The 288,358-nt window shown below is 44.8% G+C and overlaps 2 protein-coding genes and 1 pseudogene across 3 annotated transcripts; 2 read left to right on the forward strand and 1 right to left on the reverse strand.

The window, feature by feature from the left end:
• Positions 1-74,445: 74,445 nt before the first annotated feature.
• Positions 74,446-81,501, reverse strand: PNMA2 (PNMA family member 2). Its single transcript, XM_037983667.2, has 3 exons — positions 81,397-81,501; positions 77,143-77,276; positions 74,446-76,838 (listed from the first exon to the last, which is right to left on the reverse strand). Exon 3 carries the CDS (start codon positions 76,348-76,350, stop codon positions 75,256-75,258), a length of 1,095 nt encoding a protein of 364 aa, XP_037839595.2. The 5' UTR covers positions 76,351-76,838; positions 77,143-77,276; positions 81,397-81,501; the 3' UTR covers positions 74,446-75,255.
• A 109-nt stretch (positions 81,502-81,610) lies between these two features.
• DPYSL2 (dihydropyrimidinase like 2) lies at positions 81,611-227,932 on the forward strand. Of its 2 annotated transcripts, none has more exons than XM_007961977.3 (14): positions 81,611-82,260; positions 150,777-150,865; positions 152,596-152,780; positions 194,236-194,400; positions 196,672-196,733; positions 197,271-197,351; positions 197,922-197,990; positions 204,636-204,756; positions 213,249-213,405; positions 213,761-213,902; positions 217,427-217,597; positions 222,030-222,209; positions 223,003-223,168; positions 225,390-227,932. In XM_007961977.3, the coding sequence occupies exons 1-14, from the start codon at positions 81,907-81,909 to the stop codon at positions 225,479-225,481; spliced, it is 2,034 nt and encodes a 677-aa protein (XP_007960168.1). In that variant the 5' UTR covers positions 81,611-81,906; the 3' UTR covers positions 225,482-227,932. The 2 variants fall into 2 exon arrangements, with proteins under 2 accessions (XP_007960168.1, XP_007960169.1); XM_007961978.3 differs by lacking the exon at positions 81,611-82,260 and adding an exon at positions 146,799-147,143.
• On the forward strand, positions 115,569-118,865 carry LOC103215519 (proteasome activator complex subunit 2 pseudogene; annotated as a pseudogene).
• Positions 227,933-288,358: the final 60,426 nt, after the last annotated feature.

Raw genomic sequence — 288,358 nt, forward strand, 5'->3', positions numbered from 1 at the left:
AGCTGGGATTACACGTGCCCACCATCGTGCCCTACGAATGGTTTTTTTTTTTTTTTTTTTTTTTTTTGAGACAGAGTCTTGCTCTGTGGCCCAGGCTGGAGTGTAGTGGCGTGATCTCAGCTCACTGCAAACTCCGCCTCCAGGGTTCAAGCAATTCTCCTGCCGCAGCCTTCTGAGTAGCTGGGACTACAGGCATGTGCCACCATGCCCAGCTAATTTTTTTGTATTTTTAGTAAAGACGGAGTTTCACCATGTTGGCCAGGCTGGTCTCGAACTCCTGACCTCGAGGGATCCACCCCACCTTGGCCTCCCAAAGTGTTGGGATTACAGGTGTGAGCCACTACACCCGGCTGTAATTTTTGTAATTTTAGTAAAGACGGGGTTTCGCCATGTTGGCCAGGCTGATCTCGAACTCTTGGTTTCAAATGATCTACCGCCTCAACCTCCCAAGGTGCTAGGATTACAGGTGTGAGCCACCACCCCCGGCCATGGACTTCTAGCCTCTTGAACTTTGAGAAGTTAACTTTCCATGGTTGCAGCCGTCCAGTCTGTGTGGTACTTTGTTATGGTATCCTTAGCAAACACAGCAGTGTTCCAGGCACTGGGGTTTCAGCATCAAAGAAGACAGAGACAGTCCCCTGCTCTGATGGATTAGAGCAGGAGGCAAAAAATAAGATCTAATCTAAACCTCTGCATCTTATTATATTTATGTCGAATTAGAAATGCCTGTTTATAGTAAGACATAAATAAGATAGAAGAAAATAAATAATAGTAGTGGAGGTCTGGAAGCCGGAAACGCTCTCTCCAAGGGGGTAAGACCTAAACTTGTGCTGAGGTGTGAAGACAGGAAGAAGCCAGCCATGCAGAGGTAGAGACGGGCAGGTGTGCGGTGCAGAGGTCCTGAGGTAGCCACTGTGGTTCCAGGAGTTCAGAGCTTGTAGCTGCATCGCTGTGACCTCAGCCTCGGTCTTCACATAGCCTTTTCCTCTGTGTGTCTGGTCTCCCTCTGCTTCTCTCTTATGAGGACACTTGTGGTGGCATTTGGGGCCCTCCCAGATAATCCAGGACAAGCACCTTATCTCAAAATCCTTACTCTAATCACACCTGCAAAGGCCCTTTTTCCTTATTAGGTAGTATGAGGTTGGTGCAAAAGTCATTGAGGTTTTTGCCATTGAAAGTAATGACAAAAACCGCAATGACTTTTGCACCACGTTAATATTTACACATTCCAGGGATTAGGCCCTGATATCTTGGGGTGGCCATTAGTCGGTCTATGATCACGTGGCTGAGGATAGGAAGAAGGTGGGCTCTGATGGAAACATATGAATGTCAGGGAGAAGCAAAGATGGGGTAGAGAAGCAGCAGGATCACACCAGGGCGGACCATAATAATCTTAGAGATTTTGATCTCTAAGAGCAATGGGACACAATGACAGGTTTGGCAGGGGAGGGAGTGAACCAATTTCTGTTTTACAGCTGTGTGGAGGGAAGTGGAATATCCAGTCTCTAAAGGACATTTATTTTCTTTTTTTTTGAGACAGTCTCGCTCTGTTGCCCAGGCTGGAGTTCACTGGCGTGATCTCGGCTCACGGCAACCTCCACTTCCCAGGTTCAAGGGATTCTTTTGCCTCAGCCTCCCAAGTAGCTGGGACTACAGGCATTTGCCACCATGCCCGGCTAATTTTTTTTTTTTTTTTTTTTTTAGTAGAGATGAGGTTTCGCCACATTGGCTAGGCTGCTCTTGAACTCTTGGCCTCAAGTGATCCGCCCACTTCGGCCTCCCAAAGTGCTTGGGTGACAGGAGTGAGCTGCACCCGGCCATGAGCTGCTGCACCCAGCCATGAGCTGCTGCGCCCGGCCCTTCTAAAGGATATTTCTTCATGTCAGTTTGTGGTCTCTGCAAGCCGCAGATGTGGAGGGCAGAGAAGATGGGGGACCCGGTGAGAGGCCAAGGCATGCCCTCTGCTGGTCAGCATGGCCACTCTTTGTAACCTTCCAGGTGTGGTCATCTCAGAAAGTGAGAGGCACAGGTGAGAAGCAGTGAGCCCAGTGGTCCGGAGCCAGGACCTCGGAGCCAGTCTGCTTGGGAGAAATCCTGGTTCTGACACTTAGTCACACAGACTTAGGCAAGTCGCCTAATCTCCTGCACCTGATTTCTTCTTCTTCTGTAAATAATATCAGAAGTTGCACTTCTGGCTACCCCCCAAAGAAGTGAAAGCAGGGGCTGGAAGGGATGCTTGCCCACCCACATTCACAGCAGCACTATTCAGAATAGCCAAAAGGTGGAAGCAATTCAAGTGCCCATCGAAGGACGAATGGATAAACAATGGGGGCTGAATGTACAAGCGAATATTATCTAGCTTTAAAAAGAAACGAAATTTGGACACATGCTACTTACAACATGGGTGACACTTGAGCACATTATGCTAAGTGAAATAAACCAGACACAAAAAGACAAGTACTGTGTGATTTCACTTATATGAGGTACCTAGGGGAGTCAAGTTCATAGAGACAGAAAGTAGATGGTGTTGCCAGAGGCAGGGGAAGGGGAGGGAGGAATTATTGCTTCATGGGCATAGCGTTATGGTTTTGCAAGATGAAACCATGCTGGAGGTAGATGGTGGTGATTATTGCACAACAATTTGTGTGCATTTAATTGGCACTGGACTGTATACTTACAAAGATGGCAAATGTAATGTAGATTTTACCACAATAAAAAAGGAGGGGGATGATAATAGTATCTGTTTATTGTGAGGATTAACTGAGCTGGTATGTGTAGAGTATGCTTCTGGGCAAAAATTCCACCTTTTGCCCAGAAGCACCAGGTGCTCAGTGAACGTCAGTTATGAAGGTTCTCTAAACACATTCACCTTAGTGAGATGCACGCTTATTTTATTTCTATGTTTATTTTTTTTGAGACAGGGTCTTACTCTGTCGCTCAGGCTGGAGTGCAGTCGTGTGATCACCGCTCACCGTAGCCTCGACCTCCTGGGCTCAGGTGATCTCCCACCTCAGCCTCCCGAGCAGCTGGGACTACAGGCGTGTGCCACTACGCCCTGCCAATTTTGTTGTGTTTTTTTGTAGAGGCGGGATTTCGCCATGTTTCCCAAGCTGGTCTTGGATTCCTGGTCTCAAGTGATCCTCCTGCCTTGGCCTCCCAGAGTGGTGGGATTATAGGGGTGAGCCACCATGCTGGGCTCATTTTATAAACAGTTGTCCTTAAGAGTCCACCATCTGGGCTTGTCCCCACATGATCCCTCATGTGACCCCCGAGTAGCCACGATAGTTGCTTCTGAGGCGTCTCTCATTCTCCCCTGAAAATGGGCCGAATCAGTTAACTTTCACTTAAGAGTTTTTAACCTTAGTTATAAATTAATCCGTTTTGTCGACAAAACTTGAGCCAAGACTCAGCTGACAATAGTCAGAAATGCCTCAAGTGCTTAGGTATTATTTGGTCTGAGGACGGTTGGGTAATCCAGGTCTCCCATCAGGGAGCAAACTCCAGCCAGCCCTGAGAGGCAGGAGGTGCTTGGACTGAACTTGGGGCTGGGTGCCAGTGCCAGGCACCCTGGGTCTGGGCAGCACCCTTTTCCTGGCTTTCTGATCTGGTGACGACCGCAGTGCTGTTTTTTTTTTTTTTTTTTTTTTTGTTTTGTTTTTTTTAAATAGGGTCTTGCTCTTTTAGCCCAGGCTGGAGTGCAATGGTAAGATCTCAGCTCATTGCGACTTCCACCTGCCAGCTCAAACGATCCTCCCTACCTCAGTGTCCTGAGTAGCTGGGACTACAGTTGTGTGTGATCATGCTCTGCTAATTTTTGTATTTTTTGTAGAGATGGAGTTTTGCCATATTGCCCAGGCTGGTTTCGAACTCCTGGACTCAAGTGATTACCCGCCTCTGCCTCCCAAAGTGCTGGGATTACATACAGGTGTGAGCCACTGCACCCAGCCAGGCAGCTTTTTATTAGACTTTCACTAGGTCCTTGTAGGTGGAACCTTAGTGGTCACAGCTGGGCCAGGAGGGTTTGGCTAGTTTCGGCCTTTACAGCCATCTTTGAATTACACTATTAGTAGATCAGTCTGGTCTCTAAAAGGAAAAAGACCACATTCATTATTGGAGTTTGACCATTCCCTTTATAATGTAGCTTTTAAGTGAGGTACATCATAAAGGATCTACTGGCTGGGCGCGGTGGCTTACACCTGTAATCCCAGCACTTTGGGAGGCCGAGAAGGGCAGATCACTTGCGGCCAGGAGTTTGAGACCAGCCTGGGCAACATAGTGAAACCCCATCTCTACTAAACATATAAAAATTAGCTGGGCGTGGTGGTATGTGCCTGTAATCCCAGCTACTCAGGAGGCTGAGGCAGGAGAATCACTTGAACCCGGGAGGCGGAGGTTTCAGTGAGCCGAGATCACTCCACTACATTCCAGCCTGAGTGACAGAGCAAGACTCTGTTTAAAAAAAAAAAAAAGCAAAAACGGAAAAACAAAAACAGGTGGAGTCTACTGAATTGCGTGAGTTGACTGGGGCTGGTCAAAAAGATGGATTTCTCCTTACTGTGGAAGCTCTCAGCTGCCCTGCAATACTTTGGAAATAAACCAGGCAAAACACTGCTCAGTGTACTGCACTCCAGGCACAAACAGGAAGCTGCTCTTTCTCTGCTTCCCTGCCCCACAATCAGACTCTTGTAACTCTCCTTTCTTCTTTTTCTAAAATGAATCTGGGAGTTTCCTTTAGCCCCTGTTTTGTGGTCGCTTCCGATACATGTTTCATCCGTCGGTGGCATTTTCTTTTATTTATTGAAAGCACGGTGTCTTAGATCAAGTGTTTAGGAACAGACCCTGTGACAAACATGAATGTGGTTTATTGAACGAGCGCTGTGCAGGAAAAGCTGTACTGGAGAGAGGTAAGCGGACAGATATGGGGAAGGGCTGGGCCCAGCAAAGATGAGGTTTCAAGTAAAGCTTATGTTTGGCTTAATCCACTGGGGACGGTTCTGGAACATAAGCCACACCACAAAGCTGTGATGTCACACCTTGAGGCGAGGGCCTTGCCTCCTATTCTCAGTCAGTCCTGGCTGTGGGGAGCCAGTGCAAGGCCATCCTGGGCAAGGGACAGCCCCCTCAATGCAGTGACCTGGCAGCGGGGCCCTGGGTCCGGCACAGCTCCTCTTTTGCACAGTGCTGTCTGCTCGCCTGGTGTCTTTCATGCCATTTCCCAACAACTTCCCTCCTCTACCTCCCCCTCTGCATTGCACAGTGCAGTGAGGTTGCCAATTCCACAGGTGTAGCAGCTGTGGGTGAAGGGGCAGGCGGGACGGGGGAGGCAGCCATCTAACTTTTGTCCTGACTCATGCAGACCTGGCCTGGTGTTCAGAGCATGTGAAAAATCAGACCGGGAAGATCACGGGAGGGAGCTCAGGAAGCACCTGGTTTGCAGGTAGGAAGTGACAGACCCCGCGGATGCCATGCACACGGGCACACAGTGGAGTGGGGACGAAATCAGGGTGGGAGTTGCAGGTCTCCTGAGCCCGGGACCGAGGCTGTTTCCCCAACTGTCCACTGCCTCTGCTGCCTCCTGAGATCATCTCCTTCTGGTGTCTGCCCACTGGAACTTATTTTTAGTTTTAATGTTTTCGAGACAGGGTTTTAATCTGTCACCTGGGCTGGAGTGTAGTGTCGTCATCACAGCTCACTGCAGCCTCAACCTCTCGGGCCCAAGTGATCCTCCTACCTTTGCTTCTTCCCAAGCAACCTGGACTACAGATGCATGCCACCAAGCCTAATTTATTTCTTTATTTTTCAATTTTTAGTAGAAATTTAAAAATCCCCCAGTGTGGCTGATTGGCTGACAGCCACACTGAAGCTTCATTCCTGCCTCTGCTCACCCAGCAATCCTCATTCCTCAAATACCTCTTCTTCCTGTTGTCCAAATGTCCCCTGTACTTCAAGGCCCATAGGTCACATCCTCCAAGAAATCTTCCCGGTCCACACTTATCCTTCTTTTAAATCAGGGATGCACACCCTGGTTACATGTTACAATCACCTAGGAAGCTTTAAAAAATAAGATTAGGCGTTAGGGAGAGGGGACCAGACCAGCTGAATCAGACTCTCTGAAGACAGCACCTGGGCATTTGTAGTTTTTAAAGCTCCCAGGTCATTCTAACACAGCCAGGATTGAGAACTACCGTTCTAAGCAAATATTACAAATATGTCTTGCTTCCACACCCATGGTTATGTTTTGTTGGTTTGTTTGTTTTTGTTTTTGAGAAAGAGTCACTCCGGCACCCAGGCTGGAGTGCAGTGGTATGATCTCAGCTGACTGCAACCTCCACCTCCCAAGTTCAAGAGATTCTTCTGCGTCAGCCTCCCACGTAGCTGGGACTACAGGTGTATGTCACCACACCTGGCTAATTTTCTTATTTTTAGTGGAGAATGGGTTTCACTGTGTTGGCCGGGCTGGCCTTGAAATCCTGACCGCAAGTGATCTGCCCACCTCGACCTCCCAAAGTGCTGGGATTATAGGAATGAGCTACCACACCTGGCCACCCTTGGCTATGTTATTTAAGACATGCAAGGGAAACATTAACTTCCATATTAAAATATTCCCTTTCTTTTTTTATCCTGTACAGAGCATAGCACAGCAGCTTGTACCTGAGACTTCGACAAATATCTGGTGGATAGATTGGCTTGCAGAGCACGTTCTGCCTGTAGAGATGAGTTAGCAAGGTGAGTCAGTCACTGTAGATTTCAAAGGGTGAGAAGCCTAGCCAGAGGCTAGCCAGCGGCATTTTAGGAGCCGCTGCTCTGTGTGAGCCACTCTGCTAGGTCCCAGCATGCATGATATTATTCTATACAAAGAATAATATCAGAGCTCACAGCCTATGCAGGAAGTAAGCAATTAGTTATAGCATGTGTACTGCAACCCAGGTAAGTACACAGTGTCGTGGATGCTTCCAGAAGGAAGTCATAGTCTGACCAGGAAATTTGGGAATACTTCTCATAGGAAGCAACAATCTACCTAGAAAGATCTAGAAAGATGAACAGTATCAGTGTGTTGATTAGAAATGCGTTCAGCAGCAAGTCACAGAACACATGACCAGTAAGGTTTAAACAAATAGAAGGTTATTTTCTCATATAATAAGCCCACAGGTAGGCACTAAAGGTGGTACATTGGCTCACTGGTGTTGGGACTAAGGTTTCTAGAATTCTCTTGTCCTCTGAGTCATGGCTGCAGATTGGCTGCAGCAGCTCCAGGCATCGTGTCCACATTGAAAGGAGAAAGACAGGGGGAGGCCAGCTATGATATCCCCTTTTATCAGGAAAACAGGAACCTTCCTGTGGATTTCCTCTTACATCCTACTAGCCAGAACTGGGTCATGTGGCTATCCTTAGCAGCAAGGGAGCCGGGAAAGACAGGATTTCACTTTTCCAGCTTCTTCTATATGGGAGGGCAGGTAGGTGAAGGGGGCTAGACTGAATCCTGTGTGAGCCAACTAACAGGCAGAACATTTTGCGCAGAACTGCATTTGCAAAAACATGGAACTGTGAAAGTGTGTGGAATATTTACAGTCTATTTATTTATTTATTTATTTAGAGACAGAGTCTTGCTTTGTCACCCAGGCTAGAGCGCAATGGCATGATCTCGGCTCCATGTAACCTCCGCTTCCTGAGTTCAAGCAATTCTCCTGCCTCAGCATCCCCAGTAGCTAGGATTACAGGCGCCTGCCACCATGCCTGGCTAATTTTTGTATCTTTAGAAGAGACAGGGTTTCACCATGTGGGCCAAGATGATCTCGAACTCCTGACCTCAAGTGATCCACTTGCCTTCGCTTCCCAAAGTGCTGTGATTACAGGCGTGAGCCACCACTCTCAGCTACAATCAAAAAATTTAATATAATCAAAGTACAGGGCATGTGGCAGGGGAGTGAGGGCAGACAAGACAGAGAGAAGTGGATATGAGACTCTTTAGACCCTTGAGTGACATGTTGAAGAGCTTCAAATTTTCTTATAGAACGTAGGTAATCAATAGAGAAGTTTCATCCGAGGAATGATGAAAATCCGTTTGGGAAACAGAGGCGGTGTGGAGGATGGGTCAAGAGAGAATCAGAAGGCAGATGATTTACATCAATCCAGGCCAGATATCAGGAGGGCCTACTCTAAGATTGCTTTTAGCATAGCTACTGGGGAAAGAGTCGGGCAGGAGAGTCCAGAGGCCATGCATGTGATGGAAACAGCTGCCCAAACTGCATCTTCAGGTAAATATGGAGGACCACAGTTTCCCCTTCATAAAGGCCTCTCGGGCGTGTTTCCTGGAAGGAAGAGGTAGGAGATGTCGCCACGCTCAGCACATCCGTGAGGTGTTGCATTAGTCTCCTGGGGCTGCCGTAACAAAGTACCACAAAGCATATAGAAACGACATGCATTTTTCCCCCCACGGTTCTGGAAGATGGAAGGCCAGGATCAGGTGTCAGGAGGGCTGTTTTTTTCTGGGAGTTCTGAGAGAATCTGAGGGGAATTCCATGGCTTTCTCCCAGCTGCCGGTAGTTGCTGGCAACCCCTGGTGTTCCTGGGTCTGTAGACACGTCACCCTCATCTCCGCTCTGTCTTCATGTGGCATCCTCCCCGGTGTGTGTCTGTGCGCCCCAACCCCCTTGTCTTATGAGGCCCACTCTAATTCAGTACGACCTCATCTTTACATAATCAGATCTGCCAAGATCCTATTTTCAAATAAGGCCATGTTCACAGATACCTGGGGTTAGGACTTGGACATATCTTTTGGGGGGACCCGATTCGACTCACAACAGGTATTTGAGGGCAGCTCTAGTTGAGAGTGTCAGAGAACCTCTGGCTTAAAGGAGGAACAAGGAGTCTCCTTGCAAAGTCTGAAGTAGAGTGGAGTGACTTTCATGTCCTCAGTAGAGAGCATCCTTCTCAGGAAGGATCTCACTGTGAGGTGGCTACGATTACCCTCTGGCCACCCTGGTTGCATCTGGCTTACAGAAGACAATCCCAGAAGAAACAGTCTCTCCCAAAGTCCGCAGCAACCCTTCTACTAGGAGTCTATACTCCTGCTTACACAGGCCCATGCTCACGCCTCACCCCGCTGCTGTGTCCAGGGCTTTGCGGTGTCCTGATGGGCCAGCGTGGGTCGCAGGCCCCCGCTTTGAGCCATGGGCCCACCTGGTCCAAATCATAAAAACTGAACAGGATGATCACGGGTTGTGGAGATGAGTCTGCCAAAGTGATGCTGGGCCGTGCTCTTTCTTTTTTCTTTTTAAAATATTTTATGTATGTACGTATGTATGTATGCCTGTATGTATGCATTTGAGACACAGTCTCCCTCTGTCGCCCAGGCTGGAGTGCAGTGGCGAAATCTCGGCTCACTACAACCTCTGCCTCCTGGGTTCAAGCAATTCTCTTGCCTCAGTCCCCTGAGCTGTGATTACAGGCATGTGCCACCATGCCCGGGTAATTTTTGTTTTTCTGTTAGAGACGAGGATTCACCATGTTGGCCAGGCTGGTCTCCTGACCTCAAGTGATCCGCCTGCCTCAGCCTCCCAAAGTGCTGGGATTACAGGCGTGATCCACCATGTGTAGCCGGCAGTGCTCCTTCTTTACCTCTGCCCAAATGAGGGCAAGGAGACAAAACGTGGCTGGAAGCGTCAGCCTCTTCCCGGCCGTCCTGATTGCGTGGGCCACTTGTCCACTGGACGGGTACTGCTCCTGCCAGGCCCGCTCGTGTGGTTTGGACAGGTGCCCAACTGTCAGGCTCACTCTGTTCTGTTCAGGGAGCTGGCATTTGCTCCAGTTTCCTCACCTGCCCACAGGACAGGTGTGTGTCTGTGCGCCCCAACCGTCTTGTCTTATGAGGCCCACTCTGATCCAATAGGACCTCATCTTTACATAATCAGATCTGCTAAGACCCTGTTTCCAAATAAGGCCATGTTCACAGATATGTGAATGGTAAGAGCCAGTGGGCCAGGTTGCCCATGTGAGGGAGCCGGGCTCTGCACCTTGAATTTCTCTACTGTTCTGGCCTCCCGGGCCATGACATTGAGGACGGCTGGCTACTGGGCATTGCTCCTTGCACCATTTTCTCTGGGACTCCCTGATACATGTGAGGTTCTTCTTTCTCAGGCCTCCTTAAGGTGCAGGGACCTCCCCCCCATTGCCTAGTACTCCAAACTGGCCTAGGTCTACCTTTCCCAGCCCAAATGTCCTGAGGTCCATAACTGGATTATGACTTCATAAACACCCTTCCCCCACCCTCACCACCACCAGTCCCAGCATCTGAACTGGAAGACTGCCCGCGTCCTTCCAATCCACTTCCCTTCCCTGTTGTTCATCCTCACATTTCCCTAACCACAGGCCAGCAGAGCTAGAAAAAACCCTAGGACAACTAGTCCAGGCCCTTCTCCATAGCGACGGCGAGACGTTCATTTTAACCTTTAGTTCATATGGTGCAGCCACTACAGAAAACAGTATGCGAGTTCCTCAAAAAATGAAATGTATGATCCAGCAGTTTCACTTCTGGGTTTCTGGGTATATTCCCAAAAAAACTAAAAGCAGAAACTTGAATAGCTGTTTGTACACCCATGCTTATAGCAGCATTAGCCACAATAGCCAAAAGGTAGAAGCAACCCGTGTGTGTATCAACAGATGCATGGAGAAACAAATGTGTATATATACAATGGGTTATTATTCAGCTATAAAAAAGAATGAGGCCAGGCTTGGGTAACCTGTAATCCCAGTACTTTGGGAGGCCAAGGTGGGCAGATAACCTGAGGTCAGGAGTTCAAGACCGGCCTGGCCAACTTGGTGAAACCCCGTCTCTACAAAAATACAAAAATTAGCCAGTCATCATGGTGGGTGCCTGTAATTCCAGCTACTTGGGAGACTGAGGCAGAAGAATTGCTTGAACCTCGCAAGCGGAGGTTGCAGTGAGCCGAGATCGCATCATTGCACTCCAGCCTGGCTGACAGAGTGAGACTCGGTCTCAAAAAAGAAAAAAGGGAATGAAATTCAGATACATGCTACAACATGGATGAACCTTGAAGACATCATACTAAGTAATAAGCCAGTCACGAAAGGATAAGCAGTATATGATTCCACTTATATGAGGTACCTAAAGTAGTCTAATTCAGAGACAAAAATTATAATAGTGATTAGCAGGGGTTGGAGGGAAGGAGAAGGGGAGTTATTGTTTAATCAGTATAGAATTTGGGGAGATGAAAAAGTCCTGGAGATGGACAGTGGTGATGGTTGTACAATAATGTGGATATACTTTGCCACTGAACGGCACGCTTAAAATGGTTAACATGGTAAATTTTATGTTATGTATATTTTACAACAATAAACTAGTAAATACACAGGTCCTGTTTATTCTTTTTTTTTTTTTTTTTTTTTTAAGACAGAGTCTTACTCTGTTGCCCAGGCTGGAGTGAAGTGGCACAATCTCAGCTCACTGCAACCTCTGCCTCCCAGGTTCAACAGATTCTTTTGCCTCAGCCTCCTGAGTAGCTGGGATTACAGGTGCCTGACACCACGCCCGGCTAATTTTTGCATTTTTAGTGGAGATGGGGTTACCCCATGTTGTCCAGGCTGGTCTTAAATTCCTGACGTCAAGTGATCCTCCCACCTCGGCCTCCCAAAGTGCTAGGATTACAGGCATGAGCCACCACGCCTGGCCATTAATTTCTTTACTCAAGTCTTCTACGTCACTTTTTGCTTATGAGATGTGACCAAGATAGGAGTTAACCTTTCTAAAATCAATGTAGTATTTGTAATTTCTCTTTTTTGGGGAGACAGTTTTTACTTTAGGACCTAAGGGCTTGTGACTGTTATTTCTCCCTTTTAAAAAATGAGTGTAAAACCTTTGTTTTGTTCATAATTTGCCCCTTGACTTTCACTTTGTATAATGTTAGGTTTATCACCTCTGCTGTCTTTTCTGGTTTGTATTTCATTCACTCCTTCCTTCTGAAAATAACATAGTGCTCCTACTATGTGCCAGGCCTGTTCCAGGTACTGAGAATATAGCAGCAAACACAGGAGACCAGAGCTCTATCCTGGTGGAACTCACATTCAAGTTCGGGAGATAGTAAACCAAAATACATAGGAAAAATAAACTATTCTATATTATCTGCATGTTGGACCCTTTGTAAGTCAAAGGCCCTCGCAGATGCGCGGGCAGGTGGGGAGCAGCAGAGTATCACGGACGCGCGTTAGAAACTTGGGAACCCACCCTGGACCAAGTGAATTCGCATCTGTGTTGTAGCAAGGTCCTCAGGTGGAATGCGTCAAGGGCTAAGGAAAAGAAAAAAAAAAAACTAGGCAGTGAAGGGACTGAGGAGGGACTGTGAATTGCAGGGGGTGGGGGTGCTGTGATTTTAAAACCAGTTTCCAGGGAACAGGGAAGGCCTGGTTTGGAAGGAGGCCCTTCTGTAAGATCTGAAGGGGGTCGGGGAGCGAAGCTCTGCAGGTATCTGCGAGAAGCCACAGCGGCAAATGCGAAGACCCTCGGGCTTTGAGGCAGGGCCTGCTGTTCAGAGAGACTGGGGCAGAGCCAGCTAGGGGCAGCGTGGTCCCGGGTGCAGCCTGCTCATTTTAACTTCGTCCGTGCTCTGTGTTTGGGGTGTGTCCTGCGGCGCCGTCCCTGAGCCCCTGAGCGCTGGAACGCGCGCGGCCCTGCAGGGCAGCCAGGCTGGGGAATGCACCGAGCCGCGCGCTTCCAGCGCTGTCGGTCTGGAGTTTCTGCCATTCTAGCTCCCAAGGCTTTTCTATTTTGGGCTTTTAAAAAAAAAAACGCAGATCCCCCTTTTATCGGCCAGGCATGTAGCAGAAGGTTCAAGTCCAAGGGGACCTTTTGGATTTAGTCCTTTCTGTCGGCTCCCGCAGTCAAAACCCCCTTCCCTTAAACTCCGCCTGCACTCGAGCCGTCTCTCTACACCATGGAACCTGCACAGAGGAGTACAGGCCAGTGCACCCGAGCCAGGGCAGACGGAGAACGCCCCTGTGCTCACCCTGCCTTCGGCCTTGCTTGGGGAGGACGCTCTGGGTCTGACCCTGGCGAGTCACTGCGTCTCCCGACGCGCGCTGCTCCCTCTGCGAAAGGGGGAAATACCAGCTGCCCGGCTGGGTGGTTCTGACCCAAGTGGGGTCACTTCTAGGGAAGCTGCCGTGGCCAGAAAGCACTGCACACGGGACTAAGTGTAGCGCGCCGACCTCGGCTAAACCACGGCTGTGCGGACCACCTTGGACCCGCGCCCCGATCTTCTGGTTTCTTCTGCACGGCGAGTTGTGAGGTTGCTACACCCCGGGTCTGGATTCTGCACCCGCAGCGGCCCCCGCACGGTGACCACATACCCGGACTCGACCGAGCATCTCCGGCCACAGCATTCCCCGGGGAAGCGTCCCCGAGCGGAGGAGAAGAGCGATTGGCTGGGAGGGAGGTGGGACGAGCGGTTACGCCGGCGCCAGGAGACGGCGGGGCGGGGACGAGGGGACTGGCGGGGTGCGGAGGAGAGGGGAGGACGAGGCTGGGCGGGAGAGGGGAGGGGAGAGGAGAGGGAGGGAGGGATGGGCGGAAGAGGGGGGAAGAGGGGGACTGGGACAGGGTGACCCGAATGGGGAGGCGGGGCAGGGGGGACCGGGGAGGCGAGAGGGACGGTGGGGAGTGGAGAGGGGAGGTTGTAGGGGAGAGGAAAGGGGGAGAGGCACCCACTGGGGAGGGAAGAAGGAAAGTGGGGTGGAGTGAGCGAAGAGGGGACAAGGGACTGGGTGTGGAGAGGAAAAGGGGCTGAGTGAAGAGGAGAAGAAAAGGGAGAGAAACTGAGAGGGGCGAGGAGGAGGGGGGAGGGCGGGGCGCCTCCCCGCAGCCGGGCGCAGGCCTGGGGTCCTCCCCTTCCCCGGGGGCCAACGTCCTTGGGGCGTGATTAGTAGCTCCTTGGGGAAGAGGACGGAGCCTGAGCTCGGGGCGCGGAGGTCTGGGAGGGGCGGCGACCCGCGGCGCTGCGCGTGGCCGCGGCGATGGCGCGGGGCCCGGGGAGGTTTGTCCAGGAGGGCGCTGGTCACACCGCGTTTCTGAGCCTTTCGGTTCCTCCTCGGCTCTGCTCTCTGCAGCCGCCCTGCCTTCCCTCCGCGCGTCTGAGCCGAGTCCCGGGCGCCCAGTGGCGGGGCGGTGGGGTGGGGACACTCATGGACGCCCCAGCAAGGACTTGCTGGGTGCGATCCCGGGCGTACGGGATGTGGAGCTGCAGTGACTACGTGATCACCCGAAGGACCCTGAGAGAGGGGCAGCTGTAGGGGGTCCTTGAAGAGGGTCTGACCGCAGGGTTTGTGGGCGTCAGCGCGGGGGAGGCGTGGGCCTGGAAAGATAGGGGAGATCTGGCCGGTAGAGACGTGAGTGCCCCAGAAAGGGGGGCCGAGGTGGTGGAGGCGGGAGTGCGGCTTGCTGGGCTCCAGGACAGGAGGGGCGGGAGAGAGCCGGAAGGCCTCAGGCCGGGCCAGCGAGCAGCACCCCCTGCAGCCTGCCAAGTGCAGGTGCGACGCCACCCCTCCCCTCACCTATGTGAGACCCGTCGAGGTAACCTTTCTGAGCCTTAACTTGTCCACATATGCTAGTGGGGCAATCTCTGAGGGTGGTGAACATGCATAACATATGGGAAGCTATAGAGTGGCCTTCCCAGCCTGACTGCTTCATAAACTTAGTCCTTCCCTCCTGGAGGAAGGAAGTCAACCCAGGGGCTTCTCACTGCTGGGCACTTTCCTGGCACAGGTAAGCGCCAAATAGAATCAAACAGAAGAGGCATCTCAGAGTTCAACAGAACAGGTGCCTGGCCTAGCGGGCCTCCTGTAAGAATCCCCTTACAGGCCAGATGCGGTGGCTCACCCCTGTAATCCCAACATTTTGTGAGGCCGAGACAGAGGAATCACGAGGTCAGGAGTTTGAGACCAGCCTAAACAACATGGTGAAACCCCGTCTGTACTAAACATACAAAAATTAGCCGGATTGGTGGCGCACGCCTGTAATTCCAGCTACTTGGGAGGCTGAGGCAGGAGAATCGCTTGAACCCAGGAGGCGGCGGTTGCAGTGAGCTGAGATGGTGCGACTGCATTCCAGCCTAGGTGACAAAGCAAGACTCCATCTCCAAAAAATAAAAAATAAAAAAATGAAAAAAAATCCCCTTACAGATTGCACCTGCCTTAAGACTTAAGTCCTCAACTTGTTGATTCTTTGCTAGAGATTCTTATTACAGTGCAAAGAATTTACTGCCATTGATTGCATCTGAATGGACAGACACACACAAAGATGCACATTTGTTGGGAGTGTCTATCATAAACAGAGAGAACCCTGCTCAGCCAGAATTCCTTGACTTGCAAGTCTATGTGGGATTCAGAATTACAGATTTAATGACTAAAACATAATAGGGTCTGAGAGGCGGGATCCATAGCAGAGCTGTGGGCAAAACTGCTGGAACCAGGCAGGTCCTACCTCCACCATACAGCATAGAGGGTGACATGCCTGAGGGCACACAGGCTCTGGTTAGGCGTTGTGGAATTCTGACCTCAGTGAATCATTGAATTGTTGAGATTGCCCTGGTAAGTCAGATCTTGATTCAGTTTCTCCATAAGTAAATTGGGAGCAAACATACTGGCTGTTTAACTTCCCTTAGGGTAGGTGTGGTCTTAAAATAGCTTCTCCAAGTTGAGGCAGTTGGTGGGTGTGACTGTCATTTCTGTAGCATGGAGGAGGTGCAGCCTCCAGGTGAGATCAGTGCCCTGGCATGGCTGAAGTGACATGGAGAGGCCAGGAGGCAGCCTGGCAGGAAGGGTGGCATCCCCCAAAGGGAGGGAAGAGGGAAGCTGGAGAGGTGTGGCTGACCCTTCCCAGAGAGACTTCATGACACTGGCATTCCCCAGGGGCAGTGTGTGGCTCTGTGAATGCTCCAGACATTAGCCAGGGCAGGTGAAGCCGCCCTTTATGCCATACGTGGAACTGTGATTTCGGAAGTGGCTTAGTTGGTGGAATAATCATTGCTGAGCCACAGTGTGACCACAAATGCAAACAAGTGTGCACCTTCTTTCCTGGTGAGTGCAATGGTCAGCCAAGTTCTTCTGGACCGGCCTGGCCTTGTTTCCTAACTGGGTGGGTCCTGCTTTGAAGACAGGTGCATTCCTGGAGGTACTGTCTTCCTGCAGAGCTTTACACAATGCAACACCGAGAAGAAGGCTCTGATGGTGTGGGCTGTTACTGTCATTGAAACATCCCAACGAACTCTCAGGGCAGCACTGAGTGAGAGCAATGGCTTGGGAGACGCTTCTTCATCTGGTTGAGCTGGTGTGTTTGCTGCCCTTGGAAATTCTCTCGGCATTCCAGCTGTCTCTCTCCTTAGCAAGCTTATGTATGTCTTTATACCTAGGCTCAGGGGACCTAAAAATAATGTTTATCATTTCAGTCAAGCTTCCTCATCCTCAATGTCTCTTTCAAGCCACACCTTCATCTTCTGTCCTCCCCAACAGCTCCAGAATTTTTCTCTGAGCTCATAGCATTCAGAGTCATTTCACACATATAATGATCTTGAGTTGCCTGGCATTTTTAGGTCCTGAGTCTTTTTTGTGTTTTTCTTTTTTAAGCAGGGTATTGTTCTGTTGAGCATGTTGGAGTGCAGTGGTGTAATCAATCATAGGTAACTGCAACTTCGAACTCCTGGGTCCAAGCGATCCTCCCGCCTTGGCACCCCAAGTAGCTGAGACTACACTACCATGCCCAGCTAATTAAAAAAAAAAATGTTTTTAGAGATGGGGTCTCACTATGTTGCCCAGGCTGGTCTCAAACTTTCGGCCTCAAGTGATCCTCCCACCTTGGCCTCCCAAAGCACTGAGATTACAGACATGAGCTACTGAGCCCAGTGGTTTATGAGTCTTAACTCCTCTTCTGGAACCTAAGTTTCCTGATGGCAGATATGCTATGAGATATATCTTTGTACTTCTGATGAATCCAAAACAATGTGGAAGGTATTTCAGGCTCTCGCTCAATCCTTAGAGATATAACTGGTAGGTTGAACTACTTCCGCTAATTCAGTGTGCTGGGTTGAGCTCATTTCGTTCTTCTCTCACCCTATTCTGGAGATGGGACATTTATCTCCACCCATTCCTGGGGCCCTGGCTCATGCCAAGCTAAGATGATAAGACAAGTTTCTGGTAAGATGGAGAAGGGGGATTAGTATAATAACACATCAGAGTTGGGCTAAAGGAGTCAGCTTTAGCAAGTGTTTGAATGATCTTGCAGGTAACAACCCCCAGCCCCCAAGACCTAGTGACTTAAAACGACAGCCGTTTATTTGCTCATAAGTCTGCCATCTGGACTGGGCTCATGTGGGTGGTTTTTCTGCACGTTCTTGCCTGGGCCACTTGCAGGTTGCAGTCAGATAGCACCTCAGGCAGGAGGTCTAAGCCAGCCTCCTTCAGGTGGGCAGCATGCTGGTAGCAGTGGGAGGCCCCCAGGTCTCCTCCATGGAGTGGCCTCTCAGTCATTTTCAAGGGACAGATTTTTTTTTTTTAGACAAGGTCTCACTCTGTCGCCCAGGCTGGAGTGCAGTGGTGCAACCTCTGCTCACTGCAGCCTCGACCTCCCTGGCTCAGATTATTCTACCACCTCAGTCTCCAAAGTAGCTGGGATTACAGGTGCGCATCACCATGTCCAGCTGCTTTTTTGTATTTTGTTGTAGAGACAGGTTTCACCGTGTTGCCCAGGCTGGTCTCGAATTCCTGGGCTCAAGTGATGTGCCCACCCTAGCCTCCCAAAGTGCTGGGATTACAGGCATGAGCCACTGTGCTGGGCCAAGACTGTTTCTAAGCAGCAGGGCAGCTGGGTTCCAACAAGACAAAACCTTTACTTGCCAAGGCCTGAGCTTCACACACTGTCACTTCCGCTGTGTTCCATTGACTAAAGCAAGTCACTGGGCCAGCTGGGGCCCCGCAGGAGGGCCGTGGGGTCCATGGATTTAGAGGAAGAGTGGCAAAGTCATACTGCGCCAAGGCTTGCAGGATCAGAAGGATTGTTGTGGGTGGTTTTTGAGCCAGCCTACCTCACTGAGAGAGGCCTGAAGTAGCCCAGAAGGGTCCCTGTTCCTTTACACAATCCCCCGACCCTCAGCTTCCCAGGTCCGCACCTCCTCCAGCTCCTCGGCCTGAAGACCAGGTAGAACTGACTGACTCGAGCCAGGGCTCATGATTCCTAGTGGTTTGTGGAGAGATTGAGGGTCCACGGGAGGACAAGAGGGAGAAGGAAGATAAGATGAGAGAGGTGAGGCTGCCTGATGCCCTGGAGGAGGCTAGGTGTGGACCAAGAGGCGAGTCCAGAGGAAAAGTCAGCAACTATTTGGTGCCATCCTGTGGTTTTTGTGTCAGGCTATAATGCTTTTATTTCTGATTAAATAGCATTTACCTTCTCAATTTCTATCCAATTTTTTTGTAGAGACGGGGTCTTGCTATTTTGTCCCAGCTGGTCTTGAACTCCTGGCCTCAAGCAACCTTCCCTCCTTGGCCTCCCAAAGTGCTGAGACTACAGGCATAAGTCACTGCATCCAGTCTAGTGCCCTGATAGAGATTAAGAGTTTCCTTATAGCTGGAAAATTTTAGAGACCTTGTCTCTAAAAAAAATTTTTTTTAATTAAAAAAAAAGAATTTTCTTCTAATAGAAAATCTTGTCAGAGAGCTGTTTAGATGTGTAATGAAAACACATGAATAGCCAGGCATGGTGGCTCACACCTGTAATTCCAATACTTTGGGAGGCTGAAGTGGGAGGATTGTTTGAGGCCAGGAGTTTGAGACCAACTAGGGCAACAAAGCAAGACCCTGTCTCTACAAAACATTTATTTTTTTAATTAGCCGGGTAAGGTGGTGTGCGCCTGTAGTTCGGCTACTGGGGAGCCTGAGATAGGAGGATTACTTGAGCCCACCAGTTCGAGGCTGCAGCAAGCCATGATTATACCAATGCACTCCTGCTAGGTGACAGAGGGAGCCCCTAACTCAAAACAAAACTAAACACAGGGGAAGAAAATTCCCACACACCTAATGATTTTCTCTGTACTCTCAACTACTCTCAATTTCACTTCTGACACCAGATGTGTGAATTTTTTCCCCACATTGACCAATTTTCCAACCCCAGCTGGAAGTCCTGAAATTCAATCCAATTCTGACACTACCTGGATTGGGCACAGCCCCTACCAGTTGAAGTCTGATGGGACTGCCATTACACTGCCCCCACTTCAGATACCAGTTGCAAGCCTGTGCTGTCACCTGTGCTTCTCATGGGCCGGCTACATGACCCCATCCTCAGATTCTATCATTGCTGGAATGGCTCGTAGAACTCAGGGAAACACCTCATTACGTTTACATGTTTATTATAAAGGGCATCACTCAGGGACAGATGAAGGGAAGATAGCACAGGGCAAGTGATGGGGAAGGGCATGGAGACCCCATACTCCCCACCGGCCTGCCGCCCTCCCAGCACCTCTGCGTGCTCAGCATCCCATAGTTCTCTGAACCCCACCTGTTTGGTGAGGCTGCATGATGCAGGCATGACAGATGAAATCATTGGCCATTGGCCATTCAACTCAATCTCCAGCCCTTCAGTCTCCTCTAGCCTCCCCAGGGGGTGGGAATTGGGGGACAGTTCTGAAAGTTCCCATCCTCTCATCACATGGTTGGTTCCTCTGGCAACCAGCACCCCCATCCTCCAAGAGCTGCTTCATCAGCAGAAACTCAGGTTGAAAGGGGCTTGTTATGAATCACTTAGGAAATTCCAAGCATTTTACGAGCTCTATGCCCAGTGCAGGGTTGAAGACCAAGTGTGTATCTCTTATTATAAATCACAATACTGTATCACAAAATGGTTAACTGATACTCTTTAGGACCAATGACAACAAAAACTTTCTCTCTCATCCAAATACCTGAGAATCAGAAAGTTAAACTCTCAGATGCAACGGAGGGTGCTCAGCCCTTCTCTCTCCTGTGCAGCCTGGCCCCTCCATCTTTGGCCTGTCTTGTGGGAGGAGACCAACTCTCTCCAGCATACCTCGCAGACACAATGTAGCTATCTCCAGATGCAACTCTGGAGGGACCTCAGGGAGCTAGAATATCACACAGTGCCAGAAATTTCTCTTCCTGGCCCAGGAAACCAAGGCCATGATACCCTCAGTTTCAGCGACTGGAGAGGTATGTGAACTTTAGGGGGCTCCCTGGGTGAAAACACAGAACCGCATGTATTGAGCTGGACATGGAGGCTCATGCCTGCAATCCCAGCACCCCACTCTAGAGGCCCCCACGTGGACACCTACCTTTTTAGGCCTCACAAAATGACTTTAGAACTAAGTTGTTCAGGAAGGGAAGAGGAAGGGCAACATATTACATCTGAAGTCTCAGTTTCTTTATCATAAAATGAATGTCATCACCGTTCCTGCATAATATGGTTGCCGTGAGAACCATGTGAGATAATGTATCTCTGGCACATGGTGGCCATGCAGTGTCAACTGCCATCACCATTATTGTAAACCAACGCCTGCATTGCCTTTATTTATTTATTTATTTATTTATTTATTTATTTATTTATTTATTTATTTATTTTTAGTATAGATGAGATCTCGCTATGTTGCCCAGGCTGGTCTTGAACTCCTGAACTCAGGAGATCCTTCCACTTAGGACCTGCAAAGTGTTGAGTGAGCCACACGCTCAGCCCAACACCTGCCTTGTTTGTTGTTGTTGTTGTTGAGATGGAGTCTCCCTCTGTCGCCCAGGCTGGAGTGCAGTGGTGTGATCCTGGCTCACTGCAAGCTCCGCCTCCTGGGTTCATGCTGTTCTCCTGCCTCAGCCTCCCAAGTAGCTGGGACTACAGGCGTCCGCCACCATGCCCGGCTAATTTTTTGTATTTTTAGTAGAGACAGGGTTTCACTGTGTTAGCCAGGATGGTCTCAATCTCCTGACCTCATGATCCACCCGCCTCGGCCTCCCAAAGTGCTGAGATTACAAGCACGAGCCACCTTGCACGTCCCTTAACACCTGCATTTTTATTGTGTCATTTGGCAGAAATGCATCAGAGACCCAGGGACCAGAGTAATCCAGGAGGAGTGGGTGAGAGTGGTAGATATATCGAGATGGGAGGCTAGGCTGGGTGCAGTGGCTCAGGCTTGTGATCCCAGCACTTTGGGAGGTGAAGGTGGGTGGATCATCTGAGGTCAGGAGTTCAAGACCAGCCTGGCCAACATGGTGAAACCCCATTTCTACTAAAATTACAAAAAGTTAGCTGGGTGTGGTGGTGTGCACCTGTAATTGCAGCTACCAGAGAGGCTGAGGTATGAGAATTGTTTGAACCCAGGAGGCGGGGGTTGCAGTGAGCCGAGATCGTGCCATTGTACCCCAGCCTGGGTGAGAGGGTGAGACTCTGTCTTAAATAAAAATAAAAATAAAAATAAAAAAAAAGATGGGATGCTGATGCCTCTTTCTTAAGAGAATGAAGACACTCATCATTATATTGGCTAAGTTAAAATATGTAAGTATAGAGAAGCAGCTAGAAGGAAGCACTCTAATATGTTAACAGTGGTTATCTCTTTTGGTGGGATTATGTGATTTAAAAAAAATTTATTTTCCAAAATTTATGAAATGAATATTTGTTATTCAAATTTAGGAAAAAAAATTTTGTTTTAGAAGGTCCCTGGTTAAATTCAGTATAACTCACTGAAAACTGCTCTGTGCCTTAGCAGTTGGTGGTGCCTTTTTCTCCTGCCTGGATTCAAACCATGGCTCTGCCTTTTACCAACTGGGGTGATCGGGGACAAGTTAATTAACTTCTCTGTGCCTTTGCTTTTTGTTTTGTAAAATGAGGGCTTACAATGCTGAATTCAGGGTAATTTAGCCATTAAATGAGATACTGCTTATAAAGTACCTGGCACACATAAGTCACATAAGTACACAAACATGTTGCGGGGGGCGCGGTGGCTCATGCCTGTAATCCCAGCACTTTGGAAGGCCGAGACGGGCAGATCATGAGGTCAGGAGATCGAGAACATCCTGGCTAACACGGTGAAACCCTATCTCTACTAAAAATGCAAAAAATTAGCCAGGCATGGTGGCGGGCACCTGTAGTCCCAGCTACTCAGGAGGCTGAGGCAGGAGAATGGCATGAACCCGGGAGGCGGAGCTTGCAGTGAGCTGAGATCACACCACTGCACTCCAGCCTGGGGGACAGAGCAAGACTCCGTCTCAAAATAAATAAATAAATAAATAAATAACTAAAATGTTAGCTATGCCAGGTGCGGTGGCTCACACCTGTAATCTCAGCACTTTTGGAGGCCGAGGTGGGTGGGTCATTGGAGGTCAGGAGTTCAGGACCAGACTGCCCAACATGGTGAAACCCTATCTCTACTAAAAATACAAAAAATTAGCCAGGCGTGGTGGTGCATGCCTGTAGTCTCAGCTACTCTGGAGACTGAGGCAAGTGAATCACTTGAACCCGGGAGGTAGAGGTTGTAGTGAGCCGAGATTGCACCACTGCCCTCCAGCCTGGGCGACAGAGTGAGACTCTGTCCCCCCGCCCCCCCCAAAAAAAAAGTAAAAAAAGAAATGTCAGCTACAATAGTATTGTTATTGCATGGGAAGGTCTGGAATGTAGTGAGTGTTCCAGACCTTTCTCAGGTGTCTCAGAGGAAGAATTCCTCCTTTTCTGAGTGGCCTCAGCTATGCCGCCTCCTGGATTACTATCCTGTTATTCACCCAAAGATTGCAGGCAGCTGGGCCTCTCGTGGGACAACAATCTGAGGCAAGGGTGACAAACCAGGCAGAGGAAGTATTTGTTTTCCTAACTTCTTGAGCGGGATCCAAAGACATCAGTTTCTTAGCTGACTCAGCCTCTTTGCATTAGGAGACCATGAATGGCACCCACAGGGCAAACGATATAGCTCTGTGTCTGAGTTGGTATCCAGTTTGGGATTTGTTCTTTCATTCATTTGGTTGTTAAATTCACACACATGTATTAGATGCCTGCTATATGTCAGGCACTGATGTAGGCAATGAGAGACAATCAATTAAAATGCAATGCATTAAAACTTAATAAGAGACTTGAACAAATATTTGTACACTTATGTTCACAGCGACATTATTCATAATAGCCAAAAGGCAGAAGCCACCCAAGTGTCCACGGACAAATAAGTTAATAAACAGAATGCAATCTAGACATACAATGAAATGGTATTTAGCCCAACAAAGAAAGGAAATTCTGGCCAGGTGCGGTGGCTCACACCTGTAATCCCAGCACTTTGGGAGGCCGAAGCAGGGGATCACTCGAGGCCAGGAGTATGAAACCAGCCTGGTCAACATAGCCGGCCTGTGGCTGTACAAAAGGAAAAATCAGATTAACCAGGCATGGTAGTGTGCATCTGTGGTCCCAGCAATTCAGGAGGCTTAAGTGGGAGGATTGCTTAAGCCCAGGAGTTCAAGGTTGCAGTGAGCTGTGATTGCACTCAAGCCTGGGCAACAGAGCAAGACTGTCTAAAAAAATTAATAAATAAAAAAAGAAAGGAAATTCTGACACGTGCTACTTAGAACGTGGATGAACATTGAGGACATTATGTTAGGTGAAATCAACCAGTCACAAAAAGACAAATAACTGTGAAATTCCCCTTATATGAAGTGCCTAGGGGAGTTAAATTTGTGAAGACAGAAAGTAGAAAGGTGGTTACCGGTAGCAATGGGAAGTACTGGAGAATGACTGTTTAATGTTGACAGAGTTTCGCTGGGGAGATGATAAAAGTTCTGGGGATGGGTGGGAGTGATAATTGCATGATGTGGGTGTATGATAGGAGACCAGAATATGCTATCCCAAAATATGCCTCTTTGACATAAGGATTATTTTGAGTTGATTATTTTGAGAAACTGCAGACACAGGAGAAATTCTGAAAACAGAGTGGAAGTTACTCTTTGTAAGGGGAATTTACATCTATAAAGGAAATCTTTATTGTGGGTGTCTCAGTACCCGGAAGAGGCAGGTGATTCTAAATCACTAGACTGTCATCAATGGACAAGGTGTGGGTTTAAATCCGCATCACAAGTCTTATCCTTGTTTACTGTACTTTTCCTGAGCATCTTTTTTTTGGGGGAGGGGGGGTGACGGAGCCTTGCTCTGTCACCCAGGCTGGAGTGTAGTGGCATGATCTAGGCTCACTGCAACCTCTGCCTCTTGGGTTCAAGGGATTCTCCTGCCTCAACCTCCCAGGTAGCTGGGACTACTGGTGCATGCTACCACGCCTGACTCTTTTATTTTTTTTTAGTAGAGACAGAGTTTCACCATGTTGGCCAGGCTGGTCTCAAACTCCTGAGCTCAAGTGATCGGCCTGCTTCAGCCTCCCAAAGTGCTGGGATTACAGGGATGAGCCAGGGCGCCTGGTCAACATCTTCTTCTAATGGGCCTTCTCCACACCCTTCTTTCTTTGTTTCAGTTGAAGATGGTAATCTCAGCCTGATTTTCTAAGCCATCTCTTTGATATTCACTCATTTCTTTGTGTATCTTCCATACATACAGGAAGTACACGTTATTAAACTTCTGTTTGCTTTTCTCTTAATCATCTTTTTTTCAGAGGTCAGCCTCAACTAAGAAGTATGAAGGGTAGAGAAAAAGTTCTTCTCCTCTCCTACAGTGCTTAATTGCCACTGATCTGTACACTTAGCCAAGGTTAAAATGATAAAGTTTATGATATATATATACACACACATATATATCACCATGATTTTTTTAATGTGAAAAAAATCATAATAGCTTTAGATAGTGAAATCAAGCATAGATATTAAGCTCATGGAAAAATTTACAGAACAGATTTAGCTTTTGCAATTTTTTTTTTTTTTTGAAACTTCTTTTGAAGAGACAATTTATGAACAAGATACACGGATGACAAACAAGCACATGAAAAGATGTTCAGCGTCCTTAGTCATGAAACCACCAGAAGGTGTCATGACACACCTCTCACGATGGCAGAAATGAAGAAAGATTGACCTTACCAGCTGATGACAAAGATGCAGAGCAAATAGAACTCTCATGCACTGCTGGTCAGAATGTAAAAGGGTACAACCAGTTTGGAAAATAATCGGCACTTTCTTGAAAAGTTAAACAGTACTACCCTATGATCCAGCCATTGCATTCCTAGATATTTACCCAGGAGAAATGGAAGTGTGTGTTCCTACCAAGAGGAACACCATGTCCATCAACAGGTAACTGAAAAAAAACACACTGTGGTATATGCATACAGCACCGTGTCATTCAACAATTAAAAAAAAAAAAAAAGAACTGGCCAACCGCGGTGGCTCACGCCTGTAATCCCAGCACTTTGGGAAACCGAGGCAGGCGGATCACTTGAGGTCAGGAGTTTGAGAGCAGCCTGGCCAACGTGGTGAAACCCCATCTCTACTAAAAATACAAAAATTAGCGGGGTGGGGTGGCACGCACCTGTAGTCTCAGCAACTCGGGAGGCTGAGGCACGAGAAGTGCTTGAACCCAGGAGGCAGAGGTTGCGGTGAGCTGAGATGGCACCACTGCACTTCAGCCTGGGTGACAGAGTGAGACTCTGTCTCAAAAAACCAAAAAACAAACAAACAAAAAACAGGTAAACTCTGGTATATGCATACAGCATCATGCCACATTTAATGATTTAAAAAATGCACTGTTACCACTCTATGGATGAATCTCAAAATAATTATGCTGAATGAAAAAAGGCAGGCAAAAAAGAGTGTATGCTGTATAATTACATTTAATGCAGACTAGTATATAGTGACAGAGAGCCAGTCAGTAGTTGCCTGAGAAGGAGAGGGAGGGGAATGAAGGAGGAAGAGATTACCAAGGGGCACAAGGAAGTTTTGGGGGGGTGATCAATAAATTCATTATCTTGATTGTGATTTTTTTTCATGGGTGTGTGCCTGTGTCACAGTGTATACAACTGTACACTTATGTGCAGTTTACTGTATGTCAATTATACATTCATAAATCTGCTGAAACCAAGATAAAAAAATGTAAATGCACACACAAAAAGTGCAATTAGGCTGGGCATGGCGGCTCATGCCTATAATCTCGGCACTTTGGGAGGCTGAGGTGGGAGGATCGCTTGAGGCCAGGAGTTCAGTGCCAGCCCCACAAGATACTGAGATGTCGTCTCTACTAAAAATTTTTAAAAATTAGCCAGGTGCGACGACATGTGCCTGTAGTCCCAGCTACTTGGGAGGCTGAGGCAGGAGAATTGCTTGAACCCCGGGAGGTCAAGGCTTCAGTGAGCCGTGATGGTGCCATTGCACTCCAGACTGGGAGACAGAGCAAAACTCTGTCCCAGAAAACTTTAGAACGCTTTAAAGAAAGCTTTTAGAAAGTCAACCTGGGTGTTAGGAAATGAAGTGGAGAAAAAGTAGGGCACGTGTAAGAACTGGAGGGTCTAAGTAAGAAGAAGGGAGGACGTTAACTGGTGGGGGAGTGGCTGGAGTCCAAAGCCACATGGATATGGTCTGTCCCTATGCCAGCCACTTCCCTCCAGCTTTTCAAGACCCTGGAAAGGTAGGAAATTTGATCCCAGCTTTATGGAGAGGAGAGTGACTAGCAGCAGTGAAGCAACTTGCTCAAGGGCACACAGCTGCTGGGGAGCTGGGGTTTCCAGTCCTGTGGGTTCTGAGTCCAAAGCCCATGCTCACAAGTCCCTCTCTAATGTAGATAAAAGCCATCGGGGAAGACTCTTCCTTGTCTTGCTGTCTGAAATTTCTCACCCTTACAGGGGTTTGTTGCATGACCGTGTTTCCTTGGGAGGAGGCAGGGTGCCATGGGAGCGTGAATAGAGGAAGTAATGTCATCTAGGCAGTCAGGAAGGGAAGGCTTCCTGGAGGAAGGGACATTCCAGCTGAGCCGCAAAGAATGTGCAGGAAGGGGAGGAGCTCAAAAACGAACAAGGTTGAGGGTGGGTATGAGAAGGGGGAGAAGGCGTTCTAGAGTGGAGAGGAGGGGAGGGGGCGAGGTGTGACTGCCTGGAAATAAACCAGGGCAGGGCCCGCTTGAAGATCTGAGCTGAATTCAGCATCGCAAAGTGGTGGCGTGAGATGCAGAGAGAGGCACCAGATGCTGATGTTTGTTCTCTGTGTGGCAGCTTAGAGAATGGAGTGGATGGGAGGGAGGCCAGGTGAGATCCTGCCTGCCAGGCAGCTGCCTATTGTGGTTACCATGGAAACATTAGATTGCAGACCCAGCAGCCTCTAGTTCAGCCCCTCTTATTAAAGATGACGAGACTAAGGACCAGACAGGGGAAGAGATTTGCTCTTTCCTGCTGGTGGCCTGGAAACCTCTGTCAAAAAATACTGCAGTAAAACACACTTAAGATAAAAGTCACTATTTACGTTGCAACCATTTTTATTTATTATTATTTAGACAGAATCTCTCTCTGTCGCCCAGGCTAGAATGCCATCTTGGCTCACTGCAACCTCTGCCTGCCGGGCTCAAGCGATCCTCCCTCCTCAGAATCCCGAGTAGCTAGGACCACAGGCACACGCCACCTTGCCTGGCTAATTTTTGTAATTTTTGTAGAGACGGAGTTTCACCATGTTGCCCAGGCAGGTCTCGAACTCCTGGGCTCAAGCGATCCTCCCACCTCAGTCTTCCAAAGTGCTGGAATTACAAGTATGAGCCACTATGCCTGGATAACCATTTTTAAACATCTCTAGAACTCTTCTCATCATTCTAAACTGAAACTCTGTACCCATTAAATAATACCCACCTCCCTTCCCCCTAGCTTCTGGCAACCATCACTTTACTTTCTCCTCCTCCTGCCTCCTCCTCCCTTCTCCTCCCTTCTCCTCTCTCCTCCTCCCTCCTCCTCCTCCTCCTCCTCTTCTTCTTCTTCTTCTTCTTCTTCTTCGAGAGAGAGAGAGAGAGAAAGAGAGAGATTGAGAGTCTTGCTGTGTTGCCCAGTCTGGAGTGTAGTGGTGTAATTATAGCTCACTGCAACCTTGAACACCTGGGCTCAAGCACGCCTCCGACTTGGGCTAACCAAGTAGCTAGGACTACAGGTGTGTGTCACCACACATGGCTAATTTTTAATTTTTGTGTGTGTGTGGAGACAGGGTCTCACTATGTTGCCCAGGCTGGTCTCAAACCTCTGGCTTCAGGTCATCCTCCCACTTCGGCCTCCCAAAGTTCTGGGATTGCAGATGTGAGCCACCATACCCGGCCTCTACTTTTTGCCTCTATGAATTTGACTCCTCTAGGGACCTCATGTAAGTAGAATCGTGATATTCATCCTCTTGTGTCTGGCTGACTTCACTTAGCATAATATCCTCAAAGTTCACCCATGTTGTGGCATGGGTCAGAATTTCCTCCCTTTTTAAAGGCCAAATGCTATTCCATTGGGTGGGTAAACCACATTTTGTTTATCTGTTCATCTGTTGATGGATCTAGGGTGGCTTTTGCCTTTTGGCTATTGTGAAGGAGGCTGCTATGGACATGGGTGTATTGGAAACCTCCTTCATAGACATCAATTGTTGGTACTTAGTGAAGAACAAAGACTTTTGTTAAGTTTTAAATATTAGGAAAAGAGCCCAGGGGTTCAAGATTAGCCCTGGTAACATAGTGAGACCCCACCTCTACACAAAATAAAAAACTAAGCCAGGCATGGTGGTGGGCACCTGTAGTCCTAGCTACTCAGGAGGCTAACGCAGGAGAGTGGCGTGAAGCCAGGAGGCAGAGCTTGCAGTGAACCGAGATCATGCCACTGCACTCCAGCCTGGGCAACAGAGCAAGACTCTGTCTCAAAAAAAAAAAAAAAAAAAAAAAAATTAGCCAGTGATAGTGGCACAGGCCTGTAATTCCAGCTATTAGGGAGGCTGAGGTGGGAGGATAGCTTGAGCCCAGGAGCTAAGATTACAGTGAGCTGTGATCATGCCACTGCACTCCAGCCAGGGCGACGGAGCAAGACTTTGTCTCACAAAAAAAAAAAAAAAAAAAAGAATTTGTCAAATGAGTGAATGACTAACTGGACCCTCCATGGGATCTAAGACAAACCTTCTTAGCTCAGACAAGGAAGGACCCCATGGAGGGTCCAGTTAGTTATTCATCTATTTGACAAATTCTTTTTTTTTTTTTTGAGACAAAGTCTTGCTCTGTCGCCCAGGCTGTAGTGCAGTGGCATGATCATGGCTCACTGGGTAAGTGACTTGGGCACTTTCTCATCCCCCAGCTAGTGGAAATGACACCTGCTTAGCCAACCTCACCAGATGTCCTAAGTGGGAGCGTCCAGGGGACCAGTAAATAAGTGCTGTCCCAATGGATGTCATGATTGTCCCTTGCCGTGACCTCTCCTCGCAGCACCAGCCCTGCATCTACCAGTAACTTCCCACTTTTGGGCACCACTCAGAGCTCAGAACCTCTCTGTGAGTAGCCCTCCTTTCTGCCTTCCCGTTTCCTTCCTCTTTATATCATTATTTTCTCAGTCTTTTGTGCTGGAAACTCAACTCATGCTAGCTTTTCTCTCTCCGTGGCCTCCCCTGTCCTGCCCCAAGTCTGGCTGCTGCTTTCCTTTCATGGCCCCCATTTCCTCGGCCGTCACCTCTAGTCAGGAGTCCCTCCCTCCCGTGTGACCATTGTCAAAGCCTTGACCATCTTCTGCCTCTGGACTTTTCTGCCCCACCTCACCAATGCGGCCAGAGAGATTTCCCAAAGTGCAGCTCTGACCTCATGCCTCTAATTCAAAAATAACTGATGGGCCGGGTGCGGTGGCTCGCGCCTGTAATTCCAGCAATTTGAGAGGCCAAGGCACATGGATCACCAGAGGTCAGGAGTTCAAGACCAGCGTGGCCAACACAGTGAAACCCCGTCTCTACTAAAAATACAAAAAATTAGCTCGGCATTGTGGTGTGTGCCTGTAACCCCAGCTACTCCCGAGGCTGAGACAGGAGAATTGCTTGAACCTGGGAGACAAAGGTTGCAGTGAGTCGAGATTGCACCACCGCACTCTAGCCTGGGTGACAGAACGAGACTCTGTCTTTAATAAAAAGAAAAAATATGACTGATGGATGAACCAACTGCACATAACCTCCTCTCTGGCTTTCCAGGGCCTCCCACCCCTGGTCCCTCTGACTATCAAGAGGGACGCTCTTGGCCCGTGCATCTCTTCCCTCCAGCCGCAGTCAGCCCCTGCCTCTCCTGAGTGTGTGCTGAGCGTCTGCCTCCCTGCCAGTGCACACTACTCTCCTCTGGCTGGAGCATCAATTCTCTCTCCTCCCTGCTCTGCTGAAATCCTTTCTGTGCTTTCAAATGCAGCCCAAATGCCCCACTGTGCTATTTCTATGCTAAATCCCCACTCCTCTCACCGTACACACCGCAGAGGCTCAGAAGTGTTTGTTTGCATTCCTTCCTTGGCTTCTCCACTAGACTGAATTCCTGAGGGTGGAGAGGATGTGTCTTGTTTCCACTCCCAGCACCGTCCAGTCCAACCAGCGAGAAGTGATTGCTGGTTTTGGGAGACTCCTTGCTCTCCTTCCTTCTTTGCCTGGGTCTTGAGTGCTGACCTTATCAAAGGGCGGTCTGGGGTTTTTCTTGGCATAACCAGCACGTAGATGATTTATGCACACAGCACGTCGCCCGGTTCCTGGCTTGGAGGGAGTGTGCTCGTGTTTGATGGTTATAACAATGGATGGGAACCCATAGCCAGTGGCTTCGATGCCTCTGTCCTGATGGGAAGCTGAGAAGGAATTGACAGAGCTCGTCTTTCTTTTGGGTCACTACCATCCTGCGGCTTCAGCATTTCTTTGTGCTGGAGTAAGTGCAGTTGCCAAGACCGCAGAGGAAGGGGGTGGAGGAATGGCCTCAGCCGTCTCAGAGGATGGCACTTGTTGCCCCCAGTGCCACTGGCCAAAGACCTTTTCAATTACACCAGCCTCATTGGCTCTAAGCAGCCTCAGCTTCCTGTCACCACGGACTCTGTTTAGTGTCTCAGCTGGACTTGGCTGCATCAGAGATTGCAGGGAATATGGCTGGCCCACTTGGGTGGCTTTGCACATGGCCATCCTGTACATGTGCCCTTCTGCCAGCCTGGCAGCTTCTCCCTTCGTCTGCCTTTTCCTTGGAAGTGCATCAGCAGGGGGAGCTGGATCTATCCTCAACCTAATGGAAAGCAGACGTCCCCGGAGGCAGAGGAGCAGGCTGCCTTGCAGGGTTTTTCTGGAATAGCTCAGATGGTTGTTATTTTATTCATTGGAATGGAGATGAATTGCTAAATGTACCAGTTAAATGTGATTTGAATTGTATATCTTTGTCAAGTTTTTCACATAAATTCACTAATTAAAAAAAAGTCTTTGCACAGACATTTGCCTTTATTTTTGTGTTCCATGAGCTGGGGAGACAAAATGTTCTAGCTGGGAAGGTCATTTTCTGTTACTAAAACTACATGAGGGGTTGCCTTTAAGACATTATATATAAGACACTAGAAAGCTAAAGTCAGCCTGTTTGGGGGCAGCCTTAAAGCATCCCCAAAGGTCCCCGTGGAAGGACTAGTAGGTCCTCATATAACCGTTTATTTTATTTTATTTTTATAATTTATTTTTTAAAGGCAGGGTCTTGCTCTGCTGCCCAGGCTGGAGTGCGGTGGTGTGATCATAGCTGACTGCAGCCTTGAGCTCCTGGGCCCAAGGTATCCTCCTGTCTGAGCTGCCATAGTGCCTGGGACCACAGTTGTGTGCCACCATGTCTGACTAACTCCCATGTAACCATTTCTTCCCTTCCAATTGTCCAGCACCTTGACGATCCCTGTTTCACAATCCTCAGTTCCCATGTTGAACTCAAACTTTTGTATTCCTCACGTTGTTTTATTTTCTGTATTTCCTGATGAATTGGCATCCGGGGACTTGCTGATCTTGGAAAGACCACCCCATCCAGGGCCAGCTAATTCCTAGAGATGGTAACCACTTGCCTGCAAGCGTGCCTTCCATATGGAAACCAGCCAATCCAAGGTCTACATCCCCACCTGTCTCTATGACAGAGGATGAAACTCCAGGCCTAACCACCCCAGGGCCGGGTATGAGGAAACCAGGGGCAGCTCCTATGCTGCAGAGCCCACTGCCAGTCCTCAGCCTGCTCGCCCTGCCTTGCCTGGCCTTTCCCACGGAAACCACAATAAAGGCTCTTGCATGTGTTTCCAGCCTCTCTCCCTCCGCCTCCTGACCCACCCTGGTGCCTCCCCGTGTTGCCCTGCGTGGTGTTCCGTACTTCCTCTTTCTAGGGGTCTGTGAATGTAAAAAACTTCTTGTATCATGACAGCAATTTTCATGTTGCATGCTAAAACAAATCCTGGGTATAATTTACAACTTTTGACCTGTCTTCAGCTCAAATCTTGGTCATGACCACTCAGACTCATAATGAGACTTGGTTTCTTGTCTGTGGCCCTGACTCTTTAGCCAGAAAGTGAAGCTATCATCTTGTTAACAGAAAAAGAGGTCCCTATCCAGACCCCAGGAGAGGGTTTTCAGATCTCACATAGGGAGGAATTCAAGGTGAGTCACAGAATGCAGTGAAAGAAGGAAGTTTATTAGAAATTCTCCATTGCAGAGCAGGGTGACCTCAGAGAGCAAGCGGAGGAACACACCATCTTTAAGTTTTTCTCATAGAGGGGTCTGGTCTAAGTAAAGACTAGAGCTAAGCTGTGTTTAGGTGCAGATGGGCAGACAGCATGACAAAATGGATTCTTCCATTGATTTAAAGAAAACTACCCTTGACATTTTAGAGTGTAAGTACATCGAAGCATAACTATAATTATCTTTTTTGTTTTGAGACAGAGTCTCGCTCTGTTGCTCAGAGAGTGCAATGGCACAGTCTCGGCTCACTGCAACCTCCACCTCCTGGGTTCAAACGATTCTCCTGCCTCAGCCTTTGGAGTAGCTGGGACTATAGGGGCATGCCACCACACCCTGCTAATTTTTGTATTTTTAGTAGAGACGAAGTTTCACTATGTTAGCCAGGCTGGTCTCGAACTCCTGACCTCGTGATCCATCCGCCTCAGCCTCCCACAGTGTTGGGATTACAAGTGCGAGCCACTGTGCCCGGCCGCATAACTGTAGTTATCTCACAAGCACATATTGCTATGGGTACTGGGGTATCTGGACTTTCTGTCGTGTAGGGATGTGTCCTTGCAGATGTCTTTGATTTGTTTTTTCAGCTGTAAACATCTTATGACTATGTGACTGGCAAGGATGTGCCTTGCTAGCTTTAAGATGGTGTCTCTCTGGCTCTCCTAGACGCCTGTTTTCCTCACATCCTGACTCTGCAGGCTCCCTTCGTTCATTCCTCTCTGTCTAAGTGTCAAGCCAGACACAACAAGCGGAGCTGAGCGCATGCTTGGAACAGAAGTTCACCTTTGTGGTGTAATTGAGTTGGCCTAAGAAGTCTCCAAGACCCCAAATATACGGGACTCTGATGTCTGAAAACTTCCCACAACAAAATTCCTTTTCCTTGAGTATGACCCTCACCCTCTCCTTTTTTTTTTTTTTTTTTTTTTCGAGACAGGATCTCACTCTGTTGCCCAGGCTGGAGTGCAATGGTGCGATCTTGGCTCACTGCAACCTCTGGCTCCCGGGCTCAAGCGATTCTCCTGCCTCAGCCTCCTGAGTAGCTGGGATTACAGGTGTGTGCCACCATGCCTGGCTAAGGTTTCACCATGTTGGCCAGGCTGGTCTTGAACTCCTGGCCTCAAGTGACCTGCCCACCTCAATCTCCCAAAATGACCCTCTCCTTTCTTCTCATCTTTTTGTTTTAAAATGAGCTCTTCCAGTTACTTTCCCCTTATAATAACAGAATCGAGATTGGATCAAAATGGCAACCAAGACGTCATGTACCTGTTTCTCCTCCCACCCCAAATCCCATAAAATGAAAGCAAATATATCTTTAACAAGGGGGCCCTCCAAGCTCACAGTCATTAGTTCCCCACCACCAGACTAAGAGTATTCAGTGGAATAATGCATATTCTGATTAGCACTAGATTTTAACAGATAAAAATGAATTTAAAGAATATCAGCAAAAAAAAAAAAAAAAAAAAAAAGGATCGTAATGTAGAATTTCCAAATCATTAGAAAAGAACTGCAATCCAATAGTTGGAAAAGAAAAAGAATAAGAAAGCATGGTAAAAAAAAAAATTAGGAATAAAAGATAATTAGAAGTAAATCTAAGTATACCACTACTCACAGTAAATAAAATGGGTTTAAATGTTCTATTAAATGTCCCTCAGATTGAGTTAACAGGAAAAAAAAAAAAAACTCAAATCCAAGAATACACAGTATATAGGAGATCTTCCTAAACTAACATGTTATAGGAGAGTTGAGAAAAAAAAAACCCACGAAAAAAGAATTCCAGCTGGGTGCAGTGGCTCATGCCTCTAATCCCAGTACTTTGAGAGGCCAAGGCAGATGGATCACTTGAGACCAGGAGTTTGAGACCAACCAGGCCAACAAAGTGAAACCCCATCTTTACTAAAAATAGAAAAAAATTAGGGGTGTGGTGGTGGGTGCCTATAATTCCAGCTACTAGGGAGACAGAGGCAGAAAAATTGCTCAAACCCGGGAGGCAGAGGTTGCAGTGAGCCGAGATTGCACCACTGTATTCCAGCCTGGGCGACAGAGTGAAACCCTGTCTCAAAAAAAATAAAAAAAAAAAAGAACGAAAACCAATTCCATGATTTATACATGTATTGAAACATCACATTGTATCCCATAAACATATACAATTACTATTTATCAATTAAATATCAAATAAAACTTTAAAAATTTTGAAAAAAAAATATATTTTAAACAATAATAAGAATGTAGAGCATTATTTGTGTCAGAAAAAATAAAATTCAAAGTGAAAATTTTCATAAGATTGTGATTATTAGTTATAAAAGTGACAGTTCGCCAGGGAGTTATAATACAGTTATGCATTGCTTAACGAAGGGGGTTCATTCCAGAAATGAGTTGTTAGGTGATTCTGTCATGCAAACATCATGGCGTGTACTTACAAAACCTACATAGTATGGCCTACTTCACATCTAGGCCGTACGGTATGCCCTATTGCTCCTAGGTTACAAACCTGTACAACACGTTACTGTACTGCATACTTCAGACAATCGTAACATGATGGTATTTGTGTATTTGAATCTGTCTAAACATAGAAGAGGTAATGTATTGTGCTACCACATTATGTTGGTTATGTCACTCGGCAGTAGAAATGTTTTAGCTCTGTTATATCATCCATGATCATCTCATGAGACCTGCTCTGTGTACGCAGTCCGTCGTTGGCCAGAATGTCCTTATGTGGTGCATGACTGTAGTTGCAAATCTTTATGTGCCTAATAATAACAGTTTCAAAACAATAAGGCATAAACTGAGAGAAGTTCAAAGAAAAATGTACAAATCCATAATCATGGTGGGAAGAGTTAAGAAATTCCCCTCTCTCAGACGTTGACAAATAAACAAAATTTAAGTGAGAATATGTAGGGTTCAAATCAATTAACACATTTTACGAATAACTCTATGTAGAGTTTTATAGCCCCCAAAAGGGACTACATTATTTTTACACACTTAAGGTACAAGAATAAAAATCAGAGACCAGGCCATAAAGAAAAGCCACATTCCAAAAACACAGAATGTTCACAACAAAAATGACTGCAAAAGAGGAAATAAAAAATGAAATTATGCATATGTAACTTAAGAAAGAGAATCCAAAACTATTCATAGTGATTACTTCTGGAGAAGAGAGTGGGGGGTGAATATGGAATTTTTACATTTCGCCACATGTATGAAGTATTTGCTCGAAGATTTTATGTTATTATATTTATTTATTTATTTATTTTTGAGACAGGGTCTCACTCTGTTGCCCAGACTGGAGTGCAGTGGTGCAATCCCAGTTCACTGCAGCCTTGACCTCCCAAGTTCAAGTGATCCTCCCACCTCAGCCTCCCAAGTAGTTGAGACTACAGGTGTGTGACACCATGCCTTGTTAATTTTTGTATTTTTTGTAGAGACAGGGTTTTGCCATGTTGCCCAGGCTGGTTTTGACTCCTAGGCTCAAGCAATCCACCTGCATTGGCCTCCCAATGTGGTGGGATTACAGGCATGAGCCATGGTGCCCAACCTGCTTGACATTTGTATTACTGAGTGTTCAATTTTCAATTGTTTAAGGTAACAGGTAGATAAAGTAACAAGTGAGTATATAATAAGCTTCCTTTTCCAATTTACAAAAAAACACTGAAAAAATAAGTAGTTTAGAAATAAAGTCATAAAAACCATTATGTAGCAAAACCTGTGGATGATGACAAAGCAGTAGCCTGGGTAAATGTGCAGCCTCAAAGGTTCTGATTAGACAATAATAAACACGAGTGAAACATTCAACTGAAAACAGCTTTTTTTTTTTTTTTTTGAGACGGAGTCTCGCTCTGTCGGGGCCCAGGCTGGAGTGCAGTGGCCGGATCTCAGCTCACTGCAAGCTCCGCCTCCCGGGTTTACGCCATTCTCCTACCTCAGCCTCCCGAGTAGCTGGGACTACAGGCGCCTGCCACCTCGCCCGGCTAGTTTTTTGTATTTTTTTTAGTGGAGACGGAGTTTCACCGTGTTAGCCAGGATGGTCTCGATCTCTTGACCTCGTGATCCGCCCGTCTCGGCCTCCCAAAGTGCTGGGATTACAGGCTTGAGCCACCGCGCCTGGCCTGAAAACAGCTCTTTAAAGTACCCACCAAATTAAAGAAAGGCCAATCCAAATAAAAGGCACAAACATCGAAAAGAGATAAGACTATTATTTGCAGTTACTACAGTTACTACAGTTATCTACTATAAACACAACCTAGAGAATTGATGGAAACATCCAGTAATCCAGTAAATAAGAATAAACAAAATGATACTTTTGCTCCTTATTTAGACAAAATTTAGATTTCCCACTGTTGCTAGGGATGTGGGAAACAGACACTTGAATATAATGTTGGTGGAGATACAAATCGGTCAACTTTTTAAAAGTTTTAATGTTTATATATATATATATATATATATATATATAATCGAGATGAGGGTCTCACTAGGTTACCCAGACTGGTCTCAAATTCTAAGGCTCAAGTGATCTTCCCACTTCAGTCTCCCAAATAGTTGTGGTTACAGGTATATGCAACCACGCCCAGCTAAATTGGTCTATTTTTGACAGCAATTCAGGAGAATCTACCAAAGTTTCAAACACACTTATCCTTGGACAAATAACTGCACTCGTGGTTATTCTGTTAATTCTAGAGCAACAGTTCCACATTCGCTTGAAGAAACCTGTGCAAGGAATTTGCTGCAGCATTGTTTGAAATCATAGAAAATTAGGAGCAATCTAAATATTTATCAACTTGCAAAATACATTGTCATCTGTTTATGCTATGGAATACCACGTAGAATGAAAAAGAATGATATCAATATACTGACAGAGACTCTGTAAGACATATTGTTAATTGAAAGCATGTACAAATGAAAAAACAGACATTTGGTCAGATACAGCTGTTGGCTGCCCAAAAAGCAATTGTCAACTGCCTTCTTTGATGTCGTTCCCCCTGGTGGTTGAAAGAGTTAAACATTGGCCTTTCTAGCTTCCACTGCATCTAGAAGTGGCGTGTGACACACTTGGCAAATGAAATGTACAGAAGTCTGTCAGTGGGTTTCTGGGAAATATTTTCCTGATGAAAGGCTGGGTACAGCTGCCCTTTCCTTTTTTTCCTACATTGAACACACAGGGATGTAGCGGGTGGACTGTGGGAGGGGCCATCTTGCAGCCACAAGGTCAACAACACAAAGGAAAGCCCCTGAGAATTCTTAAGACAGGCTGGGCACAGTGGCTCATGCCTGTAATCCCTGCGCTTTTGGAGGCAGAGGTGGGAGAATGGTTTGAGGCCAGGAGTTTGAGAACAGCCTGAGCAACATGGCAAAACCCCGTCTTTACAAAAAATACAAAAATTAGCTGGGCGTGGTGGTGCGTGCCTGTAGTCCCAGCTTCTTGGGGTAAACAGGCAGGAGGATCACTTGAGATCAGGAGGTCGAGGTTGCAATGAGCTGAGATCGCACCACTCCTCTCCAGCCTGGGCGACAAAGTGAGATCCTGTCTCAAAAAAACAGAATGACTAAGACAGTGGGGCCACCTAATGTCACCGAGCCACTGAGCTAACTCTCAGACCTACTTATGTACAGAATTCTTGGATTGTGAGTCAAATAAAAACACCATTTATTTAAGTCACTTTTAGTAAAAGATTCTAGATGAACGTATTTCTGATGGATACAACCCCATATTGGTATAAGTACATCCATGTAAATGCATAGAGAAGATTTGTAACAATTCACACCAAATTGTATATGACTACAACTCAGGAATGACATGGGATTACCTTTTCACGCTAAATACTTTTGTAGTATTCTGATTTTTTTTCTTTTTTCTTTTTCTTTTTCTTTTTTTTTTTTCGAGATAGGGGCTTGCTCTGTCACCCAGGCTGGAGTGCAGTAGTGCAATCACCTCACTGCAGCCTCAAACCCCTGGGCTCTAGCAATGCTCCCACCTCAGTTTCCCCACTAGCTGGGACCACAGACATGTGCCACCATGCCTGGCTAATTTTTTTTTTTTTTTTTTTTTTGAGACGGAGTCTTGCTTTGACACCAGGCTGGATTGCAGTGCATAATCTCGGCTCACTGCAACCTCCGCCTCCCAGGTTCAAGCAATTCTCCTGCCTCAGCCGCCCAAGTAGCTGGGACTACAGGTGAGCACCACCATGTCCAGCTAATTTTTTTGTATTTTTAGCAGAGACAGGGTTTCACCATGTTGGCCAGGATGGTCTCGATCTCTTGACCTCGTGATCCACCCGCCTTGGCCTCCCAAAGTGCTGGGATTTCAGGCATAAGCCACCGTGCCTGGTCAGTATTTTTTCTTTTTTTAAAAATGGAGCCTTGTTATATTGCCCTGGTTGGTCTTGAACTCCAGGGCTCAAGTGATCCTCTTGCCTCAGCCTCTCAAAGTGCTGGGATTACAGGCTTGAGCCACTGCACAGAGCCTCTGAATTTTTTCAATAAGGAAGTTTTTATGTATCAATCACATAATTCAAAAAAATGTAGAAAATACAAAAATAAAACCCCACTGTTGGAATTTTAGGATTATAGCCACATAGAAACAAAAAGATTGTCAGTTATAGTTTCATCACCAAGAAAAAAAATGTCAATTTGCTCTCTCTTTTTTAAATAAAATATGAAATAAAACAAAAAATTAATTTTAAAAAATGTCCAAAGCAGAAATAAGAGTTTCTTAAAGCTTTAGAACAGTAAGGAAAGGAAGGAAAGGAAAGGAAGGAAAGAAAGTACGCTTGGAAGAGGGCCAAGTGGGCAACTTGAGAAACCAAGCAACCAAGTGCGTGGCTTGACCTCTTGACTCGTGGTTTTCTCCGCTGGCATACTTCTGGGATCTCGCGTTACTTCTCCCCACTCCTGAGATCTTACTGGGAAGCTGCAAATCAGTTTCACGTGAGGATCAGGTATCTATTGGGAGACTGCCTTTCCCTGGGGCTGGCTGTGACCAGTCAATTAATAGATTTTATGTTTTGGGAGGTTTTGATTTATAGAAAAATTGAGCAGATAGTACAGATAGTTCCTGTGTACTTCCTCCCACCAGTTTCCCTTGTTTATTAACATCTTGAATTAGTGTGCTACATTTGTCACCATCAATAAGCCAATATTGATACACTATTATTAACTGAATTCTGTGCTTTATGCCAAGGTCACTTTGTGTTATACAGTTCATGGGTCTTGATAAATGCAGATTGTCATGCCTACCCCATACACCATACAGTATCACACTGAACAGTTTCACTGCCTTCAAATTCCTTGTGCTCTGTCTACTCATCCCTCCTTCTCCCCACCCTCCATCCCTGGCAACCACAGATAATTTTTATTTTTTTATTTTTATTTTTTAAGACGAAGTTTCACTCTTGTTGCCCAGGCTGGAGTGCAATGGCATGATCTTGGCTTACCGCAATCTCCGCCTCCCAGGTTCAAGTGATTCTCCTGCCTCAGCCTCCCGAGTAGCTAGGATTATAGGCACGTGCCACCAAGCCCGGCTAATTTTTGTATTTTCAGTAGAGACGGGGTTTCTCTATGTTGGTCAGGCTGGTCTCGAACTCCTGACTTCGTGATCTGCCTATGTCAGCCTCTCAAAGTGCTGGGATTACAGGCGTGAGCCATCGTGCCTGGCCAACCACAGATACTTTTATTGTCTCTATACTTTTGCCTTTTTTTTTAGAATGTCATACAGTTGGAATCATGCAGTATGTAGCCTTTTCAGATAGGCTTCTTTCAATTAGCAACATGCACTTAAAGTTTTTCCGTGTCTTTTCATGGCTTGAGAGCTCACTTCTTTTTTTTTTTTTTTTTTTTTTTTTTTTTTTTTTGAGACAGTCTCTCTCTGTTGCCAGACTGGAGTGCAGTGGTGTGATCTCGGCTCACTGTAAACTCTGCCTCCCAGGTTCAAGCAATTCTCCTGCCTCAGCCTCCCTAGTAGCTGGGACTACAGGCGCCCGCCACCACGCCCAGCTAATTTTTTGTATTTCTTAGTAGAGATGGGGTTTCACCGTGTTAGCCAGGTTGGTCTTGATCTTTTGACCTCGTGATCCACCCGCCTTGGCCTCCCAAAGTGCTGGGATTACAGGCGTGAGCCACCGCGCCCGGCTAGAGTTCACTTATTTGTAGCACTGAATAATATTCCATTGTCTGGATGTGCTACAGTTTACCCATTCACCTACTCAAGGACATCTTGGTTGTTTCCAGTTTTGGGGCATTACAGATGAAGCTGCTATAAACATTTGGGGCATTACAGATGAAGCTGCTATAAACATCTGTGTGTAACTTTTTCTATGGGCATACGTTTCAACTCAGTTGGGTATATATCTAGGAACACAATTGCTGAATTGTACAGTCAGACTGTTTAAATTTGTAAGACGCTGCCAAACTGTCTTCCGAAGTAGCTGTACTATTTTGTACTCCTTGCCAGCAACGAATGAGAGTTCCTGTTGCTCTGTATACATTTGGTATTGTCAGATTTGGGGATGTTAGCATTTTGATACGTGTGCAGTGGTATCTCACTGTGGCTTTCATTTGCAACGATCTCCTGACATATGGCGTTACACATCTGTTCATATGCTTATTTGCCATCTGTTGCTCTCTTTTCATAAAGTGTGTAACCTAGGTAACAGCTGGAGTCTTCCAGCCCCTTGAAAATCAGATAAGATTTATTAAATTCCTTATTCCAAGCTCTGTGAAGGCACTAATGCCTATTCCAGATAAATGTAGACTAGATTAGACAAGGAAAGACCCATAGCAGTGGATAAATTTATAATACTTAACATTCTTTACACGTGTTAAGTATTGAGTGTTTTACCAATGCCTTCCCTGCACTATCTCATTTACACTGGGCAGTAACCTTGTCTCAGATAGGCATGGCAGGTATTATCCCATTTTAAAAATCAGAATGGGGAGCAGGTACAGTGGCTCATGCCTGTGATCCCAGCACTTCAGGAGGCAGAGGTGGGAGGATCACTTGAGATCAGGAGTTTGAAACCAGCCTAAACAACATAGCAAGACCCCTTACCCCCACAAAAAAAAAAAAAAAAAGAAAAAATTAACTGGGCTCAGTGGCATGCACCTGTAATCCCACTTATTTGGAAGGCTGAGATGGAAGGATTGCTTGAGCCCAGGAGCTGGAGGGTACATTGGGTATGACTGTGCCACTGCACTCCAACCTGGGTGACAGAGTGGGACCTTGTCTCTTAAAAGAAAATCAGGGTGAATTTCTCTGAAAATTCAGTGAATTGTCCCAGCTTATAAAAGTCTAAGTGGCAAAGCTGGGACATGAACAAAGTCTTTTCACTCTGAAGCTAGGGCTCTTTTCACTATGCCCCTAAATTCCTTCAGGAGGAAACCCACTCTTATCCCAACAACCTGGGAGGGCAGTAGCAGTCATTATCTCCTGCGGCTGTGAGGGTCACTGACATTTCCAAGTCCACACAGCCGGGAAGTGGTAGGAAGTCTGAGTTCTTTACTATTGCATCTAGGAACTTGATCTGGGGTAGAGCTGGGGTGTGGGGTCTTAGTCCCTCCCAGAGGGGCTTTGATTGCATCCCGCTTTGTGTTGATCGGGAAGGCTGGACATTCAGAGCAGGGTGTGGGGTAAGGGGGAAGGAGTGCACTAAGCATGTTTTTCTTTCCTGATACTTTGACATCTTGGGGCCTTGCTGACACTTGGGGGACTGCCCCTCACAGAGCTAGCCAGTTCCCAGAGATAATAAAGGACTCCCGCCCAGAAGCAGGCTTTTCATGTGCAAACCAACCGATCCAGAGCCCACACCCCACCAAAACCCCAAAGCACAAATTTCAAGTGAACACACTGATGGATTTAAGCACATCAGAAATAAGATCTTTTTTTAAGCAAAGGACAGCATAGGTAGGCATTAGTAAAATAAGAGACTGAAAAGGGTATCTCCAATATTGAAAACATAAAGGCTAATATCCAGACTATATGAGCAAACTGCAGATCAAAGACAAACCAAATAGAAAAATAGGCAACGTTTATGAAGAGAATAATCACTGAAAGAGAAAATGGAATGACTAACAAGTCTGTGAAGAGATGCATAAATTCATTAGTAATCAGAAATTCAAATTAAAACAACAGTGAATGCCTCTTCACAGTCATCAGACTGGTAAACTAGTAAATGGGATAATGCCAAGTGCAGAAGAAAATGTGGGAAAACAGAGGAGTGGAGACATGAACAGGCACTTCAGAGAGATTCCCACCAGTACGGGGCAATGGAATATGGGTATATACTGCTGCATGGCTAACTTTATGTGTCAACCTGATCAGGCTATAGTACCCAGATATTTGGTTCAACACTTTATTCTACATATTGCAGTGAAGGCATTTTTTTTTAGATTTGATGAATGTTTAAATCAGTGGACCTGAATAAAGCAGATGATCCTCCTTTAAGGTGGGTGATCTATTCAGTTGAAGATCTTAAGACTAAGGACCTGGGGAAGAAGGAATTCTGCCTCCAGATGGCCTTTGGAATTGAGCTCCCATATCACCTCTTCCCTAGGCCTACAGCCTGCCAGCCTGCTGGCCTTCTGATATGATTTGGCTCTGTGTCCCCACCGAAATCTCATCTCAATTTGTAATCCCCACGTGTCAAGGGTGGGAGGTGATTGGATCATGCAGGTGGTTTCCCCCATGCTGTTCTGATGATAGTGAGTGAGTTCTCTTGAGGGCTGGTGTTTTTATAAGTGCTCAGAAGTTCCTCCCTCGCTCTTCTCTCTCCTGCTGCCTTGTGAAGAGGGTGACTGCTTCTTTTTCTGCCATGATTGTAAGTTTCCTGAGGCCTCCACAGCCATGCGGAACTGTGAGTAAATTAAACCTCCTTCCTTTGTAAATTACCCAGTCTCAGGGAAGTTCTCCATAGCAGTGTGAAAACGCACTAATACACCTTCCATGCAAATTTTAGTTTTGCTAGTCTTCACAATCATGTGAAGTAATTGCCATTCATTAAAATTGAAACTCCTTCCCTCTCTCTCTCTACACACACACACCATACACACACACAATAATTTGAATGTGTCCCCAAAGTTCATATGTTAGAAACTTAGTCTCCAATGCAGCAGTGTTGAGAGAGGTGGGACATTTAAGAAGTGATTTATGTCAATATCTCAATAGTGCATTTATTATACAAGTGAGCTTAACCTCCCCTTGCTCTTACCCTCTCTTGTCTTCCACCTTCTGCTCTGTTACAACACAGCAAGAAGATCCTTGCCAGATGGTGGCACACTGATATTGAACTTCCCAAGTCCGGAACTGTGAGCCAAATACATTTTTCTTGTTTATAAATTATCCAGCCTGTGGTATTCTGTTATAGCAGCAGTAAGGCAACATCCAATTGGTTCTGTTTCTCTAGAGAGCCCTGACTAATAAACTTGTGTTGCTGAAATCTCCCTTCTCTGGCCTGGCTCCATCCCAAGGCAAGAGAGTAAAGGTTTTCTCTTTGGAGGAAGGGGGCAGTTTGAGGAAAAAGAGCCCCAAATCCTGACACGGGCTGGGTTCCCTCTGTGTTCCACACGGTGAAGGCCGTCAGTCAACAGGTCTCGGCAGTGCACCAGAACATTCAGTCAGCGTTTTTGTGCCTCATTCTTAAATGGTACATACAGAAAGTCAAGATTTCCGGATATTTGCAGAATGCATCCGGCATGAAAAACAGGCCAAAACAAACAAAGAAAAGGGACTCAGAGGGAAAAGAAGCAATACTGGGAGGAAAAGACAAACAAATCAAAAATCACCCACCTCCCCAGATGACAAAAGGAATGATCAAATTCATGGAACAAAACCAGGAGGACTTAAAATAAATAAGAAGAGGTTTTGGAAATTTAAATATGACAACAGGAATTTTTTAAAATGCTAGAAGAGAAAGTTAAGGAAGTTTCCAGAAAGCATAACAAAAGATAGAAAGGATAGGAAAATGAGAGGGCTAGTCCTGGAGAATAATTTGTGTCTGGTAGAAATTTCACAAATAGGCCGGGCGCGGTGGCTCAAGCCTGTAATCCCAGCACTTTGGGAGGCCAAGACGGGCGGATCACGAGGTCAGGAGATCGAGACCATCCTGGCTAACATGGTGAAACCCCGTCTCTACTAAAAAAATACAAAAAACTAGCCGGGCGAGGTGGCAGCGCCTGTAGTCCCAGCCACTCGGGAGGCTGAGGCAGGAGAATGGCGTAAAACCCGGGAGGCGGAGCTTGCAGTGAGCTGAGGTCCAGCCACTGCACTCCAGCCTGGGCGACAGAGCGAGACTCCGTCTCCAAAAAAAAAAAAAAGAAAAAAGAAAAAGAAATTTCACAAATAAAGAGCAAGAAAAATAACAGGTGAATAATTATCAAAGAAATAGCACCAGGCATGGTGGCTTACCCTTGTCATCCAGCACTTTGGGAGGACAAGAGAGGAGGATCACTTGAGTCCAGGAGTTTGAGACAAGCCTGGGCAGCTTGGTAAAACCCTGTCTCTACTAAAAAATGGAAAAATTAGTTGGGTGTGGTCGTGCATGCCTGTAGTCCCAGCTACTTGGGAGGCTGAGCTGGGAGGATTGCTTGAGCCTGGAAGGTCAAAGCTGCAGTGAACTGAGATTGCACCACTGCACTCCAGCCTGGGCCACAGAGCAAGACTCTGTCTCAGAAAACAAACAAACAAATAAAAAACCCACCAACAATGACAAAAAACCAGTCTGGGCCCAGGATAATGAATGAAGAGAAAGAGACACATACCAGGGCACATCTTCGTGAACATTAGGGATTAAAGAAAAGATCCCAGAAGTTTCCTGAAAAAATATCAGCTCAGATAGCAAAGGATTTGGGAATCAGAAAAGCAACTGACTTCTCAACAACACTGGTAAGTATTAATACCTTCAAATTCTGAAGGAAAATTATTTCAAACACAGTATTCGATAGGCTGGCAAACTGTCAATCAAGTAGGAGAGGAAAATAAAGACAGTTCGAGACCTGCAAAGTTAAAAAAAAAAAAAAGGGACCTCCCATTATCTTACCTCAGGAAGTAAATGAAAGATTTATTCAATTAAAGGTGAAGAAAACAGAGACTATGTTACATGAACGAGGTAAGGGGACTTCCCAGGAGAATGAAGCAGGCCCAGAGGACAGCCAGGAGGAGGAGCTTGCAGGGTGTGTCTAGAGCAAACAAAACAAACATGTGACAGGTTTCTGGATATCTTGGACCATAATGAGAGGAGTTTGAAAGTTGTATTGGAGAGTTTTGGGCCAAAAATTAGTGAGCAGTACATATTTAGTAAAAAGCTAAGCCAAATTGTCCAGGCACAGTGGCTTACACCTGTAATCCCAGCACTTTGGGAGGCCGAGGCAGGCAGATCATTTGAGGTCAAGAGTTCGAGACCAGCCTGGCCAACATGGTGAAACCCCGCCTCTACTAAAATATAAAATATTAGCATCACTTACACTTTTTGTGTGTTTCCTTGTATTCCACACATTTCTCAACCAACTTCAATCTAGCTTTCATTTCCTCACACCACCCAAACAACCCCTGATAAATTAATCAGTGATCCTTATGTTGTTAATGGCAAAGCGTACTTGAGCCTCATCGGACTTGACTTCTTGGCTGTATTTAACTCTATGGACCACTCGGCCTCACTTCTTGAGAGTCTCTTTCCCTTGACCTCAGTGATTCAGTGCTTGGTCTCCTGGACTGCCAGCCTTGGAGACGTTCCTTCAGGCTTCGCTGCCTCTTCTTGGACACCACATGCTGCTTTTCCTCAAGGAGTGGAGGTCCTAGGCTCTCCTATCTTGCCATGCTGTCTCCTAAGCCCATCTTGTTGAGTCGAGTCTATAATCTGCCTACTACAGATGACTTAGAAATTGTCTCTGGCCCAATGTGTCCTCTGAACCTCAGGTCAGCATCACCCTTTTGAACAGCTCAGAGTTTCCCTCAATGTGAACATGCTCCAAACCAAACTCCTGACTTTGACCCTAGTCCTAGTCCTCTTCCAGCAGCCCCTGTCTCCATCACCATCCAGATGGGCAAGCCAGGCGCTCAGACCCACTCTCCACCACTCCTTTCCCTCATCCCCTTTCCCAAGTACCATCAGTGGTAGTTTGAAAATGTTTCTCAAATCCATTCACTTTCTTCTGTGTCCACCACCACCACCAAAAATAGTAGCAACATGTTTAGACTGTTTTGTCTCACCTGAACTACTGCAAATGGGACAGCAGGCAGTGACCTTATCAACTTGCAAATCTCATGTCACTCTCCTGCTTCTAGAATAGGTAACGCCCCTAGCGTGGCCCCTGCACCGCCTCCACTCACTCTGCTCCACTCAACTTGGCCTTATTTGGCTCCTCCTACCTTCCGCGTCCCCTCACACCACAGATTTTTTATTATTATTATTATTATACTTTAAGTTCTAGAGTGCACGTGCACAACATGAAGGTTTGTTACATACGTATACATGTGCCATGTTGGTGTGCTGCACCCTTTAACTCGTCATTTACGTTAGGTATATTTCCTAATGCTACCCCTCCCCCCTCCCCCCACCCTACGATAGGCCCCAGTGTATGATATTCCCCACCCTGTGTCCAACTGTTCTCATTTTTAAATTCCCACCTATGAGTGAGAACATGTGGTGTTTGGTTTTCTGTCCTTGCAATAGTTTGCTCAGAATGATGGCTTCCAACTTCATCCATGTTCCCACAAAGGACATGAACTCATCCTTTTTTATGGCTGCATAGTATTGCATGGTATATATGTGCCACATTTTCTTAATCCAGTCTATCATTGATGGACATTTGGGTTGGTTCCAAGTCTTTGCTATTGTGAATAGTGCCGCAATAAACATACATGTGCACGTGTCTTTATAGCAGCATAATTTATAATCATTTGGACATATGCCCAGTAATGGAATGACTGGGTCAAATGGTATTTCTAGTTCTAGATCCTTGAGGAATTGCCACACTGTCTTCCACAATGGTTGAACTAGTTTTCAGTCCCGCCAGCGGTGTAAAAGCATTCCTATTTCTCCACACCCTCTCCAGCACCTGTTGTTTCCTGACTTTTTAATGATCGCCATTCTAACTGGTGTGAGATGGTATCTCATTGTGGTTTTGATTTGCATTTCTCTGATGGCGTGTGATGATGAGCATTTTTTTCATGTGTCTGTTGGCTGCATAAATGTCTTCTTTTGAGAAGTGTCTGTTCATATCCTTTGCCCACTTTTTAATGGGGTTGTTTGATTTTTTTCTTGTGAATTTGTTTAAGTTCTTTGTAGATTCTGGATATTAACCCTTTGTCAGATGGGTAGATTGTAAAGATTTTCTCCCATTCTGTAGGTTGCCTGTTCACTCTGATGGTAGTTTCTTTTGCTGTGCAGAAGCTCTTTAGTTTAATTAGATCCCATTTGTCAATTTTGGCTTTCGTTGCCATTGCTTTTGGTGTTTTAGTCATGAAGTCCTTGCCCATGCCTATGTCCTGAATGGTATTGCCTAGGTTTTCTTTTAGGATTTTTATGGTTTTAGGTCTAACATTTAAGTCTTTAATCCATCTTGAATTAATTTTTTATAAGGTGTAAGGAAGGGATCCAGTTTCAGCTTTCTACATATGGCTAGCCAGTTTTCCCAGCACCATTTATTAAATAGGGAATCCTTTCCCCAGTTCTTGTTTTTCTCAGGTTTGTCAAAGATCAGGTGGTTGTAGATATGTGGTATTATTTCCGAGGGCTCTATTCTGTTCCATTGATCTATATCTCTGTTTTGGTACCAGTACCATGCTGTTTTTGTTACTGTAGCCTTGTGGTATAGTTTGAAGTCAGGCAGCATGATGTCTCCAGCTTTGTTCTTTTGGCTTAGGATTGTCTTGGCAATGTGGGCTCTTTTTTGGTTCCATATGAACTTTAAAGCAGTTTTTTCCAATTCTGTGAAGAAAGTCATTGGTAGCTTGATGGGAATGGCATTGAATCTATAAATTACCTTGGGCAGTATGGCCATTTTCACTATATTGATTCTTCCTATCCATGAGCATGGAATGTTCTTCCATTTGTTTGTGTCCTCTTTTATTTTGTTGAGCAGTGGTTTGTAGTTCTCCTTGAAGAGGTCCTTCACATCCCTTGTAAGTTGGATTCCTAGGTATTTTATTCTCTTTGAAGCAATCGTGAATGGGAGTTCACTCATGATTTGGCTCTCTGTTTGTCTGTTACTGGTGTATAGGAATGCTTGTGATTTTTGCACATTGATTTTGTATCCTGAGACTTCTCTGAAGTTGCTTATCAGCTTCAGGAGATTTTGGGCTGAGACGATGGGGTTTTCTAAATATACAATCATGTCATCTGCAAACAGGGACAATTTGATTTCTTCTTTTCCTAATTGAATACGCTTTATTTCTTTCTCTTGCCTGATTGCCCTGGCCAGAACTTCCAAGACTATGTTGAATAGGAGTGGTGAGAGAGGGCATCCCTGTCTTGTGCCAGTTTTCAGAGAGAATGCTTCCAGTTTTTGCCCATTCAGTATGATATTGGCTGTGGGTTTGTCATAAATAGCTCTTATTATTTTGAGATACTTCCCATCAATATCTAGTTTATTGGGAGGTTTTAGCATGAAGGGCTGTTGAATTTTGTCAAAGGTCTTTTCTGCATCTATTGAGATCATCATATGGTTTTTGTCTTTGGTTCTGTTTATATGATGGATTACGTTTATTGATTTATGTATGTTGAACAAGACTTGCATCGCAGAGATGAAGCCCACTTGATCATGGTGGATAAGCTTTTTGATGTGCTGCTGGATTTGGTTTGCCAGTATTTTACTGAGGATTTTTGCATTGATGTTCATCAGGTATATGGGTCTAAAATTCTCTTTTTTGGTTGTGTCTCTTCCAGGCTTTGGTATCAGGATGATGTTGGCCTCATAAAATGAATTAGGGAGGATTCCCTCTTTTTCTATTGATTGGAATAGTTTCAGAAGGAATGGTACCAGCTCCTCCTTGTACCTCTGGTAGAATTTGGCTGTGAATCAGTCTGGTCCTGGACTTTTTTTGGTTGGTAGGCTATTAATTATTGCCTCAATTTCAGAGCCTATTATTGGTCTATTCAGGGATTCAACTTCTTCCTGGTTTAGTCTTGGGAGGGTATATGTGTCCAATAATTTATCTATTGCTTCTAGATTTTCTAGTTTATTTGCGTAGAGGTGTTCCTAGTATTCTCTGATGGTAGTTTGTATTTCTGTGGGATCAGTGGTGATATCCCCTTTATCATTTTTTATTGAGTCTATTTGATTCTTCTCTCTTTTCTTCTTTATTAGTCTTGCTAGCGGTCTATCCATTTGTTGATCTTTTCAAAAAAAACAGCTCCTGGATTCATTAATTTTTTGAAGCGTTTTTTGTGTCTCTATCTCCTTCAGCTCTGCTCTGATCTTAGTTATTTCTTGCCTTCTGCTAGGTTTTGAATGTGTTTGCTTTTGCTTCTCTAGTTCTTTTAATTGTGATGTTAAGGTGTCCATTTTAGATCTCTCCTGTTTCTCTTGTGGGCTTTTAGTGCTATACATTTCCCTCTGCACACTGCTTTAAATGTGTCCCAGAGATTCTGGTATGTTGTGTCTTTGTTCTCATTGGTTTCAAAGAACATCTTTATTTCTGCCTTCATTTCATTATGTACCCAGTAGATATTCAGGAGCAGGTTGTTCAGTTTCCATGTAGTTGAGTGGTTTTCAGTGAGTTTCGTACTCCTGAGTTCCAGTTTGATTGCACTGTGGTCTGAGAGACAGGTTGTTATAATTTCGGTTCTTTTACATTTGCTGACGAGTGCTTTACTTCCAACTATGTGGTCAATTTTGGAATAAGTGTGATGTACACCACAGACCTTTTGCACACTCTGTGTCCTCCTGCCAGAATCCTTCAGCCTTGCCTCGATTCCTAGCAGTGCCTGCTCAGTCCTCATATCTGGACTCATGCATCACTTAGCAAGGAAGCTGTTCCTTGGCGGGGACAAAGCTCCTTATGACAGCACAGGCTCTTTCTCCTGTGAAACGTCTGTCACAGTCTCAATTTTATACAGCATGTGCCTTGCATTTAGTGCCCGCTTTCACCATTAAACTGCCAGCTCCATGAGGTTGGAGATTATACCTGCTTTTGCTCACCATTTATCCCCAGGACTTAAAACACTGTCAGACTTATAATAGGCATTCAATAAATATTTGTCGAATGAATTGGTGACTGTATAAATCACTTTCCTATGGGGCCATCAACACAGGATTGATCCTCCCCGTCGCCTTCTCCTGAGGCTGGCAAAATAATGCAGATGGAAGAAAAAAATAGCCTGAAAACCTAAGTGAGTCTAACGCAGATGAATCCTATTAGACTCGGCATGAAGAAAGGTTTTTGACTTTCTGGGAAAGGATCCAGTACAAGGAAGTAATGTTTCTTTCTGCCAGCACACAGCTGTGTCCGAAGTCCAGCTTGTATTTGACATCATCCCCATTTACTTAGAGCTCAAGCAAAGCTCTCGGTATTTCAGATGCCAAAGTCTGGACACTTTTGTGAGGTTTGAATTTCTGCACCTTACTTACCTGACTGGCAGGAGGAAAGTGCCTGGACCTGGCTGTGTCAGCCTCCTCTCCCATGTGGGTCAGGTCACCATATGATGGGCTCAGATGGGGACCTCTGTTTCTCCCAGGAGCCCACAGCCTCTCTCATCCAGGACGGGGCATGCATTGGGAGCATGTTGAGACCCTCCTGCTGCGTCATCTGCCTCCAAACTTTGGAACAAATCCATTAAAGGCAGCTTTGGGGAACCAAGGCATATTTTTAGGTGACTGCTCACTTCATGCCCCCTTCTCCCGAGAATCCCTTCTGCAGAAGGACAAGGCTCAGCTAGCACCAGTCTCAGGTCACAGTTGAAGAGACCATGGCGGGACAACTCATGGAGTGCGGGTAAATGAGATGATCCTCCTGGAACAGGCTGACATGGAGACTCTTCTTTCTCGTAGGCAAGTCAGGAGGCCATGTGGAGTCAGGGCTGGCATGACCTTTCCTTCCACATGAGCAGAGAGACAGGCAGGCTACAGTACAAGGAGACCACTGGGTCGCAGTAAGGTGAAGAGCATAATCTCAGTCCTTGGCCTTCCAGTTCCCGATTCCAGTCCTTTCTGAGACCTGAATGTGTTTCCCACCCTGATATTCCATGAGATACCCCTGAATCCTTCCAGTGAATTCTCATGTGTGCTGGAGCACGTTGCATGCAAACAGAGACAGAGATGGGGTGGGGCGGAGGGGTGCATTGAGGGACATTTCTTTTCTTTTCTTTTTTGTGGACAGGATCTTGCTCTGTTGTCTAGCTGGAGTGCAGTCGTGCAATCATAGCTCACTGCAGCCTGAACTCCTAGGCTCAATCTGTCCTCCCATCTCAGCCTTCCAAGTAGCTGGGACTATAGGTGTGTGCCACTATGCCTGGCTAATTCTTTTATTTTATGTAGAGATGAGGTCTCACTATGTTGCTCAAGCTGGTCTTGAACTGCTGACCTCAAGCGATCCCCCTGCCTTGGCCTCCCAAGTCACTGGGCAGAGACATTTCTAAGGAAGAAATGTCAGTTCTCTGACACACTGGAAGTCGGTGAGTAAATGGAAAGAGAAGTGGGCCTTGCCATTGGCTCAATTCTGCCTGGTACTGTGCTAGGAACCTCCCATGAAGCACCTCTCTTTTGAATTATAAGAACTTTCTGTGGTGGATCTTATTATCCTGATTTGACAGACAGGAATCAGAGGCTCAGGAGGTCAGTCAATGTCTCTAGTTTCTAGGTCACACAGCTAGTAAGTGACATGGAAATGGATGTGGAGCTGGCACTGGAAGCAAACAGCAACTCCAGTGGCTCTGGTCCAGACTGACCAGCTGATGAGAAGTGGGGGGATGGCTGGAATGGCCATCATGTCCCTGTCCGTGGAAGCAGCAGCATTTGTGTCTCCTGTCCTGTTTATACCTGGTCATTATTTGTCCACACTACAGAATGCATCAAAGACATTGCTCTGTGGAAAATTCCTCCTCTGCCCCTCAGCCTTGTATCATTTCCTTCTCTGACATGACAAGGTGAAATTAACATTCTAACCTCCACAGGCAGATGCCAGTCTGACCAATCACTCAGAGCAGCAGAGGTCGGTGCTCAAGTGACTGTGGGGCTGACGTGTTTCCCATTATTGGTGGCTGCAGGGAGACGGGAGCAGGAGGGAGGAGGAGGATGCTGTGTGTTCTGGTTGTAGGGGGCAGGCATTTTGCTTTTCCCTCCTGACGCCTTGTCTGCAGGTTCCTACCTGAGGCCCCACATTCTCTCAGGAGCCAGGGCTGACTGTGCTACAAGCTGCCCTTTGGATGCGCAGCACAAGCCTGGTTTCCATGGGAACATCTCAGGAGGAGGAGGTGGATTCCAGGCTCTGTGTGGCCTTGGATAAACAATGCATTGGATGTTTCTGAGAATCCCAGAACCTTCCCTCTACCTTCTCTAACACTGCTTACAAAAAGCAACTGGAATGAGAAATTAGGTCCATGAGGCTTTTAATATGTAGAAGGAAAATCCCATGTGTTTATTTAATAAACCATGTGTGAGTGGGGGGTTTTAAAAGACTTATATCTGTCAACCTGCTTAGAGAGACAAAGAATTCTAGGAAGGAATTCTAGTGAGGGGCTGCAGGGTTCCTCCAGGCTTTTATCTGACACCTGTCTGCTCAGTCACCGCCCAACTTAGCAGCCTCTGAAGTGCAGCTCACGCCTGAGCTGGGGCAGTTTGCTCCTTAGCTAAGGGTTCCATTCATTCATTCATTCATTCATTCATTCATTCATTCCCACATTCCACCACCATTTATGGAGCACTTACCTGGTACCAGGGACTGCACCACCAGTTGGGGACATGAAGAACACGAAAGGAATTCACAGCCCAGCAAAGAAGACAAATAGTGGGAGAAGTGTAAATTACAGATGGATTCAGATCCAAAGCTGAAAAGATTCAAGCTCCGACTGTTACGACTCAACCGTCAAGATGTTTTTGTTAATGGTCAGCCCTTTACTTCCTGCCCTGGTGACTCCTGAGTGCTTTGGTGCCATAGTAAGAGAACAGCCTTTCTCTTTTGATATGGTTTGGGTCTCTGTCCCCATCCAAATCTCATGTCAAATTGTAATCCCCTATGTTGGTGGTGGGGCCTTGTGGGAGGTGATTGGATCATGAGGGTGGATTTCCCCTTTGGTGCTGTTCTTATGATTGTGAGTGAATTCTCATGAGATCTGGCTGTTTAAAAGTGTGTGGCATCTCCCTCTTCGCTCTCTGTCTTCCTCCTGCTCTAGCCATGTGAAGATGTGCCTGCTTCCTCTTTGCCTTTCGCCATGATTGTAAGTTTCCTGAGGTCTCCCCAGCCATGCTTCCTGTACAACCTGCAGAACTGTGAGCCAATTAAACCTCTTTTCTTTATAAATTACCCAGTCTCAGGTACTTATTTACAGCAGTGCAAAAATGGACTAATAGATCTTTCCACACCACCTGCTAAGGATTGGAGCCCTGTTGTGGAGCCTCTGTGGTTCCCAGGACCTTGTTTTCAGCTGCCTTTCAGATGCTTTAGTACGGTAGGGCAAGACTATCGGCTTTAAGTCCAAGATCTGGGGTCAAAACTATCCCTGTCATTTGCCATGGTTGGTGACGTCTGAATCTTGATGTCCTCATCTATAAATTAGAAACATCTCATAGGGCTCTTTGAGGGATAAATGAAATAATATGTGCAAAGTTGCTGGTACCGTGCTTTGGCATATGGAAAGAGCTAACTATTAGTCTCCTTCCCTTCTACTTCGTCTCCGATTCCCATCCCTTTCCACTTGTTGCCAACTGTTTGTTGTCTGTGACCTGGAACTATTGCTACCCGGGGCCCAGGGTTACTTGCAAAATGGCACCTTCCTTCTATTGGACCCTGCAGTGGTTAATTTATGTGTTAACTTGACTGGGCCAAGGGGTACCCAGACTAAACATTATTTCTGGGTGTGTGATGTTTCTAGGTGAGATTAGCATTTGAATCAGCAGACTCAGTGAAGGCGTGCCTACTGCAATGAGGGTGGGTACCATCCAATCTGTTGAGGGTCTGCATAGGAGAAAAGGAAAAAGAAGAAGGAATTCTCTCCTGTCTTTTCTGCCTCACTGCTAGTAGCTGCAGCATCTCTTCTCTTCCTCTTCTGCCCTTGAAATGGGTTTTATGTCATCAGCTCCTACAGTTCTCAGGTCTTTGAACTTGGACTGAGCTGCACCACCAGCTTTCCTGAGTCTCTAGCTTGCCAGTTGCAGATTGTGGGACTTTTTAGCCTTCATAATCCCATGAGTCAATTTCTGTAATATATCTACACATCTCTGTATATATAGTCTATTAGTTCTGTGTCCCTAGGGAATCCTGACTAATACAACTCCAAAGCAGAGTGAGATTCCCCCAGCTTCTGGTTGGTCCCGTAGATAAATTGTTTTCTGCACCTTAGAACGTTCATGACTCCCCTGTTCTCTATTCATTTGTAAGAGAATAGGCAACCGTGAGGTTCCTATGAAAGAACTTAATGAAATAAAGCATGTGGGGAAAAGTATGTTGAAAAGACACGCCCACCCAGCAAAAGTAAGGTGAAGTTCTCCTCCTCTGTGCATTTAATTGATAATTGATGTTTCTCTTATTCCCTGAATAATCTCACTGCTCCACTTCCCTGAGTCTCAGTGCACAGAAGGATAAAAGTATATACCATATAAATATAGAAGTATATACCATATAAATATAAACCATATAATTTTATCCATCCATGTTCACTGGGAGGCTCTGAAGAAAGCAAGCGTGAACTCTGGGTCAGAAGGAAAAGTAGGTAGGGACTCTGGCTCAGAAAGCTGGGGAAGGACAGGAACAAAGAAGGATCCTAGGCACACATCGGGCCATTCACATGCTTCCTTCCTCAAAGACCCTTGCCAGGGATTGGATCTGAACACTTTCACTAGAAATTAATGAATTACTAGACCTCCTTCTATTCTCATTACTGCAGGCTTCTCTATGATTAATAATGTTGCGCTTGAACAGTGCTCTTTGGGCCTTGCTTTCTCTAAAAATGGCTTTTCATATTCAAAGTTCCTTACCACCTTATGAGAAGAATTCACTTCTTGCAATCCAAAGTCCCTTCATTCCCGAATGTTTGTTGTTGTTATTGTCTTTTTTGTTTTTGAGGCAGAGTCTCGCTCTGTTGTCCAGGCCGGAGTGCAGTGGTGCTATCATAGCTTGCCGCAACCCCAAACTCCTGGGCTCAAACTCAGCCTCCCAGCCAGCTGGGACTACAGTCATGGGCCGCCACACCCAGCTGATTTTTTCTTTTTTGTAAAGATGGGGTCGCTTTATGTTGCCCAGGTTGGTCTCAAACTTCTGACCTTAAGTGCTCCACCTGCCTCAGACTCTTAAAGTGCTAGGATTGACGAGAGCCACCACATCTGGCCATTCCCAAATTATAACAGGTTCTCAGTCATAAAACAACAGGTACCATCTTGGGATAATTTCATAAGAAAGGGAATTGAGTACCGGAAAATGGGGGAGCTCGCTGACTCTCTAGGAAGGCTGGAGAGCCAGGTTCAGAGGCTATACATCCAGAAACAAATCATGCCACAGTCAGGAGGACTCCTGGGCTCAGATTTCCTTCTTTTTAAAGGCTGGATCATAGTCCATTGTGTATATACAATGCATTTTCTTTATTCATTCATCCATCTGTGGACATTTAGGTTGATTCCATAACTTGGCTATTGTGAATAGTGCTGCAATAAACATGACAGTGCAGATATGTCTTTGACATACTGATTTTATTTCCTTTGGATAAATACTCAGAAGTGGGATTGTTGGATCTTATGGAAGTTCTATTTTTAATCTTTTGGAGAATCTCCGTACTGTTTTCCCTAGTGTCTGTCCTGATTTATATTTTCACCAGCAGTGTGGAAGCATTCCCTTTTCTCTACATCCTTGCCAACACTTGTTATTACTTTTCTTTTTGAGAATGGCCATCTTAACAGGTGTGAGGTAGTATCTCATTATAATTTTGATTTGCATCTCCCTGATGATTAGTGATGTTGAGCACTTAAAAAATACATCTGTTGGTCATTTATATGTCTTCTTTTGAAAAATATCTATTCCATTCCTCTGGCCATTTTTTATCTTCTTTTTTTGAGACGGGGTCTTGCTATCACCCAGGATACAGTGTAGTGTTGTGATCCTAGCTCACTGCAGCTTTGACCTCCCAAGCTCAGGCAATCCTCCTATCTCAGCCTCCCAAGTATCTGAGATCGCAGGTGCATGCCACCACACCTGGCTAATTAAAAAGATTTTTTTGAGATGGAGTCTTGCTACATTGCCTGGGTTGGTCTTAAACTTCTGGGCTCAAGCGATCTTTCCGCCTCAGCCTCCCCAAGTGCTGAATTTACAGGTGTGAGTCACCGTACCCAGTCCTTCTGTCCATTTTTAATGGGATTATTGCTTTATTGCTGTTGAGTTGTTTGAGTTCCTTATCTATTTTGGAAATTAAGCCTAGACCAAACCCTCTCAAGGAGAGTCTAAGCAGCGCCTCCCCATGCCTGCTGTGCTAGCTTTGGTCCCAAGCAAAGGGAAATGACCCCTCAAAAATGCAGAATATCTGCATGAGATTCTGAGTCTACATCCATCCTAGGCAGGAGTGCACATGTAGACAAGGGCATCTTGACAGCAGCCGCACACATCCATACCGCACGTTGGCTTGTGTGATTTCTCTTATTCGGTGTGTGTTGGTTCCACTTTCCCAAAGAGCTTGTTAGTTCTCTAAAGCTACAGATTATGTTGAACTTTAGCAAACCCACAGAACCTTGCACAGGGCCGAGCACATAGTAACAGCCTTGGGAATGCTGAGCACTGCATCTGAAGGCTCCATGAGCACAGATCATCCCTTAAGCCAGCGGCCCACTCTTAGGGCGAATTTCCAACAGACAGTGCTTTCCTCCCTGCCCCCACCTCTGATCATTCATTGTTCTTGTCACAGATTGAAGAGGAAAGCAAACAGTGCTTACAAAACCTGCAGCCCCGCTCTTGACACCTCCCGCGCAGAAAAGCATTTGACAACTGGTTCCCATGGCAACAGTCTTTCTTTGAAAGAATGTCTTGTTTGGTGCACCAGACCCCCACCTCTCTCTCCTTGGGAGTAATGGCCAGTGTTGACAATAAGACACATGAGACAAGCAGAGAACATCCGAGAGGAAGCCAGCGGGTGGGCAGGGGGCTCTCCTTGGCTCAGGGGTGGGGACAGCACTCCAGAGCCCTCTCTGGAGGGGCATGCTGGTGCTCACCAAGGAGTTAAAATACACCAGAGCGAGAGGTCTGAGAAAAACTGACGGCTGCGTCAACAGGCGCTATTTAGAGCAAGGCAGTAGAGCAGAGTGCGCTAATTTTGGAAAAGGGCCCTGTTCGCACATTCTGAGTGACAGGGCCTGCCCTGGAGGCTGCCGGCTTCCTTCTCTCGTTTGGTGTCAGCTGCGACACATGGGCAGAGTTTTTCCCTCAGACAGGAATAAACCTTGTCCCTTGCCTCTCATCCTTGTCCCCACTGTGGTAAGTAGTGGGAGCCCCAGGCTTGACTTCTGCTATGAGCAGAACTGTGCTCCTCAAATTTCTTTTCTTTTTCTTTTTTCTTTTTTCTTTTTTTTTAGATTGAGTCTCGCTCTGTCGCCCAGGCTGGAGAGCAGTGGCCCAATCTCCGCTCACTACAACCTCCACCACCTGGGTTCAAGTGATCCTCCTTCCTCAATCTCCCAAGTAGCTGGGACTACAGGCGTGAGCCACCACGTCCGGCCTGTGCTCCTCAAATTTCTATGTTGAAGTCTTAACCCCCAGTCCCTCAGAATGGGACTGTATTTGGAGAAAAAGGCCTTTAAAGAGATAATTAAGTTAAAATTAGGTAATTAAGGTAGGCCCTGCTCCAGTCTGATTAGTGTCTTTATAAGAAGAGCAGATGAAGACACACAGAAAGATGCCAGGGGTGCCCACGCTCAGAGGAAAGACCCTGTGATGACACAGCAAGGAGGGGGCTGTCTCAGTCTGTCCAGGCTGCTTTAACAAAATAGCATGAACTGGATAATATTACGCCTGTAATCCCAGCACTTTGGGAGGCCGAGGCAGGCAGATCACTTGAGGTGAGGAGTTCAAGACCAGCCTGGCCAACATAGTGAAACCCCATCTTTACTAAAAATGAAAAAAAAATTAGCTGGGTGTGGTGGCAGGCACCTGTAGTCACAGCTCTTTGGGAGGCTGAGGCAGGAGAATCACTGGAACCCAGCAGGCAGAGGTTGCAGTGAGCCATGGTCACACCACTGTACTCCAGCCTGGGTGACAGAGTAAGACTTTGTCTCGAAACTAAACAAAAAGAAGGAACAAACTCCCCCTAAACATGTGAGTTTTGGGAGAGACACAAACATTCATTTACAGCAGCAGCCATTTACAACGCAAGGAGAGATGCCTCAGGAGAAAGCTGCCAACATCTTGATTTCAGATTTTCAACCTCCAGAAAAGTGAGGATACAAATTTCTGTTGTGTCTGCCACTGAGTCTGTGCTATTTTGTTACAGCAGCCTGACCTGGCTAATAGAGCTCCCCTCTGGGCTGCAGAGGCTCCCTTTGTCAGGCTGAGGCTCCAGAAAGACAGCCTGAAATGACGCTGTTCTATAGTCACATCCAGAGAGGATTGGGCTTGGTGAACCAAGCATCCTGGCCAAACCCACTCCCCTCACGTCTTGCTGTGGGATGCCCTTGTGTCTGGACGTGCCTGGGGATCTGCTCTCTCACTGGATACTCACAGCATTCTGGGAAGTCACTGATGGAGGCCCAGCCATCCACCATTTACAGCAGAAAAAGGCAAAGATAGATCTGAGGGATTCCCCTTAGTAAGGCGTGGGAGGCATCAGTGGATGCTTCCTTGCTTCTTCCACCAGTCCACTTTTATAACTAGAAAAGTAAATCAAATAACACTTCAAAAGACATTGAATATCAGGTATTTTTAATGTTGGTGCCATCCAATAACAGGGTTCGCTGAGGTTTAGGATGCTATCTTGGGTCTCTTTGTATTTCAGCCACTGGGAAGGTTCTTTTGTTAGTCTGTTTTTGTGCTGCTGATAAAGACATACCCAAATCTCGGTGATGTCAAAAGAAAAAAAGGTTCAACGGACTCACAGTTCCACGTGGCTGGGGAGGCCTCACAGTTGTGGTGGAAGGCAAAAGGCATGTCTTACATGGCGGCAGGCAAGACAGCGCTTGGGCAGGGGAACTCCCCTTTATAAAACCATCAGATCTTGTGAGACTTACTCACTATCATGAGAACACCCATCCCTCATGATTCAATTACCTCCCACCGGATCCCTCCTACGACACATGGGAATTACGGGAGCTACAATTCAAGATGAGATTTGGGTGGGGACACAGCCAAACCATATCAGTGCTTAACATGAAGGTGCTTGATAAATATTTCTAAATAAATTAATGAATTTATTCTGGCTAAGATTCAGGAAGCTTCAGATTTAAAGTTAAAAGAGAGCTTGCTGATCTTTTGTTCCTAACATTCTTTTACAGAGGATGAGACAACATCTCAGGGAAGTGAAGTGAGTTGCCTGAGGCACGCACGCTAAGACAAAACCAGGACCAAAACCAAGGTCTTCTGAATCCCTGTTCAGGATGCTTTTCCTTTGCCATTCAGTAAACTTAATATAGATGGCAACTGTGTATAGACCTATGCCAGGAGAACAGAAAATTAAACATATTCTCTTAGAGACAGCAACAATAAAAAAAATCACATCAAAGAACCTTATAATCTAATTGTTGAAAAAACTAAGAGAACATTTTAAAGAAACTACGAAGATACATTGTATATAAGAGAACAAAAATTAGAATTAACACAGAATTTTTGTCAGAAAAAGTGCAAGCCAGAAGGTAAAGGAATGACATTTAACATGCTGAAATTTTTAAAAATGCCAACCTACAGCTCTACATCCAGTAGAAACATTCTTTAAAAGTAGAGATAAAATAAGGACATTTTTAATACAAACAAGCTAATTCATTGCCAGAAGACTAGAACTATCAGACAATATTTAAAGAGTTTCCTTAGACTGAAGGAAAATGATGCTAGATAGAAACTCAAATGTATACAAAAAATGAAAAGTGCAAGAAATAGTAAATATAAAAGATATTTGTTCTCATTTTTTAAATCTTTTTTTAAAAAATGCAAGACAGAGGACTTGTGGATTCAGCCAAGATGGAGTAACAAGGATTGAATATACATTTTTAGGGGGTTTGAAACAATTAGAAAAGTAAATTAAATAATACTTCAAAAGATATTGAGTGTTAAGCAACAAAGGCCAGTGATCTCTGAGAATTGGGAAACAATTCAAGCAACCCTCTGATTGTTCCACCTTACTGCCCAGGAAGAATTTCCAGACTGCAGTGCAGATAGAGGGAACCCCAGTAGAAATCAGAGGTCTCCCTGAGTTAAGGAGAGAATTTTAAAAGGCCAAGATAGTCAGAGTTCACAAGGTGGCTAGAGTTCCCAGCAGAGCGCTGCAGATGAGAGAGGTTTTACTGAGAGAATTCTGGAGATCTGCAGAAGGTCCCGCCCATCAGATATTCAGCTCACTCCTGATTGGTTTCTACGTATGAAGAAGGTACATATGCTGGGAAAAGAACCACTTAAAAGGATAGAGGGAACAGTCCTGGGTGCTACTAACATGAAGGTGCTTAATACGTCTTTCTAAATAAATTATTGAATTTATTCTGGATTTAGGAAGCTTGGAATAGTGGTCGAGGAATAGTGCCCGTTCCCACCAGCCAGAGTGGAAGCCTCATAATGCATGGAACATTGGCTACAGTAATCAAAGATTGTGAGTCAGTATTGGGGCAAAATTTGGCCTAGATTAAATTCTATTTTTGTGGTGTCTAACAATGCTTAAGAGCAAAAATCAAAAGGGTAAAGTTGTTATCAAGTAACTTGTCTGCATCACAGAATGAAACTCAAGAATATTTATATGATTTTTTAAATCTAGCAGGCAAAATTCACAATGTCTGGCAAAAATCACTGGGCATGCACAGAAGTAGAAAAATATCACTTGTAATGAGGAGAAAAAGAATGAAAACTAAGCCAAAAACAACTCAGAAGGCAGAATTAGTAGACGAGGTCATTAAGACAATTATGACTGTATCGCATATGATTAAGAAGCTAGAAAAAAGATTAACCAAGTAGAGACATGAAAGATGTAAAAAAAGACCCAAATGAAATTTCTTGAAATTAAAAAACTATAAGGTCAGATGAAAACATACACTGAATGAGATTAATAACAGATTAGCTGTTGTAGAATAAAATACTAACAAACCTTAGACATAGCAATAGAAATAGACCAAAAAGATAAAGAAAAATTAATTAAAAAAAAGATAGAGCAATAGTGACTTGTGGGATAACTTTATGCAGCCTAATATACATGTCACTGGAGTCACCAAAGGAAAAAGGAAACAAAAAATATTTAAAGAAATAATGACCAAAATTTTTCAAAATATGGTGAAAACTATACACCTGCAGATCGAAGACACACAATTAACTCCAAGCATAAGAGATAAGAAGAATCTACACCAAAGTACATAGCAATAAAATTGCTTAGAACCAGAGCTATTGAGAAAACTCTTAAAAGAAGCCAGAGATAAAAGACCCACTAGGTATGAAAGAACAAATAAAATAGTGACAGCAGGTTTCTCACTAGAAACAATGCAAGCCAGAAGACAGGAGAGCAACATCTTTAAAACTCTGAAAGAAAAAAATTGTTAACCAAGAATTTTTTACCCAGCACAGATATCTTTCAGGAAAAGAGTGTGAAATAAATTTTTAGACATAGCTAATGGAACTCATCCAACAGAATTGCACTGCAAGAAATAATAAAGGAAGTCTTTAAAAGATTTAAAGCAGAAGTAAATGATACTAGGTGAAAATATGAATTTACACAAATTAATAAAGGGTGCTAGAAAAGTGCCCTAACTATGTGAGTCCATATGTTGGATTTTAAAATTGTTTAAATTGTTTTAACAATAACTGACTGTTTTCAGTTGTTTGTTTGTTTGTTTGTTTGTTTTTGAGACAGGGTTTCATTCTGTCACTGAGGTTGGAGTACAGTGGCACAACCATGGCTCATTGCACCCTTGGCTTCTCAGGTTCAGGTGATCCTGCTGCTTCAACCTCTCAAGTAGCTGGAACTACGCGCACATGCCACCATGCCCAGCTAATTTTTAAAATTATTTTTAGAGATGGGGTCTCCCTATGTTGCCCAGGCTGGTCTTGAAGTCCTGGTCTCAAGGGATCTTCTCATCTTGGCTCCTGGCATTATAGGCATGAGCCACCACGCATGGACAATAATTGACTGTTTAAGTATTTTTTAAATTTTGAATTTAAGGTATTCTGTTATAGTACTAATAACTGACTGTTTAAACGACAACAACAACCACAAAAACCAACACATTTTGAGTTTATAACATATGTAGAAGTAAAAGATATGACAACAATAGCACAAAGGCTAGGAGGGAAAAATGGAAGCCCATTATTATTGCAAGATACTTTAGTTATATGTGAAATACTATAATATTTGAAGGTAGAGGGTAGTAAGTTAAAGATGGATGCTATAGATCCTAAAGCAATTATTAAAATAATGCAACCGATAGTTGTACATTATAAGCCAATGAAGGAGCTAAAATAGAATCATTAAAAAACCCAAAAGAAGGCAGAAAAAGAGCAAAAAGGAAACAGAAAACAGATGGGACAAATAAACACATATATCAATACCAATAATTACATTAAATATGACAATCACATTAAATGTCTAAACACCTTAATTAAAAGGTAGAGATTGCTAGATAAGGTACGATCCAACTATATCCTGTCTACTAGTAACTAACGTACGTTAAATAAAAAGATGCAATAGGTTAAAAGTGAAAGAATGGAGAAAGATATACTACGTTAGCACTTATCAAAGGAAAACTGGAGCAAAGTAGATTTCGCAGAAAAGAATAATTCCAGAAATAAACACAATAATTTTATCATGATCAAGTAGTCGATTAGTCAAGACAGTCCTATATGTGCATGAATCTAATAACAAAGCTTTAAAACGTGGAGCAAAAACTGATAGAACTGTAAAGAGAAATAGATAAATGTACAATTTCAGTAAAATATTTTAAAAACTCTCCGAAAATTAATAGAAAGATAGACTGAAATTCAGCCAGGCTACAGATGTCTTGAACACTATCAACTAACTTACTTTAATTGACATCTATATAACACTTCCTCAAAAAGTGCAGAATTCACATTCTTTTCAGGAGCACATGGAACATGTACATGTGGTGGGACATAAAACTAATCTTAATAAATCTGAAACTATTTTAATCACATAAAATTCTTTTATTATAAAGAAATTCAATTGTAAACCCAAACCAGATGATACATAGAAACACCCATAATATTTGGAAATGAAAGAGCACACTTCTAAATATCCCATGAATCAAAGAAAAACAATCAGAAGGGAAACTAGGAAGGTTTTGAACTGAATGAAAATAAAAATGCAATAAATCAACATTTATGAGATGCAGCTAAAGCAGTACTGAGATTAAATTTTATAGCACTAAGCACCTATATTATAAAAGATGACAAGTCTCAATGATTTTTCTGCCTCAAGAAACGGAAAAAACAAGAGCAAACAAAACTCAAGGTAAGCAGAAAACAAAGAAAAAGTAAGAAAGATTAGAACAGAAGTTAATAAAAGGGGAAACAAAAAATAGCAAAATTAAAGATTTTTTTTGAGGAGAGTGACAAAATTGATAAGCCTCTTGCTAGACTGGTCAGGAAGAGAGAAAAGATCCAAATTACCCAGGATAAACAGAGGAACAAGGAAGGTGATGCCACAGATTTTGCAGATATTAAAAAAACAATAAAGGAAATGACCAAAAAATTGTGCCAATAAATTAGGCAACTTCGATTAAGTGGAAAAAACCCTTAAAACCCCCAAACTTACTCAAGAAGGTATTGATAATCAATGTAGCCCTATATGTATTAAAGAAATTGAATTTATAGTTAAAACTTTTCCCAAAAAGAGAACTCCAGTCCCAGAAAGCTAAACAGGTGAATTCCAGGAAGCATTTAAGAAAGAAATAATAACCAACCACTTCCAGAAGAATGAACAGGAGGGACTACTTGCCCTCATGCTGTGGGGTCTGTATTACCCTCATTCCAAGACAAGACAATGACGTTACAAAAGAGAAAACTAAATACCAATATTCCTCATATACTCATATACATAAATGAGAAAATTCACTTTTTTTCTTTTTTATGGCTGCATAGTATTCCATTTAAATACATTTATTGAAAAATTATGAAACATAGAAAACAAGGAACTATCTTTGAGAAGTTAGAAATGAAATGGTATATTAATTCTAAACATGGTGAGAGGAAAGAAATAAAAATAAGAATAGAATTAATGAAATAATGATGCAGATGATTAAAAAACCTAAAAGCTGATTCTCTGAAAAACTAAATAAATAAAATGGCCAACTTTGGCTGGGCATGGTGGCTCACACCTGTAATCCCAGCACTTTGGGAGGCCGAGGTGGGTGGATCACCTGAGGTTGGGAGTTCAAGATCAGCCTGACCAACATGGAGAAACCCCATCTCTACTAAAAACACAAAAAATTAGCCGGGTGTGGTGGTACATGCCTGTGATCCCAGCTACTTGGGAGGCTGAGACAAGAGAATAGCTTGAACCTGGGAGGTGGAGGTTGCATTGAGCAAAGATCATGCCATTGCACTCCAGCCTAGGCAACAAGAGCGAAACTCTGTCTCAAAAAAAAAAAAAAAAAAAAAGGCCAACTTCTGAATATATTAACCCAGAAAAAAGAAAGAGAAAAAAATGCAAATAATTAATATTTAGAATGACAATGGAGCCATAACTACAGAAATATTAGTAATTTAAAACATCTGAAGAGAACACTGATAAATTTTTGCCTACACATTTGAAAACTTAGATAAAATGAAAAAATTAGAATATCTGAGTTATTAAAATTGATTACAGAATAAGATAGGAAACCTAAATACTTCAACCACCAGTCCAGAAATTCAATCAGTAGTTAGAAGTTTCTCCCCAATTGCCCCAGCTCACATCCCACTTCCCTCTACCAACTACTTTCACATGTTCCAGGTTCAGATAATTTTAATGGCACGTTTTTACTAAACCTTGGCTGAACAAATAATCCCTACTTATCCAGTGGCATGAAGATGTTATTGCCCTGTCTTTTGGTCTCCATATTTCTCATTATATGTGAGCACTAATTCTTATTGTTATTCCTTAGTATGTAATATGTTATTTTCCTCTGGCTGCTTTCAAGGTTTTCTCTTCCACAAAAAGAATGCAACACCTAAGAATACAACTATCCATGGAGGTGAAAGATTTATACCCCAAGAATTACAAAACACTCCTCAAAGAAATCGGAGATGGCACAAACAAATGGAAAAGCATTCCATACTCAGGGATAGAAAGTAAATGAAAGTAAAAACGGCCATACTGCACAAATCAATTTACAGATTCAATGCTATCTCTATCAAAGTACCAATGACATTCTTCACAGAATTAGAAAAAAGTATTTTAAAAATCACATGGAACCAAAACAGGGCTTGGATAGCCAAGGCAATCCTAAGCAAAAAGAATAAAGCTGGAGGCATCACATTCCCCAAACTATACTACAGGGCTACAGTAACCAAAACAGCATGGTACTGGTACAAAGACACATAGACCAATGGAACAGAATAGAGAGCCCAGAAATAAAGTCACATGCTTACAACCATCCAATTTTTGACAAAATCAACAAAAATAAGCAATAAAAACTCCTTATTCAATAAATGCTGCTGGGATAACTAACCATACCCAGAAGACTGAAGCTGGACCCCTTCCTTACACCATATACCAAAATCAGCTCAAAATAGATTAAAGACTTAAATGTAAAACCTAAAACTATAAAAACCCTGGAAGATAGCCTAGGAAATACCATTCTGGACATAGGCCCTGGCAAAGATTTCATGATGAAGATCCTAAAAGTAATTGCAACACAAGCAAAAATTGACAAATGGGACCTAATTAAACTAAAGACCTTCTGCACAGTGAAAGAAACTATCATCAGAGTAAACAGACAACCTACAGAATGAGAGAAAATGTTTGCAAACTATGCATCCAACAAAGGTCTAATATCCAGAATTTACAAGGAACTTAAACAAATTAATAAGCAAAAAGCAAATAACCCCATAAAAAAGTGGGCAAAGGACATGAACAGACACTTTTCAAAAGAAGACATACATGCACCCAACAAGCATATGAAAAAATGCTCAACATCACTGATAAGTAGATACATACCAGTCAGAATGGCTATTATTAAAAAATAAAAAAAAAAGATGCTGGCAGAGAAAAGGGAATACTTATATACTGTTGGTGGGAGTGTAAAATAGTTCAACCATTGTGGAAAGCAGTGTGGTGATTTCTCAATGAACTTAAACAGAAGTATCCTTAGACCCAGCAATCCTATTATTGGGTATATACCCCAAAGAATATAAATAATTCTACCATAAAGACACATGCACAGGTTTGTTCATTACAGCACTATTCACAATAGCAAAATTATGGAATCAACCTAAGTGCCCATCAGTGTAGACTGGATAAAGAAAATGTGGTACATATATACCACGGAAGACTACGCAGCCATAAAAAAGCACAAGATCATGTCCTTTGCAGCAAAAATAATGGAGCTGGAGGCCATAACACTAAGAGAACTAATGTAGGAACAGAAAACCAAATACTGCATGTTCCCACTTGTAAGTGGAAGCTATACATTGAGTACACAAGAAGGGAACAACAGACTCTGTGGCCTTCTTGAGGGTGGGAGGAGGGACAGGATTGAAAAACTACCTATCAGGTACTATGCTTATTACCTGGGTGACAAAATAATCTGTGCACCAAACTCCTGTGACATATAATTTACCCATATAACAAGCTAACACATGTTCTCCTGAACCTCAAATAAAGATTAAATAAATTTTCTCCTTATCTTTGGCTTATAGGAGTTTGACTATGCTATGCTTATATGTGATTTTCTTCATATTTATTCTTCTTCAAGTTGTCTGTTCCCTTCTTATGTCTTATTCCACTTCTGATTTAAGTTTTAATTTATTTCCTTTTTTTTTTTTTTTTTTTTTTTTGAGACAGAGTCTCACTCTGTTGCTCAGGCTGGAGTGCAGCAGTACGATCTTGGCTCACTGCATCATCCTCTGCCTCCTGGGTTCAAGCGATTCTCATGCTTCAGCCTCTCTCATTCTCCTGAGTGTCTGGGATCACAGGCATGTGCCACCATGCCAGCTAATTTTTATATATATATTTAGTAGAGACAGGGTTTCACCATGTTGGCCAGGCTTGTCTAGAACTCCTGGACTCAAGTGATCCGCCCGCCTTGGCCTCCCAAAGTGTTGGGATTACAGGTGTGAGCCACCACGCCAGGCCCTAAGTTTTAATTTCTGTTGCTTGGTCTTTTGTTTCTGATGTAGACTGGCAATGCCTACAGTGCGTGAGGGGGTACGGTGTTAGGTATGATCTCCTTTGCCTCTCTTCTTATTCCTTCATCCGTATTAATTACCATCCTACCCCTGGGTCTGAGTGCTCTAATCACCTCCTAAGTAGATGCCCAGTTAAGTTAGGGTATAACCTGCCCATTCTTGGAAAATGCTATATCCCCACCCTGGTAATAGAGGAAGTAGATGTGCCCAGCCTTACCCCTGCACTACAATTTTGATGGAGTCTTAAGTTGAACCAAAATATATTCTGGTTATGGGAGGAATACATTTCAGATCATGCCATCATGAATTCTGAAGCATCAGAGAACTTGTGGGCAAGTTCTCTGGTGGAGGAGAAATAGCTCCTAAGTCGTTCAGCTACTGATAAACCTAGTGGTCCCAGTAGAAAAATATGACCTAGGGATTCCAGGGGGCTGCCAAGCAGCCCCTTTTGTAATTTACGAAAGCCCATACAAGGTCTTGGGAATAGCCTGTGAGACTCATACAGCTTTCCTTCTCATCCCACATTGCCACTTGTATGTCAAACTCAGACCAGTGACAGGGCTTGTGAATCCGAAGAATTACTACCTTAGCTTTAGACCCATAAATCACCTTGAACTTGGAAATGGCCTTGTCCATTCTGCATTGACAGATGTTATTCCTAAGATGGCAGCACACCTAGCTCTAGACACTTACAGTTACCTTAGGCTCATACAGAAGCTTTTTATTTTGAACATAAAAATGTCCACCGACCAGTACTTGGAATAGTGAGCACAGTCGCAAAGCTCCACAAATGTGATCAGAGGCTGACACCTTTGTATGGGATGTTGCCAGGCAGTGCAGTGCCACCGCTAGTCGGCAGAACCCAGCCTCCGGTACTCACCGGCCTGGTTTCCATAGCCTTGCTTATGCTCACTTACAATATAAAGTCTACTTTCGCGACAACTGCTTGTTAGTCCCAGAAAGCTTTTATTTTAGTTAATTGTGCTCATTGGGAAAGCTGTTGTGCCCAGAAGCCAGGAAAAGCATTCAATGGAACTTTCAGGCCACCGTAGAGCAGGGAGATCTGGTGGGATGGGATGGGGACCCCTTCCTGCCCCTTCCTTCCTGCCGTGGGACTACCTGCAGTGGCGCCCAGCCCCAGCACCCTGCACAGTCTGGCAACTCTGCCCCTTTGGTAAATTTTCCCTTCAAGTGGGAGGAGGGCAGATTGGGAAAAAGCCTCAGCTGCTGCTTCTGCTGCTTAAAGCAGTCCAGACGATTAATGGGCAGCTCCAGCTGCTATCCTGAAAGTGAGACTGAAATCTTACACCCTTTTTCCTTATGTTAAAATTGATTTCGGCATACACTTCTGTAATTTTTAAGACAGTGCCCATCTGGAAGGTCAAGGAACATTTGGATACAGCAAAGGAGTTGTGTCACACAGGTTAGGACCAGGACAGCTCCAGGGCCTGGTAGGTAGGAAGGCTAGCTCCTTCCTCCCTCCCTCCTTCCTTCCCTCCCTCCCTCCCTCCCTCCCTCCCTCCCTCCCTCCCTCCCTTCCTTCCTTCCTTCCTTCCTTCCTTCCTTCCTTCCTTCCTTCCTTCCCTCCCTCCCTCCCTCCTTCCTTCCTTCCCTTTCTTTTTCTTTCTCTTTCTTTTCTTTCTTTCTTTTTTCTCTTTCTTTCTTTCTTTTTTCTCTTTCTTTCTTTTTCTTTCTTCTTTCCTCTTCTTTCTTTTTTTTTTTCCTTTTTTTCTTTTTGAGACAAGATCTCACTCTATCACCCAGGCTGGAGTCCAGTGGTGTGATCATGGCTCACTGCAGCCTCGACCTCCTGGGCTCAAGTGATCATCCTGCTTCAGCCTCCTAAGTAGCTGGGACCACAGGTGTGTGCCACCATACATGACTAATTTATTTAAAATTTTTTTTTGTAGAGGCAGGGTCTTGCTATGTTACCAAGGCTGGTTGTGAACTTCTGGATCAAGCGACCTCCCTGCCTCAGCCTCCCAAAGTGCTGAGACTATAGGCGTGAGCCAACCACACCCCGCCTGGAAAGGCTAGCTTCAGAAAAGCCTACTTATGGGCACCAGCTTTCCTCCAGAAGAGCATCTCCATGAGTATAAGTCTTCTCTGGGCAAACTCAAGGAATTCCTGACCCACCCTGACAGAGAGGGGGTAAGCGAGATGTCTGCCCTAATCCTGGGCCTTCAGACCAAAGATTCAGCTGGTGGCTAACATAAGACAAGCCTGCAGCACGTTCGACAGCACTTGTCTCAGATCTTCTTACCTAGCTTCTCCATTTCATTTCAGGCTCCACTCCTTCAAAACACTAGCTTCCAACCCTCTTTCCTATTCCAGTCTTGTAGGACTTCCTTGGATATGTCTCACGGTCATTGTATTTTTCTTCCTAGTTTTTGTTGCTTTAGATAACACCAGGCCACATTCAACCCTAAAGGGACCCCTCCCTGCCTTGGCTTGTTTTGTCATTGCTTTGTCATTGCCATCATCCAGGCCTGTCAGGGACACTCCACAGCAGGTGGTGGGACAGAGCGGGTGAGCTTACACCAGGAAGGAACAAATGTATTTGCAATGACAATGAGCTAGGAGGAATGCTACCACCACCTTCCAGCCTCTCTTGAGCTGGGGGAGACTGAGCTGCTTCCCCTCCAGGGTTTCACAGGCCACAGAGCACTGGGAGGAGGACCAGAGTTGAGTGCAGGAAGATGGTGACAAGGTATTCAGTAAGGACTCTGGTGTTCCAGGCTGGTTTGTATAGATGGAACCATGGAACGTCCAGAAGGTAAGTTGGAAGCATGGCATAGCGGGTAAAGGAGAGCAAAGCCGAGAGTTGCTGAGCAAAGTCTTTTATTTAGGATGGGCAGCAGAACACGAGAGGAGGGGTGGCCTGGTGGGCATGGCTGGTGCAGGTGCATGGCAGGTGACACCTAAGGCCTAAAGAGGCAGGAGTCTGATGGCCTGAGTCTTCACCAGACAGCCCTGGTGGAAAGTTATCCTCAGCTGTGATTCGAGAATCTTGGAGCCTGTATTTGAGAGTTAGGACTGGAGAAGTATGAAGTATAGGATGAGACCACCCCTTGGAGGGTTTGCTTGGGTGAGTATGAGATGGTGTTGGGCCCCCTCGGGATATTCCTCTTTAATGGACTGGTCTGCAGTGTGTATGGCCCAGTGAAAGATGCTCCCTCATTGTACTTTAGAAAAAAAGAGGAGAAGCAATTTCAAGAAGGCCAAAGGCAAGAGGAATTTCCCTCCATATACATCCATAGAATAAAAGGTGACTTCACGTTGGGCACGGTGGCTCACGCCTGTAATCCCAGCACTTTGGGAGGCCAAGGCAGGTGGATAACCTGAGGCCAGGAGTTTGAGTCCAGCCTGATCAACAGAGTGAAACCCCGTCTCTACTAAAAATACAAAAACTTAGCTGGACCGTGGTGGTACACCCCTGTAATCCCAGCTACTCGGGAGGCTGAGGCATGAGAATCACTTGAAGCCAGTAGGCAGAGTTTGCAGTGAGCCGAGATTGCACCACTGTACTCCAGCACGGGTGACACCTTGTCTCAAAAAAAAAAAAAAAAAAGAAGAAGAAAAAAAGGGTTACTTCAGTCCAGAAAAGCAATATTCTACCTTCAGGGTCATTCACCCTTGGTAGAATAGAGCCTGGAAATTTATCTGTACCGTTACTTTCCTAAGCAAATGAGCTAGGGGGTCTCTGAGGCAACTGACCTCCATCTTTTGTTTCTGTATATTTTAAAAGAGAAATCGATGATGCGTGGATCAAGCTCTCTCTTGTCCCCAGAGACATAGTTCAAGTATTCTTATTCAAGCATTTTTTGCTTTCAGGTTTTCTTGCCTAGAGGATTCTAAGAGCTTTTGACTTTAGCTTGATTTTCTCAAGTTATCTCTCAAAATTTTTCAGTAACAAAGCTCCTTCTTCAAGCAGTAGTTTATAGAGGCCACAATACAGGAATCAGGAAAACTTAGGATTTTATTAGCATATATTTATTTTATAACTTCACATTTATAACATTTTACTTTGTATACTGTCAATAAATGACAATGAAACCATTTTCATAAATACAAAAACACATGAAATTAGGGAGTCATGGTAACCACCGCATCACTTTGGTCGAACAGTATTAAAAATATAATTTAGAAAGATAAATGATCACAAGTGATACCTTTATAAAAATGCTTTTCTTACAATCTCAGGATATTCTTCAGTTAAACTGAACCACAATCAGAAAAAATAAGTAATTATTTAAAAGTCAAACCTCTGACAATTGTCAACAACTGCTGGAAGAGTCATCACAAATATAAAAAACAACAAGCACTCAAATTTACAATAAGAGCTGAAACGGTTTCTAACACCATGGTAGACTGGAAGTCAACTGGAAGCATATTAACTTGTGACCGCACAACTGTCAGGACAATAAAGAAAGCATGCATTGAATTGAGCAGACAGCAACATCATGAAAATCCTAAGCGCTTCAATGTATTGAGGGCTTTCTGTGTTCCAGATGTCATGCAACGTGCTTTAAAAGCATTAAGTCATTTGTTCATAACAACTGTGTACTCTCATCTTCTTATTTTTCAGATGTGGAAACTGATGTCTAGAGAAGCTAAGCAATTTGCTTACAGTATGCACAAATCTACCACGAGACTACACATCAACTGTGTTGGAGCTTTGCCTAGCACATATAACTAAATGGTGCTCATCTGCACTGCACTTACACTTATGTGATACACAGGTCTGATCTAAATACACAGGTCTGATCTAAACAGCCATGTGGTGCTACCGCTTTTAAAATCTATGAACAATTAAAAGTTCAGATACATATACAGATACCATAAAGGAAACTTTGCTCTAAGGTCTACACAAAATGAGCCAATCTGGAAATAAATACAAACCTGGTGGTGAATGCTTCTGTGTTAAAATTTGGTTATCAGCCCATTTGAATCTAGCTGTTATTTACTAGAGATTTAAAGAGTTTAGGCCGGGTGCGGTGGCTCACACCTGTAATCCCAGCACTTTGGGAGGCTGAGGTGAGCGGATCACTTGAGGTCAGGAGTTTGAGACCTGCCTGGCCAACATGGCGAAACCCCGTTTCTACTAAAAATACAAAAATTAGTCGGGCATGGTGGCAGGTGCCTGTAATCCCAGCTACTTGGGAGGCTGAGGCATGAGAATCACTTGAAGCTGGGAGGCAGAGGTTTCAGTGAGCTGAGATTGTGCCACTGTACTCCAGCCTGGGCGAAAGAGCAAGACTCAGTCTCAAAATAATAATAATAACAATTAAAAAAAAATAAAGTGTTTAAAATACATTTTGGAGATGGAACTACTAGAAAATCTCTGCAGAACTGCAGAGCACAAGGTGAAAGTCATCAAGATGGTGGAGGGTGGACTAGTGTGAGTCAAAGTTCTGGGCTTCTGTCTAGGCTCCATTACTTCTTAGCATTTTGGTGTGGAGGAGACCACTTAACCCATCTGAGCTTTAGTTTCTTTCTCTTTATAAAGAGCAAAATTATACCACAACAGGGTGGCTGTATACATTCAGTGAGATATACATAAAACACCTTGCACACAGTAGGCCCTCAATAAATGTGAGTTCCTTTTCTCTCCTCTTTGTCCTTTGTTGCCACTAAAAATCTTCTCTAAGCAAACCAGCCTGCTCACTAAATCCAAACCTGCCCTAAACACCTCTGCTCTTGAGCATGCTGTCCCCTCATGTCCCCCTTTCTCTGGGGACACCTCTCAGGCTGTGGACCTCTTGAAAGCAGAGCTTAGGTTGAGTCATCTGTGTCTTCAGGGCCCGACACAGCACCTAGTTCTGGGACCATCTATCTGACACCTAGCAGAAAGGCAGGAAGAACACTTCCCAGGTTAAAACAACACAATAACGACAATATCAACAAAAACCTGCAAGCGGAGATGGTCCTATTCACTGGGTGATGACACTTTTATTGGGGTGATGAACTTAATTCACACAAAGGATTAGTTAGCCTTTTACCTGTCTAGATCATCTCCTCATCTAGACTGGAACCTGTCTGAGGGCAGGGCCCATTTTGTTGGTTTATAACTGCTCAACTGTAGGTTATAGCTGTAGTCTTGTAACTCCTTGAACTGTGTCTCACAAAGCCAGGTACTCAGGGAGAATTTGCTGATTTAAGGAAGCGAAACACCTGACAAGTCAAACAGCTTTATTTTTCAAACATATTACAAAAGGTATTTTTTTTTTTTTGACTGCCAATTCTTTCTTCTATGGTATGGGCCAATTCTGGTCTACTTGGGATTATGTAAAGAAAATTGGAAGTACAAGTGTTTCAGATTCCTTCAGGCTTACTATCTAATATTTGGAGTTTAATCTTTTGTTCACTAATAATCTACAAAGGGTCTAAGAAACTCCTAGATATTTTTTCTTAAAAAGAAAAATCAAGGGCCAGGCATGGTGGTTCATGCCTATAATCCCAGCACTTTGGGAGGCCGAGTGGGGCACATCATTTGAGCCTAGGAGTTTCCAGACCAGCCTGAGCAACACAAAACCCTGTCTCTACCAAACAAACAAAAGAATAGCTAGGCGTGGTGGTCCATGCCTGTAGTCCCAGGTACTTAGGAGGCTAAGGTGTGAGGATCCCCTGAGCCTGAGCCTGGGAAGTCAAGGCTGCAGTGAGCCACTGCACTCCAGCCTGGGTGATGAGAGTGAGACCTAAGAAATAAAGAAGAAAGAGAAAAATAGGAAGGAAGGCAGGAAGAAAGGAAGGAAGGAAGGAAGGAGAGAAGGAGAGGAGAGAAGGAGGGAGGGAGGGAGGGAGGGAGGGAGGGAAGGAAGGAAGGAAGGAAGGAAGGAAGGAAGGAAGGAAGGAAGGAAGGAAGGAAGGTCAATAATTGGCTTTCATGCTTTGATTTTAGTGCCATATATTAAAGAAAAAAATTTAAAGGTCTTAGCCTACTAAAGTGAATGTCCCTAGGCCCACTGGCTATGGGTCCTGCCCCCAGGTGGTCTTCAGTCGTCCCCTTCATGATTCCAGCCGCCATAGCCATCTCCTTCCTCTGGCTCTTCGATACTCTCATTCTCAAAGGAGGCCTCTTCCTCCTCTTCTTCCCGTATTACCTTCATTAGCTCAAGGAAGTTGGGGGGCGGGCCCTGATCCTTCAGCTCCCTAAGCCGGCACCACAGCATCTGGTTAAGAGTGGCCCCAGCCATGACCTGCTCCAGGCGGACCTGGTCCGCAATACGCCGAGGGATGGCGCGTTTCTCCACGGCTCTTCGGAGCAGGGTTTCTAACCGTAACACATAGGCTGAGACCTTCTCTCCTTCCTCCTGATAGGTCTTCAGATACCTCACCTGGGCTGTCCTGCGGCTCTCTAGGCTCCCAAACACTTGCTTAAAGGCCTCCAAACACTCTTCTACACTGATGGACGGGTTGTCTGCCTGCACTATGTGCATGAGGTCCAGGGCAGGGCCCCGCAGGCTTTCTGCCAGCCACCTTTTCTTTTCTGCCTCTGTTACTGGCCACTCTTTGACTATCTCCGTGGCCTGTTCCAACCAGACCTCAAAGGGCTCTTCCTCTGGGGCTGGGACAGCACTCCCAGAGAACACTCGCAGTTTGCGGTATCTCATAGGTAGCAGGGGCTGAGGCGCATGTGCCATTGCCTGTCCCAACAAATGGGCCAGTAATTCTGGTGAGATGCAGGGCACTGTGGCTGGAGACATGCCCTCGTGCCCCAGGGCTCGAAACATACCCGAGACCGTCTGCCCCTCTTTTTCTAGAAAGAGGTTCAGTCTTTCCAGAAACTCAGTGTCCTGATTAGGGGTCTTAAAGACCACCTTCCAGACACCCCCCTTTCCCTGGACCTCACTGGGAATGGCGGAGACATCAGTATCTTCCAGAAGCTCTAGTAAGACAGCATTGGCATTCTCCTGCTTCCGGAATATCTTGCCAAGCAGTCTATACCTGCCCAGAGACTTTAAAGTCTCCTGAAGGACCTCCTGAATCTCAGCCTCCTCATAGTCCGCCGGTATCCCGGTAACCATCAGTGACTTCTGCTCATCCACATTCATTATCCTGCACCAGTCCTCTAACAGCGCCAGCGCCATTGTCCCAGGAATTGACCCGCTCTGACTCTACGGTCACCAATTTGTTAGTGGGGCAGCTATGCACTGACTTAGTATTGAAAATATCCTGAATGAGCGTCTAACCTTAGAACCCACCAGTGAATGGGTCCCAGACTAGGTCACTCAAAGACAGTGCCAAAGTTTTCTGGACAAATGACCCTGGCCTCCTCAGTGGCAAGAACTCAGGACTTCTTGTCTTTAGACCTGACCCAGGTGGGCAGGTTGTATCTCAGTTCTAACCACACCTCTGTCCGCAGCTCTGAAGTCTGGTTGCGGATGATTTTCTCAAAGATGCTGGCAGCCACGTGGTGCTGACCCTTCTCGGATAGTTGAGGCACCTGGGTCAGTTGCTTTCTCCACAGCCTCCTGGTCTCCGATGTTTCGTCTCTCTCCAGTTGGTGGGAAAATGCCTTCCACTCTGGTACCCAGAACTCTTGGAGAGAAGCCTCCCAGGAGGGTGGCTTGGAACCCTGGTGAAACAATGTTCAGTTTTACTACATAGCGCTCTCTTTCCCTGGAAGCATCCATACTCTAGTCTGGAATGGAACTGGGGGCAGATGCGGGTTCTGCTTCACACTGTGCTTGCATTCGTCCCACTCTGTCACACCCCTTGTTTGCTTACTGTGACTTTTTTTCTCTTGAGGACTCCAATGAAATCTGGCATTCCCACCATATGCTCATCAGACCTGTTGATTAATGTCTGAGCCCCAGTTAAGGACAGGATTCAAGGTCTTTGCCATGTGAAAGATGAAATCAGGAGATGTGGCTAAATACCTGTTTATATGTTCCCAAGTGTTCCGCAAGCGGTGAGGAGCTTATTTATTCATTCACCTTTTAGCACAGGAAGACGTCACCCACCTCCACACAATGGTGTGTCTGGCTCTTAGCTCCAGCCAAGCCAAGCTGCCCTGTTACACATAAATAAGAAGAACAGGTATTTATGCTTCATTAATATTCAGCAGGAAGACGGTTAATGCACTTATTCAAAAATATGACAATCTTTCACAATACTACTCAGTATTAAGTTGCTTTACCTCTTTGATTAACAAAACTAATTAGGAATCACTCAAACGTTTAAAAATAGTTTAATCTAGGTATAACAATTCAGGGGAAAAAATCTCAGGGCCGACTAAGTTAAATTGGGAATTATGAATTAATTCTCTCTTGTTGTGTCTGGAAGGTTTTGCAAACACACATTTGGGCTTTGCTTTTGCTATGAACAGTAAATGAAATAGTTTGAATGTTTGTTCCCTTCAAATCTCATGGTGAAATGTGATCCCCAGTGTTGGAGGTGGGGCCTGGTGGGATGTGTTTGTGTCATGAGAGTGGATCCCTTATGAATGGCCTGGTGCCATTCTTGGGGTTATGAGTGGGTTCTTGTTCTATTAGTTTCCTCGAGATCTGATTGTTAAAAACAGACTGGCACCTCCTGCCCCTCACTCTTGCTCCCTTTCTTGCTACATCTGCTCCCCTTTTGCCTTCTGCTATGACTGGAAGCTTCCTGAGGGGTCACCAGATGCAGATGCCAGCACCATACTTCTTGTACACCCTGCTGAACTGTGACCCAAATAAGCCTCTTTATAAATTATCCAGCCTCAGTTATTCTTTATAGAAACACAAAATAGACTAAGACAGTAAGTTACTAACACAACACTCCCCAAGCATTTGTTTCTGTTTCTGTTTTTTGAGACAGGGTCTCACTCTGTTGCCTAGGCTGGAATGCAGTTGTGTAAACACCGCTCACTGTAGCCTTGACCTCTCCTGGGCTCAAGCAATCCTTCCACCTCAACCTCCTGACTACCTGGGACCACAGGCACATGCCACCATGCCTGGCTAGTTTTTAAATTTTGCATAGAGACGGAGTCTCCCTACGTTGTTCAGCCTGGTCTCAAACTCCTGGGCTTAAGCAATCATCCCACCACAGCCTCTCACAGTGCTGAATTACACACATCAACCACCACACCCAGCCTTTCTTAACATTTGAACTTTAACCCATCATTTGAGAAAAAAGAAAAAAGGAGGAAGCACACCTATCAAGGAGTTTGTTCTGGAGAACATGTGGGGATTAGAGAACATAAAAAAGTCAGAGTTGTCCAGGCTCGGTGACTCATGCCTGTAATCCCAGCACTTTGGGAAGCTGAGGCGGGTAGATCACCTGAGGTCAGGAGTTTGAAACCAGCCTGGCCAACGTGGCGAAACCCTGTCTCTAATAAAAATAAGTAATTTAGCTGGGTGTAGTGGTGCGTGCCTATAATTCCAGCTACTTGGGAGGCTGAGGCAGGAGAATCGCTTGAACCTGGGAGGTGGAAGCTGCAGTGAGTCGAGATCGTACCACTGCACTCTAACCTGAGTAACAGAACGAGACTCTGTCTCAAAAAAAAAAAAGAAAAAGTTAGAGTTCCTAATACCTCCCAGTTACTGCCGCGGAGTATGTGTTAAGGGGCTACAGCCATTTCCCCCTTGGCCTAAACATCTTCATCAGCTCGAATGGGGGCCATACGCCACAGTGCTGTCCTGTAACTCTATCAGCAGTGCTCCTGCTGGGGGCACATCTCCTCAGTCTTCTTGGAGGTGCTGAAGGCACCAGCGGTGCCAGAGAGCCAGGAGGGCAAAATACTGCTTTACCCTGTGCCCAGGAGTCTCAAAGACCTGAGACTGCTGACTTCCCCATGCCTGACTTTTCCTTTCCAAAATGTGGGGGCTGTGGGGGAGGGGCAGGTACAGTGGCTCACACCTGTAAACCTAGCACTTTGGGAGGCCAAGGCAGGAGGATCACTTGAGCCCGGGAGTTTGAGACCAGCCTGGGCAACACAGTGAGACCCTGTCTCTACAAAAAGGAAAATAAAAAAATTAGCTGGGCGTGTGGCAGTCGCCTATAGTCCCAACTACTTGGGAGGCTGAGGAGGGAGCCAAGCGGATAAAAGCTGCAGTAAGCTGCGTTTGCACCATTGCATTCCAGCCTAGGTGACAGTGTGAGACTGTCTGAAAACAAAAACAAAAATAAACTGGGGGCAACCTTCCTCCCCACTGGGATATTTAGAGGAAACAGGGAATGTAAAAAGATACTGCCCAGGAAAAAGCATCTCTACAGTCTACAGAATGACTGCCATGCTGAAGTTAGGCTGTCTCGGGTGACTCTTCCTCCCAGTGTGACCTGCAGTGTGACATTCAAATAAAAACATGGCAAAAAACACCCTTGATATACAATAGGGCCACGGATGGAAATATCTGGATATGGTAGAAATAGAAGAACCTTGTATCTTCTCACATAAAGGGGGTCACAGGACAAGCTGGAAAAGAAGCCAGACTTTGAGGTGGAAGACCCCCACTGGAATTGTTGGATCATTTAACTAAATACCCAACCTTGGCGATGCGCCCCAAGCTCTCTTAATCTGTTTCTTAACCTGGAAAGCAGTGCTGATAAGGCACGCATCTCAGAGGGGCTGTGAGGAGGAAATGATGTAATTCATTTCCTTGGAATGAAGAAGGAAGCGCTTTTTTCAAATGCTTTATTCAAATGCAAAGCACATCTGGCGCTAAGTCCAAAATGCGCCCCCGGGTTCTCTCAGCCCCTCCACTCCTATATTCTTCTTCCTCAGTCTCTCTTTCTCATTCGGAGACGCCTTTCCACCTATCACGGTGGGCTGATCTTCAAACTGCGACTAGCTGTCAACCAGATGTAACTCTATTCACCAAACTATCTCTCACAATTGGATGGTGGGGGTGGTTGGTAACCGCATTTAATCCTGGGCTGACAATGGGACTGGATCCCTGGTTACACGGCCCTGCGCGGTCGCCCTGCGGTAAATGGCCTCTCAGCCCAAACCCACCCTGGTTACTGAGCATGCCCAGACCTCCCTCCCGGGCCACCAAAGGAGGGGCACCATTTCTGCAGGATTTTGCCACTGTGGAAAGAGAGGCGGAGCTGTCATCGCGCAGAGGCAGGGACTGATACGCGGAAAGGACGTGGAGATGGGAATAAGTAATGAAGGACCCGCATTGACCGTGTTAGCACACAAATCTAATTGCCCTCTGGTGCAAACTTACCAACCCTGTGGCCGTGGCTCAGCCACCTGCACACACACACCAAGTTCCTACACACCTTTCCCCCGCTTGGCCCCACACAATTCATGGCACACACAGCCCACATCCTACCTCCTTCTCCGCACCAGATACGCACCCGCACTCACTCCCCAAACACGTGGCATCTGGTAACCTGGGAAACGCCGCGGCAGTGGCGCAGTGCGCAACAGGGGCGGGGGAATCAGGCGGGGCACTGGGGCGAGGGAAGCTAGAGATTTGGGGAGGGGGTTTCTATTTGTTTTTTCGCCCACTTTTTTTTTTTTTTTTTTTGGTGGGGGAAGCAGAATAAACCAAACCGCGACACGTTCCTGCGCCCTTCTTGGTGCAGTGGCGCAGACATGGTCCATGGCGCCTTGGGCAATAGAGCAGGTCTGCACCCCCTCTCTAAGTCGTGGCACTGGGCTGGAATTCCCAACTGCACCCTTTGCTACACCCCCATAGACCACAGATCTGCGTCTCTCTCTGTGTTCCTCTCCCATCTGCTACGCCCCTCTGCATTTCTTCCCGCCATGTTGTGTGTCCCCCAACTCCCCCGTCACCCCAACCACACCAAAGTGGATGCACGAAGCGGGAACCTTCTCGTTTCAGTCTCTGCTCCGTGCAGCCTGCCAAGGCGAGTGGGCAAACTGAAGCTTGGGTGTCCAGCGTCTTGGCTGCCCCCCTCCTGTCCACCCTGCGTGTGCTACCCCTTGTTCATCTTCAGTGTCACCCCCCTTCTCACACCCTGAGTAGCCTGGCGCATGGCTTGTCCCCTTTTCCCATCCATCAGCTCACACCCAGGGTAACGGGGCGGGAGCCCTATCCCGGAGTGCGCCCTCGCCCCCAGCCCACCTCCGCCATGCGACGGGGCAGAGGCGCCTGGACCAGGCAGGTGGAGGAGAGGGGCACTGGGGCCGAAGGCTGCGCCCTCGGGACCTCACTCCGCGTGCCCTGCCCAATACTTACCCAGGCGCGGAGAGCGGTCAGCAGGCCCTCCGCTCCGCATCCATTAGCTGGTGGTCTGGCCGCTTCACTTCCGGAGCGCGGGGCTAGGGGCGGTGCCGCCCTCCCCTCTCTCTCTCCTTCCCTCCCCTCCAGCCCTCCCCTGCGCGCTGCTCCCCTCCCCGGCGCCGCGCCCCACCCGCGCCTCCCTCCTCCCCGCGCTGCCGGGAACTGGCAGCCTCTCGGCTCCCGCAGCCGCCGCGGACGCCCTCCCAGATCCAACTTTGCCGCTTCCCAGAGCTCGCGCTGTAGCCGCGGGGGGCGTGGGCAGGGAGGGGAGAAGCGGGGTCAGGGGGAGGGACCGGGAGGGTGGGTCGCCGGCTCGCCAGCCCTCCTTCCTTTCTGTGCACCTTGCGGTGGGCGGCGAGCGGCAGCCGCGGCAGCAGCTAGGGGGCTTGTGCACACAGCAAGGGAGAGTTAGGGACTGGCAGACGGACGGACGGACGGCGAGGACCCTCCCTGAGCCCCCGAGCCATGGCCGAGAGAAAGCAATCCGGGAAGGCGGCAGAGGACGAAGAGGTCCCTGCCTTTTTTAAAAACCTGGGCTCCGGCAGCCCCAAGCCCCGGCAGAAATTCTGTGGCATGTTTTGCCCGGTGGAAGGGTCTTCGGAGAACAAGACCATCGACTTCGACTCGCTGTCAGTGGGCCGGGGCTCGGGGCAGGTGGTGGCTCAGCAGCGGGACGTCGCCCACTTGGGTCCGGACCCGCAGCCGCCGTACTCGCGGCAGGGCCGGCGCGCCGGCGGGGAGCCATCTGTTGAATCGAGCCGGAAGGTGGAGATCCGGAGGGCCTCGGGCAAGGAAGCCCTGCAGAACATCTACGACCAGGTCGGTGTGGGGGTGGGGGGTGGAGACGGAGGACGGGGCTCGGGGATCGCCCCTCCCTCGCCCCTGAGCCCGGCGCGCCCGCCTTCATGCCCCGCCCTGTACCTCGCCTCCCGCATCTGCACGGGCACCCCGCCCTACCCGCCCCTTCTCCGCGCTGGGTGCGGCGAGGCTCGGGCTGGGCGGTGGGCGACCGTGAGCCCACAAAGGCTGCCCGAGTCTCCTTGAGCTTGGGAGGTGGGGGGTGGGCGTAGGCGATGGGCTGATCACTTGCTGGGGCGGGCGGTGGTCGCCTGGGAGGGGGTTGGCCGCGGTTCCATTCTTCTGAAATCCTCCCGGGCGGCTTCCGATGGCAGCTGCGACTGGGTGCCCCACCCTTTTTTTGAGGCGGCTCGGAGCGTGCGGTGGAGGCTTTGCGTGAAGGCCCGCGGCTCCCCGGTGGTCGGGAGGGGTGGGGGTTCCGACGGCCGCTCCCCGCAGTCTTCGCCGGCGCCTTCTGCGCTCGCGTCCTGAGCTCCGAGGCCAGGACCATGGTCAGCGCCCCCCGGACCGCCTCAGAGCACCGCACAGCCCTTGACTCCTGCTCGCAGCTTGAGAAGAGCCAGAGAGGCCGTGGAGTCGCCCGAGGAAACCGAGACGCTCCTAAATAGCCTATGCGGGGAACAAAGTTCCAATAAGTGTCTCAGCCAGGGCTTCACGGAGCTCTCCCCAAACCGCTATGTGGGAGGCGTTTTAGGAACCGGGGAACTAAGTGGATTATGTTCAAAGGGTCAAAAAGACAAGAAAAGGGGGAAAACCCCTCGCATTCGAAATAGACTATCGAAGAAGACTAAACCCCCTCTTCCTGTGTTAATGGGGGAAACAAAGGCCGTTTTGGTCACTCTTGATTTTAAAAAATGTTTGTCACTTTCTGACAAATATGAACAGTGAGCATTTTCAGCGCAGTAATAATCTCACACCACAATTCTCTCTTTATCTGAGTGATCCTTACACTAGTGTAATTCTTTTCCACAGCCTTAATTTCTTAACTGATAATTTACAATGCAAAATGTTTTAACACGTTTTCTGTTTCTTTCCCATGTCTGGTGGTAAAAATGAGAAGTCAATCAATGAATGATTATTGATTGAATACCTATCGTGCGCCTTGCCTTGTAGGGCAGGAAGAAGGTTAGCTATGCAAAGTGCAAGAGGTTTCTTCTTCTCAGAAGGCTTCCAGAGTAGTTGGGAGTGGTCTATACATATTCAGTGAGGGATCCCACAAGCATTTACATTTGTGTACTTACAGTGACAGCCTTTGAGAACAATGCAGAGTTGGTGACGATGGTTGGGGCATGATGTGACTGTTTGCTGATGTGACATAGAGTTTTGACTTCTGTAGGGTCAGGTCTAGGAAATATAAGCCATTTGCTGTCATTTGTAAAAGGTGACACAACTAATAATTTATATCCACCCCCAGCCCTGCCCTCTAATTTGTTCATATAAGGGAGTGTCTCATATCCATATTTCACTATGAGTCAACCAGAAGAACCTAAACCCAAAAAACTTGCTTTGTTCCAAGTGATCAGACAATTGAAGTAAAAGTTTCTAATAATTTAACTTATACTGAAAGCTGAGTGTGTGTGAAACACTTCCCTATGTGAATACATTGGGTGAGGGCCAAAATCATACAGCATCATGGTTGAGTGAGTAGCCTCATGCATGGCGAGTTGTGCTGGTGATTCTAATGTCCTAGATGAAGCAGAAAAAACAACTGGAGAATAAAGAAGAGATCATGTAAAATATGGCAGATCAGAGGATAGGGGTTGAAAGTGGCCACCCCTATCATGATAGCAGTGAATTAAAACTCAAGTTTGAAAGGCATAGTTTCATCGGGTTGAATAACACTTCTTTTTTCTTGGCCATTTGGAAGCTTAGATGTTTGAAATTCTAAATTGTAAATCTAAGGCACACAGAGGGGGAGATTTGAAGAGAAAAATATGCAAACAAACCGCCAGGCAATTTTAGATTGCAATCCACGTTGGCTTCAGTTGCCCAGTTATTACTAACAGAGGGCAATTCTAGCTTGGCCTTTCTGCAGTACCTTACCCTGAATTTTCATGTTTAATCTTGCCTTATCACGTAAGGTCTATTCAATGAGATTTTGTCATTCATGACTAAGAGCATTTATCTGGGTCAGTACTTGCAATGTTTCAATATTTCATGTCTGTACAACAGGGGAAAGGCTGTGGCTATACATGTGTTTATATTTATAACAATAGTGACTTCTGAAAAGCTCAACTGGCCCACCGTTTTGACTGAGTTGACTTGTCATTAGTTAGTTTTCAATGAGTGAGCCGGGTGAGTGCCAGCATCTCCATGCATTCTAATTGAAAGCCCTGGCACAGAGAAAGGTAGGGGAGATTGAGAGTGGGTGGATCCTGGGACCCGGACTCACACCATCCCTCCTCTCTTGCAGCTTTATTTGTGTGTTATTAGTGTGTGGTCAGACATGGCTTTGCTCAGCTGTTGCACTAAGAGGCCTGCTGTTCCCCTAGCAAGGCTTTGGGAAGGGAGAGAACAGGCTTCCTTGACCCACATGCCACATGGCTCATGGAAGATTAGAGATGTTGGACATGCGCATTTGCAGGAACTAAATGAAATTATGTTCAGAGTGTGAGCCAGACAGCACCAGAAAGCGATGGGTGTGGCTTGACTTGGCATGTCAGATTTTGGCAGAGAGAAAGAGCTGGTATAGTGATTGTGAATGAGGAAAGCATCTATCCTGTTATTCTCTTTTCCCTATAAGTCCACTTTGGGCTGCAGTGAGGTTACATTGATCACCACTGTGAAAGACTCTGAACCTCTTGGAAGAGAGAGAAGGGCATCTCTGTTGGCCCAATCCTCCCTTGTCAGTGCCCAGGGGTCCTTCAGCCTCTTCCCTTCCTCCTAGGAACTCCCTCCATTTCACCCCAGACACAGTGTAGTGAGAACCAGTGGCTCCACCTGGGATACTGGACCATAAGAATGCTTTCCAAAGGGGCCTCTAGGCCCTTTTCCCAGCAGTAAACAACCTATGCAGGTTGGGGTGACAGGGAGTGATTCTCTTCCTCTCCAGGGCAGGTGCCACTGAGTGAACTGCACAGTGCTGCTGAGCTTGACAACGTCACTGAGTCTGTGAAGTGCTTTCTGGTGCTCCCTTCCATCTGGGTCCCCATCCCTTCTCCCTGTGTTGAGTCTCTTCTGGCCCTGGGAGCCTAGTGCTGTGCTGCCCTCTAACTGTTCAACATCATCCCCACTCCATCCCCAGAGGATGCCCCTTCTAGACCTTTCTTCTTCCAAAGGACAACAGGTTCTAAAATCACTCTTTGGCCGTCCTTCTCCCATTCAGAATTCTTAACTTGCATTAATCTTAGTTAAAGAGAAATTCCAATGATTAAAGCCATCTGCTCCTCAGGCGAATGACTGATGCCCAAGTTGTCCCCAGAGATCCGTGGTTTGGTAACAGACTAGACTGTTAAACAAAACGAATGTGTAGTTAGTGGGGTGTGTGGTGGAGATTTGGAATAAAGGCAATACCTTGATACTTTACAGGTCATATTTGGTTCGAAACAGGAGATATGAGCATTTGTGTGTTCAGGATTCCAAAAAACCTAAGACCCACCTGGGTTCAAAAGGAGGATAGTAGAGGTGGAGAGTACTTGGAGAGGGGAAGGAAATGATGAAAATCCATAATTATTGTTTGCTCTTGATTTCCCAGCTGATTATTTAACTAATCATATAATTAGTTAAATTAAAAAATAATTTTTATATAACATAAAATTTGCCACCTTAACCATTTTTAAGTGTACAGTCCAGTGGTGTTAAGTGTATTCACATTGCTGTGCAACCAATCTCCAGAACTTTTTCATCCCCCCAAACTGAAACTCTGTACCCATTAAACACCAGCTTCTCATTCCACCTCTTCCCAGCCCCTGGCAACCACCATTCTCTTTTCTGTCTTTGCCAGCTTGACTACTCTAGATTCCTCATATAAGTGAAATGACACTGTTTATGTTCTTTGTGACTGGCTTATTTCACTTAGCATAATGCCCTTAAGGTTCATTTATGTTGTAACATGTGACAGAATTTCCTTCCTTTTTATGGCTGAATACTATTTGTATAATTAGTTAAATTATAACAAGCCTTTAATGATTTAAAAAGTTGTTGCTCAATTAATTGGCCTGCAATAATTAATTGTGGGAGGAAGGAAGAAGGATTAGATTTGGGATGAAATAGGCTTCCCCAGGTCTGGGGCCTACAATCTAACCAGAAGAAAGCTCCTGCCAGCTAACCAGCATCTACCATCTTTCCCCTTGGAGCTCAAGGATGGAGAGAACTGCTGTCATTGAACCCCAGTGACAACTTCTGGCCATGACCTTTGCATGGTTGCATATGCAGTGTTGCGTGGTTCCCAAACTCATGGCTCTGTACCATGGAAATCAGGGTGAGGCTGGGGAGTTTTTCTAGCCTGGTAAAAACAGGCCACTTATTCCAGGGTCCTTTGTTGCAAGCATCCCTCTCTACTTTCTTGAGCAAGAAGGGGAAGTCAGGATTGATCATGGATTCAAATGTATACCCTCATTGAATGTCAGAACTTGCAAGAAACCTAATGATTGTTTAATTACCTCATTCTACAAGTGAAGAAAGTGATATCCTGAAAACTACTTCACTCCTTGGAGCCCAGGTGATAGTCCCAGGACTGGGATAGAGGTCTCTTGTTTTCAGTCCCAACTGTAGTCCTCTACCAGTAAAGCTTTGTTATTTATGTAGCATTATATAACTCTAGAATGTGCTTTTAAATTCTAGATTCTACGTTTTAGAATGTTTAGAGTATATTGTTCTATTAATAAAACCTTGCCCCAACACTGTCTGATACAGGCATTATTTATTTTCTGTAAATAAGGAAACTGAGATTTAGTGATATTTACTTGCCTAATTCCTAAGGTCTTGCTATTTAGTAAGTATGTAAACTAGGATTTGAACTAATATTTCCTAATCTAGTATCATATTTCTTCCAATAGTCAATTCTGTGGCTCAGTTACGCTGCCAGAGATATGTAGTAAACATAAGGGTACAATTTAATTTTGGAGGCAAAATATTTTACATCCCATTAAACTCCATATTTTCTACCGGGTAAGTCCTGTGTTAAATGCTTTGTATGGACTATTTTATTAATTCTAAGATGACTCTACTAAGTAGGTGTTACTCTTATTCTTATTTTGCAAATGAAATATATAAAGGTAAATGCAACTTGTGAGATGATATGGTTTGGCTGTGTCTCCACCCAAATCTCATCTTGAATTGTACTCCCATAATTCCCACATGTTGTGTGGGAGGGATCCGCTGAGAGATAATTGAATCATGGGGGTGGTTTCTCCTCGTACTGTTCTTATTGTAGTGAATAAGTCTCACAAGATCTGATGGTTTTGTAAGAGTTTTCCCCTTTTGCTTGGTTCTCATTCTCTCTTCCCTGCTGCCATGTAAGACATGCCTTTCACCACCTGCTGTGATTGTGAGGCCTCCCCAGCCGTGTGCAACTGTGACTCCATTACACCTCTTTTTCTCAATAAATTACCCAGTCTCAGATATGTCTTTATTAGCAGGATAAGAACAGACTAATATATAAAGCAACTTACTAATGAAAAGCCAGAGGCAGGGCTTGAACCCCAGGGATATGTGACTAGAGAGCGTTTTATATATCACTCTGATATATTCTGATTTGCTTTTGATATTAATTATTTTTTCTCATTTTATCTCCAAAGAATGCATTATTGCAAAAAAGTTCTGAATGCCTGTTTTTTTGTTGTTGTTGTTCGTTTGTTTGTTTTTTTCAGTGTACTCTTTGGAGCCATTTATAAAATGGACTGTTGATTTGTCTTTATGAATGTGCCCTAAACTGCTGACATTCCATCTATCATTTTTTAAAATACAAGAAATGTCTTCAAATATCCCTGGGACACAAGTCAACTATGGCAGTATGAATGACATGCTTTTCTAAGATTAGAAATTAGAGCAATGTGATGACAGTGTAATTTTTCTACTTGATGTAAATCATTGTCTTAGTCAGGCTGTGATAACAAATTACCATGACCAGGTGGCTTGAACAAGAAACACTTATTTCTCATGGTTCTGGAGGTTGGGAAGTCCAAGATCAATATGCTGGCAGATCTGGTATCTGGTGAGGGCCCACTTTATGGTTTCCAGATTGCCATCTTCTCCTTGTGTCCTTACATAGTGGAAGGGGCCAAGGGAGCTTTCTGCGGTCTCTTTTATAAGGTCACTAGTCCTGTTTATGAGGGCTCACACCCTCATGGGCTATGCACCTTGCAAAGGCCCTACCTGCCAATACCATTCCATTAGGGGTTAGGATTTCAACATAGGAATTTTGGAGAGGGGAACACAAACACAAAGTCCATAACAATCATGAAATACAAGCAAATGAAACTAATGAAAGAGTCATCAATAAGAGCATTGGCAGGTAGGACTGATGGACACTTGATTTAGTTGGTTGCAGCTGGTGGTAACCTAGTACCATAGGTACTGCACACAAATACTGTCTTGTGTGCAAGTGCCTGGTCTTAAAGGTGGTTTGTGTTTGTTTTTGAGAATATACAGATAAGCTGCATGGGCTCTGATTCTGACGGCATCCTGCAGAAAGCACTGAGTAAAGCCAGCTGGTAGTCCTGGCTCTGCCATTGACTGGCCGTGTGACCTGCACAGTCGTCTAACCTCAGTGGTCATTGTGTTGTCCTAGGAATCTCTAATGCTCTTTCTATCCAATTCCACTGACGGCTCTGAAAGAAAGCTATGCTGCCCATGGCTGTTTTTTTGTTTGTTTGTTTGTTGTTTTGTTTTTTAATAATTGAGACAAAATTCACATAACATAAAATTCTCGTTTTGGCCGCTTTGAAGTGAACAGTTTAATGGCTTTTACTGCATTCACAATGTTGCATAACCATTTATGTTTAATTCCAGAACATTTTCATCACCCCTCCAAAAGAAAGCTTGTACCACTAAGCAGTCACTTTCTTTTTCCCACTCCCCCCAGCCCCTAGCAATCACTAATCTGCTTTCTGCTTTTTTTTCTGAGTGGATTTGCCTGTTCGGGACATTTCATAGACATGGAACCATATAGTACATGGTCTTTTGTGTCTGTTTTTTTTTTTCCACTTAGTATAATGTTTTCAAGGTTCCTCTGTGTTGTAACATGTATGAGTACTTCCTTCCTTTTCAGGGCTGAATAATGTTCCATTGTTCTGTATGTATCCTATTCGTTAGTTTTTACAATTAGTTGATGGACATTTGGTTTGTTTCCATGTTTTGGCTGTTAGGAATAATATTGCTATTAACATTTTTTTACAAGTTTTTGTTTAAACATATGTTTTCAAGGCCGGGCACCGTGGCTCATGCCTGTAATCCCAGCCAAGGTGGGCGAATCACTTGAGGTCAGGAGTTCGAGATCAGCCTAGCCAACATGGTGAAACCCCATCTCTACCGAAAATACAAAAATTAGCCAGGCACGGTGGCACAAGCCTGTAATCCCAGCTATTCAGGAGACTGAGGCATGGGAATCGCTTGAACCAGGAAGCCGGAGGTTGCAGTGAGCCAAGATCGCGCTACTGCACTCCATCCTGGGCAATAGAGTGAGACTGTCTCAAAACAAACAAACAAACAAACAAACAATTTTCAGTTTTCTTGTGTTCTGCCTAGGAGTAGAATTGCTGGTCATATAATAACTCTATGTTTAGCTCTTTGAGGAACTTCCACACTCTTTTCTATAGAAACTGTACCATTCTACATTCCCACCAGCAGCATTTGAAGGTTCCAACTTCTGCACATCCTGGCCAACACTTGTTATTTTCCTTATTTTGGTTATAACCATCAGGTGGGTGGGAATTGGTATCTCATTGTGGCTTTAATTTGCACTCCCTAATAACTAACAATGATGAGCATCTTTTCTCGTGCTTTTTTGGCCATTTGTGTGTCTTCTTTGGAGAAATGTCCATTCAAATCTTTGTCCATTTTTCTCAGCTGGGTTATTTGTCATATTGTTAAATTGTATGAATGATTTATGTATTCTAGATACTAGGCCCTTATCACATCTGTGGTTTGCAGATATTTTCTGCCATTCTGTGGATTATCTTTTTACTTTTTTGATGGTATACAAAAGTTTTAAATTTTGATGAAATCCAATTTATCTATTTTTTTCTTTTGTTGCTTATGCGTTTGGTATTATACTGTCCCTGGCTGTTCATAAAACTGCTGGATCATCTGAAATCTAGCAAAGGAGTTCCAGTACCTAATTTCCTAGAATCATATTCATGTAGCTAAATCCTTGGGGAGGTTTGAAATTCATTTAGAATAGCATTTGTAGTAGCTCAGTGTTCTTGAGCGTTTTGTGCACTGAATAAGCCTTGTTCTTCTATCTGAAGATCTTGTTCATATTTAAAAAACTCCTTCTTTGTGTGTGCATATATATGAATGTATACAGACATATGGGTATATATGTGTGTGTGTGTATATATATAAATTTTTAATAAAGTTTTAAATTTGCTTTCTAATCCAATGATTTGGGAGTGGCAGGGATGGTGTTGAGGAAGGCAGCAACCAACAAGCTGAGTTTTAAACTAATACATTTATTTTAAACTAATAAACTAATAAAATAAATGAGTTCAATTAAAAAAGTATATTGTAATAGCATACACATAACATAAAATTTACTGTCTTAACGATTTTAAATGTGCAGTTCGGTAATGTTAAGTATATTCACATTATTGTGCAACCAGTCATCAGAATAATTTTCATTTTGCAAAACTGAAACTTTGTACCCATGAAGCAACAACTCTTCATTCCCCTCTCCTCCCAGCCCCTGGCAGTCACCTTTCTACTTTGTGTCTCTGTTGATGTGACTACTTTAGGAACCTCATGTAAGTGGAAGCAAAGAGTAGGTGTCTTTTTTTGACGCGTTTATTTCACTTAGCATAATGTCCCCAAAGTTTGTGCATGTTGTAGCATATGTCAGAATTTCCTTACTTTTTCTTTTTCTTTTTTTCCTTAAGAGACAGGGTCTTGCTCTGTCACCCAGGCTGGAGTGCAGTGGTGCCATCATAGCCCACTGTAACCTCGAACTCCTGGGCTCAAGCAATCCTCCTGTCTCAGCCTCCCAAAACACTGGGATTACGGGCATAAGCCACTGCCCCTGGCCCAGAATTTCCTTTCTTTTTAAGGCTGAATTTAAAACACAAGACTGAAGATATTCTATTGTATGTATAGACCACATTTTGTTTATTTGTTCATTTATTCATCAGTGAACAATTGGGTTGTCCATCTTTTAGCTCTTGTGAATAATGCTGCTATGAACATGGCTATGCAAATATCTATTTGGGACCTTGCTTTCAATTCTTTTGAGTGTGTACATGGAAGTGGAATTGCCAGATAATCTGATAACTATTTAATTTTTAAAGGAAACTACTATACTGTTTTCCACAGTTGTTACACCATTTTACATTCCCAACAACAGTACCCAAGGTTTCCAGTGTCTCCACATCCTTGCCTATACTTATTTTTCGGTAGGTTTCTTGTTTGTTTGGATAGGCATCATCCTACTGGATGTGAGATGGTGTCTCATTGTGGTTTTGTTGAGCCTCTTTTCACAAAGGATTATGTCCTTTGCTGAACAGACATTCTGATTTCAATTTTTATTTTGTTCTTTTTTAAAGAAATAATAACGAAAGTACCATGTTTATTGTAGATGACCTTGATAAACAAATTTTTGAAAAGAAAAATCATCCATAGTCTTACTACGTAAAAATAACCACAGATAGTATTTTGTTGCATTATATTTTCCAGGCTTCAAATTTCCATTAAAAATAGATGAGGGCCGAGCGTGGTCACTCACGCCTGTAATCTCAGCACTGTGGGAGGTTGAGGTGGGTGGATCACCTGAGGTCAGGAGTTCGAGATCAGCCTGGCCAACATGGCAAAACCCCATCTCTGCTAAACATACAAAAATTAGCCGAGCATGCATGGTGGTGTGCGCACCTGTAATCCCAGCTACTTGGGAGGCTGAGGCAGGAGAATCACTTGAACCTGGGAGGCAGAGGTTGCAGTGAACTGAACTGAGATTGCACCACTGCACTCCAGCCTGGGCGACAGAGCAAGACTCCGTCTCAAAAAAAAAAAAAAAAAAAAAAAGAGAGAGAGAGAGAGAGAGAGAAAATTACTGTTTTGCAATATTCCTGACATTACAGAATGTTACAGTTCTTGGTGCTATTTCCCAAGTTTAGACGTGTTGTTTGATGGTTTTCCTATCTGTGTTCATATTTCAGACTGTGATTTGTAAAAATTGCATGTTAAAAATGTATTCATTTTAATGTCATCTGCTACATATTTTTTCTTAGTTTTCCTCTAATTTTTAAATGGCTTTGATCTCTTGACATGCAAATTTAAAATTTACAAGTTGATCCATCTTTTCTGACGTATTTTTTGCCTTTATAGTCATTCTGACTTTAAGTTTATATAATTATTTACCTGTGCTTTCTCCTAAAATCTTTTTGAGTTTCATGAGTTTTTAAAATAGTTTTTTGGGTTGTTTTCGAGACAGGGTTTTACTCCATCATCCAGGCTAGGGTGCAGTGGCATCATCATAAGCTCACTGCAGCCTCGACCTCCTAGGCTCAAGCAATCCTCCCATCTCAGCCTCCTGAGTAGCTGGGACTACAGGCGCATGCCACCATGGCTGGCATGTTTTTGTAGAGATGGGATCTCACTATGTTGCCCAGGCTGGTCTTGAACTCCAGGGCTCAAGAGATCCTCTTGCCTTTGTCTCCCAAAGTACTGGGATTACAGGCATTAGTCACCATGCTCAGCCTGAATTTCATGTTTATTTACATTTTAATCTGACAATTAAGTTTTGTCTTTAACTTGAAGTAACATATAAGTTAATTTTTCAAGTAGACGGTTTTTCCAATGGCATTTATTGAACAATTGATGTTTTTTCCACTTATTTTTTTTAATATACTGAACCTCTTATATACACCAGGATCAGTTTTTTAGCTTTCTATTCTGTTTCATTGATCCAGTTTACTAAATCCACGGTGGTTCGATACTGCTTTAGTTACTGTAGCTCTTTAATATCTTTACTTTTCATTTTCCCCATCACTCAAATGTGCTTTCCACTACATATTTTTAGTTACAGAAACCTGATATGATTTTGTAACCAGAATTATTAAATGTATATATTAAGTTATTTTAAGACACATTTGTTTTTAAAATAGTAAGTCTTTCTATTTAAGTTTATATTATGTCTTACCTCTTATTCAGATATTTTGTTAGATTTATTTCTAGATGTTTTGTTACTATAATGAATGGGAAATTTCCCTGTTATATTTTGTAGTTTATGTTCTGGGAGACTCTGGGGTTTATTTTATTTTATTTTTTTGAGATGGAGTCTTGCTCCGTCACCCAGGCTGGAGTGCAGTGGCATGATCTCGGCCCACTGCAACCTCCGCCTCCCAGGTTCAAGCGATTCTCCTGCCTCAGCCTCTCGAGTAGCTGGGATTACAGGCGTGTGCCACCACGCCTGGCTAATTTTTTGTATTTTTAGTAGAGACGGGGTTTCACTGCGTTAGCCAGGATGGCCTCTATCTCCTGACCTTGTGATCCGCCCACGTTGGCCTCTGAAAGAGCTGGGATTACAGGCGTGAGCCACCGCACCAACTCTGGGGTTTTATATTAATTAGCAATAGGTCATGTTACTGAACTCACTCTTGGCTCTAATAGTTTTCCATTGATTCTTTTTAGACAGTTTTATTATCTGTGGCTAATAATAGTCTTGTGCGTTTTTTGCCAATGGCTTTATTCATTATTTCACTTCCTTGTCTGATTACATTGACTATAACTTCTAGAACCATGGTGGTAATATTAGGGTTCCCTGTTTGATTTCTGACTTTGATGAAAAGGCCTCTTTTGTCATTGTTTGAAAGCGATGCTCTCTATCATGTTGAAGAATCATCTTTTAATTGCTACTTGAGCATATTGTCAATGTCCTTCAGTGAGTGACCACCAGGAACACACCTGTAGTTGAACCAGTTGGGTTTGTGCCTTGTTGCAGTGACCCACCTTGGCGTGTTCCATGGGAGAACTATGGGGTGCCTCTGTCCAAGGGTGTGAGAAGGATCTGGGCTTTGGTTGGGTGATTTTGGAGGCCCAAGGAAGTGAGGGCGCCCTCTGGGTTGGGTGATATCAGAAAGTGGGGACAATCCTATGACTGGGCATCTCAGTGTGTCTTCTGCAGAGGAGGGCAGATGAGACTGAGGCTAACGCTGTAGTTGACAAAGAAGCAGTGATCACTGCTATTAGTTACAGTGGGGGAGTTTGGCATTTTGCAGCTTGAACCAATGTTCAGATTTTATTAAATATGACTGGGGAGTGGGCTAGTTCTGTCTTGGTCCATCCTGGACAAGAGTGGCCTGGCTGCTGCTGACGGGCCCTGAACTCATTTCTGTTCAACAGGAGCATGCCCAACCCTTGCTGTGAGTGGCAGATCAGCTCTTGGTGACTTTTTTGTTTCTCAATATGCTGTTAAAATCAGGGATTGATGTGATAAGTTATATTGTCCGGTGTTTTATTTTTGTTTTAGAGATACGTTCCTAGCCTCCATGGAAGATGCTAAATATTTTCCTGAAGGTTTTTTTTTTAAAGGATGATCTCTCCTATCCCTTACTGTGTAGTAATTTTTCATAAGCTTAATTTTTTCCCTTTGTATTTATCTTCAATTCAGATGAAATCCCTTTGGAACCCATGTTTTCGGCAGAGAAGTGTGTAAATTGTCTTTGGCTCTACTCCGATGACATATATTGGTCATTTCAAGCACCAGGTCCTTGTCCAATTCTTATTTTCTGGTGCAGAGGTTTCAGGTTTGGGTTTTTACATGCACCTTTCAAAAATAAATTGGGAGGCGGCTGCCAACTTTTTATGTTGCCAAATAAGGACCTTAAAAATTATCGCAATATTATTTCATAAAATAAATAACATCTTAACACTGAAATCATAAAGGGAAATTAATCCCAGAATTAAAAAATATGTACAATTTGGGCTTTATAAAAAAACTAAATGTATGGTTCTTATTTGTCTATTTTTTTTTTTTTTTTGATGGAGTCTGGCTCTATTACCCAGGCTGGAGTGTAGTATAGTGGTGGAATCTGGGCTCACTGCAACCTCTGCTTCCCAGGCTCAAGCAAGTCTCGTGCCTCAGCCTCCCGAGTAGCTGGGATTACAGGCGTGCAACACAGCACCTTGCTAATTTTTGTAGTTTTTAGTAGAGATAGGGTTTCACCATGTTGGCCAGGCTTGTATTGAACTCCTGGCCTCAACTGATGCACCTGCCTCGACCTCCCAAAGTGCTGAGATTACAGGCATGAGCCTCCGCGCCCGGTGTCTCATTGTGACCCAGATTTGTGAACACTGCCTCAGACAACCTAGCATCAGCTACTAGAGCAGCACTGGTGAGGTGGCACCTCTACCTCTCCTTGTCTGTCCTGTATCCCACTTCCTGCACAGTCCCTTTCCAGGAGCTGTGACTTCTGTTGAAGAGAGAAACAGGGCCCCTGGCAGACCGGTATGTGCAATTGTTTCAAAATGCATCTGGGATCAGGTATGGTGAGACACACAGATATGTAAATGACTGTCATAAAGAAAGAAATGGGCCGGGCACAGTGGTTCACACCTGTAATCCCAGCACTTTTGGAGGCCGAGGCGGGTGGATCCCGAGGTCAAGAGATCAAGACCATCCTGGCCAACATGGTGAAACCCTGTCTCTACTAAAATTACAAAAATTAGCTGGGCATGGTGACCTGTGCCTGTAGTCCCAGCTACTCAGGAGACTGAGGCAGGAGAATCACGTGAACCCAGGAGGCGGAGGGTGCAGTGAGCCGAGATCGCGCCACTGCACTCCAGCCTGGCGACTAAGCGAGACTCCATGGAAAAAGAAAAAAAAGAAAGAAAAAAAAGAAAGAAATGAATACTCACAGATCCCTGGAAACAGGAGGCACTGAACACAGTGCAGTGCCACTCGGGAAGCACCACATTGGCCAGGTGGCAGAGGGAGCCAGGGGAATAGGTGGCCAAGAGCCCTTACTGTGGTTTCTGGGAAGGAATAGGAGAGGAGGGGTAAACAGGTTTAGGGTGGCTAGTTTGGATAATGTTGATGGGTCCTGGAGCATAGTGGCTGTCCCTAAACGTCTGGTTCCTGACCCTGGGTGATTAGGGTAGGTGGATATTGGCCCCAAGTTTAAGAGTTCCCTGAAGGAGAAGGATGGAGTGTGAGCTCTGGATTAGTTGGTTTGCATATAAAAGACATGCCACCAGGAGAGTGGCATCTCTAGGAATTGGTTAGCTTGGGAGGTGCAGTCTCTCCAGGGTCGGCAAGGCCCCAGATGTCAAAGCATCAGAAAAACAGAATAAAAAGGCATGATTCCTATGGCACTACTAGCTGGCAATAGTAGGCCTAAGATCAGTATAAGATTCTGGCTTTAGGTTGCCTGTTGGTCTAAGTTTTACAAAACTATTGGGCATGTTCCTGTTTTTATGATCTTCGTTAATATTTTAGTTGGAATGTTGTACATGGAGCGGCTGGCCAAATTACTTTTTCATTTATATTTATCAATTTAGAGACAGGATCTCTCTCTGTCTCCCAGGCTGCAGTGCAGTGATGTGATCATAGCTCACTGCAGCCTTGAACTCCTGGGCTCATGTGATTTTCTTGAGTAGCTGGGACTATACGTGTGTGCCACCACATCCGGCTCATTTTTAAATTTTTTTGTAGAGACAGGGTCTCATTTTGCTGCCCAGGCTGGTCTCAAACTCCTGGGCTCAAGGGATCCTCTTGCCTCAGCCTACCAAAGGGCTGGGATTAGGCATGAGCCACTGTGCTGCCTATAATTTTTCTTTTAAAAACTTGATGCATGTTCAGAGTTATAGTCACATCACTAAAACCAATGGAGTCCAAAACTGTCCATTCAACTGCTGGATTTTCACATTTTAACTTTTTTTTTTTTTTTTTTTTTTTTTTAGGAATGAATTAAATGTCTTACAGGGCATATGATTATGCCAAAGCTGGTAATGAAGATGGCTAGAAAAGAATTGACTGGGGCCAGGTGCGGTGGCTCATGCCTGTAATCCCAGCACTTTGGGAGGCAGAGGCAAGGGGATCACCTGAGGTCAGGAGTTCAAGACCTGCCTGGCTAACATGGTGAAACCTCGTTTCTACTAAAAATACAAAAAAAATTAGTTGGGCGTGGTGGCCTGTGCCTGTAATCCCAGCTTCTTGGAAGGCCGAGGCAGGAGAATCGCTTGAACCTGGAAGGTGGAGGCTGCAGTGAGCCAAGATCGTGCCATTGCACTCCAGCTTGGGCAACAAGAGCGAAACTCCCCCTTAAAAAAAAAAAAAAAAAAAAAAAATTAACTGAAAAGGAAAAAACCCAACTATCATCTACAACTCTGTTCACTAAATCTCCTCCAATTTCAGTAACAGAATTAGCAAAGCAGGATTTCCAAGTAGGGTCAGCTTTACCTTCTTCCCATGAGATCATCCTGTAACGCCGAGCATTGTAATCACTGTGTTGTCTTGGCTATCTTAGCTTCATCACAGCACACCAGCAAATGTATATCTTTGCCGTATTATTTCTTGTGATAACATTTGGTTGGTCCGTGACATTTTGGTCACATCTTAATTGGATGTGGACTTTGAAATTGTCATGAGACATTCAGGAATTAAGTCTGCATGAAGTTACCCAGGCTTAGAACCAGAGAGAGAAATGTGCAGACGTTCTACAAATTCCTCAATTTCCATTAGGACTCTGGACTGTTTTTAGGACCCTTTAAAAAACTTAACATGATCACCAGTCATTTCTTTGTCCTTCCTTCTGGCCATTTAGTTAGGTAAGAAGATGTACTTCTGTGAGGAAACCGTTCCAATGCTGTGTTTCAAACTTAATTCTTGAGATTTCCTGGAATGTCGCTGGAGAATCTGGTGTGCAAAAGATTAGGATGAGTTTCACCAGTTATAGTGAGTTTTTTTGTGGTATACCAGATGGTGGCTTTAGCAAATCACCTGTTTCTTTTAGATTTGCTTCATCATTTGCAAAGTGGGTATCATGACCAGTTCTTTCTTATACGCTAGGTCTAGACAGGGAGGTCTTGTTACTGAATGACTTCCCAGTTAGATGTGGTGGCTCAGGCCTGTGGTCCCAGCTACGCAGGAGGCTGAGGTGGGAGGATGGTTTGAGTGCAGGAGTTTAAGGCTTTAGGGAGCCCTGATTGTGCCACTGCACTCCAGCCTGGGCGACAGAGCAAAACCTCATCTCAAAAACAAAAACAAACAAACAAACAAAAAACAAAAAAAGTGATGAGGAAGCTCAACCGTTATGACCTAAGCACCTCCCCAAAACCCCCACCTCTTAACACTGTTGCATTGGGGATTAGGTTTTCTTTCTTTCTTTTTTTTTTTTTTTTTTTTTTGAGACGGAGTCTGGCTCTGCCGCCTAGGCTGGAGTGCAGTGGCCAGATCTCAGCTCACTGCAAGCTCCGCCTCCCAGGTTTACGCCATTCTCCTGCCTCAGCCTCGCGAGTAGCTGGGACCACAGGCGCCCGCCACCTTGCCCGGCTAGTTTTTTGTATGTTTTAGTAGAGACGGGGTTTCACCGTGTTAGCCAGGATGGTCTCGATCTCCTGACCTCGTGATCCGCCCGTCTCGGCCTCCCGAAGTGTTGGGATTACAGGCTTGAGCCACCGCGCCCGGCCGGGGATTAGGTTTTCAACACATGAATTTTGGGGGACACATTCAGACCGTAGGAAGGACAGAAAACAAAATAAGGAAACAGCAGAGGAAATCGAGGAGACCCACAATGGAGGTCTGAAGAGAACACAGGGGCATTAATCCCTGTGGAATGGCAGCTTGGGGGCTCATGGAAGTTCCCACAGGCCCAGCAGTAACACTCCTGGGTATGTAGAGATCACCTCTCAACCTCTGCAACCAGCTGGAAGTGAGATCAGAAGAGATTTGGGGGCTGGAGATAGAGATAGGGTGCCATTGGCAAGGAGGTGGTGTCTGAAGCCATGAGGTGGATGAGATCAGTCAGGGAGAATGTGTAAGGTGGTAGAAAGAACACAGACGTTGGAGCCATCTAGAACTGGGGTGAGTCATTTATTCTGGGCCTCGGGTGTAACTGATCTGGGCTCCGGTACCACATAAGACAAATAGAGAGAACCTCTGTTCTACAGTATTATTCAGACTGGCCCAGAGGACTGGTGAAAGTACAGGGTCTGGTATTAGCAGGTGCTTAATAAAGGGTGATTTTATATTAATGAATATTTAAAAGTCGAGCTAGGGAAGGGAGACAAGGGTATTTCAAGAGGTATTGGTCAACAGTATTAAAGGCAGAAAAAAAATGAAATAGTATGAAGCCTGAAAGGACACCACTAGTTGAGCTTAGGTGTTGGTCTTGTTGGGAGCAGGCTTGATGGCGGGTGAGTGGCAGCTGCTGTGCTGTGAGGTTGGGAGAGTGGTGGGTACTTGAGGAAACTCACCTTGGTGTCCTTTGGGAAGACAGGTGGTTTGCCAGGGATATGGGCACAGGGAGGGCACTTGTGCCTTCTGAAGTTCTTTTGCTTTTGGTAAGGTGTGGAAGCCATGATCATATTTGTGTAGAGAGAGGAAGGCCCTAGAAGGGAGAGCAGGACTGATAGAGATAGGAGGCAGGCGTGGTTCCCTGACAGGAAAGGAGGGACTGGCTTCAAGTACAGAGGAGGACACAGTTGTCGGAGGATGATCAGGGCTTTCTCTTGTGGCAGGAAACTTCTGTGAACCCAGGGATGAGGTCAGAGTTGGATTTGAGGGACTTTATGTCTGGTGGAGTTAATTTTTAGGTAAAAGAAGAGGGGCAGAGTTTATTCCAAGGGGAAGTGGTAGCAGGGTCAACTTCAGGAGAGGAATGAGCTTTGGTACAAGTATTTACTATTGAAATATTTTTCACTTACCACAAAATTTGCCCCTTTAAAGTGTATAATTCAGTGGCTTTTAGGATATTCACAAGACGTGCACCCATTGTCATTGTCCACTTTCAGAACATTTGCGTCATCCCCAAAAGAAACCCAGTAAACAGTCACTATCCATTTCCTCCACCCCTAGCTTCTGACAACCACTGATCTGCTTTCTGTCTGTATGGATTTGCCTATTTTCACATTTTATATACATGGAAACATATACTATGTGGTCTTTTCTGACTGGCTTCTTTCCCTCAGCACAATGTTTTCCAGGTTCATTGGTGTTGTAACATGTATCAGTACTTTGTTCATTTTCATGGTGAATGAGGTTCCATTGTATGGATATAATACCTGGTTTTTAATTCATTCATCAGTTGACAGGTAGTTGGGTTGTTTCCACTTTTTAGCTGTTATGAATAACGCTGCTATGAATATTCATGGTAGAGTCTATGTGGACATATGTTTTCATTTCTCTTAATTATATACCAAGGAGTAAAATTGGTGGCTTATTTGGTAACTCTATCTTTTTGAGAAACTGCCAAACTGTTTCCCAAAGTGGCTGCACTACTTTACATTCCCATCAGCAGTGTGTGAGAGTTAGCGAATGACGTTTCCAACCTCGCCACATCCTTGTCAACACTTGTTATTGTCTGTCTTTTTGATTTCAGCCATCCTACTGGGTGTGAGTCAGTATCTTTTGTGGCATTGGTTTATATTTCCCTGATGACTTGATGCCATTGAGCATCTTTTCATGTGCTTATGTCATTTGTATCTCTTCTTTGGAGAAATGTCTATTCAAATTCTTTGCCCATTTTTAAGTTGGAATATTTGCCATTTTGTTGTTGAGTTGTAAGAGTTCTTTATATATTCTGGATACTATATCCTTAATATATATACTTTTTTCTCCTGCTCTGTGGATTGTTTTCTCACTTTCCTGATAGTATCCTTGATATATGAATGCTTTTAATTTTTGACAAAGTTTAACTTATCTATCTTTTCTTTGGTTGCTTGTACTTTTGGTGTCCTGTTTAAGAGCGTATTTCCTAATCCAAGGTCACAAAGACTTACCCTTGTGTTTTCTCCTGGATGTTTCATAGTTTTTGCTTTTACATGTAGATTTTGGATCCATTTTGAGTTAATTTTTCTATGTGATATGAGGTAGGGTTCCAACTTCATTATTTTGCCTGTGGATGTCCAGTTGTCCCAGCTCCATTTATTGATTAGCGAAAGCATTTTAGGAGATGGCAAGAAACTAAAGACAAAACATTGCCACACAGCATTAGAGAAACCACTGGTGCCGAAAAGGCTGCATCAGGAGTGAGGTCAATGACCACAGCTGTCAAATGTTCTCAGCTGAAGAGGTTGAGAGGACTCCTGGAGATCCCAGATGGAGAAAGGATGGTGGAAGAACTGAGGCTTGCAGGAAGTGAGGTGCTGTTGAGGTGGCAGGGACTGATGGGGGGACCCAGTAACAACCTAGTGACAAGAGGGTCTTAATTAATACAACTGAAAAGCAGGTGTGGTGAAAATGAGTAACCGTGTTGGAGGAGAGGAATGCAAAAGTTTAGGAGTTAGGAAGTGGGAAGAAACTGGGAAGTCCACGGGCTTTGAAGGTCCAAGGAATGAAATGGTAGCGGGCTGTTAAGGATATTGAAGATCTTAGGAACAGAAGAGTTCAATGAGCTAACAACAAGACTGGTTATTGGAATTATTAGTGACTATATTAGGAACTATATTAGGAACTATATGCTACTAGTGTGAGAATCCTTCCTTGATACCAGACACCGTGCTAAGCCATTTATATGGACTATTTCACTTAATTTTGTTTTGTTTTTTGAGACAGAGTCTTGCTCTGTCATCCATGCCTGAGTGCAGTGGTGTGATCTTGGCTCCTTGGAGCCTCCATCTCCTAGGCTCAAGTGTTCCTCCCACCTTGGCCTCCCAAGTAGCTGGGACTATAGGGGCATGCCACCACACTTGTCTACATTTTGTAGAAATGTTTTCCAGACTGGTCTTGAACTCCTGGGCTCAAATGATGTGCCCCCCGTTACCCTCCCAAAATGCTGGGATTATAGGCATGAGCCACCATGCCCTGCCCCTCATTTACTTCTTACAGGATTTCCGAGATAAAAATGTGAACTTTGGAGCCAGTTACCACTGCTAACAGCTGTGTGACTGTGTGACCTTGGTCAACTTACTTATTTTTTCTAGTAGGGTTGCCACTTTTATCAAATGAAAGTATAGGACACACTGTATTTTTTATTTTTATTTATTATTATTATTATTTTTTAAGACAGGGTCTCACTCTCATCCAGGCTGGAGTGCAGTGGCGCAATCATAGCTCACGGCAACCTTGAACTCCTGGGCTCAAAGTTATCCTCCTGCCTTAACCTCCTAATTAGCTAGGACTACAGGCATGGGCTGCCATACCAGGCTAAATTTTTTTATTATGTTTTGTTGAGATGGGGTCTATGTTGTCCATGCTGGTCTCTAATTCCTGGCCTCAAGTAATCTTCCCACCTCAGCCTCCCAAAGCACTGGAATTATAGGCATGAGCCACCACACCCATCCCAAATCTTGTATTTTATTATCTAGCTACAGCATTTCTATGACTGTTTCCTCATCACTTAAATTAGGGTTAGAACAGTGTCTACATCGTTATGTGTCTTAGTCCAAGCTGCTATAGCAAATCGGCAAAGATTGGGTGGCTTAAACAACAACTATTTATTTCTCACAGTTCTGGAGGATGGCAGTCTGAGATCAGGGTGCCAGCATGATTGGGTTCTGTTGAAGGACTTCTTCCACATCGCAGACTTTGTACTTCTTTTCTCCTTGTGTGGCAGAAGGAGTGTGAATTAGCCCTTTGTTCTCTTCTAACAGGGGAACTAACTGCAGTGTGAGGGCCCCACCCTCATGACCTGATCACCTCCCAAAGACTACCTCCGGATACCATCACAATAGGGATTAGATTTGGCCATGTGAATTTTAGGGGGACATGAAAATCCAGTCCATAACATGAGGATTGTTTAGGGGACTTAAATATGTCCTACATATAAAGTTTTGGAGTACGGACTGGCATATAAGAAAAACCCAACTAGAAGTTTTCCATAGAGGTCATACTCTGGTGTTGCATGACCTTTATCTGCTCTCATTTGAAACCTGAATTCATTTCACAGAACATAAGTGCAGAGATTGCAGTGGGAACAATAAACAGAAAAGCGTGTTATGTTTGGGCCCGTTTATACAAAACGGAATGCATATATATATATATATTTTTGTTTGTTTGTTTGTTTGTTTTTCAGTGTAGGGAGCATGTGCAACAGTGTTATTAACTGGGATGCAAACTAGTTATCTACTTAGATGAGCTGGTCAAGATGATATTGTTAATTTAGTGACATTGCTTTGAAATGAACGTGCCAGGACATAGTGCAGTATATTCTGTGGCAACAACAGGAACTTCCTGTTAACACACAGTGGCGTTATCCTTGTAAAGTATTGTTACAAATTAATACAACTTTCTTCCCACCGAAATTATAAGTTCTCTATGGGGTGTGTGTGTGTGTGTGTGTGTGTGTGTGTGTGTGTGTGTTTGAGATGGGGTCTCACTCTGTCACCCAGGCTGGAGTGCAGTGGTATGATCATGACTCACCACAACCCCAACCTCCCAGGCTCAGGTGATCCTCCAGCCTCAGCCTCCCAAGTGTCTGGGACTACAGGTACATGCCACCATGCCCAGCTAATTATTGCATATTTTTCCTTTTTTTTTTTTTTTAGAGACAGGGTCTCGATAAGTTGCCCAGGCTAGTCTTGAACTCCGGGGCTCAAGCAATCCCCCTGCCTCAACCTCCCAAAGTGCTAGGATTACAGGTGTGAGCCAATGCACCCAACCTTAATTTTTGTATTTTTGGTATAGATGAGGTTTCACCATATTGCCCAGGCTTGTCTCAAACTCCTGGGCTCAAGCACTCCTCTGACCTCAGCCTCCCAAAGTGCTGTGATTACAGGCATGAGCCACTGTGTTTGGCTTATAATATGTTTTTTAAAAAGTAAATTATAGGCTAGGCGTGGTTGCTCACGCCTATAATCCCAGCACTTTGGAAGGCCAAGGTGGGTGGATCACCTGAGGTCAGGAGTTCAAGACCAGCCTGGTCAGGATGGTGAAGCGCCGTCTCTACTAAAAATACAAAAATTAGCCAGGCGTGGTGGCACACACCTTATAATCCCAGCTGAGAAGGGAGAATCGCCTGAACCCAGGAGGCGGAGGTTGCAGTGAGCCAAGATTACACCACTGCACTCCAGCTTGGGCGACAGAGACTCCATCTCAAAAACAGACAAACAAAACTGTAAATTATTAGGTGGGCATGACATGAATAGTGAATTTACGAAAGGAAATAAATTGTGTTTGAATGAAAAGGAATCTGTAAGTAAGTCTTAAGGAACCATAACAGTGACAAAAGAGAGACTTTTGCAAATTATAGAGAAATAATGAAGGGCAAGATTCTGAATTGCAGCTGCATTGATGGGAAAGGCAGTGAGAGAATGGGGAGGACGATGCAAATGAGCTACATCTTGACTCGGCCACCAAAGGGACTGTATTTGGGAATAGGTGAGAAAATGTCTACTGAATCTGACACTTCCTTCCCAACTGACAGGTATATAAATGAAGGTAATGGTAAATAATAAGGATATTTTTTAGTACAAAGTCTTAAATATTTGATTTTCTGATGAGTGGCTTAAATAGATTGGTTTGTGGCTAAATTAATGTCAAACGACCATGGGAAGTACAGGTAATTCCCACAGAGTTGGTTAGGTAATATTATTACTGCCATTATCATTATTACTGCCTAAATATTTGGATAATGAAATCAAAGTCAAATGTTCTGGGAGAAGCTGAGGAATGGCTTTGACTCTCCATGTTCCTATTTAGTGGAGCCTATTCTGGGCAGGCTGCCTTCGCTTGTTGCAAAATCAAGACAAGTTCAGGAGCTGCAGGATGATTCAGCATGGGGTCCCAAACTCCAGTCATTTGCTAGTTTTTGTCATATCTACCTATAACGTTTGCTATTATTTATCTAATATTGTGTAAAAAAAAATAACTTGTGCTTTTAAAGCTTTTTAAAAACTATCTTTTGGAGAAATTTAAAATATAAAGAAAAGTTACAAATATGTTGCAGAATTTTTGTATACCTTTCACCTAGTTTCCTTAATTGTTGGCATTTTACTGCATTGACCTTACTCTCATTCTCTCTCTTCTCACGCACACACAAACATACACACACACACAACTGTATATTTTTTCTCATTCATTTGAGAGTGAGCTGCAGATATGATGCCCCATTTCCCCTTAATACTTCAGTGTATATTTCATAAAAGACAAGTTTACTTTTCCTCATGACCAAAGTGAAACCATCAAAATCAGAAAATTAACATTGATACAATACTACCTTCTAATCCCCAGACTTTGTTGAAATTTCACCAACTATCCAATAACATTCTTTAGTAGATCCAACATTCAAGTCAGGATTATCATTTACTTGTCATGTATTTTTTTCCTTCTATCTGGAAGAGTTCATCTTTCCTTGGCTCGTATAACCTTAACACTTAATGAAAACTACAGGCCAGTTATTTTGTAGGCTGCCTCTCAGTTTGGAATCGTGTGGTGTTGCTTCATGATTTATACATTTTTGTCATGACTATGTCTGAAGCAATGCTGGATCTTCTGGGAGAATCCTATCATGAGGTACAGGATGTCAATTTATCACATTACTTGTCATCTTAACTCTGGTCACTTGATAAAGGAGGTAGCTATCAGATCGATTCACTATAACGTCAATTAAGAAAATTTTATACTTATTGAGGAGGAGTGATATCAGCAAGATGGTGGACTAGGAGGCACCAGTGCTTATCTCCCCAACAAAAACAATGAACAAACAGCTACATGCCAATGAAAATAGTTCTGGGAGAGCTCTGGAATACAATAAAACAACTATAGTAACCCAGTGGAGCATGAAAACTGAGGATGACCACACAGAAAAGTGTAGGAAGCATTTTAACCCATGCCACCTCTCCCTCAGTCTGGTATACGTAGGTGCCAAGAAGGATCCCTTGGCATGACCTCTCCCTGTGAGGGAAAAAGGGAGCAGGAGGACCCCAGTGGTCCTCATCACTGCCAAGGAACACTAACAACTTTCTCCACCAAAGACTCCTACAGTCTTCAATGATGTTGAGCTCATGTAATGACGCTTCCTAGAGTCTACGAAGCTGTTCCTGCTTTGAGGAAGGAGCTGCTATTATGTTTCTACAGGAGTAAGAACCACCACTGTGTCCTGCCCTCCTTCAGGGCCAAAGCCACTACCTCCTTCCCACAATCACGTGCATCCTCCAGACTCCAGCTCCATGGCTACTGTGCATGTTCCCATGCCTCAGACACCAGCACAATCACTGCAGTGAGTATATTTACATGCCAGACCTGTTGCAAAGAGGAATTCTCTTGGGCATGACATCCCCCGCTGAGATAAAAGAAGACCACTGGGCCCCAGTAGCCTTTAACACCAAGGACCCCAACAACCCTCACCACAGCAACAGCCATCTGCAACCTTGGCCACTAAGGACCACTATAGTATCCAACAATGTTTTTCAGCCCTTGCTCCCCTCCATCCCTCCCCCTTCTATTAGTTCCCAGTGTCTATTGTTCCCATCTTTATGTCCACATGTACTCAGTATTTAGCTCCCACTAATAAATGAGAACTCACAGAATTTTGTTTTCTGTCTCTGTGTTATATTGCTTAACTACCTCTACTTTATTTTTTTATTTTTTTTTTGAGAAGGAGTCTTGCTCTGTCACCCAGGCTGGAGTCCAGTGGCACAATCTCGGCTCACTGCAAGCTCCGCCTCCTGGGTTCACACCATTCTCCTGCCTCAGCCTCCTGAGTAGCTGGGACTACAGGCACCCGCCACCATGCCTGGCTAATTTTTTTGTGTGTTTTTAGTAGAGACGGGGTTTCACCATGTTAGCCAGGATGGTCTCGATCTCCTGACCTCGTGACCTGCCTGCCTCGGCCTCCCAAAGTGCTGGGATTACAGGCATGAGCCACTGCGCCCGGCCAACTACCTCTACTTTTAACATATTTTAGGCATTAGGACTTGCTTAGCCTTTAATACACAGCAATATTAACTAAAATGCACATATAGAACAATGGTTAGACAATCTGAACTAATTTAGCTTATGGGCACAGAACCCTTCTCTCTGCGTGCTTCCTTCTCCCTCTGCCCACCACCACCCAGTGAACAGTCAGCATCAAAACATCCAGTTTCACAATTCCCTTCCCAAATGCAACCACTCCTGTGAGATAACAAAAAAATATTTAAACTGTGTTACTGTAGCCTTCTACTTTTAGCATATGTTGTGTGCTTTTAAACATCTAGAAAGACTAGATGTTTCAAATAGGACCTAAGTTTTCCACTACATACACAGTAACGTTGAATAAATGGTACACGTGTAATAAAAACTCTAATTTGAAAGTGTTATTATTTATTTATTTATTTATAGACAGAGTCTCACTCTGTTGCCTAGGCTAGAGTGCGGTGATGTGATTTGGCTCACTGCAACCTCTGCCTCCTGGGTTCAAGCAATTCTCCTTCCTCAGTCTCCCGAGTAGCTGGGACTACAGGGATGCACCATCACGTCCAGCTAATTTTTGTCTGACTTCAGCAGACAGAGCTCCATGGAAACTACACCACTGTGCCCTCCCTGAAGGCAGAACTGTTGCTACCTTCCCTGCCCTGCCAGAGTAGGATTGCCACACTCCACCCAGTCAATACCCTCACATCCACCTGTAGGTGCAGGTCTTTCCCCACTGAAGCCAGTCTGTTAAGTCTGGAAGAAGTGACTATTTCCACAAGTGCATAGACACCAACACCAATATATGGCTATAAAAAACAAACAAACAAAAAATCAAGGAAACATGAAACCACCAAAAGATCACAATAATTTTTCAATAATTGACCCTAAAGCAATGAAAATCTACAAATTGCCTGACAAGGAAATCAGAATCATTTTTTTAAAGAAGCTTAGTGAGCTGCAAGAGAACACAGGTAGACAACCCAATTAAGTCAGGGAAACAATGCACAAACATAATGGGAAGTTCAACAAAGAGATAAAATAATCTTAAAACCTCAGAAATTCTGGAGCTGAAGAGCGCAATGAATGAAATAGGAAATTCAGTAAACAGCCTCAACAGTAGACTTGATCAAGCATAAGAAAAAAAAATTGGTGAACTTGAAGACAAGCCATTTAATACTATTTAGTCAGAGGATTAAAAAAATGAAAAAAGAGTGAAGAAAGACTACAGGATTTATAGGACACCATTAAGTGAACCAATGCACATATTATAAGAGTTCTAGGCCAGGCACAGCGGCTCACGCCGGTAATCCCAGCACTTTGGGAGGCTGAGGCGGCGGATCACAAGGTCAAGAGATTGACACCATCCTGGCTAACACGGTGAAACCTGTTTCTACTAAGAATAGAAAAAATTAGCCAGGCATGGTGGTGGGCACCTGTAGTCCCAGCTACTTGGGAAGCTGAGGCAGGAGAATGGTGTGAACCCGGGAGGTGGAGCTGGCAGTGAGCCGAGATAACGCCACTGCACTCCAGCCTGGGCAACAGAATGAGACTCTGCCTCAAAAAAAAAAAAAAAAAAAAAAAAAAAAAAAAAAAAGTTTTAGAAGGAGAAGAGAAAGGGGGTAGAAAGCTCACTTAAAGAAATAATGGCTGAAGACTTTCCACAGACTGTGGGGGGGAAATGGACATCCAGATTTCTGAATCTCAAAGATCCCCAAATAGGATCAATCACGGAAGACTACAAGTGCTCCTTAACAATGGATGTCCTGATAAATCCATTGTAAGTTGAACATATTGTAAGTTGAAAATAGATTTAGGCCAGGCATGGTGGCTCACACCTGTAATCCTAGCACTTTGGGAGGCCGAGGCAGGCAGATGACCTGAAGTTGGGAGTTTGAGACCAGCCTGGCTAACATGGTGAAACCCTGTCTCTACTAAAAATACAAAATTACCTGGGCATGGTGGCATGTGCCTGTAATCCCAGCTACTCAGGAGGGTGAGGCAGGAGAATCACTTGAACCCGGGAGGCGGAGGTTGTAGTGAGCTGAGATTGCGCCACTGCACTCCAGCTTTGGTGACAGAGTGAGACTCCGTCTCAAAAAAAAAAAAAAAAAGGAAATATATTTAATATCCCAATAAAGCCATCAGTAAGTAAAAAAATTATAAGTTGAACCATCATAAGTCCAGATTCTCCTCAACTTGTGATGGAGTTAAGTCCTGATAAACCCATCGTAAAGTCAAAAAATCTTAAGTAAAAACACCATGTTGGGAATTTTCTGTACACAAGACACATTTTAATCAAATTGTCGAAAGTTAAGGACAAATAAAGAATTTTTAAAGCAGCAAGAGAAAAGTGATTTGTCACTTTTAAGAGAATTTCTGTAAGAATATTAGTGGATTTCTTGGCAGAAACTTCGCAGACTAGGAGACAGTGGGATGATATGTTCTAAATATTGAACAAAACACAACTTTCTTTTTTTTTTTTTTTTTTTTGAGATGGAGTCTTGCTCTGCCACCCAGGCTGGAGTGCAGTGGCGCAATCTCGGCTCACTGCAAGCTCAGCCTCCCGAGTTTACGCCATTCTCCTGCCTCAGCCTCCCGAGTAGCTGGGACTGCAGGCGCCCGCCACCACGCCTGGCTAATTTTTTGCATTTTTAGTACAGACGGGGTTTCACCGTGTTAGCCAGGATGGTCTCGATCTTCTGACCTCGTGATCTGCCCGCCTCGGCTTCCCAAAGTGCTGCGATTACAGAGGTGAGCCACGGCGCCTGCCCGGCCAAAACACAACTTTCAATCAGGAGTACTATACCAGGTAAAATTATCCTTTAAAAGTGATGGAGAGATAGTTTTTCTCAAGCAAACAAAAATGAAGGGAGTTCATTACCAGTAGACCCAACTTACTTATCATTTACTTGTCATGTCTGTTTGTTTCTTCTATCTGGAACAAAAAAAATGCTTTAGAAACTTATTTAAATTGAAATAAAATTATCCTAAACAGCAACACACACACAAGCATATGAAAGCATAAGGGAAAGGTAAATATATAGACGTAGACAGATTCATGTAACACTGTAAAGATGGTGTATAAATAACTTTTAATCCTAATATAAAAGTTAATAGAGAAAATGTCGCTAACGGATATATGATATAAAAAGATGCATTCTTTGTCTACAAGAGTACAAAGTGCTTGTGTGGGGGAGTAAAATGGTAGTGTTTTTGTATGCAATTGAACTTAAAATAGAAGGTTAAAAACTATAAGATATTTTACACAAGCCTTTAATAGCAAAGAAAAAAACCTGTAACAGATACACAAAAGACGAAAATTCAAAGCATATTACTACAAAAATCATCAAAAAACAAAGGAAGACAGCAAGAAAACAAGAGTCAAAACAATGCAAGACAAATAGAAAATAATTAACAAAATGGCAATGGTAAGTCCTCATCAATAATTACTTAAATGTAAATGGATTAAGCTCACCAATCAAAAGGTATAGAGGCTGGGTGTGGTGGCTAATGCCTGTAATCCCAACAATTTGGGAGGCCCAGGTGGGAAGATTGCTTGAGCCCAGGAGTTTGAGACCAGCCTGGGCTCAAACTATGTCTTTAACATAGGGAAACCCCATATCTACAAAAAAATTTTAAAAATCAGTGAGGTGGTTGCACATGTCTGCAGTCCCAGCTACTAGGAAGGCTGAGGTGGGAGGATCGCTTGAGGCTGGGAGGTTGAGGATGCAGTGGGCTCGCCACCGAACTCTAGTCTGGGTGACAGTCTGAGTGGCCTTGTCTCAAAAACAAAACAAAACAACAAAAACCCCACAAAAGGTATAGAGTGACTGAATGAATGAAAAACAAGATCCAGTCATATGCTGTCTATAATAGATACACTTTACTTATTGTTTCCAGGTTTTAAAAATTACCTTTATTAAAAAAACATTTTTTTTCCCTGAGGTGGCAGTCTTGTTCTGTAGCCCAGGCTGGAGTGTAGTGGTGTGATCATAGCTCACTGGAACCTCCATCTCCTGGGCTTCTTGCCTCTGCCTTCTGAGTATTTGGGGCTACAGGCATGTACCACTGTGCTGAACTATTATAATTTTAATTTTTTTTTTTTTTTGTAGAGATGGGGGTCTCGCTCTGTTTCTCAGGCATGTTTTAAACTCTGGCTTCAAGTTATCCTTCTGCCTCATCCTCGTAAAATGTTGGGATTACAGGAGTGAGCTACCACACCGGGCCTAACTTTTATTTTTAAAAAGTTAATACATGCATTATAGGAAAATGAAAAACACAAGAAGCAAGAACGAAGTTGTCCACAATCACAGGCAGTTTACAGTTTGCTGTGTCCTTCTAGGTCCTGTGTGTGTTTAGACACAACATCCAATTTTATTGGAGTGAGAGCATACAGTATATATGTATCACGCTTTTTCACACATCATGAATAATTTACCAATTTAAAATCCCAAAGTGATATGAATATTTTGATAACCAAGAATACACGACACCGACTCAATCTGTTAGAAAAAAGTATAATCCCACCTCTTTTGGGATAAAAATTTCATAGAAGACAAAAATGGCAACACTACTCTAGATAAAGGTGTTGGCGGAATTCCGATTAAAATACTGCGTTTCCGTAGTGTTCAATTTAAAGTGAAACATAAAGCAACAGAGTACACCAAGTATAGTTTCTAAGATAATTCATTATCAGATATATACCATTCAAATGTTAGCAAGGGGGTATATTTCCGTTGAATTACTTAATTTGTTCCTGCACTTCAGCCAAAGAGATGCACATACATCAATTGGCTACAGTCAAAATGTAAATATGAACACATCTGCATACATCTCTCCCTTCACATTTCCTTCTGCTCCTCTGCTGCCTGCCTAACAAGTCCTAACATACACTGCTCAGGGAGGGGTTAACAATTCTGTATCCAAGGTGCATTTTTTTCTATCCATTATAATAAGATATTTACAAATAGCTAATTCACTGATTCTACCTTTTTTCTTTTTCAGATGAAGTTTTGCTCTTGTTGCCCAGGCTGGAGTGCAACGGCGGGACCTTGGCTCACCACAACCTCTGCCTCCAGGGTTTAAGCAATTCTCATGCCTCAGCCTCCCCAGTAGCTGGGATTACAGGCATGTGCCACCACGCCCAGCTAATTTTGTATTTTTAGTAGAGAGAGGGTTTCACCATGTTGCTCAGGCTGGTCTCGAACTCCCAACCTCAGGTGATCCGTCCACCTCGGCCTCCCAAAGTGCTGGGATTACAGGCATGAGCCACTGCACCCAGCCACTAGCTCTACTTTTTATCATACATTGTTTGCTCAGGGTGTTCCTATTTAAAAGATAATTTCAGGCCGGGCTGGACTTGAACTCTTGACCTCAGGTGATCCACCTGCCTCAGCCTTCCAAAGTGCTGGGATTACAGGCATGAGCCCCTGTACCCAGCCTGAAAGTATCTTTTAAATAGGAATATTCTAGCCTGGAACCCTTTTCCTTCCTACTTCTGTCAACCCAATGGGCAGATATAAGCATCTATAGTACTTAGCAGGGATTTTCACAATTTCACTTCCATAAGGGTTAAGAACAGTCTTTTCTATGAATTTTAACACAAAATAGACTCAATGTATTAGTTTACTAACCCTCCTTTTGTCATACGCTGGCGACCTTTTTAACATCTAGAAGGACTAGATGTTGTAAATCAGGACTTGCTTGTCTTTTATGTATGGTATAAACACAGTCAAGTAAAAGACAATGCATGGACATAAGGACAGTGGCCAATTGTGCCTCACTATACACACACTGATATCAAACCCTTTGCAATTCCTTCTCCTCTTTTCTTCCTGAACCAGCATGAATATAGTAATGTGTACTGCTCAGAGAAGTGGTGTGATCATTCAATTTCCAAAAGACAATATTTCATACGAATTTTACAAAAGGATATTTACACAATGTGTTCTTTATTACCTCTACATCTAATATACTTTGTGCACTTCTAAACACCTAGACGGACTAGATGTTTCAAATAAAGACTTAAGTTTGTCTTCTGTATACACAATAGTATTGAATAAGCTACACACATGTAACAATGGTTATATCTGAAAGTATCTTCTATATTGTTCTGGTCTAAAATCCTTCATTTCTTCCAGTTCCTCTCCACCACCAACCCGATGGATATAAGTACATGTGTCACTTAGATGTGATGTTATCATTTTACTTCTAAAAGTCCTTTTGAGAAGACAGCTTTTCTGTGAATTGTACAAAATGTACAAAATTGTACACTTCTGTGAAGTGTACAAAATGAAGAGATCCACTTTAGAATTAAAGACACATGTAGGTTGACAGTAAAGGGATAGAAAAAGATATTTTATAGAAATAGCAACCAAAAGAAACCAGAGGTGGCTATACTTATATCAGACAAAATAGACTTTAGGTCTATTTCAGTCTGTAGACACAAGGAAGATCATTTTATAATGATAAAAAGGTCAGTTCTACAGGAAAATATAACAATCATGTACACACCCAACATCAGAGCACCTAAATATATAAAGCAAACATTGACAGATCTGAGGATAGGAACTGACAGCAATACATTAATAGTAGGGGACTTCAATACCTCACTTAGGATAAGGGATAGAACATCCAGACAGAAAATCAATAAAGAAACAGCTGACTTGAACAACACTATGGAACAGATGGACCAAACCACCACATGCAGAACTTCTTATCCAACAGCAGAAGTATGCATGTTTTTCTCAGGCACACACAAAACATTCTCTGGGATAGATCACATATTAGGCCACAAAATGAGTCTTAACAAATTTAAGACATTCAAAATAATTCTAAGTCCCTTTTTCAACCACAGTGAAATGTAACTACTAATCTATAACAGCAGGAAAATGGGAAACTTCACAAATATGTGGAAACAAAACACACTCCAGAACAACCATTGGCTCAAAGAACATATCAAAAGGGAATTTAAAAAGTGTCTTAGCAAGGCGCGTTGGCTCACGCCTGTAAGCTCAGTACTTTGGCAAGTAGGTGGGCAGATCACTTGAGGTCAGGAACTCCAGACTAGCCTGGTTAACATGGTCAGGAGTTCAAGACTATACTGGCCAAAGGAAACCCCATCTCTACTAAAAATATAAAAAATTAGCTGGGTGTGGTGGCATGCACCTGTAATCCCAGCTACTCCAGAGGCTGAGGCAGGAGATTCACTTGAACCCAGGAGGCGCAGGTTGCAGTGAGCTGAGATCATGCCACTGCACTCCAGCCTGAGTGACAGTGAGACTCTGTCTCAAAAAAAAAAAAAAAAAAAAGAAAAGAAAAGAAAAAAATTCTCAGCACTGAATTTCCCTGTTCCTTTAGCAAAGCTAAGTTGACTATATCTATGTGTGTCTCTTTCTGGGCTCTCTGCTTTCTTCCCTTGATCTGTTTGTCTTGACAACCATAGCTTTATACTAAGTCTTAAAGTCAGGAAGTATCTGACTAGTTCTACTCCTTCAATTTCATGTTGCCTATTCTGGGTCTTTTGACTTTTCATATAAACTTTAGATTTCATTTGTTGAAATCCACAAACAATTTGCTGGCATTTTGATTGGGATTTTGATTGTGTTGAATGTATAGATCCAGTTGGGAAGAACTGACATCTTGACAATATTGTCTTCCAATCAATGAACATGGGAATATTTCTTCATTTATTTAGTTCTTCTTTGATTTTTTTCATCAAAAAATTATAGGCTTCCTTATACAGATCTTGGATGTGTGTGTTAGGCTTATACCTAAAGGTATAATTTCGTGGTTGCTCATGTAAATTGTATTGTGTTTTTAATTATAAATCCCACTTATTCATTGTTGGTATACAGGAAAGCAATGGACTTTTATATATTAAACTTGTATCTTGCAACTTGGCTACAACTGCTTATCAGTTCCAGTTTTTTGTTGATTCTTTTAGACCTTCTACATAGATTACACCATCTGCTCAACAGATATCAAAAATATTAGCATTTTGGTGTCTATCTTTATAGAGTCCTTTAAAAATAAATTAGACACATTTACATTTATTATGTGTATATACACCTAATTGTATGTAACATAAATGTTACATAATTGGGATTCAGTGAGAAGGCTTTTAGTTTCTTATCTGAGATGCTAGGTACTTGTGAGTTATGACTTCTATTCTCACAACAAGAAAAAGCCTGCAGAAACCCAAAATCAACAACTCTTTATCAGTCAGATGATTGAGGTCACAAGGCAAGACATTTCACCTACAATTGGCGAGAGAAGTTAATACACAGAATCAAAGCTTACTGGAGTCCAGGAGCGGTGGCTCATGCCTGTAATGCCAGAACTCTGGGAGGTCGAGGTGGGTGGATTGCTTGAGCCAAGGAGTTGGAGGCCAGCCTGGCGGCAACATGGCGAAATCCCATCTCTACTAAAAATGCAAAAATTAGCTGGGTGTGGTGGCACGCACCTGTAATCCCAGCTACTCGAGTGGCTGAGGCAAGATAGCTGCTTGAACCCAGGAGGTGGAGGTTGCAGTGAGCCAAGATTGTGCCACTGCACTCCAGCCTGGGTGACAGAGAGAGACCCTGACTGGAAAAAAAGAAAAAGGCTTACTGGAGCAGAAGCCCACTGCAGTAGCAAGAACCAGATTCCTTTTACTCAGTACATTGTATCTGTCCTTCAACAAAAAATGACAGGGCAAATTGAAAGACGAAAAACAATTTGAGGAGACAGAACAAGCATCATAACCAGACCCAGATATTGTAGAGATTTTGGATAGCCTGACAGGGAATTTAAAATAACTATGGTTAATGTGTTAAGGCCTCTAATGGAAAAAGTGAAAAACATGCAAGAACAGATGCATAATATAAGCAGAGAGATGGTAACTTTAATAAAGAATCAGGACTAGCCAGGAGACCAGAGATCTAGCACCTGGAGCAGCATGGCCAAGCCTTGTGGAGTGCACCTGAGTGGGGATGCCTGAAAGCAGGTGGAGGTCTTCAGGCAAAATCTTTTCCAGGAGACTGAGGAATTCCCCTACAGATTCTTGCCACAGAAAATCGTATCTGAATCAGCTCTTGCAAGAGGACTCCTTCAATGCGGCTGATCTGACCTCCCTCTGAGCACCACTGAAATCCCCATCCCAGACCCTCTATCCAAGAATGACGAGTTGGAAACAGATAAGCAGGCGAAGAAAGAAGTCTCCCCTGGCATGAGAAGGTCCTGTTCCTGTTTCCCTGGTTAAGACCGAAGTCTGGACTCTCAAAGAGAAATGAATTCTGGTGATCACATGGATCCAGCATCTGATCCCCAAGATTGAGGATGGACATTATTTTGGGGTATCACTCCAGGAGAAGATGCTGGAAAGGATGAATGCAGTCAAGACCAAAGTGGAAACCTTCCAGACAGCCACGTCTAAGTACTTCTCAGAACACGGAGATGCTGTCGCCAAGGCCTCCCAGGAAATTCATGTAATGGATTATTACCAGGCCTTGGTGCACAGGCAAGATGAGGTACCCTGTGGGGAGATCGGGGACACTGTGCTTGACCTGAGGGCTTTCTATGCTAAGCTTTATCATAATTTCAGAAGCAACCTGGAGAAAATTGTCAACCCAAAGGGTGAAGAGAAGCCATCTATGTACTGAGCCCAGAGCTAGAAGAGAAATAAATGACTTACACTTTGTGTGGATTAAAAAACAATAATCAAGGCCTTTTCCTGTCAGAAGTCCCCTCTCTCACACTAGAGAGAGAGAGCTGTTTTCCTTTCTCTTTCTTTTACCTATTAAACCTCTACTCCTAAACTCCTAACAGTAATAATAATAATAATAATCAGGCCATGTGTAGTGGCTTATGCCTGTAATCCCAGCACTTTGGGAGTCTGAGGCAGGAACATTGTTTGAGTTCAGGAGTTCAAGACCAGCCTAAGCACTATAGTGAGACCTCCTCTCTTAAAAAAAATAAAAAAATAAAAAAATCGCCAGACATGGTGGTGCATGCCTGTGGTCCCAGCTACTTGGGAGGCTGAAGCAGGAGAATCACTTGAGCCTGGTGGTTGAGGCTGCCATGAGCTGTGATTGTGCCATTGCACTCCAACCTGGGTGACACAGTGAGACCTCATCTCATAAACAAAACCAAACCAAACAAAAAATAGGCCGGGTGCAGTGACTCATGCCTATAATCCCAGCACTTTGGGAGGCTGAGGCGGGCAGATCATTTGAGGTCAGGAGTTTGAGACCAGCCTGACCAACATGGGGAAGCCCTGTCGCTACTAAAAATACAAAAATTAGCTAGGGGTGGTGGCAAGTGCCTATAATCCCAGCTACTTGGGAGGCTGAGGCAGGAGAGTCACTTGGACCTGGGAGGCAGAGGCTGCAGTGAGCCGAGATCACACCACAGCACTCCAGCCTGGGTGACAGAGCGAGACTCTGCCTCAAACTAATAATAATAATGATAATCATCATCATCATCAAAAGGATATGCTAGAAATAAAGAAAACACTATACTAGAAATGAAGAATGCCTTTTATTTGATTGATCAAGAGGCAAGGACACAGCCAAAGAAAGAATCAGGGAGCTTGAAGAAATGTCGGTAAAAACTTCCAAAATGGAAATGCAGAGAGAGAAAACAACGAAAATGACTGAACATAATATCCAAGAAATACAGGAAAATTATCAAAGATTTAACATATCTATAAAGGTGATATTAGAGGGAGCAGAAAGAGAGAAAGGGACAGGGGACATACTGGAAGCCATAATGACTGAGAATTTCTCAAAATTAATGATAGACAGCATACCACAGGTACAGGAAGCTCAGAGAACGCCGAGCAGGATCAGTACTACAAAATCTATCCCTGGGCATATCACATTCAAGCTGCAGAAAATCAAAGACAGCAAGAAAACCTTGAAAGAAGTCAGAAATAAAAAGCACTTTATATAGAGAGGAGCAAGGATAGTATCATACTGGATTTCTCTTGAGACCCATACAAGCAAGAAGAGAGTGAAGTGAAAGAAGTTGAAAGAAAAAAACCACCAACCTAGAATTTTGTATTCAGCAAGATTGTCCTTCAAAACTGAATGATAAATAAAGACTTTCCCAGACAAATGTTGAGGGAATTTGTCACCAGTGACACTGCAATAAATGTTAAAAGAAATTCTTCAGAGAGAAGGAAAATGACTTAAAAAGAGACTTAGATCTACTTAAAGAAAGGAAGAATGTTAGAGAGAAATAAATGAAGGTAAAATAAAGTAAATAAAGTCTTTTTTAAATTCCTGATTGATCCAACAGATAACTGTTTGTCCAAAATAACAACAGAAACAATAATAATATATTTGGTAGTTATAGCTTATGGATAAATTAAATAAGGGAAAGTAACAATACAAGGGATGGGAGCATTGGGAATAGTCTGCTCTAAGGTATGTGCATCACCTGTGATGAAGTGGTATAGTATAATTTGAATGTGGACTTGAATTGGTTGTAAATGTATACTGCAAACTCAAGGGCAATGACCAGAGAAAGCTAAAAAAGGACATAATTGATTTTTTGAGAGGTGAGAAAATGGAGTTACATGAAGTAATCAATTAAAATGACAGAAGGCAGAAAAAGAGCGAAAGACAAAAAAGAAACAAAGAACAAGGACAAAAATATAAAATAGTAATAAGCATAGAAGATATTAATCCAACTATCAATAATCACTTAAATCTTAATCATAAATACACCAGTTAAAAGATAGAGATTACCAGAATGAATTAAAGCAAAATAGAAGTAACTATATGCTGTGTACAAGAAACCCACCCTAAATATAAAAATACAGATAGATTAAAAGTAAAAGGATGGAGAAAGATATGTCATGTGTTTTAGTCAGGGTTCTCCAGAAAAGAAGACTGATGGTAGACAGATAGATAGATAGATAGATAGATAGATAGATAGATGACAAGTGGCTTATTAGAGGAATTGGCTCACTCTGTTATGAAGGCTGAGAATTCCCATGACAGACTGTCTGCAAGCTGGAGAACCAGGGAAGCTGGTAGCTGGCTCAGTGCAAGTCTGAAGGCCTCAGATGCAAGGATGCCTATAGTATAACTCTCAGTCTGAGCCAAAGGCCTGAGAGCTAGTGGGGAGAGGGGATCTGGTGTAAGTCCCAGAGCACAAGAGCTGGAGAACCCAGAGTTCTGATGCCCAAGGGCAGGAGAAAATGGGCATCTTGACTCTGGAAGTGAGAGAGTTTACCCTTCCTCTGCCTTCCATCCAGGCTCCCAATCAATTGGATGGTGCCCACTCACATTACATCTGGATCTTCCCCACTTTGTCCAGTGACTCACACACTAATCTCCTCCAGAAACACCCTCGTAGACATACCTGGGGCAACCCAATTATTCTAATCAAAAGCCAAACCCTTTCAGCAGAAGAGGGATGGTTTCAGTGCCTAATGACGCACTGAGAATAACTGATCCTTTACTAGCTATCTGGGTATCTTTTAATCCAGTCAAGTTGACAGCCCCAATCTACCATCACACCATGCTAACACAAATCAAAGGAAAGTAAGAATAGCTATATTAATTTATGACAAAGTAGACTTCAGAGCTAGGAAAATTATCAGGGATAAAGAGGGGCACTATGTAATGATAAAGAAGTCAATTCTCCAAGAAGATATAACAATCCTTACTATATATGTGCCTAATAACAGAGCATCAGAATATATGAGGCAAAAACTGGTAGAACTTCAAGGAGGTATAAACAAATCTGCTACTATAGTTGTAGACTTCAACACCCCTCTGTCAGTAACTGACAGATCCAGCAGACAGAAAATCAGTAAGGACATAGTAGAACCAAATAAAACCATCAACTAAATAGATCTAACTGAAATTTGTATAATACATTACCCAACAACAGCAGAATTCACATTCTTCTCAAGCTTATATGGGACATGGAACATTCACCATTCCAGGCCATAAAACACACCCTTAACACATTCAAAAGAATAGAAATCACACAAAGTAAGCTCTCAAACCACAATGAACTTAAACTAGAAATCAAAAACAGGAATATAGCTGGAAAATTCCCAAATACTTTAAGAATATACTTTTATTGTATTTAATTTTTAGAAATGAGGTCTTGCTCTGTCTCCCAGGCTAGAGTGTAGTGGCATAATCATAGTTTACTGCATCCTTGAACTGGGCTCAAGCAATTTTCCTGCCTCAGTCTCCTGAGTAGCTGGGACTACAGATGCATGCTACCATGCCTGGCTAATTTTTAAATTTTTTGTAGAGATAGGGTCTCACTATGTTGCCAATGCTGGTCTTTTTTTTTTTTTTTTTGAGACGGAGTCTCGCTCTGTAGCCCAGGCTGGAGTGCAGTGGCCGGATCTCAACTCACTGCAAGCTCCGCCTCCCGGGTTTATGCCATTCTCCTGCCTCAGCCGCAGTAGCTGGGATTACAGGCACCCGCCACCACGCCCGGCTAATTTTTTGTATTTTTAGTAGAGACGGGATTTCACTGTGTTAGCCAGGATGGTCTCGATCTCCTGACCTCGTGATCCACCCGTCTCGGCCTCCCAAAGTGCTGGGATTACAGGCTTGAGCCACCGCGCCCGGCCCCAATGCTGGTCTTAAACACTTGGGCTCAAGCAATCTCCTGTCTCAGCCTCCCAAAACATTGGGATTACAGGTGTGAGCCACTGCACACAGCCTAAACAATATATGCTTGAATAGCACATGGGTCAAGGAAGAAATCTCAAGAGAAACTTTAAAAATATTTTTTAACTATGAGAAAATAAAAATGCAACTTATCAAAGTTTGTGGGCTGCAGCAAAAGCACTGCTTAATGAGAGATTTATAGCATTAAATGCATATATTAGAAAAGAAGAAATATTTAATACCAATAATCTAAACTTCCACTTTATGAGACTAGACAAGGAAGAGCAAATTAAATTCAAAGTAAACAGAAGAAAAGAAATAATAATAATTAGAGCAGAAATCAATGACATTGAAAACAGGACATCAAAAGAGAAAATAAAACTAAAAGCTGATTCTTTGAAAAGATCAGTACAATTGATGTCTCAGTCCATTTACTGTTGCTATAAACGAATACCTGAGACTGGGTAATTTATAAACAAAGGAAAGTTATTTCCTACAGGTCTGGAGGCTGGGAAGTCCAAGGTCCATGTGCTGTGTCTGGTGAGGGCCTTCTGGCTGGTGGACACTCTTCTCTGCAGAGTCCTGAGGAGGTGCAGGGCATCACATGTGAGAGCACTTATGAGAGACTGCCAAACTGGCTTTTATAACAGACCCACTCTTGTGATAAGTAGCCCGCTTCCTCAATAACCCATTAATTGATTAATCTGTGAATGAATTAATCCATTCATGAGTGCAGAGGCCTCATGACCCAGTCACCTTCCAAAGAGTCTACCTCTCAACACTGCTGCACTGGGGATGAAGTTTTAATGTCAGTTTTGAAGGGACAAACATTCAACCCATAGCTTTTGATATAACTCTATCTAGGCTAAGAAAATAAGAGAGAAGACACAAGTTACTAATATTAGAAATGGAAGGCCACCACTGCTGATCCCATGGACATTAAAAGGGTAATAAAGGAAGATTATGAACAACTCTATGTCCACAAATTTGATAATGTAAGTGATATGGGCCAATTCTTTGAAAGACACAATCTACCTAAACTCACACAAGAAGAAATAGATAATCAGAATAGACCTATTGCTATCAAAGAAATAGAATTGAAAATAACGTTCCAAAACAGAAAGCACCAGGCCCAGATGCATTCACTGGTGAATTCAATCAAATATTTTTTTAGACTTTTATTTTAGGTTCAGAGGTACATGTCCAGGTTTGTTATATAGGTAAACTTATGTCATGGGGGGTTTGTTGTACAGATTGTTTCATCACCCAGGTACTAAGCCTAGTACCCAATACTTATTTTATTCTGATCTTCTCCCCTCCTCCTGCCCTCCATCCTCAAGTAGGCTACAGTGTCTGTGGTTCCCCTCTTTGTGTCCATGTGTTTTCATCACTTAGCTCCCTCTTGTATGTGAGAATATGCAATATTTGATTTTCTGTTCCTGTATTAGTTTGCTGAGGATGATGGCTTCCAGTTCCATCTATGTTCCTGCAAAGGACATGATCTCATTCTTTTTTATGACTGCATAATATTCCACAGTATATATATACCACATTGTCTTTATCCAATCTACAGTGGTCATTTAGGTTGATTCTAGGTCTTTGGTATTTTGAATAGTGCTGCAACGAATATACACATGCATGTGTCTTTATGGTAGAACAATTTATGTTCCTTTGGGTGTATACCCAGTAATTGGATTGCTGGGTCGAATGGTAGTTCTATTTTTAGTTCTTTGAGGAATTACCACACTACTTTCTACAATGATTAAACTAATTTATACTCCCACCAACAGTGCATAAGTGTTCCATTTTCTCTGCAACCTCATCAGTACCTGTTATTTTTCCCCCCTTTTTTGTTTTGTTTTTTTTTTTGAGACAGAGTCTCACTCTGTAAACCATACTGGAGTGCAGTGGCATGATCTCTGAAACCTCTGCTTCCTGGGTTCAAGCAATTCTCTGCCTCAGCCTGCGAATAGCTGGGATTACAGATGCCTGCCACCACGCCCAGCTAATTTTTGTATTTTTAGTAGAGACGGGGTTTCACCATCTTGGCCAGGCTGGTTTTAAACTCCTGACCTTGTGACCCACCCACTTCGGCCTCCCAAAGTGCTAAGATTACAGGAATGAGCTACTGTGCCCAGCCATTTTTTAGCTTTTTAATAATAGCTGTTCTGACTGATGTGAGATGGTATCTCACTGTGGTTTTAATTTGCATTTCTCTAGTGATCAGAGATACTGAGCTTTTTTTCATATGCTTGTTGGCTACATGTATGTCTTCTTTTGAAAAGTGTCTGTTCATGTCCTTTGCTCACTTTTTAATGGGGTTGTTTTTTTTTCTTGTGAATTTGTTTAAGTTCTTTATAGATGCTCTATATGAGACCTTTGCCAGATTCATAGTTTGCAAATATTTTTTCCCATTCTGTAAGTTTTCTGTTTACTCTGTTGATAGTTTCTTTTGCTCTGCAGAAGCTCTTAAGTTTAATTCCATCTCATTTATCAATTTTTGCTTTTGTTGTGTTTGCTTTTGGTATCTTTGTCATGAAATCTTTGCCGGTTCCTATGTCCAGAATGGTGTTGTCTAGGTGTCTTCCAGGGTTTTATAGTTTTGGATTTTACATTTAAGTCTTTTATCCATCTTGATCAACCAAATAATTAAGGAGTAAATTATACAAATTCTCTATAATCTCTTCCAGAAAACAGAAGCAGTGGGGAACCTCCTAATTCATTCTATGAGGCCAAAATTACCCTAATACCAAAACCAGACAAGGCATTACAAGAAAAGAATCCATAGACCAGTATCTGTAATGAATATAAATGTAAAACTTCTTCAAAATATTAACAAATAAAATGCAACAATATATACAAAGAGTTTCTACATTAGAACCAGTGGGATTTATTCCAGGTTTACAAGAGTAGTTCAACATTCAAAATCAATTAGTACAATCACATCAGCAGGCTAAAGAAGAAAAAAAAAAAATCACATGATTATACCAGTAGATGCAGTAAAAATATCGACAAAATTCAACACCTGTTAGTGTAAGTAGTCTCGGAAAACTCAGTATATAAGGGAACTTTCTCAACTTGATAAAGATCTACACAAATGACTAACATCATATCTAAGGTGAGAAGCCATAAATTTTCCTGCTAACAATAGGAAAAGGCCAATGATTTCCCTTCTTAGCAATTCTATTTAACATTGCACTGAAATCCTAGGTAATACAAGAAGCAAGAAAAGAAAAAAAAAAGGTATATAGATTGAGAAGGAAGAAATAAAACTTTGTTTGCATATGACATCACTGTCTATGTAATAAATCCCAAAGAATCAACTACAATAAAAACTCCTGGAACTATTAAATGATTATATCAAGATTGTAGGATATAAGGTTATTATACAAAAGTCAATTGGTTTTCTATATACCAGCAATGAACAATTAGAATTTACATTAAAAACATACTATTGTTTATGTTAATACCAAAAAAATAGATATAAATCTAACAGAATATGTATAAAATCTATGTGAGGAAACCTACAATTCCCTGTGCACAAAATCAAAGAAGATCTAAATATATGGAAAGGCTTGGTGCAGTGGCTTGTGCCTGTAATCCCAGAGGCTGAGGCAGGTGGATAGCTTGAGTCAAGGAGTTTGAGACCAGCCTGGGCAATGTGGCGAAATCTCATCTCTACAAAAAAAATACAAAAAATTAGCTGGGTGGGGGGGCCTGTACCTGTAGTCCCAGCTGCAAAGGAGGCTGAGGTGGGAGGATTGCTTGAATCTGGGAGACAGAGGTTGCAGTGAGCCGTGATTGTCAGCCTGGGTGACAGAGTGAAAAAAAATTATATGTATACTTGTATGTGTAGTTATATATATTAGCATATATACATATATAATATATATACATATACATGTATTATATATATAAGATACATACACACATACACACACACACATATATAAAATTGTATATGTAATAAATCCCAAAGAATCATCAACATTAAAATCTCCTGGAACTATTAAATGATTATATCAAGATTGTAGGCTATAAGATTATTATGCAAAAGTCAGTTGCTTTTGTATATATCAGCAATGAACAATTAGAATTTACATTAAAAGCATACTATTATGTACCAAAAATACTTAGGTATAAATCTAACAATATATATATGTATGGAAAGATTTTCCATGTTCATAGATAGATTGTCAAGATCTTCCTGGTTTGATCTACACATTAGATACAATCAAAATGCCAGCAAGTTGTTAGTAGATATCAACAAACTGAATCTAAAGTTTATATGGAGAGGCAAAGGAGATTTAGAATAGGCAACATGAAATTGAAGGATAAAAACAAATTAGATACCATCTGACTTCAAAACTTACTATAGAGCTACAGTTGCCAAGACAGTGTAGTAGATAAACAGATCAAGGGAAGAGAGCAGAGAGCCCAGAAAGGAACCCACACAGATATAGTTGACATATCTTTGATAAAGGAGCAAGGACAATTCAATGTTGAAAATACAACCTTTTCAACAAATGGTGCTGGAACAACTGGCCAACCACATGCAAAAACATAAATCTAGACACAGACCTCACATCTTTCAGAAAAATTAACCCATAATACATTGTAGACCTAAATGGAAAATGGAAAACTATAAAACTCTTTAGAATATACATAGAAGATGATTTTTTAGATACAACACCAAAAGCATAATCCATGAAAAAGATTAACTGATAAGCTGGACTTCAAAAGTAGAAAACTTCTGCTCTGTGAAAGAGACAGTCAAGAGGATGAAAAGATAAGCCAGAGACTTGGAGGAAAAAAATTGCAAAAGACACACATATGGTAAAGAACTGTTATCCAAAATATACAAAGAACTCTTAAAACCCAACAACAAGAAAACAAACAACCCAATTAAAAAGTGGGGCCAAAGATAGTAAGAGACACCTCATTCCAAAGAAGATGTACCCATGGCAAATAAGCATGTGAAAAGGTGCTTCACATCATACATCATCAGGGAATTGCAAATTAAAACAACAATCAGAACGGGCAAGGTAGCTTATGCCTGTAATCCCAGCACTTTGGGAGGCGAGGTAGGCGGATCATCTGAGGCCAGGAGTTTGAGACCAGCCTGGCCAATATGGCAAAACCCTGTCTCTACTGAAAATACAAAAAAAAAAAAAAAAAAAAAAAAAAAGAAAAGAAAAGAAAAAAGAAAAGAAATAGCCAGGCATTGTGTCACACGCCTGTAATCCCAGCACTCAGGAGGCTGAGGCAGGAGAATCATTTGAACCTGGGCAGTGGAGGTTGCAGTGAGCCAAGATCACACCACTGCTCTCCAGTCTGGGTGACAAAGCAAGACTCTCTCTAAAACAAACAAACAAACCCCACAACAATGAGATACCAGTACACACCTGTTAGGATGGCCAAAATTCATCCTGGATTTTCATGTGTAGTGGCATCTCATTGCATCGTCACCAGCAATGAATGAGAGTTCCTGTTGCTCCACATCCTGACACCAAATGCTGGTGAGGATGTGAGCAACAGGAACTCATTCATTGCTGGTAGAAAAGCAAAATGGTGCAGCCACTTTGGAAGACAGTTTGGCAGTGTATTACAAAACTAAACATTATCTTACCATATGATCCTGCAAACGTGCTCCTTGGTATTTATTCAAAGGACATGAACACTTATGTCTAACAAAAATCTCTACAGAAATGTTTATAGCAGCTTTATTCATGATTACGTGAACTAGAAATCTACCAAGATGTCCTTGAGTAGGTGAATGGATAAACAACCTGTGGTACATTCAGACAATGGAATATTACTCGGTGATAAAAAGGAATGAGCTACATGTCATGAAAAGAAATGAAGGAACCTTAAGTGTGTATTGCTGAGAGAAAGAAGCCAATCTGAAAAGGCTACATAATGTGATTCCAACTCTGTGACATTCTGCTAAAGCTAAACTGTGGAGTCAGTAAAAAGATCAGCGTTTGCCATGGGCTTGGGGAAGGGGTGAGTGGAAGAGAGCAATAGTAGGTAGAGCACAGGCAATTTTTAGACAGTGAAACTCTTCTACAAGATACTGTGGTGGTGGATACGTCTTATTACCTTTTTAAAACCATAGAATAGACAAACATCCAAGAGTGAGCCCTAATGTAAACTGTGGACATCAGTGAATAATAATGTAACTGTATTGGCTCATCACTTGTAACATATGTATCACACTAATGCAAGACATTAATAGATTAGTAATAGGAGAAACAGTGTTTGCCTTGTGGTGGGGGGAGAAAAGGATATATGGGAATCTTGTTACTTTCTGCTCTTTTTCTGTAAACCTAAACTGCTCTAAAAAATAAAGTCTATTAATTTAAAAAGATGGGATCCTAATGTATAAACTCTGTTGTATCTTGCTCTTTGTATTTAATAATATGTTGCACACATTAAAAATATAGTCATATGGTTAGATATACCATGAATTTAAGCAATTCTCCATTGTTTTTACTATTTTTAAAACTATTTATTTATTTATTTAGACAGAGTGTTGCTCTGTCTTCCAGGCTGGAGTGCAGTGGCGCCATCTCGGCTCACTGCAACCTCCGCCTCCTGGGTTCCAGGAATTCTCCAGCCTCAGCCTCCCGAGTAGCTGGGACTACAAACGCATGCCGCCATGCCTGGCTAACTTTTTTTATTTTAGTAGAGTCGAGGTTTCACTGTGTTGCCCAGGCTGGTCTCGAACTCCTCAGCTCAGGCAATCTGCTCGCCTCGGCCTCACAAAGTGCTAGGATTACAGGTATGAGCCACTACGCCCAGTTTAAACTATTTCTAGTAGTGCTAGGAAGAACTTTCATAAACATGAATATTTGCCCATTATTTCCTTACAATAAATTTACAGAAAAGAAACTTCTGTATCAAGGGTTATAGACATTAAACATTTTAATCATATTTCCTTCCACAAAGATTGTACCAATTTACATTCCTGTGAAAGAGATGAGAGAGCTCATTGCCTCACACTTTGGTTAACATTTAGTACAGTATTTTCAATCTTTTCAGGCTCCATCTATTTAACATCTAAAATACAAGATCTCAATTTTTAAAAATTGTCCTTTAGTAAAGTTAAACCTATTTTCTTATATTTACTGAGCATTTAATTTTTTCTTTTATGAGTGGCTGGCTCATGTGCTTTTCTTAGTTCTTTAAGCAATTTGGAATATTCATCTTTATGATTCATAAAGAGTTAATTAAGGATATTAACTCATAGGTTTCAAATATTTATTTATTAATTTATCTACTTTTAAATTTTATGTATATTAAGACGCTTAAATTTTCTATATCATCGGCTCTATTGATCTTTTCCTTGATGGTTTCTTGCTTTGATGTCATGCTTCTCAAGGTTCCCTCTACCCACCCCAAGATCTTTTATACTCTAGCTTGTATTAAATTCAGCAAGTTTCAACAGGAAGTCAGGGTTGCAGGGAGGAGTCCCCTGGGACTGCAGTCATCTGTGATGTCTCAGTAATCCCACTGCTCATTCCTAAATTCACCAACCACGCCTGGAGACCACGTTCCCATCTCAGCGTGCTGAGCTGAAACATTGCACAAAAGTCCTTCCTCTACTTTCCTTTGCCTCACATCCCAGCTCTGCCATGGCTAGTCCATGGGAGATAATCTGATATGCTAAGCAGAGTTGGTTCATCAAAAGACAGGGTGTAATCATTAATCAGGAGCAGACACAACCATGCCCGACGGCCTTGGCAGCTCACTCTGCCTGAACCTGGGTGGCAGGGGCTGTGTGTTTAGAACTTTCACAAAACAGGGTCTATTTCCATTCTCCAGGTCAGGCCTTCCGTGGATTATTTACAGATGAGGAATAAGACAAGCCTTAGGATACTTTTAGACAGAGCCCAATCAAAGGATTTATTTTCACTTTATTCTCTATTTAAGATCACAGTTAGCTTTTATTCACAATGATTGCAGCCCTCTGCTGGTGGGATGCACCTATCTGCAGGCCTGGGAAATTCTGGACCTCCATTTACTTGATGTTGAAGGCAGACATAAATGAGTCTGTGCACAGCTCACAGCTCACAGCTCACAGCCAGGCTCTGTGGGCTGCTCCCCATGAGAACTTCTAGGGGAAGGATTCGAGGGCTTCCTCTCTCCCAAGCAGCAAGAATGGGTCTTGGTGATACCCAACATCTCACTTGAGCCAGGTTCGTCTCTATGATTTAACAGAAACATTAAAACAGTAAGCAGCCATCATTTTTGGGCAGATGGAGATTTCCTACTGGTATTCTCCAAATATTAACATCCTCTGTCTCTGTAATATGTGTAATTTTATCCTTTTAATAAAGGTGCATGTGGACGTTAGTATGATCTATGTAAATATAATCACCAGCAGTTACAATGTGCTGATTCCGCCCATTGTCCAACCAGAAAGGAAAGAAACATCATTAATCATATGATGAGTGTTTGTCAGGCCTCCAAGTCTAAAGAAGAATTGAAATTGAGCTAGAGGAAGGGAAGTTGTAAGAGAGCAGCTGTCCACAGTTATTAATGGTACCTTACACTACACAGTTGCTGCCACATCCATTATCTCACCCTCCGCCTGCCCTCAGCAGCCTTGAAAGAAGCAGGGGGAGGGATAGGGGGGTGAGAATGAGAAATGCACGACTCTACTGGAGTTGGTCATTGGGCATTTCTGAGTTGATGCCCATGGGATGTGGGAGTGGTTATATTGCCTCTCAGCAGCCTTAGCCAACCACTCCGGCTTTCTTGAAATACCCTCCGTTCTTGGTGTCCAATACTCTGCCTCTCTCTGGCCACTCTGTCTGAGTCTTCTTTGCAGACCACCCTCTCTTTAGTTGAATCAGAGATATCAGGACTGAACCTCTTCTCTCCACCATTACCTCCTCCTCAGCTGGTGTCACACAATTCTTTGACTTAATTACCATCCGTGAGTGGATGTTCCTAAATACACATCTTAAGCCCCAACTTCTCACTTGAGTGCCTTATGATTTCCACTTGGATGTCTGAAAGGCATCTCAAGTTACCATGGCCCCAGTGGAAACCATCCCCCTAATAAAGTGGAAATCCTGATCAGCTCCCCCATAATCCCACACCCCCACTTTACCCCACTCCTCACTTGGTCTTTCTTAAATCCATTAATACAGCTGTCCCCAACCTTTTTGGCACCATGGGCCAGTTTCATAGAAGACAGTTCTTCCATGGAAAAAGGGACTGGGGAATGGTTTTAGGAAGAAACGGTCCCACCTCAGATCATCAGGGCATTCGTCAGATTCTCATAAAGAGCACGCAACCTAGATCCCTCCCATGTGCAGTTCACAATAGGGTTCGAGCTCCTATGAGAATCCACTGGCCAGCTGATCTGACAGGAGGTGGAGTTCAGGTGGTAATGCTGGTTCACTTGCTGTGAGGCCCAGTTCCTAACAGGCCACAGACCGGTACTGGGCTGCAGCCCAGGGGTTGGGGACCCCTGTGTTAATGTACCACCATTCACATTTGAATCAATTTCCAAATCTAGAGTTCACACTCGATATTATAGTTTTATTTATATACCACCATTCACTTTGATTCAATACCCAAATCTAGAGTTCACACTTGATAGTTTTCTCCTACTTACTCCACATCCAATCTATTGGCGACTTTTATTGGCGGCAGAAACAAGAGTGGATAAGAGGAAGGACACACACTGGTCAGACTGCAGAGCTTGATTCCCGGCTCTGCCACGTGTGAGTTTTGGGTCCTGAGGAAAGTTCCTTAATCTCACTTTGTTTCCACTCTACCTCACAGAGCTGTTGTCAGGTTTAAATGTATTCTGAGGCTTAACCGGAGTTAATACTTGCAAAGCACTGAGAACAGTGCCTGGCCCAGTAATTACTGTAAAAGTGGTAACTATTATTATTGCCTCCAACATAAATGACACTTCTGTCCATTTATCTCAAGTGCCCTTGCCCTGGTCTTAGCCACAATCCACTCTCACCTTCTTACTGGTTGCCTCTCTGTGACCCTTGTACCACCACATTACAGCTGGAATAATATGTAAAAAGTATGAGTCAGATTTTGTTGTTCCTGATTAGAATGCTTAAATGGTTTCCTTTTAAACAGAATAAAATCTGGCCGGGTGCGGTGGCTCACGCCTGTAATCCCAGCACTTTGGGAGGCCAAGGTGGGCGGATCACGAGGTCAGGAGATCGAGACCATCCTGTGAATGGTGAAACATCGTCTCTACTAAAAATACAAAAATTAGCCGGGCGTGGCGGCGCCTATAGTCCCAGCCACTCAGGAGGCTGAGGCGGGAGAATGCCGTGAACCCAGGAGGCAGAGCTTGCAGTGAGCCGAGATCGCGCCACTGCACTCCAGCCTGGGTGACCAAAAAAAAAAAAAAAAAAGCATAGAATAAAATCTGAATTTGTTCCCATGGCCCACAGTCCTGTAGATGTGGTCCCTGTCTGCTGCTTTAACTTCAGTTGTACAAAGCAGATGTTACTGTGCAACACATAGCCCCAAAATATAGTGGCAAAGACCAACTACAGTCTCATTGTGCTCATGGATCTTGTGGATCAGGAATTTGAACACGGTAGAGCAGGGATACATTGTCTCTGCTCCACGATGTCTAGGCCCTTATCTGGGAAAACTTGAATGGCTTTGGGTGACTTGAACAACTGGGGTGGAGTCCTCCAGAGTCTTTCTTGCTCATACGTCTGTCACTTTGGCACCATGGCAGGAAGGCTGGGCTGGGGGGCACTCTCTGCTGGAATTCCTACATTGGTCTCTCCATGGCTTGAGCTTCTTTACAGCAGGGTGGCCTTAGGGTAGCTGGATTTCCCACACCTGTGTCTGAACTCAGACCATGCTTTCTGTGACCTGTCCTTGGGAGGCATCTCGTCTGTCATACTCTACTGGTCAAAGCAGCCAGAAGCCCACCCAAATTCAAAGGGAGGGCATGTAGACCCCACCTTTCATAAGGAGGATGCCAGAGAATTTGTGGCACGGTTTTTAAAGGGCCACACTCGTGTCTATCACTCTCTCTTGCTCACAGTTCTCCAGTCACACTAGACTCCTTTCTGTTCCCAAAACACTCCACCTCATCCTAATCTCAGTCTTCCATGTTTTTGTTTTCTCTTACATAAACTCTCTTCTCCCAGATGGCTTCCTCCTTCTCATCTTAGTCCAAAGACTAAGTCTTCCCTTTTAATTAACACATTGAGTCAGAAACTTTGCTGCAAAAAAATGAATTGAAGCCACAATATCTTTTTCCAGACATGAAGTCCTGAACTCAGCTCCCGGACACCACGTTCTGCTAATTCCTTCAGAGGCTAAGTCTAGAACTCTGCTGCCTGAGGCTAAGTCCAGAATTTTCACTCCAGAGGCAAAGTCTGATTTTTGCTCTTGGGACTAAATCCCCACTTAAATGTCAGATCCCCAGAAAGACCTTCCTAGACAACCCTGTCTAAAGTACCTTTTTCACCTCTCTATCCTCTGTTTATTTCCTTGATGGCACTGACCACAATCTGAAGTTATCCTGTGTATTTGTTTCTTTACCCATTAATTAAATGGCTACCCCCTTGTAGAAGGTAACTTCCATGAGGACAGAGGTGTTGTAGGTTTTTTCACTATCATATCCCTTGGCACATAGAAGTCACTTAATGTAACCTTGCTGAATGGATGAATGAATGAATAAGTGAATGAATGAATGAAGTGTGGAAAGGGTCAGGAATAAAGCTTTGGAAGTCAGAAACATTTAGGTAGTTGTTGAAACTATGGCAGAGAAAGAGGCTTAGGAGACAACCTCAGGGATCACTGATATTTAAGATTGGGTAAGAGGAACTCAATGAACATTTGGAAAGAAGAGTCATAAAAGCATGAAGACAGCCAGAAAAAAAGGCATCACAGAAGCAAGGGAGGGGAAGTTGGAAGAAAAAAGGTAGAGGCAATAATGTTAAGTATCACAATGAGCTCAGTTAAAATAAAGATCACAAAGTGTGCATTAGCTTCCACTTAGCATGCTGTTTGCCCAGCATTTCTAATGGAGTCAGGGGAAGAAGCCAACTGTAGTGGGTTGAGAAGCAAATGGAAGTTGAAGTTGAGGAAGTGGAGGTCAGGAGTGTATGATAACCATTCCTGAAGCTTAACCATGTAGGAACAGCAAGGGACGACAATCGTGGTGAGGAGCACAGGGCCAGGGAGATGGGAACAGCTGGTGGAGGTTTCCAAGCTCAACGGACTGAGGGGTGGAGAGGAAGACTTCGAGATCAGGGAGCAGGGCGGGGTGGGAAACAGCATGGATTTGGGAATAATCCTTGAATGGGCTGACCTCTTCCTATGAGACCTAGGGAAGGAGAAAAGAGGGTTGTGCATGATGCTCTCTTACAAATCATTATTCCATTTGTGATTCCTCGTTCAGCACTGGGCTCTCCAGCTAGACAGAGCTCATGAGAACATGATTGAGAATGACCCAGGAAGCATGGCAAAGGTGGTGACAGCTGCGGAGAGGTGTGAGAGGGTGACCAGGTCAAGGACCAGTGGGAAGTCTTCAGGGGAAGCTCTTCTGGAGTGATCTGTCCCAGTTTCTTTTTAAAAGATTTTTTTTAAAAAATTTCAATAGCTTTTGGGGTACAAGTGGTTTTTGGTTACGTAGATGAATTGTATAGTGGTGAAGTCTGAGATTTTAGTGCACCCATCACCCAAGGAGTGTACATTGTACTTAATGTGTAGTGTTTTTTTGTGCCTCGCCCCCTTCCCACCCTTCTCCTTCTGAGTTTCCGAAGTCCATTATATCACCCTGTATGCCTCTGTGTATTCATAGCTTAGCTCCCACTTATAAGTGAGAACATACAGTGTTTGGTTTTCCATTCTTGCGTTACTTCACTTAGAATAATGGCTTCCAGCTCCATCCAAGTTACTGCAAAAGATATTATATCATTCTTTATCATTCTGTTTTATGGCTGAGTAGTACTCCATGGTGTATATGTAGCATATTTTCTTTATCCACTCAATGGTCAGTGGGCTCCTAGGTTGGTTCCATATTTTTGCAACTGTGACTTGTGCTGCAGTAAACATATGAGTGCAGATGTCTTTTTGATATCATGACTTCTTCTTGTCCCAATCTTTAATGCAGTATGAGTGTTCTGTAGCTGCTCCCACAGAAGTGGTGAAGGAATAGTGAATTTTAGGGCTGCACCAGGATTGGGAGGTTGCAGGGTAAGAATAGCGGAATGATGCTGCTGGTGACAGTGGTTCAGGCAATGAATGAAGAGTGTGGCTCATCGCGTCTTGATAATGTGGTGAGGGGATGAGGACTCAGATAGCCCTGGGAGTGAATGGCTAAAGATAAGGGCAGGCCAAGGTCACAGGGGTCAGCAAAGTGAAGGAACTGAGAGTAGGTGTATTTCACACAAATTTTAAATTCAAACAGGATTAAGTTAGGAGTTATGGTAGAAAGAATACTGCTGCTATGATAGATAGACTCTACTATATATAATGACTCGAGCACAAAAGGAGTTTATTTGTCTATCACATAATAATTCAAGGTTTATGTTTCTGTTGAATGGGCAGAGAAAGGTGCAGGGTCCCTGCTCCATGGAATTAACTCAAAAGTCAAGCTGCTGGTGGTTCTAACATCTTCAACACATAGCTCCCAAAGTTGTCTGGGCGACTGTCATCCTGTCAGCTTGGAGAAAAAGCCTAGAGGAGGAAGAGGGAGTTGTCTATGTTCCAGGCCTTGAAGAGATGCACTGCGTTGGCTAGAACTCTGTCACATCTCACTGCCGAGGAGGGTGGGAAATGTAGTCCAGTTGTGTGTCCTGGAAAAAGAGGAGAGCCTTCATGGATTTCATGAAGAGCTAGTGGCCTCTGCCACATCTCAGTGCCAGATAAACACGGAAAAACCCAGCTGATTATGTCCTGAATAAATGTGCAGAAGTGTCCTGGAGACAGAGATGACGGTACACAGAAGGGCAGGGCTTCTGCAAGCTGATGAGAGAGTGATGGTCTGGAAATGACCTTGCTGGGTGGACAGATGGAGTACAGAGAAGTCAGACAAATCTTAGGGGAGGACCTGGGGGATGAGCAGGCTCTGGTTGATGACTCTTGGAAGGGGCCTGGGCTCAGACACAAAAATCACAGGATCCCCCTCCCCCAAAAGGGGACCTGCAGGAGAAAGGAGGGGATTGTAAACCTGAGGGAATTATCCAGTTGCTTACTGTGAAATGCTGAATATTTTCTCAAAGAGAAAATACCTAATACTAACTCTTGGACGATAGGGACTTGTGACACGTGTGTCCTCTTTGGACTTGATTACAAAATGAACAGAGGGTGGTTGACAAAGCAGTGGGGCTCATAGGACTGAAGGGCAGATAAGGACACTGACAACATTCTCAAGGCAAACCTCTCATAGGCTTGACAGGAGGGAAAGGAGTAGATGATGAGAAGAAAAAGAATAGAAAAGAAGCCACCCACAGTCCTCCTAGAAACTTTAACTAAATGGATGAGGCTTAAGACAGGACCTGGTTGTAAATGTTGTGCTTCGGAAGGTTATGTTAGACTCAAGTCCCAGTGTGACTGCATTTTATAATGGGGACATTTGTGTAATATGTTTATTCATCTATCCATTGTGCACCCACCTACCCACCCATCCGTCCATCCATTCACCCATCATCTGTCTATCCATCTACCTGAGTGTCCATCCTTCCATCTATTCCATCCACTTTTCTATCCATCCACTTTTCCATCCATCCATCCACTCATCATCTGTCTATCCATCTATTCAACCATCATCCATCTATTCATCCTCCCACTCCTCCATCTATCCACCTACCCACTCACCCATCCATCCATCCATTTGTCCACCCACACATCCATCCATCCATCCACCCACCCACCCACCCACCCACCTACCCACCCACCCACCTATCCATCCATGCATACAAACATCCATTCATCCATCCATCCGCCTGTCCATCCACCCATGATCTATCTATGCAAGCATCCATCCATCCATCATCCATCTATCCATCCACCACCCATTCATTTATCCATCCATCCATCCATCCACACACCTACACATCCATCCAATTATCCATCCATCCATATGAACATACATACATACATCTATCTATCCACCCATCCATCCATCCATCTGCCCACCCACTTATCCATTCATCCATCCACCGCACCCATCTGCCATCCATCCATTCATCCATCCATCCATCCATCCATCCATCCATCCATCCATCCTTTCAGAATTTGTTTGCCTATTACATGCAAGGCCTTATGGTGGGTGCTGAAGAGAGAGAAAGTATAGTCTTTGTCTTCAAGATGCTTACTGTCTAAGAGAAGGAGACACTACAAGGAAATAGTCCAGGAGACTGCTTTGGCACTGTGCCAAGAGTCTGTACAGACCCCAGTGGGGGCATAAGAGAAGCAGTGGCCAGCTGGACCTGAGGGCTAAGGAATGGTTGCACAGAGGAGTGCTGGTGTGAGGGGTCCAAGAGGGTCTGGGCACGCTCGGAGAGGCAGGCACGTGAGCGCAAGTGTGGAGCCGCAAACAGCCCGGCACACTCAGGGAATGCAAAGGTGGTGCCCCCGGTGAGGTAGTGGCCTTAGACGGAGAGGAGGAGAGATGAAGGGCATCAATTCCCACTCAGTCTCTCCAGGCTCCAGTGTTATTTTCTTCCATCAGTGCCCTGTCCCTTTAAAGTGGCTTTTTTTTTTTCTTTTTTTTTTTAAGACGGAGTCTAGCTCTGTTGCTCAGGCTGGAGTGCAGTGGCGCTATCTCAGCTCACTGCAAGCTCCGCCTCCCAGGTTCATGCCATTCTCCTGCCTCAGCCTCCCAGTAACTGGGACTACAGGCGCCCGCCACTATGCCTGGCTAATTTTTTTTTTGTATTTTTTAGTAGAGACAGGGTTTCACTGTGTTAGCCAGGGTGGTCTTGATCTCCTGATTTTTGATCAGCCCGTCTCGGCCTCCCAGAGTGCTGGGATTACAGGTGTGAGCCACTGCACCCGGCCAAAGTGGCCTTTTTACTATTCTACCTCCATTTCTAATTCTCTAAAGAAACAGAGAGAACTTCTGAGCCCCAAGGGACATATGCAGGCACTCATTCCTCCACTGGTTTGGCAGTGCCCACAGGACTTAAACACTGTCCACAGATGTAGAATTTAGTTTAAAGCCCACAAATGAGACTGATGGTTATTCACAGCACAACTGCATTTGGCTGCTTATTCTTTCAGTTATTTCCTTATCTGCTTGATAGGAAGATAGGAAGAGTTCTATCTGGTTTCTCGAGACGATGGATGTGCCCAGAAACCGGAGGGAGACCAGTCGTTGGGTTGATGACATTGTGCGGGTGGAGAGCCCCCAGCCCAAGCCTAGGTAGAGGGGCACAGTTTGCGTGGAGCTGGTAAAGTATTGGTAAAGCATCACGTGCCATTCTTCTGTGACCTCTCTTTCTACAGCATTGTACTACAAGAAGGGGACTGTGTATGGGGAACTTGTAAACACCTCCTGATTCCCCTTGGTCTCCTGAGGGCTGGCACTTAAGGTCAGTAATAAATTATCACTCCTTGAAAACAAACAGGGTGGGGGAGTAAGGAGGGCAGAAAGAGGACCAATTTATTTACGGGAAAGGTCAGAGTTTTGTTAAATCTTTACAATACCCAAATGGACTACTTTCAAGCATTCACAGACTAAGCTAATAAATCGCCCCAAAGTGGCCTCTAGGGAACCGAAATGGACAAATGGCCAAGAGCTATGGCGTGTTTTTGGATGAGTGAGCAGTTTTCAGTACATCGATCGTGGCGGGTTCTTTTAAGGGATGAAAACTCCTGAAATGTTATTTACACTTTCAGAGTTCATAGTTACCCCTTTTGCTTGGCCCTTTTCAGAATCGGCATGGATTCTGAATCAAGGAGGGCTCAGTTGAGGGGGGATCTGCAATATTTTTTGGCTGTGGTGAGTACAAGCCTGAGTGCCGGATTGAAAAGAGGAACCCGGCTGCAGTTATCATGATTGGACCTCCAGGCACAGCTGAGCTTTGTGAATGTGAGGCTTGATGCTTCCCAAGGACAGATCCCAGTAGAAAAGGAATCGGCACGCTCTGCCGTGGATCATTAGAACCTAGGCCATGAGACCTTATCCATTGAGGTGAATCCTCACCATCTGGTCTTTTAAAAACCTGGGGTGAATGCTAGGTGTGAGGGCTCACAACTGTAATCCCACTGCTTTGGGAGGCCGAGACGGGAGGATTGCTTGAGCCCAAGAGTTCCAGACCAGCTTGGGCAACATAGCGAGACCCTGTCTATACAAAAGATAAAAAGACTTAGCCAGGCATGGTGATGCATGCCTGTAGTCCCAGTTACAAGGGGGAGCTGAGGCAGATCGCTTGAGCCCAGGAGTTTGAGGCTGCAGTGAGCTATGCTCATGCCACTGCACTCCAACCTGGGTGACAGGGCAAGAATCTGTCTCAAACAAAACAGAACAAAACACAACAAAAAAAACAAAAACAAAAAACACCCAAAGCCTGAGATGAATCAGGATTAGAGAATGGCAGGTACATATCTGGGAGGCAACAGGTGGAAGATGAAGCCTCGGTCACCTGGGCTGAAGAACAGATGTCCTTAGAAAGGTTCTCCTGTTCATTTGTCATTTAACTCTTGTTTGTTGAGTGTTGTGTGGTCACTGCGAGGTGGAGTGGAGGACTAGGTGGCTTAGGGGCTTTGCAATTGAGAAGTAGAGACAGACTGGAAATACCCAAGTAAACAAATGCACAAACATACTTCCAAATTATAATTGTTGCTATTAAAGAGATAGTGTTGAGACAGGGAAGAGTAGGAATACATGGGCTGGCATCAGGAGGGAGGTCACGGAGGGCCTCCCTGAAGCAGGGATGCATGGGCAAGAAGGAGAGATGGGAGAAGAGAGAAAAACAGCAACAAAGGGCCCCTGCAGGCAAAGGAAGGAGATCGGTGTGCTGTGGCGTGAGAGAGCTTGGGGACATAGCACAGGATAGGGCTGGGAAAGCACAGAAGGGTAAGATCAGCTGGGCGCGGTGGCTCATGCCTGTAATCCCAACACTTTGGGAGGATCATTTGAGGCCAGGAGTTTGAGACCAACATGGGTAACATAGGGAGACTCTTGTCTCTACTAAAAATAAAAGTAAAACATTAAAAAAAGAAGGGCAAGATCACACACAGCAGACTTGATAAACAGTTTGCCTTTTATTTATGCAAGCAGCCTGGCTTGGTGTCTGAAATTCTACTAACCAGGGTCTTCTCTTTTTAGCAGAGTAGCACACTGAGCGTTTATTATTCATTAAACCTTTATGTTCGTCTGTCATGTTTCCTGTGAGGGGAGGGCCAGGGCCACTGAGTGAAACTGAGTTACATTGGGTGGTGAGGAAAGAAAGAGATGGATAGTTGATTTCAGGAGAAGGGGAAACATCTAAGGAATGTGGACTGGGGACAGTGAAGGAGTAAAGAAAGACAGTGGATCACCTGTGCCCACTTCTTGCACAAGGGGGGGTCCCAGTTTGTACTAAACAAGCACTTTACCATTAAAAGAACTAGCCTCGGCCAGGCGCGGTGGTTCATGCCTGTAATCCCAACACTTTGGGAGGCCGAGGCGGGCAGATCACGAGGTCAGGATCTGTGACCTGGCCTGATTTTGAGACCAGCCTGGCCAACATAGTGAAACCCCATCTCTACCAAAAATACAAACATTAGCCGGGCGTGGTAGTGGGCACCTGTAATCCCAGCTACTTGAGAGGCTGAGGCATGAGAATCACTTGAACCCAGGAGGCAGAGGTTGTAGTGAGCTGAGATCACGCCACTGCACTCCAGCCTGAGCAACAGAGTGAGACTCAGTCTCAGAAAAGGGGGGAAAAAAAAAAAAAAAGGACTAGCCCCTTGGGCTTTGGGGTCACACAGACCCAAATTAGAATCTGGGCCTGAAGTAAGAGGTTTCTTTGTGCTTTTCTCTCCTCGTCTGTAAAATGAGGATCTGAAGATTTTCCCAGTAGGATTTTGGAGAAGATTAAAGCAGATGTATTTAAAGCACTCAATGCCATGCCTAGAGCATGGTAGGTGCTCAACAAATGTTAATTTCCTCCTCACTGACAGCATAACAATATTTTAGAAGATTGTACTGTTTCCAGAAGGCAGACAAGGGGAATGAGAGTGATAATATTTACCACTCTTTCATAATGTTCCCACTGGACAAACAGCAGACCAGTGATGCCCTGTGGTGAGTGGAGCCCTCACTGGGTAGGGAATGAGCCCTTCCTCCTAGTCCATGTTTTCCTCCTTTTATAAATAGAGGGTGGAGTGGGCTGGATCTGTCGCTAAGTGTCCAGAAGTAGACCAGTTTAAAAACCTTTCTGGACCTTACCTCCGGATATTCTGTTCAGGTTGTCTGTTCTGTTCAGGGTGATTCTGACGGAGGCGGGTACTTGGGCACTCCAACAGAAACAAGTGATCTCCAAGGCCCTGCCCTGGCTTGGAGACCAGTACGCAGGTGACCACGTGCACACTCCTCGTTCGCCACCAGAGGGCGGGCCTGAGGCACGATGGCTGAGCGAGGTGCCCTTTGTCCCCGTGAGGAATAGAAAGACCCCAGGGAAAATCTGTAGTCACCCAGAGAACGAGGTGCAGGGTGGGCATTGCAGGAGTTCTTCAGGAGGTGTGTACGCTAACTAGGGATAAGAGGAGAAAGCCCAAGTCGACTAGATTCTGTGAAGTCATGCTTCCTCTGTGCCCTCTTGTCCAGCAGGATTTGGACAGATGAGCCTCTTGTCTTCCTGCAGGGAGGATGTGTCCTCAGGATCCTAGCAGAGCCCCCATGCTGGCCGGCAGTCTGTCCAGTTCTAGCCAAAGCAGCATCTGTTTCAGAGGGCCAGTCACTGCTGACCCTCATTTGTCACCACCGTCACCCCTGCTAAAAGGATGCAGCCACAGGGGAAGGCAGTGGGCAGGTTCTGATCTGATCCGCAGTCTCTGCCCCTTCAGGGCTACACACACAAAGAAAACGATCGTCATTGCCTGATTCCATCTGCAGTGAAGAAGGCATCACTTCCAGCTCAAGTGTCCTAGTCAATGCCCTTTGTTTTTGGCAAAGAAGGATTCCAGTAGCTTCTCCTTACTGCCGCATTCATTTCAACCTTCTCTGCAGGCTGCATTAGAGGCCACAGCCCTTGGCATCCAATTGCAGCACTCTGGGCATTGGGGATTTTCTTTGCCACCTCTGGGCTCTGTTTTGTCAGCAGTTTCTGCTTTGGAGTTCCCCTACGCTGTAACATTCTGAACATTGCACTAACGCAGAAACTCAGGGCGCCACAGAAGCAGAAATGGCTACTCTAGCTCCCTAAAGGGGAACATGAAACCAAGAGCAGTGGTGATCTAGTCAGGGAGGGAACACGTTCCGGGCAGATGCTGAGGAACTGAGAGCAGCACAGTCGCCTGGGGCACTGGAGTTATGTCTGCATCTCCCCAGCCCCACTTCCCTGGAGCTTGGATGATGTGAACATGTGCAAAGGGCTGGCTGGGTGCCTCCACTCATACCTCCCTCCCTGCATTCAGTCCTGCCTGAGCCCCTAGCCTTGTCAGGCCCTCTGTAACGATAAGGAATGAGTAAGACTTTTTTGTTTGTTTTTGAGAAGGAGTCTCGCTCTTTTGCCCACACTGGAGTACAGTGGCACAATCTCAGCTCACTGCAACCTCTGTTTCCAGGGTTCAAGTGATTCTCCAGCCTCAGCCTCCTGAGTAGCTGGGATTACAGGTGTCCCCTACCACTCCCGGCTAGTTTTTGTATTTTTAGTAGAGACGGGGTTTCGCCATGTTGGCCAGGCTGGTCTCGAACTCCTGATCTCAGGTGATCCGCCCACCTCAGCCTCCCAAGTGTTGGGATTACAGGCATGAGCTACCGCGCCTGGCCAGGAGTGAGTAAGACTTTGAATGTTTTTCTTCCCCGTGAGCTCAAACCTTGAATGGAAGAAAAATCACACTCACCTAGTTGTGGTGTCAGTGAGGATCGTATTGTGTAGATGGTTTACTGCGATGAATGGGATCACACAGGGATGTATGTACAAAGAATAATGGAGGATGGAGTAAAGGACAGTTTCAGAAATGGAGAAAAAATTACTAGAGACACCTTGTATGACTCCGACATTCATTTAGCATTGGGTGCTGTCTCCCTGTGTTCTACCAGGCTTGGCCATACACAGCAGTTTTGTTAATAAGCTGTTAATAATAACATTAGGTCCTCCTGGAGTTTCAGGGGCTTGGAGAAGGGGAGGCTGCCAAGAAGGAAGTCCTGGCAAAGTGATATTCCTGACTGGGTGCGGTGGCTCACGCCTGTAATCCCAGCACTTTGGAAGACTGAGGCGGGCGGATCACCTCAGGTCAGGAGTTTGAGACCAGCCCGGCCAACATGGTGAAACCCCGGCTCTATTAAAATTACAAATATTAGCGGGGTGTGGTGGTGCACACCTGTAATCCCAGCTACTTGGGAGGCTGAGGCAGGAGAATCACTTGAACCTGGGAGGCAGAGGTTGCAATAAGCCGAGATCATGCAACTGCACTCCAGCCTGCGTGACACAGTGAGACGCCACCTCAAAAAAAAAAAAAAAAAAAAAAAAAAAAGGTGATAGTCCTAAGGGAAAGGCTTGCTTGCATTGGGGATTTTTTTTTTTTTTTTTTTTTTTTGACATTAAAACTCACCTTGGTGTAAGAACCTTTTGTCCTCGTCATAGCAATGATGGCACTTATTTATGCACCAAATGTTAAGGGCACCTGCCAGAGACCAGGCAGTGTGCTGGTGGCTGGAAGAAGAGGGGGCTCTTTGCTTCTAGGAGTCATGGCCTGATGGAAGAAATGGGCAAGTCATTACAGAGTGATGGTGTTATAGTAGAGCTGAACACAGGAAGGAGTGCTCAAGGCTGCAGGGGGCAGGAGGGGGAAAACTTCATAGACAAGGTGGCATTTCAGTTGTTTTAGAGGGAGGGGAAAAGAACGGCTTAGGGCAAGACATAGATTAGGGACGGCACACTGTTTTCAGGGGCAGTGAGAAGTTTGCTCTGACATTGTGTGCGTGCACCCACTGAGCATGGGGACAGAGTAAGTGCCCAGGGAGAGGAGTTGAAGCTGCGGAGAAGACAGGGATCAGACTCTGATACAGCACCTGGTTAAAACACATTCTTCCCACTCACAGATCTGCTCAGGCAGGTCCTCCTTTCCTGTAGACCATGCAGAATGCTCGGGATGTTACCATTTCACTAAACCATTGTCTCATTTAGGTACCACATCTGGCTCTTTCCTGCTGCTGGGAGAAAAGTATGGGAAAGCGGAGGTTTGGGAAGGGGCTGTGATTGTGCAATGGGCAATTTTACATTGCTTTCTCATGTTTGGCATGCATTCAATGTTTAAAAATTCAGAAAAATCATGCTTGAGAAAAGGTACAAATATTAGATTCACAAATAATGATTCGTAATTTTACAGGAAATTTTGAGTGTTTTTCTAGAGAAAGTATAAGAAACTATTTATTTATTTATTTATTTTAGACAAGTTCTCACTCTGTCACCCAAGCTGGAGTGCAGTGGCACGATCATGGCTTATTGCAGCCTTGGCCTCCCAGGCTCAACTGATCTTTCTGCCCCAGCCCAACCTTCCCCTTCCCCCAGTAGCTGGGACCACAGGTGCCCATCACTACGCCTGGCTAATTTAGTTGTTGTTTTTTTTTTTTTGAGATGGAGTTTCGCTCTTGTTGCCTAGGCTGAAGTGCAACAAGATCTTGGCCCACTGCAACCTCTGCTTCCCGGATTCAAGTGATTCTCCTGCCTCAGCCTCCCGAACGGCTGGGATTACAGGCCCCTGCCACCATGCCCGACTGATTTTTGTATTTTTAGTAGAGACGGGGTTTCTCCATGTTGGCCAGGCTGGTCTCTAATATTTGTATTTTCTGTAGAGATGGGGTTTCTCCATGTTGCTGAGGCTAGTCTCCAACTCCTGGGCTCAACTGATCTGCCTGCCTTGGCGTTCCAAAGTGCGGGATTACAGGTGTGAGCTACTGTGCCCAGCCTCTCATTTAATTCTTACAAGGATCTCTGAAGTAAAAGTGTGAGGCCTGTTTATCTGTGTGTTTTTTTTTTTTTTTTTCCCCACCTTCATCAGTGCAAAGCAGGTGGAAAATTCTCCCTGGCCGTTTTTTACTTTTCCTCATTACATTGAACAGTAAATATGGTTAAGAAATGCAGGTTGCAGACAGTTCTCTTCCTTGGTCATTTTAAACCATTTGTTTGGTATCTTTTATGTGCCAAATACTCTCTTAGGCTCTAGTCAGAACAGACAAATCAGTTTATACTTTACATTTCTGGATATTTACGAGTGGAAACGTCAATTATCATGGACTAAGAACCTCATAGCAATGGCTATAGAACTGAAGCCAATGAGACAGACACAGAAGCTCTTGGAAGCTTTTATCACAAAACAAATGATTCAATGGTAAACTGGTAAATAACAAGATATATTTAAATCCATTAAGCTTAAACAACGCGGATGGCGGTAGGGAATACAAGAATACAAACAATATAATTAGAGGTTACTTTGTTTTAAATTAATTTGAGTCTGGTTATTTACTCCCTTGCCAAGTAGTATTTTTGTGAGCTAATAGGACACTCCTCTCCACTGCCGTCCGCCGCAAAGCAGGGACTGACTTGGTTTTTGACAAGTAGAAAGGCATATTGTAAGCTTTCTCAGACACTTGACTTTAACCATTACCAACTGACAGCAATACTTGCCGACATCATCTCACCTTGCTTGCGGCATATCAGATTGCTGGAGGGGGAAGTGCTTCACTTTCTCCTTCAGATGCACAGCTAAACTGAACTTGAATTAACCAGCGGTGAAACTTTCTGCGTGCCCTACAGCTCCTTTCTGGGACTTCAGATTTTGAGAGATATAGGACTGAAAAGGAGAATTTTATACCTTCTCTGAGTCTGGAAGGACGGACATTCCCCTAAAGTGGCTAAGGCGGTGAAGGGCATAAAGATTGGAAGTCAGGCCCACAGCAGCCCGAATTATTCCGGATTTTTCTAGCTAAGCTTTGCTGAGCAGGTGTGAGCCAATTACATATTCTTTCTCCCCCCACCTCCCCCGCCCATGGCTTGGATTACGTAGGGATTCTACGTATCCTTTAACCTCAAGCAGAGAAGCCTGAGAGCTACGAGGGCTGGTCCAGATGTTGTAGTTATTCTACCTGCCAGGGCAACCTCCCACGGGGGTTGGCCCTGGTAGATTCCTGAGGATCAATTGGATCAGCGTTTTTCTTTCCCAGGGACCCCGAAGTTAGAGCATCCCAGCATGGCTTGGACAGGCAAAGCTAAGGGGTCCCAGGCTTGCTCAACTGCTAGGGCCACGAAGGGGCCTTGAGTGCCGTTTAAAGTGACTAGGCTCTGCCTAGGCAGTCAGGACACTCTTGGTTTTAACTCCGATTCAGTAGGTTTTCCCCAAGACTCAGTTTCCCTTTCCTGTGGGATATAAAATCTTCCTTTCTTGCTCCTCCACAGCTCATCTCCTACTGTCTGCCTCACGGTGCGGTGTGGGGTGCATCCATTCGCCCGGTAAACCCTCAGGCCCCCGGGGCGCTGGGATGCCAGCAGCTGCCCCCCACAGCGCTGCAGGCACCAGCGAAATGCGCTGCGCCCCCACGCACCCCGCCGGGGGCCGAGGTGGGCGTGACTGAAAAGCGGGCGCACAGGGCCCACATCTGGCCACCTCGGCCTCGGCGGGCTGCGGCTGCTCCCCACTCCTCCGCCCCACTAAGTTCCTCGCGGCCGGAACGCACAAAAGGATGTTTCAGGGCGGAGTTTCCCATACCCCGCAGCCTTCCCCGGATGCCTCCTTCCCGGCTCGGAGTTGGAAGGGTTTCCTCAGGGCTCTCATTTCCTGCAGCCCGGCGCCTCCAGGCGGGCCAGATCTCGTCTCTGCAGCCTCCCCTCGGCCCGCGCCCATTCCCCGCCCCCAGGAGCCGGATCCGGACGCTCCCGGGTGCAGCCGCCCTCTCCAAGGCAGGGCGTGGCCGGGCCCTCCCCGCCTGGTTCCCGCCCGCCGCCGTTCGAGTCCTCAGCCGAGCCAGGGCGGGGGCCAGGGGAGCTCAGCGCCAGCAACGGCGGGGGAGGAGGGCCCGGGCGCCCTCCCGGGCCGCGCGGCGCCGGCCGGCGGTGCAGTCGCGCGCTTGCCGCCAGCGAAGCCATTGGCTCGGCGCAGTCACCCCACGCGGGGCTGCCGCGGCGGCCGCCGCGGATTGGCGCGCGGGCGGGCAGGCACCGGGGCGCGCGCGGGCGAGTGCGTGCCGCCCCGAAGCCCCGCCGTTTCGGGGTCCCGCCCCTCCCCCCGGCCGCGACGACCATCCCTCCATTGTCCCCGCGTGGCCCAGGCCGCGTCTGGGGCCGACGCCAAACCCGGTCCCCACCGCCCCGGCCCGAAGAAAGCGCGCGAAAGGCGCGCTCCCCGCGCGGGCGCCCGCGCCGCCTGCCGCCAGCCGCCCCCGGCCGCTCACTGCCGCATTTCGCGCTCTCGCGCCGCGCCCCGCCCCACCGGCCCAAATTTGCATATTCCAGGATCGCGGCCAATCGCTGCTCGTCTCTCTCGAAGCGGATGGCTTTTGCCTGAGAGGAAAGGGAGTGGCTGGCGGCGCATGCGCCACGGTGGCCGACTTGAACCGAGGCTTTTATTGCTGTAGTTTATTTCCACCCCCTTCCCTCCTGTTTCTCTCTCTCCCTCTCTCTCTCTCTCTTTTTTTTTTTCCGCCCTAGCTGGGGCTGTGTTGGAGGAGAGGAAGAAAGAGAGACAGAGGATTGCATTCATCCCTTACGTTCTTGAAATTTCCTAATAGCAAGACCAGCTAAGCGGTTGCACCTTTTTCAATCTTGCAAAGGGAAAACAACAACAACAACAAAAAATAAACCCGAGTCCCCTTCCCGGCAGTTTTTGCCTTAAAGCTGCCCTCTTGAAATTAATTTTTTCCCAGGAGAGCGATGTCTTATCAGGGGAAGAAAAATATTCCACGCATCACGGTGAGTTTGGTACTTGGGAAATCTGCGGTCGGCCAGTCACCTTTTGTAGCACAGAAGGTCTAAGGAATTTTTAAAAAGGAGGGGAAAGGAGAGGGACCGAACTTTTTTTTTTTTCTTTCTGTTGCTAACGGAGGCGATGGTGATGGTGGTGGTGGTTGTGGGAGATGCAGTGAGTGATCCAGGATTAGAAGTCGCATCGTTTGCAAGGCATTAAACAGGAGCGCGAGTGCACGAAGGTAGCCTTAGGTAGCGCGCCAGACCCGGTCTATCTTTTATTGTCAGTGAGAGATGCTGCAGCGCCGGCCTGCGGGGTGCAAGCAAATGGATGCCAGATTGAATATGCATGCCTGGAGCTCGGATATTGTTCTCTGGGCTGCGTGCCGCGAGGCTGGACTCCTCCAGCAGCGGTGGGGAGATGGGGACTTGGATCCTCCCCGGGTCTTCCGCCCCCTCCCAAAAAGGGCTTTCTGGAGCCTTCTCCAGGTCCTTGGAAAAAGGAGCAGGTTTGAGCCCGAAGGCGTAATGACAGCAGAGGGATGCTGAAAAGGGCAGGGTGTACCGGAATGGTGTGGAAACGGGAAGGAAAAACAGGGACGAAGTGATGAGCAGAGGAGGAAGGCGGGGGGCCAGGCGGGGGCTTCTTGTTGGCCAGGAACCGGTTTTGAGTGCCGTCCCCGGTTTTCTCGCTCTGTAGCTCGGGGCCGGGGCCCTGGCGGGGATTCGGGCTCGTTTTCGCGTCTCTTTTCCGCCCCTTCTGCCGCCCAGGAGGCGTCCGTGTTGGCGCATACAAAGCGGGCTGCAGGGTGGGCGCGGGGACCGCGGCGAGCCGCCGGGCGCTAATGGCGCTGCGCGACGCGGGAGCAGATGGCCCGGCCCCGGCCAGACAATGATCGCGGCGGCCGGAGAGCTCGGCGCGTTGCTGGGGCCTGGACTTGTTGGTTTGCAAACCACGGGGAAAACGTCTGTGCCGTTAGGGATGCCTCAGAGATCAGCACTGGTCTTGCTCCCACCTCTCCCCTGCTCCCGCCCTCTCCCCATCTTTTCCTGGAAAAATTCGTGCGTCCTATTCTTTCCATCCCCAGTGAAATCCCAGGGACGGGGGAACGCCAGGGAAATTCATTGTTATATAAGGATGTGCAATCGCAACCGGCCAGCTGATTCCCGGGTAGAACCCAGGACTGAGGCAGAGATCGAAAGAGTCTTTTAAAACAGTCAGGATATGTTTTTAGGGCTGGATATAGGGACGCGCTTTGGCTCTGGTTTTCTCTTTAGCCATGGGCACCCGGGCTTCCTCTTCGTGCACAAGGGCACACCCATCCGCAGGAGAGAGAAGGAGAGCAAATGCACAGGGGAGGGGGCGTGTGCTCGGAGGATTTTCTAGGATGAGCTGAAGAAGGGCGCTAGCTTCTTGAAGGTAAAAGACCCAAGATCCCAAAGGGCCGGGCACGGGGCACCCACCCTTGTGTGTTCACGGCGCTGAAGGAAGGGGTGGTGACTCTGGGGAGGGAGGATGGAGAGCAGATTTGCAGCAAGCCTCAAATAATTTGCTGTCTTCGTGAATGAACAGGCAGCTTCATTTTGACAGTGTGGGGAGAAAAAAAAAAAGCAAACAATCAACAAGACTTTTTTTTTTTTTAAAGAGCGCCCCCCCCCGCCCCCATCCTTTAAAAAATCTGGTTGCATTATCATAGGACCTATAGCATGATATTCCTCCCTCCCTCACCACTGGCAGTCTCTTATGTAAGAGCCTTCTGGAAGGCACTAGAGTGAACGGGGGTGTGGTGTTTCACTTTTTTTCTTGACATCATGTTGGCTCGGGGTATTCGCAGTGATGATTCGGGCAGGTACCACAGTGACTGTGGAGGCAGGAGGTGAAGGGTGAGGCCTCTCCTTGCCTTCCAGGTGATGTTTATTCCATGGAAGCTTAGAGGTCTGGGAGGGAGGTGGAGATCATTGTAAACAGAGGACAAGTGCACTGGTTTGGGTGACCTGGGCAAGTGGCCTAATCTCTTTGAGCCTCAGTTTCCTTATGTGTCATGGGAATAGACACATCCACCTCACAGATTTCTTTCGAGGCTCTGATGGCATGATGTGTCCAGCAGGGCTTTGTAAAGGTCTTTACACTTACCTTATACAGGTACAGGAATTATTGTTGGCTGTTCTCCCTTGGCTTTCCAAAGTCTACGTCAGGATCAAGGACCCTGCAGTGTACAAAATTAAAATGATCTTATTGGTTTTCAGTATGTTAGAGAGACAATAAATACTTTATGAACTAAGGTGTGTGTATTTGTGTAAAATTCTCTTTTCCCCTTGCTCTCTAGTAGCTTATCTCTTTTTTAAAGATTTTCTATGATTTCCTTTTCTTATTAACTGCTAAAGAGAGATAGCACTTGCCGAGAATATTGTTTCATAACTGAATTTTGAGTTAACTGTTGCCAAAAGAATTAAATTCTTTAATTAAATTAAAAAGGCAATGTATGGTTCGGCTTGCAAGGTTTAAGCCCATTCTGGATAATACAGGTGCATATTTACTGAACACGCAATGCTAGCATTCCCTTCCATTTGCTAGCATTTGCAATAACGATGAGTCATAATGTAGCATTTCTGTCACATTCTCAGCCTTTATCTGCTGCTTGTCCGTTATTTTTTTTTTGCATAAATATCACCGGTTAAAATATAAGTGCATCAGCAATCTGTAGTGCATTGCATCTTAGAATTTGCTATCTCTTGTACTTATTCATGGGAGTTTCTTAACAGCCTAGTTAAAATGGCAAAAATGGCGTATTTTTTGTAGTCTTTTCCCTCCCTTTTTGCTATACTTCCTGTGATTTACCTCAAAGATAAATGCAAATATAAAGGACATACTGAATGGAAACCTTGCTGTGGTTGAATCCAGTGTGTTTGTGTGGTATATCCTGTGACAGCAGACTTTTTGGTCAATTGTGCTTGACGCAGTCTTTCCAAGACATGGCCTTCCTATATGTGGGTATTTTTTGTTTGTTTGTTTGTTTTTAAATTGAGGTTTAGCCAACAGCCATTTAAAAAAGTACTATTTTTTTTTTGAGCTGGAGTCTTGCTGTGTAACCCAGGCTGGAGTGCAGTGATGTGATCTCGGTTCACTACAACCTCCACCTGCTGCTTCAAGCAATTCTCCTGCCTCAGCCTCCCAAGTAGCTGGATTACAGGTGCCCACCACCACGTCCAGCCCAGTTTTTGTATTTTTAGTAGAGATGGGGTTTCACCATGTTGGCCAGACTGGTCTCAAACTCCTGACCTCAAGTGATCCGCCCGCTTCGGCCTTCCCAAGTGTTGTACAGGCATGAGCCACTGCACCCGGCCCTGTCTTCCTTATGTGAATTAATTTTCACTGCTTTTTTTTTTCTTTGGAGTTCAATATCTAATTGAAAGAGATGGTTCGTTTATCTAGGATAAGCTTTCCCTGTGTGTTCTGACTCATCAGGTGATGAATACGTTGCCACATACAGGCTTACCTTTGTCACTGAACCTTTCCAAAATGGGCTTATTTTGAACATCACTTTTGAATAGTGAAAATGTATCCTTAACTCATATATCTTAGCACCTGTTTCTCACAGGTCAGTTACGTGTTGTGACCTTACTACCTCTTTGTTTCAGAGCGATCGTCTTCTGATCAAAGGAGGTAAAATTGTTAATGATGACCAGTCGTTCTATGCAGACATATACATGGAAGATGGGTTGATCAAGTAAGTGTAACTCATGATATACAGATGTATTTGAACACTTTCCAGGCTTTCCAAGTATTAGCTACCATTAGCATCCATAGTATCAAACTTCAGGAACATCAGAGAGTGACCAACTTAGTATCTGTTTTAAATGGGTTTTGATTGGTGGTAATTAGTGAGTTTGAAAACTCAAATTTAGGGAATTCAAAGCAACAATTAATGTACACCCATTGCATTATGTATTATGTAATTTACTATTTTTAACTGAGGTGATATGATATCTTTTTGTTGCCAGCTCAGATACTTGGTTTGTGATATGTTGAGTGTATTAAAGGTTTTCCTAGAATGTAGTTGTTTGGGTTGGATTGCCCAAAGAATGCAAATGTGAAAGACAGTCTCCTCTATTAAGACAGCACGTCTGCTTTCTTCATCAAGAATCCAAGTTGGAGGGGCCAAAGAAAGACACCAAGTTAATTACCAAGTAATACAGACAAATTACTGCCTAAATCCTGAGGGAATTTTAGGTTTTATTCTACGTGGCAACTAGTGCAAATAAGACTGCCCTTGTGTTTATTGTGTTAGTGTTACAAAGGAAAAGCAACAGGGCAGTTCCTGAGTTTGGGTATTTTTGGACGCCAGAGGGTTAAGGAAGCTAAGTTCATTCCAGTATCCTCCTGCCCTTCCTACTGGGGCAGCTCCCTGGGCTCTGGAGAAATAGCACATCTGTTTAAAGACAAACACTGCAGCCAGTGACAGCTTTTAAATAAGCAGCATTCATCAAGGGATAGCTTTAAACCGGTCCAGAGGAGTGGAAAACTGGAGTGGCCTGGGAGCTCACACCCAGATTTACGAACCTAAAATAGATTTTAACATTTCCACGTTTAATGTTTTCTCCATGTGTGTTTGCTGTGACAGTCTCAGCTGCAGGCTCTCAAATGCCATGACTTTCATGTTCCATTTTCCCCCAATTATAAGACGGCACGATCTGGTCTGGTAGAACAACACTGGCCCAGAAGTGTGCAGGCCTGTGTGCTATTTTTACTCATCACTAATTTGTTCTAGAACTTTATCGACTTCTCCTAGATTAATATTCCTTTAAAAAAATTGGTAGAATGATGTAAAAATATTTTTTAAAAATTGAAACTGAATCATGTCCCCCAACATAGTGAATATTCATTTTTCTGCCTTTTTAAATTATATTTCAGCTGGTAGCTTTTTCATTATCTGAATAACTGAACACACGCTTCCAAAATTTTAAATCATTGCAATCATAGTGTTCACTTTTTTTTTTTTTTGCTTTGTTTTGTTCTACCTCACCCTTCCACCCCTATTTTCCCTCTGGTGAAAAGGATATGATAAAAATAAATGTTCGCAAAGTACAGCCAGGTCTGGAGAAACTTGCTATAGGATAATTAGCTCAATTGCAGGTGTTGTGAAGAAAGTTTAATGACAGTTTTTAGAAATACCCTGGGGGCTTGTTATCATTTGATCTTGGGGGGGTTTCTTGGGAACAAAATGTCTTTGAGTGGGGCCTCTGGTGCCTTATTTAACTTTTGCTTTCTAGTATACTCTGCATTGCCTCTTGCTGGGGGATAGGAGTATATAGTGTTTTTATTATGAATCATGACAATGATCTGAAAAGCTCACAGCACAGAGCGGAGGATAGTTTATAGGTTAGTGAAAGTAACTGTCAGATCCCATTTGAGTCCACGATTCATTTACAACCCTTATCACCAACCCTGTTTATTTAGGCAAATAGGAGAAAATCTGATTGTGCCAGGAGGGGTGAAGACCATCGAGGCCCACTCCCGGATGGTGATCCCTGGAGGAATTGACGTCCACACTCGTTTCCAGATGCCTGACCAGGGAATGACGTCTGCTGATGATTTCTTCCAAGGAACCAAGGCGGCCCTGGCTGGGGGAACCACCATGATTAGTAAGAAGTTTAAAAATCATCATTGCAGTGCTTAGGAAGTGTGAGAGTTTGCAAATAAGTCTGTGCTGTTTGATTCTCTTCTTCCAAAACTTGCTGTCCTGAGCCACAGTTCAATCTACCAAATAAGGTGGTGAGGATGTGTTAACCATTTGTCTTATTTATTTATGCTCATTTTCTGTCAAATTTTAAGTTCTCCCATTGAACTGGAGAGTATGTTTCTAAGGAGTTTTGATAAGATGAATGTTTTCTTGCTTTCTCTCCATGTGGACTTTTGTCTTTCCTGACCCCAAAATGTGGTTTTGAAAACACGGCATTTGAAGTCATCTTCAGCGCCACCAACTTTAAGCCATCGAGCATAAGTATTTGATTGTGATTTTTAGAAAAATTCCTAAGAGCGCTTCTTTTTAGAATGAGGATGGGATGCAAATAATAAAATGTTGAAGCAGAAACTCCTATTCCTCTGATATGAAAATCAAATGGAGGCGATAGTCTCTAGGCTGGGTTTAACATAAAAGGAATTAGACAGCCCTGCCTGGAGGGGAACCCCCAGATATTAATTGTCTTTTAGATATGAAAATTGCTGGCACCCACAGTTGGGTGCCCCTTATGTATTGCTCCAAGGACTTTGTGCCTTTTTTTTTTTTGATACAGAGTTTTGCTCTTGTTGCCCATGCTGGAGTGCAGTGGCGCGATCTGGGCTCACTGCAACCTCCCCCTCCCGAGTTCAAGTGATTCTCCTGCCTCAGCCACCCGAGTAGCTGGGACTATAGGCATGCACCACTATGCCTGGATAATTTTGTATTTTTAGTAGAGATGGGGTTTCCCCATGTTGGTCAGCTGATCTTGAACTCCCGACCTCAAGTGATCTGCCCACCTTGGCCTCCCAAAGTGCTGGGATTACAGGCGTGTGCCACCGTGCCTGGCCGCTTTGTGCTTTTTGTTTAACCAAATCTGAACTGTATTCGCAGCACTGTGACACAGCACACATAGTATTAAGAGTTTGCTTGTGAACTGCCAGATTCCAGCATGCCCACTGATTGTCCTTTTGACAAATGTCATTTTGTTTTTGAGGAGGTGGGCAAGCTGCACAGTGGCCTGTCAGATACATATTTTTTAAAAAAAGGATTGCATCCAAGAGTGAAAGTCAACATGGAGTCCGTCATATATGAAAAGCTAACCGTTCAGTTCAGAAGAGGGTCTGAGTAGAAAGAACTTAGCTATTTCTGCTATAGAAAAACCTTTCTTACTGGTTATTTTTCCTAGTGGTGGTCTTTTTGCATGTGGTTTTGGGGTCTATCTGGAAGCTGCTTTTCTATCTTGCCTGAGCTAGAGGAATGTTGCCCTGCCATCCCCTCTTAGTCTGAATTCCTCTGCATTTTAAATCACAACTCACCCTCTGGTGTTCTCTCCGTCCTGGTCTTCAGGGTCTCTGAAGCATCAGGAACAGCCTTCTCCTGTTTCAGCTTTCTTGGCACCACTGAGAAAAACCTCCAAGTGTAAGCCTTGCGACTTGTGTCTTGCTGCATACGTTGCCCTCTAACCTAGTGGGTGCCATTTTCCAGGGATGTTGGGGGGACCTTTCATTCTCACCTGGGGAGAGCAGAGCCTGCACCTTGTCAGTTGCTGGGGAATCACTGGCACCTGTGGGCGTTTCTGCCTCTCCTCCAGGGTGGGCTGTGGAGAAACACTTGGACTTAGAGAAGCTTAGACTGTTTGAGTGTCAGCTGGGAAGGCCTAATCAGGGTGATCATCTGCCTCGGTTTGGAGTTCACAGGGAGACCCCTGCAGGCCCCTGGATTGGTCACAAAGAGTCGATAAGCCATTAAAAACAATATTTCTCTGGCAGGACGCTGTGGTTCATGCCTGTAATTCTAGCACTTTGGGAGGCCGAGGCGGGTGGATCACTTGAGGTCAGGAATTTGAGCCTAGCCTAGCCAATATGGCGAATCTACTACAAATACAAAAATTAGCCAGGCATGGTGGCGTGCTCCTGGAGTCCCAGCTACTCGGGAGGCTGAGGCAGAAGAATCTTTGAACCCGGGAGGCAGAGCTTGCAGTGAGCTGAAAGTGCACCACTGCACTCTATCCTGAGCAATAGAATGAGATTCCATCTCCAAAAAAAAAACGAAAAAATTCTCGTGTGAATGGTCAGTGTCATCTATCACTGGAGAGGGAAATGCCCCCAGCCAGGAGTTAGGAGTCTGGAGTGCTGGCCCCCTTCTGACACTGACTTGCTGTGTAACCTTGAGTCACTACCCTACTCCATGCTCTAGCTGTGCGTCTGCAGTGAGGGATTTGCACTAGGTGACCCTGGAAGTCCTTTCCAGCCCCCTACATTCGTCCATTCACTGAAACTCATTCACTGAAACTCAGAGAGATTTTGCCTCTAATCAAATACACTTTGCTCAGCAGATACAGAAAGGCCCTGTTTGCTCTCACACTTGCTGGAAAGAACCCCTCAGCCCACCATCTCCTGTCCTGCGTTCCTGGATCTGCCTCTTCCCTCCACACGCTCATCCCGTGCTTTGGCCCCCGCTCTTGTTTTTGACTTTCCTGCCTTCCCTTTGCTACCACAGAAGCATCGCCTTCTTGCCACCACCCTGAATTTCTCTTCCCCCTCAGCGGCTGTGGCCTTCTTTCCATTCATCCAGATGGGTTCCTTCTGTTTAGGGATGAGGGACATCCCCCTCTGAGTGCCGCACCTGGCCCAGGGAGCTCGGAAGAGTCAGCAGATGGCCTTATGGGCAGGTGGTCCAGAAGGAGGAGTGACGAGTCTGACCGCCTGCTCTGCTTCTTTGGCCAGAGTGCTATGGCATTTGCACGGAGGCTGTGTGATGCAATCCGGCGATAGAGTGGGGCATCCAATGAGCAAACCTCAAGGAATGAAAGTCATCAGAGGGGGCAGTGTATGGTTAGCATTGTGACCCCCAAATGCCATTGCTTCTATAGTCTGGGAAAAGTACTAACTACTCTTACAAATAACCACCTGCAGGGGTTACTGACCCCCGTAGAATTTCTGCTAGCCTGCCTTTCCCCGGGGGAGGGAATGGTAATAATACAGATGAGGAACTGAGGAATTGTTTTCCTTTTTCTGTTTGCTGGTCATATGTTCCGCATTGCTTTAAGTGAGTGAGTCCTGAGATTTGCTTCACAGAGAAGGAGGCCTTGCAAAGAGAAATAGCTTAATACCACTTCATTGGCACATGTGACCTGCTGCTTTCTTTGACTTAATGTATTGAGTCCAGAAAGAAATGCTTAGGGCACTTTGGAAACTTCACAGGCCCACTGCTGCTTGCTAAAATAAACAATTGAAGTGAATTGGTACAAGAATCTCCCTCTTCCTCCCAACTGCCCCTGGCCCCACCCCTGGGCACTCCACCCTCTGGCCTTCTCCAGACCATGTCACCATGTCACCTGCCCTCACAGGTAAATCCTCACCTGCCTCCCTGCTGGGTCTGCATTTCCCAAGTCACAGGCCCTGGGGGCTCCTTTCTGTCTGAAATGGTGCTGCATGTAGAGGAAAACACAGCCAAATATTCTCAGTTTAAAAAAGGAGATGGCATGTCAGCAGCAGAAGATAATATTATTGCCATTAAACAGAGCCTGCTATTGAGAATCGCACAATGAGATCTTTATGAGGAGGACTCAGTGTGGAGCAGGGGGAACGTCCTTTGCCCTTTCCACCCAGTGGTGGGTGGGCAGAGACGGCAGACATACCCTGCAGGCGGCATCCAGACCGACTGAGGGCTTGCGGGGGCAGCCGCATTGCTGCTGGAGGAAAACCCTGCGGACTTCCCAGGGCCTTCATCGTCATTTGAGTTTAGGATCCCAGAGTTTCCAGCAAGCAGCTGGGAACAGTTACCTCTGTTTTATAGAGGGGAAGACTGAGGCCAGAGGGACAGACATGACTTGCCAACACTTACCCTGTGCGTCGGTGCAGTTGGCCAGGTGTGGAACATACACCTGTAGCTCTGGCCTCGATGCTTGCCATAGGCCACCTTTGCTCTCAGCCTCAGTGGCCTCATCTGCAAAATGGGACAAGTTTTGACAGAGGTGGACTGTGGTGGCACCACAACAGCATCTGCCCAGTACTGAGCACTCCCACGTGGTAGCTATTGTCATTCCATCCTTGCTGGGTACTGGCACCCTCCCATCTCTCGTACACTGAGCTCTACTCTCCCCCGCGCAGCCCGAGAAACAGGCCCCAGCTGCTGGAGAGCTTGGCCTGAGCATTCACTGAGAGCGGGCGCTGTCCGGGCATGGCTGGCGGACTGTGTGCTTTGTGTGTTGCTTCTATGGGCTGCATCTTGAAACATTACACTTCCTGGGTCTCACCTTACCTGGTTAAAGTAGCAAATCTGCTGGTGGGGCCTGGGACCCTGTATTTGAATCTGGTGCTTGGGGAGCTGTTTGAAAGCATGACTTTTAGGGGTCCATGCTGGATCTGCACACTTTGGATCTCCAGGCCTTGGGAACCACTGCTCTAAATGTCATTTCTGCTCATCTGAACTCCAGGCTTTTCCTAGAGGATGTGCACTCTCAGGCACAACACACCCAGCAGGCTCCCTGGTCCCCGGGCAGCACCGCACAGCAGAGATGGGGATTGGACTCTAGCAGGGAGGAGGAGGGGAGGTGCTGCTGCCGCAGGGCTGGAAGGGGCCTCCCTCCTGAGCACCAGCCTTGTCACTTCTCCTTTGGCTGTGGCTCCCTGGATGTGCATCAGGCACCTCCATCCAACTGTCCCTGGTCGGACTCCCTGTCTGCTCCCTGCCGCTTTTCCAGTGCCCAGTCCTGGAGAGGGCTCCTTCGAGGTCGTGCTGGCGGTATCTGCAGAGTCACCCTGGCATCTTCATGTCCTCGTGCTGCCTCAAGTTGCTTTCATCTCTGTGTTACCTCTTGCACTCATTCCCTTACCCACACGGATTTGACTTTTGTCACCTCTTCCTGGATTTTGGCCCTGATCCTCTGAGGAGTCTCGCTGTCTGTCCCCCACCTCCTGCCTCTCACCAGGCTGTTTTTCTGGCGCAGCTTTCATTGTGCTGCCTTCTTCCTCTGAGGCCTTTAGTGACTCCCTCTTGCTCCGAGAATCAGCCCAAGTATCAGAGCCCTCCGCGACATGGCCTATTCCTGCTGCCCCAGCCCAGACTTGCGTTGTCATCTCAGCCAGGGATGCCCTCCCTTTCTTTCCCTGCCTCTAGAAGCTTCGTCACCCTTGGTGGCCCAGCCTGGGTGCTCCCCATTCACTGATCTCCTCCTGTGATGTGTGGCTGCTGTGTAGCCCCTTCGCAAATGTTGGGCTTTTATCCCACAGCCCAGGTGGCATTCAGCCTTGCATGTGGTTCAATCAAGGGCCCCTCTGTCTCCTACATTTTCCTATTCCCTGCCGCCTGGGCAGCCTTACTCCTCAGAGTCACTCTGCTAATGCCCATGGGTGAATGAATGAATGAATGAATGAATGAATGAATGAATACACTAATGAGACTTGATTTCCTGCTTCCTCTGAGTGATGCCAAGAGACTTAGTGTCACGAGGAGGGAGGAGGGTTTAGGTATCCAATGTGGGCTGTGTTCACCCTGGTGGAAGCAGCCGCTTGCTCAGCAGTGGCTCCCTCTGTAGCCCCAGCTCCCTGAGTCCCTGTGGTCAGCTCTGGCCGTGGTGGGGAGGGTGGCAGGAAGGGGAGGCCCAGAGCCCAGGCATGGCCTGTGGTTCTGGATGGGACAGCTCCCTCTGTCCGGGCTGTTCTTTAGAAGGGGGTGGGAGCAGTAGCTCTCTCATTGGTCCTCTTGCGAGAGAGCCTGCTCTCCAAGTACAGAGGGTCACAACGTGGAGAAATCACATGATCCCGACACCACGGTGGACCCAGGAGTCATTCCCCCAAGGCCCTTGGGCTTGTCCCAGCTCTTCCCAGTGAGCCTCCCCGTGGAGGCAGGAGGGCTGGGAGGAAGGCGAGGTGGCTTCCTGAAGGGACGTGGCTCCTGAGTGTCACTGCGGTACATCCACGGCTTGTCATTTGTTCATCCATGTGGCATTTGGGTTGCTCCCTCCTTATGGCGAGTACACATGTGTGAACCCATGCACACACTGTAATATGGATGTGTCTGTAATTGATACTTTGATTATTCCCTTTGCAGCACTCATTTGACTTGGGTTAGAAAGTGTTTACAAAAATGCCTGACCACATCAGACCCAAGTTTCAAAGTCCAGGACCAAAGTTGTTGCCACAAAATCTGCCTGTGGCCTGGCGATTAGAAAGCCACGTTATCCAGTGGGCCATTGGTGTGGGCTGGTTCTCCGGGCTCTCCCCCTCGTCCCCTCAGTTCCCACATGGTTGAGGTCACACATTTCTCCTGAGGACACGGGTGCCCTCTGCAAGTAGACGCTGGGGGCCTGGGTCCACTCAGGTGTCACTGTGTGAATCTCGGCCTTCAATGGCAGGACTGGAAGAATCCATCCGCCCCCTTGGCATAGTTTGGGCTGATCTAATGCCTGGCACTGAGCAGAGCGGAGGGATCTCCTAATGCCTGGTGCAGTACAGAGGAGGAATGACGGAGCCTCCTGAGAGACAGCACAGCTCTTCCCAAAGGTCCAGCACGCACACTTTACCAAATGCTGTTCTCATGAAGGGAGTCATTGGGTTGGGCTAGCCAGGTAGGCTGGGTAGGCCTGTGGGGGTTAGGGACTTCTAGGCCCTTCCAGAAGCAAGGGCATCCCTGAGTGGGTGTCTAGACCCTGTTTCATGGACATTGTGGCAGTTTTCATAATATCCCAGGGTTTCTTGCCCCTGCCGGGCCCTGGGAGCTGGCAGTTACGGTGCTGGAAATGAGCCTGACTCACTGGGGTGGTGATCTTCCACCCCTTCAGGTGCCTTCTTCCCAGTTCTGACTCTGCCTATGGGTGTTGCACATGGAGCCTGGAGAGTCGCAGCACTGGGTGTTTCCCAGTGCTTGGGTCGTCTGACTTGCCCTAGAGCTGGGTCGTACAGACTATAGGGAACTTCCTGTTGATCCCGCTGGCCTGATTGACAGCTGGAGCCAGGAGTGGAGGTGGGGCCCGTGGGAATGCCAAGCTCTAGGAAGGTCTGCCTGACCTTTAGATGTGAGGGTCAGGCATTCAGTGGTTGCATCTCAGGGTTCCTCATTGCCAGATGAGAGCTTCCATGACACACATGTCCGAGGGTGCCCTTGTCCTGTGTCCTGGCTGAGTGAGCTGGGCAGAGACTTCTGAGGACAGCAATTGTGTCCTCTCCATTTTTCTAAGGCCCCCACATGCCCGGAGCTGGCTGTGTGGGCAGCCGGAGAAGCTGCCCAATGAGTCTGATGGGAGCCAGACCCGTTACTCCTTCTACGCACAATAGTTTTAGCGTCATTGTCCTGGGGCAACCCGTTCTCATGTGAAACCTTGTGTGGAACCCCCTCCACCTGAGACATGAGACTGATGAATGCAGAACTGCTCTGATTGGAATGGTGGGTGGCGGGTGGGCTGTGGGGGAGCCCAGATCCTCTCCGCTTTCTCTTTGTCATCCCCCCATGGCAGCCCCTCTGCCTCTGGAGAATCCCAGAGCTTGGGGAAGCACAGGATGGAAACCACCCCACCCTGGCACTGCCTCCCCCTCTGCCTACCTTCCCTGCAAAGCTTGCAATGCGACTGGTCCTGGTATAGCCTCCATGTTGAGTTGTAGGGGAAAGGGTGTTCAGTAAGCAGGTATATACCCACGGAGTCGCTTAAGAAAACACCTAACCACACTGTAAGTTTTCAGTAGTTTCATTTAATATCTCTCTGTCTGTTCAAGACAGGAACCAGGGTAGAGCACCTGTTTCATTTTCCCTGCCTAGGTTTGGATTGGTTTTCTTAGCTTTTTATGACAGCCCATAATAGGTGAGCATTCTGCCCGTCTTTAAAAAATTAATGGTGCAGAGAGTTTTATTTATTTATTTTTTAGAAATGGTGTCTCACTCTATCACCCAGGCTGTAGTTCAGTGTTGTGATCACAGCTCACTGCAGCTTTAAACTTCTAGGTTCAGACAATCCTCTTGCCCCAGTAGTTGGGACTGCAGGTGGGCACCACTACACCCTGCTAATTTTTTATTTGTTAGTAGAGATGGGGTCTTGCTATGTTGCCCAGGCTGGTCATGAACTCCTGGCCTCAGTCGATCCTCCTGCCTTGGCCTCCCAAAGTGCTGGGATTATAGGCGTGAGCCACTGTGCCTGTTTGGTACATTAGCTTTTTTTTTTCTTTTTTTTGAGACGGAGTTTCACTCTTGTTCCCCAGGCTAGAGTGCAATGGCGCAATCTTGGCTCACTGCAACCTCCACCTCCCAGTTACAAGCCCTTCTCCTGTCTCAGCCTCCCAAGTAGCTCAGATTACAGGCATGCACCAACATGCCCAGCTAGTGTTTTTGTATTTAATAGAGATGGGGTTTCACCACGTTAGTCAGGCTGGTCACGAACTCCTGACCTCAGGTGATCCCTCCGCCTCGGCCTCCCAAAGTGCTGGGATTACAGGCGTGCGCCACCGTGCCCGGCCGGTACATTAGTTTTAAAGGGAAAATTGACTGTGGGTGGCCAAGGGATTTGTGTTTTCTGACTTAACCATCCATGGCTCTGACCCCAAGTCACCCATTAAGGGCTGTTTCTCTCTTTTTTTTCCCTCTTCCTCCCCAAGCTGACCTTTCTCTTTCTTCTTAAGAAGTGATTACTGATTTCTTTGGGTTTTGAGGGTTCTGTCTTTGACTCTCTGTGATTGTTGGGTGAAGCCATTTGCTCAAATTCTTTGCTTTTAGAGCGTCTTAACTGCCATGGTAATGATAAAGGGGAGTGACAGTGAGTAGAAATTAGAGTTCTTTCTGGTTAACCCATTTGGGAGGTAGCTTTCTTTGAATATGACTAAGTGTTCCCCTAATGACAGAGGGGATGTTGCTGGGGGTTGGGTCGCGGCGGCTGAGGCTGCTGTCCAGTTAAGGGAATTTTGCAATGAGCTAGGGCAGTGGTTTAAAAACCATGACTGCACATTAGAATCCCCTGGGGAGTTGTAACAAAATGCAGAGACCAGACCTTCTGACTGAATTGTTCTAGGTGGGCCTGGAATTGGTCATTTTGAAAGCCTCAAGGTGATAGCTGGGATTGAGAATCATGGATCTCAGTTCTTGTTCTGATAGTTGGACTTCTGTTGAAACCGAATGAATGTCTGCCAAGATTTTCCAAAACTCAGAGCTGCCCTCTGCTCCCTGTTCCCTGCTCTGTCCTGTCCTCTTCATGGAGGGAGTGGGATAACACTGTTGTGATCTGGCCAGGGTGGATTCTACAGCCAGATGCTCCCCAGAAGCTTAACCATGGAGGGGCTGAGCTAATTGTCACTAGAAAGAGCCTCCTCCTTCAGTTGCTGTCCTTGGTGTTCAGGAAGGTTTTACTTGGCTAATTCCCTAAAAGGGCACTGGTTAGGACTTGGAGTAAGTGGTGGTGAGCAGGAGCAGGGCTGGCTGCTGGGACGGGGTGGGTGCGAGGGGCAGAGGGGAATTGGAACGTGGACTGCTGTCCACAGCCTGTGGCCACCTGCTGTGCTGGTTTCCCTGAGAAAACCCTACTGTCTTTAGGTTGAATCTGTAGTGTTTATGACCTAATGACTCTCTAATGATAGGTCAGGACTGGAATCTTTCCTTGTGGGGAGCCTGTGAGACAAAAATCAAAAGGGCCTGATAATAACATAGAATCACAGACTCTTAAGGCAGCCATGCACCTCCTTCCCAGCCTCCCTTCCATAGCCGGCACAGTTTATTGGACCAGGCTTCAGAGGATGGGATTGTAAGTAACTCAACAGGACAGGGATGGGAGCGCCCCAAGAATCAGATCTAAATTTAACTTCTCTTTCTAGAGCTTTCTGTTTGAGTGTGATCACCTAATGTGTTTCTAGATGGCTATTTCCACATCTGTAAAATGGAGACAACCAATTCTTATTTCTTAGGGCTATGGAAAACATGAGGTGTTTTGTGCCATACTGTTTAAAAGTAATCATCGTGACACCTTTGGAACACGTGTGAAAAGGTCTCCCTCTGTCTGTCTCACATCTGTCTATATCCATCTTTATCTTTCTGTCATCATCTCTATCTATCTATCTATCTATCTATCTATCTATCTATCTATCTATATTTATCTATCTAGCATGACCTGTGATAGGCGAATTCTATAGTCAGGTGGCCTCCAGAAGCTTACACAATGATCATCTACCAAATCTACCCTCTATCTATTTCCCTACCCTCCTATCATTTATCTATCTATATGTTGATATATATCTATGTAGTCTATATCTATCTTGATATGACATCTGTCTGTGCCTATGATCTATCATCTCTATTTAATCCATCATCTCTATATCTATTGATTATCTATCACTTACCTGTTTTATTTATGCTAATCGATCAGTAATCTATTAGCTTTCTAATCTACCTGTAGATATCTATTGTCTATCTAATCTATCAATTGATCATTCGTCTGTTCATCTTTCCTATACCAAAGATGCAGTTGCATGCCACCTGATTCCAGATGGGTTATCTCACTTCACTGTCACTTGGTGAGATCAGGAAGAGGTCTCCAGGATTGTTTCAACTTCAAGCCCATGTACATGAGTTTGCGTTTTGAACACAGCGGGAAAAACAGCGACGTATAAGAAGCTTTCTTATTGGCGGGCATGGTGACTTATGCCTGTAATCCCAGCACTTTGGGAGATCGAGGTGGGAGGATCACTTGAAGCCGCCCAGAGTTCAAGTCCAACCTGGGCAGCAAAGTGAAGCCTTGTCTCTACCAAATAAATACATAAATAAATAAAAATAATAAAAATTAAAAATTAACTGGGCATGGTGGTACATACCTGTAGTCCCAGCTGCTCAGGAGGTTGAGGTAGGAGGATTGCTTGAGCCCCAGAGTTTTGAGGGTATAGTGAGCTATGATTGTGCCACTGCACTTCAGCCTGGGAGACAGTGAGACCCCATCTTAAAAAAAAAAAAAAGATATAATGTAGCTTATAGGGCTTATAATTCTATAAGAAGACTTCTTATGCAAGAAAATAAAAAATTTACTTTTCGCTTTTTTTTTCCTCCTCCAAATAATCTCTGGAGAATTTAGAGCCTAATTTTTTTGACAACACATCTGGCCCTGCAAATGTAAAGCGGTGTTCCCAGAAAACAGCTCGTCAAATCAATAACTCTTACTATCTTTGAATTTTCAGCCTTTTTTGGAATTCAAATGAGGCCAATTTTATAAGTGTCCGTTGCTGTGCTGTTGAATTCAAGCTCCTCCATTTTTCATGGTGGATTCCTTGCGTTGTCTGCTAGGGGGGTTGCATTCCTTGCTGAACCAGACCTCCGCCCTCTTCCCTCCTGCCCTGCAGTTTGCTGAGCTTCCAGGCAGGGCTGCAGGGTCGTGCTGCTGGAAGTATTGGTGACAAATTCTTCCCCAGTGGGTGTTTCGGCTAAGGAAGCATTTAGTCATGTAGGGCCTACCATGCCTAGCAGTGCAGCGTGGGAGAGGCCTGGCAGAGGGCAGAGCTCTCTCCTCTCCAGCCGGGTGTGGCTGGTGGCTCCTTCCTCTTTTGTGGTGTCAAACCAAGGGATGGTATGGACCCAGCAGAACTGAAAGCAAAAGGAGGACCCATTATTAGCCAGTTCTGGCAGAGGCGAACAGCTTCTTTGTGTGGACAGGCACATCTCATGCCTTTTTGCTTCAGCTGGGAGTTTTTTGTTTTTTTTTTTTTTTACTGTTATTTATTTTGTGCCTTAGCTCATTAGCTGCAGAAATCACAGGGGATAAAAAAGCAGGTAGGACGGGTCCATCCCTAAGGCAAGGAGAGAGTTGAGTGAGGAAACTGTCCCTGAGGCCTTGACAGATATTTTGGAGCCAACTCTGAGCCCAGTGAGGGAGGACCTAATCTTTTGGAGGAAATGCAACTTTAGCTTCAGAGTTTTAAATGGAAACCGGGCAGAAAGCCACAGGTTGGGCATAGCCTTGGTGGCGTGTTGTTGTGTCACTTTACACAGTTAGAAGGGGGTTCGGCCTTCTTTGTAGGATGAATGTTTAGGTTCTTGTCCAAACGAATACACTTCTATATCCTACTAATAATGATTCCAGGACGGCAGTGCAAATCAGGGCTGTCCTAGGCAAACTCAGGCATCCATCATGCTAAAGCACATGTGTTGAATCCTCTTGTCCTCCAATGAGCGTGGGCAGGGGGTGACCCTAGCAGTTGCTCTCTGGACCTCTCCACAGGCCTGCCAGGAGTCATGGGCAGGAGTTGTGTGATTCCGTCCTTTTCACAAGAGGTGGTTGGAAGAAAGTGAGGAGTTTAGAGGGAGCAGATAATTGATATCATTTATTGGGAATTTGTGCAATGCAAGTCCTGCATACGCCATTTCTAATCCTTCCATCAACCCTGAAGATAGGTAGGCTTATCCTCCTGTTATAAATGAAGTAATGGGAAGTCCAGAGAAGTGAAATGACTTGCCTGAAGCCACAGAGCCTGCCAGTGCGAGGGCTGGGATTCCAATCCAAGCTCTGGGCCAATGACCCTGGCAGATCCCGGAATGTAAGAGGAACGTTTGCTTTATAGCAGTTAGACAGCCTGCTCGTGAAAGCTGCTTTGTGTCCAGCCTTGTGCCAGGTGCTTTACAACAATCCGAGACACAGCACCCACCTTGAGTTTGCCCTCAGGTACATGGCTCCTATCCATCCCGGAAGAACAGAAAGATTTTGGTGTTCAAGTTTTATCCTGCCCTTCTATCCACCTGTTACTTAAAAGTAGTTTTTCTGTAATATATGGGGAGAAAATGATCAGATATCATACATCTCCTACTAAGTGGGAGGCTGCACCCAGCATGGAAGATGCTCAGCAAGATGGTGGTATATTGGGTGTCTCTTGTCTACTGCAGAAGCCCTGGATTGATGCCCTAGATCTCCCCTTGCATCCCACAGGGGGATTTGGAGAACAATCAAGAGGAGTAACTGATGCCATGCATTCATCAACTGAACTTAATCCCTCTTCTGGGAGGCCCGGGAGCCTTCTTCCACGCAGGGCCAGATTGAGCTGATTTCTGTCACGTAGGCTGCTCCGAAGTTGCCTTGCCTTTGCCTGGCTCTCATCTTTTGCATTTCTCTGAATTGCTTTGGCATGGGCTTCTATGAGGTTCATTAGGCTTAGCACCTCCCATGTCTGCTTGGAAAACACCACGGCAGATGACATTTTTCTTTTCTTTTTTTCTTTTCTTTTTTGAGACAGAGTCTTGCTCTGTCACCCAGGCTGGAATGTAGTCCGCCTCCCAGGTTCAGGCCTTTCTCCTGCCTCACCCTCCCGAGTAGCTGGAACTACAGGTGTCCGCCACCATGCTCGGCTAATTTTTTGTATTTTTAGTAGAGACGGGGTTTCACCGTTTTAGCCAGGATGGTTTCGATCTCCTGACCTTATGATCCACCCACTTTGATCTCCCAAAGTGCTGGGATTACAGAGCCATTGCGCCTGGCGTGTTTGTTTTTTTGGTTGTTGTTATTGTTGTTGTTGTTGTTGTTTTTGAGGAAGGGCAGAGACAAGGAGGAAGATCAGACAATTTCTCAGAGTTGGAATTGTGTTCTGAGTATTGTTGTTCTCCTTTAGGGAGATAATCCAGGGAGAAACATGAGGTGTAATGGAAAGAATTTGAGGCCCAACCTTCTTGATGATGCATCTTCACGGAGCTGGGAGTCCTTCATGCCAGTGTCGACTCTGCTGCTTATTAGCTCAGGCTCCGTGCCCCACGGCTTGGTCCTGGTTTTCTCAATTGTCAGAAGTGCCTGGATCAGCGTGTCTTGCATAATAGGGTTGCTTTGAGGATCCAGGGAGGTGGTGGCCATGGCAGGGCTTGGACAAGTTACATGTATGGGGGAGTGGCCCCTTCACCCCGGTGTTGTTCCTGACAGTTGAAGCTTTTTACAATGACGTGTGGCCACTGGGGTATTCGAAGGGCTAAATTTGTTTTGTGGCAGTTGCCTTCAGCAGCCATCGCATTACATCATCTACCTCTTCTCGTGTTCTTCTGTCATTGAGAATCAATTAAAATGGTCAGCATTGCTATGAAATGGTTTATTTTTTTGTGGTTATTTTAGAGCTCCTCCTCTCCATCTCCTGAATTTCTTTTCCTGCTAAGCCTATTCAGCTCTGTTTTTTAGAGAGTACTTTCCCCCCTGCTCTGTGAAAACATATTTTCCATCTTAAAAAAGGAAGATTCATGTTGCTGTACTAAATGCTTCATGTTCTAGAATGTTAGTGCCAGCAGAAAGCACCAGGAGACACCCGATGTGCCCCCACCTTGGCGAGCACCTTTCCCCCCAGGCACAGCTCCTGCTTAGGGGAGATTCGAGGCATTTGATCATTTTCTCCCTTTAGCTTATAGCACAAGAGTACTTGGAAATAAAGATTGGCTCGCAGGGCAGGTTGAAGCTTTAACACCAAAATCTCTCCATTCCTTGTGGGTGGATGGGAGCCCGACAGCTGATTACAAGCTCTAGGTGAGGGGCGGATTTGAGACTTACACCTTGTTTATTGCAATCTTTCTTTCATTTTGCAGGGGGTGGGGGTGGGGGAATGAACACCCAGAAAGGGATGTGGCACTGGGGCAGGACGGGACTGCTTCTGTGCCTTTTCCCCACTGTGCGCATTTTTAGCTGGGCAAGTGTCGTGCATGTGTGTTTCGCTCACACCCAGCGGGACTTCCTTTCTTGTGAAGGAAGCTGTTTCTCTGTGGAAAAGCTCACTTTTCAGAGGAGAGCTGGAGAGGGCCTATTGTCCATCTTAGTGCTCAAATGTGAGTTTTCATTCCATGGCAAGTCTTTTAAATGAAAGATGGACCGGAGAATCTGATGTGTAGAAAAGAGAATCTGATGTGTAGAAAAGAAAAGAGAGGGAAAGTTCCCACTCTGCTGTATTTCCTGGGTCCTGTGGCTTGTAGGCATTTGGACTGTTTTGTCTTGGTTCTGAGAGAGTCAGATGATTCAGAAGCTGCGTTCTGCTGAACATTTCTGCCTTCTTGACAGAAATCCCCTATTTTTTGTTGTCCCCCTGGCAGGTAAAGGTGGCCTCTACTGACTCATAGGATTTCTGTCCATGATTGTGTCTGAAATGTCATTTTTTCTGGTTGTTTTCTCTCTTCACGTATTAGCTTGGCTCTTTCTTCTCCTCTTTGTCTTTAAGGTAATTTGCAAAGTACACTTTATTCTTGCTTCTCCTTAGAAATGTCATAAAGGATTTTCAAAGAAAGAAAATTTCTGAGTGAGAATATCTCCCTCCTTCCCCTCCCTTCCCTTCCCTCCCCTTCCCTCCCCTCCCCTCCCCTCCCTTCCCTCCCCTCCCCTCCCCTCCCTTCCCTCCACTCCTCTCTCCTCTTCCCCTTCCCCCTTCCTCCTTTCCTCTTTCTTTCTCCTGCTCTCTCTCTTTCTCATTTATGTTAGCTTACATGAGTATACTGACTCTAAAAATTCTTGATCACACTACTGCACTCCAGCGTGGGTAATAGAGCAAGACCCTGTCTCAAAAATAAATAAATAAATATTTAAAAAATCTTTAAAAAATTTAGATATGATTTGTATACCCTCAGATTCACTCTCTGAAAGTGTATAACTCAGTGCTTTTTAGTATATTCACAGAGTTGTGGAATCATCACTACTGTCTAATTTCAGAACATTCTTATCACCCCAGAAAGAAACTCTACCAACTACCAGCTACTCCCCATTTCCCACCTCTCCCCTTGCACCCCCTAGCCCATGGCAACCACTACTTCATTTCTATAGAGTTACCTGGACATTTCGTATAAATGGAATAATACAATATGTGGCCTTTTATATCTGGCTTCTTTCGCTTAGCATAATGTTTTCAAGGTTTATCCATGTTGTAATATGTCTCAATACTTAATGCCTTTTTATGGTCGAATAATACTACATTTATGGGTAGACCACATTTTGTTTGCCCATTCATCGATGGATGGCATTTGGGTTGTGTCCACTGTTTTGGCTATTGTGCATAAATAATGTACATTTGTGGACAAGCATTTGCATGGACGTATATTTTCTGTTCTCATTGTTATATATCCAGGAGTGGAATTGTGGGGTCATGGGGTCACTCTATGTTTAATTTTTTTTTGGCCATGTTACTGGCAAGTATGTTCAACTTTCTGAGCAACAGCCAGACTGTTTCCCAAAGCGGTTGTGCTATTTTACACTCCCACCAGCAGTGTGGGAGGGCCCCGGTTTCTTCGCATCCTTGCCAACATTTGCTATTGTCCGTCGTTTTGATTATAGCCAGGCGAGTGGGTGTGAGGTGCTGTGTCATTGTGGTTTTGATTTTAGGCTTTATTTTGAGGGCTGTGTACTCATTCACTGACTCCTAGTCACATTTATCTTGACCTGTGATGTGAGAACTTGGTTTGAGTGTGTTTTCCCCACCCTGCCCTGGCATATCTGGTGTGGCCAGTGCAAAGATGTTTGCAGAGATGAAAAAGAGTACCTGCAACCAGGGGTCCCCAGAAAGGCAGGCCTCTCAGCTCTCTCCACTGAGGACCCTTGAGCCCTCCCTCTAGGGGTCACCATTTGTGGCTGGCTAGAATGGCTACCTCCATTCCCTTGAGCCTGGCACTGCTTCTCCAGATTTGCTCTGATCTCACCGCGTGGCTGAGAGTAAGTTCTGTTTGGCTCCCTTTTGTGAGCCTTCTTCTTTCTGCTTCCTGATGGGGTGGGCAGGTAGGTGGTTCCATGCTGAGGAGGGAACTTGGCAGAGGCCCTGTTAGCCTCTTGCTCCAGTGTCACCCTTCTGACAGCACACAGCCTGTAGGGTCTAGGCACTCTCAGCCATGACGTGGACCATCTCCAGGGCCAGTCCATTCCTGCCGTTGATGGAGACTCCCTCCTGACCTCCAGACGGCAGAGGAATCAGAATAGTTTCCTTGTACATTTGTAGTTTGCGGGACCCATTGCTCACAGCTGCTCCCTCCTTGGATGCTATACCCTCACTCTATAAGATAGGGTGGGAAATGTCCCCTACTTTACCCATGAGAGCATCGCAGAAGGGAGAGACTGAGGGACTTACTCAACTAGCATGAGGCTGAATGAGGACTCAGATCCTGGTAATCTGGCTCCGGGGCCGGCACTTAATCCTGCTTGGTATGTTCCTGGGCCCTCTCTTACAGGAACTTCAGGTGCTAATGTTGCGGGATTTAGGAGGACGAGAGAGACCTTGGGTTGAAACAGGAGAATTTTTATTGAGTGTACTCAGACCCAGCTGACTTAGGTTTAAAAGACTGGGCCCGGAACAAAGATAGTACTTGACTTTTATATATATCTTATAAAAGGGGATGGGTTAGCTTGAAGTAAGCTTATAGTGGTGTGAAAGCAGGGATATAGAGGCAGGACAAAGACAGGATTAGGTATGACTGTTGCCAAGCAACCTAATGTTTGTTATTTAGGTTTGCCTGGGCATGGGCTTATTTTATAACCTTTATTATGGTGCCCAAGGAGCTGTAGTTTAGGTTTATTTAGGCTTTTTATGACTTTTGTTGTATTTTTTAGATAAAACAGAATACTTGAAGTTACTAGTTATAGAGAACAGGAATTTTAAAATTTATTTTATAAAACAAAGGAAAATTTTGTTTTTTTTTATGTTGAGGAAGTGCTGTGAGAGTTTTAAAGAGCATATCAGATAATATTATTAAGACTTTTTGGGGGTCTGGGCTGTGCTCGTTACTGCCTCTGGGACAAGTTCGCTTAATATAGGAAAACTTATATTTTTTAAAATTTTATATAAAAATTCTTCTGTTTCAACCTGAGGTCTCTCTCATCCTCCTAAATCCTGCAGCACTAAGCATGGTTCCCGTAAGTGCACTGGATTCAAGGTGACTTCCTCCTTGTTTTTGGATGTTTTGGCTGTAACAGCGATGAGATGGCCCCTCCCAGAACTGAGAACAGAGAGAATATTGTGCTAGACAGCTGAGGCTGCAGCAATGTAGGCTGATGGAGGGGTGTCAAGGAGAAAGGATGTGGTCGCCTTCACGGCACCATCACAGCCTTTGGTTTGTTTAAACAGAGTGAATTAGTGTTGTGGTTTCTGCTGCTAAGAAAACCCTGTTCGTTTATTCATTCACCTATTTATTCATCCATCCATTCAGCTGACATTTATTGGCCATCTGGCAGGTGGCTGATCTGGGCATTAAAAGTACAGATAAGGACCCTCTTTGCAAAAAACTTCTTGTCTACTGGGGAGACCTACAAAGAAAAGATGAAAATGAAGTGTGAAGATTGTTGTACTAAGGTTCCGGTGGAACAGAGAAGAGAAATCTTTAAAATCTGCCTGGGAGAGCCAGGAGAAGCTTCAGCCAATAGGTCCTACATGAGCTGACCCTTGAAAGCTGGCTGAAATTTTGCCATGGGGTGGATTTCACCCATGGGGTGGGCAGGAGAAGGGAGTGTCCACCCAAGAGAGAGATGTGTGTGTGGAAGAATTTGGTAGAAGAGAGTCTGGTGTATTTTAGAATTTAGACTCTGGATTTGGCCATAGGGTGTTTGAGTTCTACCTTCATGACTTGCTCACTGGGCAAGTGACTTTTCATTTCTCGGAGCCACAGTTTTCTTCTTTATTTTATAATGGTAACATACATAACAGAAATTTTACCACTCGAACTATTATTAAGCGGGCAGTTCAGTGGCATTAAGTGTATTCACATTGTTGTTGTACAGTCATCACCATGGTCCATTTCCAGAACTGTATCGTCATCCCTAACTGATCATCATCCCTAAACTATTCCCATTAAACACCAACTCCCCATTCCCACCTTTCTCTAGCCCCTGCTGACCCCCATTCTATTATCCATTTCTATAGATTTGACTGTTCTAGGAACCTCATGTAAGTACATATGCATATGACATCACAGAATGACCTCAAGGTTCACCCATGTGATAGCCTGTGTCAGAATTTCCTTTTTTTTCAATGGATAATATTTCATTGTATATATAGACCATATTCTGTTTATCCATTCATCCATTGATTGATAGATACATGGGCTGCTTCCACCTTTTGGCTATTGTAAATAATACTGCTGTGAACATGAGTGTGCAAATATCTATTCAAGTCCCTGCCTTCAACTCTTGGATGTGTGCCCAAAAGTGGAATTGCTGCATCATGCGGTAATTCTGCACCACAGTTTTCTGATTTGTAATACAATTTCAGGGTTACTGTGCAGCTTAAATTTGATTGAATGTACAAAGTACTGAGCATTGCTTGGCACATAATCAGTATTAAGTCCCATCCTGAAGGGCCCCTTCTAGCCTCTCCTGAAAAGTGAACCCTTTAAAGCAAAAGCACTTTTAGCTATTTGGATGAAAAAATACCTCTTCAAATGTAGTGCATGATTCTTAAATGGAGGTTCTTTTTGGCACTTTTGTGGAGTTTGGGTGAGGAGTCAGATGGCCAGATTTGCATAGTGAAGTGTGATTGGGTCCTGGGAAGTCATGCCAGGGAGCAGGTGAAAGCCAATGAGTATTCTGCCAGGTTCAAAGCCCCAGTGGCCAGTTTCCATCTGGATGGGCCTGGAAGGCTTCCTGGAGGAAGGAGTAGTGAACCCAGCTGGGGAAAAAGGAGGTAAAGGAATGGATGAGAACCTGCCTGCTTCATCTTGAGAGAGGCTGAGGAAGCACAGACCTGGGAAGGTAGCCACTGGCTGCCCCTTGGTCTCCATGGCTGCCACGCTTTGAACATGCCTTTGCTGCAGGGCCAATGAAAAGTTGGACATTAGCTATCTTCATCTCAACCTACTCCCTGTCAAGTCTTGCTTTTTTTTTTTTGACACGAGATTCTTGCTCTGTCAACCAGGCTGGAGTGCAGTGGCACCATCTCGGGTCACTGAAACCTCCACTTGCGGAGTTCAAGTGATTCTCCTGCCTCAGCCTCCCAAGTAGCTGGGATTACAGGCACATGCCACCACGCCCGGCTAATTTTTGCATTTTTAAAGTAGAGATGGGGTTCACCATGTTGGCCAGGCTGGTCTCCTGACTTCAAGTGATTCACCCACCTTGGCCTCCCAAAGTGCTGGGATTACAGGCGTGAGCCACTGCGTCTGGCCAAGTCTTGCATTTACCATGGGAAATTGTTAGCATGGTCATCATTTGGTCAGCTTTAGTAGAGAGTATCTTTTATGTTTCTCAAAGGCATTATGTTCTGTTGTTGTAAATGTGTGGAATCAGCCACCCAGTCACCTGAACTTCCATTTAGCATCAGGTCCCTGGCCATGGGACTTGGGCAGGAGCACCAGGGCTGGCCCATCAAATACCTCAATATATTCCTCCCTGATGAGGGAGGGGCCGGAATACATGTTATCACTACTTTTTAACATGGTTCCGGATATGTTAGCCAGTGTAATAAGATAAGAAAAATAAGAAATAATAATAATGGGGAGAAAAGATAAGATTATCACTATTTTTTTTTTTTTTTGAGACAGTGTCTCACTCTATTGCCCAGTCTGGAGTGCAGTGGTGCGATCTCGGCTCAATGCAAACTCCGCCTCCCAGGTTCAAGTGATTCTCCTGTTTCAGCCTCCTGAGTAGAGTAGCCGGGATTACAGGCACCCGCTACCACGCCTGGCTAATTTTGTTTATATTTCTAATAGAGATGGGGTTTCACCATGTTGGCCAGGGTGATCTCGAACTCCTGACCTCAAGTGATCTACCCGCCTCAGCCTCCCTAAGTGATTATTACTATTTTTAGGTAGTTTAACTTTAGCCATTCAAAGGAATTAAATGAAGAAATATTTGATCTAAGAAGAAAGTTTATTAAGATGACTGATTTAAAAATAATGTAATAAAAATTAATAGTTTTCCTGTATGTCACAAATAACTAATTGGAAAATATAATTTAAAAAATCCATACACAATAGCAACATAAAATATAAAATTACTAGGATTTATAAGAATACATTCTTATATATGGAATCCAAGAAGAGTCTTAAATAAATTAAAAGAAATGCTATGTTAGTGAACAGAAAAACCCAATACTGTAAAGAAGTGTATACTTTAGATTAGTTTTAAAATTCAAAACCTCAGAAGGTAGTTGAGTTTTTATTTTGTTTTGTTTTCCATTTGACCGAATGATAATCTTAAGTTCAGGTAAAAGATTAAACAGGTGATAAAAACCAGAAAGTATTCAAAAAGGTCATAATGAATAAGGCTGGGAGACCACTGCTGGCTAGATATTAAAACAAACTGTAAAAATATAATAATTAAAGCTGTATGGTACTAGCTTCAGAAGAGACAGCTACACAAGCAGGTTAAAGTGGAAAATCTGCAAGTGTGACTGACTGTATCTAGGTGTTCATTATATAAAAAAGGCAACATTTCACACTCATGGTAAAATTGTAAAATATTCATAGTATTATGCTAGAAGTTAGCTGTTTGAAAACCAAAGTAAACATCTTACCTTACTTCATATACCAAAATATATCCCAGATGGATTAAAGAATTACCTTTAAACAGTAAAGTCAGAAGAGACCAGAAGAAAATATAGATGAAAAGCCATATAATTTAGAGATTTCAACAAAGGCAGAAATCAGAAAAGATGGAGATGCTTGACTATATAGCAATTAAAAATATTACTAACAGTAAAACAATAAAAGGATAAGAAGTAGGACATTCGACTTGTAATATATGATAAAGGGTTGATGCATTTAAAATATGAAATCTTAATATTTTAATAAAAAAGCATGCTTTAGTAGAAAAGGTCAATGGTATGAGCAAGGCATTCACAAAAAGGAAATAATTCCACCATTGAACTTATAAAAAATATTCAACTGAATGAGTAACAAAAGAAATACAAATTAAAGTTTCACTGAGCTAAGTTTTTATCTACTAAACTTTCATATATTAAAAGGAGTTAAGTAAACTGAAAAAAATGAAACTATGCTGGAGGATTCACTTATTTCATTTCTTTTATATAAATAATACTTGAGGCAAATATGATAAACTTAATAAATGTCGATTCTGAGGGGGAAAGAATAAAAGGAGTTAAATAAATTGTAATACCTGCTGTTGACTAGGTTGTAGTTAAATGGACACTCAAACTGTTGATAGGTGTTTACATTGGCATGACCCTTTCTGGAGGGTAATAAGATAGTATCTAACAAGAGCTATAAAAATGTGTAAACAAAAAAATTCATACCCCTTGACCCAGAGTAATCTATATGCAAACATTTAGCTCTAACGATGTTCATTGTAGCATTATTTGTAATGAGGAAAACAGGAAATGAGCTGAATGATGAAAATTGGTGACTGGCATAGTAAATTAAGGCCATCTCTAGAAAACAGTAGTATATAGTCATTAAATTTCATTGTGGGGGCTGGGCATGGTGCCTCACGCCTGTTATCCCAGCACTTTAGGAGGCTGAGGTGGGTGAATTGCCTGAGTTCAGGAGTTCAAGACCAGCCTGGCCAATATAGTGAAACCCCATCTTTACCAAAAATACAAAAATTAACCGGTAGTCCACCTACTTGGGAGGCTGAGGCAGGAGAATCACTTGAACCTAAGAGGTGGAGGTTGCAGTGACCTGAGATTGCACCACTGCACTGCAGCCTGGGCAACAGAGCGAGACTCTGTCTCAAAAAAAAAAAAAAAAATCACTGTGTGGCTGGGCATGATGGCTCACACCTGTTATCCCAGCACTTTGGGAGGCTGAGATGGAAGGATCGCTTGAGCCCAGAAATTCAAGACCAACCTGGGAAGCATAGGGAGACCCTGTCTCTACAAAAAATTTGAAAATTACCTGAACATGGTTGCATGTGCCTGTAGTTCCAGCTACTTGGGAGGCTGAGGTGGGAGGATTGCTTGAGCCTGGCAGGTTGAGGCTGCAGTGAGCTATGATCCTGCCGTGAACTTCACAAAGTAAGACCCTGTGTCAAAAAGAAAAAAATAAATTGGCTGGGTGTGGTGTCTCATGCCTGTAATCCCAGCACTTTGGGAGGCTGAGGTGGGTGGATCACAAGGTCAGGAGATCGAGATCATCCTGGCTAACACAGTGAAACCCCATCTCTACTAAAAACACAAAAAATTAGCTGGACATAGTGGCACACACCTGTAGTCCTAGCTACTCAAGAGGCTGAGGCAAGAGAATCACTTGAACCCGAGAGGCGGAGGTTGCAGTGAGCTTAGATCGCGCCACTACTCTCTCCAACCTAGGTGATAGAGCGAGACTCCGTCTCAAAAAAAAAAAAAAAAAAAAAAAAATTTATTAATGTGACCATGTTCACAATATATTGATGGAAATAAGCAGACCATGATTTCATTATGTCTGATTTGATACTACTTTTTTTAAAAAACAGATTTTTTAAACATAAAAACATTATGATGCTACTTTCGTAAAAAATGTGTACGTGTGTAAGTAGATAGAAAAAAGATTGTCTAGACATACGTCAACATAGTGATTTTTTTGGATGATTGGATGAGTCATGGAAGATTTTATTTTTTTCTCCATTCTTTCTGGTGTTTCAGGGTTTTGGCATTGAAGTACTTTTGTACTTAGAGGAATTTTATAAAAAACAAAAGTTCCCTTTGAGGGATACTTTGCATCTGCATTATTATCTCTTACCCTCATCATTCCTGAGGACGAACAGAAAATACCTGTGAGGAAGTATTTACATTTGTTTGCAGTGGTGCTGGGCTGCATTTGTGTGGACCCTGGACTCCCAGCTGTCCACACAGTTATAAAGAGTAATTAAAAGCTCCCTGAACAACAGGTCCCTTATCAGCCTTAAACCTTATTGTTCAGATACATTGGCTTTTATTCATAGTCTTACTAATCAACTGGGGACAAAAAAGACCCATTGAACCATTAGCCCTCAGCCCGAGATGAGAAGCGCATGATGGTACAATGGCCGTGGTTCAGACTCAGATGTTATGCTATGTTTTGAATTCAGTCCAGGTTCCTAGGAGGAAAACACCCATCAAATTATGTTGGCTCTAGAGCAATCCCAGTCAACAGATGACATCACCGACTTTTCCTTCCCTGCTGGACTTTATTTGGAGGGGTTGCAAGAATTGTGCAACCTTGGAATAAACAGAACAGAGACCCGACTCCTCAAGCATTGTGTTTCTGAGTTTAGTTTCAATCCAACAGCGGATCTGTTTTTTTTACTCCTTGTGACGAGATTGTTCCTGCAGCTTTTGTACAAGGGTGGAGTGGGTGTCCATTTGCTGATGAGCATCCTGTGTACACGCTGGTTGTTATTTGAACGAGGTGCTCTTGTCTTGATTATGTATTGTCTGCCCATAAATGATGTCTTGAAATAGAGGGGTGAGCATCACCTTATTTATTTTAATCCATGTTTGCACAGAAGGATTTTTGTAATCAGGTCATGGGGTTTGTGTGTAGAACTCAGTAAGAGGTAATCATGACCCTGTCCGTCATTTGCTCATTGTTCTTTCCTGTTATTAACAATGGCTTTTGGGCTTTCGGGGAGCATTTAGTTCTGCGCGTTGTGTATGTAGGTATGTGTTCTGTGGGGGCTGTAAGTCCTTCAGTTATAGTCGGATTCCCTTCCCAGCAAGGAACCAACAGGAAGGAAAATGAAGTCAAACCCAGTCTTTGCACGTGGAAGCTTGTGGCATGACTGTTATTTTTTTGTGATGTTCTGTACAGCCCTGTAATCTCTTATTTTTGGCAAGCCAACTCTGAATCTGTGGTCCCGTAGCCCCAGGCAACCAAAAGCTGAGACAAACAGAGGAAGTGTCGTTATTCACATGTTTCTCTGGCCACCTCATCGGGCTGGACGCTGCTGGCTGCCACCCCTCGCTGAGCTGGAGCTCTCCAGAGTGCAGCCTGGCCGGGCAGGGATTGTTGACCCTGGCCCCCGTAGGAAGCACCTTTGGTTGGTCCCCCCGTCCCCAGGGTCCCTGCCACTCATTACTTCTCTGCAGTCTTTCTGTAATTTGTTCATCGTCTGGAATTTATTTCTGGCAGACGTTGTGGTCAAAACTGGGAAGTGTCTGTTTCCTTAAGACAGCCTTTCCTTAAACCCAGGAAGTGGAGTAGGGAACTCTCCTTCCTGACCTCCTGCCTGTCACACGCACATGGGCATACACACACGTGTACACACTCTTACCATGTGCACACACACAGGCACACACATGAGAAAGGGACCGGGAGAGCCAGGGCGTGCACCCCAGCCTGGGCTCCCAGCATCCCTAGGGGTTTTGGAAGAAGAGTTTCAGTTTTTCAAAGCCTGCTGCAGATGTAACTGTCCTGATGTATTGTGGGATCTGCAAGAGCCTGTGGCATCAGGTTTCTTTCCTTTTGAGGGATCATTTTTGTTATCTGCTCTGATAGGCAGTTTTACTTGCATTGGATTTTTGATAAAATGGGAAATGAATTGATTTGTTCCTGATACATTCCATTGGATCCAGTCCATCTGATAGGAAGGTTGTTTGCATCACAGTGTCCCGCGTTGGGGGGGTGGGGGGGGGTGGGGGGGGGCTGCCCTGGGAAGTGAAAGGTCTGTGTTTATGTCTGTTGACAGAGGGTCTCTATGCTTCTTACTTTTCTAGCATTTACTCTTATTTTACAATTAGTGCCTGCTTGCTGTGTGAACAGGACAGATTTGTCTTGTTTGTTTGGGTGGTATTCAGTTTCATGCAGAAGACTTAGCTAGATGAGTGACTCAAAGTTCCATGCCTGGGGCCCTCCGCCCTCCTTCCCTCAATCACGCCTTTATCCAGTCCCTTCCCACGCCCTGTTGTTCCTCTTTGCAATCCTCTGTCCTAGCCTATCCCCCCTGCTCTCCCCTGACACAGAGGGGTGCCTTTTGTCTCCCCACAACAGCACTGGAAGATGCTAGAACACTTGGAGAATACTAGTTCTGCACCAGGGATTATGTTCAGCGGGTTTATCTCCTCAAGTATGTTTTTACTTACTTACTTTCACCCCTAAAGTATGTTTTTACTTACTGAACACATGATTGTGTAGGCCCTACTGTTGTTAGCTGTTTGTAGATACTATTTCAGAACAACGCTGTGAGTAGCTACTATTATTAAGTCCATTTTGCAGATAAGAAACCTGAGGCCCTGACAGGGTAAGGAATCCTAAGGTTCTGTAGCTAGCCGTGGTAGAGCTGGGGTGTAAACTCAGGCTTTCTGACTCCAAAGTTCATACTTTTAATCCCTATACAGTGAAGTAGGCACTGTTGCTATTTCTATTTTGCAGATGGGGAAACTGAGGCACTGAGGAGTTAAGTACTTTGCCCAGGGTCCTAGAACTAGTCAGTGGTAGAGCCAGGATTCCACCCAGACAGGTGAGCTCTGGAGCCAAAGCCCTGAGCCTCTGTAGTAGATTCCTCGTGGCTTTCTGTCCTGTCCTTGTTCCCAGAAAGTTCCCAGGGGACAGTTACGGAATCACTGGGTGCTTGCTGTTCACACACACACAGTTTCTACTGGCTCTCTAGCATTTCTTTCATTAGTGAGAGAATGTTTCAGCCCAGCTTTTCAGATGGTGGAGTTGAGGCCCCCTTGTTTGAGCTGGGTATTTGAGAACCAGCAGGCTTGAGGGCCTATGAGGTCTCTGAAGAACACAGTGGTGGTGGGGCCAGGAGAAGTCACTTCTTGGGACTTTGGAAAGCCTAGAGGAATTCTAGAAATGAAACACCACACACTTACTGGAAGCCAAGTTCGTGTTTCTCCCACTGGTGGAAGGGGGATATGAGGTGCTGTAAACGTGGCCTTTTTTCAGATGCAGAGTGCCTGTCTAATTACAGGAAACAGAGATGTCGCCCCACACTGAGCCAAGGATTTCAACATCTCTTGGAGAAATTCTGCATGGACCTGAAGTTTGAAGCTTTGCATTGTAACCAAGTTGGCTCTCCTTGCCTTCTCCCCAGGCCACGATTTCGTCATCCTGCTTTACGGATGGCATTTCCTATTAAGTGTCTGTCTGTGAACATAGACATGGAGCTGAGACAAAGCACAGCTTCTCCCTGGACCCGGAAAGAGGGACTCAGGCGCCTGGGGCTGGGGCCTGACTCCAGAGCCGCTGCTGCTGCCTGGCCTGGTTCGGGGATGCCTAGCCTAACAAGGCAGCCTGGGCTGAGAATCGCTTAGGGCTCAGGTTGATGAAGCTGGCAGAATGGTTGAGGGGGCACTAGATCTAAGATGGTGGCCAGAGCCATTTAATCATGTGGTTGTGAAATTGTCAGTAACTTCTTTGTATGGCCAGTTGATCTGATCTCTCATGTAGGACTCAGTCCCCTATTTGGATCTTGGAAGGTAGCCATTTATTTGAAACAGACAGCCTGGTATAGTGAAAAGAGCTTTGTGTTTTACCCCCTCAGATAGTAAGCAAAGAAAATGGAAAAAGCAGCACTGTCTGGGGTGACATCCTGATGCATTGCTGGTGGCAGAGTGAAGAGGTGACACATTTGGAACATAATGTGGCCGTCTGTATGAAAAACCATAGTTTATCCAGTAATCCCAACCCTAGGACTCTCCAGAGAAAACCATTTAAAATAGAAGGAAAGTTATTTGCATGAATATGTTCATAAGAACATTATATATAATAGAGGAAATTTGGAAGAAACCTACAGGTTCTTCCACAGGGAAATGGTTAAGGAAATCATGGTAGACTCTCCACAAGAATGGCTCCCATTAAAAATTGAATTAGGAAGACTCTAAGATAATGTGGTATTAAGAAAAAAACTCCATGATTAAAAGTGAGCATGGGCCAGGTGTGGTGGTTCAGGCCTGTAATCCCAGCACTTTGGGAGGCCGAGGCGGGTGGATCGCTTGAGCCCGGAAGTTCAAGACCAGCCTGGGCAACATGGCAAAACCCCATCTCTGTTAAAATATAACAAAATGAGCTGGGTGTGGCGGCACCCACCTGTAGTCCTAGCTACTTGGGAGGCTGAGGTGGGAGGATCACTTGAGCCCAGGAGGTTGAGGCTGAAGTGAGATATGATCATGTCACTGCTCTCTAGCCTGGGTGACAGAGCGATACCCTGTTTTAAAAAAAAAGAAAAAAAAAAAGTGAGCATGCTGTGTGATTCACCCACATCAAATACCTGCACATGACAGATCTAGAAGATAGTATAGAAAAAGATTAGCAGAGTCGGTACAGTGACTCATGCCTGTAATCCTAGCACTTTTGGGAGGCCGAGGCGGATGGATCACTTGAGGTCAGGAGTTCAAAACCAGCCTGGCCAACATGATGAAACCCCATTTGTACTAAAAAATACAAAAAATTAGCGGGGTATGGTGGTGCATGCCTGTAATCCCAGCTACTTGGGAGGCTGAGGTGGGAGAATCACTTGAACCCGGGAGGTGGAGGTTGCAGTGAGCCAAGATTATACCACTGCACTCCAGCCTGGGTGACAGAACAAGACTCTGTCTCTAAAAAAAAAAAAAAAGAAAGAAAGAAAGAAAAAAATCAGTAGTTATTATTTGATAAGTGGGATTATAGGTAATACTTTTTCCTGTTATAGAAAAAGAATAAAGGAAACAGTACAGATTTAAGATTCAGACCTGGGGGTTTAATTCCAGTTATTGTTATATCTGATTATGTATCTTTTAGAAATGCTTGAAACTTTTCTGAGTCTCAGATTCATCAGTAAAATGATAGAATAATTTCTAAGTGTCCTTTAGTCAACCCAATTCCAGCTGCAAATCGTTCCTTCATGTAGAATATGCCAGACTTGTTTAATATCAATATCATGGGCAATTAGTAACATCACTGTGCACAAACAATTAAAGTCCTCGAGACCGGGCAGGGTGGCTCACGTCTATAATCCCAACACTGTGGGAGGCCGAGGCAAGAAGATTGCTTGAGCCTAGGAGTTTGAGACCAGCCTGGGTAACATAGTGAAACCCCGTCTCTACTAAAAATACAAAATATTAGCTGGGCATGGTGGTATGCACCTGTAGTCCCAGCTACTAGGGAGGCTGGGGTGGGAAGAACACTTGAGCCTGGGAAGTCAAGGCTGCAGTGAGCTGAGGTCATGCCATTGCACTACAGCTTGAGTTAAAAAAAAAAAATTCTCCTACAGATTCGTTTTCAGGACTCAGGGTCTAATGAAACCTTCCTTGCAGGCCGTCCTCAGACCATGCATGACCCTTCCATGTGAGTAGAGAGCAAATGACCCAGTCCCAGTTTTTCAATAAAGCCATTCCTGGCAGAGAGGGTTATTCTGGGGTTTTGCTCCCCATGCCTCGTGATTGACTCCGGAGCTGGGGACGTGCTTGGAACACTGACCCCTTGCTGCCTGCACATGGGCTGGAGGACTCTCATTCCCTCCATGTCTGCTTTCCGTGAGCCAGGGAGGGAGTTTCTACTCAGCGTTGGGCTCATCACTCTTAAAGGATTTGCACGTCATCCTTTGGTGGTGGTGGCCCCTCATCACCACACACAGATTTTATTAGCCTGGCTTTTTTTTTTTTTTTTTCCCCGAGATAGAGTCTCTCTCTGTTGCCCAGGCTGGAGTGCAGTGGCACAATCTTGGCTCACTGCACCCTCTGCCTCCTGTTGCCTCAGCTTCCTGAGTAGCTGGGACTACAGGCACATGCCACCATGCCCAGCTAATTTTTGTAATTTTAGTAGAGACAAGGGGTTTCACCATATTGGTCAGACTGGTCTCGAACTCCTGACCTCAAGTGATCCACCCCCCTCGGCCTCCCAAAGTGCTGGGATTACAGGTGTGAGCCACCATGCCTGGCCTAGCATGGCCTTTGATCTTGGATGCAGGGAGCCCATGAGTAATCTATACCACGCCTCAAAGAGAAGGGTTTTAGGAGGTGCCGAAACGCTGACAAGCTCATTATCTGATGCCCTGAATTGTCTTTCTCTCATGCACATTGGGTTAAAATCATTAGTTACCCACTTAAGTGAACTTGCATGTGTTTCCAATGACAGAAAAGGATTTAGGGATGGATTGTTGAGGTGACTGCTATGCATAGAAATACCTAGAAGGAGGTGGTGGTTTAAACTGTAGAAGGAGGCAGGTGCCAAGCGCTCCCAGTTTGGGGTTTGAGCTCCCACATCTGTCTGCACAGCAGCAGGCAAGTCCCGTGGCTCCCAGGGTCTGCATCTGTGATGTAAGGATCGTAAACCTGCCCTGCCTACCTTGTTTGAGCATCAGACGAGATAAGGTACGTGATAACGCTTTGTGAATCACTTAAAAACACTATATCTATGTGAGGTTGATATTATTGCTATCAAGTACATACAAACTTGTAGGAAATTATAAAATGGTTCAGTGTTCCATTCCTGTTTTTGAAACTTTCCGAAGGGAGGTGGATATGTTTCCCTGAGGTGGGGAGCTAGGGTTGTGCCTGTGTTCATCCAGGAAAATGGGATGAAAAGCCCTAGATACCTCTGCGACATCATCTTCAGAATGTGAAATGACAGTGGGTTTGGAATCTGGGCCTTCTCTCTGCCTGCTCTCCGCCTCTCCTTCCCCACCCGCAGTCTCCAGCTCTGACTCCTGGCCTCTCAGGGTCCTCTCCCAGCAGCCTGGAAGGAAGGGACATCCTCATTCCAGGGCCCAGGCCATGAGAAAGGAAGCAGTGGGCAGGGGTGCAGGCTGCAGGTGTGGGCAGCTCCAGGTGCCCACTCTAGGCTTCAGGATGAGTGGCTCCCTTCGTGCAGTGGGTGCCCGTCCTGGCAGGTACAGTTGCCAGAGACGCCCACCTGCTTCAGCTGCATACCACGGGGTTCTTCCTGAGACTAAACAGGGTCCTGCTCCTCATATCCATCGGCCAGTGAGTGATGAGGAAGACTGAATGCCGAGGGACAGGAGGAAGGAGGTCAGGAGAAAGGGAGAAGGGCTGGCCAGGAGGGAGGAGAGAGGAAACGACAGAGGAGAGCCAGAGATCAGGAGCCCCAGGCCTGCCAGCTGGGGAAGGCCCTGCTGTTACACTCTTCAGAACCCCAGCTCAGGACCTTTTGAATAAATGTTAGGAGTGTGAGTGGAATTTAATGAGTAGGACAGACCTCCTGGGTGAGCATTGAATATGAGGGTGAGTGGGGCATGGTAGCTCATGCCTATAATCCCAGCATTTTGGGAGGCCAAGGTAGGAGGATCATTTGAGCCCAGGAGTTTGAGACCTGCCTGGGCAACATAGGAGATACTTTCTCTACAGAAAATTAAAAACTAGCTGGGCATGGTGGCACAGGCCTGTGGTCCCAGCTACTCAGGAGGCTGAGGGGGGAGGATCGCTTGTGCCCTGGAGATCAAGGCTGCAGTCAGCCATGATTGCACCACAGCATTCCAGCTTGGGTGACAGAATGAGACCCTGTCTCAAAAAAATAAGTAAAAAATAAAACATAAAATGGGGGTGGAGGAAGAAGAGCCAGGGGAAGATTCTTTGGAGACGTGGGAAGTAAATTTGCAAGATTGCTGTCTCGGAGCTGGGCAGACAGGAAGGGAACAGAGCTGGGATGTGGCAGGGACAGGTTCCAGGCACCGGCAGGATGGGGGCCAGTGTGCAGTGGGCCAAGAGGGAATGGGAGCGAGAAAGTGGGGTGTCAGCAACATTCAACTCCCTCCATAGCTCGATGAGAAGAGAGGGATGTTAGCTGGAGGGTCCTCCAGGATCATTTTATCTGTATCCCTTTCGTATCTTTCAATGAGTTTTTGTTTTCCCTAACTAGATTGTTGGCATTTTAAGGGCACAGTTTATAACTTCTACCTCTTTGTTTCCTCCAAAGTTGGCTGATCACCAGATCACTTAAAGGAGGTTGTTTGTTTTGTAAGCATTTTACCAGATCTTGCCTTAACACTTACTTCCCCCAGAGTTAGTCATAATCATTCTAGCAGGGCTTCTAGATGCTGAATAATGACCGATGGCGCCACTTGATTTATAGGAAGATACTGGTTTAGTTTTAAAAGCAAACTTACATTGAACAAAGTTTAGGAAAGAGAAAGGAGAGGGCTACTCAAGTGCCTGAAGGTCTGAGCAGTGAAGAACACGTTTCCATATGCCTGCCACGCTTAGGCTCAGGACACGGTTTTCCTATCTGTTTATTGAATTGGGTCACTTGCTTTAGTTATAATATACGAAGGGATAAGACTGGATTTCACTTCTCAATTAACTAGCCCTCTTGCTGTCTTTTAATCACACGTTCAGGGGTCAGATTCCAGCCCCGCCAGTCAGTGGCTGCACTGGCCAAGGCCACGTGGTTGACCACCATCCAGAGTTCTGCCAAGAGCCTTACCTGCTGGAGGCACGAGAGGTGTGGCTGTTACACAGCTTCGGTGGCGCAGGCCCTCTGCCTGGTACATTTTAAGTAATATGAGCAGATTACTTAATCTCACTGTCTGTTCAGTTGAAAACTAGGGCCAACCCCGGCTCAGAGCTCAGGGGGCTGTTGTGAGGATTAAATGAGAGAATCCATGGAAGATGCTTAGAGTAATACCAGACACACAGGACGTGCTGAATAAATCAGAATGGTTTTTACTATTACTCGCATCTTTCAATGTTTGTAACTTACACTTATGTTACAGTTAGTCATTTCATTGGCGTGTGCTAACCAAAGGTGGCCTGACCCCTCCCCATCCGTTAAGAGGACTGGAGTTTAAAATCCAGGCACATGGAGGATCAATGGGGGAGCTGGGTACTCCTTCGACTTCAGTGTCCAGTGGATGCTGGGGTTCTCAGGTTGGTGTATTGAGTCACATAGTTCCATGACTGAGTCCCTTGGAGGGAGAGGCTAAGGTTGGCTAGAGGCAGGTGTGATGTTTGGTCTGTCCTGTGTACACTGAGCACCTTTTGTATACCAGTCTCCCTGCTTGCTTCCTCCAGACAGAAGAAAACACAGATGGCAATTGGTTCTATTAGAACAGTGCCTCTTATAGTTTACAAACACCATCTTATTGAACACTCATGAAAAATGCTGGGATGTATGTTATTTCTGCTGTTTCATAGATGCAAAAACTCAGGCACAGACATTCTGAATAGTTCCAGCTCTTAGGAAAATGCTTCTTTAGCATTGCGGGAGAAACGGTACATTTGCACAAGGCAAGTAGTTCACCATGTAAGGCGGCTCGTGCTTTAGAGGAACCTAAATACTACACAGTGTTTTATGCATGGGCATTTTTCTTACAAAGGAACATAGCTTTGTCTTCCTGGGGGTGTTTATCAAACCACATCTATGTAGCAGATGCTCTTGAAGCATTTCCCATATTCCCTCACTTACAACACCCTGGTACCCTGAGTTAATTATTAGTCCCATTTCGTGGCTGAGGAATCTGAAGCTCTGAGAGTTTGAACTTCTTGTCTAAAGTCACATGGTGAGGAAGTGGTAGAACTGACCTGCACCCCAGGTATCTGACTCTGGTCTTTCCAATAGTGCCTCTTCAGTGGGTACCCCTTAAATTCTCATGGGACAGGTGCTTTCTCCTCCTTTTCTGCCCTTTTTTTCGGATCAAAACCACATTATCCTAACTGCCAAGCACAACCCGCAAAGGCTCTTATCTCTCCTCCAACAAAAGCCATTCCCTGCCTGGTTGATGAGGTCACCTGGCATTTTGCAGGGCATTTTGCTGGGTAGATGCCAGCTCAGGAAAGCCACGTAGATAAGCCAGTGGGTGGCTTGTGTTACTGCCTCCCCGATGGTTTGCTTTTTATTCAAGTCAATTCATTTATCTGAGATCAAAAAGGGAAAGGCTGATGCACACACATTGAAAAGCAGGGAATGGTGCTGGAGAATGAGGCTGTGACTATTTGGAATAAGATCCTGGAGATGGGCAGTGCTGATAGAGTAAATATCCAGGGAGCAGGGGGAGGTGTGTGCACTGACAACAGGAGTTTTAGCATCTGCCCCTCCTTGCTTCAACGGGCTGATGGGTACCCGAGGGGGGTTGGAGGGCTGAGTGATGGCCCCTCATCCTCCCTTTTCCCTCCTGCTCCATGGATGTAACCTTGAGGTGGGATTGGAGAGCTGGGTGGAAGGCACCCCATCCTCTCTCCTCCCTCGTGCTCCATGGGTATAACCCCAAGGTGGGATCACAGGCTGAGTGAGGACTCCCCATCTTCTCTCCTCCCTCCTGCTCTATGTGCATAACCCCCAGCTGACTTGCAGACTGTGGTACCTGCTCAACTGCTTCAATTCCAGAACAGGGAAGGTGTTTCTGACATCCCTGTGCTTTAATTACTAAGGACCCCTTGAGACCTTATCAGAAATACTGCCAGCCTAGCCCTTTGAAAACTCATGGTCTTGGATTCTCTATCATTGTCGCTCCCTGGCTGTAATATTGTACTATAGTTAGGCAAGATGTTTCCTTTGGGGGAAACGGGGTGAGTGAAGGGTATGAGGGTTCTCTCTGTGTCATTTCTTAATTCTGCATGTGAGTCTACAGTGAGTTTTAAAAAGAAAAAGTTCCAGCCTGGGCAGCATAGCGAGACCTATGTCTCTACACATAATAATGATAAAAAAATTAGCCGGGTGTGGTGGTGCACGCCTGTGGTCCTGGCTGCTTGGGAGGATGAGGTGGGAGGATCGCTTGAGCCCAGGAGGTCAGGACTGCAGTGAGCTGTGATAGCGCTACTGTACTCCAGCTTGGGTGCCAGAGTGAGACCCCTTCTCAACAAAAGAAAAAGGATAAAAGAAAAAAAAATTTTTAAGTAGGGTCATTTAAATAAGGCCAACTCCAAAGGGGTCTTCTATTTGAAGTTTTAGGGAGCAACTTACTTACTTTATGTCTCACACTTTGCTAATATCCAAAATGCAGAACAATAAGGAACCACTTGAGGCAGGAGGGGAATGAAGCACTGATTCTTGCTGCAGCATGGATGAACCTTGACGACATGACGCCAAGTGAAAGCAGACAGACACACAAGACCACATCTTATGTGATTCCATTGATAGGAAATGTCCCGAATAAACAAATCTATGGAGACAGGAAGTAGATTGATGGTGGCCAGGGTTTGGGAGTAGAAGGGGTAGGAAGGAATGGGGAGTGACTGTAAGTGGGTACCAGGTTTCTTTTTTGAGTCGTGTTCTAAAACTAGATTATTGCAGTGGTTGTAAAGCTCTGTGAGTGAACTAAAAGCCATTGGGTTATACCCTTTAAATGAGTGATTGCATAGCATGTGAATTATCTCAACAAAACTGTTAAAAATAAAACAGTAGTGTCCTTTGACAGTTTTAATAGAAGTCATAATGAAAGGAATAGTCCTTTTTCGGAGACTTGTAACTTGCAAATTCAGGCCACTGTCCTGGTGCATGTTCTTGGCTGTCTCATAAACCAGATTCACAGGCCTATCACGCACACCATAAGGGTGTTTCCAGTCACTCATCCTGAGGGGAGGAAAACCCATTGTGTGTCAGGCATTTTGCCAGGTGCTTTTACCTACACTTTATTATGTAAACTACTTGCAGCCCTGCAGGGTATGTGGCTTTATGCCTTTTTTTTTTTTTCTTAATAGTCTTGATCTGTTGCCCAAGCTGGAGTTCAGTGGTATAGTCATAGCTCACGGCATCCTCAAACTCCTGGGCTCAAGTGATCTTCCTCACTTAGCCTCCCGAGTAGCTGTGACTACAGGCACATACCACCATGCCCGGGTAATTTTTTTTTTTTTTGGTAGAGTTGGGATCTCGCTGTGTTGCCCAGGCTGGTCTCGAACTCCTGGCCTCAAGCAATCTGCCCACCTCAGCCTCCCAAAGTGCTGGGATTACAGGTGTGAGTCACTGAACCCAGCTCATGCCTGTGTTTTTATAGATGAATAAATGGAGGTTCCTGGCTGGGCACAGTGGCTCATGCCTGTAATCCCAGCTCTTTGGGAGGCCGAGGCTGGGGGGATCATCTCAGAACAGGAATTCGAGACCAGTCTGGCCAACATGGTGAAACCCCATCTCTACTAAAAAAAAATACAAAAATTAGCCGGGCGTGGTGGTGCGCACCTGTGATCCCAGCTAGTTAGGAGGCTGAGGCTAAAGAATCGCTTGAACCTGGGAGGCGGAGGTTGCAGTGAGCTGAGATCGCACCACTGCACTCCAGCCTGGGCAACAAGAGTGATACTCCGTCTCAAAAAAAAAAAAGAAAAGAAAGAAAAAAGAAAAAAAAAAATGGAGGTTCCTAAAGGCTAAACCACAATGAGGGAGTACTGCAGCAAAAACTAGAATTTGGGGGCTCCTTGACCCCCAAGCCCATTCTCTTTTCACCGCTGGTATAGCCGGGTTGCCAAGGCTGCCCTCTTGCAGGGGCCGATAGCTCAGGGAGGTCACCAGAGGAAAGGCCTGTGAGATCTGTGCAAGTCATTTTCAGGCTTGTGTCCTCAGTGGGGACTCTGTTCCCTCCGGAAGTGAGTGTGACATTCCTCCCTGTCCCCTTGGAGCAGCTCTTCCCAGGAGAGCTTCAGTGGAAAGAGAACTGTGGGAAAACATGTGGAAGCTTTTCGTGGACAAGTTTCTGTGTGTCACGAGCTCTTGAAGGAAGCATGTTTATTTCCCCAAAGTGCTCAACTGTGTCCGGGTCCTGAGCTTTTCAAGGGTTCATAACCCCTGGAGCTAATTTGGATATGCAAGGAAGCCATGGGATTGCAGCCGGGGAACGTGCTATTTTTGTAAGTGATGATGCTGTTGTGTAGTAAACAGGCCCCTCGTGGTAAAATGGGCAGGAGGGAAAGGAGGTGGAGGGAGAAGTTTTGGGAAAAGATTTGCACTCGGTTAGTGATGCTCAAGGTGGTTTAAGGCAGACTCAGTAGTTCCCAGGTTGCTTAGTAGAAATGCAAATTACTGGGTCCCAGTCTGGACCTGCAGCATCAGAAACTCTGGGATAAGGTCTGAGAACCTGTGTTTTATATTTATCTTTATTTTTATTTTTTTGAGACAGAGTCTCGCTCTGTTGCCCAGGCTGGAGTGCAGTGGCGCGATCTCGGCTCACTGCAAGCTCCGCCTCCCAGGCTCATGCCATTCTCCCTCCTCAGCCTCCTGAGTAGCTGGGACTACAGGCGCCTGCCACCATGCCCGGCTAATTTTTTGTATTTTTAGTAGAGCCAGGGTTTCATTGTGTTAGCCAGGGTGGTCTCAATCTCCTGACCTCGTGATCTGTCCACCTCGGCCTCCCAAAGTGCTGGGTTTACAGGCGTGAGCCACTGCACCCGGCCTATTTTTATTTTTATTTTTATTTTATTATTTTTTTGAGACAGGGTCTTGCTGTGTTGCCCAGGCTGGTCTTGAACTCCTGGGCTCTAGCGATCCTCCTGCCTCAGCCTTCCAAAGTGCTGGGATTATAGGCGTGAATCACCGCACCCGGCCTGAACCTGTGTTTTAATGAACACTGGAGATCATTACTGTGCACCCTGAAGTCTGAGGAGTCTAGCATCGGACGATCTGATGACACATCATTGGGATATGGAGTCATGGGTCCTGTCACCAGCCTGAAGTTGTCCTTGTCTGTCACCCTCCCCACTTGGTCTAAGAGTGAGTGGAGCAGAGACAGAAAGTAGATTAGTGGTTGCCAGGGGCTGGGAGTAGCAGGCTAGGAGGGAATGGGGAATGACTGCAGGTGGGTACAGCCTTTCTTTTTTGGTGATGTTCTATATCTAGATTGTGGTAATGGTTGTAAGGCTTTAAGACGGCTTGCTTGAACCTTGCAGTGGAAATGAGTGCCTTGGCCTAAGGAGAAGGGGAGAAAATCTTACGGAGTAAATGAGCTTTTATTTTGTTTCCTTTTTTTTTTGAGGCAGAGTCTCACTCTGTCACCCAGGCTGGAATGCAGTGGTGCAATCTCAGCTCACTGCAACCTCCACCTCCTGGGTTCAAGTGATTCTCCTGCCTCAGCCTCCTGAGTAGCTGGGATTACAGGCACCTGCCACCACACCCAGCTAATTTTTATATTTTTAGTAGACACAAGGTTTCATCATGTTGCCCAGGCTGGTCTCGAACTCCTGGCCTCAAGTGATCTTTTGCCACCAGATATTAAAATGTATTAAAAAGCTGCTCTATTTAGTACTGATTGAGATGAATGGAGCAAAATAGTCCAGGAACAGAACCTGGTATTGTCTCTCTGTAAGGTATGCATGAATTTGAAACATTATTAGATATGTTATCTAGTAGTAATAATGATAAAGTATTTTTTGAAGTCATCATAAATCAATAGAAGGAAAGGATTATTCAGTAACTATGAGCATGTGTCACCAGTACTTATCCTTCTTCTTAGGAGGGATTCGTTTTTTCAATCTTAAAGGAAATAGATACATTGAACATATCAGGCTTCCTTATTTACATTGGCTAGAGAGCCTAACTCTAAATTTAGCCAATGTATAAGACTAAATATCAAGTATTTATCTATACAAACACACACATGTACATACACACTTGCATCCACATATACATACACGTATTTTACGTACACATATTCACATATAAATATACATGTACATACATACACATACATACATGCCTCATTCCTGATTTTATTTTACCATTATTTTTCTTCCACTTTATCTTGCATTACTCTTTCAGGTTTATCACTTTTTTTTGTATTTCATGTGTCTCTATAAACCACCTTAAAACTTTTTTGGGGAAGAAAGTGGACTATAAATAAAGAAATAGAATAAGGTATAACATATAGAAAAAAGGCAGTGAAAATACACCCAAATTTGAATAATCTGATTTTGGGGTGGTGATGGTAGTGGGATTATTAACTTTCCCTATAATTTTCTGTATTTTTGAAATTTTCTACTCAAAGCATCATATCATCAGAAAAAATGATTATTTCTGCTCATTCCCCTTGCTGGCCAGTGAAAGGAATGCATTTCCATAAGTGAGGGTCTGGCAGGGCAGTGTTGAGGGAGGGGTTTTTGCCGTAGCAAAAGCTGGTCCGGTTCCCAGGAGAGCCCCTCCTTTGCTGCTTGACCTGATTGCAAGTGGAGTGTGAGAGCCGGAAGGAAACATTCCGTCACTTATTTAGAGCATTCATTTGGCTCTTCCCTGATCTAGGTGTTCAGTCCCTGCTCGGAGGGAGTTTACATTCTAGTCAGCGGTCAGACAGTAAATGAATGAAACGGATTCAGAAACGATGCCACCCTGGGATGGTGACGTGTAGCCCCAGTGAGAAGGATGAGGAGATGCCCATGTCAAGAGCGAGGGGAATGGGTTTCCAGAGAGAGAGGGCTGCTTGTGCACAGGCTTGGAGTTGCCCAGGGGTTGGGCAGGTCAAATTGAAGAATGGCCCGAAGTGGCCATTGTGGGTGAGCAGGTCGGGAATAGAGAGTACCTTGGAGAGATCAGCTAGGACCGGATCTGACTGGCAAAGGGAAAGAGTTCAAATTGGGCACTAAAGACGGTAGACAGCTACTGAAGGATTTAATAAGGGGAATGGCAGGGTCTGATGAAAGGCTTAAGATCCTTCTAGCTGCTTCTGAAGGTTGATTTGTAGGAGGGCAAGAAATGAAGCCAGGGGAGTGGATAGGGAGATTCTGCCCAAACTGATTGCTACACAGTGATATTTGTATGGTTTTCTTTGTTTTTTTTTTTGTCGTTGTTGTTGTTGTTTGTTTGTGTTTTTGTTTTTGGGGTGTTGATGGGGGGTACATACAACTTAAGAAAAATTGGAATTATTTTGTCAAGTTTTCTATGTCAGCATTTTACTGATGGAATACGCTTGCATTTAAAGTGGACATCATTTTTGTTTTTATTAGATAACATTATCTATATTACAGATACCAGATATGCATGTACTCATTTAATTACATACAGTAATACTTACAAAAAGGTAAATTTGGTCAAAAGAAAATTCAGCTTAGATGGCCATATTTTGTGTGTGTGTGTGTGTGTGTGTGTGTGTGTGTGTGTGTGTGTATTTTTTTTTTTAGGACAAGGTCTTGCTCTGTTGCCCTGGCTGGAGTGCGGTGGTGCAGTCTTGGCTCACTGCAACTTCCACCTCCCGGGTTCAAGCAATTCCCCTGCCTCGGCCTCCCAAGTAGCTGGGACTACAGGCACGCGCCACCACGGCCAGCTAATTTTTGTATTTTTAGTAGAGATGGTTTCACCATGTTGGCCAGGCCGGTCTCAAACTCCTGACTCATGTGATCTGTCTGCCTTGACCTCCCAAAGTGCAATGGCTATATTTCTGACATATACAAAGCCAAGCCCAGTTGATCAGAATTTAGCAGCATCTGCAAGATTTGATCCATTTCAGAAATCTGAGCTCTCTTGCATTACATGGACTGATGTTTTCTTAGCTCAGAACTGCTTACCTGAGTGTAGAAAATCTAATATTTAGGAAGAATGATTCATTGCTTTAAGTGTTCAGTCCTGGTTTTTATCTTTATTGTTGCACAAGTTTGATTTGACCTTGGACAAATCATTTCAGTTGTATTTTAGTGCTCGTGTGCGGAAGACAGGTAGTAATAGTCCCGGTAATCCTCCTGCCATCATGTCAGCTGGGCGAGAGCTCTCCAAGACCTAGGAGAGATAATAGCAGCTGCAAAGGCCCTATGGTGGGAGGCAGCAGGTAGATATTTTAGTAACTGAAAAACAGTTCGTGTAGCTGGAGAGCAGGGTACAAGGGAGAGATGGTCCAGGGTCATGTTATAGAGGTAGGCCAGGGCCACACTGGTCAGGATTTTGCAAACCTTGTTGGGGACTTGAATCTTTATCTGAAGAGCAGGGGGAAGCCATTGGAGGATTTAAATCGGGGAATGACATAAGATTCATAGATATGCTGTCTCCTTTAATCCTCATAACAAATGTATGTGCTAGGTAATATTATCCCCATTTTAAAGCAGCACAGAAATTAGGGCAGTGGAGATTAAGGAGTTTACCCCAGGACACCATGCAGGTGAATGATGGAGCTAGGAAACCAACTCAGGTCAGCTTGCATCCAAAGTCCTCTGTCTTTCAGATCAGCCTACCTCCATAGTAATATAACAATGACTGCAGTTTTAAAACACTTTGAACTCTTAAGATGAAAGATTTCCCTTAAATTACAAAGTGGTATTAAGCTGCAGAAATGTGAGCGGTAATGAGAGAGCAGGTAATGCCCGGGAACTTTTGAAAGGCCCGGTCCGTGTGGCTCTGCTCCAGCACCTTCAAGTTCCCTGCCGTCTGGCGGGGGGTGTCTCATAAGCTGCTTTCAACACAAAGAAGGGTTTGGCTGCTCCCCAGCCATTTGACACTGCCGTTGTCCATAAGGACCCGTTGTCCGTGAAATGCACCCAACACTTGAGCTTTCAGGGGTTTTGGGAAATCAAATCTGGGCAGTGCATGTGTGGTTTCACTGGAGACATCATCCAATGCCAAGTTTCTGCTTTCTGCTTTCTCCCTCTTGGATAATCAACTGGGTTATGTGGATTCTTGGAAGCTGTTGGTAGAGATCACCATCTCGATTTTGAACCCAAGAAGCCTTATTCAGGGTTCGAGTGGGAAAATACCTGCTGGCCCACGGCCCTTGAGGCTCTTGGTGATGACGACATATGTCTGTTTCTTTGTAGTTGACCATGTTGTTCCTGAGCCTGGGACAAGCCTGCTCGCTGCCTTTGACCAGTGGAGGGAATGGGCTGACAGCAAGTCCTGCTGTGACTACTCTCTGCACGTGGACATCAGCGAGTGGCATAAGGGCATCCAGGAGGAGATGGAAGCGCTTGTGAAGGATCACGGTAGGTGGCACTAAGTCAATGCCCTTTGCAGATGTTTCTGCTTCAGTCCATCAACTGGCACAGCCCTGGGAAGAAAGTGATAATGCTTCCAGATCCCATTTGCGCCTCATGCCCATGCCTGCCCCTGGGAAGGAAAGAGGGCTTTGGGCTGCAGCTCGTGCTGATTGGAGGTGACGTTACCCAGTGCAGTAACTTAAGCCTTCATTGATAAGAGAAGATGAGCCTTACTGCTGGGATCTGCTCTTAGGTGACAGCTGCTCGCAGCTTATTGGTTTGTGGGCACCGTGGTCTCTAGCTAGGGTGGGGAATTGAGGCTGCTGAGAGAGAGATTTACCCTCAAAAGATAACAAATACATATCTCAGGGAGGATGTGGCAGTCTCAAGAGAGTGTTGGGCAGTCCCTTCCTACAAACCTGGGTGGATCTTGGATAGATTTGAGGGCTATGAGATACTTCAAAACTGAGTAACAACCTGAGAGGTCTTTTGCATTCCCTAGAATTATTTTGGAGAACAAATTTCCAGGGATTGGGAAGATTTACAGAGAGGCAGGGGGAATCTTTACCACCTCAAGGTGCCTCTGGGACTCTTGTCAACAAGGACCTCAGGGGGTTTCGGGGGAAGAGCCAGGCCACATTGTCTTCCTGAGTCTCATTGGGATTGGCTAGAGACCAAATTAACCTCACTGGATCTTAGCGTTCAGGGAAGCACCTAATGCTCTAGGGTTCTGGGACTTCCAGGCTCAGAAGCACCATGTGCTGTGAGTGACATGGCAGGAAGGAAATCTCTAGGCACTAGAATGATAGAAAATGCCCCGGAATGAAAAGCAAGAGTCTTGGGTTTATTTCTCTGATATTCCACAGACTGTGTGACCCTGGGTAAATTGCTTAAATTTTATGGGTCTCAGTTTTTGAAACATTTCTCATATATGAGGGTCTTGGACTAGATGTCTCTAAGATTCTTTCCAGCACGAAGCTTCCACATAAAAGAAAGTAGGTAACCTTTGACTTTTCTCACTTTTGAGCATGCAGAGACTCCAAGTGGTTTAACTGTGGATACTTAGACTGAATCTGCTCCAAACCAGGCAGGAGGGTTACCATGGTAACTGTTGCCTGGCAACGGGAGAAGGGCCGGGATGTACAGAGGCATTTAACTCAGGCAGCTCCCAGCACCCCCCAGGTGGCTTGAATTAAGCTTCAAGGCTGTGAGGTTGTCAGGACAATTGTTTAAAATTGTGATGAATGTTGGGCAGGGATGTTTGGTCTGGTGCCTGGGGAGGCAAGAACTCCAAGACGCCAGGATGAGAATTGCGACATCTGCTTGTTGAACTAATGGACCCTTTCTTACTTAAAAAATCATTTTCTTAAAAATCAGCATGGAAGGCAGTCTGTCTGCCAAAGAAAAGACATTTATCACAGTTCTTCATAGGCAGAAACTTCTAATTCATTTTCTTCTTACAGTCGCAACAGACTTGTTTGGTGGAGGCAGCTTAAAAAAATTAACTGTTGTAAAATAAATATAACAATAAAATTACCATCTTAACCATTTTTAAGTGTGCTTGTAGTTCAGCGTTTTAAAATACACTTATAATGTTGTTGCAACCATCACCACCCTCCAGCCGCAGGACTCTTTATCTTGCAAAACTAAAACACTACACTCACTCATTAAACACTAACTCTCCACTCTCCTTCACCCCAGTCCCTGGTAACCGCTGTTGTACTTTCTGTCTGTGAATTTGACTTCTAGGGACCACATCCAAGTGGAATCATATAGTATTTGTCCTTTTGCAACTGGCTTGTTTCGCTTATCATGATGTCCTTAAGGTTTCAATGTTACAGCATGTGTCAGGTGTCTTTCCTTTTTAAAGGCTGAATAATATTCCATTGTATGGATAAACCACATCTGGTTTATTCATGTATCAGTTAATGGAGGCTTGATTTTTGCTTCCGCCTTTTGGCTATTGTGCATCATTCTGCTGTGAACATGGATGTGCAAATACTGGCAACTTTTAATTTTGATATACTTGTAAAACTTACAGGAAAACCATAAGAGTACTAAAAAGCATCCTTGTGCATCTTCACCCCACATTCTCCGGTTATTTATATGTTACTCTGCTTCTTTTACCGTTCTGTGTCTCCATTTCTCTCCTCTCTCTTTCTCTGTACTGAAACACGCACACAAACACGTGTATACACACATACATATATCTTATTTCTTTATTTGGTTATTTGGTTTATCTATCACAAGTCCACCTCTCTGTTTTGTCTGTACTAGGGGTAAATTCCTTCCTCGTGTACATGGCTTTCAAAGATCGCTTCCAGCTAACGGATTGCCAGGTAAGAAAGCTGGCTTTTCGGAAGAGGCGCCCTGACGTTTGGTACCTTCGGGCTGTGGCTGTTTGGGAAAGCAGTCTCCAGTGTGTGCACGTCTCCTAGCTTCCTGGGAAGTGGCTGGTGGATGCAGTTACTGATGTCATTGAGCCTCGAAAGCGAATATGAACCCAGTGCCCTAGCCCCTAGTGCTGCCACTTCGCCGCCCTGGATCTGAGGCTCTGCCCAGCACGGCGTGTCTGGGAGTGGCACTCAGAACCTCCTTAGCAAACCTGGTGCAGAGCCAGGTGTCACCCAAGAGCTTTTCACTCCTGGTCCACGTCCTGCTAAGTTGTACTGCCTCTGTTAATTTCTGAGGAGTCTTTCTCCATCAAATGTGGCCAGACACATTGCCCTCGGTTGTGTCGAAAAAGCCAGGCTAATAGAATCAGCCTAGGTGTCCTGTTTCTCACCCCAGAAATGCTGCTGGCAGGGAAATGATTGTCCTTGTGAACAGGAAGATAGAAGTCCCTGTCTCTGATCCCACCCTCATCTCTCTCTCAGATTTATGAAGTACTGAGTGTGATCCGGGATATTGGCGCCATAGCCCAAGTCCACGCAGAAAATGGCGACATCATTGCAGAGGTACAGGACTTTCTTTTTCATCATTTCTTCATCACCTGGAGGGTGAGAGGCAGGCTCAAGAAAGGGAGGCAACACCTGTAGCTTAACACCAGGGTGGAAAAGCAGAGGGACCTGGTGTTCCCTTGCTGGAGCTCTGCTCAGTCTCACCTATGGTGTGAATGCCAGTGACACACGTGCCTCTCCGTGTGTCCCATGGAACATCTAAGTCAGTTACTATTGCAGAGAGAGGCCATTTCTCTCGGTGCTGTAATGCAGCTGCCTTGGGTGGGGTACGGGAACCCTCACGTCACACACAGGCATTTTACACCGTGACTGAGGGCTGCAAATGCACCAGCCGTTAGCATCCCAGGGAACAGCTGAATGGTTTGGGAGGCTGTAATTGATCCATCCTGCTCAGGCGGGACTGGGAACAGGACAGCGAACCCTTCTCTTCATGAAGTCTTGGGATGAAGGTAGAACAATCAGCAGTGGTAATTTTCCGTCTTGCCCGGATAACTGCGTGCCCGGGTCTCTGCCATTAGAGCTGTGTGTAGTCCACTCTGCCTCACAGCCTTTCTCTCAACATTGCAGGAGCAGCAGAGGATCCTGGATCTGGGCATCACGGGCCCCGAGGGACATGTGCTGAGCCGACCCGAGGAGGTGAATCGCCAAGCGGAATGCGTGAATCGGTGTCCCTTGGACACTGCGCAGAGCCTCAGGGAACCCGCTTCCTGCCTGCTGAGAAGGGGGCATCACTGATGCTGACTGTGGTCTTTCTGAGAAGCTGTGGGTCACATGTGTGTCTGTCAGTCTGTCTACATAGGCAAAGTGAAGTGTTAGATTGCTCCTGAGGGTAAGGTGGTATGGACTGTTTGGCCAGAAGATTCCTCTTTCTGTCTGTAATTCTCCAAGCCCTTACTTGTATAGACACAAACAGTTCTTCATTGGCATCCTGCCGTCTAGATTTTAGTGGTTCACAACTTATGGTCTCCAAGATCTTACCAAAATTCACCAAAACATAGTTGGAAGGATGGAAAAACTCTTCTAAATGCCTAGAAGGCATAGGGGGAATTGTAAGTTTTTCCAAAGGTAACCCTGCACAGGCTATCACATGATACGCAGAGTTTGGTAGACAGAATCTTTTAAACTTGTGGAGGGAAGGTTCACAGCAGGGGCCTGTGCTGGCTCAAAGGTGGAGACTCACCGTCTTGGTGAGTTGTGTGTGAGTTCCAAGGAAGGGTGAGCATGTCTTAGGTGACGGAGAACCTGTGTTCATCAGTTAGAATTGGTGGCTGTGAAATGCCTTTCAGAAGTTGGCTCCTTAATGACCGGCTGGATGTCAGGCTCTAGGGGCCCGGACTAGGGAGCAGCCCGCAGCTTTGAGTGAAGTCATGCAATGGGGGAATCTCCAGGGAACCACCAGGCTTTCCCCTTTATGGGAGGAAGTGGCAGAAAAGGGACTGGCGCAGAGCAGGGGGGTCAGGTCACCAAGGGCCTGAGTGGAAGCTGACAGTGAGGAGGCTCCAGAAGCCCGGGAGGGAGGAGCTTGGCAAGAGCTCCCTGCAGGGCTGTGGCCACTGAGTCGCTGAGTGGCAGCACCGCGCCACCACCCTGAGTTCGGGACGTGGTCTTGTTGGTACCAGGTTGGGAGGGGAGCCAGTCCCTGTGATGAGGAAGTGGATTCAGGAGGGCTCGGGAGCGAAGGCACCATCTGTGCACTGCCTTGAGTGCATGAGCATGGGGGGTTGGGATCCTTTGAGACTTGAGGGGACGGGATGAGGCTAGAAGAGGAGAAAGGAATCAAGATAGGCAGAAAGAGGAGAGTGGAATGCTTTGCACACAGTGAGGGTCCACGCTTTTTCTGTCCTTTTTGCTGGATGCATATATGCACGTAGACACACAGACATAGGCACATGCAGACAGGTAGACACACAAGAGACATAGACACACATGCATACACATAGACACACACACAGACACATAGACACACAGACACCTAGACACACACAGACACCTACACATACACATACACATATAGACACATAGACACACACAGACACAGACCCATAGACATACACAGACACATAGACACACACACACAGGCAGATACACATAACTGCATGCTCCAAGACACCTTTAGTACTATTTGAGGCCCTGAGGACATTTTCCTCTCCCCAGATGACAGGACGGAAGCCATGACATTTTCAGGATTGCACATCCCTGCTTCAGGCCAGGGATGCAGGCCCTTTTGTAGCTATCAACCTTCTCATGCGTGCTAAAAGCTGAAAGGGTGGCCTGGCACTGGCCCGAGGATGAGGGAGACAGGCAGGCAACTGTGTCAGCTGAGGGAAGCCCCATGCTGAGACCGTGGCTGGTGGACAGTGATTCCAGGGGACAGCTTGCAGGCGAGAGCAAGCTAACATCAGCCGACGATAAACATGCCTGAGGCTGATTTTATGCACATTTGTGTGCACACAGATACACGTGCAGAAGCACACACATGCACACACTCACATTCACACACATATACATACACATGTGTCCATAGGCACAGACATGCGCGTGTACACACATAGACACCTTTTAGCGTACACACACGTGCACAGGCACAGAAATGCACATATGTGTTGTACCCACATATTTTCACGTATACATATACACAGGTGGAAGCACAGACACGCACAGGTGTACACACACATTTTCACATACACATGCACATGTATGCTTGCACACACCTGTGCAGGCACCATCCCACTTTTGCTGACACCTCAAGGGTTCCTTTCTGTGGCTTCACTTCTCCCTCTGGGCCGGCTTCTGTGACTGCCTTCGCCAGATTCTCCAGGATCCACCGGTCGGGTGGTTTAAACCATGGCAGCATAAACCATGGTCGCTCTCAGCCCTGACCTCCCTGGAATTGGTCCTTTCTTCAGCCCTGAAACAGTCTTGGGATCGGGCCTTGGAAATGCACAAAGTCCAGGAGAGGCAGAGGGCTGACACAGTTCTCATGTGAGCCCTGTTCAAAGCTGCCTTCATTTAGTGCTCACGTGTGCTGGACACTGTGTTCATGGCCCACATTTCAGTTTTGTAACTGTCCTGTGCAGGAGGTACAACAGCATCTCCTTCGCACAACTCCAGGGGATGCCAGTCATGCAGGCTGCACGGCTGTCTCCAGCGAGCACCATTTACTACATTCTACTCCCCACGTGTGGTGGTACCAGAGCTGTGCTGCGGTGGGCTCCTTGGTTATCTGTCTTTATATGAGGACACTCCGGAAGCATGAAGTTAAGTGACTGCCCAGTTATCAAAGCAGAGAGCTAGAAAGTGCAGTGTCCTGCCTGCTACCCCAACCCCTCCCACAGTGTACACACACTCAGCTTAAAGCCACACCTGGGCCTGGGCTTTTTTAGAAACTTTCCTCCTGGTTTCTTCCCGTTTGGTGACTGGGAGCCAGTCCCTCCACCTGCCATGTACCAGCTGTACAAGGAGGTGAGAAGATGTCTTCTGAGAAAAGCAAATGCCACTTCTGCGAATGCCACATGAGGCTCCTGCTGGGACCCTCACTCTTGTCTAAGTTTTAGAGCCTTCTGAGGGGCTTGCATTCCTTCTTTCTCCTGCTTTCTGCAGAGAAGAACACAGGGCCCTGGCTGTACTGAAGAGGAAAAAGCTCTCAGAGAACTGTTATTCTGGTTGCTTGTATTCATCCATTTTCATACTGCTGTAAAGAAATACGTGAGATTGGGTAATTTATAAAGAAAAGAGATTGAATTGACTGACAGTTCTGCATGGCTGGGGAGGCCTCAGGAAACTTACAACCATGGTGAAAGGTGAAGGGGAAGCAGGTCCGTCTTACGTTGTGGCGAGAGAGAGAGCGAGCAGAGGGCAAACTGCCACTTTTAAACCCATCAGATCTCATGAGAACTCACTCATTATCAATGAGAACAGTGTGGGGGAACCTTCCCCATGATCCAGTCGCCTCCCATCAGGTCCCTCCCTCAATGTGTGTGGATTACAATTTGAGATGAGATTTGGGTGGGGACACAGAGCCAAACCATATCATTGCTATTTTGACCAGAGAAATTGAAACCATTTTTACACGATTAGGCCCGGCAGCCTTTGCACTGAGAACTTCAGAGTCCCCAGCAACTGATTACGGAGTCTCCTTGAGGGCTGGCAAACCCGGGGATGCACCAGTATGGGAGGCAGTTTTTCAGCTGATTTAGAGGCCCCTCTTGTACGCCAGGCCCTGAGTCATTTTACCCATGTGACAGCCCAGTGAGGCGAGGAGGGGGATGTGGAGGGTTTTAAATGGTGAATGGTGACAGAGCAGGATTAGAACTCAAGCCCATAGGCACTTGCCAGCTGACGTCTCCTCTCATGGTGAGTTTGTCAAGGGATCTGATTTGTGTTAAACCCTGTGTGGGTGATAAAGAGAATACAGTATGGAACGATTTTGCGTGAATTTGAGCTTCCCAGTCTACTTGGGGAGGTGCCACTGATGGAATGAAACACACCCCAGTGTAATTTCTCTGCCGTTTGGTGACCTATCCATCACTAGCATGATGGCTCTCTTGGATTTGAACTTTCCAAACATGTTCCTAGCCCACTAGGCTTTTCTTCCCAACCCACCATGTGAGACCACCCAGTAGGATTTTCCCTTGTTTTCAACCCAGAGGATTGGAAAGGACACTGGAGAGTGCAGACATCTGGAACTGAACCGTCTGTGGCTGAGAGGAGTGGCGACTGAGCCTGCATGCCGAGCCGGGCAGTGCCTGGCATTGTGGGGATGCAAAACAAATAAGGGATCCTTTCTGAAGGGACTGTGGACAAGGCAGGGAGAAGGAAGTAGACAGAAAGTGAGTGTAGAGATAGAATTTGACAGCAGCTCTGAGCTGTAGGACTGATGTCTGGGAAGAGAGTGGGGACTTGGAGATGAGGATAATGAAGAACCCTTCACAGGGATGGGCACTTTCCAGCATGCCTTGCAGAATGACAGACGTCCTGACACTGCTGTGTGTCCCTGGACAGGTCATTTCCCTCTCTGAGTTGCCTCATCATTAAAATCAGAAGATAGGCATAGTGGCTCGTATCTGTCACCCAGCGCTCTGGGAGGCCGAGGTGGGAGGATCCCTTGAGCCCAGGAGTTCAAGACCAACCGGGGCAACATGGCGAAACCTTATATTGGGACAATAAACGGAGTAGTCACCTGTATCTCTGGGAGGTGCTGAGGGTTTTAGTGGAGTCCATCTCACACTTCACACCCATGCAGGATGTCCCTGCCCCCGCCTGGTGCTGCTGCGCCACAGGCATCTCTCTCATAAGTGGAGAGAGAGGGCTTGTCCTTCAGCTGTCTCAGGAATGAAAAACATTTGGGTGTTTAATGAGCTTTTTCAAGAGCCCTTTGCTTGGACTCTGGATTTCTAGACATCCCTTTTCACACAGTTGATGCCTGAAAGGCCAAATGTGAATGAAGTTGTCTCGGCTCTGCTAAATTAGATTACCACTTAATGCAATGACAGAGCTTAATCTTTTGGCCAAGCTCCGATGGAGACAAGGTAGCCAATTCGGTTGCAGGGGCTCAGTTATTTCTTGTGAAAAACAACAATGTTCTGTGGAGCAGCCTAGATTGAAATACCATGAGCATAAAACGAAGTCATTTATTTGCTTAGCAAACATTTTTGAGCACCTGCTGTATACCAGGCAGGACATTGGGAGCTATTGGGGGCGGGGCATGGAAGGTACTAAGCCATGAGTAAGCCCCAGCCCCTCCTCTCCAAGAGTTCAAGCCAGAGCCCTTTTGCTGGGATTTGGAGCCAGTGACGTTCTGAGATCTGCCTTCCACAATTTTATCAGCTTCTTCCCTTGCCGATTGGTGATTCCTCTGTAGGATAGAACTTGATCCAGGGAGTCTTGCCTGATCAGGTATTCCACAGTCGTCATGTGGGATTTGAAATATCATTATCTGCACATCCGATTTATTTATTTATTTATTAATTTACGAGACAAAGTCTCTCACTGTCGCCCAGGCTGGAGTGCAGTAGTGCTATCTCGGCTGACTGCAACCTCCGTCTTCCAGGTTCAAGCGATTCTCCTGCCTCAGCCTCCTGAGTAGCTAGAATTACAGGCACGTGCCACCACACCTGGCTAATTTTTTAAAATTTTTAGTAAAGACGGAGTTTCACCATGTTGGTCAGGCTGGTCTTGAACTCCTGACCTGAGGTGATCCACCAGCCTTGACCTCCCAAAGTGCTGGGATTACAGGTGTGAGCCATCAGGCCGACTGGAACATCCAATTTAAAGCGCCAGATTATTTACTCAAGCAGTTCTCCAATATTGTACTGAAGATCGTACCAGGCTGTGGCTGGCCACGTTTGTGCTTCACACACAGGGGTCCATTCGTGTAGACAAACGGGGCCCGCTCCGTTCCCGGAGCCCTGTGAGGCTGCATTGTTTTGTGGGTGATGCTGACTTCGTTCATGAGCATTTAAGGGGAGCCCAGCACGAACTCCACATCACTGAATATCTTGACTCAAGATCCTGGGAGCAGAATGAATATATGGAATTGAGAGCAATCAGTGTCTGTGTGTGGCGGTTCTCAAACGTTAGTAAGTGTGAAAATCACCCACATTGCTGGGTCCCACCCTCAGAGTTTCTAGCCTGTGAGTCTCTGGTCCAGGGCAGAGCCAGAGAATCTGCATTTCTTACAGACTCTGGGCCACTGCTGATGTCACAAGCTTGCTGCCTGCACCTGGAGAAGGTTCAGAAGGGAGTTTTCTTTTCTTTTTCTTTCTTTTTTAAAAATTTTTTTTGAGATGGAGTTTCACTTTGTTGCCCAGGTTGGAGTACGGTGGTACAATCTCGGCTTACTGCCACCTCTGCCTGCTGGGTTCAAGTGATTCTCCTGCCTTATACTCACAAGTAGCTGGGATTACAGGCACCTGCTGCCATGCCCAGCTTTTTTTTTTTTTTTTTTTTTTTTTTTGTATTTTTAGTAGATACTGGGTTTCGCCATGTTGGCCAGGCTGGTCTTGAACTCCTGACCTCAGGTAATCCACCTGCCTCGGCCTCCCAAAATGCTGGGATTACAGGCATGAGCCACTGTGCCCAGCCACAGGAGGGAATTAGTTCAACCAAACCAATGTTAGAGACACAAGGCAAGTCACACTTCTCCGAATTGTCCCCTTGGGTAGGACCTTGGAGACTCAGCAGCCTTGCCTTCATCTTAGCCTCTCTCTGGGGTGGAGGATAAAGGTAGGGGCTCGTGGGGAGGGCTGAGCCACGTTCTCATGCTCTGCTGCTGTTTTGCAGGTCGAGGCCGAAGCCGTGAATCGTGCCATCACTATCGCCAACCAGACCAACTGCCCCCTGTACATCACCAAGGTGATGAGCAAAAGCTCTGCCGAGGTCATTGCCCAGGCACGGAAGAAGGGTGAGTGCTGTGGCCATACTGGCTGATGGCAGGCGGGCAGGTTTGGAGGGGAGGGGGGCTCTTCACTGGGGAGGGCTCCTTTTCCAGACCCTCATGCCAAGTGGGCCACTTGCACCATGTTCCGGCATTAACCTAATTACAGCCGGGTAAGGCAGGAGCTCCAGTTTCCTCCTCTGCTCCACTGCTGCGGCCTTGTTAGCATCTATTTAAAGCCGTATGCACGCCAAGGCGGGGTGGGCAGGCACATGTCCCCCAGCCCCCGTGGAAGAGCTGGACTTACTTTGATGTGGTTGAAATAAACTAGGCACATACACAGATGACGTCAGTTTCCATCCACCCCACAATCCTTGGTCGCATCATGCACCTCCCCTCCAAGGCTGGGAGTGGTTTCTGCCGGGGTATGTAAGGCAGCTTTGTGGGGTGTGGGGATGCATTTTGCCCCAGACACTATCACATCCAGATGTTTTGGTGCGTGATAAACTCTCTTGATGCATTCTGAACTGAGGCTGGGTCTCTGGTATTACCAGGGTGTCCATTGAGAAGGGTCCTGGAAACTAATTGATTAAGTGCGGCTTCCTCTAGAGGACGCCCCCTGAGGCACCTCATGCATTATGAATGCATCTCAGCCCTGTTGTCACCCGCTGCTGACTGCATGAATTTCGATAATCACACTGCGTCTTTTATGCTTGGGAGTTCTCTCCTCGTACAGAAAGCCTGAGGGCATGTCATTCATTTTGATGGTGGATCTTAGGCTGATCTGAAATGAACATTATAAAAGGGTCCCCTTCTTCCTTCCTTCCCTTCTCCCTTTTATGTCCCCTCTTCCCCTTTGCCTGTTGGGATCTCTCCATCTCTCTGTCTCCACTTCTCTTCCCTCCTTTCCTGATTTCTGTTTCATTTTATCTTTCATCTGACTCTTTCTCAGTCCCTCTGTCATTCTCTCTGTGTGTCTTTCTTTCCCTGTTAGGAAGGTAGCCATTTGACCTCTATGGCTTGGTTTCTACTTCTCTGTATTATGTGATCCACATGGATCAAGGTGGGCTGTGGGAGTTTTTTCACTGGCGGGTGACTTGCTGCAAGCCCTGGAACAAATTACTCAATGATGACTGAGTCATCTTGTCCCAGAGATGATGACTTCCAGACGGACCCAGCAACTCCTGGCCCTCGTTCTTTGGAGTGCTCCTGGGGCCTCTGTCCTTAGGCTGCACATCAAATGGTTGCCGCCTTTGTGTCTTCTCCTGGCACCTTGAAGGAATTGCCTTTTAGAAATAAGAAAACATTCACCTAAAATAATGTAACTTACTGAGAATGAGCTTTGAGTTGTTTTCTAGGAGATATTGTGGATGACGATGGAATCGGTGGCCCTGGGTCACCCTGACACGCGTTTGCAAGAAGGCAGTGCATTTGTGGGGATCAGCCTCTGTGCAGAAGGCCAGCCACAGCACCGCTGCCCCCACGTCGTGTGGGGTTGGGTGGCATAGTGTCTGAAAGGGGGAGAGAGTGAGACGGCTTATTTTCTGTATTTTACCACTGCGCTCTACCTAGATGCTGATGATACTTGAGTTAGGCTAACATTTCAACATAATTTTGGATAGAGGCCTTGGCTAAAGGCAAACACATACCTGTCCAGATGAGAAGAGAGAGGGGTCCTGCCTGTCCCAGACTTCAGTCGGGGAGGTGGAGTCGTCGGCCGTCCCTGCCACAGGCCTCCTCCTCCTCTCTGTCCTTCACAGTTCTTCTCACGTGGAGTTGCAGAGCTGTAGTGTGTTGTTGCAGTGCCCCGTTTGGACCTAGCACCCCAACTCAGTGCCCGGTAACCCCCGGTTTTTTTTTTAATTTTTAATTTTGCTTTTGAGATGGAATCTCACTCTTTCACCCAGGCTGGAGTGCAGTGGTGCCATCTCGGCTCACTGCAGTCTCCACCTCCTGGACTCAAGCGATTCTCCCGCCTCAGCCTCCTTAGTTGCTGGGATTACAGGCCCCCACTACCACGCCTGTCTAATTTTTATATTTTTAGTAGAGACGGGGTTTCACCATGTTGGCCAGGCTGGTCTGGAGCTCCTGACCTCAGGTGATCCGCCCGCCTCGGCCTCCCAAAATACTGGGATTACAGGCGTGAGCCATTGCAACAGGGCACCCCTGTTGTCTTTAGAACCTTGACACCCTGTGAGTCTTATGGGGTGGGCAGTGGGAGGGGACTTTAGTTTGTTCCCTTCCAGAGCCTTCTGAGTGTGAGTCCGGTGGTTCCCAGGATGGTGTTTGCATTCAAACTGTTACTCATTAATTCCTGAAAGCCTGAGCTTTAGACAAACCTGAGCTGCCAGAAAGGAATTTCCAGTGCATTCAGGTGCTAATGAGCAGGAATGAGAAGTCCTAGCTAACTTCCTAGGCTCTTAGGCTTTTTCCCATCTTGCTGGAACTTCCTAGCAACTTTGGGAGGCAGCCCTGGCAGGAATTTTTATATTTTGTTTTATTTTGCAGCTGAGTAAACTGAAGCTCAGAGCTCATGAATAGTGGAATTGGGGCTTGACTGTCAGGCATCTAACTTCAGGCCACAAATATCCGTGTTAGTGTTTGACTGACTTACCTTCATGCTTTGAGATTATTTTAATATGGTGATGCTTGTGGCCTGTGTGTGTTGGGGCTTAGTTCCTTAAGAATCCTGATTGAAACGGTGGCCTGACACCCAGCAGAGATACAGGTAATGGACACACAAGGATTCCCAAATGACCAAGAAGGAAAGCTCTGTAAGGGAGTATTAATTGTTTGCTCTCCAGGATCAGTATTCATTCTTGGATCAAACCCCAACTTCACTGTACACCAGCCACGTGATGCTGGGTGCTTCCTTATCATTTCCACATGTCTTTTCGCCATCCGCACGGGGAGGATAGTAACCATGACTCATCTCACAGGGTGATGATGATGTGTACATGAGATATTGCAGGTAAAAATGGAGACGAGAAGCGTGACCAGTTATTGTGACTACAGGATGAAGGGTCTGGTCTAACCTTGAGCTTGCGAGGAAAGCAGAGCACAGATGGCTGCTAACCCTGGGCAAGGGTTTTCTGCTCAGAATTGTTAGTCCACTTCCGGTGGGTTTTTCTGGCCCTCTGAGGCGAGTGTGAGCACTGCCACAGCCCCCTTTCTGATGCTCCATTTCTTCCTCTGTGGATGGAGAAATTCTGAATTCATTCAATGCACTTTCATGATGTGATACTTCAGGCCCTGTGTTCCAGGAACAAGAAATGGTCCCAACCACAGTTAGGTCTTCCACTTGCAGGGGTAGGACGTTGAGCGGAAAGTCACGTTGGGAGGTGGTCAGGGCTACAAAAGGGGTACAAGTCAGGAGGGGTTGAGCCCAGAAGGGAGTCTCAGAGGGGTCAGGCTGCGTAAGCAGACTTGAAATTTTTCTACAAATGTGAGCTTTGAAAAATGATAATCCTGCCCTGGGAGGAGCAGTAATGTCTCCTTCTCTTAGTGATCCACATGAACCTCCCCAGCCAGAGACCTGCTGGTCCAGAATCTAAGATGAGAGAAGTTCAGGGAAGCGAGGATATGAGATGAAACGAATGAGAACTGATTTCACGTGCCTGCTTGAGCCAGCACCACTGTGTCCTGCCTTGCCTGACAGACACGCTGCTTCCATCAGCCGCTCTGAGCCGCTCCCCAGGATGGCGTGTCATCAACCCAATTTGGCAGCTGAGGCAGTGAACACAGAGCCAGGACCAGACGACCTGGGGGCATTTTCACTCTTGAAAAGAACTTAGTGGTCTCAGTTCTTAATAGGCTCATTTCATGGAAGAGAAGTAGAAATGCAGAAATTGAAAATCTTGCCCTAGATCATGCAGCCTGTGGGTGCATGATCATTAGAAACCATGATTCCAGGCCCCTGGCCACCTCTCTTTCCATGGAGGGCCCCCTGTGGGGATTTCTCCTCTAGAATGGGCTCCCTCTCCCTGTGACCACATTTTGTCCATGTGTGAAATCCAGCATGACTGCTGATGCCTTCCATGTGTGAGTGGTGGTCTGTGGGCAGTGCCTGATGACCTCATCTGGTGGACATTCTTTTCCATCCTCCTCCTCACCCCAACCCCGTAACCCGGGTGCAGAAACATTCAGGACATTAAACCCTGGGAACCTCAATTTGAGATAAGACCTCTTATGTCCTGCGGGTCAATAGGAGTGACTCAGGCATTATGAGAAGCACATGGTCATGGGGCCTGTAAGGACCACCTCAACTTGGGGATGAGTCCTTAGTTAGGCTTATGCTTGATGTTGCAATCTCGAACAGAAAAGGGGGCTGAGAGAGGAGAGAGGACAGTAGAGAAAGGGGGAAGATTTATTTTAAAGAATTATATTTCAGGAATCAACTCACACGATTGTGGGGATGGCAAGTCTGAAATCTGTAGATCAGGCCACAGACTGGAGACCCAGGGAAGAGCTGATGTTGGCACTGGGGTCCACAGGCAGAATTCCTTCCCAATCTGTGCCCTCACTTTAACAGCAGATGCTCTGCAAGGTTGGGAATTCAGTTTGCATTGTAATTCAGCCACTGCAGGATGAGATCCTACTTCTGGTTTTCAGCCCTCTCAGCTCTGCATGTGTGAGACATAAGGGCAGACATAGAAACTTTTGATTCATTCATGTGGTGCTTGAGCTGGGAATTTGAATCCCTGAATTCATTCTTTTTTTACTGCCCACTTTGTTTAGTACAATTAGGAGCAACTGACCACTCTCGTTATACTTGTTAATTTGACAAAAATGTTTAAGGTATTGGCTACACAGTCACCTAGAACCTTGCCTCTTAGGAGCCTTTGTGAGTATTTGATAATATTTTCTGTATCTCTATTGTCCCATCATACCCTGTACTTTCCTGTTTTTACAACTGGAAGTAGACTCATTAGTGCCTTTAAATCCAATCAGATTTGAGAACGAATTTCAGAAACCTCAGAACCCATTCAGAAAACTCATTTTTAAGATGATGTTCCTCTAGAACCACTCTTGCTACGAAAACCTGACAGCACAGGCCCCAGGCTATTTGTTAGGGTCTGGCATGAATTCTTGCAAAGGCGAAGGAGAATGATGAGAGCGTGTGTAACTGTCTGCCTGTCTGTCCATCCCAGTTGGTTTTCACTCTGCTTTAGTGGCTGCATATTGAGCTACAGATACTGGTTTTCCACAGTTCCCACTTTGGATTTGTTCTCCTGCTTCTCGTCCATGGGAAGTGACTGCCAGAGCTGGGAGCTGTCAAGCAGTTTTAAACCCCAGCCTTGCGTTTATTCTTCATGAATGCACACGGGCCCCAGACTGGTTGCAAATAAGCACTAGCTCCCATCCCCTGCAGTTCTTGGCCTTACTAGAGAGCCTGCCAGAGGCTGGCTTGGTCACATCCTTCAGTTTAGACTTTCCCTGAAGAAGAAAATCACGAAGGTCTAACGGGTGCCAAGAAAGCATCAGCAGTGTGTTTAGAGAAGTGCAGAAGGGCCAATTAAGCCTGTTCCGTGGTTTATTATTATTAGTGGTAATTATTTCTGGCTTGCAGTTCAAGGGTGTCGGTGGCCTAGCTGAGCTCCGGAAATGCACCCACAGCTCCCTGCTATGAATGTTTATAGACCCAGGAGGGGAGCCCTGGGTTGGGGGTTCCAGACCACCGGGGATGGGAGGCAGAGACTCCATGTATAGATCATACTCTTGTAGAGGTAGAGGCCTTGTACACGATGGCTAAACTCTTGTCCTGATTCTGGGCTAAGAAAGAAAGAAAGCCCAAAAGACAGCAAGGACCTCTGAATCCCTGAGGGAATTTGAACAGAGCAAAGTAGATGGCTCTGTCCCTCCCTCAGCATCCATAACCCTGCCCCTGAATGTCCCTATCTTTGCTTGGCTCTGGCCCAGAAGTCCACTTGGCCTTTGTCTAAGGAGGCAGGTTCTGCTCAGCAGTGGCATTGAAAGCTCAGACCCTGTTTTGGGTTTTCTCGAGGCTGAAGGCCAAGTTCATTCTCTTGAAGTGAGGTACATATTCCTGTGCACAGAGAGAAGGGGAATCCAGCTCCTCATAGAGCAGCTCCCCACCCCAAGCTGAGTCGTGTTTCGCAGGGAGAGATAAGCCTGTGGTCAGCAGCATTCACCCCCATGGTATTCAGGCCACTTTCCAAGAACCAGCCCCTCCTTGTACTCAAGTTTCCAGAGGCAGGGCTGAGGAGCAGGCACAGGGAGAGGATGAGCGTCGGCAAGTTACAGGAAACTCAGGAAAATGTTTATGTGTGTCCAGGGATTTTCAGAGACCATCCAGCCATTCTTTATCTCCAAGTGCCTCTGCTCTCATGAACTTCTTCATGTGGACAAAAGCAGGAAGCCTTTAGGGCCGCGCATCCCTTGTTTTCTTGTGACTTACACAGCTCTCACCTTTGTGCTTAGATGGACTGTGGCCAGTGGGACCTCCAGGCCTGGCTGGGTCAGGAGAGTTTTGCTTAACCAGATCTGTTTGATGCTTGAACCAAAAGCAGGGAGCCAGAGAGATCCTTTGAGAACTGATGACTGCTGCTGGGTCCTGCCCAGCCATTTGCATTTTATAAAGGTCTTTGGCAGCGGCCAAGACCTTCTTATTATGTGTTGTTTTTCCACTTTGGGATGAACCGGAGTGGTTTGTGCAGCCACCCTGATAGCTCTTTGCACCAGCTTCTACATGGGAGGCTTTGAGCAGGCCAGGAGCCAAGGGGACCCTCCTTGGCCTTCCGAGCACCTAGCACTGGCCCTTTTCTTCCTCAGGGCTTCCTTCTGGAGGTTTCCCTGGGTTTGGAGTCCTCCCTTCTGCTGGGGGTGGGGGCGTGGTTGCTGGTGACCTGGAGTGAGCTGCCTGCTGTGGCCTCCAGCACTCCCTGGCTGAACAGCGAGTCCTTTGTGAAATTCCTGAGACAGGAGGGGGCAGCTGTGCAGAGCCAGCTCTCAGAGTGGCCGACAGAGAGGGTGTTGTGGTGTATCATCAAGTGATAAGGCCTTCAGAAAGGCTGTGGAGAGGAAGGAAAACACTTTCCTGACTGCGGTGTGTTTGCCCTTGAGGGCCTGTGTTTGAGGAAGTAGAGAAGTTTTGCTGCATTGTTATGGGGTGGGAGTTAGCCCTATGCTGGGGGGAGCCAGTGAGAGATGAATTCAGCTGACCTGGGATCAAATTCCAGCTTAGATGCCTTTAATTAATAACATATTAGACCATTTAATCAATTTAACACACGTTTATGGAGTGCCGACTATGGGCAGGCAGGTAAATGATCTTCAAGATGTCTCCATCAGGTGGAAAGTCAAAAATTTAGAACGGGTAATGACTGGAGGGGAGGATGGGATTCTCAGATGGAGGGTGTGATACCCGAGTTGTGTTTTGGACAATGTTAAAGGAGATCAGCTTCCAGTAGTGAAGATCATCTGAGGCTTCGGTGAAGAGGATTTTCTTTTAAGTCCTTGAATGCAGAAGAGCTCCTTTGGAATATTTTATGCAAGAGAATGGCATGGAAAGATTATATTTTAGTAGATGACTCTGGAAGTGTCATGCAGAATGAATGGAGAGGTAGGGAGCGGGGTTGGGAGAGCAAACATAAATCTAAGGTCCAATGGGGAGGCTCTGTTGGAATGAGCTGGCGAGAGATGATGAGGGCCTGATTTAAGGAACGATTGTATTGAAGGCACTAAGGTATTGGCGTTCAGTGAATGTACATGAGTCTCAACTTTCTGGTTTACATCTGAATGGACAGAGAAGAGGACATGATCTGAGCGTCAGGGAGTTGACGTTTGTCTTGGACATTGCATTAATAGATTTAGGTTAGGCTTCCAGAAACTCTGAAATCCCGGTGGCATAATGTCCAGTTTGTTTCTCACTCACAGAGTCAGCTGTGAAGCTGGTGGCTGTAACAGATGGCTTCTTCCAGGCAGTGACTCAGGGATCCAGGCTGTCTCTTGAGCACATCTGGGGGTTTATGTATTTGCCCTGAAATACTTCAGCCTGGTGATGTCATGGGTGATTTCCTCCCACAGACCTTTAGTCAGAGATAGACACTATGAGGGGCTAGGAATTGTGAAAAGATTGTGTGAATGAACAGGAAAGTTAAATTTGAGGTGCCATAGGCCATGCATAAAGAACAGTCCAGATGGCACCTGGCACTGGATGTTTGGACACCATCTGAGCAGGAGATTAATAGAATTGAAAATCAGCAGTGTAGGAGACAGAAGCCTTCAGGATGTCTGGGATCCTGTAGGGAGGGTGTGTTGTTGGAAGAGCAGGGGCCGAATGTGGAATCTTAGGGAGCTCATGTTTGTGGGTGACAGGCTGATGGAGGTACTGGATTTCCCCAAGTCTCAGTTTCCTCATCTGTGAGATGAGCCTGATGTCTCCCATAAAGGGATAGTGAGAGCACTGGGTGCTGCTGGGCAGGCAGTGGCTCCTCATAGGGGTGGTTCCCTTCCCCCTACATTGTGTTGGACTGAACCTTGTCTGTTCTGTTTGTCAGGAACTGTGGTGTATGGCGAGCCCATCACCGCCAGCTTGGGAACGGATGGCTCCCATTACTGGAGCAAGAACTGGGCCAAGGCTGCCGCCTTTGTCACCTCCCCACCTTTGAGCCCTGATCCAACCACTCCAGACTTTCTCAACTCCTTGCTGTCCTGGTGAGTCCTGGCGACTTGTTCACACTTCACATTCTGTCTTTCTTGAGACCAGACCAACCCGTTAGGTGAAAACAACATGGTGGCCGAGAGCAACCATAAAACCGGGAGACCCTTGTTCACCAAACTAGATTGGCTACATGAGTACAGGGAATTGTCATTCTGGCACCATTTTGGGAGGGGATTCTGAATTAAAAACCTGGGCCATCTTGAAAGTCAAGCCAAGAAAGTGGAGGAGGCATCAGAAGGATTCCACTGTGGTTGGTGTGATGCCATTCATGGGACAGCTTACCAAATAGGTGTGGGCGCGCAGCATCCTGATGAAGCTGCAGCACCACGTTATGCGTTTTCTTTGCAGTGGAGACCTCCAGGTCACGGGCAGTGCCCATTGCACGTTTAACACTGCCCAGAAGGCTGTAGGAAAGGACAACTTCACCCTGATTCCGGAGGGCACCAATGGCACTGAGGAGCGGATGTCCGTCATCTGGGACAAGGCTGTGGTAAGGAGCGATGGCCTCACTCCTCAGTGGCTCTCAGCCTTCCTTGTCCTCCTCATCTGGGGGCCGCGGGGCTCATGGAGGCCTTGAAATGACAGACAGTGGAGGACATCCTAGAAGCCAGTACTTATATGACAGTATTTCTGACGGTTGGAAATCTAAGACCTCTTCTAATAGGTCATTTCTTCCTGAATAGTACATATATATTTCTTTTTAAAACAATTTTTAAACTTTTTTCAGACAAGGTCTTGCTCTTTCACCCTGGCTGGAGTACAGTGGTCCAATCATAGCTCACTGCAGCCTCAAACTCTCCTGGGCTCAGGTTATCCTCCCACCTCAGTCTCCTGAGTAGCTAGGACCACAGGCAAACACCACCACGCCTGGCTAATTCTTTGTGTGTGTGTGTGTGTAGATGGGGGTCTCACTATGTTGCCCAGGCTGGTCTCGAGTTCCTGGGTTTAAGCAATGCCTCAGCCTCCCAAACTGCTGGGATTACAGATGTGAGCCATCATGCCTGACCTACCTATGTATTTCTTATCATTATCCTCAACGGAGCAGTAAAGACTGAAAACCGACACAGCTTTAGATGTGACTCTAGGTCAGTCAGAAACAAAATTCCTTAGCAACCAGGTGACTTTTTCAGTTAATCCTCTTCTACTCTTGAAAATGGGCTCAATTTCCTTAAAAGTGTCTTTTAGGGCACTCTGGACTTAGCATGTCTTCTACTGCCAGCTTGCGGTAGGCCTGCTATGAACATACACTGACTTAGAGGATCTTTGGGCTTTTTCATTTTAATGTTTTAAAACATATTAACAGAATAGGTTTTCTGTTTTTTAGTGAATTTTTTAGATTATATGAAGAATATACCCTTATTCCAAGAGGAATAAGGAAATAAATAAAAGTCGCCATGTTTCAGATGAAACGACAACATTTTGGCATATGTCTTTCCATTTTTTTTGCTACTACACAAGTGCACATGTGTATATGTGATATGTGTGAGTGTGTAGATAATATCGGCATCATACAGCTGGGCCCACTCCCAGGCTCACACCTATAATCCCAGCACTTTAGGAGGCCGAGGTGGGTGGATCATTTAAGCCCAGGAGTTCAAGACCAGTCTGGGCAACATGGCAAAACCCTGTCTTCACTAAAAATACAAAAATTAGCCAGGCATGGTGGCGTGTGCCTGTAGTTCCAGCTACTCGGCGGGTGGAGGCAGGAGGATCACCTGAGCCTTAGGAGGTTGAGGCTGCAGTGAGCCACGATTGGACCACTGCACTGCAAACTGGGCGACATAGTGAGACCCTGTCTCAAAAAAAATAATAATAACAATAATATTGGCATCATACATACTATTTTGTAGTCTGTTTTTTTAAAAAAATTAATATATCTTGGAAATATCTCCACCTGCTTCAATATACTTGAAAAAGTTGATTTACAGTAACAGACTCTTCCATGTGAATGCTAAACTGAGACTCATTTATTTATTTTTTTGAGATGGAGTCTCACTCTGGAGTGCAGTGGTGCAATCTCAGCTCACTGCAACCTCCACCTCCCAGGTTCAAGTGATTCTCCTGCCTCAGCCCCCTGAGCAGCTGAGATTACAGGCGTATGCCACCACACCCAGCTGATTTTTGTATTTTTAGTAGAGACGGGGTTTCACCATTTTGGCCAGGCTGGTCTCAAACTCCTGACCTCAGGTGATCCACCTGCCTTGATCTCCCAAAGTGCTGGGATTACAGGCATGAGCCACTGTGCCCAGCCAGAACTCATTTATAATTCTTTTCTTTGGTGGAGGGAGACAGAGTTTCATTCTCTCCCCACAGGCTGGAGTGCAGTGGCACGACCTTGGCTCACTGCAACGTCTGCCTCCCGGGTTCATGCAATTCTCTTGCTTCAGCCTCCTGAGTAGCTGGGATTACAGGCGCCTGCCACCACGCCTGGCTAATTTTGCTATTTTTAGTAGAGATGGGGTTTCGCCATGTTGGCCAGGCTGATCTCAAACTCCTGACCTCAGGTGATCCACCCACCTTGGCCTCCCAAAGTACTGGGATTACAGGTGTGAGCCACCACGTCCAGCCACATTTATGTCTTTGGTTGAACATTTATGTTGTTTCTGGTTTTTTTTTTTTCTTAACTGGAATGACATTTTTATAGACATATTCTTGATTATGTCTGTAGGAGAAATTTCTACAAGTGGCATTGCTGGGTCAAATGATGTATATATTTTTAACGGTTTTGATACATATTGTCAAAGTTCCTTCCAGAAAGTTTGTACTGCTTTATATGCCACCACCTATATATGTCACTCCCTAGTGTCTACCACCTGGGTGTTGTGAGCAAAAATCCATTGTTTGCTGATTTGATAGGTGAATTTTGTGTCTCATTGTTTTACATTTAATGTATTCAGTTACTGATTAGAGTGAAAATTTTTTCCTATGCTTATTGGCCATTTGTACTTTTTTCTCCCTCTCAATTCATTTCCTTTGCCCTGTTTTTTACTGGATTTAGAGTGGGTTTGGGAGGGGAAGCACTTGAGGCAATATGATTGGCACCTAAAACCAGACGCGGGGCTGAGACTTCTTGGTTGGCTAGACTAGAAGATGGCATCTGGCCAGGCGTGGTTCTCCATGCCTGAAATCCCAGCACTTTGGGAGAGCGAGGTGGGAGGGTTGCTTGAGGCCAGGACTTCGAGCCCAGCTGGGCACCATAGTGAGATCCTGTCTCTTAAAAAAAACAAAAATTAGCCCGGTATGGTAGTGCATGCCTGTCTTCCCAGCTACTCGAGAGGCTGAAACAGGAGGACTGCTTGAGCCTGAGAGGCTGAGGCTTCAGTGAGCTGGGATCACTCTACTGCATTCCAGCCTCAATGATAGCAAGATCCTGTCTCAAAAAAAAGAGAGAAAAAAAGGAAGCCTAGATCTGTGGCTGTATTTTGTTGAAAAGGACAGCTAATTGGGCCAAAAGATATTTCCTAAAGAGGCATTGCCACCCCTGCAAATTAAACAACATTTTTTTTGTTTTGAAATAATTACAGATTAAGAAGTTGCAAAGATAGTACAGAGAGGTCCTGGGTACCCTTCACCCAGTTTCCCTCATGGTTACATCTTATGTGAATGTAGTACAATATCAAAACCAAGACACTGACAGTGTCACAATGTGTGGGTATAGCTCTAGGCTATGTGGCCACCTGTGGAGTCATGTGACCACCACCACACTCAAGATGCAGGTCTAGTCCAGCATTTCAGAGACCAACTTCTTGCTGCTCCTCCCCTTCACCCTCCCTAACCCTGGAAGAACTCATCTAGTCCCTCATCTGTTCTCCATCTCTACCATTTTGTTATTTGGAGAACATTATGGAAATGGAGTCATACAGTGTGTGACCTTTGAGATGGTTTGTGTTTCACTTGGCACAATGCTCTTGACATCCATCTAAGCTGTTGTATCAATAGTTTGTTATTGAAAAGTAACTTTTTAACTCATGTCTGCTGTGTGCCTCCTGTGCACACCTGTGCTGTCTCCCTCAGGTCACTGGGAAGATGGATGAGAACCAGTTTGTGGCTGTGACCAGCACCAATGCAGCCAAAGTCTTCAACCTTTACCCCCGGAAAGGCCGCATTGCTGTGGGATCCGATGCTGACCTGGTCATCTGGGACCCCGACAGTGTTAAAACCATCTCTGCCAAGACGCACAACAGCGTAAGACCTGTTCACTGTGCAGGCCCCATCCAAACGAATTACAGTCACAGAGACACGGACGGACGGAGAGCCCCAGGGTTTCTAAAAAGAACTTGCTGTGATGGGAATGCGCTTTTCCTGAGGATGTTAACGATTTGCAGTTTGCTGGGAAAGGAATAGTTATTTCATTTTCTGTTCTATAAGACCGTTACTCTCATAATTATTTTGGAATACCATAGCCTCTCTATCTGTAGACCTTTAGAGCCTCTAAAGTGATGTCAAAGTGCAAAGCTTCTAGAAGTCAGGCACCGCTCCATTTTCATAGTTTGGTGCAGCACCTCTCATGGCAGTACTTGGTGCAAGGGACCTCAGTGAAACAGTGAGATGTCCTCTCCTGAGATGCTCACTGGGGACTTTGATCCTCTTAAGCCATTGTTTTCTCAGGCCAGTGTCCATGCGGAAAACTGGATGACAGCCATTCTTATTATCTTAAAGGAATTGATTGACTGACTTCTCCCTAGTAGAAGTACCCCCCAGCCATATGATTGTTGTCTGAGGATCTGCAGCTTTGGGTATCGCTACCCTCTGGGTCTGGGCTGCAGAGCTTAGAGATGTCCTCTCTTGTTAACAGGACCCACGGCAAGTATGTTAATGTCTTAGGCTCCGCAGCTGAGAGTGAGGGATTCAGACGAGGTCTCCAGGTGTCCTGTGATTCTGTGAGGTTAGCAGACATTAAGCAGAGGTGTTAGACACTGCGGAGTCCTCACAAGCAATATGGTATAGGCAGAAAAACTGAAGGAATGTGCACAGAGGGAGAGCTTTGGAAAAGAAATGGGCCTCGGGCTGAAGCGTTTCATGTCAGGAACTCATTTGAATCTCGAAGACAGCTCAGGCCAGCGAGCACTGACACCTCCCCCACATGCCATGACAACTCAGGGCAGGTTCCTGGCATTTCTCCAGAACAGCTCTGGGACTTTACCCTGTCCCAATCCTCTCTCATTTGCACACACAGAGGTGTTTGGGCTGCAATGAGCTCAGGCTCAGCTCTGGCTTCTGCTGCCACCTGTGAGGACCAGGACGGTGGGTGCTTCTCAGAAGACTGTTCAAGTCTGTGTTTAAAGCTGACTTTCTCCCTCCCACACCACTCACTGGCTCAGCCTGGCAGCGCAGCCTTACGGTCACACCCTCTTACAGCTCAGATCATGATTTCTTGGGTGTCCTGACTGGCTATTTTATGGTCAGGGGTCCTAGGGTCCTGCCCCATGAACCTCCCTATTCGTGTGCCTGTAACTTCACATTCTCACTGACTCTTTCACTTGACCTCAATAAAGGGACTGGTATTATTATCCCAATTTGGGAAAATAAATAAACGGAGGCTTAGAGAGCTTAAGTGACCAGTCTAATGTTACATAGCGATTTTGCGGTTGAGCCAGAATTAGAACCCAAAATTGTTCAGGACTCTTCCCTGCCAGACTGCATATGCAGCCTCTTGGTCAGACTTAGATGGGGAAAATGCTTCCCCTTTCTTGGAAGGTTGCTTCCCCCAGAGGTGCTATAAATGACTGACTGGGCTCGTTAAGACACAAATGACCTAGCTGGGGAGCTTGCATTTGGAGTTCTTAACCTAGAAGAAGAGACAGTGGGAAGGAGTGAAGATTTGGGAAGACAGATTCTGCCCTCCAGACATTTTCACCCCAACCTACCCTGCTTTTACCTCCAGGTGACCAATGGGAGAAATGTTGACTTTCAGAGTGGTGCTCTTCCATCCTCACCTGTTTTAAAGAGCCAGCGCTAATTCTGGGGAAATGCAACTAGGAGACTTTCCCTGCATAGTACAGTGTTTCCTACCATGAGGCTAATTAGCTTTCATTCGGAGCATCTAGCTAACTGTTATCGACAGCCCTGTTGCTAAGCCTTTGCTTGGATTTTCCAGGCATCTGGCCCAATGAGTAATTTGAGGGAGCCTGTGTGGACGTAGGTTAAAAATGTCTATGCATGGTAAGTGAGGAAGCCTCCCTGTATCATGGTTTGATGGAGAGTAAGCTCTGAGTATCTGGGAATTGTGATCTGACCCTTGGACTTGTCAATGTTAAGTCGCTGAGAGTCATGGGGCTGGTTCCGCCATCTTTTAAAGATGAGAGATGGCTCCAGAGGTCATCTAGGTGCTCATTTATAAGCAACAAGACTCAACACATGCATTGTATGAGATCTTGGATGCTGCAGGGCTGCCAAGTGTTAGCAAAGTGCAGTAAAAAGCCAGACAGTGAATGAGTGAAGATTCTCTACATACCTGCTGTGAACCAAGTAGTGAGCTAGGTGCTTTTGTTCTTTTTATTTCATTTGATTCTCACATCCGTACTGCAAAGGGGGCCCTACTTACCCCTCACAGATGAGGAGGTGGAGGCTTAGGGGTGTGAGGGATGGGTTCAAAGTCACATAGCTGGTGAATGGCATACCCGGGGTGTGAACCCAGGGCAGATGTCTCCATGGCCGAGGCTGTGCCCATACTCTACCCAGTAGGGCACAAGAGGAGGTTGTCAGGGCATAAACTGTTAGCTGTGGAGTGATGTGGAAGAGATGGCTCTTGATCCAGGCCTTAAAGGATGACTCACACCCTTTCAAAGGTTGTTTCTGAGACGACCAGGGATGAGGCTTTTTGTATTGTCCTCTTCACATACGCCTCGGGAGGGTGGCAGATGAAGAAACCGAAGCTGAGGCAGGATTAAAGCGATCTCCCCAGAGTCACACAACTTCTGGATTTTACTGTATCTGAGATGCCATCGATTTTAAGATATGCCATTAGGTTATGTACCATGATGAAGGAAAACATACCCAAGACAAGGAGTCTCATGGGAGACTGGGCCACCAAGGGCCAGCATGTGCTTTTTACGGCATCTCTGGGGAGTGCATCTGCTGTGCAGACAGGGTGGCAGGAAATCTCGCAGGACTCGACCTTGGCGTTGGTTGCCAAGGGGGAAAAATGTCTCCCCCAAGAATTGGAACTGAAAGTGGGTGCTTGTCCAGCTTTGTGGTCTGAATGTGTGCCGCCTGTGTGGTCCAGAACAACGTCAAGCTGAGAATTTACTGTAAAATGCCCTCAGTGGGGTTGTCCTCCAACGCGGTGGCACAAGCAAACCCATATTCCCCTAGAAGAACTTGGCTTTAGTCTAGGCCGGCAGTGCCTGCGTGGCTCTGGCTGCTGTAAGACACATTCTGACTTCAGGGATGAGTGTCTTAGAATTGACGAAAGACAATTTTAAGTCTTGGGTCTCGGGAATCCAAGGGCAGAGTCCTCTTCCCTCCCTGCTGGCGCCTCTCTGCTACGGTTCCTTTGGTAGCTTCTGCATGACTGCTTTGAGACTCAGAGCAGTGTACTAACAGCCCTGGTGGTTGTTTTCACCCAACATTGTATGCGGGGCATTGTGCATTTCCATGCTCGATGTGAGCTGCTGAGCCGGCCGAATCCGTGTTACCAGCCGCTGCACTAAGCAGAAATGTCATCTTGAACTGCAGGGGCCTAGCACAGCTCTCTGTTCAGAGGCCAGCTCCCTGAGTGCTGATAACCTGGTCTGAACTTTCCCAGAAGCCCAGGGTGCTCTTTATGGTTGGAGCCACCTATTAATCCTCCAGTCCAGACTCAGCCACAGCCATTGGTCCCTGTGAACCAAACAGGCAGGAAGAAGCGGGAGGCATTTGGGATCTGGGAAGTAGCACTGGGTTAGCCGAAGCTGCAGGATGGAGTTTTTGATGTCAGGGTGCAACGACTCCTGTTTTCTGTTGCTTCGTTACCAACCACGAATTCACATCCATGTGGAGACCCCACCTATTTTCCAAGAGGGCACACAGATGTGTCTCTGTTTTACCCTGAAAAACTTGAAACCAGAAGGATAGCTACATAGCTACATTGTTCTGGAAATTAACTAGCCCTCAATCATTTTATCGGAGGCATGTCTCTTCAGTGACCACAGTCCTTTCATTTAGGGACTTCAGTTTAACCACACCGCAAACAGACTGGAAAACCAGGCTAGCCAGTGGGAAAACCTACTTGTGGATGGCTCATTTCAAGATTAAATTTAGAACTTGGTCAGAGAAGGCCTTTGGAATTCAATCAGAATGGAGCTAGAGATGGTGGGAACACAGTCCCTGTTAATAGGAGGAATCATTTTCTTTATATTTGTATAGCATTTATAAACAAGCACCCTTTCCACACAATTACTCTGTTTAATTATCTTTCTTTCTAATGTGGAGAGGTAGGAAAATTCTTTCATATTCTAGACAGGGATATGGAGACACAGCGAGTAAGTGCCTGCTGGGATGCCCAGTTGGGACAGGATCCCCGTCTTTGAGTCTCTCTTTTGTCTTTGTGGGGTTGGGGCAGTGGGTGCCCCACTGCTGGGTGGATTGAGTCTAGCCAGAGTGGCCTGTTCTAGAGTTTACTGTGCTCTCTTCCCAGTCTCTTGAGTACAACATCTTTGAAGGCATGGAGTGCCGCGGCTCCCCGCTGGTGGTCATCAGCCAGGGGAAGATTGTCCTGGAGGACGGCACCCTGCATGTCACCGAAGGCTCTGGACGCTACATTCCCCGGAAGCCCTTCCCTGATTTTGTTTACAAGCGTATCAAGGCAAGAAGCAGGGTGAGTAGTTTTGTTCTGATGAATTTTTTGTTAAACCATGAATTAAGTTCAAGGCCACAAACATTTATTGAGCACCTTGAGACAGAATATTAAGATGAATACAGTGGATTCCAGGGATAAGAGGGAGCCTGAATTTTTTATTCCTGGCATTTAAAATACTGGAGAAGGAGTCAGGCATGTCCACAGACAGCTCTAGCAAAGTAAGATCATGGTATATGCTATGATGAGGAGTGTGGAGTGAGGACCCAGAGGAGGGAGCCACTGCCGTAGTCAGGGAGAGTGTCATGGGGAGAGGACATTTTGAGTTGGGCTTTGAAGGTTAAGTAGGAGTTTGTCAAGTCAAAGAAGGGAGACGAGGGAATTTGATAAGAGAGTCATGAGTATAGACAATGCACAGTATATTCAGGGCATGTGAAGCAGGAAAGAGATGGAGCTATAAGGGAATTAAAGGGAGAATGCAATTGGAAAGAAAATTTGGGGCCAGATCTTGAACATGATACCAGATCCCCCTCACAGCATGTTTAGGGGATTCTCACAGGGTTTAAATTGAAGTGCCTTTGGGGGGAAAATGGTAAGGTGTGTTAGTTTTTGTAGAGTAAACCAGTTACCGGACCTTGTGGGGAGTTTTGGCCTGGCATTGTGGGAGCTGGCCCCACACAACACCTGTCCACCTGTCTGTAAGGAGAGCCCTCCATCCCTATATCTCACAGGCCCATCCTCCCTCCAGGAGGGTTTCTAGAGAGGTGTCCTCTGTGACTGTTCCCTAAGCTTGGGGGACTCTTGTGTTTTGCAGCTGGCTGAGCTGAGAGGGGTTCCTCGTGGCCTGTATGACGGACCCGTGTGTGAGGTGTCTGTGACGCCCAAGACAGTCACTCCGGCCTCCTCGGCGAAGACGTCTCCTGCCAAGCAGCAGGCCCCACCTGTCCGGAACCTGCACCAGTCTGGATTCAGTTTGTCTGGTAGGGTTGAGGCTTGGGGAGGGCACAGTTCTGCAGGGCCAGCTCACTGGTGCTGGCGAGGCTACAATTGCATTTGGAAAGGACACAGAAATGGAAGTGAATGATATTCCCCTTCTCCCCAAAGTGGGAAATACAGTGGACTCAGATCATTGGAGATGTATTTTCTTTTTCTTTTATTTGAGACAGGGTCTCACCCTGTCACCCAGACTGGGGTGCAATGGCGCGATCTTGGCTCACTGCAACCTTCACTTCCCGGTTCAAGTAATTCTCATGCCTCAGCCTCCCAAGTAGCCGGAATTACAGGCGTGCACCACCATGCCTGGCTAATTTTTGTATTTTTAGTAGAGACGAGGTATCACCATGTTGGCCAGGCTGGTAGAACTCCTGACTTCAGGTGATCTGCCTGCCTCGGCCTCCCAAAGTGCTGGGATTACAGACATGAGCCACCATGCCCAGGCCAGCCTGACGTGGAGATGTATTTTCATAGTTAATGACTGGTTGGGTTTCAGAATCTTGAGATCAGTTTGTGTCACACAATGCCCATACTGTGTTTTACCTAATATATTAAGAAGACATTTGTTCAATTTGTTAGATCCATTATAAGAAAGGACATTGTGGTATTTCAGGACTTCTCTTCTCTCCTACAGTATATTGTAGTTTAGCTTGTGGAGTCTGGAGTTTCAACAGCCTAACTTCATAGCTCAGCTCTGGCTGTGCCTCAGTCTCCTCGCCTGTAGAATGGCAATAATAGTAGTTGCTCTCCCGTGAGGTTGTTGTGAGGGTTAAATGGATTAATATATGTGTACAATGCTTAGAACAGGGCCATTTGAGAACCGTGAGTTGTATTTGCTTGGGTAATATGTGTGATACCCCTTGGTGAGAGGAAAGGGTTCAGATTTTTACGTTTCCTTACTTGAAACTTCCTTCCCATCTTTCATTTGGCCCATGACTAGAACATTCCACTCTTCCTGCTCCCTGGGCTACAGATTCCTATGGCGTATTAAAGAAATTGTTAAGAATTGTTAAGCCAGAGGGAATTTTTTTTCTTGCTGGTTGTACAGGTTTTAAAAAGTTACCTATGTACCATATATGGATTACAAATTTTCAAAACATTTAAAAATAAGGAACTTTAGTTTGTTGTAAGTAAAATGTGTATAATAACGTCTGTGTTATCTGATCTCTCCAGGCTATTCCAATATAAGGTGCCATCGTTCCTCCTATTTGTGATTGTATGTGTAGGGTTAGGGGATTAGAATGCCAGAAGAAGGCTGTGTCCTCAGAAAAGCCACAGCCAATTTGACTAATCAGAACAGGGGACAGGACAGAGTCTGAGGTGTAGTGATATTTTGTATATAGTTTTACTTTCTCCAGTAATAGATCCAACAGCCTTTATACAGTGTCTGATTCTTTGGCTACCTTAGGCTCATCTCCTTTCTAAAAAGTTTATTTATTTTTATTTTTAGAGATATAATAGTATCTCACTGTGTCACCCAGTACCCAGGCTAGAGTGCAGTGGTGCAATCACAGCTCACTGCAGCCTCGACCTCCTGGACTCAGGTGATCCTCCCAGCTCAGCCTCCCCAGTAGCTGGTACTACCGGCTTGTGCCATCACACCTGGCTAATTTTTAAATTTTTTTGTAGAGATAGGCTCTCACTGTGTTGCCCAGACTGTTCTCAAACTCCTGGACTCAAACAATCCTCTCACTTCAGCCTCCTAGAGTGCTGTTAGGAGGATTCCAGGCATGAGCCTCCATGCCCAGCCTCCACCTCCTTACTGTAGTCTAAACTTCAGTGGGGTTTTAAGAGAAGAACAAAGAATGTGAGGCTGGGCAGTGTGGCTGACACCTGTTATCCCAGCACGTTGGGAAGCAGAGGTAGGAGGATTGCCTGAGCCCAGGAGTTTGAGACCAGCTTCAGCAATATAGCGAGACCCCTCTTTACAAAAAATTTAAAAATTAGCTAGGTGTGGGGTCCTGTGGCTGTGGCCCCAGCTTCTTGAGGGGGCTGAGTGGGAGGATGGCTTAAGCCCAGGAGGTTGAGGCTGTGGCAAGCTATGATGGTGCCACTGCACTCTGGTCTAGAAAACAGAGCCAGACCCTGTCTCCAAAAAAAAAGAATGCGACTAGCACTTTTCCTCCTGAGCAGTGAGATTTCACCTTCAAGCAGGACCTTGTGTGACTGTCCTGGCCCCTAACCCATTCCTCTCTTCTCTCCCTCCAGGTGCTCAAATTGATGACAACATTCCCCGCCGCACCACCCAGCGTATCGTGGCGCCCCCCGGTGGCCGTGCCAACATCACCAGCCTGGGCTAGAGCTCCTGGGCTGTGCCGTCCACTGGGGACTGGGGATGGGACACCTGAGGACATTCTGAGACTTCTTTCTTCCTTCCCTTTTTTTTTTTTTTAAGAGCCTGTGATAGTTACTGTGGAGCAGCCAGTTCATGGGGTCCTCCTTGGGGCCCCACACCCCATCTCTCACCGGGAGTTACTGATTTTGCTCATCCACTTCCTTACACATCTATGAGTATCACACCCAAGCCTACCCACCAAGCTCATACACGGAACCACACCCAACACTCAGACATGCGAACAAGCAGCCCCCAGCGAGGGTCTTCTTCGCCTTCAACCTCCTAGTGTCCGTTAGCATCTTCCTTTTCATGGGGGGAGGGAAGATAAAGTGAATTGCCCAGAGCTGCCTTTTTCTTTTCTTTTTAAAATTTTTAAGAAGTTTTCTTTGTGGGGCTGGGGAGGGGCTGGGGTGGGAAAGAGTCTTTTTTTTTTTTTTTTTTTTTTTTAAATACTAAATTGGAACATTTAACTCCATATTAATACAAGGGGTTTGAACTGGACATCCTAATGATGCAATTACGTCATCACCCAGCTGATTCTGGGTGGTTGGCAAACTCATCGTGTCCGTCCTGAGAGGCTCCAAAATGCCCACATCACCATTCCGTAGTCTTCAGGGTCAGCTGTTGATAAAGGGGCAGGCTTGCTTTATTGGCCTAGATTTTGCTGCAGATTAAATCCTTTGAGGATTCTTTTCTCTTTTACCATTTTTCTGCGTGCTCTTGCACTCTCTTTCTCTAGCTTTTTAATTCATGAATATTTTCGTGTCTGTCTCTTTCTCTCTGTGTTTCCTTCAGCCCTCGTCTCGGAGACAGTGTTTTCCTCCCCTGCCCCGTTATCTTTTCACCTCCCAGGTCTACCATTTCGTGGTGGGCATGGGGTCTGCCTAAAGGATTTGAGCATTTGCCATTGCAAGCAGAGTGCCGTGTCATCCTAGTCCATGTGGGATTGGTGCTACCCACCCGCCATCATGAGGACGTGTGCTAGTGTGTGGGGTCCTGGCCAAGTGCAGGAATGGGCCATGCTGTCTCACCCATAGTATCACACGTGGAACCGCAGACAGGGCCCAGAAGCTGAAGAGGTCTGAGGCTGCAGAACCAGAGAGATTTTCCTCTGTGCAGTGCTATCTGGCTAAAGTCACGGTCAAACCTAAACACCGAGCCTCAATAACCCAAGCGAGCCAACCAAAGTCACCAGTTCGGAAGTGCTAAGCTAATAGGAGTCTGACCCGAGGGCCTGCTGCTTCCTGGTTAAGTATCTTGAGATTCTAGAACACATGGAAGCTTTTCACTTTTGGGGAAAAACCAGATTTTTTTCTTCTCCAATTATTTCAAAAGACACACTACATAGAAAGAAGCCCTATAAACTCAAAAAATCCTTGGGAAACTTAAAGTCCATTCTACTTTGCAAGAGCAATGTGTTTTATGAACAATAGGTTACATCAGAACTGCAGTGGAGGGGGGAATCTTACAAATTAAACACATGGCCCCCTTAGAGACCACAGGCGATGTCCGTCTCCATCCTTCCCTCTCCTTTTCTGTCACCTTTCCCCCTAGCTGGCTCCTTCGGACCCACCCCTGTCCTTGCTGACTTGTGTTGCATTGCATTCCAAACGTGTTTACAGGTTCTCTCAAGCAATGTTGCGTTTGCAGGCTTTTCTAAAAACCAAATCTGCTTTTTGTAAAGCGTAAAAACATCACAAAGTAGTTCATTCCATCACCACCCTTGTCTCTACACATTTTGCCTTTGGGGTTCTGGTTGGGGTTTTGGGTTTTTTGTTGTTGTTGTTTATTTGTTATTTTAAAGGTAAATTGCACTTTTGAAAAAATAATTGGTTGACTTAATATATTTGCTTTTTTTTTCTCACCTGCACTTAGAGGAAATTTGAACAAGTTGGAAAAAAACAATTTTTGTTTCAATTCTAAGAAACACTTGCAGCTCTAGTATTCACTTGGGTCTTCCTGTTTTTCCTGTACCAGGTCATGGTCATTTTTGGTTGTTTTAGTTGTTTTCTTAAAAAACAATTTAAAACCTGAAGATTTCTGCAGGCTGTGTAAGCATGTTTACCTGTTGGCTTGCTTTGTGTGTCTGTTAAATGAATGTCATATGTAAATGCTAAAATAAATCGACAGTGTCTCAGAACTGAATAACTGCAGTGACTTGATGCTCTAAAACAGTGTAGGATTTAAGAATAGATGGTTTTTAATCCTTGAAATTGTGATTGTGACCCATGAGTGGAGGAACTTTCAGTTCTAAAGCTGATAAAGTGTGTAGCCAGAAGAGTACTTTTTTTTTTGTAACCACTGTCTTAATGGCAAAATAATTATGGTAAAAAACAAGTCTCGTGTTTATTATTCCTTAAGAACTCTGTGTTATATTACCATGGAACGCCTAATAAAGCAAAATGTGGTTGTTTCAGGGGTGTGTCTGTATTGAGATGTTCGGGAGGCGGCTGTTTGGCTTGGACCTTCAACCAAACTTTCCCTCCACAAGCATTCACAGAGCCCTCAGCTTCAGTTTCGTGAATATACCAATTCAAGAGTTTTCACTCCATGTCACAGGCTGCTATGTCCGGGCCACGGGATTCTAATTCTCAGCAAAGATGCAGCCTGCGGGTGTGTGACAAGCCAAGTGTCAGAAATCCACACACTCCATCCTGGAGAGGCCTCCAGAATCAAGCTGCATACCGAAGCTTGAAACTGGGAATGGGGTGGGACCATATACTTTCACATGGGTGACCCCTCTGGACTCTCTGCTTCCTTCCAGCTTGTTTACCCTGGAAAATCCTCCAGCTTGAAAGATAAGAGGCAGGTGTGTTGGCCCTTACCCACACTTCAGTCTGGAAGCTTGTGGGAAACCAGGTTATAAAGGTTTGGTCTTCCACTTTCATGCAAGTGTCAAGAATGCACTTTGGCCAGGAGCCCCGCCCACCCCAGCAGGCCAGATGCTTGGTTTCCGTGGTTACCCTGATAACTGGCACTCACATTATTGATTTTGAGAACAGTGAATGAAGAGAGTGTGTGCCTTGGGCCCTCCAGGCCCATCATAGGGTTGATGAAGTCATTAACTTTTTTTCCCTTCCTCCTCTTTTCCCTTCCTCTTCCCCTCAATTTTTTTTTTTTTTTTGGAGACAGTATTCCACTCTGTTGCCCAGGCTTCAGTGCAGTGGCACGATCTCGGCTCACTGCCGCCTTGACCCCTTGGGCTCAAGCGATCCTCCCAGCTCAGCCTCCTGAGTAGCTGGGACTACAAGTTGCACACCACCATGGTCAGCAATTTTTTGTTTGTTTGTTTTGTAGAGACAGTGTTTCACCATATTGCCCAGGCTGGTTTTGAACTCCTGGGCTCAAACAGTTCACCCACCTCGGCCTCCCAAGGTGCTGGGATGATAGATGTGAGCCACTGCAAACAGCCCATTTTTGTTTTCTGTCTAGCCCTGTCCAAACAGGATATGAGGTGACTTATACAAATATATATACAATGCCACAGTTTATCAATAAAAAGTGTTTGGGTGAAGGGAAAATAAGAGCAAGGAAAATAAGATAAGGCCTTGGTGGAGTTAGTGTGCAATACCTGCCGTGAGGCTGTAAACTTGTTAGGGAACTCCGAGTGTCCTGGCAACACGTACACAAAAGGGAAGTATGGCCACTTACACACTTACCGTGACCAGAAGGTAAAGAAGATAAATGAATCCTTCATAAGGCATACAGCAAATCCTGGGTCCTCCCTGGGAACCACAGTGTTGGGAGTCTGGGGCTGGCTCTTACCTGCCTGTCACTGTCACTTCATGCTGATGGCAGAGCACTGTGAACCAGTCAAATCGAGTCTGTCCACACAGAAGGGACAAAAAGTCTCACCTTAACATTGATGGGACCTGGGACAAGAGTTAACATGAAATCTACAGCCCATCCTCCTATTCTCATACTGGCTTTATCCCACACCAAGACGGGCCTCATGCCCAGGCCTGCAGACACTGCAGCCCACGTGCCCAAGTTCCGCCCAAGCCCAGCAAACAGCTGCCCTGTGAGGTGTCCATAGCAGCTGTGAGGTCTTCCCTCCAAAGAATAGAGCCAGCACAGAGTCCGTCTTAGGTCCCTTTGAGCAGGGACCTAGGTACCAAAGCTGGCCTGGAAGGCCTCTGGTTGGGAGCATCTCACTGACCCTTGGAAACTCCTCACTCTCTGGTGAAAGGCCTGCTGGAGGGGGCCCAGAGAGAGGGCTTCTATAGGTAGACCAGCCTCAAACTCCTGGGCTCAAGGGAGCCTCCTGCCTCAGCCTCTCGGTCTCCAGAATAGCTAGGACTATAGGTGCATCCACCACCACTCCTGTCATTTTTTTTTTTTTTTTTTTTGTAGAGCTGAGGTCTCACTCTGTTACCCAGGCTGGTCTTGAACTCCTGTTCTCAAGCTATCCTCCTGCCTTGGCTTCCCACATGTTTTTAATGACTATTCCGCTCTCTCTTAGAAAGCTCCTGTTTAGAAGGGTGTGGGCAAAGGGGATGGGGAGTGTTAGAGAATAAGACCGAGCAGGTAGGCAGGCCCATGGGAGAAAAATGTGGGCAAATGAGAGCTTTGCAGAAAAGAGTACAATGACTTCAGGAACCAACACAAATTTGGAAATAGTGAGGCTCTAGATAAGAAGAAATGAAAAAGCCTACAAAATACACAAGAGGAGGGGTCAGGAGAAAAATGGCCTTGAGGAGGACGAGACAGGTAAAGGAAAGCAATAATCTGAGTCCTTTACATTTTTTGTTTTTGTTTTTTGTTGTTGTTTTTTCTTGAGACGGAGTCTTGCTCTGTCACCAAGCTGGAGTGCAGTGGCGCGATCAGCTCACTGCAACCTCTGACTCCTGGGTTCAAGCAACTCTCCTGCCTCAGCCTCCCGAGTAGCTGGGAATAGAGGCGTGCACCACCACGCCCAGCTAATTTTTGTATTTTTAGTAGAGACGAGATTTCACCGTGTTGGCCAGGATGGTCTCCATCTCCTGACCTCGTGTTCTGCCCGCCTTGGCCTCCCAAAGTGCTGGGATTACAGGCGTGAGCCACCGCGCCCGGCCAAGTTATAATTTATAGATAAGATCTGAGAAAATTGTGTTGATTTGGCAAAAAAATTACAAATGTGTGTTTATACACAAATGTATATAAGTGTATATATGTAATTTTTATAAGGGTCTCAAAAGAGTAAATAAAATAATGTCTGAAAATTCTTTGGGGAGGGAAAAAGGGACCTAGGCATAAATGCGTCATCATTTTACTAAGCCTTGGTATCAGGACAGGGCTGGGGCAGACGAGAAGAAACAGGCAGGTTGTCTGGCAGTGAGGGTCTTGTTGAGGCCATGAGGCATGGGGCCTCCACTCAGGATAGAACCTGAGGGGCCGGTGGGAGGAGCACTGGGAGGTTGACAAAGACCAAACATAAGGGCTTATAAACTTTCACGATGCAAACAACTTATTACATTGAGGTTATTCACGTGATTAGCTTTGGCAGCTACACCTCATCCCTGCCAGGGGTCACACACAGTCCTCATCCTAACAAATGTCCCTGCACCACACAGGACCATGCAGCCAACCTGGCAGGTGAACGGGAACGGGGTTGGGGTCACAGAGGATGAAGGCGAGGTCTCCCCTAGCCGTGACCTTGCCCAGTACTAGCTTTTTGCAGCTTTATCCTGTGACTCTTGGGACCCCAGGGACCCTGGAAAACCCAGTGTGAACCCCTCAGGAAGAAGTAAGCAGGGAGGGTGGAACTCCCTGTTTCGCTGTCCACAGCTCCTTCAGGATCAATGCCTCCTCCTCGAAGGCCAGATGTGCCGTGGCCTTGACACTGAGGCTTCCCATTACTGGCTGGCATGTCTCTGGATTTTTCCTGTCCCTCCAAAGCTGTCCCTATGAGTCGTCGTTGAGCCTCTCCCCAGGGGACCCAGGGAAGTGGCCTACTGGGTTCAACTTCTCTGTAGGGCTGAGCTCCCTCTGCTGGAGATACGCACCTCTTACCTTTTTGTTTGTTTGTTTGTTTGTTTTGAAACAGGGTCTCTGTCGCCCAGGCTGGAGTGCAGTGGCGCGATCTCAGCTCACTGCAACCTCCACTTCCTGAGTTCAAGCAATTCTTCTGCCTCAGCCTTCCAAGTAGCTGGGACTACAGGTGTGCGCCAACATGCCTAATTTTTTTTTTTCTTTTTTTTTTTTTTTTTTAAAGGAAAGACAGGGTTTCACCATGTTGGCCAGGCTGGTTTTGAACTCCTGACCTCAAGTGATCCACCTGCCTCAGCCTTCTAAAGTGCTGGGATTACAGGCATGAGCCACTGCCCCCGGCCTCACCTCTCACCTTTTATTATGGATTCCAGCAGTCAGTGAGGAAAGCACCGCATGCTAGTCCAGGACTGCAACATCTTTTGGTTCCATCCAGGACCCCATCTCTCAGGAGAACAAGGAGAAACTATGAGAATTCATGCCCAGGCCCAACTGCCTAGAGACAGAGAGAAGGGCTCTCAGCCCAGTCCCCGACTCTGGCCACTTTTCTCACCCACTCCCTCCCACTGCGCCCACTTTTGACGTCCTGCACCGCCAGTCTCTTGTCCTCTCAGTCTTCTGGCCTAAGCCTCCCACTAGCCTGTCCTCTGCACCCCACCAGGACCCCATGGCAGGTGCTTCAACTCTCTCGCAAGTTCCCTCAGTTTCCTCGAACCCATGTCTTCCCACTGTGAAACCAAGAGGTGAATCCGACGAAGTGCCCTGCAGTCAGCCTGCCCTGCTTGTTTCGGTCACTTGCATATTGTTCCTTTTTTCCACAGGTAGCTGAAGGCTGCACTGCAGAACGCTGGAACTTAATCCTGCTGGCTTCCTTAAGGATAACATTTATATGTCACCATGGTAACAGCTGCTGAAGTTATTTTTCAGGAATCTGGGGCTGCTCCTGTCCAGTTCAAACCAGCCGAAATCACCTACTGACCCTTCAACTGGGCCTCTGCAAGTGCCTGAGAGGTGGCTTTTTGATGTCAGAAGGACAAAAACTCCATCCTCAGATATGCTAACGCCACCATTTTCTGAACATGCGTTCAGTGAAGCGCCATGAACCCAAACGACACTTGTGCAGAGCACTAATTATTTCATCTCCCCCATTACCAGTCACCTCTGCCTATGCCTTAGACCATCCCACTTCGCTAACCCACACATATCCCTAAGCCTTATTTTGGGGAAGTGGATTTGAGAGCTATTCTCCCGCCTCCTGACCAGGCTGCCTTGTGAATAAATCTTTTCTCCTTTGCCAAACCTGCTGTCACAGTGATTGATTAACTGCTCAAGGGCAGAACCAACCTGGTCAGTGTCAACTGTACCTGTAGAACAACTCCCCCAGCCATAGTAGGTTGCAGCTCCTGCCTGCTCTGTCTTAATCCAAAGCACTAACTCCAAAGGACAGGGACAGCGCGTACAGCAAAGAACCTTCCGACTCTTGCTGGATTACTCCCTGGTGCTAGACCTGTTGTACCAGACCATGAAGAATGGGAATTCATGCCCCAGCCCCAGGCCCTGGCCTCCCTCCTGGCCATGGCTAAATTCTGTGAGGCCCCAGTGCCACTGTGCAAAGGGGCTCTGGAAACCCAGTGATTGCACCTTGTCTTGTATTCTCAGTTGTCACCTACATATTGTCCTTCTGGGCATCTGTCCTCCTCTGTGCTCTTTCCCCTCGACAAAACCTCCCACTCTCAAACTCTCTATGTGTGTTTTGTGATCAATAAATGCACTCATATTATTCCATACACTCCCATCTTCACCGACTATTCTCTCCTACTTCTTTGCCTTAAAAATGCCCTGATCTTCTTTTCTAAGACCTAATTTTGTCCTTAGTCCTCACTGTGGAGATTTCTCTGCATCTCACTGTCCACATTCTTCAGGGCAGCGGAGAATGACGTGTTGCTCAAGCCTCCATCCTTTCTTTATCCTTTGCCGTCTGGTTATACCACTCTCACACTCTGCACCCGGCTGTTATCTACTGACGTCGAGGGAGCTGCTTCTCATTCATGGAAGACTTTGGTATCAAACCATGGCATAGCTTTCCTCTCCACCCTGCCTCTCATCATCAATAGAAGTTATTAATACTTCAATACTTATTAAAAGGTGGATCACCCAGTCAGTAGCCTTTCAATGTTGTGATGCATTATTTATTTATTTAATTTTTGAGATGGAGTTTTGCTCTTGTCGCCCAGACTGGAGTGCAATGGTGCGATCTTGGCTCACTGCAACCTCCGCCTCCCAGGTTCAAGCAATTCTCCTGTCTTAGCCTCCCAAGTTTACAGGGATTACAGGTGCAGTAATTACAGGTGAGTTTACAGGGAGTACAGGGAGCTGGGATTACAGGTGCCTGTCACCATGCCTGGCTAATTTTTGTAGTTTTTAGTAGAAATGGGGTTTCACCATGTCGGCCAGGCTGGTCCTGAACTCCTGACCTTAGGGAATCCACCCACCTCGGCCTCCCCAAGTGCTGGGATTACAGGCATAAGCCACTGCGCCCAGCCTTTTGTTGTGATGCATTCTCTACGATGTCTCAGCTATCCACTCCCTGAGCTGTTTTATTCCCCGAGATGTTCGATTTGCTGAAATCACGCATGCAGGCACCTCACTCTCTGTCAGCCCACCAGTCCTGCTGGGTTTGTTTGTTCAAGCACTTCCACTGTGACTGTGCTTTGGCAGCCACAGGACCTCTTGTCGTTGTCCCCTCCGTGTTCCCCCTGCTCACCAGCTTCCTCCTGTCTTCTCTTTCTGCCTTCCTTGGATTCCATGGGATAACATTTCATTCACTCTCTTACCAACAGCCCAATCCTTTGGCCCTTTGTCTTTCCATTGTCTCTTTGTCAAACCGCAGTCATAGATGAACCCAACTGTTCTCCACTCTAGCTTGGGCGTGAACCACAGAGTTCTGCCTGAGAAAATGGCAGAACTTGGCAGGTTGTTCTCATGACAAAATCATGGTCACTGACTTCAACTTAACACTGTGCCCTGAATACGTCCCAGGAATCCTACTGTGTTTTCTTCGTAGGTGCGGTTCTACTCTCTATATTTTGAATCTCTGTCCCTCTTTTCCTCATGTCTCCCTCGGGAGATGTCCTTGCCTCCCACTTTATGAGGCAGATGTAAACCATCAAGTAGAAATGTCTTCAATACCCCTCGATCAGGGATAGAACTATCTGCAGCGACCCTCACCAAACCTGTCCTCTCCAATTCCACCTGTTTTCCAAGTCAGAGCATCTACCTGTGCCAGCTGCTCCCACTTTCTCAGAAAAACTTCTTATCTTTATCTTCAGTTCATTCAGCACCTGCTCTACTGGCTCCTGGCTAATTTTATCAACATGTAAGCATCTTTGAAAAAAATTTTTTTTTAATCTTTTTTTTTTTTACAAAAAGCTCTCTGCTGATACTGGTGTTTTTTTAAAAATTTTTTAAATTTTATTTATTTTTTTAATCTCCTCTTCAGAGCTAGTTTTCATGGATGAGGTGTTTACACTTACTGGGTCCATTTTTCCACCTCCCGTTTACCACTTAAGTTATTCAAATCCTGAATAACCACAAAACGACCTTCCTGTTACTAAATCCAAAGATTTTCCATCTTTTATCTTTTTAAAGATTTTCCATCTTTATCTTTTTTTTTTTTTTTTTTTTTTTGAGACAGAGTCTCGCTCTGTCGCCCAGGCTTGAGTGCAGTGGCTGGATCTCAGCTCACTGCAACCTCCACCTCCAGGGTTTACACCATTCTCCTGCCTCAGCCTCCCGAGTAGCTGGGACTACAGGCGCCCGCCACCTCGCCCGGCTAGATTTTTTGTATTTTTTAGTAGAGACGGGGTTTCACCGTGTTAGCCAGGATGGTCTCGATCTCCTGACCTCGTAATCCGCCCGTCTCGGCCTTCCAAAGTGCTGAGATTACAGGCTTGAGCCACCGCGCCTGGCCTTCCATCTTTATCTTACCTGGCCTTTTATGGCACATGATACAGTTGACTTCTTGCTTCTTTTTTTTTTTTTTTTTTTTTTTTTTGATTTTCACGTCACTGGTCATACTTTCTTCCTGTCTCTCTGATGATTTGTCAGTGTTCTTTGCCAACCCTTTCCTCTCTAGTAAACTCAATATTTGGAGTCCTTTGGGGCTCTGTCCTTTGGCCCTTCTATTTCACTTCACTCTACATCTCTTCCTAAGCATTTTCTTCTACTTTCACAGCTCTTTTCATCCGTGCGAATGACTCCCAAAAGGTCACTAGGTGATAATGACCTCTCTTCCAAGGTCAAACCCACATATCCCCACCTGCTACTCAAACCTCAGTTGCGTGGTTTATGGTCACCCCGAACACATGTGAAATATGAAACTCTTTGTCTTCTTTCCTTCACCAATCTGCTTCAACTTTAGTGTTTTATAAAGTGGACAGCATAAGCCATTCAGTTATTCTAAACCAAGAATCTAGTGGTCATCTTCAATCCGTAGCTATCCTTCACTCATTCTATGTAAACTATCTCCAAGGTCCATTCATTCTGCCTCTTCACTAGTTCTCAAGTCTATTATCTTTTCTCTGTTCTTACTATTATTGTTCCTTCTGCTCCTCTGCTGTTACTTTCAACTACCATTTCCTAGATAACTAAAGAAACTCCTAAATGGTTTTATTGCACCCATTTCTGTTTGTTTTGTTTAATTCTTTCTTTTTTTTTTTTTTTTTTTTTTTTTTGAGGTGGAGTCTCACTCTGTTGCCCAGGCTGGAGTGCAATGGTGCAATGTCGACTCACTGCAACCTCTGCCTCCCAGGTTCAAGTCATTCTCCTGCCTCAGCCTCCCGGGTAGCTGGGACTACAGGCACCTGCCACTATGCCCTGCTAATTTTTTTTTTGTATTTTTGGTAGAGATGGGGTTTCACCATGCTGTCCAGGCTGGTCTCGAACTCCTGACCTCAAGTGATCCACCTGCCTCGGCCTCCCAAAGTGCTGGGATTACAGATGCGAGCCACCGCACCTGGCCTGTTTTGTTTAAGTTTTATTGGTTGAGGTATAAAGACAAAACATTGTGCAGGTTTAAGGGTACAATACAGTGAACTTTCTAGATGTATGTACCCATGTAAACAGTACCCCAATTAAGATATAGAACATTTCCTTCACTTAGTAAGTTCCTTGTATGTCTTTCCAGTCAATCCCTACCACAATAATTCTAGATCCGTTCTGGGGTAACCAACTTTCTGATTTCTAGAGCCATAGTTTAGTGTTGTCAGTTCTAGAACTAGCCGTTTATTTTTCACCATGTAAATTCCAGCTCAGGAGCCTCCTCTCCCTTGTGTGTCTTTTCTCAAAGTGCTAACCATGACTCTGGCTCCTTCCATTCTCAGAAACCACTGTCCTCAACACACGGCCTTCAGCATCACCAGAAGAGGAAGAGAGAAAGATATGTTTTTAGGACAGGTTTGGAAATACGCTCATCATTTTCACTTACCTTCCATTGGTCAGAACTCACTTCATCATCCACCAACATGCAAATGGCTTGGGAAATATAGGCTTCCTGTGTGCCCAGGAGGAAAATGAAATTGCCTGGTTAACACTGAGCACTGTCTCTATCACAATAGTGGAGGGGTGATTCCCCAAAGGAAAACTGGTGTGAAAGAACTGTCAGAGGTGTTTGAACCAGAGCGACTTCATCTTGAATAAGGGCTGGGTAAAATGAGGCTGAGACCTACTGAGCTGCATTCCCAAGAGGTTAGGCATTCTAAGTCACAGGATGAGACAGGACGTTGGCACAAGGTACAGGTTACAAAGACCTTGCCGATGAAAGGATGTGAGGAAGAAACCAGCCAAAACCCACCCAAACCAAGATGGCAACAAAAGTGACCTCTGGTCGTCTTTATTGCTCATTATACGCTAATTATAATGCATTTGCATGCTAGAAGACACTCTCACCAGTGCCATGACAGTTGACAAATGCCATGGCAACATCAGGAAGTTATCCTCTATGGTCTGAAAGGGGGAGGAGCCATCAGTTCCGAGAATTGCCCAACCCGTTCTCAGAACTCATGAATAATCCACCCGTTGTTTAGCATATAATCAAGGAATATAAAATATAAAAATAGCCAACCAGCAGCCCGCGAGGCTTCTCTGCCTGTGGAGTAGCCATTCTTTAATCCTTTACTTTCTTTCACTTTACTCTACGGACTCTCTCCGAATTCTTTTTTTGCCAGAGGTCCAAGAACCCTCTCTTGGGGTCTGGATCGGGACCCCTGTCATAACCACTGATAGAAGGCAACCCAGAGAATAATAAAGAAAATCTTGCACGAAATGTTTTTATAATGAGCTGACTCAGTAAGACTGAGTTACTTCTTAAAATAGACTGAGGCTGAGAAGACATTTGTGGGCAGGGTTACACATCTTTGTGTATTTCCACGTCAGCACGCATGGATGCTGGGCAGAAAACACTACTGATGTCATTACCTTTGTAATTGCCCAACGAGTTCCCCCTGCCCGCAGCACAAAGACCACAACACTACAGTAAAGAGTTTAGTTGATGAAAGGCTGGCCACACTGATACGGGAGCTAGAAAGAAGTTATTTAGGCAGATACTGAGGGGGAAAGAGTCCTTGGCAGGGCTTCCTTTCTAACAAAAAGCAGCCCAAGAAATTATTTTTTCCTAACTAAAAGTAATCTGAAAAATCGAGCTGCAAATATAGATAAGCAAGCTGGAAGTTTGCACGGGGGAATGCCGGCAGCTGCGTCAATATAAAAGGGCTACCTGGGAACCAGGCATATCCAACATGGAGGCGCCATCTTCCCTTTTCTTTGTTACCGCTTGTACAGTAAAGACGGAGGCAACACGGCACGGGCCAGGTAGAGAACCCATCTGCATAATTAAAGATTAAGGTGGAGGCAGCTAGCTTTTCTCGCCCTATGCAGATGGTACACTTAACAATAATCAGTTTTTCCCGCCCTATGCAAATAGCACACATGGTCTAACCAATCTTTCATGCCCTATGTAAATCAGACTCCGCCTCCCCAAGCTCATCTATAAAACCCCCTGCATTTCACCGTGGGCTGGAAAACTCTGTCTCTCTCTGCAGCAGAGCGAGCTATTCTCTTTCTTTTACCTATTAAACTTCCGCTCTCGGCTGGGCGTGGTGTCTCAGGCCTGTAACCCCAGCACTTCGGGAGGCCGAGGCGGGCAGATCATGAAGTCAGGAGATACAGACCATCCTGGCCAACATGGTGAAACCCCATCTCTACTAAAAATTCACAAATTAGCCGGGCGTGGTGGCTCGCCTGTAGTCCCAGCTACTCGGGAGACTGAGGCAGAATAGCTTGAATCCGGGAGGTGGAGGTTACAGTGAGCCCAGATCGCACTGCTGCATTCCAGCCTGGTGAGAGAGCGAGACTCCATCTCTACAAACAAACAAACAAACAAACGGAAACACTTCCGCTCTCATCCTCAGTGTGTCTGCCTCCCAGTTTTCTGTGGCTGTGAGAAAACGAATCTCGGGTACCACCCCAGACAACGAAGCTGCTTCAGCAATATATGGGAGACAGAATTGTTACTCAAATTAATCTCATTGAAGTCTTGTAGGTTAGGGGTCTTTCAAAGGCAGCTTGGGGAAAGGGGTGGGGGTGGCTAGACAATGGGTGCTTGCTGCTGATTGGTTGGGCTGGAGATAAAATCACAGGGACTCAAAGCTGCCTTTTGAGCTGAGTTGCTTCTGGGTGGGGCCACAGGAGCAGTTGGCAGGTCCGGGTTGAGTCGGGGTGTCAGACATACAAAATACCTGAAAAGACGTCTTAAAAGGCCATTCTACAAAAGTGATGCTATTTGCAGGAGTAATTGGGGAAGTTACATATCTTAAGTGACCTCTGGAATAATGACTGGCAATCCTTTATGTCTAGACCTTAGCAGAATTCAGGCTCCTCTCCTCTTCCTAGCCCTGTGGTCTCTAATTAGCTTTACATAGGTGGCTGAGTTTTAAGGAAGGGCTATTATCATTTAAACCATAAGCCAAACGTCTCCCAAAGTCAACTTGGCAGCTTGAACGCTAAAGGCAAGAGGGGGACTAGCTGGATCAGAGTTCCCTCATTGCCACAGTTTTCTCACTGATACGGTTTTTGAAAAGGCGGTTTCATCTTCAGATTAATTACAAGATTATGTACAAGGTCCAAGTGTTCCCCCACTAGATGATGATCTTAACACTTTCATCTTACGAAAACTGGAGAATAGATTCCCAAAGTGTTGCAGTTATTTATGCCAGGCTCCATGGATTCTAGCTGCATTTGAGGGCTCCCTAGCTCATGGCCTCAGCTCCTGACTCAATAGTCCTCAGTGTTTCATTCATAAATTCGTAAATTTGAGACTGTCTCAAAAAAAAAAATTCTGATTGGTGTTGTGATAGGCTATAAACCACAAGATACATAATTAGGAGGATGCAGCTAACTGGGGATGAGAAAGACTTTCCAAAGAGTTCTCAAGCCTTCGTGAAATTGAATAAAGACAAAAACGGAAGTCTGAGACTGCAGAGCAATGACCCACAGGCCCATTCCACATGTGTGTTGGGCCCAGTTCATCTCCAAGGGCACTGATCTGGTCCTTGAACGTCAGTTTTTTATGTAAACTGTTTGAGGACCAAGGTGTGTGTGGACCTGCTGTCATTCCCTGATGAGCTGATAGTGATAGTGAGTTCTATCAGTTTTTAGTGGCTTATTTGCAGATCTGATCTTACTGAAATGTTATAAAATTCACAGAGGGCTACTCCATTGGGATTATTATTACTCTTTCTCTCCCTCATTCCTTGTTCTCCGTCTTCCCCTCCACATCCCACCCTGCCATGTGGGTTCTGGCCATTCCCAAATGAGTATTCTATCCTTCAGAGCTCCTTATTTAGAAAAATAGTCATTGGCCTGGTTGCCTTTAAATGTTTAATTCCACTTTTGTAAGGGGCCCTGTCTGCTCTTGCTCCTTTCCTCCTAGATGACAGGAGTTAGGATAATATGGTGACCTAATTAATGCTAGTCTTGGCTGACAAAGTATTTGTCCCTCAGTTTGGAACGAAATTTATGAAGTCTACCTCTGGCGGCTTAGCATAGTTTTTCCACTAGGTGGCAGCAGTGCACAAGCTGTGCCAGAGCAAGTTCACAAAACGCAATATCCGTTCCTAAGCAAGAAGAGGACAGAATGCAGTATCTGTTTCTAAGCAAGCACCCAGCCAGCTGTATCTGGATGTGGACCTGCATTCTGTCCATGAGAAGACCAAAGGGTGACTCTGAGTTTAGACAGTTATGTATTAATACATAATGGTGTGTAGATTTAGCAAGAGGCACTAAAAAAGTTGATTATTAGGGGCCAAAATCTCAGATCCCCTTATTAAGTAAATTGGTTTTCCTGATAGAGGCGCCCTGTGTTCTGATCGCGTTTGTGTGGCAGAGCTGACTGCAAGGAGACAAAGGCTTGCGGGGGCTCTCATAGGATGGTACTGTGCTGGAGTGGGTTATGTACAGTATGATGACGCCAAGGCTGCAGGGAGCGAACTTGCAGGTGTCTGGTGGTATAAGTCGGGCGCAGGAAGATTGTGAGTTATTTACACAGGAGGGCTGTGTGTCCTGGACCATGAAGAAAGGCAGACTTGTAGCTTATTTTCTTCTTTTTGCTTTCCCGTGCTTCCACCAGCCTGACTTTTTCCCTAATTAGGATTTCTCGGTTTGCAGCGTTGTCAAATTAGCTAACCAGATACAATAGGAGTCAGGCTCTCATTCCCTCTTGCAGCCTGTTTTGGTGCGTCATGCTAAAATCCTGTAGTTAGAGTCTCTCCCTCTCTTTCTCTCTCTCTCTCTCTCTGTCAACAGAGGCACTGTACATTACCAGTGATTGGTAAAATTTGTCACCATTCTTTATCTCCTTCCCTCCTGTCCCTGAGTTTGGCTCTCGTACCCAAGCCTGGCTTTCGTGTCACACTGCATGTATGGGGAATGAGGCTCGGCACTGTCACTGCATTTGTGTTATTTCATCTGATCAGTGTTGTGATGAACTATAAACCACGAGTACTCAAGGGATCCCCCTGCCTCAGCCTTCTGGGATTACAGGTATTATGATACTTGAAATAGGTAATATATTAGCTGCCTACATACTATTCATGCTAATTCATTTATCTGTACTAATTAAGACTTAGCACCTTAGGTGAATGGAACATAGGCCAAACAAGTTTTTTAAAATAACTATTTAAAACAAAACAAAAGTAATGTATGTTAAATGTAAGAACATACTTAAAAAGTAAAGCGCACAAAGGAAGGAATGCATTTTGTTCATCTTTTGTTTATTTTTAGTTGGGTTGTTTGTTTTATTACTGTCAATTTTGGGAAGTTTTTAAAGTGTTCTGGATTCAAGTTTCTATCGGATAAATGCCTTTTGAGTTAAATATAGGGAAAACATTCAGTCTTTTAGTGTTAAATATGATGTTAGCTGTAGGATTTTTGTAGATAAGCTTTATAAGGTTGAAGAAGTTCCCTTCTCTTCATGGTTTACTGAGAGTTGCTTTTTTTTTTAAATTGCGAATGAATGTTAAATTTTACAAAGTGATTTTTCTTTATCTATTGAGATGACTATACATTTTCTATTTTTAAATTTGTTCATATGGTGATTACATAGATTGATTTTAAAAAAAGTTAAACCTACTTTGCATTCCTGGGATAAACCACTATTTTAGGAAAAACTCTCAAATGATGTTTTTCCTCTGCTCTCACACCATAACAACCGTCATCAACACAGAAGAAGACTTCTGTGACCAAATGTGTGGGGGTTTTTCCACACATCCTAAGTAGTGGACACCAACTGGGTGTCCTCCAATTCAGGTCTGACAATGTCTACCTGGAGATAGGATCAGATCTCACAGTTTGAGGGCTCAGTCCACAAGACTGTCCTCTCCATCTCCCAACTCATAAGTCCGAGCCTCCAGAACTTCTGACTGATGGACTTCATGTTGGGGTTCTCATGACCCCCTCTTTGGGTTTAAGTTGATAGAGCAGCTCACAGAACTCAGGGAAACACTTACTTACATTTACTCGTTTATTATGAAGGATATTTAAAAGGATACAAATAAACAGTCAGATGAAGAGATACATAGGATGAGGTCTGGAAGGGTCCTGAGTGCAGAAGCTTCTGTCCCCGTGGAGGTGGGATGTGCCACCCTCTTGGCACATGGATGGAATCTTTCTTCACCTTCCTGTCAGCCTCCATGTGTTCAGCTCTTCAGAAGCTCCTCGAGCCCTGTCCTCTGGGGCTTTGATGGAGGCTTCTTCTGTTGTCCATGTTTGAAGCAAGGACAATCGTATTGAAATGTGATTGGACAACAAGGGTATTATCTAAACCCAGCAAGACCTGTCCAGATTCTTCTTGGTCTCTTTGTGCAGCATTCCTTCCTCCAGAATATGGGTAGGACCCTCTCTGGAATGAGAGTATTACAACCTGTAATCAGATAAGAGTCCTGCCTTGAGTGGGTGAAAGTAGAAAGGAGAAGGTCAGAGAGAAAGGTTTTGTTTCCTGAGGGCTGCTTCTGAGGCCCCCCAACATTATAACAAAGGACTATAACAATCGTTATGGAAGTTATGAGCTAGGAACTGTGGATGAAAAAAAAATTTACATATAATATCACAATTACCCTTGGTTACAATGTATTATCATTCTGTTATAGTCTTTGGTTCAATTGCTAAACTTTTACTTAGAATGTTTACATCTGTGTTCATGAGGAATATTGATCTGAGTTTTCTTTACTTGTAATGTCTCAGTTTATTATTAGCATAATATTGGCTTCCTCTAATGATTTGGGATGTGTTCTTTCTTTTATAATTTAACACAAGAATGTATTCAAGGTATTACTTCCTCCTTAACTGCTTAACTGTTTGGTTGAATTCACCATTGAAACCATTTAGACCTAGAGTTCTCTCTGTGGGAATGTTTTTTAAACTACAAATTCAATCTCTTTAATAGGCATAGGGCTATTTAGGTTATCTGTTTCTTCTTGAGTAAGCTTTGGTAGTTTGTGTCTTCCATGGAATTTGTCCATTTCATCTGAGTTGTTGAATTTATTGGCATAGAATTGTCAATCATATTCCCTTATTATCTTTTTAATATTAATAGAATTTTTAGTGATGTCATCCTCTCATTCCCAATGTTAGTAATTTGTGTCATCTCCCTTTTTCTCCTCATCACAACAGTTAGTTTATCAATTTCGTTGATCTGAAAAAATTAGCTAATGGTTTAGTTGATTTTTTCTATTGTTTTACTGTTTTGTATTTAATTGATACTTCACTCTGATTTTCCTATTTTCTTTTCTTCTATTTACCACGAATTTAATTTGGTCTCCTTTTTCTAGTTTTCTGAAGTGGAATCTGATGAATTTTTTCTTTTCCAATGAAAGCATTTAGTGCTATAAGCTTCACTGAAGTTACTATATTCATTTCCTCTTTACCCATGAGTTATTGAGGAGTATGCTATTAAACTTCCAAGTATTTGAGAATGATCCAGAGATCTTTCTGTTACTGACTTCTAACTTAATTTCATTGTAGTTGGAGAACTTACATGGTGTGAACTTAAATAACCTTAAATTTATGGAGACATATTTTATGAGCCTAAATATGATCCATCTTGAAAAATGTTCCAAATGCACTTGAGAAAAATGAGTATTCTGCTGAGAGGCAATGGAGGGTTCTATAAATGTCAGTAGGTCAAGTTGGTTGATGGAGTTCTTGAAATATCCTACTGTCCACAGTGATTATTCATCTACTTGTTATATCAAGCCATACCAGCCTATTAGCTGAGAATGACTGGATCTGAAATTTTAGGGCAGTGTCAAAGTGCAGCCAGCAGCATCATTATTTGGTTTTCCACATTGTTGGGAGACATCCCTGTAACATATTCCAAAGTAAATTTCTATAAAATGCCAGTCTGGGGAGATGCTCTGTGGAAACAATGTGATATAGGTCAAATGGGTATGGAGCACTTGGGGGGTTAGAATACATATATGAAAGCTTGTTTAATTTGGTTAATTATTTCTCAAATTTATTTTATCATAGCATCATTTTTTTACATGACACTAATAAAATCCTTCAGAACTAAAATTATTTGGGATAAATTTAGAGAAATATATAGATATGGCTAGCATCTATTAGGTATTAGATACCTTTCTGGTTTTTGTGGTCACATAGATACTTTTTATTTATAAAAGTGTTATTACATTCCTATTTTAGTAAGTTCTTTCTTTTTTGAAAATCTGTAAATTTTCTTTATTCAATGAAAAAGAAAAGAAACTACTGTGTTTTTCCTTTTTTTTTTTTTTTTTTTTTTTTTTTTTTTAAGAATTTTAAAAGTGGCTCTTCAACATCAACAACAACAACAACAACAAAAATGGAATTCACAACACAACAAGACCCAGGACAGGATAGGAATATCTGCATTTTGGCTGTTGTGGATAATGCTGCTACAAACATGGGTGTACAAATATCTGTTTGAGTGCCTTCTTTTAACTCTTTTGGGTATATACTTAGATGAAATTGCTGGATCTTATGGTAATCCTACTTTCAGTTTTTCGAGGAACCACCATACTGTTTTCCATAGCAGCTGCACCATTTAAAATTCCCACCAACAGCACATAAGGGTTCCAATTTCTCCACGTTCTTGCTAATACTTGTTATCATCTTTTATTTATTTATTTATATTTGTGACAATAGCCATTCAAATGGATGGTATAGTTTATTGTAGTTTTTATTTGCATTTTGTGAATGATTAGTGATTTTGGCATCTTTTCCTGTGCTTATTGGACATTTGTATAATCTCCACATCTTAGAGATGATGTAGATTTCTACCCACTTAGAGGTGAGTAGATTTCTACCCACAATGACACTCCAAGACCTATGCATGAGGCTCTCCAGAGATAGAAAACTCTGATCAAATCTGAAAAAAAATCTACTCTTTTTAAAAGATTTTTGAAACTTGAACAGAGAGGCAAAGAGTCTGAAAGTTATTGGAGTTCAGTGATGGTGTATAGGAAACTGTTTGGTATATTCCTGCTTCTCATGCCCCATGAATTTATCTTTCCTAACGTTTAACTCCATAATTCTTCTTTTGATTCTAAAGTTTATTTGATATTTCCCAATAAGCTTCTCTGTAGTCTCACTTTGAAAAGGTAATCAGAATGTGTTGCTCACAATAGATGAGCCTTAGCTACTCTAACCTAGGATACATTTCATCCAGGGAGTATCACTGAGATTGATCACCACCAACAAACTAGCATCGTTGTCGTTTTTCATGGCTGAGAGTAGGCTGCTGTCCAGATCCAGGCAGATAATTCACACCTGAAATGACTGTAAATTGAATACATGCTTTACTAAACAGTGGCTTGAAATAAGCACAGAAAACTATAGTGCAATAGGATATTACTCACGAAAAATTTTGTTGAGATGGGATGTCTTTTTACACTATGATGGACAAACACTAAAAATTCAGAAATGACATAAAAATACTCAGCTCTTAAAAGTTATGATGTTTTAAAGCTTCTTTTTCTTTTAAAGAATTGTGAGAACCAGGAAAAATGAGCAAAAGGATTTCTGAAAATATATAATTAGCAGAGAACGACTCAGAAGAGAAAGGAGGTCAAAAGAAAGACACTGAATTATTCTAAGTGTAATGGTTTTATTGAATAGACTGACTGCCACAGGACCCAAAAAGAAAGTAGCTTTGTGTTTCCTCCAAGACCAGCTTCAGAGATAGCAGTTCTGAGGATCTTCTTCCTGCTCTTTGATGGAATCTCCTACATCAGTCGTCCTCAAACTTTTTGGCACCAGGCACTAGTTTCATGGAAGACAATTTTTCCATGGATGGGGGATGTGGAGAGATGGTTTCAGGATGAACTGTTCCACCTCAGATCATCAGGCATGAGATTCTCATAAGGAGCCTGCAACCTCGATCCCTCGTATGCATAGTTCACAATAGGGTTCATGCTCCTATAAGACTCTAATGCTGCTGCTGATCTGACAGGAGGTGGAGCTCAGGCAGTAATGCTCATCTTTCCACTGCTTACCTCCTGCTCTGTGGCCCAGTTCTTAACAGACCACTGACCAGTACTAGTTTGTGGCCCAGGGATTAGGAACCCTTGTCCTACATGACCTGTAACATTTAGGCTGCTTTAAGTAACTAAAACAAATCCCATTTTGATGACTACCACCTAATTTTACAAATGAAAAGACCAGCCCCAAATTCCAGATGTTAACTTCCCTCCCAATTCCAGGCTATCTCCGGCTTGGAAACTGTGTCAGTTTGCTCTGGCTGCCATAACAGAGTGCCGCAGACTGGGTGGCTGAAAATACAGAAATTTATTTTTTCCCAATTCTGGAGTCTGGTCATCCAAGATCAAGGTGCCAGCAGGGTTGGTTTTCTCGAGGCCTCTGTCCTTGGCTTGCAGATGGCCTCCGTGTCCCTGTGGCCTCACATGGTCATCCCTCTCTGTATACCTGTGACTTAATCTCCTCTTCTTACAATGACAGCAGTAATATTGAATTGGGGTCCATCCTAATGCCCCCCTTTTCCATTAGTTACTTCCTTAAAGGCCTTATCTCCAAATGCAGTCACATCCTGAGATACTGGGAGTTAGGATTTCAACATAGGAATTTTGGGGGACACAATTTAGCCCCATTATAGGATTCACAGTGAGGAAAGGGTCATGGTCACGTTCTCTATTTCTTCTTTCTTCCCTCAATTTCTTTTGTCTCTGTTGTTTTCAAGGTCAGAGGAAGGGAAAGGGAGGCTAGAGGAAGGGATCAACAAGTATTTTTTTTTTTCAACTTAAATGCTATAGTGCTATAGTTTGCTTTTGGCGAACACTAGCTTAGGATGGTGGAGACATTCTCTGTGGCAGGCATTTAAATTCTGACTCATCCATGGGGTGCAGGTGTGTCTTCTTCAGAGACTGACCTGTGGGCTGGGGAAGACATACTGTTGATGTCCCTGAATGAGGGGTGCACTGTGTGGCTAGTATCTTGCACACTCAGCACCTGTGCTCTGGAGTACACCCTACAGTCTCTTGGCTTGTATATCTCCATGACAACTGGCCCCTTCTTGGGCTGGGTACCTTCTGCAGTGTCCACTGGACCGTAGAAAACATATATCCCTGGGCGCTACTCTGTCCTTTGTCCTGCAGCTATGGACTGCTCCAGAAAGCCTGCAACGTCAGAATTATTTAGGCAAGAAGTATGTGCATCTCTATCTTTCATGGATCTCTTAAACTTTGAGAGACACATGTCAGTTACCCCAGGAGTTCCCTACTGTGCTCTGCCCTGATGCAAGCAGATGGGCATCAGATGCAAGAATTGCCAGTTCTCACAGCTTAGCAAGTATCCTAGGCAGTGAGGAGAACCTGTTCTCCCCCTACAGGGCATGTGATCTTTAGGAAGTGTTCTGGGCCTCTGCCTTGGTTTGGAAGGGAGGAAAAATTCACTGGTGCTCCATTCCAGGCCAACAGCTCACTACTGCTGGGAGCCCTTAGTCCAAGGAAGCTGATTTTAAAGCTTGTGTTCTCCTAGGACTCCAAGGAAAGGTCATGAAATTCGGCTAGGCTTTATGAAAACTGAGACTTCTTCCTTTCCTTTCCCTTCCCTTCCCCTCCCCTTCCCTTCCCTTCCCTTCCCTTCTGTTCTTCTTTTCTTTGTGTCTTGCTGGGTCACCCAGGCTGAAATGCCTTGGTGCAATTACAGTTCACTGCAGCTTCAAACTCCTGGGCTCAAGCAATCCTCCCACCTCAGCCTCCTGAGTAGCTAGGACCACAGGTATGTGCCACCACACTTGGCTAAGTTTTAAACAATTTTTGGCAGAGATGTGGTCTTGCTGTGTTTCCCAGGCTACTCTCAAACTCTTGGCGCTCAAGAGATCGTCTCACCTTGGCCTCCCAAAGTGCTGGGATTCCAGGCGTGAGCCACTGCATCCGGCCTAGGACTGGGACCACTCTCCTGCTCTCAGGAATCAGGCATCTCTGGTTCTGCTTCGCTCTCCCCAGGTAGACCATTCTCCTCTCTGAGACTGGTTTCCTCTGTGACCCCCTGGTACAGTTTGGTTTGCAGGTGACTTTGCCTTGGTCTGACACAGACCTCAACTCTTCACAATCTGACTGTTGGATTCCCTTCAGATCAAAGTCTTACTTGATGTGTCCCTAATTCCAGAAGCTAAGGCCAGGGCTTTATCTGACCTCACACAGCCCAGCTGCTCAGGTGTCCACATGTCCTATCCTCCATGCCCAGGGATGGTGTGTACTGTGGTCCAAATGTTTGTGTCCCCAGAATCCATATGTTGGAACCTAACCCAAAAAGTGATAGTGTTAAGTGGGGCCTGTGGTGGGGGTAGGGGGGTGGGGGGCAATGATTAGATCATGGACTCCACCGTTATGAATAGGATTAGTGCTCTTACGAAAGAGGCTTGAGGGAGCCCTTTCGCCCTTCGCCATGTGAGGACGCTTCAAGAAGGCGCCATCTTTGAAGCAGAGAATGAGCCCTCACCAGACACTGAGTCTGTCAGTGCCTTGATCGTAGAATTCCCAGCCCCCAGAGAAATACATTTCTGTTGTTTATAAGTCACCCAGTCTAAGGTATTTTGTACCCTGTTGTATAGCAGCCTGAATGAACTACGTGCGCATCACACAATACAAAGTGACCACCTACTAGATGAAGGATACAGGTCACTGAAGAAAGTTCTCTGTATGCCCCCAAGTTGAGGCAGAGCAGAAGACTTCTAAATCAAAAATCTGGACAAGGAGAGAGAGAAGAAATCGAAATGCCATTGGCATATCAGAAATAGGAGTCCCTCCAACCTCTTCCCACTCCTGCCTGCTTATCCTAGGATTTGGTTGTGTTGAACATTAGTGTAGGTTCTAGGATTGAGGAAGCCCAGAATGTGAAGGAACATGGTTTCAGGTCATTAGATTGCGGCCAGAGAGCCTGGAGCAAAGGGAGCAGTTCAGGTTCAGGTGAGGTCTTCACATGGAGGATCTCAGTCAGAAATACCCTTTATTCATGCAGCAACAAAGGGCAGCATAATGGTATTTAGAACGTTGATATGTGGAGGAAACGGTTTCCTTTTAAGGTCTGTAGACTTACTATTTGATCTTCCATTTGCTATAATTAAGCCTCCTTAAGATGAAAGTTCCTGCATACGGGGTGTTAGAAGGGCCAGTGTATTTGCCCAGATGTACTGAGAAATAGACATGTCCATTAATGTATGCTTTTCCCAAGCACAGAACTGGGGTTGTGTGGGATTAAGCCAGCATCCCTATGAGCCTCAACCAGAAAGCCCGACAGTTCTCCTTGTCATAATCCTTAAGTCACTTTGCAGAAGAGACAGTCAAGCCTTTTCCTGGTGAACCCTTTGACATCTCCCGAATGCTGGACAAGCTCTCAGTGGGCACACTGATTGCTGCCTATGACCACATTTCCATTTGCTCTATTGATTGCCCAGATCTTTGGCCCTCACGTAACTGAATATCCCCTTACTTCCCCAGACTGTGGGTGTGACAGAGGTCACTTTAAAACGGACACCCGGCCGGGCGCGGTGGCTCAAGCCTGTAATCCCAGCACTTTGGGAGGCCGAGATGGGCGGATCACGAGGTCAGGAGATCGAGACCATCCTGGTTAACATGGTGAAACCCCGTCTCTACTAAAAAATACAAAAAACTAGCCGGGCGAGGTGGCGGGCGCCTGTAGTCCCAGCTACTCGGGAGGCTGAGGCAGGAGAATGGCGTGAACCCGGGAGGCGGAGCTTGCAGTGAGCTGAGATCCGGCCACTGCACTCCAGCCTGGGTGACAGAGCGAGACTCCGTCTCAAAAAAAAAAAAAAAAAAAAAAAACGGACACCCTCATTTTGCCAACTTCATATCCCTCGTGTGCTGGTGTGAGACTTTAGCCTCTTCCAACTCTCCCCCAGTTATTTTCAAGAATCCCCGAGATTCCTCCCATGTGTTCTGGTGCCAGTCAGCCCCTCTGTCTCTGGTGGAGCTCCAGCACCCGTACTGAGGAAGCCACCTCTGTTTTCAGCACCTCTGTCACTGGCTGCCACCTCCAGCACTGCCTGGTGTCAAAGCTGCCCGTGGTGGTGGTGGAGGGGGGCACAGTGGGGCTGCAGGTGGAGGAATTACCTTTTTCCCCAACTCCTTCACTCTTGCATGGTGGGAATTTATCAACGAAAATGGCTGTCCACCTCAGCTGCACGTTGGAATCACAAACTTTACAGATAACTGATGCCTGGGTCCTGGGAATCAGTGTTCTGACTTAGCTGGTTTGGGATGTAGCTGGACCTCAGGATTTTCAAAAGCTGTCCAGATTCTAACATGGCTGGGGTTGAGAACTACTGTCTTGTGTCTTAATGTATGGTTTGCAGTTCAGCAGTACAGGCATCCCCTGGGAACTTGTCAGAAATGCAGAGTCTCAGGCCCCACCCTGACCTACGGAATCAGAGTCTGGTGTTCACAAGCTCCCCAGGAGAGTTGTGTGCATGTGACAGTGTAAGGAATACTGGCTTCGACCACAAGGACTGTCATCCAAAGTCACAAATGAGCTGACAGCAATCAGATGGGTCCTGTTGGAGTAACATAAATACCTTAATGTGTTTATGCCTTATTATTGTGTTGAAAAATATCACTCCAGTCTCCCCCCTCTGAAGGAGTGGTGGCCTTCCTGAGGATTCTTGGCTCCCCTGACTCTGCACACTTCTGCACTTGTTTTGGAGTGAATTGTGTCCCGCTCCACATTCCTATGTTGAAGCCCTACCCTCTAGTACCTCAGAATGTGACTATTTGGAGATAGGCTCTTCTTAAAGGGGCAATTAAGGAAAAATGAACTCATTAGGTTGGGTCCCAATCCCATATATCTGGTGTCCCTATAAGATGAGAAAATTTGGACACAGGCACGCGTATAGGGAAGACCACGTGAAGAGGCAGAGAGGAGAAGACAGCTATCTACAAGCCATATGGCAACCTCAGAAGAAACCAACCCTACCAGCACCTTGATCTCGGACATCCAGCCCCAGAATAGTGAGAAAATAAACTCTTGTGGGCCAGGCGCCATGGCTCACACCTGTAATCCCAGCACTTTGGGAGGCTGAGGTGGGTGGATCACAAGGTCAGGAGCTCGAGACCAGCCTTGCCAATATGTTGAAACCCCGCCTCTACTAAAAATACAAAAATCAGCCAGGTATTGTGGCGGGCGCCTGTAGTCCCAGCTACTTGGGAGGCTGAGGCAGAAGAACAGCCTGAACCTGGGAGGCGGAGGTTGCAGTGAGCTGAGATGGAGCCACCGCACTCCAGCCTGAGTGACAGAGTGAGATCATCTCAAAAAAAAAAAAAAAAAAAAAGGAAATAAACTCTTGTGATCTAAGTTGACCAGGCTGTGGGCCCTTTGTCACAGCAACTCTAGCAAACAAACACAGGGCCCCTCAGAGCTTCACAAACCCCTCTCTGGCTGTGGCGTGATCTCCCATTCTCTTTAACACCCTCTTTATTATTATTATTATTATTTTACTTTAAGTTCTAGGGTACCTGTGCACAACATGCAGATTTGTTACGTATGTGTACATGTGCCATGTTGGTGTGCTGCACCCGTTAACATTACATTAGGTATATCTCCTAATGTTATCCCTCCCCACTCCCCCCAACCCCTAGCAGGCCCCAGTGTGTGATGTTCCCCACCCTGTGTCTATGTGTTCCTATTGTTCAGTTCCCACCTATGAGTGAGAACATGTGGTGTTTTGTTTTCTGTCCTTGCAATAGTTTGCTCAGAATGATGGTTTCCAGCTTCATCCATGTCCCTCCAAAGGACATGAACTCATCATTTTTTATGGCTGCATAGTATTCCATGGTGTATATGTGCCATATTTTCTTAATCCAGTCTATCATTGATGGACATTTGGGTTGGTTCCAAGTCTTTGCTATTGTGAATAGTGCTGCAATAAACATACATGTGCATGTGCCATTATAGCAGCATGATTTATAATCCTTTGGGTATATACCCAGTAATGGGATGGCTGAGTCAAATGGTATTTCTAGTTCTAGATCCTTGAGGAATCGCCACACTGTCCTCTGCAATGGTTGAACTAGTTTACAGTCCCACCAAGAGTGTAAAAGCATTCCTATTTCTCCACATCCGCTCTAGCACCTGTTGTTTCCTGACTTTTTAATGATCACCATTCTAACTGGTGTGAGATGGCATCTCATTGTGGTTTTGATTTGCATTTCTCTGATGGCCAGTGATGATGAGCATTTTTTTCATGTGTCTGTTGGCTGCATAAATGTCTTCTTTTGAGAAGTGTCTGTTCATATCCTTTGCCCACTTTTTGATGGAGTTGTTTGATTTTTTTCTTGTAAATTTGTTTAAGTTCTTTGTAGAGTCTGGATATTAACCCTTTGTCAGATGGGTAGATTGTAAAAATTTTCTCCCATTCCGTAGGTTGCCTGTTCACTCTGATGGTAGTTTCTTTTGCTGTGCAGAAGGTCTTTAGTTTAATTAGATCCCATTTATCAATTTTGGCTTTTGTTGCCATTGCTTTTGGTGTTTTAGTCATGAAGTCCTTGCCCATGCCTATGTCCTGAATAGCATTGGCTAGGTTTTCTTCTAGGGTTTTTATGGTTTTAGGTCTAACATTTAAGTCTTTAATCCATCTTGAATTAATTTTTATAAGGTGTAAGGAAGGGATCCAGTTTCAGCTTTCTATATATGGCTAGCCAGTTTTACCAGCATCGTTTATTAAATAAGGATTCCTTTCCCCATTTCTTGTTTTTGTCAGGTTTGTCAAAGATCAGATGGTTGTAGATATGTGGTATTATTTCCGAGGGCTCTATTCTGTTCCATTGGTCTATATCTCTGTTTTGGTACCAGTACCATGCTGTTTTGGTTACTGTGGCCTTGTAGTATAGTTTGAAGTCAGGTAGTGTGATGCCTCCAGCTTTGTTCTTTTGGCTTAGGATTGTCTTGGCAATGTGGGCTGTTTTTTGGTTTCATATGAACTTTAAAGTATTTTTTTCCAGTTTTGTGAAGAAAGTCATTGGTAGCTTGATGGGGAAGGCATTGAATCTATAAATTACCTTGGGTAGTATGGCCATTTTCACAATATTGATTCTTCCTATCCATGAGCATGGAATGTTCTTCCATTTGTTTGTGTCCTCTTTTATTTCACTGAGCAGTGGCTTGTAGTTCTCCTTGAAGAAGTCCTTCACATCCCTTGTAAGTTGGATTCCTAGGTATTTTATTCTCTTTGAAGCAATTGTGAATGGGAGTTCACTCACGATTTGGTGCTCTGTTTGTCTGTTACTGGTGTATAGGAATGCTTGTGATTTTTGCACATTGATTTTGTATCCTGAGACTTTGCTGAAGTTGCTTATCAGCTTAAGGAGATTTTGGGCTGAGACGATGGGGTTTTCTAAATATACAATCATGTCATCTGCAAACAGGGACAATTTGACTTCTTTTTTTCCTAACTGAATACCCTTTATTTCTTTCTCTTGCCTGATTGCCCTAGTCAGAACTTCCAATGCTATGTTGAATAGGAGTGGTGAGAGAGGGCATCTCTGCCTTGTGCCAGTTTTCAAAGGGAATGCTTCCAATTTTGGCCCGTTCAGTACGACATTGGCTGTGGGTTTGTCATAAATAGCTCGTATTATTTTGAGATACATCCCATCAACACCTAGTTTATTGAGAGTTTTCAGCATGAAGGGCTGTTGAATTTTGTCAAAGGCCTCTTCTGCGTCTATTGAGATAATGAAGTGGTTTTTGTCTTTGGTTCTGTTTATATGCTGGATTATGTTTATTGATTTGTGTATGTTGAACCAGCCTCGCATCCCAGGGATGAAGCCAACTTGATTGTGTTGGATAAGCTTTTTGATGTGCTGCTGGATTTGGTTTGCCAGTATTTTATTGAGGATTTTTGCATTGATATTCATCAGGGATATTGGTCTAAAATTCTCTTTTTTTGTTGTGTCTCTGCCAGGCTTTGGTATCAGGATGATGTTGGCCTCATAAAATGAATTACGGAGAATTCCTTCTTTTTCTATTGATTAGAATAGTTTCAGAAGGAATGGAACCAGCTCCTCTTTGTACCTCTGGTAGAATTCAGCTGTGAATCCATCTGGTCCTGGGTATTTTTTGGTTGGTAGGCCATTAATTATTGCCTCAATTTCAGAGCCTGTTATTGGTCTATTCAGGGATTCAACTTCTTTCTGGTTTAGTCTTGGGAGGGTGTATATGTCCAGGAATTTATCCATTTGTTCTAGATTTTCTAGTTTATTTGCATAGAGATGTTTATAGTATTCTCTGATGGTAGTTTGTATTTCTGTGGGATCCGTGGTGATATCCTCTTTATCATTTTTTATTGAGTCTATTTGATTCTTCTCTCTTTTCTTCTTTATTAGTCTTGCTAGCGGTCTATCAATTTTGTTGATCTTTTCAAAAAACCAACTCCTGGATTCATTGATTTTTTGAAGGGGTTTTTTCGTGTCTCTATCTCCTTCAGTTCTGCTCTGATCTTAGTTATTTCTTGCCTTCTGCTAGCTTTTGAATGTGTTTGCTCTTGCTTCCCTAGTTCTTTTAATTGTGATGTTAGGGTGTCAATTTTAGATCTCTCCTGTTTCTCTTGTGGGCATTTAGTGCTATAAATTTCCCTCTACACACTGCTTTAAATGTGTCCCAGAGATTCTGGTATGTTGTGTCTTTGTTCTCATTGGTTTCAAAGAACATCTTTATTTCTGCCTTCATTTCGTTAAGTACCCAGTAGTCATACAGAAGCAGGTTGTTCAGTTTCCATGTAGTTGAGTAGTTTTGAGTGAGTTTCTTAATCCTGAATTCTAGTTTGATTGCCCTGTTGTCTGAGAGACAGTTTGTTATAATTTCTATTCTTTTACATGTGCTGAGGAGTGCTTTACTTCTAACTATGTGGTCAATTTTGGAATAAGTTCGATGTGTTGCTGAGAAGAATGTATATTCAGTTGTTTTGGGGTGGAGAGTTCTGTAGCTGTCTATTAGGTCCACTTGGTGCAGAGCTGAGTTCAATTACTGGATATCCTTGTTAATTTTCTGTCTCGTTGATCTGTCTAATGTTGACAGTGGGGTGTTAAAGTCTTCCATTATTATTGTGTGGCAGTCTAAGTCTCTTTTTAGGTCTCTCAGGACTTGCTTTATGAATCTGGGTGCTCCTGTTTTGGGTGCATATGTATTTATGATAGTTAGCTCTTCTTGTTGAATTGATCCCTTTACCATTATGTAATGGCCTTCAATGTCTCTTTTGATCTTTGTTGGTTTGAAGTCTGTTTTATCAGAGACTAGGACTGAAACTCCTGCCTTTTTTTGTTTTCCATTTGCTTGGTAGGTCTTCCTCCATCCCTTTATTTTGATCCTATGTGTGTCTCTGCACGTGAGATGGGTCTCCTGAATACAGCACACTGATGGGTCTTGACTCTATCCAATTTGCCAGTCTGTGTCTTTTAATTGGAGCATTTAGCCCATTTACATTTAAGGTTAATATTGTTATGTGTGAATCTGATCCTGTCATTATGATGTTAGCTGGTTATTTTGCTCATTAGTTGATGCAGTTTCTTCCTAGTATTGATGGTCTTATTTGGCATGTTTTTGCAGTGGCTGGTACCAGTTGTTCCTTTCAATGTTTAGTGCTTCCTTCAGGAGCTCTTGTAAGGCAGGCCTGGTGGTGACAGAATCTCTCAGCATTTGTTTGTCTGTAAAAGATTAGTTTGGCTGGATATGAAATTATGGGTTAAAAATTCTTTTCTTTAAGAATGTTGAATATTGGTCCCCACTCTCTTCTGGCTTGTAGAGTTTCTGCTGAGAGATCCACTGTTAGTCTGATGGGCTTCCTTTTGTGTATAACCTGACCTTTCTCTCTGGCTGCCTTTAACATTTTTTCCTTTGTTTCAACTTTGGTGAATCTGAAAATTATGTGTCTTGGAGTTGCTCTTCTCAAGGAGTATCTTGGTGGCATTCTCTGTATTTTCTGAATTTGAATGTTGGCCTACCTCGCTGGGTTGGGGAAGTTCTCCTGAATGATATCCTGAAGAGTGTTTTCCAACTTGCTTCCATTCTCCCTGTCACTTTCAGGTATACCAGTCAGACGTAGATTTGGTCTATTCATGTAGTCCCATATTTCTTGGAGGCTTTGTTCACTTCTTTTTACTCTTTTTTCTCTAAACTTCTCTTCTTGCTTCATTTCATTCGTTTGATCTTCAATCACTGATATTCTTTCTTCCATTTGATCAAATCTGCTGCTAAAGCTTGTGCATGTGTCACGTAGTTCTCGTGCCATGGTTTTCAGCTCCATCAGGTCGTTTAAGGACTTCTCTACACTGTTTATTCTAGTTAGCCATTTGTCTACTCTTTTTTCAAGGTTTTTAGCTTCTTTGTGATGGGTTCGAACATCCTCCTTTAGCTCGGAGAAGTTTGTTATTACTGATCTTCTGAAGCCTTCTTCTCTCAACTTGTCAAAGTCATTCTCTGTCCAGCTTTGTTCCGTTGCTGGCAAGGAACTGTGTTCCTCTGGAGGAGAAGAGGTGCTCTGATTTTTAGAATTTTCAGCTTTTCTGCTCTGGTTTCTCCCCATCTTTGTGGTTTTATCTACCTTTGGTCTTTGATAATGGTGACGTACAGATGGGGTTTTGGTGTGGATGTCCTTTCTGTTTTTTAGTTTTCCTTCTAACAGTCAGGACCCTCAGCTGCAGGTCTGTTGGAGTTTGCTGGAGGTCCACTCCAGACCCTGTTTGCCTGGGTATCACCTGTGGAGGCTGCAGAAGAGCAAATGTTGTTGCCTAATTCTTCCTCTGGAAGCTTAGTCTCAGAGGGGCACCTGGCCTTATGAGGTGTCAGTCGCCCCCTACTGGGAGGTGCCTCCCAGTTAGGCTACTCGGGGGTCAGGGACCCACTTGAGGAGGCAGTCTGTCTGTTCTCAGATCTCAAACTCTGTGCTGGGAGAACCACTACTCTCTTCAAGGTTGTCAGACAGGGACGTTTAAGTCTGCAGAAGTTTCTGCTGCCTTTTGTTCAGCTATGCCCTGCCCCTTAGAGGTGGAGTCTACAAAGGCAGGCAGGCCTCCTTGAGCTGCGGTGGGCTTCAGCCAGTTCGAGCTTCTCAGCCGCTTTATATTTATTTATTTATTTTTGAGACGGAGTCTCTGTCACCCAGGCTGGAGTGCAGTGGCGTGATCTTGGCTCACTGTAAGCTCTGCCTCCCTGGTTCAAGCCATTCTCCTGCCTCAGCCTCAGGAGTAGCTGGGACTACAGGAGCCTGCCACCATGTCTGGCAAATTTTTGTATTTTTAGGAGAGATGGGATTTCACCTTGTTAGCCAGGACGATCTCGATCTCCTGATCTAGTGATCCGCCCGCCTCTGCCTCCCAAAGTGCTGGGATTACAGGCATGAGCCACTGAGCCTGGCCTGCCGCTCTGTTTACCTCCTCAAGTCTCAGCAATTGGCGGATGCCACTCCCCAAGCCTCGCTGTTGCCTTGCAGTTCCGTCTCAGACTGCTGTGCTAGCAGTGAGCCAGGCTCCATGGGCAGGACCCTCCGAGCTGGGTGTGGGATATAATCTCCTGGTGCGCCATTTGCTAAGGCCCTTGGAAAAGTGCAGTGTTAGGTTGGGAGTGTCCTGATTTTCCAGGTGCCCTCTGTCACGGCTTCCCTTTGCTAGGAAAGGGAGTTCCCCCACCCCTTGCACTTCCCAGGTGAGGCGATGCCCTGTCCTTCTCCCTGGACTGCACACACTTGTCTTGCAAGCTCCAGTGAGATGAACCAGTACCTCAGTTGGGAATGCAGAAATCACTCTTCTGTGTGGTTCACGCTGGGAGCTGCAGACTGGAGATGTTTCTATTCGGCCATCTTGGTGCCACCAATAATTTCACTACCCTCTTTTTACTTGTTTCCTTACAGCTAACGTAAGCTTTGTTGGCTCTTCTTGTGCTCTTAGGAGTTCAAGCACTTGCATCCAATCTGACAAAAGTGTAGATTTGTTCTGCTCTGTTGCTTGGGCCCCACTTTGTCTGTCTACAAAACTTTCATATTTGGCCTTTGTGTCCAGCTTCTTTCACTTTGAAGAAAGTCTTCAGTGTTCTTCTGTGTTGCAGCATCTGTACTTTATTCTGTTTATATCTGAACAATATTTCATTGTGTGGATCTATTACATTTTGCCTGTCCATTTAGCAATCGATGGGCATTTGTGTTGTTTCCATTTGGGGGCTATTATGAATGAATAATGTTTATTCATGTACTAGGTTTTGTGGAGACATACATTTTCAACTCTCTTGGGGTATATTTAGTAGTAGAATTGCCAGGCCGTAAAATTCACAGAAACAGAAAGTAGATTAGTATCCCTCAGTGACCTGGGGTAGGCAAACATGGGGAGTGACTGCTAATGGGTGCGTGGTTTCATTTTGGAGTGATGAGAATGTTCCAGAATTAGAGGTGACGGTTGCACAGCTTTGTAAATATGTTAAAAGCCAGTGAATTGTACATTTTAAGGGGTGAATTTCATGGTATGTGAATCACATCTCAAGAAAATGTATGAGAAAAAACGGATGGAGTAGTTGTGGCAGCGGCTGGGGTTTTATGAGCGTGGGAGTGGTACACACTATTGCTGGGGCCACTTTGTTTGGGGAGACAGGCAAGTGGCTGAGGCTGAGGGGGGCAGGCTATTTTAGTCTGGGCTGGCAGCTCGTTTGGAAGTATCACGCTGTGTTGGATTTAACAGTACTGTATGTGCTGATAGCCTTCCTCATGGTGCTTTCGTAGGCCCACTTTGTTTATTTGTTTATGTATATCTATTTTCCCCATCTTTATTAGGATATAACTGACAAATTAAAGTTGTGTATATTTACAGCGTACATGTGATATTTTGATACATGTATGCGTTGTGAAATGATTAAATCAAGCTAATTACCGTATCCATCATCACACACACTACTGTGATGAGAACACTTAAGATCTAATCTCTTCGCAATTTTCAAGTATATAATACATCCTTATTAACTATAGTCACCCTCCTGTACAATGGATCTCCAGAACTTATTCTTCCTAACTGGAACTTTGTACCTTTTAACCAGCACCATTTACCGTTTCTACCGTGAGCATGATAGCCATACACTTGACTTAGCCCTTGAAGTGAGTTTTTTTTTTTTTTTTTTTTTTTTTTTGAGACAGAGTCTCGCTCTGTCGCCCAGGCTGGAGTGCAGTGGCCGGATCTCAGCTCACTGCAAGCTCCGCCTCCCGGGTTCATGCCATTCTCCTGCCTCAGCCTCCCGAGTAGCTGGGACCACAGGCACCCGCCACCTTGCCCGGCTAGTTTTTTGTATTTTTTTAGTAGAGACAGGGTTTCACCGTGTTAGCCAGGATGGTCTTGATCTCCTGACCTCGTGATCCGCCTGTCTCGGCCTCCCAAAGTGCTGGGATTACAGGCTTGAGCCACCGCGCCCGGCCTTGAAGTGAGTTTTAATCAACCTCAGTCACCACAGGAATTTTTAGTTTTAGCTTTACCTGTTTGAGATTGAAAAGCAATAGGTTTTTTAAAACCCTCTAAGTCCCCAATTTCTGAACTTCCTCTTTTCCCTTTCATGCTTGTAAACAGTCAAATGCTTTCTGCGAGCTCCTCTGTTTCTTGCTGTCCATTGTCAGATGAAATCAGCAGAAACCAACATACACTACTAATGCTTGGGTTTCCACCTCTTCTATGCCTTAAAATCCATTAGGCTTGTTGTTGGCTTTCCAACTTATTGAGGGCAATGTCATGTTTAGCTACTGCTGAACATGGATCACTTTCTTGCCACTTTCCATGAACAGTTTCCTTGGTATCAATAATTTGACTGCTAAGTTAATGCCACATATTTTTAAGTTTTTGTTATGGTAGCAACCCTCTTCTAGGTACCAATTTCTTTATTAATCAAGAGAGCTTTACTGTAGTTGCAGTCCAACATTATCAGTATTTTAATACAAAAAATGTTTATTTCTCATGTGTCCATGAGCACCATGTATGGCAAATTGTGCCCTTCCTCTTAAAGTGAATGCCTTGAAATAACACAATCACTTCTGCTTACATTTCACTGGACAAAACAGGTCATATGACCACACCTAACTTAAAGGAAGCAGAGAGGCAGCACTGCACATCACACATCTGACTATGTTTTTATCTTGAACCATAATATATATATTTTTATGTAAATAAAAAATATATTTATATTTTTATATAAATAAAAATATGTAATATATATATATGTTTTGAGACAGAGTCTCACTGTGTCACCCAGGCTGGAGTGCAGTGGCACGATCTCAGCTCACTGCAGCCTCCATCTCCCAAGTTCAAGTGATTCTCCTGCCTCAACCTCTTGACTAACTGGGATCACAGGCACCTGCCACTACACCTGGCTAATTTTTGTATTTTTTAGTAGAGATGGGATTTCACCATGTTGCCCAGGCTGATCTCGAACTCCTGACCTCAGGTGATCCACCCGCCTCGGCCTCCCAAAGTGCTGGGATCATAGGCATAAGCGACCGCACCCGGCCTCATGATTGATATTTTGACTGGTGTACTAGTTTGCTGGGCTGTGAGAACAAAGTACCACAGATCAGATGGCATAAAGGAATCCTGGGCATAGAATTCTAGTTTTAAAATGATTTTTCTTCAGCATTTTGAAGGCATTGCTCTACTACCTTCTAGTTTTTAGCATTGGTGTTTTACAGGCTCCAACACCATGCTGATTTCAGGTAATTAATCTTAATCGATCCGTCTGGAAGCATAAGATCACTACGTGCCTGGTGTTTTGAAATTCCACAATGATGCAAATCCATTTTCAACCATTAGTCAGGCCTTTCATTCTTGCTTCATGGTTGTAATGCCCTGAAATCTCTTCGAGGGTCTTAATGATACTTTTTCAGGCTTTCTTCTTCTTGAATAGTATCTGTTTTTTCTATACTGATCTTTCTCAGTTTGTTTTTTTGTCTTTATCTTCTACATTAGAGGCTTTTCTCAGATGTTTGGCAATATTTGCTTTTGGTCATATTTAAGAGGTACTAGAATGTTTGCTAAAGCTGCAAGGTCATATGTGGGACTTGTCAATCTGAGTGTCACTCCAGGATGACTTCAACTGACGGTGCTCCTATGAAAGTATATTTAACATTTTCCTCCTTAGCTGCTCAAATTCATGCCCAAAAACTAAGGGGCTGACTCTTCCCTTAATCTTGCTGGCCTGAATGATGCCTTGTGTCCCACAGTGAGAAACACTGTGTCATCTTCTTCAGTCTTTTTCTAAGGAGAGGGAGGGCCAATTGCTCTGCAATGCACAGAGAAGTAAGAAATCAGTATTTTATTGCTTCTTAAATAGATTTTCAACCAGCTCTCCTTTCTCTCTCTCTCTTTTTTTAAATTTTACTTTAAGTTCTGGGATACATGTGCAGAACATGCGGGTTTATGTATACAAGTGCCATGGTGGTTTGCTGCACCTATCAACCCGTCATCTAGGTTTTAAGTCCCGAATGCATTAGGTATTTGTCCTAATGCTCTCCCTCCCCTTATCCCCCACCCCTTGACAGGCCCCCTTGTGTGATTGTTCCCCTCCCTGTGTCTATGTGTTCTCATTGTTCAACTGCCACTCACGAGTGAGAACATGTGGTGTTTGGTTTTCTGTTCCTGTGTAAGTTTGCTGAGGATGATGGGTTCTAGCTCCATCCATGTCCCTGAAAAGGACGTGAACTCATTCTTTTTTATGGCAGCATAGTATTCCATAGTGCATATGTGCCATGTTTTCTTTATCCAGTCTATCACTGATGGGCATTTGGGTTGGCTCCATGTCTTTGCTATTGTAAATAGTGCTGCAATAAACATACATGTGCATGTTTTTCTTTCTTTCTTTTGTTTTTTTTTGAGAGACAGGGTCTTGCTCTGTTACCTAGTCTAGAGTGGTGCGATCATAGCTAACTGAAGCCTTGACCTTCCAGGCACAAGAAATCCTCCCACCTCAGCCTCTTGAGTAGCTGGGACTACAGGCATGCACCACCATGCTCGGCTGATTTTGAAATTTTTTTTGTAGAGTTGGGGTTTCACTATGTCACTCAGGCTAGTCTCTAATTCCTAGCTTCAAGAGATCTTCCTGCCTCAGCCTCCCAAAGTGCTGGGATTGCTAATATGAGTCATCGTTTCTGGCCAGGCCTCTATATATTATTGCTCCCTGAACACACAGCATAAACTTTTCTACCCCATGGTGCACGGGCTTGTGCACACACAGGTGTGTCCATGAGTCTAGAGCAGGGAATAATTTTTGCCCCTTCTTGCTAGGGGACGTTGGTGATTTCCGGATATAGTTTTTGGTTGTCATAACTGCGGGTGGACACTTCTGGCTCTAGAGAGCAGAGGCTGCGGATGCTGCTAAACATCTTACAAGGCGCAGGATAACCTTCCACACAAATAATTATCCAGTCCAAGATGTCAGTAGTGCCTTGATTGGGCAACCATGATGTAGAAACCATGTATTCGGGGCCTCTTTCACTTCCAGCCATAGTGGAGTACAGGAACAAGATATATACTCCCACCTGAAAAAAACTTTCAAACTAGACAAAATATGTGAAACATTGGTTTTCTTTTCTTATTTATTTATTTTTTTAAGAGACAATCTTCTTCTGTTGCCCAGCTTGGGGTGCAGTCCTGTGATCATAGTTCACTGCAGCCTCCAATTCCTGGGTTCAAGCAAACTTCCACCTCAGCCATTACTTAGGCCCATGGATTCACTATCAGGAATAATTCTATTCCCATAAAACAGAGTAAAAATCTCATAATTCATATGCCATCAGATGGAATACTCAAAAAATGCAGATCCACCTCAGTACTGAGACAAAATGCGGTATATATGTATGGTGGAATATTATTCAGCCATAAAAGAAATGAAATTCTGATACATGCTACAACATGGATGAACCTGGAGGATAGTCATGAATAATGAGTGAAATAAGCCAGGTATACGTACCTCATTATGAATTGCATTGCTGAACTTGCAGATGGGGGTAGGGGACACTTACTGAAGGGTGATACAAAGATTATGTCAGTTTCAAAGGTAGGAATCTGCATAATTACAGGACTTACTAAAGCTGGGCCCTAGGTTAATCAAGGAAGGTTTCTGGAGAAGGCGACTTTCAATCAGACACCTGCCTTCTCAGCATCTTTTAAGATACAGAATTAACATTTAGTTAGTGTTAGGTACTGTTATAAGCACTTTGCATGTATTTACCCATTTAATGATCACAAAACAGTGTGAGGTATATAGATTAGGAAACCGAAGCACAGAGAGTTTAAATAATTTGCCTAAGTTTATACAGCTAGAGGGTGGCTTTGCTAGGAGTCAAACCCAGGCTGGTTTTAAATCCTGTGTTCCCAGCTACTAGGCTGTCTTTAAATCCTACGTTCCTAGCCACTGTGCTACTTTAATAACATGAAATACACGTAACAGTAAATTTTGGAATAAATGTAAGTATATCTCATTTTATTAACGTTATCAAATGGATTTAATATAGTTTTAAAATGCAGTGTTAAAAAAATTACGATTTCATAGCTTTTAGGGCAGTTTTGCAGAGACCAAGAGGCAGCATTCTGTTTGTCCACCAGAGGGCGCTGCCAGCACAAACTCCAAGTCCACGGTTCTCAGCTTCCCCGTGGTTCCCATAGCGGGGGTTGGGTCTGTGCAGCAAGCTATCGATGAGAGTAGCCAACCTCACACACACAGACAACGGTTCACCTTTCACAAAATTCACAGGTACCCAGACAGGCACAAAGGAACTGTTACTTCCAAATAGCTTGCATATGCCAGAGACGCTAGAAAGGAAGGAGTTCTCTCACTAGAGTGTTTTGTTTGTGGCTTTTCTCAAGGGGAGGAAACTGGGCAGGGAAGGGGACCCAACTCTGACCCTCAGTGGCTATTGTGTCCTGTGTCCAGATGTTCTTCTGGGCTGCACAAACGGAAGTCCTACAGGCAGGCGCACTCTCGGCTGGGGTGATGGGGGCCCGGGAGGCAGGCCAGGCAAGGATCTCCCTGCATAAGGAAAATGTCAAGACATATTTGGGACTAAGAGTGTGCCCCTTGATGAACACCCCAGTTGTTAATGAATCAACCCTCTACTCCTGTGCAGTGCCTCAGGTGGGGAAGAAATTTCCCATGACAAGCCAAAAAGGGTGGGATTTGGAAGGGCTGCCTTACTGTGTTGGAGATTGTTGAAGGAAGCGTCAGAGTAACTATTGTTGGCCTTGCTCTCTCTCTCTGTCTCTGTGTGTGTGTGTGTGTGTGTGTCTCTGTATTGTATCACCAGGCAGGAGGAGGTCTGTGCAAAATCTGCTCTAACAATAGAAAGGAATGTGAAGGAGTTTAAAGAGTAGAATTTGCAATGCTGCAAGCATACAAATCAAAATAAAATGAAGGTAGTTCAACAAAGATACCTTTTCTGATAATTGTTTATAGCACTAACCATCACTTTATAGGTTTGAAGATATATTATCCAGAGAAAATGAACATTAAGGCAGCTTGGAGAGACTTTAAAATCCCAGTGGGTGCTTGCCTTTCTTTCTTTCTTTCTTTCTTTCTTTCTTTCTTTCTTTCTTTCTTTGTTTGTTTGTTTTTGAGACAGAGTTTCACTCTGTTACCCAGGCTGGAGTGCAGTGGTGCCATCTCAGCTCACTGAAACCTCTGCTTCCCAGGTTCAAGTGATTCTCCTGCTTCAGCCTCCCGAGTAGCTGGGATTACAGGCACGCACCACTACACCCAGCGAATTTTTGTATTTTTAGTAGAGACGGGGTTTCGCTATATTGGCCAGGCTGACCTTGAACTCCCGACCTTAGGTGATCTGCCTGCCTCGGCCTCCCAAAGTGCTGGGATGACAGGCATGATCCACCATGCCCAGCCTCAGTGCATACTTTCAAAAGCTCTAGGGATTGAAAGGGAGTTGCAAACATATGTTCTCCAATCTCTTTTTGACGCCTGAGTTGTCTCTGTGACAACAGCCTCCCATAGATTCTCTGGCCTATGCCTGAAATCTTCACGGTGCCTACCTGTGTTAACTACAAGGCATTTCCTTCCGTTTTGGGTAACTCCAATCCCTAGAAATATAGTCACCTTTCCTTTGTATCCACTAGTCTTAGATTTTAAAATAACCATCACTAGTGTACACTGAATACCGGGAGCTGGTTCAGGTGTTGTTTTATTTAATCCCCTAACTTACCCCCGTAGGTGCATCAGTCAGCTCTGGCTGCCATCACAGGCTAACATAGACTGAGGGCTTCAACAACAAAAAGTGTGTTTTCCCACAGTTCTGGAGGCTGGGAAATCTGAGATCAATGTTCTGGCTGATTCTACTTCTGAAGGCTTTAAGGGCAATAATCCTATCAGATCAGGCCTCCCCTACCCCAGCCCTCACTTAGTCTCATTTAACCTTAATTACTTCTAGATGCCCCTTCTCCAAATACAGCCAGACTGGAGTTCGGGTTTTTTTGGGGAAGTGCCTGTAAGGGATTGATTTGCCCTCTCATGCAATGAGTGCTGTGGTTAGGACTGAAACCCGATCTGCCTGATTTCTCTGTATGCCAACTGCACTGTGGTCGTTATTCTTGGAAATAACCTTGGACCTGAGACAACCTGAGGCCAAGTCCTTGCAGTGGGTACTTTTGTCCAGCCCAGTTCACCAGGACAGGAGACCTGATGGGGATTTGGGGACACAGCCTTATCTGGAAACAAAATATGCATTTTTTTTTTTTTTTTCTGGAGGGGGTTGTAGCAGGAGAGGCTGTGGCCAAAGTAATCAGGAACTCAGAATGTTAGTTTGCTCTGACCGCTATAATAAAGCACCACAGACTGGGTGGCTTAAACAACAGACATTTGTTCTGTCACAGTTCTGGAGGCTGGAAGTCTGAGATCAAGGTGCCAGCAGGGTTGGTTTCTCCTGAGGCCTCTCTCTTTGCTTTATAGATGGCCACCATCTCCCCGTGTCCTCACAAGGTCATCCTTCTGTGCATGTCTGTATCCTAATCGCTCCTTTTAAGGGCATCTGTCATACTGGATTAGGGTCCATCCCAATAACCCTATTTTAACCTAATTGCATATCTAAAGACTCAATCTTCAAATAGAATCACATTCTGAAGTACTGGGGGTTAGGACTTCAACATATGAATTTTTTGGTGAGGGGAGTGGCGGGGGTCCAGTTTAGCCTGTAACACTTAGGGAGCTGTCAGTTGCATTTTCAGAGTCTTGGCCAACAGAGGACACTAATGCTTGTATCCCTGCTCCTAGGAATGGGCAGGTCAGATCTGTCTCCCTTGCAGAATGCTCCTGGACGCACAGCCTGTTCCGCCTGGGTCTCCCTGTTTGCTTGTGTATCCCATCTACTTCCATATGACAGGGAAAGAAAAAGAGAGAACTTTTAATACAATAAAAGGTTGTGCTCTCTTTGAACCCTGGAGTTGTTTTTCTGTTAGCAGAAAACACTTTTTTCCCTCTCCATTAGATAGCATCTCTCTCTATGTGCTATTTACCTTTTCTTCTAGCCCTTGCCTTCTCTCCCCTCCCATCTGGCAATTACCAGTGCAGTTACATAAATTGGTCTCCGTACCCATCATTATACATAGGAGTCGAACCCAGCCTGCCCTGGGTACACGCTGTCCTCTGAAAAGGAAGTGGATTTACAAAACTGCATCACTACAGGACTTTAGAAATATTTGAAGAGAGATAAGCAAGCAGCCGTGAACTTGCCACACCAGAACAGATGTCCTCATTTTGCGTATCACTGGCTGTTTCTTAGTTGCATGCTTATAAATAAATTTTGCTTCAATATCTGTGAGGATTCAGTCAGGGAAACAGAAGCTAAACTAGTTGTTTTAACAGAGAAAATTTAATACAAGGAATTGCCCAAACAGGGGCTGGAGAATTGAAACAGCAAAAAGCCATGAAGGGAAGGGGTGAGATGATCGAAACATGGAGCTTGGTGGAGGGTCTCTGTGCAGCTTGGGCTCAGATGTTTGAGAAGAGGGTCCTGCCCAGCAGCGGCTGGTGTCTCTGAGGCGACACATGAGGCTGGCTCTGGAAGTTTGGAAAGAAGCTAGACACTGAAGTAACTGCTGCCACTGCAATGGAGTACCATTGCCAGGTGGTGCTGCAGAAATAGCAGGTCGGCGGGAGGGAGCCTGGCCCTGTCCTCCTGCCTTCCAACCTCTATCTCTACTGCTGCCTATTGGCAGAAGCTAACAGGAAGCCGGTGGACAAAGGGGAAGTGCAGGGTGCAGAATTCCAGCTCTACCATTGCAGAGCAGAGTACGGAAGTGTAGATTTGCAGATTTCCCAAATCCCATAACCTCAGTCTAACCATGAGGGAAATAACAGACAAATTTAAATGGAGGGACAGTCTTCAAAATATCTAACCAGCATGCCTCAACATTGTCAAAATCATGAAAAAAAAAGGAAAGGCTGAGAAACCATCACAGAGTGGAAGAAATCCAGGAGGCATGAAGACGAAATCTAGGAATCATATTCTGGAATAGAACCTGAAAAAACAAAACAAAACAAAACAAAAAACCAGTAACAAAAGCTGCTAACACTGAATAAAGTCTGGGGTTTAGTGAGTAGTAATGTATCAATGTTGGCTTCTTAGTTTTGCAAAGGTACCCCATTAACGAAAGATAACATTAGAAGAAACTGGGTAAAGGTTATAGGCAGGCACTCTGCACATCTTTGTTATATTCCAATATAAAATGTGTTAAAAACCTCCTTCTTTCACTGCCTATGCAATGTTCCCCTTTTCCTTACCCCAGGGCCTCAGCTGGTTGGGGTTCTTTATCCATTGGGGTGACCCCAATTTTATTTTATTTTATTTTATTTTTTGAGATAGAGTCTCACTCTATTGCCCAGGTTGGAGTGCAGTGTCGTGATCTTGGCTCACTGAAATCTCTGCCTCTCGGGTTCAAAAGATGCTCAAACCTCAGCCTCCTGAGTAGCTGGGATTACAGGTGCGCACCACCACACCCAGCGAATTTTTGTATTTTTAGTACAGACGGGGTTTCACCATGTTGGCCAGGCTGGTCTCGAACTCCTGACCTCAGGTGATCTGCCTCCCTCAGCTTCCCAAAGTGCTGAGATTACAGGCATGAGCCACTGCACCTGGCCCCAAGTTTTTATTCCCAAAGGGTCTGAATCCTTAGTTGTTCTGTCTGTTTTTTCAGTTGCCATAGTTTTTCACCAGCTATTATTGTTGAACACAGGAGTGCTAAGAGAGTCTCTGAGAATCCACTGGAATCACTGGGTCATAGAAATATCCTCTCCCCTCCTCTGTGTAGCAGTAACCCAGTGACCTAGAATCAGGATGAGTCATCTGAGCCAGCACAGGGGTGCACTTCTCTGCCTGTTGATTCTGAGGCCTGAAAACCCCAAAAGGGGTCTCCTTCAGAATGGAACTATTGTATTTGTCCCTGGTCGTAGCATCCCTTCCTTGAGAACGAATACCTCCAAATCGGCAAAGCTTAAATTTGCAATGATGGAAACCAGAAATTCTGCAAGCGAATGGTTATGTGTAATAGTGAAGGGAGCTACTCTCATGCGACGCATTTATTCTTGGACTCAGCTCTCTGATTATGAGGGAAAAAGAGAATTGGCATTGTCGTTGCTGATTCGAAGCATATACTGCTTCCTATGAGACGGAGCCTCACATTTTCAGGATGTTTTCTCCTAACTGAAATCACAGTTGAGGGTTCAAGAGGTCATTCCACTGGGCTCCTAGGTTTTATCAGACTTGCCATTTCTAGGGAGGGACTTGTTGAGACAAGGGACTAGCATGGGCATGAGTCCACCATTTCACTTGTTTGGCTGTGAAGCGAGTTTCTTGACCAGAAGCAATGCTGTGTGGAATGATGGAAGATGAGGTATTCTGTAAATCCGCAGATAATTGTTTTTGTTTTGTTTTGTTTTGTTTTTGAGATGGAGTCTTGCGCTGTTGCCCAGGCTGGAGTGCTGTGGCATGAACTCAGCTCGCTGCAACCTCGTCCTCCCAGGTTCAAGTGATTCTCCTGCCTCAGCCTCCTTAATAGCTGGGATTACAGGCATACACCACCACGCCCGGCTAATTTTTGTATTTTTAGTAGAGACGGGGGATTTCACCATGTTGGCCAGTCTGGCCTTGAACTCCTGACCTCAGGCCATCTGCCTGCCTTGGCCTCGCAAAGTGCTGGGATTACAGGCGTGAGCTGCCGCGCCTTGCCAGTCCACAGATAATTGTACTGGCAGAAGCGTTTTCACCCAGAAAGGCAAATACACATCTATTCCAGTTAGGTTTATGCCTCCTCCTCTGTGGAAGTGGTCAGGGATAACCAGCCAGTGCCAGACGGCTGGCTGCCTTCCCAGGGAAAAAGGGGCCACCGTGCAGGCCCATCGCTGGTCTCTAATGTTGACAGATTAGGCAGAGGTGTTAACTGTATTAGCCTTGGTGGAGAGAAGTCCGTGTTAGTGCTCCATGCAGAGACCCCCGTCGCGAACATCAAAGCCTCTTGCACATGCGTGGACAGATGTTCCTTGACTTACGATGGGGCTATGTCCCGATAAACCCATCGTTAAGCTGAAAACATCTAAGTGAAGCATGCATGTAATTTACCTAACCTACTGAACATCACAGCTCAGCCTAGCCTACCTTAAACATGCTCAGAACACTTACCTTAGCCTGTAGCTAGGCACAACCATCTAACACAAAGCCTACTTTATAATAAAGTGTAACTTTATTTTTTTAACTTTATTTTTTTCCCATGTAACTTACTGAATACTGTAGTAAAAGTGAAAAACAGAATGGTTATATGGGTACTTGAAATACAGTTTCTACTGAATGCCTGTCACTTGTGCACCATCATAACGTCGAAAAATCCTAAGTCAAACCGTCATAAGTTGGAGATCGTGTGTAGAGAGCAAGACCTGGGTTGCTGGGATGGGGGCCAGCTCATATCCGCCTAGTTATTAAGAGCCTCCACTGCAGCGGATGTCCTAGAGTGAGCGTTCATATGGGGCATGCATATCTCCACTACCTCTGCTTATTCTCAGGGATCCAGCCACAGATGCCCTTGTCATTAATTTTCCAATCCTGTTCTCTCCAAATCCCTAACAAACTGCCAAACCACTAGCCACTCCCCATGAGTCAGTATAACTGTACCTTTGGCTACCTCTTCTGAGAGGACAACAGATGTACTGATTGAAGTTTCTCCTTCTGTCTTTTGGGGCACTCCTGATTGGGCTACAATAAGCAGCAGTCCAGTTCCCATATTATGCAGAACTAGCTGTAAGCAAGGTCAGAGCTTTCCTCCCTCCTCCATCAGTGAGTCGGAGGGAACTCCCATGAGGATGTAGGAGTGGACTGAGGGAGAAGATGGGAGTCTGAGACAGATGCTCATGCAGGTCACCTGTGCTTTCTGCACCTGCTTGAGCCTCATTCATTAGCCATTTCTACCTGGAAGTGTCCAGCTCTGGTCCTGTACATCCCCTGCTTTATGAGTCACTGTGTCAGATAGCACCCCATTCGTGATGAGGAGCTCAGGCCACATAACCATGTGATGTCCCATGGTCAGGTGTTGAGTCCCTATCAGGTACGTTGCAAGGCAGGAGCCACTTCTCAAAAAGAGAATAATTACCTGAAGAAGAGGGCAAGGCTTTGCTCCTAAACCTCAGAGCCCTGCATGACAATTGCCTTGCTGAAGCTGTCAGAGGCTTCACACTGCATTGCTGGTTTCCATAGAAACTTCAAGCATTGTGGATATTCTGGGTCATAAGGCCCAAGTGACAGTGCAGTTTTCTCTGAAGCCTGAGCCTGCTGCAGACACCTTCTTGCCTCTGGTCCCTGTTCAATACTGGAAGCCTAATGGCTAAATGGGTCAAAATAGCACATTTAATGTGATATGTTTCCTCCAAAATTAAAAAATGAGACCCACCAGGTAGGAGCATCTTGTTTTCAGTTATAAGAGGAGAAAGGTACAACAATTTTCACTTTGAATAGGATACCCCAACATGCTCTGTTTGCACTCAGGACTCATCTCCCGTCCTCCAGCCTGCATTTGTCTTCTTCCTATGGTATCTAAGGAAGTCTCTATTTCTTGTGCATCAGGTCTCATCTGCACAACACTGCCAATGTAGTGGACCAGTATGATTTTTGTAGGATGTAAAGACTGTTAAGATCTCTACTCTGAGGCAAAAAGACTTGAAAATGTACTATTGGTTCTGCCAGTTAAAACAAATGGCTTCTGATGTTCCTTGGAAATGGGTAGAAAGAGAACCAAGCACCTGGCACATTGGGCACTACATACCAGATGCAGCGAGTTGTGCTGATTTGCTCCAGGAAAGGGTTGGCATCTGAAGCAGCAGCTGCAAGAGAAGGCAGCATCTGCTTAGGTTTACAATAATCCATGTTCTCTAAGATCCGTCTGCTCCTGACAGACCTAACCGATCTGTAAAATGAGCAAAGTGGTAAGTATCACCGCTTCTTCCTTCGAGTCTTTGATGGTGGCATTAATTTCTGCAGATTCTTCTAGGGATATAGTAAAGCTTTGTTTCTATCCTAGCAGAGGGGATGTTCCAGGGCGTCTCTGCTAGGATAGAAAGTAGTGCTCAGCGTAGTGATCAGAGGGCCGACGTAGGCATTCTGCATGCCACATTGAGTGTGGTGACCCTAACTGTGCATCCTGGACATGAAGAAGTGATGGTAGGGATGTCCTTGTACCTAATGGGCCTGCTGTGATTTGGACTTAAGCTAAAACTCCATTCGTCCGCTGCCTATTAGACCATTCCTCCCACTTTGACTAGTAGATCACGTGGATGTTTTGGGTCCTGGGAGTAAGCACCAGTTCCAAGCTAGGGTCTTGTAATGCACAAAAAGTCTAGAGATTCTTCTTTCTGGCACATGATCACCATTTCTTAAGGTTGCATACCCTTTGGGAGAAGGCATGGAGGAGGACATACTTGTGACACGGTTGCAGGGGCCTTCCTTCAGGTGGCATGCTCTCTTCAATGAAGGGTCTGTGAAATGGCTTGTGTCTAGAAACTGGAGGAAAGTCTTTCCACTGGAGTGATGCAAGACTCCCCATTGTGGTGACTCTGCAGACCGAGAGCTATGTTAGTAGACTGTCCATGCACTGCAGTCCCAGGGACACTGTGATCCATCAGCCACCTTGTACCAAAGATCTGTGTGGATCAGAAGATTCCCGTTCACCAGGTCGCTCCTGCCGCTCATCACCCTAGATGTGTCTACCTTGTCTCTGACAGTTGAGTACTGCCATTGGCCTCCACTGGTCATCTTTCCCCCTGAAATCAGGAAGCCCATCTCAGCATACGCATCCTGCAGGATCACATTGGGATCTGGGAGATGGGCCCCAGAGAGCTTTGCTAGGACACTGCTGCTTTGCCCACTGCTGTGATTCTCAGTGTCATAGTCAAGAGAATGCCCTTTTAGGAGATGAAGAAAGGGTAGGTGTTGGGGTCTGCATGTTTCCTAAACAAAGGAATGAACACACAAGACAACACAAGATAAGACAAACATGGCGGCCGCCTCGAATGGTGCGCTCTGCTTTATTTTATACAGTCGTTTGTGGAATGTTGCCAAGTCACAAGACACATTGTTGTTTTTCTGACCTTTCCCTGACTTTCTGGATTTTCAAGATGTTTACACATAAACAAGCCCCCAACGCCCTGCTTCGTTTGCAAGAGCAGGACTTATCAGGAATGTCTCGTTTGCGAGCACGTAGTCCTCTACAGGTAGGACTGGGTGTACAGGTTGCGTGTGATAAATCCAGCCCAACATTCCCATATCCATAAGCTTTTGAACTCTATCCTTTACATTATACCAGGAAAGTTCTGGAATCCCAACCTTGGTGAATATAGGCTACCACTAAGTTATAATCTCCCAAACAAGCAGACCATTAGAACCAATCTCAGTTACAGTAGCTAACATGTTCAATCCCACATCTCCAGCGGTTTGACCCCTTTGTACTGATATGGGTCTTAGTACTACTTAGGGCTACTTAGTACACTTAGCCCTGCCTCATGCTGTGTCCTCGCCCCCCTGGTCCACCATCCTTACAGTTTTCTCCTACACATGTTGCAAAGTTTAGATGAGCACAATTTGCATTCTATTCCTTGGCCAAGAGAAAAAGGCTGGGGAGTCTTAGTTGGAGTTCACGAGGCTGCTGACTGATGACTAATCAAGTAACATGGTAATCCTTTGTTTTACTGCCTCATACATGTTTTGCCTTTAAGAATTCAATTTCCAGAAATGCTTCCCAGGAAGAACTAAAGTGAATTTCTTAGAGGTCCCATGAGGACTGAGTGAGCCACCTCCTGCACCTGTGCTCTCTGCCTGACCAGCGAGAACAACATCTAGAGGCTTCTTTGAAGGCTCACCTTAGTTAGGGCTGTTGGACAAATAAAATATGTCAATGTCTTCATTTGAGAAGCCACAGAACTTTGAAAACAATTTTTTAAGGAGACTTGAATGGAGTAGCTGGTGTGTACTTTGCAAAGCTTGGGAGAAGCTTTGAAGCTGGCCCTAAACAGTGCAGGCCAACACGTTGAAGGCTTCTTTGAATGCTGGCTGTCCAGGGCTGTTAATGCCTTACTTGCACCTGCTATGATTATCTCTTGATTAAAGGAAAATGGAAGGCTACTGGTGTCAACATATTGATTTCAGTCCTCATATCTGACAGTAATATTTGTATACTTCTGTCTATACTTGTTAAATCTCTAATAAATATATTTTCTTGCTAAAAACTTATACATAGCAAATTCTTACCAGTTTATTAGTTAAAATTGGACTTTCTGTAGGCAATGATAAGAATTCTTTGCAATGTCAAGGAGAACTGAGACCACCTCTCAAAATGTGCTATTGCATTAATGCGGATAGGTTGGAAGCCTTTGAGAAGCCTATTGCAAACCTCAGCCTGTTTATAAGAATTTTACAAAAGTCTAGTTCATACAAGCTCATACAAGTCATACAAGCACATACAAGCTCATACAAGTCATACAAGCTCATACAAGTCATACAAGCTCTATTGCTTAATTCACTTCCTAGACAGTGAAAGTGAAGTTTGTAAGCATCTGTCAGAAAGTGATACCGTTAGGAAAATGTAGTTATATGTCAGCTAACTCCATTTTACTCAATAAACCATATAATCAACACAGGCATGTTCACAGGAAGCCCAGTGAGTGTTGGTCTTTGCTTAATGGAGTCTCAAGAAGACATTTTCAATGCTACAGGAGGCCTTTTCTTTTCCTTGCTAGAAAATTCATAGTCTTATGACATTTTTTGGCAGTATGTGAAAATACAAGGAATTGATGGTGTGGATTCCTTGACACTTTAGGGAGGACTACAAAGGGTTCAGAGCTTTGCTTCTGGTTTTTGATGGCATGAGATGCCATTTAGAAGCTCCTCTGAATGCTCACTGTAGCCAGCTTTTAAGTGCAATGAGTTTGTTTACTAACTACTATTATTTTGATATTAAAAAAAATCAAACAGCTACTATTGGATTGTTTGCTTTTGTGGATCCCTAGGACTTTCAAGTAGAACTTAAATTCCAGTTCTAGAAATCCAGATAAACATTCAGAAGCTTCTGTGCATATTTGCAGAAGTCAGGAATGAGTTCAAGTTAGAGTGCACCAACAAACTCCTCCATTTCTTCAGCCAAAAGCCTCTGCCTTCGTCATAGAAAGTACATCTGCATGGGACACCTGAAATGGATTCCTGTCAACTTGAAGCTCTGTGAAATCAATGTTTGGAAGTGTCTGTGCTTGGTGACTATGCTTACGGCTGAAGTGCAACAAAATATTACAGTAACTGCTTTACTGACACATCTCTGATAGCACTTAGTTTGTGAGAATTGGACTTGGGGACTCATTTATAAATATTAACTGTTGGAGGGGAGTTCAGAGCTTCTGTCTGCGCTCTCTTAGCTTGGTAAAGGCCGATTGGATTTAATGATACAGACTGGGCCACAGTTGTTCTCAGGTGGATTTCCTCTATGTTCATAGAGTCTCTCTGGGGTGAATCCTATGACCTGTCTGTGAGACCCAGTTGAAAGCACAAGAGATTCCAGTACTAAACATTGATAACAGTGTCAGCAACCTTCCTCTGTCAATGTGTAAGGCCAGGGTTGAAATTTAGCCAAGTTTTATGCTCGTTGATTCATGCCCCTCACCACTTACTCCAATTTCACTTCTTAAAAATGTGGCCACTATCCAATATATATATATATATTTTTTGAGACGAAGTCTTGCCTTGTCCTCCTGGCTGGAGTGCAATGGCATGATCTTGGTTCACTGCAACCTCCGCCTCCTGGGTTCAAATGATTCTCTTGCCTCAGCCTTCCCAGTATCTGGGATTACAGGCACCCACCACCAAGTCCAGCTAATTTTTTGTTTGTTTGTTTGTTTGTTTTTGTATTTTTAGTAGAGACGAGGTTTCTCCGTGTTGGCCAGGCTGGTCTCGAACTCCTGACCTCGTGATCCGCTTGCCTCAGCCTCCTGAGTTGCTTGTGAATTGCCTTTGTTCCTGGTTTAGGTGGCATGAGGCATTCAAGCTGTGCTTTCACTTCCTAAGATTAGAACTAGGACACTGAGACTGTGTCTTTTGATTCTTCTTTCTGAGAATTCTTTCAAATAGCTTCAGGTCCACTTCCTGTAAGCAAATTAGTATCTTGACTGTGAGATTTTCACTGGCCTTAATGAAGTATTCATGATTCAATTGAAAGCAATTTAGCGATAGCTGTACTGCGTACCGACAGAAATCTCCAAAATGTCCAACCCTAAACTGCAACAGTTTGTTTGGAATGGTTGTCTATAAAATGTCAAAGAATCACAACCGCTACTTGTTTCAAGTTGTATTTTTGAAAGCAAAATACAGCAGCCTTGAAAGTCCTGAGCTGGAGGAAGAAAAAGGAATCAGAAGAGTCAATGGAATGACATTTCTTGGCTTTTCTAAAAAAATAACAGTCCTCAAAAAAATTAGCCAGGCGTGGTGGCAGGTGCCTGTAGTCCCAGCTACTCGGGAGGCTGAGGCAGGAGAATGGTGTGAACCGGGGAGGTGGAGCATGCAGTGAGCCGAGATCGCATCACTGCACCCCAGCCTGGGCGACAGAGCGAGACTCCTTGTCACACAACCAACCAACCAACCAAAAAACCAACAAAACAAACAAACAAAAAATGTCCAACCATCATTTTCAATACCTAGAACATGAATTTAATCACGTGTGGTGGCTTAGTTCTCCCCGAAACTTGAAGGGATCCTCACCAGCATCTCCTACATGTGTATTTCCTGTGAATAAAATGGTAGCAGCACTTAAGCAGGGAAACGAAAGTTTGATCATGAATCGGCTTCAGTACCAGCGATAGCAAGAAAAAACACAGGTACACCCCAATGTTCCTCTTGTTGTCTACTATTGGTTTCTGAATAACAGCATTTAGTTTTTTTCTCAAACTTGAAAGCCTGAGCAGCAGCTCTGCAATGTGAATCTAGCTCTTAAAGTTTTTGTAAGAAGCAAAAAGTGACTTTATAGCTAATGAAATGCATTTAAGTGTGTAGCAAACTCAAATGCCCTCTAGGTGGAGTATTCACAGACACTGGCAGAAATCTCTAATTGGGCTGACTTTATTTATAACCAGGCAGTGCATATTAAAACTGGTATCTTAGCTCTCTGTGCATCTTTAGGGAAGCAACACCAGCTGTTCTATGGAAATTTGCAAACAAACTTGCAGTTGTTCTCAGTAGTTCATAGCGGGTGAAATAAAAGAGATATCACCAATCGGATTTGGGGGAGTTATGTGCTTTGATTCTGTTGAGCTTGTTAGCAACCCAGTCTCCTGAAATCTTGCAACTAGTACGTTTGGAACATACTATACTATTGCAGCAATAGTCTCTCTTTTTCATGTTGTAGGCTTTCTTCAGTTGTCTGGTAAACTCTGATTGCTTGTTCATATTTAAATATGAGGCAATAGAAAGACTGACCTGGATCTTGGTGGGGGTGGACGTGGCCTGCTAACTGGGTGAGAGGGCAGGGGGACAGTCATGACATAAGTGCCCTCAAACTTTGTCGTTGTCCTTACAAGGCTGTCGGCAAGGCAACTTGTGTCCCCTAGTTGATGTTTTGCTTTTTATCTTTTGCCTTTCCCTGTCATGTATGTGTGAGAGGAGACTGTAGACATCTAGTTTCTCTGCTGCTTTGTGGTGGGGTAGTGAACTTGGGCATACACAGACCTTCCATAATGCCCTGTCTCCTGGCCTATCCTTTCTGCTTTCCCTGCACTCCGAGCCCAGAGTCTGCAGGGTAGGTCTGTGGCTTCCAAGATTGGGTTCAAAGCCACGCATGCTCAATTCTGTTTCACTGGCTACACCCCTCCATTTGTATCCTGTCCTTCAGAGGTGTATTGAGGTGCCTTATCTACTGGTGAACTTCTCCCATTCTCTTCCTAATGCTTGAAAAATGGGCTGTAAGCCTATTAGTAGCGCGATGGTGAGTTTCTAAGTAAGTAAAATGAAGGATTTATCATTCTGCTACATTTTGGGTAATGGCTCACTTACTTCAAGGAATCCATGCCAGCTATTAATAGCAAACATAGTTCATTAAAATCAAAGTATGGGCAGGGCATGGTGGCTCAAACCTGTAATTCTAGCATTTTGGGAGCCTAACGTGCTTGGGAGGCTGAGGCAGGAGGATTGCTTGAGGTCAGGAGTTCAAGACCAGTCTGGGCAACATAGTGAGACCCTGTATCTTAAAAAAAAAACAAAATAGCATAACCTCACCATGGTAGAGGTGAAATGGAAAGGTTAGCATGTAGAAGTAGCCTTCCTACTTTTGTTTTTATTATCTTCCCATAAATTCTTTTTTTCCTACTCGATTGTGCAATGTAACAACTTTATTTTTAAAAGTTCCAACTGGGATTCTGATGCTTAATAGGTGCTATGCTTTTTTTTTTTTTTTTTACTCCCAGCAGATAGCCACTAACAGAATTGGAAACTAAAAACTTAAAGTAAGATTAATTATTATCCTCTGTTTTATACACTTGAATTAGTTATGTTAGTGAATATGAGGGCCTATAGATTTGGAAATTTAGGTCTTTAGAAAAAAAAAATAAAAGTAGATCCCTGACCAGCATTTCTTTCAATATGTTAATTAACTTAAAGATAAATACTTTTCAGTAAAATATAAGAAGGAATTCTAGATGGCTAAGAAACATATTAAAATATATTTAAGCTCATTAGTAGTAAAATGCAAATTAAAACTACTAATAATGAAGCATCTTTTGCCTATAGAGTTAGCATCGATTTTACAGAATGATAGCACTCAGTGCCACAAGGGAGCAGAACGAAAGGAGTAGAAACAGAGATGTTTCTGGAGGAAAATTTGGCCATAAATAGAGAAACCTTAATGATGCATATGACTGTACCAAACGGTTTTGCATTTAGGAGCTTATCCTAAACAGAGAAACACTCATGTTTGAAAAGGATATGTCTGAAAGAATGTTATAATAGTGCTATTCATTTAGCAGAAGTCGGGACCAACCTAAATATCAAAAAATGGGATACGGCTATAATCCCTTATGGTATACATGAATGGAAATCAATATAGCCAAAATAATGTAGAATGTTTACTAACTGGGAAAATTGTCCCAGTACCTAGTTACAAAAAAGATAAAGCCTATGGGAGAATATTGATAATGTGATTTCATTTTTGCCTATTTAATTATTCATTTATGCAAAAATAATCTGGAAGTTTGTACAGGCAAAGTTTATTGTCAGAAAGAAAACAAAATTTCGTTGATAGACTTGATGTTTTCAGAGCAGTTTTGGTTTATAGACATATGAACAGGAAATACAGAATTACCATATATCTGTTTACCTCCCACCCAGTTTCTCCTATTAACATCTTGCTTTATTTAGTGTGGTACATTTGTAACAGCTAATGAGTCAATATTGATATGCTATTATTAAAGTCCTTGGTTTATGTTAGTGTTTGTTCTTCGTGTTATACATTTTATGGACTTGATAAATGTATAATGACATGTATCCACCATGACGGTATCATACAGAGGAGTTTCCCTGCCCTAAACATTCCTGTGCTCCAACTGTTCATTCCCCACTCTCCCTAAATCTCTGGCAGCCACCGGTCTTTTTACTGTCTCCATAGTTTGTCTTTTCCAGAATGCCATCAACTTGGAATATGTAGCCTTTTCAGACTGGCTTCTTTCACTTAGCAATGTGTATTTACAATTCCTCCAGGTCTGTTCATGGCTTGATAGCTCATTTCTTTTCATCACTGGCTAATAATAGTCCATTGTATGGATGTCTCAGTTTGTTTATCTATACACCTGTTGAAGGTCATCTTGGTGACGTCCAAGCTTCACAACTATGAATAAAGCTGCTATAAACATGAATGTACTCTTTTATGTATGTGATCATAAGTTTCCAACTCATTTGGGTAAATAAGCAGGGAGTGTGATTGCTGGATCATCTGGTAAGAGTATTGCGTCATTTTGTAAGAAACTGCCAAATGTCTTCCAAAGTGGCTGTATCATTTTTTTATTCCCACCAGTAATGAGTGACATTTCTTACTGCTCCACACCCTTGCTGGCATTTGGTGTTGCGGTATTTTGGATGTTAGCCATTCTAATGTGTTAGGTAATGACATCTCATTGTTGTTTTGATTTGCGATTCCCTAATGACATATGATCAAGCATCTCTTTATATACTTATTTGCCATCTGTATCTCTTCTTTGGTGAAGCATCTGTTCATATCTGTTGCCTGTTATTTGGGTACTTGTTTTCTTATTGTTGAGTTTTATGATTTTTGGGGGTCTATTTGGATACCAGTTCTTTATCAGATATGAATTCTGCAAATATTTTCTCTAGGCCTGTGGGCTCTGTTGTTTTATTCTCTGAACAATGTCTTTTGCAGAGCAGTTTTAATTTTAATGATGTCTAACATAATTTTTCTTTTACAGATTGTGCTTTTGGTATTACATTTAAAATATCATTGCCAGACCCAAGGTTATCTAGATTTTTTTTCCTGATGCTATGTTCTAGGAATTTTATAGTTTTGCATTTTATATTTGGGTCTATAATTCACTTTGAGTTAATTTTTGTGAAAGATGTAAGGTCTGTGCCTACATTCACTTTCTTTTCTTGTGCCTGCCCAGTTGTTTCAACATTGTTTGTTGAAAAGACTACCTTTGCTTCATTTTATTGACTTTGCTCCATTATCAAATATCAGTAGACTATATTTGGATGGGTCTATTTCTGAGCTGTCTACTCTTTTCCATTTATTTGCTTGTCTATTCTTTCACCAATACCACACTGTTTTGAATAGTCTAGACTTTTAATAAGTCTTGAAGGGTAGCGTCAGTCCCACTTAGTTCTATTTTAATTTTGTGTTGGTTGTTCTGGGACTTTTGCCTTTTCATATAAAGTTTAGAATCAGTTTGTCAAAATAACTTGCTGGGATTGTGATTGGGATTTTATTGAATCTATAGACCTCGCTGGAGAGAACTGATATCTTGACAATATTAAGTCTTCTTATCCATTGCTATGATTTGAATATATCCCCCATATTTTCATGTGTTGGGAACTTAATTGCCATTGTAACAGTTTTAGGAGGTGGGGTCTTTCAGTAACTTCCACTAGAATGGATTCATGCTGTTATCTTGGGAGCAGGTTCATTATTGTGGGAGTGGGTCCTGATAAAATGATGTTTGGTCCCACTTCTCTCTCTGTTTCATGTGCTCACTTGCCACGTGATGCTTTCTGTCATGGCATGCCCCTCACCAGACGCTGGTGCCCTGTTCTTGGACTTCCCAGCCTCCAGAACTGTGATCCTAATACATTTCTGTTCTTTACCAATGGTGGTATGTGGTATTCTGCTATAGCAGCAGAAAATGGACTAAGACATTCATATAAATGGAATATTTTTCCATTTATTTAGATCTTTGAGTTCTCCCACCAGTATTTTGTAGTTTCTTCATATAGATCCTGTATATTAAAAAATTTATAGCTGTTTCATTTTTTGGTGCTAATATAAATAATATTGTCTTTCAAATGTTAAATTCTAATTATTTCTTGCTGGTAACAAACTTATTTCTAAGAGATCATAACCATATCAGAGGATGGGAACAGACATCTTCTCTCTTACCTATCCAGTTGTTAAATGGAATATTTTGTAGTAGCTGAATTAAAACATGGGTCAGTTTCATTTTAACATTAATGTAAAGGAAAAAGCATTCAAAAAACTCGCTTTTGGAAAGCACATTTTAAGGGAAAAGAGAATGATCAGATAGTCATTTTTAAACGATATACTAAAAAGTTATAGAAAAAATAAAGAAATATTTGTCCTAAGAATTTATTGTCCCAACTGGCACACATTTGAGAGAGCAAGGGCACACTATTGATGATTATACTGAGACAAACCTGGGACTGTCCCCTGCACCCAGTGATGTGTGTCCACTAGAATCTAGATGGACAGTCAGCGCAGATCATGATTCATGATTTCCCAGAACTGGTCTTAATCCCATTAAAGTTTATCAGAAAATTGTGTAAGTATTTTTATCAGGAATACTGTTTTCCTTTCACAATCAACTGTAAATTACACCATACAAAAAGTTTCTGTCCCAGGATAGGCTTAGCATAATTTTTCTTTGACATTGCCTTTTGATCCTTATGGAGTCAGCTTCTGGTAGGTGCCTAGGAGTCGCTTCTCTTTCTGGTTTCTCTTCCTCTCCTTCTTTTCCCCATGCCTCTCTGCCCTCTTCCTCAAGTTTCAGATCCTTGCTAGTGGTACTCCATCTTAGGATTTCTTAATAGTATTAGGAATAATAACAGCAAATCCTTATAGAGAGATTAACATATAACAAATATTGTTCTAAATGCTATCCATACACTTACAAGAGTCTTCTGAAATAGATACTGTACGTATCTCATTTTAGTTAAGGCAACTTACTCACAAAGACATTAAACAGCTTGTCTAATGTCACAGAGCTAATAAGTGGTAGATATTTAAACACAGCAGCCTGGAGCCCCTACTTGTAACCACTTTGCTATCTTTCACACAAACCTTTCTCTTTCTCTTATGGAACACTTCTTGTCTGGGCAAGGTAAATAAGAAAGGTGGGAGTGAAGAGGGATGGAAAACCACTGGTCCACATTTAAAAAGATATACTTGTCTTAGTCTGGTTGGGTTGCTGAAACAAAATGCTATGAAGTGGGTGACTTGTGAACAACAATAATTCAATTTTTCACAGTTCTAAAAGCTGGGAAGTCCAAGATCAAGGTGCGAGCCGAGTCAGTTCATGGTGAGGGCCCACTTCCTGGCTTGTAGATGGCAACCTTCTCTCTGTGTGTGCATATGGCCTCTTCTTTGTGTAGCTAAAGTATAAAGGTAGGCTGGGCTGGTGGCTCATGCCTGGAATCCCAGCACTTTGGGAGGCCTAGGCAGGCAGATCACATGAGATCAGGAGTTCAAGACCAGCCTGGCCAACATGGTGAAACCCTGTATCTACTAATAATACAAAAATTAGCCAGGCATGGTGGCACATGCCTATAATCTCAGCCACTTGGGAGGCTGAGGCAGGAGAATCGCTTGAACCTGGGAGGTGGAGGGTTCAGTGAGTCGAGATTGTGCCACTGCACTCCAGCCTGGGTAATAGAGTAAGACTCTGTCTCAAAAAAAACCAAAACAAAACAAAACAAAAATGTGTAAGGGGGGTTCTGGTGTCGTTTCTTTTCTTATAGGTACACTAATCCCATGAAAAGAGCTCTACCCTCATGACCTCATCTAAATCTACTTATCTCCCAGAGACCCTACATCCCAATACTATCACATGGCGGGGAGGGCTTCAACATACGATTTTGGGGCAACATAAACATTTAGTTCATAACAGGACCTTCACATATGATGTATCAAAAGAATGTATGTGAACATTTGTCAATTTTGGCTTTTGTTGCCGTTGCTTTTGGTGTTTTAGACATGAAGTCTTTGCCCATGCCTATGTCCTGAATGGTACTACCTAGGTTTTCCTCTAGGATTTTTATGGTATTAGGTCTAACATTTAAGTCTCTAATCCATCTTGAATTAATTTTCGTATAAGGAGTAAGGAAAGGATCCAGTTTCAGCTTTCTACTTATGGCTAGCCAGTTTTCCCAGCACCATTTATTAAATAGGGAATCCTTTCCCCATTTCTTGTTTCTCTCAGGTTTGTCAAAGATCAGATGGCTGTAGATGTGTGGTATTATTTCTGAGGACTCTGTTCTGTTCCATTGGTCTATATCTCTGTTTTGGTACCAGTACCATGCTGTTTTGGTTACTGTAGCCTTGTAGTATAGTTTGAAGTCAGGTAGCGTGATGCCTCCGGCTTTGTTCTTTTGACTTAGGATTGTCTTGGAGATGCGGGCTCTTTTTTGGTTCCATATGAACTTTAAAGCAGTTTTTTCCAATTCTGTGAAGAAGCTCATTGGTAGCTTGATGGGGATGGCATTGAATCTATAAATTACCTTGGGCAGTATGGCCATTTTCACAATATTGATTCTTCCTTAAAGAGCTTCTGCACAGCAAAAGAAACTACCATCAGAGTGAACAGGCAACCTACAGAATGGGAGAAAATTTTTGCAATCTACTCATCTGACAAAGGGCTAATATCCAGAACCTACAAAGAACTCAAACAAATTTACAAGAAAAAAACAAACAACCCCATCCAAAAGTGGGCAAAGGATATGAACAGACATTTCTCAAAAGAAGACATTCATACAGCCAACAGACACATGAAAAAATGCTCATCATCACTGGCCATCAGAGAAATGCAAATCAAAACCACAATGAGATACCATCTCACACCAGTTAGAATGGCCATCATTAAAAAGTCAGGAAACAACAGGTGCTGGAGAGGATGTGGAGAAATAGGAACACTTTTACACTGTTGGTGGGATTGTAAACTAGTTCAACCATTATGGAAAACAGTATGGCGATTCCTCAAGGATCTAGAACTAGATGTACCATATGACCCAGCCATCCCATTACTGGGTATATACCCAAAGGATTATAAATTATGCTGCTATAAGGACACATGCACACGTATGTTTATTGCAGCACTATTCACAATAGCAAAGACTTGGAATCAACCCAAATGTCCATCAGTGACAGATTGGATTAAGAAAATGTGGCACATATACACCATGGAATACTATGCAGCCATAAAAAAGGATGAGTTTGTGTCTTTTGTAGGGACATGGATGCAGCTGGAAACCATCATTCTTAGCAAACTATCACAAGAACAGAAAACCAAACACCGCATGTTCTCACTCGTAGGTGGGAACTGAACAATGAGATCACTTGGACTCGGGAAGGGGAACATCACACACCGGGGCCTATCATGGGGAGGGGGGAGGGGGGAGGGATTGCATTGGGAGTTATACCTGATGTAAATGACGAGTTGATGGGTGCAGCACACCAACATGGCACAAGTATACATATGTAGCAAACCTGCACGTTGTGCACATGTACCCTACAACTTGAAGTTTAATAATAATAAATAAATAAATAAAAAAATAAAAATAAAAAAAAAAAAAAAAAAAAAAAAAAGAATGTATGTGAACAAGTTAACACTGGTTGTCTCTGTGTAGAAAAACAAAAGTGATGTATTTTTGCCTATTTCTATTTGTCTTTAAAAGAGATTTTACTTTTATATAGGAGAACACATGTTATTAGAAGATCTTATAGTTTAATAATTACCTATAATTTACTTCTGTCTCAGTTTTGCATTGAGGTATGAAACATTCTCCCTGAATTCCAGAACAAAGTACTTACAGCAAGCACCTTCTTTTAAAATAGGTGAAGTGACATTGTGGCATTCAAATCCACACTGTGTCGGCTCTGGCCTTTAGGGGAATTACAAACCAACTGAGCTAAGCTTTCAGCCCAGGCAGGGGAAGTTTCCTTCATACGTGCAGAGCATAATTATTGAATGCCCTTGCCATCCATTATTTCAGGTTCACTCCAGGACAAAGCATAGATCATCCCCTCTCCTATTAAAGAACAAGCAGAAGAGGCTCCTGGGAATTGCAATTAAGAGCAGCATAAATCAAACTGGAAAATTGCCCACAATTTCAACCATTTGTTCAGATACTTTCCCCATCTCTCATTTTTGCCTGCTTTTTTCTTAATTCCATTTTTTTGTTGTTAACACAGGATTCAGTTATGGAGGGATGCTTTATCTTTCTTTTATGAACGTAATAAAAGAAAAGGAAAAAGCTATAGAGCTAAAAACAAGCCTCCTTAGGAGCCCACATATACCTAAAGAAAAAGACAAACAATGAGGAGGTTTTCATAGAGGACAACAGCAGAAATGGCTGAAGCTATTCCCCAAAGGTTGCCAATCTCTATGGTGTTATTGGTGTTACCTTAGAGGTTATTGATTTTCCTAGACACTAAGACGCATGAGCTCAGTAGACAAAAAGTAGAAGTCTCATTTTGTATTGATTACAGCTACTTGATATCAAGATAACCATTTACACTTTGGGAGGCTGAGGCAGGCAGATGGCTTGAGCTTAGGAGTTTAAGACCAGCCTGGGCAACATGATGAAACTCCATCTCTACAGACAACAAACAAACAAACAAAACATATAAATTATTGGCGAATGTAACTCAGCTCTGTGCACAAAACTCAATCCAACCAGTTTTGAGATCTTGATCTTCTGTATCCTATGTTCAGTAATTCTATGTAAGAACTTGGATCCCATGCTTACAGGATGGAAACCGAAGGCCATTTTCCCAAGAGAGTCATTTTCTATGTTATCAAGTCCTCTGTGAATACCTGAGTAGACATTACATTTCTCCCTGGCTGAGGACCAAAGAAAAAGGAAATCTAAGCACTTCACTTCTCCATCAGTAGCACTGGTAATGTGTTGACATAGAATGTAGATCTTTTAGTTGTGACGAGTCTCATCACATGGAGACCTGGAGTTTTCAGGGTTCCCTGTTCTGAAGTGGGGTCTTCATGCAAAGTAAACAGGGTCAGAAAATTATAAATGGTTTCTGTATCCTAGAGAATCAGGCCCAGTCTTCTCACCTAACCTTTTTTTATTCAACTGGCCTTGCTCTACTTCTCAGCTCATAGGTTTGTCCCATCCCTGGAGTCATCCCCATTGTTCTGCAGGCCCTCCATGTTCACTTCTGTCTTTACAGATTATCTAAGTGAAGAGGGGAATGGCTGTGTTTCTTGTAGGCATTCCTATAAAATTCTACTATCCTTCAGAATCCAGCAAAAATTCCATAATAGGTTTTCATTTCCTTTTTTTTTTTTTGAGACAGGATCTTGCTTTGTCACCCAGGCTGGAGTGCAGTGGTATGATCACAGCTCACCGCAGCCTCAACCACCTGGGTTAAAGCAATCTTCCCAGCTCAGCTTCCCAAGTGACTGGGATCACGGGCACACATCACCATGCCAGGCTAATTTTTAAATTTTTTGTAAAGACAGGGTCTTCCTATGTTGCTTGAGCTGGTCTTGAACTCCTGGGCTCAAGCGATCCTCTTGCCTCGGCCTTCCAAAGTGCTGAGATTATTACAGGCGTGAGCCACCGCACCTGGCTGCCGTATCATTTTTTTTGGATCATTCTAGTTTACACCATTCCCTTATTATTCAGAACCATGAAAAATTGTATTTTGGGGGTTCATTACTGAGAACAGAATTATTTATTTATTAATTATCTGATTTATTTATTCATCTAAGAAAATGATATGAGCCCCTACTGTCTGCTGTGCTCAAAAGTGGATGCAAAAATGAAAGAGATGTAAATCTTCTCCTCGAGAAGCTTGGAGTCTCACTGAGGAAAGAGGAAAAGGTAGAAAAAGGTATAAGCAGTTTGGGGGTTTATAGGAAGAGGACTTGAGTTTTTTAGGGAATGGGAGGGGCCAAAGATAAATCAGTGGAAGAAAATATGACATCACGACTTTGGGATTTTTATCATGACTCCCCAGCCATCCAGCTACAAGGTATGCCATTTGATGTTTATTTGTGAACTTCTCAGTGCTAGCTAGTAAGTAGTACTTTTATTGTAAAATATAATATACACAGAGAAGAATACATAAAATGGAACCACGTGGCTTAATGAACTATTGAGGTGAACATCTGTGTAACTACCACCTAGGACAAGTAATTGAATGTTCCTAGCCACCCAAAGTCTCCTACATGCCCCTTCTAGGTCATGTTAGTCAGAATTTTCTAGAGAAACAGAACCTATAGGACACACACACACACACACACACACACACACAGATCAAGAATAAAAAGAATTGGCTCATGTGATTATGTAGGCTGGCAACTCTGGAATCTGCAAACAGGTGTGCAGGTTGGAGACCAGGGGAAGAATGCAGCTAGAGTCTGAAGGCAATGTGGAGGCAGAATTCTCTTATCCTCTGGGAACTTCAGTCTTTTTTTACTTAATGCCTTCGACTGATTGGACGAAGCCCTCCCACATTATGGAGGAGAATCTGGTGTACTCAAAATCTACTGGTTTAAATGTTAGTCACTTCTAAAAATAGCCTTCACAGCAACACTTAGAATTGTATTTGATCAAATATCTGGGAACTATGTGGCCTAGCCAAGTTGACCTTAAAATTAACCATCACAGAGGTCACAGTTCCTTCCCTTCTTTCTTTGTTTTGCTTGATGTTTTTTTGAAACGTTTTTTAATTTTTAATTTTTGTGGGTACACTGTAGGCAGATATATTTATGGGGTACACGAGGTATTTTGGTACAGGCATGCAATGGGTAATAATCACATCATGGA

The sequence above is a fragment of the Chlorocebus sabaeus genome, chromosome 8, assembly GCF_047675955.1.
Source record: "Chlorocebus sabaeus isolate Y175 chromosome 8, mChlSab1.0.hap1, whole genome shotgun sequence".
In the NCBI taxonomy this organism is placed as follows: domain Eukaryota; kingdom Metazoa; phylum Chordata; class Mammalia; order Primates; family Cercopithecidae; genus Chlorocebus; species Chlorocebus sabaeus.

Excerpts from the sequence above, each read along its gene's own strand:
- PNMA2 (XM_037983667.2), bottom strand. The coding sequence starts at position 76,350 with ATGGCGCTGGCGCTGTTAGAGGACTGGTGCAGGATAATGAATGTGGAT.
- DPYSL2 (XM_007961977.3), top strand. The coding sequence starts at position 81,907 with ATGGCCGAGAGAAAGCAATCCGGGAAGGCGGCAGAGGACGAAGAGGTC. Across the intron at positions 150,866-152,595 it reads ATGGAAGATGGGTTGATCAA|GCAAATAGGAGAAAATCTGA; the intron begins GTAAGTGTAACT and ends CTGTTTATTTAG. Across the intron at positions 196,734-197,270 it reads TCCAGCTAACGGATTGCCAG|ATTTATGAAGTACTGAGTGT; the intron begins GTAAGAAAGCTG and ends TCTCTCTCTCAG.